The 288,358-nt window shown below is 38.4% G+C and overlaps 1 protein-coding gene and 1 pseudogene across 1 annotated transcript; both read left to right on the top strand.

Annotated features, from left to right (window-relative positions):
• Nucleotides 1-113,715: 113,715 nt before the first annotated feature.
• On the top strand, nucleotides 113,716-115,687 carry LOC149772527 (uncharacterized; annotated as a pseudogene).
• A 5,984-nt stretch (nucleotides 115,688-121,671) lies between these two features.
• LOC149772526 (uncharacterized) lies at nucleotides 121,672-285,807 on the top strand (the record flags this gene model as incomplete). Its single annotated transcript, XM_089947642.1, has 16 exons — nucleotides 121,672-121,771; nucleotides 126,062-126,223; nucleotides 172,763-173,542; nucleotides 175,868-175,902; nucleotides 199,352-199,430; nucleotides 224,922-225,188; nucleotides 236,573-237,148; nucleotides 237,840-237,946; nucleotides 239,163-239,411; nucleotides 246,356-246,477; nucleotides 255,233-255,393; nucleotides 262,279-262,403; nucleotides 268,347-268,910; nucleotides 269,956-269,986; nucleotides 275,809-275,936; nucleotides 285,618-285,807. Coding segments are annotated over exons 2-16 (3,487 nt in total), but the record flags the coding sequence as incomplete, so codon positions are not given.
• Nucleotides 285,808-288,358: the final 2,551 nt, after the last annotated feature.

Genomic DNA, 288,358 nt, shown 5'->3' with positions numbered 1-288,358 from the left:
TGCGATGATGCAGAAAATACACACAATATTGTGCGCACACCAAGGAATCTGTGCCTTGTAATTTCACATTATTGAATTGTGTGGTCTGAGCATTTCTTCTCATAAAGTCAATGATATCGTCTTCCAAAGGAGGCAATCCGTAGGAATCGAAATGTTCCACACATCCTTCTTGAGGAAAGTAAACGGCTACCCAGTGGGTTCCTGGGAGATGACTGTCGTCCGTGTTGAGGACATAAGCTTGATGGTCTTGAGGTTTGCGATGAGGGAGTTCATCTTTAGCACAGACGACAGGATTCCAAGAAGCTGTATACGAACAGCAGCAGAGAGGGTGAACAGACCACTTAAGGGAGTGGTCACCCTTGTGTTGGACCAAAAAAAATAGTGACCCTTCATAGAGGTCAATACAACGTCTACGATTATTGTTTGTCCCAAACAGAATTGTAGACGCCCCCTCTCTGCTGCTATCCATGTTGTAAAAGAAATTTTAAGTTTGATGAATATTTTTCTTTTCATCTGAATCATGGGAATCTTCGGAATCTTCATCTGAATGCTGCTCATCAGAAACGTTAAAAGATTTTATCAAGACCCACACGATATCTTGTTCTTGGATCATGTAAATTTATTGTTATAAATCCATGTGGAGTAGCTTGCGCTCGTGAGAAGAAATTTTTGAATTTAATTATATCCATGTCACCACCACACCAAGTTTGATGAATATTTCTAAGTGTGTGTGTGTCTACGCCATTAAACACAACTAAAATGTTGCAGTTGTTTCTGATCACTTTCGGAATTTGTGTATATCGTTGAGTAACATAGATCACGTCTGTATTTTTATGTCTACTTCGGGAAAATATTCTGGCTGGATTTGATTGTTTATTTAGCATCACATCGTCGTATACAACTAAATTATTAATAAATCCGTCGAAAACATCTACGGACGGTGCTTCATCAATATCGGTTATAAACTCTATAACATCATTACCTTCGTCCAGTAATCTTGCGTTTTCATTGAAGTCTCTAAGTACATCATAACATCGTTGATCATCAGCGGATGGTGCTACTAAATATAATTTATCCCATTTTAACCATCTCATTATCAAATTAAGTAATAATTGCGTCTTACCCGATCCAGATGGTCCCATGATAATCATTCTGATGGAGTTCGGTAGCGCAGGATGATGCTTAACAGGTTCTCGTTTTCTTGTCGCCGAGAAATCAATTATATCCATATATATTATATCATGAATTTATATTGCTTACGCTGTAGATTTAAAACTCCAACTACTGATTTAGCTACGGTTACAACAAAAAATAAAAAAATAGCGTATGTTGGAAAATGTTCTGTATGGGGTAGGAAGAAATTTTCGTTTTTACCTAATAAGAGCGGTGGTGATATTGCTAATTTGATGTCCAAGTTTCCAGGTGCTCCATGGGCTAAATACAGCGGAGAAAAACATCTACCAGGATATAATTTATAAATGGAATCGATTTATTATTCACCAAGAGGATACTGGAAGGGTAAAGCAGTAATTGGTAAACTTGCTGATGCAGCAGTGGTTAAACATTCTACTGCTAAAACGTGGTTATCCAAACAAACAATATGGCAAATTTATCTACCACCACCGAAACGAATTCAGTACGCGTATTTCGATGTCAGTGTTCCTAATGAAGTTCATCAAGCAGATATTCTGTTTTTACCGCATGATACTGTACGTGGAAAAACGTACAAGTACGCGTTAACCGTAGTTGATGTTGCAAGTAGATATAAAGAAGCAGAACCGTTATCGACGAAAACATCATCTGAAGTAGCCGATGCGTTTGAACGAATTTATCAACGAGGTGGTGGACCACAAGGTGGTCTGCGATGGCCACAATTATTACAGGTTGATCCTGGTAAGGAATTTCTTGGTCCAGTATCATCGTTGATGAAACAACATAATACCAAAATACGACGAGGTCATACTGCAATTCATCGTGATCAAGCAATTGTTGAGCGATTTAATCGAACACTCGCTGAGCGGTTATTTGGATATCAATACGCGAGGGAATTTATTCAGGATAAAAGATCTCGCGAATTTGTTGCAAGATTACCAAGCGTGATAACTGCATTAAATAATGAGATCACACGAACAACCAACATGAAACCCATTAGCGCAGTCACAAAAAAAAATATACCAACACAACGAAAAGATGTTGAAAAACAGAAAATATTGGGTGATGTCACAGTCAGATATTTATATGAGCCTGGTGAACTTGAAGGTGGTAAAGCGAGAGCGACTGATCCTATTTGGAGTGTTACCACACACAAAATATCCACCGTGACAAGATCCTCAGGTAGACCTGCAATCTACAGATTAGATTCGGCTGCTCCTCAACGTGGATTTACACGTGAACAACTACAAATAATCCCCACGGATACATAACTACCACCCAGATCACTTAACTAGCACCCCGACGTCGATTACATTCGAGACAGGTAAGCATGATATTTTCTCGTGTATGACCACGACTATTATCTTTTCTATCTTCGGTAAATTGTCTTGAATCATTACTCGAATACCGCCATAACATTATACAATTGCAACTTGTGCAATGATTATTCTGCTGCTGTTTTAACTCAATAATAAATTCAACATCAAAATCAAAGTCACGTTTATTTTTTTTATCAGATTGTTTATATCCGATTAATTTTTTTCTTATTATATCATCATCGATGATGTTAAATTTATCAACGATTTCAGGAATTATAATTCTACGTAATTGAGATATCTTTCTGACCCTCGATACCGCTAAATAGACTAAATTTGACCACTCGATACGATCGTCCACAATCCAGACTCATTTGTCAGAAATAGTTAATCCCTGAGACGAGTGGATCGTCATAGCGTATCCCAACACCCATGGAGATTTATCAGCGCGTAATGCATCTTCGACCACACTGATATCAACTGCGACAATATCATTTAATACGAGATTCTATTTTTCAGTCTTTCCTGGAATATCAACATTAATATTTTGTTTTCGTGTATCTGATGGTCTATAACACAACGGTACGGGTAATTCTGAATATTTTTCTTTATGTAGTTGAAATAACTGCTGTTGTAAATCGTCTCTGATTATTTTTTCTGCTTGCTACGATCAAATCATTGGGTCTCCATAAATTCAAAAAATCACTCATTGAGGTCTCTGAGATCACTCCGCGTATTATTTCACACTGAATTTTTTTTTATTGTAATCTGATTAGTTTTGTGAACTCCTTCAAATTTGCATCGAGAGCTCTATGATCATCATCTATTTCTTCGTAATAATCAACGAAATTTTTTAACCAATCGTGTGGAGATGGTCCAACAAAAGGCGGTGGTTGACCATGATCGCCACACATTATTATAGCGGTATTTTTCGTCAACAATTAATCAAGAACGTTTTTAATGTATCTAATGACACCGTGCATATCTCATCCCAAATAATTATTTTAGGTATATATTTTTCTCCCATTCGTTCAGGAGTCCATGTATCCCCGCGCCACCGAAAGAAACCATGATACGTGCACGATTGTACTTGCGTTGTTTCATCTCGCGTGCAAGTCTATGTGTGGGTGTCAACACGATCATATCTGAATTTCTAAAAACATTAATTGCTCGAGTCGTTTTGCCGCATCCACCAGGTCCATTGAGATATACTGTCTTATATCTAGTTATTGAATCACTCAACGATGGCGCTTTCGACATTTCTGATATTTTATTACCCTCATGATAAAAATCTCTCATTGGAACATCTGCTGATTCTGTGTAATTGTGTAATATTTCCTTTTTTATTCTCCACGAGCCCCATCGTTCATCATTACTTGTAAATTTCATAACAGATTCTAAATATTTACTCGAAATATAAAACGAATCTGTTGCGACTCTGACTGCGGTCTCAGGAAATCTATTAATCATCGATAATAAATTTATAGAAACATAAGCCAGCATGGAAGATCTTAGATGAGTATACTGTGGGGAGACGTCATTCATGTAACTAACGATCGTACCTAATTTTGTTGCGTCGGATAAATAAACACTTTCTCGATTTACAAATATATTTCTCGCTGTTGTGTCAGCGATTATAAAATCGTACTCGGCATCATCTAGAATTAATACGTGCGTGATGTCTTTTATAATCATATGCACCACCTGGAGTAAATTTACCTATAATTTTTCTACCGATATCTTTTGCGGTTTTGAGTTTATTAGGAATATCATCCTTAAACTCGCTAATAACTTCAGAATCTGACATGGGCAACCAAACTTTGGTTTGTGCATGATATGATATAATCGCCTCACTGACCACCAACGATGTCAGTATCATACAATCTAGCATATATCGTAACAAAACTATAGGTGCCCAACGTTTTTCACAAAAATGTCTACCAAACCAAACATAACAAATCTTGTGAAGATTTTCGTTAAACTCGGTGATTCAATATACAGGCGAATCCATTCAGATCAAAATCATGTAATGGTCCATTAATTGCCACTCGCGTCATCTCGTTTGTTGGGTGACCAAATCTTTCAAAGTACACAGAACAATCTCCATATCCCAGAAAACTTCCTGGATAAGATGCAACCATATCAACCGAAATAACATCATTGTAATTATATTTGGTATTCCATAATCCGCCATGTCCGTGTTCGACGCAACTTGCGCGTACATCTTCAAGTAAATCAAATCGTGTTGGTTTCCATGAATTTCTTTCTCTGGCGAAATGAGCCGCAACAGATGGAACGGTAAAACAATTAGTTAGTAATTTGTCAGTATTTTCCGTGGAGTGCTTGCACTCTAAAAACTTTTCCGCGAGATTTTTCATCTCGTCATGGAGGGATTCTGTTCGATATATTTCACCATTTGGTCTAACAAACTGATCAAATCCACCTTCTTCATTACTTTTAAATAACCATACCGATACAGGATCATTTTTACTTATTTCGTTGATAAAATCAAACATGCTATCTGAGGGGTAAAATCTAACAGTTCGATCACGTGGAAATATTGTTACTGCGTTAGTCCATGCGTGCGCGTTATGATCGATAATATTTATTGGAGCTCCTTTCGATTTATATTTAGATTCGTACAGAATTTCTCCCGTTATTGTCGCTACGGTTATTGGAAATTTTAATAGTTTTCCTAGTTCAGCAACATCTTTTATTGTAGCACCAGTATCCTTAACTGAATCAGCCCACGAGTTTATTTTTTCACGCCTTAAATCAGTTAATCCATTTCCACGCATCGCGTTTGTAAAGTGTTCTATTACTCGTTCGGCCACACAATTTAACCTTGAAAATTTCATCGGCGCTAGTTTATCAACGTTGGTTTTTTTATTTATCTCATAGATTCCATAAATAACCGCTGTTACAGGATACGCTCGCTCATAATACGGTTTGTCAATACCCGTCAGTAGACCCGGTCTGGAATTTTTACTTAATATGACAGTTTTATTATTGCCAAGGACAGGATCATATTTGTCACGGATAATCCAACTACCTGTTTCTGTTAATACAATAAATTTTACTCTGAAGAAATATTTTTGATTGCCCTCATACTCAGCGATGTAGTCAATGATAGTTGCCGCTCGCTTGTCATTCATTGTTTCGTCCGTTACAGAGTCGACACTGACTTTGTCAGTGTTGCGAATAATCTTGAACGTTGACCATGTATGAGACGCACCATCCGTGTAAAATTCTTTCTTGGTGTCGTGAATTTTCGAGATCAGACTTTTATTTTTCGGATCAACCAAATCTCGCACTGGCAAGTCTGGAGATAATCTATCGAGGTTGAATTTATATTTAACAGGCCTAGTTTGGGATAATCTCTCAAACTAGTTCATATAATTAAAACAAATATTTAAAATAAAAAATATTATATATACAATGTCTCAATGCAGATGTTTGATGATCGGCTCAGTAAATCGATGCAACAAATCCTGCAGAAAGGAATTTTGTTGGATGCACTCACAAAACATACGACGAGGAAGTCTAGGACCAATACCATGTCTGCGGTGTGGTATTGGAGTGCGAGGAAAAACAGAATTATGTGGAAAGTGCGGCGGAAAACGGTTCAGAGAACTTAAAAGATATTATGACAAAAAAAATAATAGCGGTGAAAACGCTATAAAATCCGTGGAGGATTATATATCAAGATTTCAGGCAAACAATGATTTAAACAAATAATATTATTATAATGGAGCAAAATAAATTTGTCCCACATCATGTCATAACAAACTATGAATCAAATATTAATGGTATCATCAGAAATTGTAGGTTGAAGAGACCAGTTGGTAATGTTACTAATGCTGGTTATCTAATGTTTACTGTTAGGAAGAAACATTATTATTTTCATCGTTTCATCTACGAATGTTTCTTTGGAGTGATCAAAGATGGTCTTGTTATTGATCATATTGACGGGGATCCTCAAAATAACTCCCTATCCAATTTACAAGCTATCACGCAAAGCGAGAACTCTGCATGTGGTAATACTGGAAGATGTAAAACAATCGGAAAGGGGGCGGTAATTTCCACAAACACAGAAACTGGCGAAAAAATTATATTTCGTTCGATGCATTCAGCTGCTAAATATTTTGATATTGACTCGCGTATGGTAAAATAAGTCGCAGAAAATATAACCAGATCTACTTTCTCGAAAAAATATAAACAGAAAATTACCTTTCAGTATTGTTAACGAGATTAACTATCAAAACCATTTATTATTTGAGGGGACCCAGTAATGTCTGATTGTATACTACTGAATTTTTGATTATATGAAAGGGAGATTACTTTGTAATATATAGTTTTCTTCGTAGATTTTTGATTTTTTATGATCGTAATTAGTCAGTTTAACTAATTACGTCGTAATTAATTACTCGTAGAAGTATTATTTATGGTTTTTAAATATTTCCCATCATACAACATTACGAGAAATCATGACAATGTTATTGATCCGCAGGGAAGCTGTAATACAGGTACAGAACAGAAACCGGTGTTATGGTATAAATCGATCTGCAGGTGTGTTCATGCCGCTTAGGACCGCTGTCATTATTGATTCGCAGTCTGCTTAGGAAAAACGATGTTTTATATTCAGAAACTGTTGTTATAAATACAGGAACTGTTGTTATAATACAGAAACTGTTATTATTCAGAAACCGCTGTTTTAGTGTAAATATTGGTTCCTTAGCTATATATTAACTTCCGAAACATATGTTCGTAACAAGGTTCGATAGCTCAATCAGTATGGTATTCGACTGTGACGCTCGCGGTCCAGGATCGAATCCCCATGGCTGACAATTTGTCGGTGGTGCGCATAATTGCGATTTTTATAATAATGGGGGAACCGTAAAACCCCCCGCTCAGCAAAATTCAACCATCATATTGATTGGTGGTTGATACATATTTTCGTATCACCCACTGGATTAATTATTGTGGGTGGGATTTTGCTGAGCGTATATGTTTGTACTGTCCTTAGTTAAGTTATATGTTATGTGTATATCCTCTAAACTTGGTAGATTGCGGTGGCAAGCTACGAGTTCTTGGTTGTGCTGTCCTTGAAACATCCCGACGAACTCGCTAAAGACTCGATAGGGGTTCTAGGGATAATTTTTTTTTATTTTAAAGATTTATATATTACATAATGAACCATGAAAATATCAATGATGTAATTGTTGCTATTAAAAAATTGAAAAAACATGGAATTAATATATCTGATGAACTAAATCCTGAAAAATAGTTTCTGATTTTGAGATATTACAAGAACGTAAAAACCAGGGAACACACACACTATCATCTGAATACAAGTTCATGAAACGGATTCAGGCGGCACTGTTTCAGTCGCTAGCTACCGTAGAAGATGATCATGTGAAGGAATTCGTTCCTCTCTCTGCCGCCGTAGAAAGAATTAAATCGCTATTATCCCACGAGTACGAGGCAAAGAAAACAATTAGTACTCGTATAAGACAATTAAGAAAAATTATGTCAGAGAGTACCTTCGTTATTGGTGAAACAATCCAGAGTAACCCCGTTACTGGTGATAATGAAAATGAAAGTTTTGGTAACTGGGGTCCCTGTCAACGCTGACCACGTGTGGGCTAGAAAAAAAAATAAAAACATATTTTTTTTTTGCAAGGCTGATTAATTTGTACCAAACACACAATCTGAATAATTGGTACTAGTAATAAAAAAATATTTTATTTATTTTTTTTTAAGTTGATCGAATTTGAGTCTGAAATCCTCGTGTATAAAAACAGTCCATTACATAATATTAAGATCAAAGATCTACGATTTCACATACAGATTTATCACAAGTTCTTCTCCACGTATGTCAATTAAGCGATTAAGGTGGTCTGTGAGTTTAAAATTTATTCGTGTTAACATATTATTGTGACACCGTAAATACACAGGATTAGTTGGTTCTTGCACGATTAAACTTCCAGGGGGAACTCGTGGTGTGAACGTGTACAGGATGTATCCTTGTTGAGCCTGATTTGATCTTCCGAGATCTATTTGATAGCTGCCATCAATTACGTCACAAACTAGATTAACCGCGACCGTCGGCGTTATATTAACGATTCCCGGAGATACGTGTCTTCCGCCGCCATGTGGATCATTATCATATCTAAGAACAAACTCCGGTGGAGTTATTTTTTTCCATGCATCGGTTATTTTATGAAAGTTTTCATTGATAAGATCCTTGAGTGATTTTGTCAAGTCGTCGGTGGCAAATCCTGGTAGTATAAAATCTAATAAATCCGCTTCAGTTATTTTATAATGATTAAGATAGGTTTGTCTAGTACTTTTACCCGTCTTAAGCGGAAGAACACTTTCATTTATGACATCAATAAAATATCGATTAACGTATTTAAGATCTAATATAATTTGATTCAAATGTTGTATTTTTTCAATAATTTTTTCTTTCAGATTGTTATTAGGATACTCCAGGATATAATTTTTAGACAACTGTGTTAATGTCGTTAATGTATTTGTAAACTCGGCCTTAATTTCGTCGGATATAATCCTGACATATTCCTCACCAACAGTTGTGGTTGAAGCTGTCACATCAACAACAACAAAATGAGGAAATACTGGTGTGATAAGTTTTCCACCAGCAGCAGCAACATAATCTCTCCATGCTGGATACCGGCGAGAAAATCGATATCCTGGAACTGTTATAAGTTTTGCTTCATCCGTGAGAAATTCACCTAACTTCGTTTCTGATGGTCCATGATATTCTGGCATGATATCAGGCCAACCTAGTACGGATCTTATCGTGGATTGATAAATATCAACGGCATAATCGGGAGAATGTATTTCAACCGTCGAGGACAGGGTCGGTTCATGAACATTAATTGATATTTTTGCTTCTTTTCCCGTTATTGATTTTATTCTACGTTGAAATTCCTCATTGATCTCTTCAATCTCGTAACTGCCAGTTGGTATTCCAACAACAACCCAGTCAGGTGTTCCATTGGGTTTATTTTTACTAGCAAATACAAGCGAATTATTTGCTGGTGTACCATTAAATGATTTTGATCTGATATTTGGCCAGCTGTAATATACTCGTAATTGCGCTAGTGCTATTTCTTTTGCTGGAATTGCAGTAGGAAAATTAACACTAAATTCAGGATTAGACGAACTTACCGGTATCATCGTTATCTTTGGCGGAGTTGTGTTGGTCACGATCTGCTGGAGTAATTCTGTCATTATTAATACTTGTATCTTTAATACCGATATTTTCGTCGTATATTTTGGTCATCATTGAAAACTCGAAATCAGATATAATTCCATCAGTGGGACTCGCTGATAACAACGAGGATAATTTCGAGTATGCCACCGTCGCTGTGTGTAATTTTATTATGTAATCGGATAATTTTTCGTTCGTGCAAGTACATATTTTTTTTGCGATGATATTAAGCACACCTGAAATAGTTGTTGCTGCTGAAATTCAAATAGTTACAGCTGCTAGTGCCATCATTGTCAACGCTGATAATATTACACCGGTTACAGCAACAACAGCGGATACTGAATAAACAATCACATCAACGATAACCAATCGGTATTTTTTTACTTTTACTGTATATTGATCGACTTGATCTTTTAACGCCGCCTGCCATTCACGTGCTTGATTGTACCTGTATTGTGCACCGTCCATATATTTTTATGCAGTAACCAATTGGGGTGTTTCAGCTACAAAGTCCAAACACCACCAGTAAGATGTTGTGATTAATTTCTCATCAGCTGCTTCCAGAATAAATATTTCTTCGGTTCCGCTATTTAATATAACAGATACAACCCCGGAAAACCTGTCGGTGGAATGACGCCATGGAAACGTTGTAAATATTTCAAATTTTGCAGCACTAAACACAGACAGCCTGTACACGCCAGTGACTATTGCGGTATATTTGATAGTATTATTTTGTTTGGACCATGTTGCAAATCCCGATGATACCGTGCATACGATGTTTGTGATATGTCCGGGAGTTATTCCACCTGGAATTTTAATCAGACTGGTTTTATTGACAATCTCAGGAATTCCCGCTACGATGTTTTGCTGTGTTTGTTTGATCGTGTCTAGGTTAGTTTTGATATCAACGAGTTTTATATCAATGGTGTGTGGAGTGCCAAAGAATTTATCAATGGATTCGTCGGTTTTTTGAAAATTTCTTCGAAATCTTGCAAAAGAGCCCACGTGAATATCATACTCAGCCCTCAACGTGGATAATTTACCATCTACGGTGTTGTAGTTGACGTCGACGTAGTTTTTTGTTGCTGCGTCTTCGTCGGATGTTGGATCTCTTAAAACTACTATTTTATTTCCGTTCATGCTGAGTTCACCCGTCATTGTGTCACCGGTATTTCTCACACGATTAGCAACGCTTCTTGCAATTTCATCTCTGATGGTTGCAAACGATATACTTGAATCCCTGATTCTGCCGCCGTCAGTGAACACAGGAATATTATCTGTAACTGCACCGAATACTCGCCGAACTCTATCATTCCATTTGATATTTCTGGTTTTTAGTTTACCATATCGATCTTGAAAAATAACAACTTCATCTGGGTCAACTCCAGCCAGGTTCATGATATCGGCGAGTTCATCTTTAGTCGCGTACTTTGACAAATCGACATCGCCGGGTTTTTTCTTAACGCGTGAAGATCTTCTTCCGTAAATATCAACCATTATAATAAGACCTGTTGTTTAAAACCCTTTACGCGCAACGAATTGGTTATTTGTGTAATCATGCCCAACTTTATGTGGTGGTTTGGATGATTTTGATATAGCGTCGAGTACATTAATTACTTCACGGCCACATATTGGCGGATCTGTCATTGTTTGTGTGGGTAGCGTTGAATACCAAACTTTGGAACCAGAGGTTGTTGCGTGAAGTGGTGCAACATACTTGATAAATTCAACGGGTGGAGCTAACCCGTACGAATCAAAATAAACAATTCCACGTGGATCAACCGCGTATGATACCCAATGAGTACCGGGTCCGGAACGTTCGTCAAGATTAATAATACCTGTTTCGAGTTTGTTTGGTTGTTTCGGTAATTAATCTCGCATAAAAACACCTCTAAAGGCTTTTATTTTTAATTTTTTAGCAGCATCAAGTAAATCAAAATTTGATGCTGGAACGTCTAACGAAGTGATCCTGGAAGCCTTAGGCCTCTCCCCCAACGAGATCCTGGCAATCTTAGACCGCGTCCCTTTTTTTTGCTATATCGTCCACCAGTAATTTTATCAAAAATTTTTTTACCCGCCGCTCCAGCAGCACCTAACGCGGCTGCTTTTGCTACGGCTGGAGCAGCAGCTGCGGCTATCGCTGGTAACGCAGCTGCTTTTGCTGCAAGTTGTGCTGGTATTGCAGCTAATAGTGGGAAAAATCCACCTATTTTAATCATGTCTTTTATAGCGCTCGGAGAAAGATGTATTTGAACTCCAGTTTTTAATTCCAGGGCTTTATTGAAATGTTTAATCTGATTATTTGTCAACGATAATTTGTTTGGACCACCACTAATCTGATCTCGTTTTAGTGATATTTTAGTTCCGCATTTGTTGGCGGTTTTTGATTGAAGCTTTTTTACCTGACCAGGAGTCAGAGTAACATTGACATGACCATACGACATTTTTTATATAAATAATATTTTTTCTGAATAATTAAAGATTTTCCACTGGTGCATCAACGACTCTCATTCGACCACTACCACCTTCAAGTAACATGGCTTTATCGCTAAGTATGACCGCAATTGCTCTGTAGAAGCCGCGAACAAGTGGTGGACCAGGTATATCAGGAGGAGGGTTAGTAACATGAGCTCGAAAGTGTATATCAACGACAGATTGCTTGGATAAATCAAGATGCTCGAGCGAAAAATAATAAATCGGATATAGACTTGTAAAATCTAGTTGTGATATTTGCAAACCGGTATCTATATTTTGATCACGTCCCATAAATGGCATCAAACGATGATATGTACGCGCTACATGATTTTGATCAAAATTTAACAATATATCCTCAGCCGGTTCTTGATGTCCCTTTATCCGCAAGGAAACTTCATTATCTCCAAGGTTATCAAATATCATATGTGAACGTTCTTGATTATTCGTCCGAGCATTATCTTGCAGCGCAATAAAAATATGTCGTGGCGCAGAAACACCCTGTTGTGATGCTATATTCCATGTAAATAAACCATTAATATTGCTTTGAACAGCATCTGTGGTTACTGTTAACCATGATATCAATGATTTACCGCCTTGATCCATGAAAAATAGTAATTTTTGTTCTTCAGTGATAGATGGTGTCATTACTGGCATCCACAATGTGAGTTTTGATATATTTACTTTACCTTCAGCAACACCAGCACCTCGCCAGATTGCATCATTATCATTATTTTTTCTTACAAGTACAACTGTGTGTTTAGCTCCAAAGATTACCTTTCTAACATTTCTGCAAAATCCAAAGATGTGAGATAATGGAATTGCACATGAAAAATTTCTATTATCTCCCAACAACGCTGCTCGGCGTGTTGCAAATCCCAGGTTGTAAGTCGCACTAGCACTTTTTATAATATCAAAAGCAGCACCCGGTCTGTCTGCGTGTTCAGAATCAACCGGTTGTGGATCAACTGCAGTATTTTGTGGTGTCCGTAACTTAATATACTGAACATGATCAGCGTTGTCAGTGATATCCTTGGCAAACATCATTGTTGGACCGGCTGATCTTGTAAAGTCGTCAGAATATCTCGCTAGACCAATTATTGTTGTAGCAACATCAACATCCTTCTGAATCGATTCAATATTTTTTCCATCAATCATGTATGTGGCGCTATCAAACAGTGCCATAATTCCGTTGTTAACAAAACCAACACGCAAATTGACAGCATATGGCGTATTAGCTACAACATTCGTTACAAGTCTACCTTCTACCTCAATAAACGCCTCAGCGGGTAAAAAATATCTACTTGTATCGTGAACCTGTAATTCGATTCTCCCCCGATCATTTGGTTGTCTTGTGTCATAGGAATAAAATTGATAATCACGCACCGATTCATCTTTGAGGACCGGTGTATCCATGGCAAATGCTGGGTCGGATATGCGTTTAAACATTTTATTATAATTATCATTTTTCCAAATGATGATCATCGTCGACGAAGACCGCTTCCTGCTATTAAATTTGCTGTTATATTTTTTCCGCTTCTTCAGATAATTCCGTTAGTTTTTGATTTGCAGCTTGATTTATTATTTTGCTGACATCTGCAGGCATCACCTCAGTACTTGGTAATTTTACTGGTGGTTGTTGTTTTCGTCGCAGTAATCGTGCTAGTCTTTCTTTGATCGCCGAGAACGCCTTACCAGCAACATTGACAATTGCACCAGGAGCTTTTTCACGAACAGCCTCAATAGCCTTCATACCTAATTGTTTTGCAATCGGTATTGCTTTTGGAGACATCCTTCTAAATAGACCCTGAATAACATCACCAAGTCCATCTCCGTAAATAACCCTATGGATTGGTAATCGTGAGTTTACCGCTCTGACCTGTTCAGGTTTGCGATGATTATTATGTATTATCATCTTATTTGTATTTACCATTTATCTAACAACTAGTCATCAACAAGTTCATCGATAAGTTCTCGGTAAACTCCGATATCCATGATGCCGCCACGAAATAATCGCTGGCAAATATCAGCTGCTTCATTAATTATTTCTGGTGAATTATTTCCGGCACGTTTTCCTCCTATGAGAACTTCTAACCGTGACACGTCATTGATGATATTATCAGGACAAACAAAATTATTTCCCAGACCACTGCCAGTAGCACCCGGTGCATCGTAAAATTCTTCTTCTGGAGATTGCGGTCGAGGAGGTTGTTGCTGCGGAAGTTGTTTTTTCTGTTGCTTCGGTGGTGGAGTTTGTTTTTTCTGTTGCTGCGGTGGTGGAGAAGAAGGTTGTATTTGTTGTTGCTGCGGTGATAGAAGTTGTTGCTGTTTTTGTAGTTGATCAAAATATAAATCTATTGCATTAATAAATCTAATATATCTAATATCACTATTTCTAGGTTGGTCAACATCATGATGTATACGAAATATCCACTTGTACCAATTTTCACGACTTATAGTATCATCGGCATACTCGGTTTTTAAAACTTCTTTTCGACGATCATAACTCTGTACGGCATAATCAGCTAATATATCATCTTTTTCAATTCCCTTTATGTAATTAAGATGTTGTTCATTAAATTTATCTTTTATATGAACCTTTTCCCTTGCTTCTCCTGTTTCTGTTTCTGTTTCTGATACATGATCTTTCATCTCACCTATTTCAGTACGAATTTTACCAATACCCTCAAGCATTTCTTCACCAACAGGTGGAGGCTGAGCCGCTGCTATGTCAGTTGGAAGATCTCGTAAAATCTTCTTTGTCTGTTTAGTACTTCTTGCTATTTTTTCAGTCTGCGCTGCAGTTTGTTTTGATACCGGAAGAAGATCTTCTTTGATGACAGTTGTAACTTTCTCAGTAGCTGCAGTGACGGGCTTAAATAGTTTTTTAGTTTCTTCTTCATACTCAACTTGTGCTTCTTGCTGCGCTTGCAGATTTTTTCTGAACGAGTCTCTGACAGGAAGAAATTGTTTAATTGCTTCTAATCGTTCTCGAGCTATTCTTGCAGTATGAGATTCCGAATGTACCATTATTTTTTTAATATAATATATCAATCTTTTAATTAATATCAGCAGAAGGAGTGTAAATTTAATTAAAAAGATATCGTTCATATAATGAACAACTGTGCGTGGCTGCGTCAAGGAACCACTAACAAATGTAATAAAAAATGCCGTGGAGAATATTGCAAGAAATATAATTATCTTATAAAGAAAAACCTTCATGCTGGTCCACGAAGTTGTGTTGGATGTAACAACGGCGTTAGAGGATTATATCAGATTTGCAAAAATTGCGGTGGAGATCGATATCGAAGTTTGATGATATATTATAAACACAGAAAGAACATAAATCCAAAAATAGAAAAACCACCATCAGAACTTGAATATTACTTGAAACATAGAACAAATAAAGATGAAACAAATACAGATGAAACAGATGAAGATTCCGAAGATTCCCATGATTCAGATGAAAAGAAAAATATTCATCAAACTTAAAATTTCTTTTACAACATGGATAGCAGCAGAGAGGGGGCGTCTACAATTCTGTTTGGGACAAACAATAATCGTAGACGTTGTATTGACCTCTATGAAGGGTCACTATTTTGTTTGGTCCAAACACAAGGGTGACCACTCCCTTAAGTGGTCTATTCACCCTCTCTGCTGCTCAAACTGTGGTTCAAAAGGTAATAAGTTTTCCAGGTATTCATGTTTTTTTCTTCTTCACAGGTAATGATAAGTCATCAATTCGATCCTGACCTTTTGCTTGAAAATGTCTGACAAGTAAAAGGCGTTTGGCTCCGACTTCTTATTCTGGTCAAAGAGAGATTCGATGCGACGGCGCTCCAGAGACGTTAATGGAGGAGAAGAATGTTTATCCAAGCCTTTATACCACTCGTTCAACACGAATTCTATCTCGATGACACCCTAAGCTTTGTCCAGATATTCGTCCAGTTTTTCTTCTTGGCTCAACATCAGACATTTGTCGTGTTGAATTTGACCGGGATGATCGTTGTGACATCCATAGCACTCTTCCTTGATTAATTCTTTCATTACATCTGTCAGGAATGTAGCAAAACAGGAGACTAACTGGGTTTCTTGTTCTGGCCATTTTGACTTCATCATAATCACTTCTTCGTCTTGGGAATCTTCTTCTTCTTCCATGGTCTCCTCACATTTCATGTCCAAAGTTTCTTCACTAGGTAAAGAAGGATAACAGTCTTCCATGGCTTCTAATAATCTAGAATGACTTCTCTCAAACTGTTGATTTCTATCGTATTGTTGAATTCTGCATACAGGATGACGTTCAACGTTGGATCAGCAGGGTCTCGGTTTGCAAACTGAATTTCCACACGAATCTGGCCGGATTTTATAGGGTGGAAATATCCCTCGTCGCTGCCTTGGTCTGGAGTGAAATCGAAAGCCCACAAAGCATAGCCTCCTGCGTAATCCTCGTATGTAATACCGTGACTGGTGTTGGTTCCTAACTGTCCCGTGGCTTCGTACAGGGACAAGTACTATCTCAAGTAATTGTTCTGGGTAAAGTTAGGCTCAAAGGGTCGGGTACACAAGGTCTTGCCGTCGCGACTGACTTCGATCTGGGACACGCCAAAGTGTCGAAACTCAAAAGGATTTTCGTTGTGAAGTCCATTGAAAGCTGAATTCCTGACGATGCCAACGATCAAACGTTTGGGTAACTGTCCTTGGAACAGATGATCTTCGATCATGGATCTCTGTCCAACAGGAATGGTGAACGTTTTCACTTCCACTCGTCGGATCGGATACTTGGCGGTCGTTCTGCTCAACGTCTGACTGACGTCGTTTCCCACTTTAGGTAACACTTCCACACGACGCACGTAAAGTCGGGCTTCTTGAATGAAAGTTTTGTATTCATTGGCATGGGCCATCAAATGGAAAGCGGCACTGCTACGATTCAGTATCAGACGGATATCCACTCCGTTCAGCAAATACTTTTCCTGTAACCACATGTCCAAATGCAAACGATCCATCAGTTCTAAACTTCGCCCTTGCAGAATTTTATTTCTACGTGTGTTATACCCTACATTGTGAGGATTTTATTCTTCTGTCAGGTCTGTGTCGTTAAACGTGAGTGTCGTGTCAGGTTTCCATACCACGCAAGCATCCAGATGAGTATTCTTTGCTTCTTTTCCGTACGTTAAGAGATTTTCCAGGTAGGCACGATACGGGTAAGTATCCATGCTGCTGCTGACCAGTTTGTTATTCAAGTACAAGTCTACTTCGCTGAACAAGGAATGCATGAAATTGTTGACGGGCGCTACCCTATCATTGGCTCCAGGATTGGTGTTGTCCGTTTTGATCACTTTGACTTTCAAATACAGGTAACTGCTATTCAGATCGATGTAATCTTCGGGCTGACCTTTGATGTCAAACTCGATGGGAGCAGAATCTGTCAAAGAGGAGACCGGGTGAAATTCCACCCATTGGGATTCTTGCATGGTCATCATGGTGGGAGGCATGGCAAACAGATCCAGTTCCGACTTGGAACAAGCGCAAGATTCTCGGTGCATCATTTTGTTCTGTGTCTCAATAATCGAAAACCTCTAAGTCTCGAACGGTTCTTCTTTTCATTGTCTTTCTCGCTTTAGACGTGTGAAGTCTGGTGAAAGGGTATTTTCTTCGTCGTCTCTTTCTGCCTTGTCCTTGCTGAATGCCTGACTCGGTAGCGTGCAGGGCATTTATAGGTGTGTCTCGGCAGCCCAAAATGTCTTTGCCCGTTTGCAGCAAGACATTTTTGCCTGCCCTCATGAAGGCTTATTTAGGGTTTTGTTTGTCGATGATGACATTTTGGAGAAATTCTTTGCCTTGCGCAAGTGCCGCATCTTTCAAGGCGTGCAATCCGCGTGTCACCATCGGTTTCAACACAGGGGCCACCGAACGAAAGGCTGATTTTAACATATCTCCTAAACCGTGTCCTCGCTGTCGAGCAACCCCTCGGTACACTGGATACATGACTTATGAGTCGTGAGAGAACCGTTTACGAAAATGGAGTTTCACCGTGACTTTTCCTTTGGTGAATGGAATATTTTGTCCCAGATCTCCTTTTATAGCAATGTTGACCGTGTCCAAATACGACTTGCTGACAGGCAAATAGTGAGGATGTACAAATTCGCGGTGGACGTGATAAGTGTTTCCACCTTCCTCGTCAGCGTTCGTGGCAGAATCCACTTTGAAAGGAATGACACGCAGTAACGGTACGGAGGTGTGTCCCACCACGTTATACTCCACCACATCGGAGTACACAAACATCAAATTCAGTCCTTGGTTCAGTTCTACCGGGGCACGAAAAAACTTGGCAAAAGACTCGTTCTCGTAAATGACTGCTGATTCGGGTTTTTGTTCTGTTTTCTTCCTCAGCTCCATGTCCCCGCCCAACATGTCAATCAACTGATGACAAAATAAAATGGACACGATTTTACTCAGGTCAAATTTCATCAAGAAGCGACGAGATGCTTTGTGGTACTCCATGGTGACACTTTTTTGGGCACTTTCCAAAGCTTTCAGAAACACTACATTAAACCTGCAGCTTATGGTGCTGACCAAATGTTGACCACTAAAATAATAGCCTTGGGAATAAACAAGTTGTAGGTCCACGTTTGAGTTTTGTCATCATAGGATTTATTGTCATATTTGACATTCTTATCCAAGTACTTTTGCATTTGCTCGTCATGAACTTCCACCTTAAAAAAATATTGATTGGGAAGGACATTGCGGACTTGGGTCGGGTGAATGATTTCCACTAAAGCCACTTCCCAATGGGCTTCGTGATCTAAGGGGATGGCCTGAGGTAATTTGGCCGTGTAACAGCACAACGTGTTGTGGGGAAACACCTCCATGGAACTGTCACTAGGTAAGGTTAAGTAAAATTGGTTTTGGTGACTCATAATTCCAGAGTTCTGTGGCTGTCCGAGGGGTTAGTGGACGTCAGAGGCGTGTCTCCGCCTAAAATGGGGTCGTTGTTGTGGTTGTTATTGGAGTGGTGACTGGCACTGACACTGGACACTAGGTTCCCGTGGTTACCGTTCGAAGTGAATTTCAGGGAGGGATTGGAAAGCAGGTAACCGATGCAACTGCTCAATAAAATGGTCCACAATTGTTTGTCTCCTTGTTGCAAACTCAAATTGACAATGGCTGCCCCGATGACACAATACACCACGAAGATTTGGCAGAAAAAGACGATCTGCGTTTTAGGCACACGTTCTCCACACCACACCCACAAGGGTTGTTTTTGTAAATCTTGCACAGAAGAACTAGGTGAAGGAGTGGTCGACGTAGCTGCGTCTGTGTGAAAGGGCATGATGGTCACTTCATTTTATAGTCGATGACTTGCGAAGCGTCGATCCAAGAATCAAAACTGGGTGGATATCCTTTCCAACGTACTTTGACTTCTTTGACACGTCGTTTGCCTACTTTACGGGTTCTGCGTTCGATAATGCTTTCGATGTCGTACACGTCGTCTTCTTTTTTGGTGACACGTTGTAACTCTGGCAAATAAAACGTTCCTTTGAGCACTTCTCCGTTCATGTCTTCCAATTTATAGACGGCAGGATGACGACCATGCACTCGTCCAGTGACACGAAACAATTCGGTCGTCCAGTTAGGTAAGTAACCTTAGTCGAAAGTGCGTTTGGTTTTGCCAATGCGCACCCAATCTCCTACGGCCAACTCTCCACTTTTCCTGGGGACAGCCCTCGTCGGGGACGTACCAAACAGGCGCTCAAACACTAGCACTTCGTTGTCGGGAGTCACTTCTTGCGGGGCACGTCCGATGCTTCGATGGTAAGATTGGTTGTACGCTTGCACCAGGTGCGGTAAGATGTCGATGTACTTCAGAGTGTGGTGATGCGTAAAATATTTCCACATGCGTTCTTTCAAAGTGCGTTGAAAACGTTCCACGATGCTGGCTTTGGTTTCGGGATTCTCGGTGGTAAAAAAATGAATGTCACGTTTTTTTAATTCTTTTTGGAAAGCTTGGTTCAGAAATTCGGTACCTTTGTCCGTTTGCCATCGAAGAGAGTGACGACCACTTTGTTTCAACACCCGTTGCAGGGCTCGCACTAACTCGCTGCTCGATTTGGAAGTCAAGGGCACGACACAGGCAAATTTGGAAAAGACGTCGATGACACAAAACAAATATTTGTAGCCACGATTGTAGCTGGCCAACTGAGAGACATCGGCTAAATCGGCTTGCCATTGATGATCCATGCCTTCCACTCGGATGCGACTTCTGGCAAACTTGCGTCGAATGGGTTTGTGTAAAGTGTAGGTAGCTTGTTCTTGTAACCATCGTTGCACTTGAGGTAAACGGAGGCTTTTCAGTCGAGTTTTGGCAGCACAATACAATTTTTGAACTCCTGCGTAATCTGCAGGATGGGAGGGATCGTAGTAAATGCTGGCTAAGACTTTTTCCATTTTTTTGTGTTTGTGTGTTAATAAGACACCCACTCTTGGATAATGCTACTCTTTTTCTCTTGGGGTATTTTCTTGGATTGCAATGCTTTGCGTGTGCGACCGGCAATAGGTGTTGAAGAGGAGGATGTCTGAGCGGGGGATATCGGTTCTTGTTTCACTTCTGTCTTCACTTCTGTCTTCACTTTCTTTTTCTCTTGTGATGAAGAAGGGGTGGCCATCATCCTTTTAATCCATCCAATTCTGGAGGTAGGTGGTGTTGTTAACTTGCGTACTTTTTCTGGTGGAGTTTGAAACCCTTCTTCTTCTTCTTCTCCTTTTTCTGTCTTGGTCACTGGTAGTGGTGGTACTGGTACTGGCACTGGTGATGGTGCTGGACTTTTCATCAAGGTCTTACAATCTTTCAGAGTGGGTAGAACTGTTTCGTCTAAAGCTTTCTGGTGAAAGAGTTGCAGTCGTTGCATGAGTTGATTGTACTTTTGCGATTTTTCTGTTTCGCACAAATCTTGGCGATCCATCAAGGACTGCAATTCGTGTTGTAACTGGGACATCTCGCTCAAATTGGGATTGGGAGGTAAATGCGAGGTGCGTTGTTCTTGCCACCGATGGTATTCCATCCATCGTTTGTAAGGCGCTAAAGCTAGTTTTCGTCCTTCCATGGGGTTGTCAGAGGTCGATTCTGAGATCTTGGGACTTCCGAAGGCCTTTTTATCTTGCTCCCACCAGTCCTCCCAACATGGTTCCCAAGACTCCTTTCAGTATGGGGCCTAACAAGAGAGGTAAAATGCCTCCACGTTGGACCAACATCTTCTTCTTTTGACGAATGGGAATTTTCTTTTGAACCATTTGGCGAAGAACGTGACGATGTTTGCCTAAACATTGTTTCTGGTGTTTGGACAAAGGGATCGTGCCTTTCAAGACGTTCAAACAACATTCGCACACGGTATCGATGACCTCTTTGGAGGCCGATTGAATAAGTTTTTTCGTAGAGGTGGAGAAGCTTTGGACAGGACAGATAACATGTCCCCATGTTTGACTAAACGTGGTGGTAGTCCTTTCCTTTTCTTTCCTTGGGGTTTTCTGGAGGGTGACATCTTTGGGTCTTCAGGAGCACCAAAATCACTGATACCCCGACTTGGTCACAGGCCTTTTTTATACTGGAACGCGTCGCTACTGATTGTCTTTACGTCGTATCAGTTTGAGGACAGGCATGACACGTCGTGCAGGGGTACGCAACGGACTAAATCGAGCCAGTTCTTGCTTGGACAAATCCAGTAAGCTTTGTAACATGCCCGATCTTTCTTGGACTTTGATTTTGGGAGAAGGTGCTTTGTGAGCAGCGGCCACTGCCGCTAAATTGGATGGACCTACCACTGGGGAAGTTCTTTTTGGGGTCATAAACGGAGATGTTCTTGGTGTGATCAACGTCTCCAAGTACTCTTCAGTTCTTGGTGTCATCAACGGGGAAGTGGATGAACGTGAGGCTGCCGGAGAAGCAGTCACCGCCGTGGCAGGTCGTGGTTTGCGAGTGTAAGGTTGCGTCCTGGCCGAAGAAGTGCCTCTCTTGCGACTAGTTTTCTTCTGTGGACTTTTCTTTTTCTGGGGACTTTTTCTCTGTTTCTTTTTCTGAGGGCTTCTTTTCTTTTTTCGGGGTGGTGTCTGGTAAGAGGAGGGTCCCGCCACTGGAGAAGTTCTCCTTGGGGACCTGGTCTTTTTCTTCTTCTTGGAGCTTCCTTTGACTGTTTTCTTGGGGAGATGTTTGGGGGCATTAGGATCCCATCTTAAGAGAGAGCGAATGATGACCCCTCCTAGAGTACCGCTCCCTCCAGGTTTCAAAATGATTTGTTTTTTGGTTTGAGTGTCGATGCGGGGATCGGGCAGTTGGACCAAAGCGACTTTGTTTCGATCGAAAAAGCTTTTTGTTTGATTAGGAATCTGAATGATTCCTTGGAGTAATTGACGTGCCGTCACCGAGAACCATCGTAAGACTTCTTTGAGACTAGCTTCTAAGACACGAGCTCGTATTTGTGGATTTTTTTCTCGACTGATGCCATACAAGGCACGAATCAATTTGACGGGAAGATGCGACTGAAGGGACGTCATGTTCAAAATGTGTGTGAGACAGACGAAAAGGGTCTGAAGTTTTTATAGACTTTTTTATGTGGAGTGAAATTAAGTCGAGGACGGAGACGTGTACAAGACAGGCCCTCCGTCTTGGCACCAGTGGTGAAACAAGTGGGTACGAAATCGCAAATCCTCGGGGGTTGTAAGTTTCAAATCGACGAGTAAATAGGCGTGTGGAGTTTGAGTGGCATCGTCGTACGCCTGAGTCAGCCAAGGCGTTCCTAACTGTTTGGCTAAGACTTGCACTTGCGATTTATCTCGAGGGCTTTTAAACAAGACCACGTAATGCGCATTGAGACTGATGGTGCGATGGGCTTTACTTTGTTGAAACAAATTTTGGGTGATGTAAACGACACTGGCATTACGGTGATGCCCTTTGCGCGTGAACCACAGTTTAATTTCTTCTTCGTCTTCTCCTAACATGTTGTCAAAAATGACCAAATGGGTTTGACGGGAGTCAGAGACGATGCCGTCGTCTTCTTTAGGAATGCCTTCCACAAACACGATGGAATCGCCTTGACTTTCTCGCAAGAGGCTGTACGCCGATTGCCACTCTTTGTAACACCATACGATCCGTTGAGGTGGCCGATCAATCAAATGCTGTTTATGTTCGATCAAACGTTTGACGAATTCGGTTTTGCCTGAACCGCTAGGTCCAGCAATGAGCATGTTAAAGGGATGGCGAAGATACAAAGCCTCCCAACTGGCACGATCTAAGTGTTCGTCGATGACTTTGACAGTAGAGGAAGAGGGAGCAGAGACAGCAAAGGTAGCCATAGTGTGAGAAATGTCACTTGTGACACGAAAACAAACAAGACAAGAGTTTATATACTTTTTTCAGAACACGTTTCTTGAATGTTTTAAACATGAATACGAAAGACAAAAATACATAAAAGCCAAAGGCTTAAGTACAAGGATAAAAGGCACATGATAACCATTAACGTGGAATAAAAACAAGTGTCTGTACAACATGTTTTGGGTAATGTTTTAACCAGTTCTATAGTAGGGGGTAAGGTCACACAAGTGTCCTCCCGAAAGGGTCTTTCAGGCCTGTCCACGACAGTCCTGTCCTGGGTGACGGGTTCTTCTGGCACCGTCACTAACACGGGTTGAAAAGTAACTTTTTTCCTTGAACAACTCTCGTGCATACTGGGCCACTTCTTGGGTCCAAGCCTCAAAATCCCATTCTTTCCAGGCACGGACATCTGTCCAATGGGGATGTAAGTCACAAGCTACACACACATCGTCATACACGTCTTGGGTAGCTAAAGTTGACGAATCTTTTTTCCTGTTGAGGTCGAGAAGTATCCAGATGAAAACGCAAGTCTTTGAGCAAAAGGAGTTTTTCGTGACCATTTAAGGCCATGGGGGATGTGGTAAGTACTGATCGCAAAGAGTCCATAAAGAATCGGCTGGTAAACGAAATCCCAGAAAACAAGTCACTAAGACACACATCACTTGTCGACCCCAATTGAATGGATACAGTTCTTGTAATAATCGATGGTAATGATCCACGGTTTGAATATGGTCACTGAGTTCCTTCCACGGAATCTGTTCAATAATATGTGACATAATCCGTGGCATGGCAGCCTGATTTTATAGTCTCTTTGTTTCGGAAGCAATAAAGGTAATTACTAACTAGACATGTTCGTTCTCCAGTAGGGAATTTAAATGTTACATACGGTAACCGAAATGTCAGAGTTTGTCTAGAGGTTTCGTCTTCCGCTAAGCAGATTCCAAGAAACAAATGTTGGTAATCCTTTAACTCGTCTTCCTCAGTACGTTGCAGTAGGTGAATCTCGAATTAACCAAAATTACGAACGTCTAGTTCATCATTCAGAAACTGAAAGTGTTCAACAAGGTCTGACCACTGAAAGAATTTCTGACGAATCAGTCCTCTTATACCATTCAGGTACCAGTGGTTAAAGATCTGGTGACGTAACGGATGCAACTGTTTTTTACGTTTGACTTGTATCTTGACCAGCTCTCGGTAAATGCGTTCTCTCAACTCCACAGGCAAGCCCAAAATGTTCTCTTGTAAAGTATCCATGAATAGGTCATACTAAATCCTCTTTTGTCTGACACAAGAAATGTACCGTTTGCACAGACATGGTTTTACTTCAGTGTCAAATTTAAATCGTTTAGCTACTAATTTACACATTACAATTCTTTCAGAAGTTTCCTCTTTCACTAAGTTGACATTGTGTAATAGATGTTGGTAATTCTTTAACTCTTCCTCTGGAATTCGATGAAGTAAGTTTACAATGTAGTAGATAGAATCATCAACAGCATCACTTTCCATGATAGGGGTAGTGACAATAAAGTTCCCATGATGCTTTACGGCATCGCTAAGGTCACAACGTACAGCATCGTACCCATCGCAAGGCTCACAATCGCATTCCACTTCAGAAGCCTCACACTTGAATTGTGCCTTTCTAAACAACTTGTTTTGTGTTTATCTGAAAGTATTCATCGTGTTTGCTCGGTCTTGGTAGTCACAATGAACTATCGATCTTGACCATAGCCCCTTTGTATACTAGTCGCAATGCAGTCTCCAGCTTGTACATCTTTCCTTTTTTACGTTTTTTATGTCCTGTTCTGGAAGGTACCGTCTCTAAGGTACCGTCATAATTGTACCGTAGTGTGATGGGTGGAAAGGCCATACAAAGGTATTGGCAGTGCGGAGACCATCGAGTATGTTCCAGAATAGCTGAATCTTTATAGATACATAGATCCATTCGTAACTTCAGTCCGCAAGCGAAACACTGTACCTCGTATCCCAATCCTGACTCAGGTCCCAAGTAGACAAATCCTGTTCTAGCTAAAACATGCGAAGAAGGTAATCCTTCCCAATCCGTTGGCCATTTCTGAAAGTTGTCCAATCGACGGGCACAATCACAATAGTCAGGTAAGAAGACTGAAAAATGGTAGGGTTTGAACTTGGAGTTCTAATCGGGTTTCTCACTCGATTCTTGCTGTGGCGAAGTCATCCTTCTAGTGGGTGACTATCCTCTTACAACCAATGTTTTATACCAACGTGTCCATACGGCAAAGTAGAGTGGTTGGGTAGTAGGACTAGCTTCTGGTACACGATTTGATAGACTTTTTCCAAGGGTCGACTGACGATGTGGTGAGTGCGTAAACGTACAGTCTTGTTCGGTTGATAGGTGGTCACTTTAAAGTGTTCATCCTCTCCGGATTGCAAGGCTTCTTTCAATACCCAAAGATAACCACACGACTGGTACGATAATTCAGAGTCAGTCCTTTCACTTTGCACGTCCTGTGCACTTCTCCTTGTTTGTCCCGGTATTCGTAGCCGTAATTTTTGGACCGCCACTGACGAAACTTAGAATCTTGTCGTCGGGATGCTCGTCTGTCCAGGCTCCTAAACGGTCTCCTTCGATGTCAGGGTGCTGTTGAATCGGGTGATGGATGTAAATGCAACTGTCCGTGTCAAAGTACAGAACGCGTTCCCCTAACAGTTCTAAAGCTTCGTACAATTTTAAGCGAGCATGAGCTCTCACGTAAGCCGCAATGATGACATTTCCAAAAGGGTCGTCTTGTACAAAGTCCAGATCTTCTTCGTAATTGACCAAGATCAAATTCTCTCGAACGACGTCCACGTGTTTCATGTATTTGGTTTTGTCGTGAATCATCTGGAAGTAGCGGGAAGGTTCTGTCAAATATTCCGTCTTGGGTAAACACGGTCGTTGTGCCATTTTACCCCACAAGCAATTTAACATCACTTTGGCAAACGATCGCCTGCCTTCGTTTTTCTCGATGTGGTCTAAAGAGATGCCTTCTTGTTCATAGTATTTCTCTTTGAATTGTATTTGGTCTTCGGGAGTGTGGCACCAGGACGGATAGCCGCTGGCTTCTTGCTTCAGTTTCAAAAAGGCATCCACGTAGTCGGCGAAAATGCCTTTCTGACTGGGGTCACCCTTGTGGTATTGTTCTGTCTTGGGAAAGTGGCAAATTTCGTACACTTCTAATAGTTGGTATCCCATGTCCAGAGCTTTGAACAATTCTACGCTGACCCAGGTTCCCGTCAAAGCCCGTTCTTCCTGGGTGTGCTGACAAGGCTGATCTTGGTTGCACGTTTCGCCACAAGTACGGCACAATGGAAACATCAGTTTGCCTTGGCAATGGTGAGGTAACACGGGATGGTACAAGTCCGTGGGAGGCAAAACTTTACACTTGATCAGACCTTCGTATTGTCGAATGTTTTTCAGGTCGATGTGTTCCGTGAACAATTGTGGGTGCCCTACAGGAAAGCGACAATATTTGCATACGTAGGGATACAGCGAACACACGTCCAAGTATCTGATTTCTTCTCCTTTCTCTTCGTCGGCTTGGTACAGTAAACAGGTGGCATTGGTCCTTCCTCCGTACAAACTATCCCTCGGGTTCAGCGGGTCCATGAACTGGTAACTTTCCACGAGGCGTTTAAACTCGGGATCGGTTTTCATACGGTGATCGTACTCGTGTTCCCACATTTCCACCACTTGGTATCCTTACTGTTCCAACATTAGGCGTCGCTGACAAGTGTCCTGGTACAAGTCTTCCATGGTTCGTTGTAAAAACTGATTTTTAGTGTCACGGTCAGGGTAACATACGGGACATCCGTGAAATAAGCAACCGTTAAACTCTTACACTATCTTGGGGTTTTCTAAGTCCCAACCATCGACCGAATGCGTTCCGATGGTCTTTTCGCCCCCTCCGTTGCGGGCATGCTGAATCCATTTGTCTTCCTTGTCGCACAAGTAATGTAACCAGCGTAGGGCTTTGACCGAGTATTGACGTTTGACATAGTGGGTCGTTTGAGGACTGATGCCAGCTACGGTGTTTTCAGGCATGAATCGTTGTCGATACACTAAGGAACACGCTTTGGCAATGGTGCAAGCTTCTTTCAAAGGATCGACCCCTCCGTGTTCCATGAACAGTTCTCGAAATTTTCCACAGCAAGGTCGTAAAATGTCCACGTCGGAACGACAATGCTTTAACATTTCTTCCTGAAAGTCGAAAGGGTCGGAGGCGTGAGCCTTTTACCAAGCGTAGAAAGCTTCTCGTTGTTCGGTACGCATGTTGTCGGGGTCGTAATAGTGAGCCTCAGGTAAATGGGGTAGAACGGCGTGTTGATTGGCTTCCGTATTGAAAAAGTGTGGAAGGTACCCTTGAGCCATTTCTGTCATTCCAAACGTTTTAGGCATTCGGCTCAAAGGCATGGCCAAGTAACTCATCGAATCTTTAAACTGTACTTGTCCCACTTGCATGAAAATGATTTTGGCTCCGTGCAATGTCACTTTAGGACGCTCGGTGCCTTGTTCCGTATAGTATCTCAAAAGAAACTGTCCATCGTATCCGGAGAAATTGTGAGCCATCACCGTGGCATGACGATGACAATCTCCGTAACGTTCGATGTCCTCTTGGCTCCACGTCTTGTCGATGGGGTCTAAAACCCATTGGGCAAAATCGGCTAACGTGTTCGGTCCTCGAAAGATTTTTTCACGCCCTCCGGGAATCTTGCTGCAGTGAGGGCAATGACTGCAGATAGGTTCCTGAATGCACTTCTCGCACGCTCGATGAGCCACGCAGAAATTAGGAATGTGAATGCCGGTCTCTTGCATGCATTCGAAATCGAAAAAGATGAAATTGCCTTTCTTCTTGTGACCGTCCTCTTTCTCTGGTGGGGGTTGGTATTTTTGCACGTAGCATTGGTATTCCAAGTCCACGATGTCATAACAAATGTGACATTTTTTCTTTCTTGAACATACGTGTGCCTTGGCATTATTGGTACGTATGCCTTGTCCACACGTAGGGCACAATCTCAGCAGTTGACAAGCACATTTCTGCTGTGAACCTTGCGTCTTCAAATGTTGTTGGTAACAGGTAGGGCTGACAAACGTGCGCGGACAAGTTGAACAAGGCACTGGTCCTTCGCTCAGACAGGGTGGAGAGGCCAAACATCCTGAGCATTTCGATCCACAATGTTTGTGTTGCTCTCGATTATTATAACCATGGTCACATTTCTCACAGTAATAACCGTATCCCAGGAATGCAGTGATACTGGTAATGGTATCGAAATGGTCATCGTGATAATAGACATGAATTTATTTTCCGTCCTTAAAGTCTTTCCCTCGAAACAACAGAGGCCCGCGCATTTCTTGAGGTTACACTTTCAAGGTGTATCGTGGAGGTAGGGCATCTTGCAATTTTTGCATCTCAGGAATGCCACAGGGTGTGTCTTTGGACAGTCCGGCTTGTTGTAACAGGAGTTCTGCTTCATTTCGTTGTTTGGCTCGGTCGGATTGTTGAATAGGTTTCCAGGTTCTTTTCCATTCTACCGTGTCGTTCTTGTTGGCCTAGGTTCGTCCCACCAGGATGGCACGGGCTAAACACATCTGGTCTTGAGGGTTATTAATTCGGACGAGACTTGTTTTGGTGTTGCGAAGGTCGTCCACCAATAACATCTTTTTACGTCCTTGAGGAGGAGAGACGTGGGTCATGTCCAGTGTGGCTTTTCCATCGGTGATGTCAAACTGGTCATTAGATTGTTGCACGTGTGGAATCTTGTCCATGACTTTGGAAGCGGTCAATTCTGCAGGGGTGCTAAACTCGATCCAAACAGGGGATTTCAAACCGTCGTGTTGTATGGAAAGTCTCAAGCGATCGTCTTCTTTGGGATGACATTGTCGCTTGAGTGCGGTGAGCAAAGAATCCCACACCCCAGTGATGAACCCTTCTGCTTTCTCTAACGGTACTTCAGCCTTGAAATCTTTAAACTTCACTGTGTATTTGTAAGCCGTGGTTCTAAATTTTCTAGAGGAGCTCTTTTCCGTCTCTCGAATGGAATAGTATTTTTTAGGGTTGATTAAGGGTGGCGAACATGGTTTAGAGGGTTCGGATTCTGGTTCACCCATGTTCTCTTCAAATTCACTGGCATGAATTTGTGCCAAGACTTCAGCTGTGGTACGAGGCGATAGATCACGTTTCTGCCTCTCACTTTCTTCTTTCTTCTCGAATGAATAGGATCGTTTCATCTTGAGTAAAAAACGTCAAATGACTCAAGTTTAAACACCATGGACTAATTTATAGTCTTGGCAGACCAGCGTATATAAAAGGGTGTGTGTTTTGTCCTTTCACTATTCATTTCACTCTCTAACCGAGCACAACGATGGAAGAGACTAGCCAAATCGAAGGTTTCATCAGAGTTTTGCGAGGGGTCATTAGAAAATTCTCTTCAGACCAGCCCACGGACTACTCTCCTTCCTTTCGAGATAAAAGTCAAGATACTTGCTATATCTGTCAGAAGAAAGGGCATTGGTCTTCAGAGTGTCCAGACCGTCAAAAAAGAAAAAAAAGGGGCTAGAAAAGACAAAAGTAAAGATACCTGTTATTATTGTAAAGAAAAAGGACATTGGTCTCCAGATTGCCCAAAAAAGAATCAAGAGGATCAGAAGAAAAGAGGGATTCTTCAGAAGAAGAGAGGGACTCTTCAGAAGAAGAGAGGGATTCTTAGAAGAAGAGAAGGATTATTCAGAGGAAGAAAGCAGACAGGTGAAGAAAAGAAACAGGAGAAGAAAAGAAGAAGGGAAGAAAGTGAGGAGGAAGAAGAGGAAAAGACTGTGACGGTGAAGAAATTTAAAAAACGAGAGACTAAACAAGGAGACAGAAGAAGTGTATGACCCTAAACGTAACTTTGATGACCCAATAAACGAAAAGTCACTGACAGCCATCAATTTTCGACAGGTGTTCCGCATTATAAAGAGACCGATTGAAGTAAGATTTTCATTTGGGGTCCTCAGAAATGTCCGTTCTAAACGAGTATTCACTATATGGATGCGACACTGTACATTCAATGTAGTGATCAGTTAAAAACAATGTCTTACTTGGAAAGAGCCAGAGACAAACCACAGCTTGTAAAGACCATCCATGTATGTTGCCATGAGCCAAGCATTAAAAGAACAATGTAATGATTCTCCATGTGAACTTAAATTGTAGAGGAAGGATGCACTGTTTTGGTTTAAGTGAAGGATATATCTCTCTCTCTCTCTCTCTCTCTCTCTCTCTCTCTCTCTCTCTCTCTAAGCTAGTCAACTTTGAGACAGGAGTTATTCTATGCCAAGAAGCCGAAATACCTTGCCAGGTAGAGAAACGGACTCGTAATACAGAAGTGACAGGTTCAAAATCTGTCCAGGTCAACCCGGTTCTAATGCTTCTCTGTCACTGGGAAGGGTACTTAGGTCTCATTTTTTTGCCATTGCATAACCAATAATGTGCAAGGGTTAGGTTACAATTATTGTGTTAGACTTGTCGTTAAAGCCATTATTGTGTTAGGCTTGTCTTTAAAGCCTGTAATGTGTTAGACGTGTGGTTAAAGCCACTACTGTACTATAAGAGTCGTTATGGCCAAAAATATGCTAGACTTGTGGTTGACGCAAATAATGTGCTTGATGTGTGGTCAATGTCAATAAGGTAATAGACGTGTGGTTGACGCCAATAACATGTCGTTATTGACAATAATGTGCTAGACATGTGGTTTATGCCAATAATGTGCTAGACGTGTGGTTCATGCCGCTAATGTGCTAGACGTGTGGTTCATGCCAATAATGTATTAGACGTGTGGTTGACGCCAATAATGTGCTAGACGTGTGGTTCATGCCAATAATGTGCCAGACATGTGGTTTATGCCAAAAATGTGCTAGACGTGTGGTTCATGCCAATAATGTGCTAGGCGTGTGGTTTATGCCAATAATGTACTAGACGTGTCTTTAATGCCAATAATGTGCTAGACGTGTGGTTCATGCCAGTAATGTACTAGACGTGTGGTTGACGCCAATAATGTACCAGACGTGTCGTTAATGTCAATATTGTGATAGCCGTGCTGGTAAAAGTCCAACACATACAAAAGATAAAACGTTTAGGTCAGTTTTTATTCCAGTATCTGACATTTAAAGGTCAAAGTTGAAAGAGAGATAATTGCCACTCATCAGAAGTGTGTCTACACTGGCCTGAACAATAGCAGTATACACAAATATAAATGTCTATTATATATATATATATATATATATATATATATATATATATATATATATATATATATATATATATATATATATATATATATATATATATATATGATATGATATGATATGATATGATATATATATATATATATATATATATATATATATATATATATATATATATATATATATATATATATATATATATATATATATATATACATATATATATATATATATATATATATATCTATATATATATCTATATATATATATCTATATATATATCTATATATATATATATATATATATATATATATATATATATATATATATATATATATGTATATATGTATATATGTATATATATATATATATGTATGTATATATATATAATTCTTAGTGCTCACTCTTCCTTAAACACATGTCACATAAATGTTTTTATATATGGAATACAATGTCAATAATGTTTAGAGATCAAAGATGTGCTGTCGAAGTTCTCCGAGTTCTATCTGTGGAAATAAATCATTGTTTGTGTCCAGAGTGTATTCTTTGTAGGGGATGACGTCATTTAAATCGTAGTGGAAATTATGCCGTTTGTCAGTCAAGCGTAGTTGTAGCATAGATGCCAACTACTCTCCGTATGGGAGTCTTTCAAATAAGTTTTGAAATTATATAATTGTTATGTCCAATGTAAAAAGAGAAAAGAAGACAGAATAGCATTATACCATTTATAAAAGTTTATTTCGTTTCAAATACTGTTTGGATGAAAGAAAGACAATAGACCATAGAGGAATGGTAAATTATGTCAAATTCTGGAAATATTTCAAATCAGTATATGATATACATGATGAGCCTTATCACCCCCACCCCTCCTTGCGCTTTGGAAGAATCGCGGTTGTTGTTGTTGTAGGGTTTAACGCCATTTTTAAGTACACGGTGATTTTTTATGAAATTGCCTTTTGGCGGTATGTATACTACTATGTCTTGGGTTGTCCGTCTCTCCATCTGTCCATTAACGTTTCCGTGTCTGTACGAAACTTACTGGACGGCTTGAACTTGTGGTACGAAAGAACCGATTTTTGATTCGAAAAGTAAAATAATATGACATCTTTGACTGAAAGTTATAACTGATTTCTGGACAATAAAACTAGTTCAACATCACTTTCAACAGATAACTTGGAGCGTTAACTTATGAACGTGCATTCAACTGGTCAAAGGTTATGTTAGTTTTCACTGAAAGAAGACAAATGAATTCCGCACAATACATTTAGTTCTTTCCCATTCCATAACAAACGTAAAAGTAATGCATGCCTTGCACTTGGCTAAGAAAGAAACATATCGATCTGGGGGTCACAGAGTGAAGGGACAAAGTGAATGTGATAGCAAAACATGTTTTCTGTACAAATTTCCAGTTCTTGATCACACATATTCACCAAATTTTAAATTACTTGCATTTTGACTTTCTAGTCAACAGGTCAAAGTTCAAAATCACATTCACCGAAAACTAAACACGGTTTTCGCATATCGATTTTAGTAATGAGGCTCGTAAAAAAATGCATGTAAGAGACCTGCTGCATTTGGTGCAGAAGTTTCAGAAGTGTCAAAAGTGAAGGTTGTTATGATTAAGAAGAATTAGTTATGCAAAATAGCTTCTGTGCTTGAATACGTTTCTTGATCGAAATATGTGTTGATGTTTTACACAGAGGGTGGCAAACATTCTGCATATTATGGGTATAGATGTCAATGGTCAAGTTTGACATTTATGCACGATAACGTTCGTTCGAAAACAGCATACACAGACCACTAATTAAAACCCCATGGTCATCCCAAAATTAACCATGCCATACAAATAGTCTAAGACAAGACATAAGATTAGCACTTGAGTGGTATCCTGATCCAAAATAATACATAAAATTAGCACTTAGAATGTATCGCGATCTAAAATAAGGCATTCCAAGATAAAGCCTGCAATTAGCACTTTGTTAGTACTTAGATATTACCCTGATCCAAATTAAGATATTCTATCAGAAATTAGATGGTACCCTGATCCAAGATAAAACATTAAATTAGCACTTAGAACCCTGATCCAATTAAAAGCATTCCATTAGCACTTAGAACCCTGATTCAAGATAAAGCATTCCATTAGCACTCAATACCATGATCCAAGATCAGACAGTCAATGGGCATTTACATGGTACACTTAAACAAGACGATTCATTCGCTTACCACTTTGATAACATACTGATGCAAGACAAGACATTCAAATAACACTTGGATTGTACCCTGATCAAAGATAACACATACCAGTGGCATTTTGATAATGCCCTGGTACAAGATCAGACATTAAATGAGCACTTATTACCCTCATCCAAGATATGACATTCAGTGTGTACTTAGTACCCTGATCCAAGATAAGACATTCAATGACCTCTTAGATGGTACATAATACGAGACATTCAATTAGCAACAGAATGTACCCTGATCCAAGATAAGACATACAATTGGCACTTTAATAATACCCTGGTTCAAAAATAAGACATACAGTGAGCACTTAGTACCCTGATCCAAGATATGACATTCAGTGTGCACTTAGATTGTACCCTGATCCATCATAATATATAAATGAGCACTTAGTGCCATGATCCATGATAAGACATACAATTAACACTTAGATACTACAATGATCCAAGACAAGACATTCAATGAGCACTTAGTGCCTTGATCCAAGACATTCAATTAGCAATTAGATAGCACCCTGATCCAAGATAACACATACAATAGGCACTTTGACAATACCCTGGTCATAGATAAGAAATTCAACGAGCACTAGTATCATGGTCCTAGAAATGATATTTAGTGTGCACTTAGATAGTACTCTGATACATGATTATATATCAAATTAGCACTGAGATAGTGCCGTGATCCAAAAGACATACAATTAACAGTTAGATAGTTACCCTGATCCAAGATAAGACATTTAATAAGCACTTAATGTCATGATCCAAAATTAGACATTCAGTTAGCACTTAGACAGTACACTGATCCAAGATAAGACATTCAATGACCACTTAGATGGTACCCTGATCCAATATAACGCATTCAATTAGCATTTAGATAATACCTGATCCAAGAGAAGACATACAATTTGCACTGAGATAGTACCCTGATCCAAGATAACACATTCAGTTAGCACTTAGATTGTGCCCTGATCCAAGATAACACATTCAGTTAGTACCAAGATAACACATTCAAGTAGCATTTAGATAGTACCTGATCCAAGATAACACATTCAGTTGGCACTTAGATAGTTCGCTGATCCACGATACGAAATTCAATTACTATCACTGATATAGGTCTCTGTTTCAAGATAGGACATTCAATGAACACTTCGACAGTACCCTGATCCAAGACCGGACATTCGGTAAGTACTTTTATAGCATGCTGATACAAGATAAGACATTCAATTAGCACTGAGATAGTACCCAGATCCAAGGCAAGACATACAATTAGCACATAGATAGTACCTTGATCCAAGGCAAGACATACAATTAGCACTTAGATAGTACACTGATCCAATATAAGGCATTCAATTAGCATTTCAGACCCTGATCCAAGACAAGACATACATTAGCACTTAGACAGCACCCTGATCAAAGATGAGACATACAATTAGTACTTAGTAATCTTACCCAAGATGTTAAAATTAGCACTTAGATAGTGATGTGATCCAAGACAAGACATACATAAGCACTTAGATAGTATCCTGGTCAAAGATAAGACAGTCAATTAGCACTTCGAGTGTACGCTAATCCAAGATGAGACATTTAGCCTACACTTAGGTTGACACGTTTGGTAAGCGCAGCTATAAAGTCATGCATAAGCTATAAATCTACTGTCTTCAAAATATTACCACGGCCATTTGTTCACAGCCAGACTGCCGCGGGCTATTGTTAATCTCTTACGAAAGGTGATATGACCGGCCAGAGACCTGTAATCTTTAATCGGCACAGGCTATAGATCGTGCCAACTGGACAAAGGTTTGCCGTATCACACCTACATGTTAAAGTTTTTTTCAGAGATGAAAAGAAAGCCGCTGGGTGAATGGGGAGTGCTTTTATCCGTCCTCACATGAACAGAAAGCGAGAAGGACATTGTCTGCTAAGTTTGATTGGATCGGGTCACAGAGACATCCAACCAGAACTGAGATAGAGGGTGTGATTACAATTTAGATCAGAATTATAACTTTCATAACTCGTAAGCAGATGGATTCTCATGGGAATATTGCTGAGCAAATAGGGTTACTCTGAGAAAATCACTCATAATTTGGCGGTAAAACTTAAAAGCAGATTCTAAGGAGAACAAAGCTTCGAAAAGGAAGCTTTATAGGGGACAGAGAACTTCCGGTTCTGTTGAGTCCCGAGTCTTCAAGAGGGGAGACGGAAGTGAGACTAGCCGAACAGTAGAAGGCGACAGAAATCTAGTCGGTCGAGACAAGTTGGATAGAAGGTGAGGAGGAGGAAACGGGGTCTGGAGGAGAACAGTGGAGGAGGAGTATATAGAAGTCGAAGAAGAGGAGAAGGAATTGGGAGAAATAGGATAGAAGAATGTCACTTATGATTAGAATACAATGACATATAATTCGATCTCACATTGCTGATCAACTGATGAAATAGGCTATTAAAGGGTCGAGATGAAGGTGTGGAATTGGAAAATTGAATCATTGCCTATTTAACTGTTATCAAATTGTTCTTCATTGAATTTTAAACTTTTTATATGTTTAACCATCTAACCGTCGGCAGTTCTGACTCGGGCCTAGGAGATTCGCATCTTTCACTAATTTATCTTCAATCCAAACTTAAGCCAGGGTGGGACTTCTAACATAGTTTAATTAAACATCGGGAGCACCCCAAACAACCATAACAACAAAATCCTTCACATAGATAGTACACTGATACAATATCAGACATTCAATTAGCACATAGATAGTACCCGAATCCAAGATCAGACATTCAATTACCACTTAGATAGTATTCTAATCCAAGATAAGAAATTGAATTGCCACTAGCACTTAGATAGAACCCTGATCTAAGATATGACATTTGATTACCACTTAGATAGTATCCTGATCCAAAATAAGACATTCAACTAGCATTTTGGTAGAACCCTGATCCAAGATATGACATTTAATTAGCACTTACATTGAACCCTGATCCATGATAAGACATAAAATTATCACTTAGATAATACCCTGGTCCAAGATAAGAAATATAATTAGCAATTGGATAGTACCATGATTCAAGATAAGACATTGAATTATCACTTAGACTGTACCCTGATCAAAGATATGACGTTCAATTAGGACTTAGAAAATACCCTGATCCAAAATAAGACATTCAATTATCACTTAAACTGTACCCTGATCCAAGAAAAGACATTCACTTAACATTCTGTATTACCTTGACCAAAGTTATGACATCAAATTAGCACTAAGATTGTACCCTGATCCAATATATGACATTCAATCAGTACTTGGATAGAACCCTGATCTATCAATCAGCACAAAATACCCTGATCCAAGTTAAGACATAAAAATGGCACTTAGTAACATGATCCACGATAAGAAAAACAATTAGCACTTGAGTAGTACCCTGATCCAAGATCAGAAATTCAATTACCACTCAGATATTATCCTGATCCAAGATAAGATATTCAATTCGCACTTGAGTAGTACCTTGATCCAAGACATGCAATACTCATTTAGACAGTACACTGATTCAAGAGAACACATTCAATTAGCACTTGAATAGTATCCAGATCCAAGATAAGACATTCAAATAGCACTAAGATAGTACCCTGATCAAGGTTAGAACACTCATATAGCATTTAAATAGTACCCTGGCTCAAGATAAGACATTCAATTAGCACATAGATATTAACCTGATCCAAGATAGAACATTCCATTAACACGTAGTACCCCAAGCCAAGATAAGACATTAAGTAATCACTTAGATAGTACCATAATCCAAGATAGGACATTCCGCTAGCACAAAGATATTATCAAGACCAAGGAAAAGACATTCAATTAGCACTTAGATAGTACCCTGATCCAACATATCACATTCAATTAGCACTTAGTACCCTGATCCGAGATAGGACATTCAATTAGCAGTTAGATAGTACTCTGATCCAGTTTGCACTTAGGTAGTACCTTATCCAGGATAGGACATTCATTGAGCACTTAACTAGTAATATGATCCAAGAAAAGACTTTGACTTATAATTAAGGTATCTCACTGATCCAGTACATGAAATTCAGTTAACAATTAGATAGTAAACTGATCCAATATAAGATATTCAATTCACGCCTAAATAATACCCTGATCCAAGATAGGACATTCAATTAATACTTAGTACCCTAATCCAAGATAAAACTTTCATTTATGACTAAACTATGTGACTGATCCAAGACATGACATTCAATTACCTCTTAAGGTACCCTGATACAAGATAAGACACTCAGTTAGCACTATTAAGTAACACGATCCAGCATATGAGATTGAATTGCCAATAAGGTAGATCCACGAGGCAAGAAATAACATTCAATTAGCTCTTAGATAGTGCCATGATCGAAGATAAGTCATTCAGTTAACACTTAGGTAGTACCCAGATCCAAGATAAGACATTCAATTAGTACTTCGATGGTACCTTAATCCAAGATATGAAAATAAATTATTACTTAGATAGTATCCTGATCCAAGATAAGACATTCAATTAGCACTCAGTACCCTAATCCAAGACAGGACATTCAATTAGCACTTAGTCCCAAAATTCAAGATAAAACTTTCAATTATCACTAAGATATCTCATTGATCCAAGACATGCCATTCAATTAGATCTTAGATAGTACCCTGATCCAAGATAGGACTTCCAAATAGCACATATATATTACACTGATCCAAGATAAGACATTCAGATGGTACTTATTTGGTACCAAGAGCCAAGATAATTTATTCAATTAGCACTTAGTTCCCTGATGAAAGAGAAGACATTCAATTAGCACTTAGAGAATACCCTGATCCAAGATAACACGTTCAATTATCACTAAGGTATGCCTCTGATCCAAGACATGATATTCAATTAGCACTTAGTTCCCTGATCCAAGATAAAACATTCAATTAGCACTTAGATAGTTCCCTGATCCAAGATAAGACATTCATTTAGCAATTAGTATTTCCTTGATCCAAGATATCACTTTGAATTATCACCTACATTGCACCCTGATCGATGATAAAACATTCAATGAGAACTTGGATAGTGGTCAATAAATAAGCACGAAATAGCCAGATTCAATTCAAGACATACAAATAGCACTTAGATAGTACCCTGATCCAATATAAGACATTCAATTAGCACTTAGATAGTTCCATGATCCAAGATATCACTTTGAATCATCACTTAGATTGCACCCTGATCAAACATATGACATTCAATGAGCACTTGGATAGTACCCTGACCAAACAATAAGCACAAAATATCCTGATTCAAATTGAGACATACAATGGCACTTGAGTAGTACCCTGATCCAAGATAAGACATTCAATTCACACTTGAGTAGTACCCTGATCCAATATAAAACTGTCTAAAATCACTAAGTTATGTCGATGATCCAAGACATGACATTTAATTATCTCTTAGATAGTACCTTGATACAAGATAAGAAGTTCAATTAGCACTTTGTTAGTGCCCTGATCCACCATATGACATTGATTACCAGTAAGGTAGGTCCCAGATCCAAGACATGACATTCAATTAGCTCTTAAATAGTAGTCTAATTAAAGATAAGATATTCGTTTAGCACTTACATAGTACCCAATTAAAGATAAGACATTATATTAACAGCTAGAAAGTATTCTGATCTATGATAGAACATTAAATTAGCACTTAGTACTCTTATACAAGATAAGACTTTCTATTATCACTAAGGTATGTCCCTGATCCAAGACATGACAATTAGCACTTAAATAGTACACTAATCCAAGATAAGACATTCAATTAGCACTTAGATAGTTCCTTGATCCAAGATATCACTTTGAATTATCACTTAGATTGCACCCTGATTGAGGATAAGACATTCAATGAGCACTTCCATAGTCCCCTGATCAATAAATAAACACAACATAGCCTGATTCAAATTAAAACATACAAATGGCACTTATATAGAAACCTGATCCACAATTAAATCTACAATTATCAACTGAATAGTACCCTGATAAAAGATCAGAAATTCAATTAGCAATTAGATATTACCATGATCCAAGATAAAACATTCAATTCGCATGTGAGTAGTACCATGATCCAAGATAAGGCATTCAGTTAGCACTTAGAGGTTACCCTAATCCAATATAAAACATTCAATTAGCACTTAGATTGTACCCTGATCCAAGATAAGACATTCAGTGAGCAATTAGAGGTTACCCTGATCCAAGACAAGACATTCAATTAGCACTTAGATAGTACCCTGATCCAAGATAGGACATTCAATTAACACTTTGACAGTACCATGGTCCAAGATAAGACTTTCAATCATCACTAAGGTATGTTCCCAATGCAAGACATGACATTCAATTAGCACTTTGATAGCACACTGAGCCACAATAAGACATTCAATTGGCACCTATACATCACCCTGAAACATGGGAAGTAGCATACTAATTGGGCTGGGCATAAGGAAATAATTGTTGCATTGTCCAGGTGAGCACAGTGTACACTAGTTAATACCCTGCATCACTGTTTACTTCCAATTGCCGATTCATAGGTATTGAGTACAATATTTGTATACACATAATATTAATGTAGTTTCAAATAATGTTCAGTGTTGTTGCTGCAACACAATACAAATGATGAAATCAAACATGAACACTCATCTGCAAACAAAAGAATTCAAGCCAGCACATGAATGCAATGAATCTCACATGGGCAGTGTCACAGAAGCAAGTCACAGTGGTGTGGTGTAGTATGATGTAATGAACATAGAACAGAGGCAATGTCACGTAAGCAATTGAAAGTGATCTGGGGTGGTATAATGGAATGAACATAGAACAGGGGCAATGTCACGTAAGGAATTGAAAGTGGTCTGGGGTAGTATAATGGAATGAACCTCACAACAACTGTAGTGTCACAGAAGCAAGTCACAGTGACCTAGAGTAGTATAATCGAATGAACCTCACAACAACTGTAATGTCACAGAAGCAAGTCACAGTGGTATAAAGTAGTATAATGTAATAAACCTCACTACAAGGGTGGTGTCACAGAAGCAAGTCACAGTGGTCTAAAGTAGTATAATGTAATAAACCTCACTGCAAGGGTGGTGTCACAGAAGTAAGTCAGAGTGACCTGTAGTAGTGTAATGCATTCCGTCACAAGACAAAGAAAAGGCCATTAATCCATAAACATGGATTCATTTGTCAATACAGAACATTTGTTGAAAATTCATTTGTTGAAATTTAATGTAAAACAAAACAAGCAGTAAAACACAACTGAAAAAACATTTATTCAAATAAAGCATCTCTGACACAATTAAAGCATGACCAAACAGTTCCACGCTCTCACTGTACCAACTTGCTCACATAAAATGGTTTAAAATGACAATACTGCATAGTAACACTTTAGACAAAGAATGAGAACCTTTTTAATTGACACAGTTTTGACTAATGCAATGAAAAAGGTGGTGGTGACACAGCTGACAAAATAATGTAATCCTATTTCTTTATTGCGAATGCATTGTTTGGATTTATTCTGCAAACTGTAAATTTCTCCTAAGATATTGGCCATTCAAAGGTCATGCCTGGCCTTGAGTGCAGAACAGCACAGGAGGCTAGGGTACCAGACAAATATTTGTCATATTGTTTTAGCTAAAGTGAGACAACAGAACAAATGTCTCATACCAAACTTATCACAATAACCAGTCTCTGGATGGATCGCCTACAGCCACACTGTCTCATATCAAACTTATCACAACAACCAATCTCTGGATGGATCACATACAGCCACACTGCCTCATATCAAACTTATCACAACAACCAGTCTCTGGATGGATCGCCTACAGCCACATTGTCTCATATCAAACTTATCACAACAACCTGTCTATAGATGGATCTCTTGCAATCATACTGTCTCATAAAACACTTATCACAATAATCAGTCTCTGGGTCAATCTCATGCAGCCTTACTGTCTAATACCAAGCTTATCACAGCAGCCAGTCTCTGGATAGATCAACTTCAGCCACATCATGTATAACTGCCAAATACATTATAAAGTGTTTGGAAGACTGCAATCATATTATATATATGTATATATATATATATATATATATATATATATATATATATATATATATATATATATATATATATATATATATATATATATAGTAGGGCTTAAGGGCTTAAGTTCAAATACATGTGTTTGTTATTTATCTTTTGGGATCAAAATATAAAAAATGTCAACACAACTTATATTGTGTTTTCTGAACTTCTGGTCTCTCAAACAGACAAGCCATCCTCCATCTCACCACATTCGATGGCTTCAAGGCTATGTACTACCATTCAGAGAAAGAGTACTACACCACAGCTGACTGAGAAAGACTACTACACCATAGCTGACTGTGAAAGACTACTACACCATAGCTGACTGGGAAAGACTACTACACCACAGCTGACTGTGAAAGACTACTACACCATAGCTGACTGGGAAAGACTACTACACCACAGCTGACTGGGAAAGACTATTACACCACAGCTGATTGGGAAAGACTACTACACTACATCTTACTGGGAAAGACTACTACACCATAGCTGACTGGGAAAGACTACTACACCATAACTGACTGTGAAAGACTAAAATGCCATAGCTGAGAAAGACTACTACACCATAGCTGACTGGGAAAGACTACTACACCATAACTGACTGGGAAAGACTAATACACCATAGCTGACTGGGAAAGACTACTACACCACAGCTGACTGGGAAAGACTAATACACCACATCTGACTGGGAAAGACTACTGAACCAAAGCTGACTGAGAAAGACTATTACACCACAGCTGACTGGTAAAAACTACTACACCACATCTGACTGGGAAAGGCTACTACACCATAGCTGACTGAGAAAGAGTACTACACCATAGCTGACTGGGAAAGACTACTACACTACAGTTGACTAAGGTAGACTACTACACCATAACTGACTAGGAAAGACTGCTACACCATAGCTGACTGGGAGAGACTACTACACCACAGCTGATTGAGAGAGACTACTACACCATAGCTGACTGACAAACCTGAAAAAACAAAGTTTGTTTCTTGTATACAACTGAATATCATATACAAAAAGACACATGATATTAGGAACAGCTGCTGATACTTGGTACAGTTACTGATACTTGGTACAGTTGCTGATACTAGGTACACTTGCTGATACTAGGTACACTTGCTGATACTAGGTACAATTACTCAGGAAGAAATACTAGTTACAGTTACTCAGGAAGACAAAATAAAATTTGCTAGAAATTTAATCATTAATGACTGCAATGTGATGCAATAGAAGCTGATTGGCTCAAATAGATCTGTGATGCTTCAAGTGTAGTTAACTGGCATTTGGGACAAAAGGATTGGCTCAAATAGATCTGTGATAATTCAAGTGTAGTTACGTGGCATTTGGGACAATCTGATTAGCTCAAATAGATCTGTGATACATCAAGTGTAGTTAACTGGCATTTGGTACAAGCTGATTGGCTCAAATAAATCTATGATACTTCTAGTGTAGTTACCTAGCATATGGGACAAGCTGAATAGCCTAACAGTAACATAATATTATAACCCCAAAGTTATGACATTTCCAAATCGAGATTCCATGTCTAACAGAAAAATCAGTATTTCTGATATCGTCGTCATGACACTTCCAGACAGTGTGACTATGACAATCAGTAAAACAGAACTAATTACCTCATAGTCACGACACTTCCAAATTGAGTATCTATGGCTAACAGAAAAACATTACTCCTAACCCTATAGTAATGTCACTTCCAAATGGAGTGTCCTTGTGTTAGGGTAAAGCAATACTATAACCTTCTGGTCATGATACTTCCAATGCCTGGGTTAACAGTAAAACAGTAATCCTGTACTCAGAATAACTGCACTTCTATATGGACTGTCCTTGCCAAACAACAAAACAGTACTCCTGACCCCCAGTCATGACACTTCCAAAATAAGTGTCCATGCCAGCAGTACAATAACGTTCATGACCCCCCCAGTCATGACACTCCCAAAATAAGTGTGCATGCCAAAAGTACAGTAGTATTTATGACACCCAAAATAAGCTTCCATGCTAACAGTACAGTAGTATTCATGACACCCAAAATAAGTGTCCATGACAACAGTACACTAGTATTCATGACACCCAAAATAAGTGTCCATGACAACAGTACACCGGTATTCGTGAAACCCAAAATAAGTATCCATGTCAACAGTACAGTAGTATTCATGACACCCAAAATAAGTATCCATGTCAACAGTACAGTAGTATTCACAAGACTCAAAATAAGTATCCATGTCAACAGTACAGTAGTATTCATGACACCCTAAACAAGTGTCCATGCCAACAGTACAATAATATTCATGACCCCATAGTCATGATACCCAAAATTAATTTCCATTACAAGTACTTAAACAATACTTCTGATCGCATAATAATGACAATTTGAAAAGGAGTGTTGATGTCTAATAGTAAAACAATATTCTGCCTCCTGAGTCATGACACTTCAAAATTGTGTCTGTGACTAACAGCAGAACAGTATTCCTGACTCATGACACTTATTTCCTTACCAAGCATTAAAACAGTACCCAGCCCCAGTATTTGTGACACTGATGAATGTCCAAATATATTCTGCTTACCAAACAGTAAAACATGACTTGGACCACATTGATGTGAAAATTTCAAATGGAGTACCCTTGCACAACAGTACTCTGTAAGATGACTGCAGAGCAAAGAATCCTCCTTTTTATGTACACAGCAAGGTGAAGACAGAGCAAAGAATCCTCCTTCTTATGTACTCAGCAAGGTGAAGACAGAGCAAAGAATCCTTCTTTTTATGTACACAGCAAGATGAAGACAGAACAAAGAATCCTCCTTTGTATGTACTCAGCAAGGTGAAGACAGAGCAAAGAATCCTCCTTTTTATGTACTCAGCAAGGTGAAGACAGAGCAAAGAATTTTTCTGTAAATGACATTATGATTAATGTAAATGTCATAAAGTTTTATTATACATTGTCACACAGTCATCTATTGGACCTCAGGTCACAATTAGCATTTGACAACTAACCAAATATCTAATGGAAACTTTCATTTGGAATTTCCAATGTCATGGACTCTGATTGAGATAAAAACACTGCTTACAATACAATGATTCAGGTCAGGTAGAAAATGAACTTGCTTTACGATCAGGTCAAGTCCATAATAAAATTATCCATACCATAAAAGGAACAAAAAAACAAACATATAATACAATATAAATAACACTATGAGAGATGAACATGTAAATGGTAAACATGTAAATGGTAGGCATGTAAATGGTCTGCATGTAAATGTTATAAATGAAAATGGTATGCATGTAAATGTTATGCATGTAAATGGTATGCATGTAATTGTTATGCATGTAAATGGTATGCATGTAAATGGTATGCATGTAAATGGTATACATGTAAATGGTATGCATGGAAATGGTATACATGTAAATGGTATACATGTAAATGGCATGCATGGAAATGGTCTGCATCGTCTGCATGTAAATGGTACAAATGTAAATGGCATACATGTAAATAGTACACATGTAAATGTTATACATGTAAATGGTATACATGTAAATGTTATACATATAAATGGTATACATGTAAATGTTATACATCTAAATGGTATACATGTAAATGGTATACATGATCACCATGTAATTGGTATACATGTAAATGGTATGCATGTAAATGGTATGGATGTAAATGGTCTGCATGTAAATGTATGGATGTAAATGGTCTGCATGTAAATGGTATGCATATAAATGAACTGCATGTAAATGGTCTGCATGTAAATGGTATACATGTAAATGGTATACATGTAAATGGTATATTGGTATATGATATATATATGTTAATGGTCTGCATGTAAATGGTATGCATGTAGATGGTATGGGTGTATATGGTATACAGGAAAATGGTATGTATGTAAATGGTATGCATGTAAACGGTATGCATGCAAATGGTTTACTAGTACATGGCATTCATGTAAATGGTATGCATGTAAATGGTATGCATGTAAATGGTCTCCATGTAAATGGCATTGATGTAATTGGTATGCATGTAAAAGGAATGCATTTAAATGATCTGCATGTTAATGGTATGCATGTAAATGGTCTGGATATAAATTGTATGCATGTAAATAGTATCCATGTAATTGGTATGCATGCATGCAAATGGCATGCATTTAAGTGGTCTGCAAGTAAATCATATGCATGTAAATATTATGCATGTAATTGATATGCGTGTAATTGGTATGCATGTAATTAGCACGAATGTAAATATTATGCATGTAAACGGTCTACATGTAATTGGCATGCATGCAATTGGTCTAGATGTAATTTGTATGAATGTAAATGGTATGCATTTAAATGGTATGCATGTAATTGGTATGTATGCATGTAAATGGTCTACATGTAAATAACATCAATGTAAAAGGAATTCATGTAAATGGTATGCATGTAAATGACATGCATGTAATTGGTATGCATGTAAATGGTCTGCATGTATATGGTATACATGTAAATGTTCTGCATGTAAATGGTCTACATGTAATTGGCATGCATGTAAATAGTATGCATGTATGCAAATGGTATACAATTAAATGGTCTGCATATAAATAGCACACATGTGAATGGTCTGCATGTAAATGGTCTACATGTAATTGGCATGCATGTAAATGGTCTGCAAGTAAATGGTATGCATGTAAATGGTATGCATGTAATTGGTGTGCATGTAAATGGTATGCATGCTAATGGTATGCATGCTAATGGTCTGCATGTTAAAGGACTGCATGTAAATGGTGTGCCTGTAAAAGGTATGCATGTAAACGGCATGCTAATGGTCTGCATGTAAATGGCATGCATCCTAATGGTCTGCATGTAAATGGTCTAGATGTAAATGGTTTGCATGTAAATGGTGGTACATGTAAATGGTATGCATGTGAATGGTATGCATGTAAAAGTTATGCATGTAACTGGTCTGCATGTACATAGTCTGCATGTAAATGTTAAGCATGCAATTGGTATGCATGTAAATGGCATGCACGTAAATGGTATGCATGTAATTGGTATACATGTAAATGGTATACTTGTAAATGGTATACATGGAAATGTTCGGCATGTAAATGGTATGCATGTAATTGGTATGCATGTCATTGGTAAATGTAAATGGTATGCATGTAATTGGTATACATGTAAATGGTAAATGTAAATGGTAAGCATGTAATTGGTATGCATATAAATGGTGGCCATGTGAAATGGTATATGTAAATTGTATGCATTCATGTTAATGGTATGCATGTAATTGGTATGCATGCAAATGGTCTCCAAGTACATGGCATGCTTGTAAATGGTATTCCTGTAAATGGTGTACATGTAAACGGCATGCATGTACAAGTTATGCATGTAAATGGCATCCTAATGGTCTGTATGTAAATGGTCTGTATGTAAATGGTATGCATGTAAATGGTATACATGTAAATGGTATGTATGTAAATGGTGGTACATGTAAATGGTATGCATGTAATTGGTACACGTGAATGGTATGCATGCTAATGGTCTGCATGTAAATGGTATGCATGCTAATGGTCTGCATAGGACTGCATGTATATTGTCTGCATCTAAATGGTCTGCATCTAAATGGTCTCCGTGTAAATGGCACGCATGGAAATGGTTTGCATGTAAATGGTGTGCATGTAAATGGCATACATGTAATCGATATGTATGTAAATGGTATGCTTGCATGTAAATGGTATGCATGTAATTGGCATATATGTAAATGGTATGCATGTAATTGGCTTGCATGTAAATGGTCTGCATGTAAATTGTATATATGTAATCGGTATGCATGTAAATGGTCCACATGTAATCGGTATGTATGTAAATGGTATGCATGCATGTAAATGGTATGCATGTAATTGGCATGCATGTAAATGGTCTGCATGTAATTGGCCTGCATGTAAATAATACACATGTAAATGGCATCCATGTAAATGTTTGGCATGTAAATAGTCTGCAAGTAATTTGTATGCATGTAAATGTTCCGCATGTAAATGGCCTGAATAAAAATGGCCTGCATGTAAATGGTATGTATGGAGATGGTATACATGTAAATGATATGTATGTAAATGGTGTGCATGTAAATGGTATACATGTAAATGGTGTGCATGTAAATGGTATGCATGTAATTGACCTACATGTAAATGGTATGCATGTAAATGTTCCGCATGTAAATCGCATGCATTAAAATGGCCATCGTGTAATTCGTCTACATGTAAATGGTCTGCATGTAAAAGGTCTGCATGTGTATGGTGTGCATGTAAATGGTATGCATCTAATATGCCTGCATGTAAATTGTATACATGTAAATATTCGGCATGTAAATGGCCTGCATAAAGATGGCCATAATGTAATTGGTATGCATATAAATGGTATGCATATAAATGTTATACATGTAAGTGGTCTGCAAGTAAATGGTATACATAGAAATTGTATGCATGTAAATCATATACATGTAATTGGCATGCATGTAAATAGTCTTCATGTAAATGGCCTGCATGTAAATGGTATGCATGTGAATAGCATGCATGTAAATGGTATGCATGTAAATGGTATGCATGTAATCGGTTTGCATGTAAATGGTATACTTGTAAATGGCATGCATGTAAATGGTTTGCATGTAATCGGTATGCATGTAAATTGTTTTCATGTACATGCTCTGAATCTAAACGGTCTCCGTGTAAATGGTATGCATACAAAAGTTATGCATGTAAATGGTCTGCATGTAAATGGTCTACGTGTAATCAGTATGCATGTAAATGGTATGCATGCATGTAAATGGTATGCATGTTAATTGCATGCATGTAAATGGTCTTCATGTAAATGGTATCCATGTAAATGTTCCGCATGTATATGGCCTGCATAAAAATGGCCTGCATGTAAAAGGTCCGCATGTAAATGGTATGTATTTAAATGGTCTGCATGTAAATTGTATGTATGGAGATGGTATGCATGTAATTGGCCTACATGTAAATGGAATGAATGTAAATGTTCCGCATGTAAATCGCATGCATAAAAATGGCCGTTGCGTAATTCGTCTACATGTAAATGGTCTGTATGTAAAAGGTCGGCATGTATATGGCATGCATGTAAATGGAATGCATGTAATTGTTATGCATGTAAATGGTATGCATGTAATTGTCATGCATGTAAATGGTCTGTATGTGTTTCACCTGCATGTAAATGGTATACATGTAAATGGTGTGTATGTAACTGGTCTGCATGTAAATAGTCTGCATGTAAATGGCCTGCATAAAGATGGCCATCATGTAATTGGTATGCACATACATGGTACATATAAATGGTATACATGCAAGTGGTCTGCAAGTAAATGGTACACATATAAATCATATACATGTAATTGGTATACAGGTAAATAGTCTTCATGGAAATGGTCTGCATGTAAATGGTATGCATGTGAATGGTATGCATGTTAATTGCATGCATGTAAATGGTATGCATGTAAATGGTATACATGTAAATGGTATGCATGCAAATGGTATGCATATAATCGGTATATATGTAAATGGTATGACTGTAAATGGTATGACTGTAAATGGTATGCATGCAAATAGTTGGTAAAATAGCTATAGCAAGATAATGTCTCTTTTTGTAATGTTTAATGCAACTCCGACTTTAAATAAAATCTGTCATAGCCATTGGTAGTACACTCTTGTGATGTCATCTCACTTAATCATTGGTTGTACACTCTTGTGGTGTCATCTCACTTAGCCATTGGTTGTACACTCTTGTGATCTCATCTTACTTAGCCACTGTTAATACAATATTGTGATGTCGTCTCACTTAATCGTTGGTAGTACACTCTTGTGATGTCGTCTCACTTAATCATTGGTTGTACACTCCTGTGATGTCGTCTCATTTAGCCATTGGTAGTACACTCCTGTGATGTTGTCTCACTTAATCATTGGTAGTACACTCTTGTGATGTCATCTCATTTAGCCATTGGTAGTACAGTCTTGTGATGTTGTCTCACTTAATCATTGGTAGTACACCCTTGTGATGTCGTCTCATTTAGCCATTGGTAGTACACTCCTGTGATGTCATCTCACCTAATCATTGGTTGTACACTCTTGTGATGTCATCTCACTTAATCATTGGTTTTACACTATTGTGATGTCATCTAACTTAGCCTAAATTGGTTGTACACTCTTGTGACGTGATCTCATTTAACCCTTGGCTGTACCCTCTTGTTAGGTGAGACAGTACTTAATCAACTTCATCCTGCATAGACAAATTAGCGTGTATGAGACCTCATGAAGAATTTACTTACTGACTCCTCCCTGCATAAACAGGACAGTTCAGGAGCTGATGGCCAGAATGATCATAATAATGCAACCTATGATACGGCAAATATCAAAGTCATACTTCACACCTCTTAATGCTGAGTGCCAAGTGAGGAAGCTGTTAGTACCATTCTTGTAAGTCTATGGTATGACACAGCCAGTACATATAGCAGAATAATACAAATAATACAAATATCAGATGAGAAGAAAAGTTAAAAAGAACAATACTACAATGATAAAACAATAAACAGCAGAAGCAGTACAACAGTACAAATAGTAGAATAGAACAAATTAGAATAGTACACATATGAAACCAACACTGAAAAACAGCTAATAATCCCAAAATCTTGGTAATATTGTTCTATATAGGGCAAATGATAATATACAGGTGTTCCAAGCATCATGCAATGATTTTTAATACAATCGATTAACACTGCTGTGTAATAATTATCTGAGCGGTATCAAATTAACACTGCTGTGTAATAATTATCTGAGAGGTATCAAATCATACATGCTTTTGATCCAAATGTTCATTAGGAACCAACAATCAAATGACAGCTGTTTTAATTTCGTTGTCTGTTAAGATCTAAAGTGCTCATCAAATGATAAATATAATAGACAAGAAAACATGCCATAGGTACATACAGATATGGAACTTGACCATAAGCATATACAGACATAGAAAACATGACATATGTACGTACAGATAAGGAACTTGACCATAAGCATATACAGAAATAGAACACATGCCATAGGTACATACAGATATGGACCTTGACCATAAGCATATACAGACATAGAACACATGCCATAGGTACATACAGATATGGAACTTGACCATAAGCATATACAGACAGAAAACATGACATATGTACGTACAGATAAGGAACTTGACCATAAGCATATGCAGACATATAAAACATGCCATATGTACATACAGATATAGAACTTGACCATAAGCATATACAGACATAGAACACATGACATAGGTACATACAGATATGGAACTTGACCATAAGCATATACAGACACAGAACACATGACATATGTACATACAGATAAGGAACTTGACCATGATCATATACAGTCATAGAACACATGCCATAGGTACATACAGATATGGAACTTGACCATAAGCATATACAGACATTGAACAAAGCCATCAGTAAATACACAGAACCATGCCACAACCACAAAAATACATTGAACATGCATTAAGCACACACATACAATTAACCATGCCACAACCACAAACAGAGATTGAATATGCTTTAAGCACGCACATTCAATTAACCATACCACAATGACAAACATACACTGAGCATGCTTTAAGCACACATACAATTAACCATGCCACAACCACAAACAGAGATTGAATATGCTTTAAGCACAAACATACAATTAACCATGCCACAACCACAGAGATTGAATATGCTTTAAACACACACATACAATTAACCATGCCACAACCACAGACATTGTTGCTGTTGTTTTTGTAGGGTTTAACGCCATTTTTCAGCACACAATAGGCTATACATGGCAGCCAGTATTAATGGTGGAGGAAGAACCCTGAAAATCCCTGGAAAGAACCAACAACCCTCGAGAAGCTACTGGCAAGCTTTCTCACATACCCACATTGACTGAATCCGAGACTTGAACCTACACAGACAGATATGAGATGGTACTGATCCATAACGGAGAGTGCTTTAGACCACTCTGCCACTCGGGGACCCCAAACAGACATTGTACATGCTTTAAGCAAACACAGACAATTAAACATGCCACAACCACAAACAGACAATAAGCATGCTTTAAGCACACACATAAGTAGTAAAGTGGGTCACCCTAGGGCAATGGGACTTAGCATTAAAAAAAAACCTGGGTCACTCTAGGGACAATGGAAATTTAACATGGAGAAAAATCGTGGGTCACTCTAGGGACAATGGGAATTTAACATAGAGTTTGGGTCTGTCTAGGGACAAGGGAAATTAACATGGGAATAGAGTTTGGGCTTGTCTAGGGACAAGGGGAATTGAATATGGGATTGTTTTTTTTTTTTAAATTTTTTAAAAAAAGGGGTAGGCAATTGAAAGGCTATCTCTTTTCGAGAAATATGGCTGGCCCTGAAAAGTACCTTTGTGTTTTCTTCTTCTTCTGCTTCTAATTTCTTCTTTTTCTCCACCAAGTTCTTATTTTATCTCCTACACTCTTTCTCTTCTTTTCTTTCTTTTTTTCTCCTGCTCTTCTTTCTTCTTCTCTTCCTCTTCTTCTTTCTTCCTCTTCTCATTTTCTTCTTCTTTTTCAATTTTTTCGTTCCATTTGCGTATTCTTATTCTTTCCTCTTCATCCTCCTTCTCCTCCTTTATCTCTTTCATGACACCACTAATCTTGTCCTTTACCTTTTTTAAGTTATTAATTTCCATCTTTACACGATGGGGACTATAGGAATAATGGTCTTCAACGAGTCTTATTAACATCTGCTCCATCATTCCTAAGTTGTTTAAAACGTCTTGCAATGTTTGCATTTTGTCCATTTGGTTAGAAGCCATCTTCTTTGTAGAATGGTTTGAACGACGAATACTGTGGGTTCTTATAGTGAAAGCGCGGACGTGAAGGAAAACATCCCCCTAAAACATAAAATTGATCTTACCTAGATCATGACCAAAGAAACAACAACGCGCGGACGTGAAGGAAAACATCCCCGTACTTTTCTCATTTCGTATAATAAAACCCAAACTATACTCTCCACCTACGCTAAGAAACCCATAATCTACTATTCACACAAACTTACGTGAACGGTTACAAACACAAACACACAAACACACAAACACATACCCTCACATTTTTTAAAAAAGAGTTAGTGTTTATATTCACGCTACTCTACCTATACACATTGGCAAATTAATCGTTATTTTTTTTCTAGAGTATTGGGGTAGCCCTGAAAAGGGCTGTTTTTTTGGAACTTCATGGACACCTGGTTAATGGTGACACCTTCCAGGCCTGGCGCCACATACACATCTTGTCCCCCAGTTATTTTTTACCTTTTTGGGGAGAGAGCAGAGGCAGGATATGTGGCTTCAGAATCCCAATTTTCGGTTTCTGGGATTCTGAAATTTTTTCTTCTTCTCTCCTTTTCCTCCTCCTCCTCTTCTTTGTATCTTCTCTCCTCCTCTTTGTATCTTCTTTCCTCTTCTTCTTTATATCTTCTCTCCTCCTCTTCTTTGTTTCTTCTTTCCTCCTCTTTTATCCTTCCCTCTTCCACAATGGCTTCCGCGGCCAGTTCATTTAATATGCGCCTGGCATATTCCAGATGCACATGAAGTTCCAACAGTTTCTCCATTCTCGTGTTCATTTTTGGTGTTGATCAATCAACAAGGGTAGCTAGACTGCCGAACGAGTTTCAATTTATAGTGAAAGCGCGGACGTGATGGAAAACATCCCCCTAAAAACATAAAATTGATCTTACCTAGATCATGACCAAAGAAACAACGCGCGGACCTAAAAGAAACACTCACTCACTTTTTATGCTGCCCATCACTATTTTAAATTTTTTTATAAATCACTTCAATAGACTATTTACATACGCAAAACAATCCAATCTAACCCCAAATCTACACCTCAAACACCAAAAAAGACATTATTTTAATCTACTATTCACACCAACTTACGTGAACTGTTACAAACACAAACACATACACTCTCAATATCAATAAAGAGTTAGTGTTTATTTTCACACTACTCTACCTACATACATTGGCAAATAGATAGTTATTTCTTTTCTACAGTATTGGGTAGCCCTGAAAAGGGCTGTTTTTTTTTGTTTGCTATGGCATTCTTTTTTTAGTTTCTAAGAATGCGATGTCCTCTGAGGATAGACTTTCTGGCGATAGGTCTGCTTCTTCGGAAAGAGAAGAAGAACTCTTTGGTGTCAATACGACAATCGACAAAGCCTCTGTCAGCTTCAGGTTGCTGCTGCTGCTGTTGTTGTTGTTGTTGTTGTTGATGCTGCTGTTGGTGCTGTCTCTGAAGTGTGTACTTCTCTGTCCATTCTTCTTTTTCCCTGTTCATTTCTTCTCTGAAGAGCTCTTCTATCAGGTCTTCAGTGACTTTTAACATTCTCACATTCTCTATTTCTTCTGGCTTCGGTATCAGATTGTGTCTGACCCTATGCAAATTCACGTAGGCTTCGTTGAGCTTAGCTAGTTTGGAGCACATCTTCGTAGGAGGATGAGTCGATAATGGATGGTTAGACTGGAAACAACCCGGTTCTTAAAGTCAAAGCGCGGACGTGAAGGAAAACATCCGCCACACGGTTTTCGAGTCGCAACGTTCAGTGAGTGTCATGAGAGGGATAGTAAGAAATGAAAGAGCATCAATCCAACATTCTTATAGCTAAACAAAAGACAAAGGCATTTTTTTTAAAACACAACATTTTTTATTCAAAAATCACTAAACACTAAACAACAACTTTAACATTTTTAACAATAATCCAACAATATAACATCAAACAATTTTTTCTCAATTAACAATCTACTTTAAACAGGGCTGACAACGTTGTGAATGAAATTGTGATTTCCATTGTTGGAAATCATTAGGCCATTGATGGACACTACGTTTCCTAGCTTGAGACAAAAGATAAGCATAATGGTCACAAAACCATCGATCTACTTTCACATCGTTTCTAGCAGAAGAACGAGGGTCAAAATGAGTCACTAAATGTTCTAAGGAATAGCCCAGGCTGCGATGATGCAGAAAATACACACAGTACTGTCCACACACCAAGGAATCTGTGCCTTGTAATTTCACATTATTGAATCGGGTGGTTTGAGCATTTCTTCTCATAAAGTCAATGATATCGTCTTCCAAAGGGGGCAATCCGTACGAATCGAAATATTCCACACATCCTTCTTGAGGAAAGTAGACGGCTACCCAGTGGGTTCCTGGGAGATGACTGTCGTCCGTGTTGATCACGTAAGCTTGATGGTCTTTAGGTTTGCGATGAGGGAGTTCATCTTTAGCACAGACGACAGGATTCCAAGAAGACGTATACGAACTGTGGTTCAAAAGGTAATAAAGTTCCCAGGTATCCATTGATTTGTGTGTGTTTTTTTCTTCTTCACAGGTAATAATAAGTCGTCAATTCGATCCTGACTTTTTGCTTGAAAATGTCTGACCAATAAACGGTTATTCGTTCTGTTTCCTCGCTCTGATTCAGGAGAGCTTCGATACGATGAATCTCTTGAGTGGTTAATGGTGGACAAGAATGTTCACGCAAGTCTTTATACCACTGATGCAACACGTCTTTGTCCGAGATGAGACTCCAAGCTTCGTCTAGATATTCGTCCAATTTTTCTTCTTGACTTAACATCAGGCATTTATCGTGTTGAATTTGACTGGGATGATCGTTTTGACATCCATAGCAATTTTTCTTGATCAATTCCGTCATTTTTTCGACCAAGTGTTTGGCAAAACAGGAGACTAAATGGGCTTCTTGTTCTGGCCATCTTGACTTCATCATGATCACTTCTTCTTTTTCCACGGTCTCCTCACATTCCATCTTTAAAGTTTCTCCACTAGGTAAAGAGGGATAACAATCTTCCATGGTTTCTAGTAATCTAGAATGACTTCTCTCAAACTGTTGATTTCTATGGTATTATCGAATTCTGCATACAGGATGACGTTCACTGTCTCTGTCAGTTTATCTGCAAACTGAAGTTCCACACGAATCTGGCCGGATTTTATAGGGTGGAAATGTCCCTCGTCGCTGCCTTGGTTTGGAGTGAAATCGAAAGCCCACAAAGCATAGCCTCCTGCATAATCGTCGTACGTAATGCCGTGACTGGTGTTGGTTGCTAACTGGCCCGTGGTTTCGTACAAGGACAAGTACGATCTCAAGTAATTGTTCTTCTCAAAGTCGGGTTCGAAAGGTCTGGTACACAAGGTCTTGCCATCGCGACTGACTTCGATTTTCTTCACCTTGAAGTGTTGAAAGTTGAAAGGATTTTCACCGAAGGCTCCGTTGAAGGCAGAATTCTCGACCATACCAAGGATTAAACGTTTGGGTAACTGTCCTTGAAACAGATGATCTTCGATCATGGAATGATGGTTAGCGGGAATGGTGAACGTTTTCACTTCCACACGTCGGATGGGATACTTGGCGGTCGTTCTGCTCAACGTTTGACTGATGTCGTTACCTACTTTAGGTAACACTTCCACGCGTCGTGCGTAGAGTTTGGCCTCCTCGATTTTGCTTTTGGGATTGCCACCAGTAGTAGCATCACTATCAGCCAACAAATGGAACGCGGTACTGCTACGATTCAGTCTCAAGCGAACATTGACCCCGTTCAGCAAATATTTCTCTTGCAACCACATGTCCAAATGCAAACGATCCATCAGTTCTAAACTCTTTCTATCTTTGATTTTGTTTCTTCGTTCTACAAATCCCTCATTGGTGGTTGTTTTTGTTTTGGGGTCAGCTTCAAGACTTGTTTTATCGGATTCGTTCGCTTCGTCAGGTTCCCACAGCACACAGGCATCGAGATGAGTATCCTTGGCATCTATTCCGTACGTCAAGAGATTTTCCAGGTAGGCACGATAAGGGTAAGTATCCATGCTACTACTGACCAGTTTGTTATTCAAGTACAAGTCCACTGCGCTGAACAAGGAATGCATGAAATTGTTGACGGGAGCTACTTTCTCTTCGCCGCTTATAATATCTCCTCCCTTATCTAGAACTTGGACTTTCAAGTACAAGTAACTGCTATTCAGATCGATGTAATCTTCGGGCTGTCCCTTGATTTCGAACTCGATGGGAGCAGAATCGGCCAATGAGGAGACGGGGTGAAATTTCACCCATTGGGATTCTTGCATCGTCATCATGGGGGGGGGGGGGGCACGGCAAACAGATCCAGTTCAGTCTTGGAACAGGCGCAAGACTCTCGGTGCATCATTTTTTGTTCTGTTCTTTCTCAATAATCGAAAACGTCTAAGTCTCGAACGATTCTTCTTTTTTTGGCTTTTCTGGCTTGAAGTCTGATGAAAGGGTGTTTTCTTCGTCGTCTCTTTCTGCCTTGTCCTTGCTGAATGCATGACTCGGTAGCGTGCAGGGCATTTATAGGTGTGTCTCGTCGGCCCAAAATGTCTTTGCCCGTTTGCAGCAAGACATTTTTGCCTGCCCTCATGAAGGCTTCTTTAGGGTTTTGTTTGTCGATGATGACATTTTGGAGAAATTCTTTGCCTTGCGTCAGTGCCGCATCTTTCAAGGCGTGCAATCCGCGTGTCACCATCGGTTTCAACACCGGGGCCACCGAACGAAAGGCCGATTTTAACATATCTCCTAAACCGTGTCCTCGCTGTCGAGCAACCCCTTGGTACACTGGATACATGACTTGGTGAATGGAATATTTTGTCCCAGATCTCCTTTTATAGCAATGTTGACCGTGTCCAAATACGACTTGCTGACGGGTAAATAGTGAGGATGGACAAATTCGCGGTGGACGTGGTAAGTGTTTCCACCTTCCTCATCAGTGGCCGTGGCAGAATTTACTTTGAAAGGAATGACACGCAGTAATGGTACGGAGGTGTGTCCCACCACGTTGTACTCCACCACATCGGAGTACACGAAGATCAAATTCAGTCCTTGGTTCAGTTCTACCGGGAAACGAAAATACCTTGCAAAATGCATGTCGTTGTCAATCTCTGCCATTTTAATCTTTTTGGTCTGCTTATCCGTGACCAAATTGAGGTCTCCACCCAAAATGTCATACAATCCAGGGCAAAATTTAATTCGTATAATTCTATCCTCACTATCAAATTTGATGAGTAGACGATGAGACTGTTTGTGGTACTCGATGGTGACAGGTTTATTTACTTTGGTCAGAACTTTGTCAAAGGTTGCATAGAATTTGTCACCGATGGCTTCCACCAGACGTTGACCACTAAAATAATGGCCTGAATTAATTTTAAAGCGATAAACGAAAAGAGGAGGAGAAGAGTCACTGCTGCGGGGTAATAGGTCCTTTGCAAGATGTGAGTTATGTTGAGGACTGCCCGTCATGTGTTGCTGCAGTGCTAGGTCCAAAATTTCGACGTCAAAAGTGTTTTGAGTTTCAGTGATGTTTTTGATTTGTGTTGGGTGAATCATTTCTACTAAAGCCACTTCCCAATGGGCTTCGTGATCTAAGGGTATGGCTTGAGGTAATTTGGCCGTGTAACAGCACAACGTGTTGTGGGGAAACACCTCCATGGAACTGTCACTGGGTAAGGTTAAGTAAAATTGGTTTTCGTGACTCATAATTCCAGAGTTCTGTGGCTGTCCGAGGGGTTATTACTGGACGTCAGAGGCGTGTCTCCGCCCAAAATGGGGTTCTGGTTGTGGTTGGACTGGTGACTGGCACTGGTACTGGACACAAAGTTCCCGTGGTTCCCGTTCGAGGAGAATTTCAGGGAGGGATTGGGAAGCAGGTAACCGATGCAACTGCTCAATAAAATGGTCCACAATTGTTTGTCTCCTTGTTGCAAACTCAAATTGGCGATGGCTGCCCCGATGACACAATACACCACGAAGATTTGGCAGAAAAAGACGATTTGCGTTTTAGGCACACGTTCTCCACACCACACCCACAAGGGTTGTTTTTGTAAATCTTGCACAGAAGAACTAGGTGAAGGAGGAGTGGTCGACGTAGCTGCGTCTCCTGTGTGAAAGGGCATGATGGTCACTTATTTTTATAGTCTATGACTTGCGAAGCGTCGATCCAAGAATCAAAACTGGGTGGATATCCTTTCCAACGTACTAAAACTTCTTTGACACGTCGTTTGCCCACGTTACGGGTTCTGCGTTCGAGAATGCTTTCGATGTCGTACACGTCGTCTTCTTTTTTGGTGACACGTTGTAACTCTGGCAAATAAAACGTTCCTTTGAGCACTTCTCCGTTCATGTCTTCCAATTTATAGACGGCAGGATGACGGCCATGCACTCGTCCAGTGACGCGAAACAATTCGGTCGTCCAGTTAGGTAAGTAACCTTTGTCAAAAGTGCGTTTGGTTTTGCCAATGCGCACCCAATCTCCTACGGTTAACTCTCCACTTTTCTTGGAGACAGCCCTCGTCGGGGACGTACCAAACAGACGCTCAAACACCAGCACTTCGTTGTTGGTTGTACGCTTGCACCAGGTGCGGTAAGATGTCGATGTACTTCAGAGTGTGGTGATGCGTAAAATATTTCCACATGCGTTCTTTCAAAGTGCGTTGAAAACGTTCCACGATGCTGGCTTTGGTTTCGGGATTTTCGGTGGTAAACAAATGAATGTCACGTTTCTTTAATTCTTTTTGGAAAGCTTGGTTCAGAAATTCGGTGCCTTTGTCCGTTTGCCATCTAAGAGGGTGACGACCACTTTGTTTCAACACTCGTTGCAGGGCTCGCACTAACTCGCTGCTCGATTTGGAAGTCAAGGGCACGACCCAGGCAAATTTGGAAAAGACGTCGATGACACAAAACAAATATTTGTAGCCACGATTGTAGCTGGCCAAATGAGAGACATCGGCTAAATCGGCTTGCCATTGATGATCGATGCCTTCCACTCGGGTGCGACTTCTGGCAAACTTGCGTCGAATGGGTTTGTGCAAAGTGTAGGTAGCTTGTTCTTGTAACCATCGTTGCACTTGAGGTAAACGGAGACTTTTCAGTCGCGTTTTGGCAGCACGATATAATTTTTGAACTCCTGCGTAACCTGCAGGATGCGAGGGATCGTAGTAAATGCTGGCTAAGACTTTTTCCATTTTTTGTGTTGGTTGGTGTGTTAATAAGGAACCCACTCTTGGAAGAGGCTACTCTTTTTCTCTTGGGGTATTTTCTTGGATTGCAATGCTTTGCGTGTGCGACCGGCAATAGGTGTTGAAGAGGAGGAGAATGTCTGAGCGGGGGATATCGGTTCTTGTTTCACTTCTGTCTTCACTTCTGTCTTCACTTTCTTTTTCTCTTGTGATGAAGAAGGGGTGGCCATCATCTTTTTAATCCATCCAATTCTGGAGGTAGGTGGTGTTGTTAACTTGCGTACTTTTTCTGGTCGAGTTTGAAACCCTTCTTCTTCTTCTTCTTTTCCTTTTTCTGTCTTGGTCACGGGTAGTGGTGGGACTGGTACTGGTACTGGTGATGGTGCTGGACTTTTCTTCAAGGTCTTGAAATATTTCAGAGTGGGTAGAGCTGTTTCGTCTAAAGCTTTCTGGTGAAAGAGTTGCAATCGTTGCAAGAGTTGACCGTACTTTTGCGATTTTTCTGTTTCGGACAAATCTTGGCGATCCATCAAGGACTGCAGTTCGTGTTGTAACTGGGACATCTCGCTCAAATTGGGATTGGGAGGTAAATGCGAGGTGCGTTGTTCTTGCCACCGATGGTATTCCATCCATTGTTTGTAAGGCACTAAAGACAGTTTTCGTCCTTCCATGGGGTAGTCAGGGGTCAATTCTGAGATCTTGGGACTTCCGAAGGCCTTTTTATCTTGCTCCCACCAGTCCTCCCAACATGGTTCCCAAGACTCCTTTCAGTATGGGGCCTAACAAGAGAGGCAAAATGCCTCCACGTTGGACCAACATCTTCTTTTTTTGACGAATGGGAATTTTCTTTCGAACCATTTTCCGAAGAACGTGACGATGTTTGCCTAAACATTGTTTCTGGTGTTTGGACAAAGGGATCGTGCCTTTCAAAACGTTCAAACAACATTCGCACACGGTATCGATGACCTCTTTGGAGGCCGTTTGAATGAGTTTTTTTCGTAGGGGTGGAGAACCTTTGGACAGGACAGATAACATGTCCCCATGTTTGGTTAAACGTGGTGGCAGTCCTTTCCTTTTATTTCCTTGGGGTTTTCTGGAGGGTGACACCTTTGAGTCTTCAGGAGCACCGAAAAAACACTGATACCCTACTTGGTCACAGGCCTTTTTTATACTGGAACGAGTCGCTACTGATTGTCTTTACGTCGTATCAGTTTGAGGACAGGCATGACACGTCGTGCAGGGGTACGCAACGGACTAAATCGAGCCAGTTCTTGCTTGGACAAATCCAGTAAACTTTGTAACATGCCCGATCTTTCTTGGACTTTGATTTTGGGAGAAGGTACTTTGTGAGCAGCAGCCACTGCCGCTAAATTGGAGGGTCCTGCCACTGGGGAAGTTCTTTTTGGGGTCATCAACGGAGAAGTTCTTGGTGTGATCAACGTCTCCAAGTACTCTTCAGTTCTGGGTGTCATCAACGGAGAAGTGGATAAACGTGAGGCTGTCGGAGACGCAGTCACCGCTGTGGCAGGTCGTGGTTTGCGAGTGTAAGGTTGCGTCCTGGCTGAAGTGCCTCTCTTGCGACTAATTTTGTTCTGTGGACTTTTCTTTTTCTGGGGACTTTTTTTCTGTTTCTTTTTCTGGGGGCTTGTTTTCTTTTTCCGGGGTGGTGGTGGTGTCTGGTCAGAGGAGGGTCATGCCACTGGAGAAGTTCTCCTTGGGGACCTGGTCTTTTTCTTTTTCTTCTTGGGGCTTCGTTGGACTTTTGTCTTGGGGATAAATTTGGGGGCATTAGGATCCCATCTTAAGAGAGAGCGAATGATGACCCCTCCTAGAGTACCGCTCCCTCCAGGTTTCAAAATGATTTGTTTTTTGGTTTGAGTGTCGATGCGGGGATCGGCCAGTTGGACCAAAGCGACTTTGTTTCGATCGAAAAAGCTTTTTGTTTGATTAGGAATCTGAATGATTCCTTGGAGTAATTGACGTGCCGTCACCGAGAACCATCGTAAGACTTCTTTGAGACTAGCTTCTAAGACACGAGCTCGTGTTTGTGGATTTTTTTCTCGACTGATGCCATACAAGGCACGAATCAATTTGACGGGAAGATGCGACTGAAGGGACGTCATGTTCACACTGTGTGAGACAGACGGAAAAGGGTCTGAGGTTTTTATAGATTTTTTTATGGGGAGTGAAATGAAGTCGAGGACGGAGACGTGTACAGGACAGGCCCTCCGTCCTGGCACCAGTGGTGAAACAAGTGAGTACGAAATCGCAAATCCTCGGGAGTCGTAGGTTTCAAATCGACGAGTAAATAGGCGTGTGGAGTTTGAGTGGCATCGTCGTACGCCTGAGTCAGCCAAGGCGTTCCTAACTGTTTGGCTAAGACTTGCACTTGCGATTTATCTCGAGGGCTTTTAAACAAGACCATGTAATGCGCATTGAGACTGATGGTGCGATGGGCTTTACTTTGTTGAAACAAATTTTGGGTGATGTAAACGACACTGGCATTACGGTGATGCCCTTTGCGCGTGAACCACAGTTTAATTTCTTCTTCGTCTTCTCCTAACATGTTGTCAAAAATGACCAAATGGGTTTGACGGGAGTCAGAGACGATGCCGTCGTCTTCTTTAGGAATGCCTTCCACAAACACGATGGAATCGCCTTGACTTTCTCGCAAGAGGCTGTACGCCGATTGCCACTCTTTGTAACACCATACGATCCGTTGAGGTGGCCGATCAATCAAATGCTGTTTATGTTCGATCAAACGTTTGACGAATTCGGTTTTGCCTGAACCGCTAGGTCCAGCAATGAGCATGTTAAAGGGATGGCGAAGATACAAAGCCTCCCAACTGGCACGATCTAAGTGTTCGTCGATGACTTTGACAGTAGAGGAAGAGGGAGCAGAGACAGCAAAGGTAGCCATAGTGTGAGAAATGTCACTTGTGACACGAAAACAAACAAGAGAAGAGTTTATATACTTTTTCAGAACACGTTTATTGAATGTTTTTTTTTCAAACGTGAATACAAAAGACAAAAATACATAAAAGCCAAATGCTTAAGTACAAGGATAAAAGGCACATGATAACCATTAACGTGGAATAAAAACAAGTGTCTGTACAACAACATGTTTTGGGTAATGTTCTAACCAGTTCTATAGTAGGGGGTAAGGTCACACAAGTGTCCTCCCGAAAGGGTCTTTCAGGTCTGTCCACGACAGTCCTGTCCTGGGTGACGGGTTCTTCTGGCACCGTCACTAACACGGGTTGAAAAGTAACTTTTTTCCTTGAACAACTCTCGTGCATACTGGGCCACTTCTTGGGTCCAAGCCTCAAAACCCCATTCTTTCCAGGCACGGACATCTGTCCAATGGGGATGTAAGTCACAAGCTACAGACACATCGTCATACACGTCTTGGGTAGCTAAAAGTTGACGAATCTTTTTTCCTGTTGAGGTCGAGAAGTATCCAGATGAAAACGCAAGTCTTTGAGCAAAAGGAGTTTTTCGTGACCATTTAAGGCCATTGAGGTTGTAAGTACTGATCATAAAGAGTCCACAAAGAATCGGCTGGTAAACGAAATCCCAGAAAACAAGTCACTAAGACACACACCACTTGTCGTCCCAAATTGAATGGATACAGCTCTTGTAATAATCGATGGTAATGATCCACGGTTTGAATATGGTCATTGAGTACCTTCCACGGAATCTGTTGAATGATATGTGACATAATCCGTGGCATGGCAACTTGATTTTATAGTGTCTTTGTTTCGGAAGCAATAAAGGTAATTTCTAACCAAACATGTTCGTTCTCCAGCAGGGAATTTAAATGTTACATACTGTAACTGAAACGTCAGAGTTTGTCTCGATGTTTCGTCTTTTTCTAAGCAGATTCCATGTAACAAATGTTGGTAATCCTTTAACTCGTCTTCCTCAATACGTTGCAGTAAGTGAATCTCGAAGTAACCAAAATTACGAACGTCTGGTCCATCATCATCATTCACAAACTGAAAGTGTTCAACAAGGTCTGACCACTGAAAAAATTTCTGACGAATCAGTCCTCTTATACCATTCAGGTACCAGTGGTTAAAGATCTGGTGACGTAACGGATGCAATTGTTCTTTACGTTTCACTTGTATTTTCACCAGCTCTCGGTAAATCCTTTCTCTCAACTCCTCAGGCAAGCCCAAAATGTTCTCTTGTAAAGTATCCATAAGTATATACACTGTTTTTGGAATCGTTGGGTGGTGGCCAATAGCCTCGTTTAACTTTGTGCCTAATGTAATATCCACTGATAATCAGTCTTCTTGTACTTTGAAACATAGCATAATTTAAAAACGGACGAATCACTTTGAGTTTGCGTTTCACTTGTATTTTGATCAGTTCTCGGTAAATGCGTTCTCTCAACTCCACAGGCAAAGCACGAATGTTCTCTAGCAAAGTATCCATGAATAGGTCATACTAAATCCTCTTTGGTCTGACACAAGAAATGTACTGTTTGCACAAACATGGTTTTACTTCAGTGTCGAATTTAAATCGTTCAGTCACTAATTTGCACATTACAATTCGTTCAGAAGTTTCCTCTTTCACCAAGTTGACATTGTGTTCAAGATGTTGGTAATTCGTTAACTCTTCCTCTGGAATTCGATGCAGTACGTTTACAATGATGTAGGTAGAATCGCCCATACCAAACCAATCCTTTTTAAAACTAGAGGATCGTTGATCAATGTCTGTCCGATGGAACACTTTCAATTGAATCAATCCTTGTATAGCCTTCAGGTACCAGTGGTTCAAACACCGGTGACGTAACGGATGCAATTGTTCTTTACGTTTCACTTGTATTTTGACCAGCTCTCGGTAAATGCGTTCTCTCAACTCCACAGGCAAAGCACAAATGTTCTCTTGTAAAGTATCCATGAACAGATGATGGTAAGAAGTTACTTCAATGTCTCGGTCCCACTAAGGGTAAGTAATGACAATTCGGTGACCATCGAGCATGTTCAACGTAGGCCGAATCTTGCGGTTCCCAGTGGTGAAGTGACACACCGCAACTGAAGCACTTGACTTTATCTCCTTCGCCCAAGTAGAAAAATCCGGCTCTGGCTAATTCTTCGGGGGTCGGTCCTCCCAGATACTTAGGCCATTTTCCTTTAAACGATTGAAGACGATTTTCGCAGTATTCCGACAAACGCACAGGAAACGAATATTCGTCTTTCAAAGGTTCGTTTCGATGAGGGCTGGGTGACATGAACAGGAGTTTGCTCAGGGCTGGATGACATCCGTAAGGGGGTAGACGTGAAGGTGAACATTCCCCTTTAAAACGAAACTCAGTAAAACGTCCAAGAGGACGAGCGGCATCAATTTCGCATCCCACAGGTTTGACACGCACAGCTTCACTTTCCATGATAGGGGTAGGGACACTAAAGTTCCCATGATGCTTTACGCCATCGCTCAGGTCACAAGGTACAGCATCGCACCCATCGCAAGGCTCACAATCGCATTCCACTTCCGAAGTCTCACACTTGAATTGTGCCTTTCTAAACAACTTGTTTCGTGTTTCTCTGAAAGTATTCATCTTGTTCGCTCGGTCTTGGTAGTCACAATGAACTATCGATCTTGCCTAGGGTTCCTTTTTATATACAGACCAATACCGACGTGTCCATACAGTAAGGTGAAATGATTGGGAAGTCGCACTCGCTTCTGGTACACGATTTGATAGACTTTTTCCAAGGGCCGACTGACGATGTGGTGAGTGGGTAAACGTACAATCTTGTTCGGTTGATAGGTGGTCACTTTAAAGTTTCCATCCTCTCCCGATTGCAAGGCTTCTTTCAATACCCCAAAGTTGACCACTCGACTGGTACGATGATTCAGAGTCAGTCCTTTCACTTTGCACGTCGTATGCACTTCTCCTTGTTTGTCACGGTATTCGTAGCCGTAATTTTTGGGACCGCCACTGACGAAACTTAGAATCTTGTCGTCGGGATGCTCGTCTGTCCAGGCTCCTAAACGGTCTCCTTCGATGTCAGGGTGATGTTGAATCGGGTGATGGATGTAAATGCAACTGTCCGTGTCAAAGTACAGGACGCGTTCCCCTAACAGTTCTAAAGCTTCGTACAATTTTAAGCGAGCATGGGCTGTCACGTAAGCCGCAATGATGAAATTTCCAAAAGGGTCGTCTTGTAAAAAGTCCAGATCTTCTTCGTAATTGACCAAGATCAAATCCTCTCGAACGACGTCCACGTGTTTTATGTATTTGGTTTTGTCGTGAATCATCTGGAAGTAGCGGGAAGGTTCTGTCAAATATTCCGTCTTGGGTAAACACGGTCGTTGTGCCATTTTACCCCACAAGCAATTTAACATCACTTTGGCAAACGATCGCCTGCCTTCGTTTTTCTCGATGTGGTCTAAAGTGATGCCTTCTTGTTTCCGGTATTTCTCTTTGAATTGCATTTGGTCTTCGGGAGTGTGACACCAGGAAGGATAGCCGCTGGCTTCTTGTTTCAGTTTCAAAAAGGCATCCACGTAGTCAGCGAAAATGCCTCTCTTAGTAGGGTCACCCTTGTGGTATTGTCGTGTCTTGGGAAAGTGGCAAATTTCGTACACTTCTAACAGTTGGTATCCCATGTCCAGAGCTTTGAACAATTCTACGCTGACCCAGGTTCCCGTCAAGGCACGTTCTTCCTGGGTGTGCTGACAAGGTTGGTCTTGGTTGCACGTTTCGGCACAAGTACGGCACAAAGGAAACATCAGTTTGCCTTGACAATGGTGAGGTAAGACGGGATGGTATAGGTTCGTGGGAGGTAAAACTGTGCACTTGATCAAACCTTCGTATTGTCGAATGTTTTTCAGGTCGATGTGTTCCGTCAGCAATTGCGGGTGCCCTACAGGAAAGCGACAATATTTGCACACGTAGGGATACAGCGAACACACGTCCAAGTATTTGATTTCTTCTCCTTTCTCTTCGTCGGCTTGGTACAGCAAACAGGTGGCATTGGTCCTTCCTCCGTACAAACTATCCCTCGGGTTCAGCGGGTCCATGAACTGGTAACTTTCCACGAGGCGTTTAAACTCGGGATCGGTTTTCATACGGTGATCGTACTCGTGTTCCCACATTTCCACCACTTGGTATCCTTGCTTTTCCAACTTTAGGCGTCGCTGACAAGTGTCCTGGAACAGGTCTTCCATGGTCCGTTGCAAAAACTGATTTCTAGTGCCACGGTCAGGGTAACAGACGGGACATCCGTGAAATAAACAACCATTAAACTCGTACACGATCTTGGGGTTTTCTAAGTCCCAGCCATCGACCGAATACGTTCCCATGGTCTTTTCGCCCCCTCCGTTGCGGGCATGCTGAATCCACTTGTCTTCCTTGTCGCACAAGTAAGGTAACCAACGTAGGGCTTTGACCGAATATTGACGCTTGACAAAGTGGGTCGTTTGAGGACTGATGACAGCCACGGTGTTTTCAGGCATGAATCGTTGGCGGTACACTACGGAACACGCTTTGGCAATGGTGCAAGCTTCTTTCAAAGGATCGACCCCTCCGTGTTCCATGAACAGTTCTTGAAATTTTCCACAGCAACGTCGTAAAATGTCCACGTCGGAACGACAATACTTTAGCATTTCTTCCTGAAAGTCGAAAGGGTCCGAGGCATGAGCCTGGTACCAAGCGTAGAAAGCTTCTCGTTGTTCGGTACGCATGTTGTCGGGGTCGTAATAGTGAGCCTCAGGTAAATGGGGTTGAACGGCATGTTGATTGGCTTACATATTGAAAAAGTGTGGAAAATAACCTTTAGCCATTTCTGTCATTCCAAACGTTTTAGGCATTCGACTCAAAGGCATGGCCAAGTAACTCATCGAATCTTTAAACTGCACTTGTCCCACTTGCATGAAAATGATTTTGGCTCCGTTCAAAGTGACTTTAGGACGTTCGGTGCCATGTTCTGTATAGTACCTCAAAAGAAACTGTCCATCGTATCCGGAGAAATTGTGAGCCATCACAGTGGCATGACAATGACAATCTCCGTAACGTTCGATGTCCTCTTGGCTCCACGTCTTGTCGATGAGGTCTAAGACCCATCGAGCAAAATCGGCTAGCGTGTTCGTTCCCCGAAAGATTTTTTCACGTCCTCCAGGAATTTTGCTACAGTGAGGGCAATAACTGAAGATAGGTTCTTGAATGCACTTCTCGCACGCTCGATGAGCCACGCAGAAATTAGGAATGTGAATGCCGGTCTCTTGCATGCATTCGAAATCGAAAAAGATGAAATTGCCTTTCTTCTTGTGATCGTCCTCTTTCTCTGGTGGGGGTTGGTATTTTTGCATGTAGCATTGGTGTTCCAAGTCCACGATGTGGTGACAAATGTGACATTTTTTCTTTCCTGAACATACGTGTGCCTTGGCATTATTGGTAAGTATGCCTTGTCCACACGTAGGGCACAATCTCAGGAGTTGACAAGCACATTTCTTCTGTGAACCTTGTGTTTTCAAATGTTGTTGGTAACAGGTAGGGCTGACAAACGTGCGCAGACAAGTTGAACAAGGCACTGGTTCTTCGCTCAGACAGGGTGGAGAGGCCAAACATCCTGAGCAGTTCCATCCACAATGTTTGTGTTGCTCTCGATTATTATAACCATAGTCACATTTCTCACAATAATAAACATATCCCAGGAATCCGGTCATTCTGGTAATGGTATCGAAATGTTCATCGTGATGATAGACATGAATGTATTTTCCGTCCTTAAAATGTTGGCCTCGAAACAACAGAGGCCCGCGCATTTCTTGAGGGTGCACTTTCAAGGTGTAGCGTGGAGCTAGGGCATCTTGCAATTTTTGCATCTCAGGAATGCCACAGGGTGTGTCTTTGGACAGGCCAGCTTGTTGCAACAGGAGTTCTGCTTCGTTTCGTTGTTTGGCTCGGTTCGATTTTCGAATGTTCTCCCAGGTTCTTTTCCATTTACCGTGTCGTTCTTGTTGGCATAGGTTCGTCCCACCACGATGGCACGGGCTAAACACATCTGGTCTTGAGGGTTCTTAATTCGGACGAGACTTGTTTTGGTGTTACGAAGGTCGTCCACCAATAACATCTTTTTGCGTCCTGTCCCTTGAGGAAGAGAGACATGAGCTTTTTTCAGTGTGGCTTTACCATCGGTGATGTCAAACTGGTCATTAGATTGTTGTACGTGTTGAATCTTGTCCATGACTTTGGAAGGGGTTAGTTCTGCGGGTCTGCTAAACTCGATCCAAACAGGGGATTTCAAACCGTCGTGATCTATGGATAGTGTCAAGCGATCGTCTTCTTTGGGTTGACATTGTCGCTTGAGTGCGGTGAGCAAAGAATCCCACATCTCGGTGATAAACCCTTTTGCTTTCTCCAATGGTACGTCGGCCTTGAAATCTTTAAACTTCACCATGTAGGTGTAAGCCGTGGTTCTAAATTTTCTAGAGGAGCGCTTTTCCGTCTCTCGAATGGAATAGTATTTTTCAGGGTTGACTAAGGGTGACGAACTTGGTTTAGAGGTTTCAAATTCTGGTTCACTCATGTCCTCTTCAAAATCACTGGCATGAATTTGTGCCAAGATTTCAGCTCTGGTACGAGGCGACAGATCACGTTTCTGCCTCATACTTTCTTCTTCTTCTTCTTCTTCTTCTTCTTTCTTCTCGAATGAATGGGATCGTTTCATCTTGAGTGCAAAACGTCAAATGACTCAAGTTTAAACACCATAGACTAATTTATAGTCATGGCAGACCAGCGTATATAAAAGGGTGTGTGTCTTGTTCTTTCACTATTCATTTCACTCTCAAGCCGAGCACAACGATGGAAGAGACTAACCAAATCGAAAGTTTCGTCAGAGCTTTGCGAGGGGTCATTAGAAAATTCTCTTCAGACCAGCCTACGGACTACTCTCCTTCCTTTCGAGATAAAAGTCAAGATACTTGCTATATCTGTCAGAAGAAAGGGCATTGGTCTTCAGAGTGTCCAGACCGTCAAAAAAAAAAACAGGGGCTAAAAATACAAAAATCAAGATACCTGTTATTATTGTAAAGAAAAAGGACATTGGTCTCCAGATTGCCCAAAAAAGAAACAAGAGGAATCAGAAAAAAAGAGGAATTCTTCAGAAGAAGAGAGGGATTCTTCAGAGGAAGAGAGGGATTCTTCAGAGGAAAAGAGGGATTCTTCAGAGGAAGAAGAGGAAGAAAGAAGACAATTCTATTTACAAGAGGCAAAGAAACAGGAGAAGAAAAGAAGAAGGGAAGAAAATGAGGAGAAAGAAGAGGAAAAGACGGTGAAGAAATTCAAAAAACAGAGAGACTAAACAAGGAGAAAAAAGAAGTCAATGAACTTTTTATTAAAGTGTTGTGTTGTGAATTGTGAATGGGATTGTAAAAAATGGATAAAAGAATAAATTAATGATATAAGGTAAGTGTCTTTGAGTTTTGATTTTAAAATAAGAACGTACACTCACGCACTCATACACAGAAACGTACTATAAGGGTAAAATGGGTGGGGTTTTTTTTTGAGTTATTGGCAAATTGAAATTGTAGTTCTTTTCGAGAAATGTGGGTGGCCCTGAAAAGGACCTTTTTTCTTTATTGTGTAGGGGTGAGTTTAAGCAATCAACTTTAACTGCCTTAAGCCTTTGCCACGGCCAAGGCCTACTTCTGGACTGCGTAATGATGATGATTGGGTTGAAATCACTAAGGGTTGTACGGTAGGCTTAGTCACAAAGTTGGCGTGTTTAGCTCGGGAAGGTCGTATTCTCTTCGGTCGTGAATAAGAAGTCTGATACATTTGTTTCAGACTTCTTAACTCCGCTAAAATGTCCAACTGTACCGTGACCGTTTGATTTTCACCCTCTTGTTTCTTTGCTGCTACTTCTTCTTGCTGTTGTTGCTGTTGTTTTTTTCTTACCTCTTCTTCTTGCTGTTGCTGTAGGAGAAAAGCTTGTTCCGCTTCCTTTTGTCGTTGCATAAATTTCTCCAATTCTTCTTTCTGTCTCTGTCTAAAATTCTCCACTTGCGGTAATGAAGAAGGTAACGAAGGTTCCGGAACAAATTCTTGCGAGGAGAGAAAATCCACAAAATCCCAATTCACCTCTTCTGAAAGTAAGTCCGGGTTCCCTTGGACAGTCTCCCCTGTTGGTGCACCCCAATGGATCGTTTTCTGAGTTTCCGTCATGTTGAATCACTGTCGCATAGATTGACTGCACACAAGCGCTAACGAATCTATATAGACCACGTGACGTCACAGACTGTTCTCTTCGGATTGGATGCGAGCTGACTGAATTTTGTAACGCGTGTTTGGATTGGTGAATGAACTCAATCCGTTTCAATCCTACCTGTACCTATAAATAAGCGCAGTTCACTGCATTGATTCACCTGTTCTCGTCGCTTCAAGATGTGGACCACAGTTGAGTCATCCACCCTTGTGTCTTCCATGATGTTTAGGACGGACATGCTCATGTATGTCCGATCCAAGTGGACCGTTGTCCACAGGACAAACAGCAGTCTGTGGATACGTAGGATCTACGTTGAAAGACAAGGATACCTGAAAAGAGTGCTAATTTACGGGCCAACAGTGAGACGCAGCCTAAGGACAAGAAGAAGACCAATGCGGTGTCCTTTATGTTAATGAATACATTAACATAAACCCAAAGGCCCTTTTCAGGGCCAGCCATATTTCTCGAAAAGAGATAGCCTTTCAATTGCCTACCCCTTTTTTTTAAAAAAAATTAAAAAAAAAAATCAAAAAAAATCCCATATTCAATTCCCCTTGTCCCTAGACAAGCCCAAACTCTATTCCCATGTTAATTTCCCTTGTCCCTAGACAGACCCAAACTCTATGTTAAATTCCCATTGTCCCTAGAGTGACCCACGATTTTTCTCCATGTTAAATTTCCATTGTCCCTAGAGTGACCCAGGGTTTTTTTTAATGCTAAGTCCCATTGCCCTAGGGTGACCCACTTTACTACTCACATACAATTAACCATGCCACAACCACAAACAGACAGTGAACATGCTTTAAGCACACACATACAATTAACCATGCCACAACCACGTACACTGTTGTTGTTGTTGTTGTAGGGTTTAACACCATTTTTCAGCACACGATAGGCTATATATGGCAGCCAGTATTAATGGTGGAGGAAGAACCCAGGAGATCCCTGGAAGAAGAAAAAAAGCAACCCTCGATAAGCTAATGGCAAGCTTTTTCACATACCCACATTGGCCGAATCCGAGACTCAAACCCACGCACACAGAGGTGAAATGGCATTGATCCATAACCGATAGTGCTTTATACCACTCTGCCACTCAGGGCCCCCAAACAGACATTGCACATGTTTTAAGCACACACAACTAACCATGCCACAAGCACAAACAGACACTGAACATGCTTTAAGCAGCCAGAAGCACAGAAAGACACTGAACCATGCCATAAACACACAAAGTCAAAGAAACCATGCCATAAGCATACAAAGACTTGCAAACCAAGCCATCAGCACACAGAGAAATGGAAACCATGCCATAAGCACACACAGACACTGAGCCATGTCATAAGCATATACAGACATCATGACATGCCATACACACACATATGCATTTAGCCATGATATAAACACATTCAGACATTGAGCCATGCCATAAGCACACACACTGAATGATGTCATAAGCACACACAGACATTGAGCCATGCGATAAGCACACACAGATATGGAACCATGCCATAAGCACACACAGACATTAAGCCATGCCATAAGCACACATAGACATTGAGCCATGTCATAAACACACATAGGCAATGAGCCATGTCATAAACACACACAGGCAATGAGCATTGCCATAAGCACACAAAGTGAGTGATGTCATAAGCACGCAAATAAATTGGGCCAGGCCATAAGCACACACAGACATTAAGCCATGCCATAAGCACACACATTGAATGATGTCATAAGCAGACATAGACAATTAGCCATGCCATACACAAACACAGACATTGTGACATGTCATAAGCACACACAGACATTGCGACATGCCATACACTCAATCACGCATTGAGGGATGCCATAAGCACACACAGACATAGAACCATGCCATAAGAACACACAAACATTAAGCCATGTCATAAGCACACACAGGCATTGTAAAATTGTCTACAGCACACACAGGCATTGAGCTATACCATAAGCACACACAGGCATTGAGCCATGCCATAAGCACACACATACATGTAATGATGCCATAAGCATACACAGGCAATGAGCCATGCCATAAGCACACACACGCATTGAGCCATGCCATAAGTACACACAGGCACTGAGTTATACCATAAGCACACACACATATTGAACCATGCCACAAGCACACACAGGCATTAAGCCATGCAATAAATACATATATACAAGGAAACCATGCCACAAGAACAGATAGACATGAAAAGGAGCCATGTCATAAGCACACACAGGCATTGTGCCATTGTCTAAAGCACACACAGGCATTGAGCCATGCCATAAGCACACACAGGCATTGTGCCATTGTCTAAAGCACACACAGGCATTGAACCATGCCATAAGCACACACAGGCATTGAGCTATGACATAAGCACACATAGGCATTGAACTATGACATAAGCACACACAGGCAGTGAGCCATGCCATAAGCACACACAGTCATTCAGCCATGCCATAAGCACACATAGGCATTGAGCTATGACATAATCTTACACAGATATTGAACATGCCACAAGCACACACAGGCATTAAGCCATTCCATAAACACATACATACATGGAAATCATGCCACAAGCACAGAAAAACATTGAACCATGCTATGTGGACACACAGACATCGAAATTATGACATCAGCACACACACGCATCGAGCCATGACATAAGCACACAGAGGCAATGAACCATGCCAGAAACACAAACAGATATTGAACATGCCATCAGCTCAAAGACAAAGAACCATGCCATAAGCACACGTAGACATGGAGTGTGTGTGATTCAGATGTTTAGCTATGATGTTTGCAGTGTGGCAGTTTGTAATGATGTCTAGCAGCAGAGCATCATGCAGCAGACATGTAGCATCATGTTCCACACAGTAACCCAGTTATCCTGACACCAGGCCATCCAGCCCTAACTTTATCCTCTTAATGATGAATGCTAAGCAAGGCAGCTGCCAGTTCCATTTTTATAAGTCTTTTCTATGACTCAGCCGGGGTTTCAACCCATGATCTGCATCCAAGGCAGGCACTTTTACCACTTAGCCCACTGGAGTGGTCCCACACATACATGGAAACCATGTCATCAGAACACACAGACATGGAATGGAACCATGTCATAAGCACACATATACAATGAACCATGCCATTAAGAACACAGACATGAAATGGAACAATGTCATACAGACACACACATACACAGAAACCATGCCATACTAACACAGACATGAAATGGAACCATGTCATAAGCACACACACACAAGGAACCATGCCATAAGCACATAAAGACATTAAATCAAGCAATAAGCACACACAGACATTAAACTATGCCATATGTATTATCACCCTTCAGCCTGGAAAATAGTTCCTATAATTAACACTGGTTGTTGTTCTGTTGTTGTTCTAGGGTTTGATGCCATTTTTCAGCACAAGATAGGCTATACATGCTGGCCAGTATAACTGATGGAGGAAGAACCCTGGAAAACCCATGGAAGAACCACTGACCCACGAGAAGCTACTGGCAGGCTTTCCCATGTACCCATGCTAGCCGAGCCTTGGACTCGAACCCATGCAGACAGAGGTGAGATGGCAGTGATCCGGAACGGTGAGCGCTTTAGACCAATCGGGGCACCATTAACACTGGAATAAGTCAAAATATTTTGACATATCATACCACACTGAGAAAAGACCTCTGTTGACTCATCAAATCTGAATTATCCATCAATGTTGTATGAAAAGTCTCCAGGTCACATTTCTCAGAGGTGATAATCAATGCTGTCCACTCATCTTAGAATTCATTATAATCGTACTGATGACTCTCAAGCCCAAAATAAAATCCATATAAAGTTATGAAATTCTATATGGGTCTTTTCCTTCACTGCTAATTATACCATGATATTTCCATGACAACCATAACACTTTATGTAAATGCATCATCATTGTTATTGGTTAATGAATGAGAACTACATCATAGTTATTACAGGTTAATGAATGGGATCACATCATCATTATTATTGGTACATGAATGGCAACTATGGGTCATGTGTCTTGTACCCAATGTCTGACTAATTCCTGACATCAGTACAATAATCAAACAGTCCTATACCTAATTCCTAAAATCAGCAAAATAATTATACAGACCTTCGCGTAACCAATGTCTAATATCAGCTAAATAATCGAACAGTTCTTGGCCTAAGTATTTTCAAATATCACCAAAATAATTATAAAGCCTTATTTCTAATTGCTAACATCAGCAAAATAATCATAATGCCCTATGCATAAGTAATTTTGAACATCAGCAAAATAATGATACAGTCCTAGGCCTAATTAATTTCTAACATCAGTAAGATAATTATACAACTCTAAGCCTAATTAACAACATCAGCAAATTAATTATTCTTTAACTTGTTTATGATTTTAACTTATATATTAAAATTATTATTACTTTGAGATGAACATATTTACTGAGGTTAAAGTCTATTTGTTTTAGAAATCAACTAATTCCTAACATCAGATTTTATCACTGTGATATATCAAGATTGTTAGCAAATCAACACTATTCCAGGATAATGGCACATAACACATACAAGACTGGAATTTATTTAGAACACCAATGAAATTCATTCTGAATAATTTAAATTTTTATACTTGTGATATATTTTTTTAGGACTACTTGAGATTTAATTCACAATATTGTAAGTTGCTTTATAAATTTTCACTTTGCATTATATGGAAATAAATCATTTGTTAAATCTGACAAAACTTGATTGATTTTACTGTTTTCTGTTACTTAGTTTTGGACCATTCTCTCATCACATGATGGATTTTTTTTTCCATTACTTAGTTTAAGAACATAGACTCATAACTAGAATTAGTGTCATCAATGACATTTACCATGCATAACTTCTAAAAGAGCTGATTAAATTTGAGGAGTCACAAGAAGGCTAGCTGCACTACATTAACATCCAAATTAAATGTAATTGGGTGATTTGATAATAATTCTTCTCCTTTATAATTAATTACCTTCAACATCAACCTGTGCCACACTTAATGATGTACTTTAAACTGATATTTACCTTTTTGAAATTAATACATTATTACAAGTCATTATTTTTTAACACGAATATTACGCACAAATCATGAGAATACTGGAGACAGAAATAGTTTGTATTAATTTCCTTTTCAGATATATTATGATAAGAAAATATTACACACCGCTCAGTAAAAGATATAAACAAATAAAAAATAAAAGGGAAATGCTTCTTCTTAATTGGAGTTAAGGTTTTGCAAGGACCCTGCACACAACATAGAGGGTAATGAAGCAGATCGTTTTCTAGTCTTTACGGTAATTGCATCCTTCACAATTAGGACCAAGTCTCTTTGTCAATTACTACAATCAACGACTTGCAAGATCACCATACACTACTATATACAAGCTATTTGGAAATAGCATGAATCAGTCGCCAAAGCCGCTAAAATACGGTCAGCAAAACCTGAGTCAACCGATACCGTAATCATCAGAATGACCCAATTGATTCAGAATGAATACGTTGATAATTATTACGGAATCAAGTAAATCCGACTTCATTTGCGCGTCATACGGGAATGGGGATGGCTAAACTTTTTTTTTTTTATTTTTTTTTTATTTTTTTATTTTTTTTTTTTTTAAACGATATACAATTTTCTGATGGAAAGATGGGAAGTAAAACAATTAAAATTACCCTAATAAAGGCTGCCGGTGTAGTGTTAAATTTTGACCCTCGTTGAATTCTGACCTCCGGGTCTGCTTTCAACGTTGAAAATTGACCCAGGGTCAGTTCTTAACGTTGAATTTTGATTTTCACAGTCGTTGAAAACTGATCGCAGCGTTGAATTTTGATCAGATTTCAGGGTCATTTTTTAACGGATATTGTTTTACGTTATGCATACATGGGTTTATGAATCGTCAATAAGGAAATGCTTAGTGTGTATAAAATCAACAAAAGCAATGTAATGCAGTACATGTAGTAATGAAATTATGAATATAGTTATCTTCCATATTTGAAATGGATATAATGTAATTTTGTTTGTATTTCGCCTGCTGCGTTCCATCAAACAATCAATGACCCTCTTCGAGCCTTAACCAAACAAAATCAACCATGGGAATGGAGTGAGAAACGATAAAGAGTTTGAAAAACTCAAACAGAATTTAGTAAAATAACGCAATAATAGCGTAATTCGATCCTAATAAGGAAACGCAATTACTTGTACCTGCAATTCCTGTCGGTCTAGGCACATTATTAACTAATAATGGAAAGATTATTGGATACGCCTGTAGAGCACTTTCAGATGTAGACCAACATTTAAAGAAAGACATGAGAGTAGTATAGTGGGACGGTAGGGCGATAATGGGAATTAGCATTACAAACCACCCTGGGACGATATGGCGACAAGATTTATAGCGACATTGGGAATTGGCATTACAAACCACCCTGGGACGATATGGCGACAAGAGTTATAGAGACAATAGGAATTTCCATTACAAGGTCCCGTGGGACGATATAGCGACAAGTACTTTGAAGTACAACCTGGGCCTGTATAGCGTCAAGGGAAAATTAACATAGGAATATATCATGGGCCTGCCTTGCGTCAAGGGGAAATAAACATGGGAATATATCGTGGATTATAAACACTGATACCACATTTACAAAATATTTTTTTGGAGGGTTAGGCATGAAAGTCATTTGGTTCTTCTGCTTTTTCTTCTTCTACTTTCTCCATTTAATTATCCATCTCCTAAATTTTCCCAATTTTTCTTTCTTTTTGTGTTCCGACTCAGGAATCCAGTCTGGATGACCTATCGCTCTACATTTCTCTTGGACATTCATCCTGTTTTTGTTCATTCTCTCAAATGCTTCTTTTTTCTTTCTGTTCTCTTGTTCTTTCCTATCTTTTCCCATGTGTCTTTAACGTTCTTGACTGATTCTTCCAAGACCCTTTTCATAATTTCTTCTGGTTTATGGACTTGGTCCCGTCCCCTTTTGACAAAAGCCCTCTCTGTCAAATTGAAGATATCATCCAAGAAACACCTGACTTTGATAACAATTTCAAGAGACTGCTTCAATGTTCCGACTTTTACATATTCAGGCGAGATGAAACCTCTCAACTTCTTTACCTCTTCTTCTAACATCCCTTCAATGTTCTCCCTGGCTATTTTCAGATTGTTTGCAAAGTCCAAGCTGCCTGGGAACTTCCATTCTCTTTAAAGTCTTTCCACTACATATTCCGGATCTATCATCCAATACCAACTCTCCTTCAACTGGTTAAACAAATCAGATACTGCTACCATCTTCTTTTCGCTTACTCCGTAGAATGGCGCGAATGACGGGCCCTTTTTGCATTTACATCTAAAGCACGGACGTGAAGGAAAACATCTCCTACTTTTGTCTTCTCATATTATCTACTATTCACACAAAGGTAATGAGACAAAAAACTAACCACATTATATACTATACACACGCAGAGATGCCAAATCAAACCCCAAAATCTACCATCCACACACGCCAAGAAGTTGAAACAAACCCACCATTCACTATCCACACAAGCAGAGATGCCAAATCAAACCCCAAAATTTACCATCCACACACGGGAGAAGCTAACAACATAACCACAATATACTATCCACGCACGCTGAGAAGCAGAAACATAACCATAATATACTGTCCACACACGCTGAGAAGCCAAATCAAGCCCAAAATGTACCATTCACACATGTCAAGAAGCAGAAACAAGCACACCCTTTACTATCCACACACACAGAGATGCCAAATTAAACACAAAATCTACTCTCCACACACGCGGAGAAGTCAAATCAAACCCAAACTGTACTATCCACACACGGAGAGAAGCCAAATTAAACCCTAACTATAATATTTACACAAACCGGAAAGCAAAAACAAAACCCAATTATAATATTATCACAAAAGGAAAGTTAAACAACCACACACTCTACTATCCACACAAACCTACGTGAGCGCTTACAAACCCCAATAATCTACTATCCACACACGGAGAAGCAGAAACATAACCATAATATACTATCCACACACGCTGAGAAGCCAAAACATAACCACAATCTACTATCCACACACGCCGAAAAGCCAAAACATAACCACAATCTACTATCCACACACGAAAAGAAGGCAAATCAAACCCAAAATTTACCATTCACACACGTCAAGAAGCAGAAACAAACCCACCATTTACTATCCACACACGCAGAAATGCCAAATGAAACCATACAATCTGCCATCCACACACGCCAAGAAGCAGAGACAAACCCACCATTTACTACCCACACACGCAGAGATGCCAAATCAAACCCCAAAATCTACCATGCACACACGGGAGAAGCCAAAAACATAACCACAATCTACTATCCACACAATAAAAAGCAGAAATATAACCATAATATACTATCCACACACGTGAAGGTTTAAAAAACCATACTCTCTACTATCTACACAAACGTATTGCAGCGCTTACAAAATCCAATAATCTATCATCCACACAAACGTAGGTGAGCTCTTACAAACACATAAACACACACACACACACACACACACACACACACACACACACACACACACACACACACCAGGAAAGGAGGGAGTGTTTATATAAACACTACTCCACATTCTCGCATTGGCAAATTGAATAGTATTTCTGGTTAGCCCTGAAAAGGGATGTGTTTTGGAACTCCACATACACCTGTTAGTGATGGAACCTTCCAGGTCTTGCTCCACAAACACATCTTCTGCTCCAGTAATTATCCCAGTTGACTGTAGTAGATGGGAGTACAGAGGTTTGATGATTAGCCTCAGCACCCCAATCTTCTGTCTCTGGGATAATATAAACTTCCCTCTCTCTTCGTCTATGTCGCAGTCTAGGATGTTGTGACCTCCTTATATCTTCCCAGCTTTCAGTTGGGCGAACAACATGTAATTGTACTACTGGTGGAAGAGTCTGTGGCTGTGGATGACGTTGTGGTGCTGTTGCTGTTGTTTGTGGAGGCGTCCTCGCCTCAGGTTTCACCTCACACTTAGGTCTCATCATAGGGTGAGACCTGATCCCTCTCTTCTTTTCCTCCTCTTCTTTCTTTCTTCTCTGCTCCTCCTCATCTTTCATTCTTCCTTCTTCTACAATGGCCTTCGCTGCCAGATCATTCAGGAGGCGCCTGGCATATTACAGGTGCATCTGGAGTTTCAACAGTTTGCTTATTCTGCTACTCGTTCTTCTCTGATGTCTCGTCGACAACGGGTAGCCAGACTGACGATTGTTTCCGTATATACACTTGCAGTACGGACGTGAAGGAAAACATCCCCTAAGACCTAAATCTTACATTACCTTACATTACCCATATGATTACCACAAAAAAAAAAAACCACACAAAAACGCTCGGACCTAAAAGAAACACACTTTTCTACTAATAATTACTTAATCAGACAGGAACCTCATAGCGGTATTCATAGACTTTGAAACGGCATTCGACCTAGTTTTTACTAAATGTTTTTTTAGCCAAATTAAATCACTACGCCATAACAGGCCGAATGTACAACTAGCAGCAGGGAAGTTGAACAGACCAGCGCGTCCAGCCAAAATAAAGCTTCCTACGAGAACTTTCTCCGTAGAAGCCTCAGAATTCAAAAATAAAGCCTTCTACGGGAGCTAATTTTCATGCATTTCAGACCAAGTGCATCGGTTGGTCGCGCCGTGTGTGTTAGTAAATATAGCGTCCAGGACAGGAAATAAATAATCAGGGAATAATTTTTGTTTTTTGTTGCATGGTGGGGCTGCTTTGGCCAATTTTACGTCACATTAAAATGATATACTTGAAAATAATATGAGTTCGAAAACTAGTACAGTTGGAGAACCTCATTCTGCTAGATTAGCGCGAGAACAATTAGCGGCACTAAAGAAACTTATTCCAGTAAAAGAATTATTCAAGGAAAAGGTCCGAGCACACGAAGATATGAAGTATGAAATTACCGATTTATCGTCGAAATGGCTAAAGCCAGTTACCGAAACAACCGAAAAAGTTCTTCTTGGTGATGTGAAAGATCCGGATATCAGAAAACGCGGAATTCTTCCTGTGTTGAGAGATATTGAGGAACATACTCGAATATTACCGGATTTGCCAGCACAAATACCAAGAATACAACCGAAGGCACAAGGACCAGGAAATATTGCTATAAGAAAACAAATTATTCTCGATGAAATTAAGAAAAATTTTACCGATGGTGGTTGGAAAACGATAATGAAAATGTCGATTCAATCTACCGATGATCTTGCGAAATTTGGTGCGTTTGCCGAAGATTCCTACCGTAGAAGAAGCGCTTTTTTAACAGGCGAAGGACTAAAAAAATAAAAAATCGCGAGACTTGGATTAATACATTATTCAGAGCTAAATTTGGATTAACACAGGCAAGTAAAAACGATCCGACTTATAATTTATATTTATCAAGTGCGGCTGAAAAATTGCGGTATAATAAGGAACTAGCGGAAGAAGAAAGGCGACAAAAGAAAGAAGAAATTCAACAAACGAGAGAAAAAAGACGACAGGAGAAAGAAGAAAAGCCTAAATCTTCACGAAGAAAAGCAAAACCAAAAGAAAAAGTTCAACCACAGGAAGAAGAAATTCAACCACAGGAAGAAGATTATCAACCACAGGTATTGAAAGAATATTATCAACCACGGGAGTTTGGATTTCGACCACGGGAATTGAAAGAAGAATTTCAACCACAGGAGTTTGAATTTCGACCACAGGAATTAGGAGCCAGACCAAAAGAAAGAAGTCAACCTCAGAAAAAAGAGAAAAAACCAACAAAGAAAAAAGATAAGAGCGACCAAGAACCAATAGTTCAACCAAGCGATTACAAACGACCTGCGGACGAGAGAGTTCGAGCAATTGAGAAAGTAGTTGAATCTAGTTTAATAGAAAAAGTTGATTGTAGTAAACCTGCTAATATTTATTTGAAAAAAGACAAAATCGATTTGCTCGATGATAAATTTGCAAGATTAGTTGTCGCTGCGGATTATTCTCCAGAAAATAAAAGATTATTCTTGAAAGAAAAGTACTTTGATTCATTCGGACCAGGAACATGGCCGCAGTTAATTTATTTTGGTAGTTTAAGAAAACCGATGAATTTACTCGATCTCGGATATTCAGATTTTAAAAAGGAGGTCGATGAATATGAAGAAAGGAAAAGACGATTATCATCATCACCACAATATCCTAGCGGGGTAACATGGGGAGATCCTGGACCAAGCACGCCACCACCACAAGATACTAAAATAGGAAGCGGATATACCATTTGTCCTGACAGCGTCGTCAACGATGTATCTCGCCTCGAAATATTAATAGGAGGAAAACGAGCCGGAAATAATTCTCATGAAATAATCAACGAGGCCTCAGATATTTGTCAGCGATTATTTCGCGGCGGCGTCATTGATTCTCACATTTACAAAGAGCTCGTTGGCGAACTCATCGATTAAAACAACATAATTGAAATAACATGATTGTTCACAAACATCAACGCAGACCTAGACAGGTCCGCATAGTTAACTCTCGATTGCCCGTATACAAATATATTCACGGCAATGGATTCGGCGATATTGTTGGAAGCCTTGTCACGCGAGTAGTCCCTAAAATCGGACCCGCAGCTAAGCAAATTGCATCAAAAGCAATAGGAAAAATTGGCGAGACTGTCATTTCTGGTATTGGTAATTTAGCCAGTAAAGGCTTCAATTTTGTCAAAAACAAAATATCAAATTTGATGCGCAAAAAAAAGCAGCCCGTCAAATTACCTAGCACCAGCGAAATGCCCGCCGATGTCAGTAAAGTTATAAACGACGCAGCAAAAAAAAAAATAAATGATCTAGTACAGGAAGTTGCAAACACAAATTTCGCAAAGGAAGTAGCGAACACAAGTATTATATCAGGCAGCGGTCTTCGTTTTAGATGAAATTCTTAATAATAAATGTTCGCACAAGTGTCAAACGAAGTGTTCGACATGGACGAGCCTGTAGGCAAGGACACCTCCGTGCGTGATTTTCAGTATTTCTCATACGATGCAGTTGAACCAAATACACCTAATCGTTTGGAAATTCAAGTTCACGATACAACAAGATATTTTCTTCCATCTGAGGCATATATCGAAGTTGTTGGGGACATTCTTAAAACGGATAATACCGCCTATGCAGCAGATTTTAGGGTCGGATTTGTTAACAACGGCATTATGGCATTATTCAAAAACGCCACTTACATGATCGACGGAAGAGAGATTGAGTCAATTACTAATGATGTTGACTTAGCAACAACGATAATAGGCCTAGCTAGATATTCGGATGATTTTACTAGATCAGCTGGCCCTAGTATGATGTTTGCCAAAGATAACTCTGATCACGCTGATCATACCCAGTACAACGTCAGAAGACCGGCTGATCGTGCCAATCCCGCTGCTCCTGCTGACATCGAAGATATGATTATTGATACTAATCCTGATTATAATCTCGGATTTGCCACGCGAAAGTCTATGCTAGCACCAGGTAGCAGAAGATTCTCTTGTGCTATCCCGTTATCCCATATATTCGGATTTTGCAGACATTTCAGGAAAATTATCATCGGAGCAAAACATACCGTTATATTCGTCAGAAAGGGGAATAACGATGATGCTATCTGGCGACAAGGTACTATTGATCCCGCTACTAATTTGCCACATGCCAATGATGCCGCAAATAATGGCGGCCAGGTAAAATTACTCAAATTTACCTTGTGGATGCCAGCGATAACCCCATCAATGATCGAAGAAGAAAAATTATTGTCATTTATGAACCAAGGCGGTAAATCTGTCATGTCATGGCTAACAACAACAACAGATTCCATAAACACCAATATTAATGGTGATTTTACCTGGCGAATTGCATCGCAGCAAGGTACCTCTGCGCCTAGGCATATCTTTATCGCTTTTTTGCGCACCAGTAGATATCATCAAATGTACAGTCACATGATATTTGATAGTATCGGCGCAACAAACGTATCACTGAGAGTAAATGGCCAACAAGAACCATCCGAGGAAATATCGATTGATTTTGCCAACTATTCTACGGCCCGCGCGTATCATGGGTCGTGATCAAAATATCGATACCGGATTGCAAATATCGCAGCTAGATTTTAATAAACTTTTTCCTATCTATTACTTTTCCCTGGAACATCTCGATTTGGTAAAACAATCCGTCGTTGATATCATCGACGCGCCTGTCGAAAAAATGTAACAAAATCGAAGATTTCTAAATTTAGATTAAACAATTATTAATATGCCATACGAACACGTCAGCGTAACTCTGACCCCGGGTCAGATGAAAAAACTCCAAACAGCAACAGCAAAGCGATGCGGTGTGAAATTAACCCTGAAAAATGATCAAATTCAGGGCGGACCTAAAAAACTGTCGCTAACTAAGAGTCAACGTGAACGCTTTACCAAAGCCAAATCAGCGAATTCTGGCGTTCATGTGAATCTTAGTATAGGTGCCATCAGAGACATGGTCAAAACGGGCGGAATTTTCCCTTTCCTAGCCGCTATTCCTGGATTATTATCCGGGGCTCTTCCGGCAATTGCAAAAGCGATAGGATTAGGTGCGGCCGATAGCTGTAGGCGACAAACTAGTACACAAAGTATTGGGAGGGCGATATGGTAAAAAAAAGGGAAGCGGCCTTTATCTAAGACGCCCCCCGTACGGATCCGGCCTAAGATTAGCACGGCCTATTCAAATTTAGATTTATTAAACGAAGCAAAAAAAAAAAAAAAATTTTCAGAGGCGTATTTATGCGGGATCAACTACCAGAAAAACCAAACCCCACCGAGACAGGAATAATAAATCTCGATTCAAATACTGGCCCTGGCACACACTGGGTCGCCTACGCGATTAATCCTCGCGAAGTTGTTTACTTTGACTCGTACGGACTAGCTCCACCAAAAGAATTTATCGATTACGTGTCAAAGTTAAATATTCCAATTTGGTATTCGACACTTCCGACGCAGACGTTAATGGATCCACCGATATGCGGTCCTGAATCAATTAATGTCCTTGATGCAATTTCAAAATCATCCGACCAGTATCATAGGATCGTATTTAAATACGCCGTAGATAAATATCATGGTTGATATTTACGGTAGATCTCTCTACAGGAAGAAGGAGGTAGACGACGTTGATACATCAAAATTCGCCACCAGAGATGATATTAATAATCTTCTATCGCTGTCAGAAGTAGATCCTGGCGAAGTTGCTGTTTTTCAGAGCCGCGAAGGAAGATTACAAACCAGCAACGTGAAAATAACAGATATAATCAAGCGAGACGAATATAACGATCGCATTAATCAATTTACTCACCTATCAGATTCGGTATCAAAATCCATCGCTGATATCGCCGATATTATAGCGAAGTTACCCCTGAAGGCTAATATCGCAGATGTGGAAAAAAAAGACAACGAGTTATCAGCAACGTTGCTTCTGAAGGCCGATAAAACATTATACGACGATCTTCAGGACAGAGTGACAAAAAGACTTAACAGGCTAAATAACGATCTTAAAAAACTCGACGATACCTTAGCTAAATTTAGCAAAAAAATCGAGGAAGATATAAAAACATCCGGCGATAATTCCGCCGCCGCGCATGAACTAGCAAAGAAAAAAGTCGATCAAGCATCGCACGATGATCTTAGAGATAAAGTAAGAAAAATCAGCGAAGATATTACTAAAATTTTCACCGATGTTACCGAAATAAATACCGTAATGAGTCAGAAAAGCGATAAAACATTACACGACGATCTCAGCGAGAAAACGAAAAAAATCAACGAGGATATTGCCAAAATTAACGAGGATATTAACGTGGTACGTGAATTGGCGCGTTAAAAGGTCGATATATCGTTATACGACGGAGAAATTCGAGATTTAAGTGCAAAACTTCTCGACGCAACCACAAAAATTAGCGATATTAACACAAAAATATCGTCAATGAATCTTGGAAGATTGGCGCGTATTTCGATACCAGCGGAGGTAGAAACAAAAAAAATTGATTGTCATGTACCATTTGTGGTAAAAACACTAAATGGTATATGGACACCCGAGAATGACACATTTAGCTTCACCGCGCCAATTACTGGCATATATCGAATATATTTTATCGCTGGGTTAAAATTCAATGTGAGAGCCGGGGATCGTCACATAGATGAATATTATCCCGGATTTTTAATTATTTTTCTACGTGAAAATTCCGAGGAAATATTTACGTCAGAACCACCAGATAGATCCACGATAATAAACATAAAAGTACATATCAATTATCATGTAATTTTCGAATATTTATCCGGAGCATCACAATTGGTTGAATAAATTAACTAATAAATGACCGCATCGGACTACCGATACAATCAGGCGCGTTCATGGCAGGATTCGCTAAAAAAACTTCTCGACGAATATCAAACAAAAATAAAAAAATATCAGCGTAGATTAGTTGCCATCGATGTTGCTGTATACGCGGTAAGCGCAGTAATCGCCGGTGCGGGAATAATCTTATCCGCGGTAACAACAATCGCGCCGATCGTAGCAACGATAATAATATCATCGACAACAACAATCGCTGGTGTTCTTAATATTATCGCAAAAAAAAATATCCTCATGCACAAATGAAAAATTGTCCCTGTACACGAGTAAACTGTCCCAGGTCAACGAAGCGTATTCGAAATTATCATCGCTGCTTTCTGAGAGTCTCAACGACGGCGTTATATCCGATCTAGAATTTTCCGTGATGGTAAATATCTATTCTGAGATTGAACAAATGAATATCAATAATGTCGGAACTAACTCAAATCGTGACAAACACGACACCGCCGATAACAACGCTGATATCGGCAAGCTCAACCAGGCCAGAATTTAGTATCGATTTTCCAATACCAATTAGCGTCAAGGAAATTGCGCTGTCACAGTTACGCGTCTATAATAGCTGGCCCAATGTTAGATCAAAACCATTCGGTAAATTATTGTCAAATAATTCGCTTCTTTTTGCCAATAAAAACAAACCTGATGGAACTCCCGATTGGATCATCGTTGGCATACCAACAGGCAGTTACGAAATTGAGCAACTAGATAAGGAATTTACCAGTAGAATATCAAACATAACCGGCGATGCTAAGCCAGGAATAAAAATATTAGCACACGAACCAACGCTGTCATCGATAATCGAGGTAAAATCGCCATATATCGTCGATATTTACCAATCATCGATTAGGACAGTGCTAGGTTGGCCTGAAATCCCACCTCTGGAAAAACCAGAAAAACCAGATGTTTTTATTCCAGGTTGGCACGAGGAAGCTCCTCCAGAGCAACCTGAACCAAAAAAATCTGATTTTACTACTGATGAGGGATGGTACGGAGATATCAAACACAAGTCTCTAATCCTCACTGCCATCGGCCTCGTGAACATCCACAAATTTAACCTGTTAATGTTCGCTTTTACTTTTAGGGACGAAAAAATTCTCTCGTTGTTGGTTCTTCCTAAAATTCCCCCCGGCGTGAAAATCTTCGACGCTACCAACATTAACAGGCAAATATTCCCCATAGAAGGCATCTCGATAAGAAGAACCATCAACGAATTTAATCAAGAACATAAATTACATTTAAATTTATTGCGGGAATCCTTTCATGAACGCATCTTAAATAAATCAGGTTCATGTAGCGAAATTATCGAACGCGTGAAGATTTTAAATCAACTCGCGAATGATGTTGAATATTATCACAACATGTTCATTCGGGCGATAATCGACGATATATCAATTGCCGATTATGTTCTTCCTATTAGCAAATTCGAGTTGATCAGAAATTCAGGAGAAAAACAAAAATTCATGAGAGTATTTGGATTAACCAAGGAAACGCTACCAAATTTCAAATTTCCCGATTATGATGTTGATAAAATGAGAAAATCCGTCACTGATACCATCGATGAGTTATTTCCGAAATTACATGCCGCGTGGACTAAAAAAATACAATCAGAATCAATTCTCAAACACAATAATGATCAAACGGAAGGGGGACGGCATATCTCGCCGGGTATCGTCACTATAACGGAGGTTATCGCGATTTATCTTCACGCGGACGTCGTTGAAGGTAGCTACAACGTGGATTCGCCTGTGTCAGAGCAGACGCAGCAGGGATTTATCTTATATTCGTTTTCACCTAGCGCATCTCCGGGTTTTTTGATAATAAAAGAGCCAGTAAATCCGTTTTACCTGCGATGTCACAATCGATTATTGTCGAAGATAAATTTCAAACTGACGGATCAAAATGGAAATTTGCTTGATATACGCGGAGAAACACTGAGTATCAACTTGCTGGTGAGATCGTAAAAAATCTGCCCGCCAGAGAAAAATAACCAAAAAAGTAAATAAAAACCAGGAAATTTTTCAAAATTGTACAATTTCAGTAAAATGAATAAAAAAAAAAATAATAAAAATTAGAATCGGAGATTCTTGAAATTTTTTTTTTTTTTTGTTGATAGAAATTTTTAAGAATCTTCGATTCTAATTTTACTCTCATCAACCAGCTTTTTTAGCTGCCTGACGCGCGAGCTGGTAATTTTTCTTGACTCGTACTCGTCTGATAAACTCGACCTTACTTTTTCTACCAGCGTCGATAATTTAACGAAATCCTCGATTTGATCATCGCTGACAGACGCAAGCGATTGGTACATGGCAATCTGGATTTTCTTTATAAACTTATATTCGGATGGTAGCGTGTACCTATATTCGAGTTTCCCTTGGACGATCGTCTCAAATTCGGACCGGATTTTACCTGCGTCCAAATCCGAAGATAAATTTATGTTTCTGTTTTTCAGATCCTCGATAGCTTCGATGATGTTGTTTACGTTTTCCTCGTTCATTTATATTTATATTTGTAATCTTCAATTTAAAAAATCTTCGATTTCACTTTCCGAATCGGATATTATTGGAATATAATAAAATTCGATCCATGAGCCGAATTTGTAGGAGAATGTCGCGTTGATTATTTTTTCTGTCACACGTTGCACCGATGCTGGATTAATACTAAAATATCTTGCAGCGGCATTCATCGATGTGAATACAGTTTCCTCATTTGTTTCTCGATTTACTGATTTAACTGCCTTAGCTGGTCGCCGTACGCCACCAGCATTACCAAATTTGGAATTTTCACTCGGAGTTACCACCCGAAGATTTGACAGTTTGTTGTTAAGTTTATCTCCGTCGATGTGGTCGATAACAAGACCGACTTTTATTGGTCCGTTGAAACATTCGAATACAAACTTATGACAAAAATAACTTGCGCATCTTCGTTTTTTGTTTTTGTTGATGGTAAAAACAAGATAACCTGAATTACAAACCCTACCGATCCGATTCTTCGTCTTAATATTCCTAACGATACCATCGGACGACGACTCGTATTCCGTGATCGTTGGATGAGATTTAAACTCGCATGTCATTGTTGTTTCTGGAATCGTTGATTTTGGATTCATATATGATAATCTATATGTCTAAATCGTTATTTGCTTTGAATCGATTAATATAATCTTCTTCGCATGTTATCACCGACGAAGATCTTTTTTCGTAATATCTCCGCAATTCCCGATAATTCTTTCCTCCACATGCCAAACACAATCGAGTTTTCCCTCGCGTGCCAACTTGACAAACTAAGCAACGTTGTGGTCCTTTACTGCCACGCCGAATCGCATATATATGAGCGCCGCAATAATCGCCTCTGCAAGATTTGTCACAATTATTTGTTGAGCCGATTAGTATCCATTTGCAATGCATATAATTTAAACATATGTCTAAAATATAATCATGGACGCATTTGATCTTGATGAGGCAGAATATATTATTCCTGAGGTTGATCGAGCCAAGAAAGAGTTCTTCGATGATGGAGCTGTTCACACTTGGTCGACATGGAAAACAAATTCTATTGATGCTACGATGAACCTGGAGCGAGCTAAGAAAATAATCGAGCACATAAAAACCGAACACAAAGAAGAGCGATTTATCTTTGGAATAAAATTTATCGCACAAATGCCAGATGATACCTGGATTATTCGCGATAAGCGAGATCCAGTGCGTGGCGGTAAGGAAAACGTTGTTCTCGATAAAAATTCTAAACCCGGATTGTTATTGGGAATCGATGGCCCTTATTACGCTAGATCCTATCCAGCCAGCGCTGTTGTTTACGGAATTTATCGGCTGAATAACAATCCGGACGTAAAAAACCTACCTGCGATGAAAGAATCACCGATGATAAATTGCGTGGCCGAGCGTGTTATCGAGCATATGAAAAACGCTCGACGTGGATCTGGTTTGACACAATTGAGGCTAGATAAAATTAACGCGTGGGCGAAGACTGTCGCTGATGGTGCATCGGTGGACGATGTAGCTGCGTTGAGTAAAAAACTTAAATTTCCAATCACGGTGAAAACGTTATCGGGAGAAATATTATACTCGTCGCCGTATAGATCCCGAGGAGCACCAATCGAGATTGTCGATCACAATTCCCATGCGTGGTCGCAATCGGTAATGATATCGTGTGGTTAAATTTTATTCCGTTGACACCGCGAATTTCGCGGATGCTGCGGAGAATAATAATTCCGATGCCATGTTCAGATTTATCAAAAAATTAAGCGCATCTGATCCGATATCGATATGGTTATTTTCTAGCGAGGAAAGATACGATCAATTTATCCTGCCATGTGGCGATATTTACAGGGACGAAATACTACACGAGTCGATGAGAAAACTCGCGGTGAAATATTCGTCGAATCCCGATCAATTATTAACGAATTGTTTCACAATTTCGTCTGTGGCCGCTCATGCCGCTAGAGAGAAAAACCTGTGGAGACCAACAAGAAACGAATATCTTGCTGATATTCAACTTAGCTGTATCGAATACGGCCATGGCGGATTGTGGAATACCAAGTACGATTTCGAAGATATGATTTCCGTTGACATGAGCGCGTGTTATCCTGGAAGTTTCCTTGGATATGGCGATTGTGCAGATTATTTTGCTAAATTCGGCCATCCTACCAGTGAGATGACAAGAGTAGCAATTAATGGACCGTTGCCTGATTTTGTCATGACCGGATTCGCTTGTGTTACGTCATTCGAGTTTGCTGAAAATTTACATAAAATTTGTTATATTTGGTTCGGAAGGCATTTATCTCAGCGCCGTTGGGTTCCTACGGTGTTGTTAAGATATATGCTGGATTCGTCGATGTTAGTGTCGTTGACAGTGAGCGAGGCGATTATATCGTATAGGAAACAGACCGATGTGTGGTTGCCGACGGACTGTGATAACGCGAAAGATATAGGAAGAAAAATAATTGGTAAATTTACTCAAGGTGGATCCGTTGATCATAAACACCGGCACGCTAGATTATTCATCAACGATGCGGAGATGGATTTTATAATCGCCGATACGGTATCAAGAGGAATATTTTGTAATAGGGAGAATATTATCATTGATGGAGCAAAATTAGGTACCGTGATTAGCTACCTTGACGGAGAATCAGCGCAATATAGGCATTTGCGGTCGTCGATGCTCGCCTATGTAAGTATAAATTTACTCTCGATGATAAACAAATTTTCTGATATCGCAGTAAGAGTCGCAACGGATTCGTTCTATATCGATAAAAAATACCAAGATAGACTGGAAAATTTAATTACCGACGGTAGTTCATGGGGAACTTAGAGGATAAAAAATGAAGATATCCTAGATTATTGTGAAGACGCCGATGTCGAAGATTGCGATGAATTTCATCAAGGTAAATTTGAAGAATCTTCGGCGGCCGCATCTGCGTTCGATCCAATTTCACGCAGCAAATTTGTTTACCTAAATGGGCCTGGAGGTAGCGGTAAAACAACGCGAGTAATAAACTTATTTGCGAACTCCGATATGATCGTATTGACTCCGACACATAGATTAGCGCGAGAAATAAAGCAGCGCGGTGTTAATTCTTGCACGTATCATAGCTATTTCAAATACAGCGGTGGATCATGGGACTCGGCACGCATGGGCGATGAATATATCAACAAGATCATAATATTTGATGAGATTTGCACGGTGAATTTAGATATATTAAAATCGATATTAGCTTGGCTGGGAGGGAAAAATACCGCTGTGATAATGTGCGGCGATCATGGCCAACCTAATCCGATTGATGGTGAATCGCCTCACGAATGGCTCAGAAACTTCGTTGATTATTACGAGGAAATCGACGCTGATTACAGATCGACAGATATTTTGTTGACCGAGTTTAAAAAATTAATTCGATTACAACCTAACAAGATTCAATGTCACGTCATGAGAAAAATAATCGACGAGACTCCGATGAGCGATTTTCTAAATTTGTGGCGTCCCGATCATCTGATCGTTGCTAGCAGAAAAATTGTTCGTGATATTATTCAGGAAATGTTATTCAAGCTACATTGTGAGAAATTTCCAACGTTGCAGGTACCGTTATGCTATAGGCCCGCTAATACCCGACGACAAAATATCGACGTTACTCTACCATGTGGAAGGGAAAAAAACTTGGTCCTAAATGATATTATCTTCGTTGATATTAACCTTGTTAATGAAGCGCTAAATGCAGAAAAATCACCGTGGAAATTAGGCTACGCAACAACGATACACTCGTCACAAGGATTAACCGTGGATGGTCAAGTTTGGATCGTCGATGATAGAATTTCTTGGTCAAATTTGGTATATTTGGCCGTGTCGAGAGTAAGAAAATTATCCCAGCTAGGACGAATTCGAGTAAATTATCTTAATGACGCTGGCGGTAGTTGAGTATCTTCTGGTACTATTTGTAACTCTTCTTTGGTAAATCCGCGTTGTGGCGCTAACGAATCTAGGATATAAATCGCTGGTCTTCCTGATGATCTTGTTACGGCGGATATTTTGTGTGTTGTAACGCTCCAGGTTGGATCGGTTGCTCTTTTTCTGCCTCCTTCGGCTTCACCTTCCTTATATAAATATCTGACTGTGACGCTACCTAGTACAGGCTGAATTGTGGAATCTCGCTTTAGTGGTATATTCGATTTTGTGATTGCAATTGCGGGTTTCATTGCTATTGTTCGAGTTGTCTCGTTATTTAACGCGTTAATCACATGAGGCAATCTTGATACCCAATCGTGAGACCGATTATCCTGAATGAATTCACGCGCGTATTGGTATCCGAATAATCGTTCTGCGAGCGTTTTGTTGAATCTTTCGACGATAGCTTGATTGTGATGAACACCTACAATACCGCGACGGATTTTGACATTATTCTTTTTCATCAATGAAGTAACCGCACCAAGAAATTCTCGACCTGGATCAACCTGGAGAAGATTCGGCCATGTTAACGGGGATCGGGAATAAATTTCGCTAAACGCCTTAGCGATCTCCGTTGCTGTTTTATTCGATAATGGCTCTGCTTCTTTATACCTGCTAGCGATATCAACGATGGTCAAAACGTATTTATATGTGACTCCGTCGACGGTATCGTGAGGAAGAAACATCAGATCCGCTTGATGGACCTCATTGGGGACGCTGACGGTGAAACTCGCGTACGGTATTTTCTTGGGCGGAGGGAGATATATTTGCCAAATTGCCTGTTTTGATAACCACGATTCAGCGACGGATTGTTTTACTTTAGCGGCTTTAGCGAGTTTGGCAATTGCTGATTTTCCTCGCCAGAATCCTCGCGGAGAATAATATATCTGTTCCATATTATTTACCAGCGCCGAACACTAATTTGCCTTTCATCGCGCCTTTTACCAGCCAAGTTGCCAATTTTTCTTTGAAACTTTTATTAGGAATCGCGTCTAATGGGTGAATTAGCTTGATATCAGCGAAATGTCTTTGTTGTAAATCTCCGCTACGATATGCGAGGTCGTGGTAGTAACAAGCTTTATCGATTGCGTTTACCGGATCTTCACCCTGAAATGGTTGGTCATTATCGTCAAGCCTGATATCGAGCCTTGTTCCGGGTCCACAATAATTGTACCCTGGCAGATGTTTTTCTCCGGGATATTTTGCCCAGGGGGTCCCAGGTCGATTTGTCAAGGAGGCGGCAGTGTCTCCTCCGGTTCTTCTATTTTTTTTTTTACAAATCTGAACTTGCGTGTCTTACAAACTTCGCATTCTCCTGCAATTGCGTTTCTGTTATTGCGTGTAACGATTTCGGTTGGATTTATCGTAGCTGTGTGTGTGCGACACTTAACACAATATAGATCCATGTATTTTAGTAACATGAATGTAATTGATTTTTCAGCCACGAAACGACGCGAGCAGGTGAAACATCATGCGGTATTACCGAATTCGATCAGAATGATAATTATTGGTCCATCGGGATCTGGTAAGACACAGTTGTTATTGAATTTGATCATGCGATGGCTAAAATGGGACAAGTTGTATTTGGTTGCACCATCCGTGGACGATCAACGTTGTTATCAAGTGTTAAAGGAATTTAGCGACAATACCGACGAAGGCACAATCGAATTCATCACAGACATCAACGAAGCTCCATCCGTGGAGAATTTGGACGGCGATATTAATAATCTTGTTGTTTTCGATGACGTTATGCTAGATAAACAAACTAACCCGGCCAGAATATTCTCGCGTGGCAGACACAAGAACACCGATGTTATTTACGTGACACAGAGATATACGCAGATTCCAAAGGTGATTAGGGACAATTGCAACATTTTATCGGTATTCAATGGCATGGACACACACACGTTGAGAAATATTCATCAGACCTGGTGTAACGGTGACATGGATATAAATAAATTTAAAAATTTGTTCAGCCGCGCTCAGGCAACGCCGCATGGTTTTATTACGATAAATCTTCACGATCCACGAAGTCGGTATCGAATTGGTTTGGATCAAATTTATTCATGAAAAAGCAGCCCCGCCATGCAACAAAAAAAAAAAATAACACAAAAAAATATTCCCGACAATTTATTTTCCTGTCTCGAACGCTATATTTACTAACACACACGGCGCGACCACCCGATGCACTTGGTCTGAAATGCATGAAAATTAGCCCCCGTAGAAGGCGTTATTTCTGCTTTCCGAGGCTTCTACGGAGAAAGTTCGCGTAGGAAGCTTTATTTTGGCTGGACGCGCTGGTCTGTTCAACTTCCCTGCTGCTTACAACTTCATCGAATACTTCCTAACGAACCGCAAGATAATAACCAGAGTCGAGACACTCACTCTGATTTACAACCCTTAGAAAACGGAACTCCACAAGGGAGTGTACTCAGTTCCACTCTGTTCAACCGCATGATCAATGATCTAGATAAAAACTTGGCATCTAACCTAACTGAAATATCACAATTTGCGGACGATAGTGGAATATGGAGAGTAGGAAACCCCTCCAACCACAAAATAATTAAAGACTTACAAGATAGCTTAAACAACATAGGAAAGTGGGCTGACAAACGGGGTTTCAAACTAGCACACGAAAAAACTATAGCCGTAATATTTACCCCAAAACGTAAAATAAACAAGCATCTCCCTACACTGACAATACAAAATCATGAAATTAAGTGTGAAAAATTTGCACAATTCCTAGGAATGTATTACGATGAGCACTTAAGCTGGGGACACCACATTAAAGAATTAATTAAAAGATTTAATAGGGACCTCAACCTCCTCAAAAACCTTAAAGGGACCGACTGGGGATCCAATCAAGAAACACTGCTAACCCTATGGAGGGCACTGATTAGATCCAAACTAGACTACGGATGCCAAATATACAACTCAGTACCTAAACAGCATCTTAAAAAACTAGACAATATACAAAGAAAAGCCCTCATTACAATCACTGGCGCGCTACCATCAACATCTCTAGCAGAACTCCTAGTACTAACCGGAGAACTCACGCTCTGTCTCCGACGACAAGAACTGATTCTAAGATACGCAGCCAGATTAACATCCCACTCAAATTCCCACCCCACTAGAATAGCGATAGAAAAATGTGACAAACCATTTAGCAATAAAGTGCAACACCTAACACTTCAGGGAAATTAGTGAACCAACTTATAGAACAACTCTACATTGGAAACCTCAAATATGAAACAAACAAGCACTTCGGAACCGAACCTTGGACCAACGAAGACCCAAAAATCAATATTTCCCTCACCAAATATGGCAATTAAAAGGATCAAGAACATCAATTACACACCATCGCAACAAAAGAAATTAACACCAACTACTCAAATTTCCTTAAGATATACACTGATGGATCAAAAACTATAGGACCAGACAAAACGGCAGCCGCATTTGTCATCCCTGAATTAAACATCAAAGTAGGATATATACTACCCGACCACTGCTCAATATATACGGCAGAATTCTGGGCCATAAAAGAAGCACAAAAAAGTGTCGAGACTACCAACACTCAAATGACAGTAATTATAAGCGACTCACTTAGCGTCATCTCCTCAATACTTAACAACAATACCAAATACGGAGAACATTTTCTGAAACAAACCATCTTAACGCTACAAAGCTGAAAGAACAATAAACAGCACATAGAATTCCTATGGATTCCATTCCATATAAATATACCAGGCAATGACCTAGCAGATTCAATAGATAAACAAAAACTTAACGAACCTCTGCCACGTCCAGTTAGACTACAGTGTTAGCGAAATATACAGCCTAACAACATCATTAATGACAAAATAATGGCAGCAAAAAATGGAATGACAGTACCCAAGGTAGGAAACTTTACAACCTCATTAATGAAGTCAAAAGAAACAGGAAACCACCCGTACTCCAAAGTAAAGATCAAAAGATAATTAATAGAATATATACAGGTCAAACCAAACTGGCTACCAGTTATGACAAGCAATAGGACCATTCCCACACAATCCTAATTGATATTATTACCGGGTGCCTGAGGACCTACCGCTCATATTCAATGTATGCCTTTAATTTAAAAAAGAAAGGGAGATATTCAAAACAGATCAAAATAAAATAGGATCCCCAGTTACCTTCCCAGAAATCCTAAACAAATCCAACCCTAATCTGAACAGTACCTATAAAAATATAATAACCTACTTACGTAAAACAGGTTTAGATATCAAAAAATATAATAGCCAATTATCGATATATCAATAAATAGCAAAATAAGGAAAACTCAGTAGGGACCAACCAGATTAGACATCCTTGAACCTTCTTAGAAGGTTAGAGTAATCAACAAGGATATCTATCTGGGACTAAAACAATTCTAATCAATTAACTTCCCATAGGGCACAATTAAATTATATATGAAAATCTATTTTTAAAAAAAAATGTTATCATGCAAACATACTATAAAAATAATATAAAAAATATAAAATTAATAACTATTCATATCCAATGACATAACAATACAAAATAAAATAAGGAAAACGCAATGGGGACCAACCAGATCAGATGTCCTTGATCCTTCTTAGAAGGTTCGAGTAATCGACAAGGATAACTATCTGGGACTAAAAGTAATCTGACCAATTAACCACAAATAGGGAAAACACATATTAATACCTAAAAATAAAAAGATCATAATAATAAACAATATAAATAGGAATCAGGATAAATAGATTGAGGCTACACAGATTTAAAGATAGGGAACCAAGTTATATAAATATATATGTATATATATAACCTCTCTCTCTCTCTCTCTCTCTCTTCCTAACATAACACTCTCTAACATCATCCAGCTAACATCAATCGTAACCCAACCGAATAACTAACACCACCACCTAGGTGATAGCTCCATAAAAATAATCGTCATACCCGCAACACCCCAAATTAATACGTATAAGTCGGTATAAAACCAAGACCATCAGGAAACCCAACAACACAAGATAGGACCCAATACTAGACTACATAAGGTCGTCTAAAAACCCAAAGACTATCAGGTCCGGCAGCACAAGACTGCAAACTAAACCGAATTAGGAGTTAAGACCCCAAATAAACAAATTAACAATAACCACTACGTTTTTATCGGCAAAAAGTGGACAAAATTCCCAATACCAACAGGGCCCGCCACATCAAGAGGCATTTTCACAACCATAGCTGTCAACCTAGACTCTAAAGAACTAAAACTCTAACCAACTCTCGAACAACAACAGCGCAGAGTTATTTATTCAAAATTCATATATGAAATTAGACCATGGATACCCTGATGTCTAAAGCACTAAAGACCTGTGTCATAAGGCGCCTCCCGAACCTCAGCCTGACCTCCTTTACCACGAACAGACACCAATACCATACGAGTAGTGCACGACTTAACAAGCAGCAAAGCGACCGTAGGTTGGGTCCAATCCCCCTAATCGCAATACCATAGCAAATGAAATCAGAGTGCGTGTTGGGTCTCATCCCACCCAACTTGGCCCTACACTCAGATTGATAGGCACTCAATGGTACTTCGAACTGACTGCTAAATTAATAAGTGTTCCGTGAACACATTAAAGCCTGGGGGAAGTGGCACTATACCTCCCCCTAGGAGAAATCAAAAAGCCTCCCGTGGTGGCATTAACCAGTGGTAAATGTCCAATTGGACGCACACCATTTAAATTCTAGATAACAACACATTCTAAATTTTTTGTCTAGCGTAGGAAACGAAGGACTTAGAGTCACACTTTCTAACCAAGATAAAGAAATATGTGCTTATAGACGCACTTCTACTTTTTTTTTCTAACTGACTAACATAGCATATGCAATGAAATGCTTATTTCTTTTCGAGAGTATGGAGTAGCCCTCAAAAGTGCTGTTTTTGTGTGAACGAAGTGATTGCAATCTTTTAGGGTCTAAGATTGTGGCCTCGTCGGGTGACAGACTTGTCACTGGATAAGGTCTGCTTCTTCGGAAAGAGAAGGACAACTCTTTGGTGTCGACAGGGCAGTCGACAAAACCTGTTAGGTTACTGTTGCTGCTCTCTCTCTGTTCTCTCTGTTGTTTCTGAAGTCTGTACTTCTCCGTCCATTCTTCTTTCTCCCTGTTTATTTCCTCTCTGAAGAGCTCTTCCATCAGGTCTTAAGTGACTTTTAACATTCTGACATTGTCTATCTCTTCAGGCTTTGGTATCAGGCTTTGCCTGACACGATGCAAATTGACGTAGGCTTCGTTCAACTTGGCTAGTCTTGAGCACATCTTCGTAGGAGGATGAGTAGACAATGGATTTTCAGACTGGAGACTACTACGCTTTGATGGTAAAAGCGCGGACGCGAAGGAAAACATCCATACACGGTTTCGAGTAGGAACGCTAAAATAGTGGGATGTGAGGGATAGAGAGAAGTCCAACAGCATGGTTCATGATACCCATAGCAAAAAACAAACGACAAACGCATTTTTTTATTCAAATAACTCACAACTAACAATTAACAATTTTTTAAAAAATTAACCATTCGAACAACTAACAAACATTTGTTCAGTAACTATCTATTTTGAACAAGGTTGACAACATTGTGAATGAAATTGAGATTTCCACTCTTTGAAGTCATTGGGCCATTGATGTACACTACGTTTCCTAGCTAAAGACAAAAGATAACCATAAAGCCTATGTAAAGAGGGATTACAGTCTTCCATGGCTTATAATAGTCTAGAATGACTTCTCTCAAACTATTGATTTCTATGGTATTATCGAATTCGGCATAAAGGAGGACGTTCACCGCCTGGGGTAGAGGTTCTGCAAACTGAAGTTCCACATGCAGTTGACCAGATTTTATAGGGTAGAAATGTCCCTCTTCGCTCCCTTGGTCTGGAGTTAAATCAAAACCCCACAAAGATTAGCCTCCAGTATAATCGTTGTACGAAATGCCGTGACTGGTGGTGGCCCCTAACTGTCCAATGGCTTCGTACAGGGTCAAGTACGATCTCAAGTAATTCCTGTCACCAAACTTAGGCTCGAAAGGTCGGGTACACAAGGCCTTGCCATCGCCACTGACTTCAATTTTGGAGACTCTGTAGTGCTTAAACTGGAATGGATTTCGATCGTAGACTCCACTGAGTGCTGCATTGCTCACGATGCCAACGATTAAATGTTTGGGTAACTTTCCTTGGAACAGATGATCTTCGATCATGGATCGGAGTCCAGCAGGAATAGTGACAGCTTTCACTTCCACACGTCGATTCTCTGACGAATTGTAAATCACGTATCCAGTATACCGAGGCGTTTCTCGACAGCAAGGACACGGTTTAGGAGATATGTTAAAATCAGCCTTTCGTTCGGGGGATCCTGTGTTGAAACCGATGTTGACAGGAGGATTGCACGCCTTGAAAGATGCGACATTGATACAAGGCAAAGAAAGTCTCCAAAATGTCATCATTGACAAACAAAACCCGAAAGAATCATTCTTGAGGGCAGGCAAAAATGTCTTGCTGGAAACTGGTAAAGACATTTTGGTCGGACGAGAAACTCCTATAAATACCCTGAACGCTACTGAGTTCGTTCTGCTCAAAGTGTGACTAATGTCGTTTCCCACTTTATGTAACAGTTCCACACGTCACACGTACAGTCTGGCTTCTTGAATGATGGTTTTGTACTCGGCAGCATGGGTAATCAAATGGAATGCGGTACTGTTACGATTCAGTCGCAGGCGGATATCCACACCGTTCAGCAAATACTTTTCTTGCATCCACATGTCCAAATGCAAACGATCCATCAGTTCTAAACTTGCAGGATTTTCCTTCTACGGTCGTTAAAACCTACATTGTGAGGATCGTCATCTGCTGTCAGGGCTGTGTCGTTAAACGTATTATCCCTTGCTGTGTCAACTTTCCATACCACGCAAGCATCCAGATGAGTGTTCTTGCTCTCTTTTCCGTACGTCAAGAGATTTTCCAGGCACGCTCAGGTACAAATAACTGCTATTCAGATCGATGTAATCTTCGGGTTGTCCTTCGATTTCAAACTCGATGGGAGCTGAATCCGTCAAAGAGGAAACGGGATTCTTGCATCGTCATCATGGTGGGTGGCATGGCAAACAGATCCAGTTCCGACTTGGACCAGACGCAAGACTCTTGGTGCATCATTTTTCTGTTTCTCAATAATGTAATAATCAAAAACATCTAAGTCTCGAGCAGTTCTTCTTTTCTTTGTCTTTCTAGCTTGTGAAATGTGAAGTCTGGTGAAAGGGTGTTTTCTTCGTCGTCAGTTTCTGCCTTGTCCTTGCTGTGTCGTCAGGGAAGCAGGAACGCCTGACTCAGTAGCGTTCAGGGTATTTATAGGATACGTGATTTACAATTCGTTAGAGAATCGTTTTCGAAAATGGAGTTTAACCGTGACTTTCCCTTTGGAGAATGGAATATTTTTTCCCAGATCTCCTTTTATAGCAATGTTGACAGTGTCAAAATACGACATACAGACGGGCAAATAGTGAGGATGTACAAATTCACGGTGTACATGATAGGTGTTTGCACCTTCCTGGTCATTAACCGTGGTGCTATCCACTTTGAAAGGAATGACACGCAGTAACGGCACGGAGGTGTGTCCCACCACGTTGTATTCCACCACATCGGAGTACATAAAGATCAAATTCAGTCCTTCGTTCAGTTCTACCGGGTTTCCAAAAGCCCTGTAAAAATCCATATTACTGTTCATCTTGTGGCTAAAATTGTTTGCTACAATCTGTGCATGTCCACACAAAATTTCAAACAAACTACCATTAAACCTGAGAGATATTGTATCCGTATCCTGAAATTTGATCATCAGGCGATGAGCCACTTTATGGTACTAAGTCTTCACACTTCTTTTGGCTCTGATCAGGGCTTTGCCAAAGGCTAAGTCGAACCTGTCCGCAATAATGTCCACCAAATGTTCACCACTAAAATAAAACACTGAAGCAATTTTCAATGTGTAGATGCTGAAGGATGGATTACTGGCTAGTCTTGTGGCCCTTTAAAATCAGATTTTATTTATTTCTTCTTGCAAATGGGCATTCAGGATTTCCACCTGGAAAGTGTTTTGCTTTTCAGTGATGTTTTTGATTTGTGCCGGGTGAATGATCTCTACCAAAGCCACTTGCCAATGGGCTTCGTGATTTAATTGGATGACCTGAGGTAATTTGAGGTAACAGCACAAAGCGTTGTTGGGAAACACCTCCATGGAAGTGTCACTGGATAAGGTTAAGTAAAATTAGCTGTTATTGTTCATAATTACAGAGTTCTGTGGCTGTCCGAGGTTTGATTGGAAGTCAGATGCATGTCTTCGCCCAAAATGGAGTTGTTGTTGTTGTTGTTGTTGGAGTGGTGACCGCCACTGGAGACAAGATTCCCGTTGTTCCCGTTCGAGAAGAATTTCAGGGATGGATTGGAAAGCAGGAAACCGATGCAACTGCTCAACAAAATGGTTCACAAGTTTTTGTCTCCTTGTTGCAAACTCAAATTGGCAATGGCTGCACCGATGACACAATACACCACAAAGATTTGGCACATAAAGACGATTTGCGTTTTAGGCACACGTTCTCTACACCACATCCACAAGGGTTGTTTTTGTAAATCTTGCAGAGAAGAACTGGGTGAAGGAGGGGTCGCTGAAGTGGGAGAGGTAAGTGAGTCTGTGTGAAAGGGCATGATGGTCACTTCTTTTTTTAGTCGATGACTTGCGAAGCGTCGATCCAAGAATAAAAACTGGGTGGATATCCGTTCCAACGTACTTTGACTTCTTTGACACGTCGTTTGCCCACTTTTCGGGTTCTGCATTCGAGAATGCTTTCGATGTCGTACACGTTGTCTTATTTTTTGGTGACACGTTGTAACTCAGCCAAGTAAAACGTTCCTTTTAACACTTCTCCGTTCATGTCTTCCAATTTATAGACGGTATTATGACGACTATGCACTCGTCCAGTGACACGAAACAATTCGGCGGTCCAGTTAGGTAAGTAACCTTTGTCGAAAGAGCGTTTGGTTTTGCCCATGCGCACCCAATCTCCCACAGCCAACACATCACCTTTCTTGGGGAAAGCCACCGTCGGGAACGTACCAAACAGGCGATCAGAAACCAACTGTTCGTTGTAGGGAGTCACCTCTTGCAGGGCACGCCCAATGATTCGATGGTAAGGTTGGTTGTACGCTTGCACCAGGTACGGCAAGATGTCGATATACTTGAGAGTGTGGTGATGTATAAAATATTTCCACACGAGTTCTTTCAGAGTGCGTTGAAAACATTCCACGATGATGGCTTTGGTTTCGGGATTCTCGGTGGTGAAAAAATGAATGTCACGTTTCTTTAATTCTTTTTGGAAAGCTTGGTTCAGAAATTCGGTACATTTGTCCGTTTGCCATCGAATAGGGTGACTACCACTTTGTTTCAGCACCCGTTACAGGGCTCGCACTAACTCGCTGCTCGATTTGGAAGTCAATGGCACAACCCATGAAAATTTGGAAAAGACGTCGAGAACACAAAACAAATATTTGCAGTCCCGATTGTAGCTGGCCGAATGAGAGACATCGGCTAAATCGGTTTGCATTGATGATCGATGCCTTCCGCTTGGGTGCGATTTCTGGAAAACTTGCATCGAATGGATTTGTGCAAAGTGTAGGTAGTTTGTTCTTGTAACAATCGTTGCACTTGAGGTAAACTGATACTTTTCAGTCGAGTTTTGTCAGCACGATACAATTTCTGAACTCCTCCGTAACCTGCAGGATGGGATGGGTCGAAGTAAATGCTGGCTAACACCTTCTCCATTTTTTGTTTGTTAATAAGTCACCCACTCTTCGCCGATGCTACTTTGGTCGGGGCGAAAGGGTGGTTTGGAAACGGATTTACGTGTCCGATGGGCCACGGGAGTAGAAGTCGAAGCTAGTGGTGGAGGTGGTAATGGAATGGCTTTGGTCTTCTTTTCTTTTTTCACTTCTGGTTTCGCTTCTTTCTTTTTCACTTCTGTAGAAGGAGTGGACATCATCTTTTTAACCCATGCTTTCATTTCTTCTCGTTGGGGTGTGGGGGATAAGGTCAACAAGGACGCTGCAATCTCATTAGAATTGGGAGCTGCTGACGGTGTTTGAAAGACTTCTCGTATTTCTTCTTCCTCAGGCTTTCGTGGGGTGGCGTCTCTTATGACCACTGGGGATGGTATTGGTGGTGGTGTGGGGATGGACTTTTCATCAAGGTCTTGAAATCTTTCAGAGTGGGTAGAACTGTTTCGTCTAAAGCTTTCTGGTGCAGTCGTTGCAAGAGTTGACCGTAATTTTGCAATTTTTCTGTTTCGGACAAATCGTGGCGATCCATCAATGACTGCAATTCGTGTTGTAACTGAGACATCTCGCTCAAATTGGGAATGGGAGACAAATGCGGCGTCCGATGTTCTTGCCAACGATGGTATTCCATCCATCGTTTGTAAGGCACTAAAGCAAGCTTTCGTCCTTCCATTCGATGTCAAGGGTCATGTCTGAGATCTAGGGACTCCAGAGATCCTTTTTATCTTGCTCCCACGAGTCCTCCCAGCATGGTTCCCAATGCTCCTTTCAGCAAAGGTCCTAACAATAGTGGCAAAATTCCTCCACGTTAGACCAACATCTTCTTTTTTTGAATAATGGGGACTTTCTTTTGAACCATTTGGTGAAGAACGTGACGATGTTTGGCTAAGCATTGTTACTGGTGTTTCGACAAAGGGATCGTACCTTTCAAGACGTTCAAACAACATTCACACACGGTATCGATGACATCTTTGGAGGCTGTTTGAATGAGGGTTTTTTTCTTCCCATGGGTGGAGAAGCTTTGGACAGGACAGACAACATGTCCCCATATTTGACTAAACGAGGAGGCAGTCGTTTCCTTTTCTTTCCTTTGGGTTTAGATGAGGGATTGTTTTGTTGTTTGGTTGTATGTTTTTTTTTGGGGGGGGGGGATTTTTGAGTTCAGGAGCAGAAAAAAATCACTGATACCCATGTTTTGTCTCAGACCTTTTATATACTGGAATGCGTCGCCACTGATTGTCTTTACGTCGTATCAACTTGATGACAGGCATCACGCGTCGTGGAGGGGTTCGCTATTATATTTCTACAATTCCACACACACACACACACACACACACATATACATATATATATATATATATATATATATATATATATATATATATATATATATATATATATATGTATACATATATATATATATATATATATATATATATATATATATATATATATATATATATATATATATATAAAGTATCTCAAATAGAAACTCACAATAGAAGGTGTATGCATGTGATACACTTAGTGATAATACAAATTACTGAATGCAAGTAATACAGAATTCTTACCATTTCTTCCTCTTCAAATTCTTGATGATATTACATAATCCGTGTCTTCAAGATAAAACTGTAAAGTATTCTTGTTAAAAGTCACAAAACTATTTAGACAATGTATTTTAAGAATCTGTCAATCAAATACATCACAACAACAGTCAGCTAATCTTATTTTGGTACAAAATATAGACCTAGAATCTATTATGTCCAATACAATATAGAAATCCCATATTTAAAGCTAGCTTTCAAACACAGGGAACTGAAACAGGGGCATTATAACTGGACAGTTAGCTAGGAGTCTAAAACCAATTATATTTGACATGAGTAAAGTTCACACTTGGCGATAACAAGATGATGACATTTAAAGCAAACACTGGCAGGCAAGCATCAGAATCTAAAGATATTCAGACATACGGGCCTGTCCTAGGAGTACTAACAAGAAAGGTCACAACATGGACGCTCAGCCCTATCACGAAATTAGGAAATATTTAACGGAGAAGACTTACCCTAAACGTATGAAACTTGAATGGGAAAAAAAGAAATTTTCGTCGTGACTGTAGAAACTTTCTGGTAGAAAAGGGAATATTGTTCAGAATAGGAAAAGGAATAAACCTGCGCGTGTTGAGTGAAAGAGAGTTAGAGGATGCATTAGAAAGTATTCACAGCGCACCACACGGAGGCCATTTGGGTATTAACAAAACGTGAGTCATGTTTATTACATACTTAATTATTATCGTTTTAATGGTGTATATCGACAATTTAATACAGAATTTTGTATGAGAGTTAATTCATGCACAAATGTGCACAACCGATCGAAGTTCACTTTGCAGGTCAACTTTTGTATTAATTTAAGTCAGAAAAGATATTAATACAACGCAAGTGTGACGATTTATGGAGAAATGCTAAAAATCTACGTAGTTTAAAACGCAAAATTATATTACAATATTTGATAAGAAATTTCATTTAAAATTGACCAATATCTTGACGGATTAATTTCAATTTTTGAAACACAATCAAGATTAAGCAATTTTAATCCAAAATATCAGACACACGATTAAACGTTGTAACCACGTGATATAACAAAATAAGTACATAACATAATAATGTAACTACATAATATTAATAAAGTCCTCGTATTAAGACAGTTTTGACCTTCCATACATTAGTTCCATGATTATTCTACACATACACACAAACAGGCGAAATTACGGTAGTAAATTGACCAACGTTCTTCTCATCTATCACCAAATAGCACACAAAAACTTCAAAATATAGTTTTTCAAACTTTCTTTCAGCTACAAAAAGATAAAAGAGAGATACTTCTGCAAAGGACTACTCGAGAAAGTTAAGAAGTGGGTTGAAAACTGTGATGTATGCCAAAGAAAAGCGTCGCTTAAAAAGGCAAAGAAACCGCTTCATCCAATTCAAGTAACTGATGCTGCGTTCTCGAAAATCGGAATGGATCTGATTGGACCATTAGAAGAGACAAAAGATGGTAGGTTTAATTGTTCGTATGTCGTTCGCATATAGGTTTGCTCTTGTCCGTCCGTTCGTATGTACGTACGTTAGTATGTCAAAAGCTCGTTTCGCACGATCAGCTAAAATTATGTGACCCGCATTCATGAAACTTCACACAAATGTTTAGTACCATGTGAAGTTGTGCACCTGCGAATTTATATTTGTGTCACACCAGTAATGCCCGAGTTATGGCAACTGATTTAACCAACATAATGATATGTACTACCCAAAAACAACTTGATTGCAACAAACCAGTAAAAATGTGATTTACGGAAACATATTTTTTTGTGCCTTTATCCTTGGCTTAGCTGCTTTAAATACAATATCGAAATGTTACCAACAAAATTGTCTACCCTCCAATATTGGCTGTGTTACAGACAAGATTTCACTACTGAAATAAGACCCGAGTGGCCCAGTGGTCTAAAGCGCTCTCCGTTACGGATCACTGCCATCTCACCTCTGTCTGTGTGGGTTCGAGTCTCGGATTCGGCCAATGTGGATCTGTGAGAAAGCTTGCCAGTAGCTTCTCGTGGGTTGGTGGTTCTTTCCGGGGTTCTCCCGGGTTCTTCCTCCACCATTATTACTGGCCGCCATGTATAGCCTATCGTGTGCTGAAAAATGACGTTAAATCCACAACAGCAACCACTACTGAAATATCCAAAATAATATATGTTTTTGTGAAAAGCTGTTTTTATTCACAATTATTTTATTCACTGACTTAATATAACGTGATTGTTAATAATTTGGCGTATTCTTATTAAATTCCATTCAGGTATAACCCATACTTTTGTAAAGAAATGGTGGGGTCTTTCGTGTCTTGTGGACATATTTCAAGATTGATTAAAAGATGACAGTGGAAAATAACATCATAGTACCTCGTCCTTTTACTCGGATTTCTTTTAATTCCAATAGGATACAGAACTTGTACAATACATGTATTGGCAAAGTGCGTTCTGACGAATTCTTTTTGGAATTTAAACAACGTTTCGTGTAAAGATTTGGTAGTTCTTACAGTATATTTACTTAATTATCTAGGCGTCTGGAGAAAATGAACTATATATAGAAGTTTTGTTAAAACATTATTGAAAGAACAATCATATACGCACTCGTTTGTGAACTCTTTATTAATTATGTTACCTTTCTTGATACTGTAACGTGATGGGTTCAGAAATAAATCCATAAAATAATTCTGCTATACACATGTTTATTTACAATATACACACTCATTTTCCCTTGTGTTGCATTACACAAGAAACCCCTACTTCCCTGTAGGATTACAATCTAACTATCCGTTAGAACAGAGAGAGAAAATATAATTCTTTGTTGACACCTCTTAGCCTCATCCCAGCATATATTGCTAGTTAAGACTTCGAAGTGTTTTTCTAAAGATGTGTTTTTATTGCGTGTTTCCCTGCCCACCCTTGTAGTATGTTTGCATTCGTGTAGATAAGTGAAAAATAATAAGTGTATGTTGTATTACAATTTTGCAAGGTTGCTTTTTTATTGCTCGTCAAGTATTTTAGTTTTTATTTTCCCAGTGTCCTTGAGAAAAATGTACTCGTTCCCTTTGTCCGTGTTGGCAGTGGGTCTCGTTTCTATTTATTTCTTGGCTTGAAACTTATGGATGTATTCCTTTCCCTATAGGCTATTTTAGTATATGGGTCGGTTTTCAGCCGTTTCCCCTTCGGTTTCCCGCGAAGTGACTTTGCCAGAATCGTTTTGTCCTGTGTTTGTTCAGGTGTTGGTGTTGTTGTTGTCATTGTGGTTGTTTATGTTTGGACTGGCTATTTAGATCAAATCATATGTTGGTCCGTTTCCTTAATTCCTCTATATCGTTTCTGAATATTGGAGGGATAATTTAACGACAAAAATATAAAAGAAATAAGGTCTCTACAATCTGCGATTTTGCTCTCTGATGTGTGTGTCTGCTTTTGTTTTGTCTGTCGCAGGTTTATACAGGTCGTTGTCTGTGTTGAATGAAGGGTTTTAGGTAGTTACAGTTTTGCACCGTGTTGCACTTGGTGAGGACCTATTTAGTGTTTGGAGAGGATTTTTGTTTATATTAAGTTTAGTTGGGGTTTTCAGTTAAGTTATTTATTTTCTGTTTGACTCAGTTGTTGTGAAAATTCCCAAGTGCGGTTCTCTTGAGATAGCTTATTCTAGTGATAGCTTTGCCGTACTGGGATTTCTCACTTCTGTTTGTCGTTGTCATCATTGTTTCTAATCATATAGTAAGGTTAGGAGAGGGAAATGGACTGCGTGGTAGTGCGTGTATTGTGTATAGCGCCTTATTGCTGCACTCCTCTTTAGGTAGCCCAATATTGGCTATGTGCAGTTTAATATGGTTTATTGTTGTTAGAGGGGTTGTGTTGGGTAGTTTACACAAAGTTAAACTTTGTGTTGGTTACTGTTTGAGTAAATAGGGCTGTGAGGTGGTTTTGTGTGGGCTTTCTAGTGTTGCATTTGTCTGGTGATATACGGCTGTAGGGAGCAAAGCTTTCGCTCGTGGTTGTAATTGTATCTGCCTACTACAGAGAGGCGTGAAAAGATTTAATTAGCTGGTCTTTAGAGAAGTACTGGGAGAGTTAGGAAAGATTTGTTCGTGCTTGATATTTGCTGGTAGCTGAGAATATCTTAGGGAGAGTTAAAGAATGACCAGGAAAGAAAAAGAAGAGGAAAAAAAAGAAGGGTGGGGGGCACTAGGTGATTATTGTTTATTTAGTACATGTATTCCGTCTCCTCATGTCTATAATATTATGGGTATAGTCGAATATTTCTTTATGGAGTTTGGGTTCCTTAATGATGTTAGTGTATAATAGGTGCTTATCATTGTAATTGCCTATTGTATTTTGGATATTTGTTATAATTTCTTGCCTGTGTTTTTCATTCATTTTGCAGTATAATATTAGGTGTTTTTTTGTGTCTCTTCCTTTTTTACAGATTGGGCATGGGGAAATTCTTTTGTACTAATTTCCGTTTGAAGGCATTTTCTTCTGTCCACCACGCATCGTGTAGATATAGGAGGAGTCTTGCCTGCCTTTTTGTATCTTTAATTTTGGACCATTGTTTCCATATTGGTTCCCAGTTTATGGTGGGATTGAGCATAAGAAAATTTCACTGTAGCACTTACCATATTTCCAGGACAGAAAAATAAATGTTCAAAGAATCCGTGAACTTGAAAGTTTAGCACATGGTTATCCGCTAGAATCAGTTTTTGAAGGGTCTATCTATACAAGGGGGTAATTTTACAATCAGTATTAAGGACAACACAAGTATGTCACAGTTTCACTTCCTCCAAAGAAAAGGCTAGTTATGTACGATAGTGACACAGATCTCTAATTACCCATGAATAATGTAAAGAAAGATGTTACTCTTCTTACAGCTTGTACTATGTATAACTACAGTACCTAATATCGTTTTATTATTTACAATGTCACTTTTAAAAATTGGAACTGATTAAAATAAAACAGTTTCTTGTAATAAATATTAATTATTTATTGTAAATTTCATATAACATCTATATATTAAATGTGATATTACCTCATTATTATGCGACGTTTTATGTTGTTATTTTTCTTTGCTCACGCGTATAAACTGTGTACTTCGGACGCAACGGTCACATCACAGCCCTCATTAACATAATTATATTAATGCGTCGCATGTAAACATTGAACGTGAACACTAGTGCAGAATTCTTTTTACTTTAAAGGAAAATATTGGGTGAGAAAAATAATCTACGTTGGGGTTTGGGCCGAGACAAGGAAATCCCAGTCGCGGGCTTATATTATATGTCTCCCCACTCGGGCAAGCCTCGTGGGGAGACAAATAATTTAATCCCTTGACTGGGATTGCCTTGTCTCGGCCCAAACCTCAACATAGATTCTATATTTCTCAGTATACGTCTCAGGGTAAAGTCACATCATACGTCACAGGAGCATTTCTCCCTTTTAAATAAAGATAAATAGAGACAACCTAAATTTCCCGTTATCTATGATACAGGAGATTCTTCATTATTCTCCCTCGTTATCATACTTTACTATCAGTGCTAGACAGATGCTAAGGCTATCAATCGACTCCACATGTCTTATACTGACCCTAGTTAGTCAAATGGCTAATTCGTTACGCCTTTACCTTACACATTAACGCACCATCCAAAGCCTGGGGTTCTGAGCCAGCCTCAATTTACACAGCGGATAAATGGGATACATTACATCAATTACTAAATCATTTCAGTCAATACATATTTACTCCTAATCATACGTGAAATCTTCAAAATTCGGTGAATTCACGCGGATTCTCATAATCATGTTAACTAATGTAATGCATTAAATTCTTATAACCTAATTCTTATGCAAACAAGACGACAAATTCAAAAATTCGTCAAACTTATCTAAAGAAGATTAATGTACGACTTCCTATGCATAAACTCAACACAGTTATACTTCATAAAGCAAATTATTATAAGAATGTAGAAAAAAGATTCATGCAAATCCGAGTAAATAAATTCATCAAAGCAGTATATATAGCATCAACAAATTACATGGAATTGTCACACTATCATTGCTTTCAAAGTTCCTCCCTCTAATCGCCCAATTGTTTCGTCGGTTCCTTTCGACAATAGTCCCCTTTGGACAACAGTTCTTTTGCGAGGAATTTCTTGTGAATCCCCCGGGCCTACTCTGATTTATCTCGTAGAAAAGCTTAGACTGATTAAAATTTCCGATGTGGCAATTTTAAAAGCTAGAAAATTGTGTGTGGGAAACACGCCCCTTATTCAACGTAACCAATCAGAATAAAATATCTCTGCCGCCTTTTTCAGAGGCGCCAAAGTCGGGGTCAGCTTGACCTGGTAGTTTGAGTAACACAGTTTCTGCGATTTCTCAATTGCGACAATTTTGCCATGAAAATGAAGATTTCCGTGGCCCTAATAGTCCCTCTGGCTGCTGTATAAACAAATGCTTAATTAAGAATAAAATTCTCCCTTTCAAGGACATTACCGTACACGGTAGTATGGCGATATGATTCGCGCCTGTCTCCATAAATATAATTAATGGTTCTCTGGTGTCAACTAATGTATTCTTGTTGGATCGCCAGAAATTTGCCCCTTCACACTCTTTCAGTTGGGAAATACTTCTCTCGTTTCCCTTTTTATTTCTTCTTTTCTATATATTTTTTTCCTATTTTATAAACATCATCAAATTTTCCTGTTCTGATTCGAGCTCCGTTATATTTGTCATCTTGGATTTTTTCTAATTTTTGGTTGTGGTTTCTAGTTGCCCTTTGTTTATGTTGGGAAATTGGTTATTTGATTGCATTCTTTTTCGATTAGTTTCAGGTTTTCCCTTCTCATCCTTGAATATTTCTGTGATATTTTTGTTATTTCGGTTTTAGTTTTTCCCCATTTGGTGTAGATCTCTGTATGGTTTTCAAGTGTTTCGCTTAGAAGTCAGCATATTTCTTCTTGGTATTTAGGGAGATCTAAGATTTCTTTATTTAGTTTCCAATGTTTCTTGCCCAATTTATTGGAGCTCATTATCTGGAGTTTGAGACTTATCACATGACGGTCCGATATTGTTGTTGTTGGGATGTCACTACTTATTATTTATTTGTTTAGCAGTGCATGAGTGAAAAAATTTGTCGATTCTGGATCTAAAGTTCTCGCCTCTTGTCTAGGTTTAAGTTTCTTGAGTGGGATGTAAGAACCTATATGTGTCTGTTAGATTGGTGCTTTTAATGCGTTTTTTTTTTTAATGAAAGGTAAAAATTCTCTATCCCATTGTGTTAGTAAATTACTCTTATAATTCATCCTTTCACACCGAAAGCTATAAAATCTCTCTCCCTCTCTCAAGTCTGTGAATCATATAAGAGCCACTATCCCAGTCCATAACTTAATCTAGTTGAAACCTGATAATTGACACACGAAAGCAGTTACGGTTTCTCTCTCCCATGGATCACTGCCCTCGGCCAGGCAATTCTGTTATAATTAACAGCTCTAATTGTTTCAACCAGTCCTCAAGGGAAGACATAACTGTCACCACATTCCCCTGGTATCTAATTTCATCACAATACCTTCGGAATTGATTATTTGCATAATTCGTCCAATGTTTTCTTCCTCGAGCAATCTCAAAATATCCCATCCAATTCATTTTACAAAATATGAATTTGTTACCCCCCCCCCCCAGCTAATACTAAAGGTTAAAGTCAGGTTACATTTTCTTTATAAACATTTCTTGTTTCATCATAATTTGTGATATTTCGTCTACATTGTAATTAAACAGTATTTGTTTTTTATTGTTTCAGGAAACAAGTACATTCTTGTGTACACCGAGTATTTGACCAAGTGGGTAGATGCTGGGGCAGTGCCTAACAAAAATGCTGCATCTATAGTTAACAGCTTGGTTAAATTCGTGTGCATCCACGGAATTCCGGACACATTAATAACGGACCAGGGCAGAGAATTCTGTAATGAACTGAACAAGTTATTTTGTGAGAAAATGGGAATAAATCACAAAGTTGCGTATCCATACCACCCACAAACTGGAGGTCAAACAGAACGTTTCAACCGTACTCTTTTTAACATGCTCGTCAGCTTTGTCAACAAAACTTGCGACGACTGGGACTCGAAGTTGCCATATGTGCTATTTGCATATAGAACAGCAGAGCACAGTACTACGAGAAAAGATCCATTTTTTCTGGTATATGGTAGAAAAGCCAGGCTTCCTGTCGAGTTACAGTTGCCAACAACATCTAACACGCAAGATGACTTCAACAACCAAGAAAACTTAAATAAAAGAGTAAGCATGTTTTTGAAATTAACAGAATGTCGGCAGTATGCAGCAGAAAATATAAAAAAGAGCAGAAAAAACAGAAAATGTATTATGATTCTACAATCAAACCGCCTCAGTTTAAAGTGGGCGATCAAGTTTTGCTTCATAACACTCGAAAGCTTACAAGAAAAGGTGGAAAACTAAATCCGTTATGGTGTGGACCTTACACGATTCAAAAAGTGTTAAAATCCGGTTGTTATACACTGAATGGTCAAAGTGTTGCTGTAAACGGATGCAGACTAAAGGAGTACAAATTTAAAAATGAAACAAATCAAGACACTGACCAGCGCGGTTCTAACATGGCATATAGTGGCGAGAAGAAAATGAAAAGTAACAATTCCACAAAATATGGAAGGAATGATTATATCGACATAAAGCAAATTTATGTCAAGGGCAGTGAACAGAATGTCGTGAGTAATGACAGAAGTACTATAACTGATTCACCTTTATTAACAAATGAAACATCATCTCCTGAGAAAGATGAACATCAAAATGATGGGTATTGTAGCGAAAAGGTGAACGCAACACGTAGCGCTGGAAGAAGCAAAAGGGAACCTGAAGTAACCATTAAAGACCATCAAGAGGACTCTAAACTAAGGTCGAAAATAGGTGGCCAGAAAAATCCAGACGATGAAACTTTCCTACCTCCAAAGAAAAGGAAAAGATCTAGAGGTGATTGGAATGAATATGAGGTAAATGATGTTAGAATTCTTCACGTTGAGGCTCAAACAAGCATTGTTTTTGACCCACCCAGTAAAAATTGGCAGAAGGAAAAGTCAAGATTTTTTGGTCTTAACGTTAAGAACTATCACAAGCCAGTTCCTACCAGACATGTAAGCATCAATGCAAGTCCAGTAAAACATGCGCAGATGAGAGGTGACGGTAATTGCTTGTTCCGCACTTTTAGCTACATCATTTTTGGAGTTCAGACCTATTATGCTGAGATCAGACAGAAGGTTATAGAATACATGACAAAGAACAGCAGAACATTTGAACAATACACTAATAAAATTTTAACACAATATTTAAATCAAACACAGATGTGGGAAGACGGAAAATGGGGTACGGATGTGGAAATAAGTGCTGTTGCAAGTATGTTAAACACGAACGTTTACGTGTATTGCACGTATAGTAGAGAGCATAATTGTTCTTGGAACAAGTATACTCCAATAAATTCTACCTCAGAGAGTAGCATGTACATATTACACAGGAATTACCATTATGAGCCAGTATTAGATGTTGAAGACTGCGAATTCCAAAACCTCTTCAGCAGACCACCTTACGTTCCTATACGCAAATATGTTCCGGGGAAATACTGGAAATATGTCTCTGCCGAAACACTCGAAGCTGCTCTTGTCAACAACTATAATGATAAAAAATACTTCAAGAAATGAGAGATTGCCCGGATACTGTCTATGTACAGAAATATAAGGATGCGCACTACAAAATTCCAGGAACCGAAGATGCCGTGAAGGAATTTGACCCTAACGTTTTTAATCTGCTATGTGACCATGAGAACTTTCTTGACTTACTGTTTTGATTGTCAGCTTTTCAACAGATGTGAAAGGCAGGACACCAAATGCTGAAGTTTTGTCAGAAGTGACCAATAAAATAAAATAATTGCATACAGAATCACATTTATAAATCCTGAGCAATTTGCAACTGTTCAGGCCATTGCTTTGCTCTTTGTAATGACAATAATACTGTTTATTGAAGAAATATTTCAGTTGAAGTTATCATTTAAATTTCGAACTTAACGTCCATTTAGGTCGATTAGATCAAAACGCTTGCTTTTGAATTGAATTATTTACAGTTTATTTCTTAGTTTTCAGATAACAACTTGTCTGCCACTTTTAATACTACTATGGTGTTTTCTGTAAATGAAGCGTTTATCGAACATGTTATTTTTTGTTTGCCTGCTTCCTATGTCGTTTTTATCATTTGTCACCCAGTCCAACTAACTAGCGTACACGGTGTTTTAAAGCAATATTTCTTAACATGGGTTTTTCATACCGAGACGATTTGCAGGGCACAAGTTTCAGCCACGCAGGTTTAAGGTGAATATAATATTTTGATGTTAAAGTGAATATAGTTCATGACCGGTCCATATATTCCTTACGTCTCGAGGGATTTGATATTACTTGGCACAAATTTGAACAATATTGAGATTATGCTCAGAGAGCCGATTCCAGTCTTGTCGGTTCATGCTAAATGTGATATTTTGTGATCAAAGGTCCAATAGACTATATTTTTGGTTTCCGCTCCATATCACCCTTACATGTTGAGGGATTTTGAACAAATAACACATAATAATAGTTTAAATGTAGAAAAAACTTAAGAGATTTTGCTTGCTTTTTGGAAACTTGATTGCTCCCAACTGTTCAATTGTATTCGTCAGAATTTTAAAGATTAATGGAATGTTTGCTACCCAAGCACAGTATAATTTAATTCCAAGTGAAGGAAGCCATTTTTGGAAATCTTTTAATACAGGTAAATAGTGCTAAATTAGCGATATTTTACGGGCGCGGGTTTTACGTTTTTCTTGTAATAAAATTAAGAAATGTACTTTTAAAATTTAAATATATATATTGTTTACATTTGGTCTAAACGTAAACATTGTCAATTGATCTCTGCTTCTCTGTATTGTCGGCCGATAGTTACATGATAACCGTTATAAACATTGGCGTATTTATAGTGAGATAAGTTATACCCATGTATATTGATAACATTTTAAATGATTCGCATTAAAATGCATGCCATTGTAAGCTTTTTAAAATCTTGTCTATCAAGAAAGGGTCATTGGTTCTATTCCCAATCGATATGAAGTAAAAAAATATATATATATATATATAAAATGCATAATACATGCCGATGCATATTTGAGATTTTTTACTTGATGTAATATCATGACAAAACAGTTAGCATTATCGATTTTAAGAGACCGGTGTGCACTTTTAAGATCGTATCAAAATGTCTTAAATGCACGTATATATAAACCGCAAACGAAGGCGCGGTCACTTCAGAAACATACACGGCATGTTAGGTGTAACAAGAGTTACATCGCCACGCCTTTTTAGTCGTATCGCTTGAATATTATTTTGTAATTTAAAATGCAGAATGTTTATGAAAATAAAATAATATGCATTTCCCATAAATAATTTCAAAAATACATTATAAACTAGAAAACGTTAGAAAAAATTGCATATCAAAACTTCAAAATTCGATTTGAAATAAATTAATTAAAGAGTGCCCTCACTGAGATTCGAACGCTTATACACATGCTAAACATATATATATATATATATAGTTTTCTTAAATAATGCGCTGAACCGTCTAGGCAATTGATCCATCACAAACTTTAAACTGAACGTTAATTCTTATATATATATATATATATATATATATATATATATATATATATATATATATATCTATATATATATATACATATATAACCTGCATTTTCATTTAACAAAATCCTAATTTTACCCGATTTACCTACAGTGACAAATAGGCAAAGTCGTTCATTAGTATGCATCTTTAAACCGACTGTAGATGGTTTATTCATTATTCACGGGTTCTTATTTACTGTTATAATTATCCTCAGGGACGTAGCTAGTATATGATTGATGATTAGGCATGTTGAACGGCGAAGCGTCGAACTGCTAGAGGAGTCGGGTGTGTGTGGGTACGGGGCAACATTGTTGCAATCTAGAGGCTCTGAGATAGCATTTCATACATCTTGTTGAGACTTTCTGAACCTTGGTACTGTTTTAATACTGTAAAAAGAAAAAGAAAACATCAAATTCTTATGAAAAGACTCAATAAAATCGAGTTTGCTACTATCTTGTTCGTGTTTTTGCTTCTAATGAATCCTCTTTTCCGTATGTATTGTATTATATAAATATAGATTTCATATCGGCTTCGTGAGTGAAACTTAAACCATTGAAAAAAATCGTCAAAATTCTGTGTAGGCAGCTGCCTTGTATACTGTTCATTTGTTTACCTGCCCTGTTGAACCTTGCGACTTTACCGAAGTGAAGTCATTCATTTATCAGTTTGTCCAATTTGTCCAAAGCAAAGTTCAGCTATCTTGAATATGTTCCGCATTTTGGGACATTTAAAAGAAAGTATAACGGAGAGATTTACGATAGTGACAGATTAACAACATTCTATTGCACACAATTGTTTCCTTAAATAAAGAAGAAACAAAATTAAGAAAGACACAGCTCAGTGAGTAATAAGTTATTTCATTTTAGAAGTGGTTCAAAAATCAACGTTGAGTTCTGATAACAGAACATTTTACCCTAAGGTCATAATTTCACCTGAACGGGTTGTTATTTAATAGGACATTAAAAAAGGGTCAGTTTTTAACGTGAAATTTTGATCACGTAAAAAAATTACCGACCGGGTCAGAATTCAACGAGGGTCAAAATGTGATACTACATCTGAGTCGTTATTTAACGGGACATTTAAAAAAGGGTCAGATTTTAACGTGAAATTTTGATCACGGTCGTTAAAAAATGACCCGGCTGGTCAAAATTCAACGAGGGTCAAAATTTAACACTACACCGGAAGCAAAGATCAGCTGATTACAGATGCGTATACATGTACGGGTAGCCTGCTGATTATTTCGAAAGACACAAGTTTGACATGATAAGGAGACATTTTCTAGATGGGAGCCGATTGCAGAGACAACGTGTGATCACTAGAGATGATATTTAATAGATGTCACATTATACAACATACTGGACTTCGTCATATCGATCACTGAATGAACCCGTCCCAAGTCGCTTTCATGGCTGATAAAATTCAATGGGCATGCGCAGGACAGGTCGAGACTACTATGCCCGTATGGAAGGCGGTATGAGTGACCAGATTCCGGTTAAGCAGCGAATTGTGGATAAATTGTGTATAAAGTATTTTTTCCTGGTATCAGTTTCATATCCATTTTGGTGTAAATAATTATCCTGTTTACATTCGTTTATCGTCTTATGATGATTTAGGATTTTCACATTTTTTCCAAGTTGTCCAATATTGTTTACTTATTCCAAAAGATATCCAAATTCCAAGCCTTAGCTAGGTTCTGACTGTAGAATATTTAAGGCCTGGGAATTTTCGATTTTGCATCGAATAAATCGATTCACAAGCGACGAGACCCCTAAATTCCCTTCTCAAGGAGATGTAATCCACCCTAACTAACCTTCGATTACGAATCGGAATGAATGCTTTATACAAAAGATAACCTAGGTAACCGTCGATTACTATTGAAAAATTAATGCTTTATATAAAGATAACCCAGCTGACCTGCGATTAAGAAGCCGAATGAATATTTATATAAAGATACCGCCATCAAAATTAGGATGATATAACACAGAGTGGATATAACAAAAATTCCTTACAATTACAGCCTAATGCCGTCATATGTGATTTTTGCCTTATTCGCTCCATCATCCCAGTAGAGGAAAGCCATATTTCCTTTTATATGGATGTGAGGATTTAGCGGTCGACAAGTAATTGGAGCCATTGTTTTGGGGCAACGCTGGAACAATAAGGCACGAGAGAATAATGATAATAATGTATGTATGTATGTATGTATGTATGTATGTATGTATGTATGTATGTATGTATGTGTTGGTAACTTCTGTATGTAATTGTTCGTCGTGTCGTCATAATTCTCCACACCTTCTCTTTATTAGTATTATATATCTAGTATGCATGTACTAGTCGGCAATTTCTATATGTAACTCGTACTAGTAACAGTATGCATGTACCAGTTGGTAATGTCTATATGTAACTCGTACTGATAACAGTATGCATGTACCAGTCGGTAATTTATACATGTAACTCGTACTGGTAACGGTATGCATGCACCAGTTGATAATGTCTATATGTAACTCGTACTAGTAACAGCTGCAACAGCATCTCAGTATCAATAAATTAATAATAGTAGTAGTAATATTTCTGACGTAAGGGTAGCAATACGGTAGTTGTAGTAGCAATACGATAGTAGTATTAGTATTAGTAGTAGTAGTATTAGTAGTAGTAGTAGTGGTACTAGTAGAAGTAAGAGTAGTAGTAGTAGTAGTGGTACTAGTAGTAGTAAGAGTATGTAGTAAGAGTATGTAAATATAATAGCAGTACGGTAGTAGTAGTAGTAGTAGCTGAAGTAGAAATAGTAGTATTATCACCAGCAGTAAGATGGTAATTGTAGTAGTAGTAGTGAGAGTATATAGAGGGCGCTCACTAAATATGTACTTTTGAGAGAGTGACGTGTGTAAGGTGAAGTTGTTTGCATTTAAAACATTCACAACTGAGAGAATCTTGGCATACCTCTATGCTACATTAAATTTAATTTGGATGATATTTCTTTGGATATTGAATTTTTGGAAATTGCACATGATCTAAGAAAACTGCTAACTAAAATCACTGCTCCCTTGTGCTAAAAAAAAAATCAGCCTGAATTAGTCTAAGGTACACTATCCGTAGCAGCTATTAAAATAGGGTAAATGAATTTTGACAGACTAGACAATACCAGCTATTGAAATTGCAATTAATGAATTACCAAATATGTATATTTTTTTTTTTAAAATTAAAAAGTTATCGGCTCTTCTTAATACAGTTTATCTCTAAAGTTCAGGAAGTGAAAATGACTAAGTGGAGCTAGCACCTTTTTTGAAAGGTGCAGATCTGGAGGAAGGCCAAGCTGTATACTCCATAACCCCATATTACACATATAAATCATACACCAAACCAAAGGGAATTAATTTTTTTTTAACTATACCTAAGATACACGAGGTCTTTTTTAAATAGCCAGTATAACCAGTGAGGAAAGCCAGAGAAATTATTTTACTTTACAATTCTACCCCACCCCAACCCCATGCAAAATACGAAACTGTAGGGCACCACCATAAGTAGGAATACGGTAGTAGTAGTAGTAGTAGTAGTAGTGGTGGTGGTTAGTAATAAACAAATGATTGTGAGCTAGCTAGATGGCTACAGTACCTCGATGCTAGTGGTCGTGGGTTTGAACCCGCAAAATCATACAATTGGTTTATAAAAGTGGTACTTAGCAGCTGCCTCTCACTAACACCTGTTTCCTGTCTGCGGCGTAATGCCCCAGTGCTAGACGTCACTATAAACTGCCACACTGCTGACGTCGTAGCGATATGACTAAAATCGATAAATCTACATTAAAATTACACAACCCAAAACACTCTCCGCTGAGCTACCTACCTGTATAAATAACTTCACAGACTTAGGTAACTACTATTGTACACTGATACTTGCATGCCAGCACTACACGTTTCCATTATTATTTGAATTTATTTATTTTTCAGATTTATTCTCTCTATCAGCCATGTTGTTTACTCAAGTAAACCTGAAGAAAGAGATACGCATGTTGTAACTAAGTCAGTTGACTATCCATTGTAGTATTTGTCTGCACACGCCAATAGCTTGCCAGATAAGGTCAACACTTAATAACATGGCTTGTTGCCATGCAATGATTGGTTGGTTTTGTGTATGATAACAATACTTTGCTTGGAGACAAGTACAATCATTACAGAGAACACCGACTGGTGAGCTTCGGAAAGTTGCATTTTAAGGGATTTATAGATATTCTGTAAGTATCAGTCTACTAGTTATTTTTATGAAACTTTAATTCATATTGAGTCAATGCATGAAAATGGAATAACGTTGTACTGAATGTGCAGAGTTCTACATTTACTCAAATCAAGGTCACTAACACTAGTCTCTCCAAGAGTTGTTCAGTTAATAATACATCATCAATTAAACTCACAGAATTTTTAAGTTTTCAAACATATGTTATTGATGATACAGAGAGCTGTACATTCTCAGTGACAGATGTTCACATACTAAATCCCAGCTAACTCACACGTAGGTTTTTTAATGCACAAAAAAGTTTTTTGGTTTTTTTTAGTGAGTGCGATTATAAGGTAAAAATATCATGTGCACGTCATTTCCTGTGACTATGAGGTCAATAAGAGCAGATGAAGATTCTTTAAAAGAAATAGTTACTGGTATTTACACGGAATGCTAACTTCCACTATTATTATACTCACCATTAACACGCCATCTACATTCTTTACATACACCACTAACACCCCCCAAACTATTTACACACTCCACTAACTCTCCATCTACACTATTTACACACAACACTAACTTCCCCCAAATTATTTACACACTCCACTAACTCTCCATATACATTATTTACACAAACCACTAACTCCCTATCTACACGATTTATACACTCCACTAACTCTCCATCTACACTATATACACACACCACTGACTTCACATCTCCACTATTTACACACTTCACTCGCTCTCCATCTACACTATTTACACACCACTAACAACTCCTCTACACTATTTACAAACGCCACTAACACTCCATATACAATATTTACATACACCAATAACTCCTGCTGTACACTCTCCATCTACATTATTTACACACACCACTAATTCTCCATCTACACTATTTACACACCACACTAACTCTCCATCTACACTATTTACACACAACAAGAACTCACCAACTACACTATTTACACAAACCAATAACTCCCCCTCTAACTATTTACACACTCCACTAACATTCCATCTTCACTTTTTACACACACTACTAACTCAACATCTACACTACTTACACACACCACTAACTCCCCCACTAACTATTTACACACTCCACTAACTTTCCATATACACTATTTACACACACCACTATCAAGTGCCACACTGCAGACATCGTAGCGATACGACAGAAAATGTGTTAAAGCTACGTTAAAAATCCAAATAACACACACACACCACCACCACCATTAGCTCCATATTCATTGTATGTACACATGTCACTAACTCCTCATCCACATCATTTACACCCACCGCTAATTAACTCATATGATTCAGTATTTACCAGTTAAATTTTCTTACCTCTAACTACGCATCTACATCATCTATACCCACCATTAACTCCATATTCATTGTATTTACATATCCCACTAACTCCTCATCCACCTACCGCTAATTAACTCATACAATTCAGTATTTACCCCTTAAACTGATCTCGCCATCCACATCATTTACATCCACTGGCTCCAAATCTGTAGTATTTTCCCACCTCTAACTCCCCATCTACAGTATTTGTACTCACCAATAACTCCACATTCACATTACTAACACCAACCACTAACTCCCCCAAAACAAAGGCACAATGCTTTGTCCAGTCATTGTAACTATTAGCTAATCTAATATGTACAAGATCAGTTAGATACACAACACCTCTAAGATCACACAGAACCACTAAGATCACTCTACACCTCTTAGATCACACAAAACATGCTAAGATTACACAACACCTATAACATCACACACCACCTCTACGATCACATAAAACAACTAAGATCACAGTACACCTATAAGTTCACATAAAACAACAAAGATCACACAACACATCTAGGGTCGCACAAAACCACAAAGATCATACAACATCTCTAAGATCACACAACACCTCTACGACCACATAAGACTACTAAGATAACACAAAAAACTACTAAGATCACACAGTACTTTTCCGATGGCACAAGACTTCTTAGATCACACACCACCTCTAAGATTATATAAAACAACCAAGATCACACAACACCTCTAAGATCACACACCACCTCTAAGACCACACAAATTTACTAAGATCACTCAAAACTACTAAGATCACACAAAACCTCTACGATGGCACAAGACCTCTAAGATCAAATAAAACTACTACGATCACACAACTACCTTAAAATCACACAAAACCACTAGGATCACACAACACCTCTAAGATCACATCAAAATATTAAGATCATACAACACCTCTAAGATGGCACAAAATCACTAAGATCACAAAACACCTCAAAAATCACATAAAAAACAACAAAATCACACAACACCTCTAAGGTAACACAAAACCAATAAGATCACACAACACCTCTAAGATCAAACAACACCTTTAAAATGGCAAAAAATCACTAAGATCACATAAAAACACTATGATCACATAAAACCACTATGATCACACAACACCACTATAATCACATACATCAACTAAGATCACACAACACCTCTAATATTACACAAAAACACTAATATGTCACAACTTTAATATCGCACAAGATCACTAAGATCGAATAACACCTCTAAGATCACACAAATCCACTAAGATCACACAACACCTCTAAGATCAGACAAAACCACTAAGATCACAAAACACCATTAAAAACACGCAACACCTCTAAGATGGCACAAGATAACTAAAATCACCTAAACCACTAAGATAACACAACACCTCTATGATCATATAAATTAACTAAAATCACACAACACCTCTAAGATCACACAAATCCACTAAGATCACACAACACCTCTAAGATCAGACTAAAGCACTAAGATCACAAAACACTACTAAGAACACTCAACACCTCTAAGATGGCACAAGATTACTAAGATCACCTAAACCACAAAGATAACACAACACCTCTATGATCTCATAAATTAACTAAGATTACACAACACCTCTAAGATCACATAAAACCACTAAGATAACGCAACTTTAATATGGCAAAAGATCAATAAGATCAAACAACACCTCTAAGATCACACAAATCCACTAAGATCACACAACATCTCTAAGATCAGATACAACCAATAAAATCACACAACACCTCTAAGATGGGACAAGATCAATAAGATCAAACAACACCTCTAAGATCACACAAATCCACTAAGATCACACAACACCTCTAAGATCAGATACAACCAATAAAATCACACAACACCTCTAAGATGGCACAAGATCACTAAGATCACACAAAATCACTAAGATCGCACAAATCCACTAAAATCACACAACACCTCCAAGACCACACAAACCACGAAGATCACACAACAACTCTAAGAATGCACAAGATCACTAAGATCACACAACACCTCAAAAATCACACAAAACCACTAAAATCACACACAACCTCTAAGAGCACACAAAACCATGAAGATCACACAGCACTTTTAAGATCACACAACACCTTTAAAATCACACAACAACTGTGAGATGGCACATTAGCATTAGGATCACACAAAACCTCTAAGATCACAAAACACCCTAAGAACACAAAAAACCTCGAAAATCACACAAAACTGCTAAGATCACATACCACCTCTAAGAACACGCAGTACCCGTAAGATCACACAGCACAACACGGATGGCAGAAGATCACTAAGATCACAAAATACCTCTAAGATCACACAACACCTATAAGATCACACAAAACTACTAAGATCACATAACACTTCTAAGATGGCACAAGACCACAAATCACACAACACCTCTAAGATGGCACAAGACCACAAATCACACAACACCTCTAAGATGGCACAAGACCACAAATCACACAACATCTCTAAGATCACGCAACACTTCTAAGATCACAAAACACCTCTAAGATCACACAAAACCACTAAAATCATACAACACCTTTAAGATCACACAAAACCACTAATATCACAGTACAACTCTAAGATCACACAAAATCACTAAGATCACAGTACACCTCTAAGATCACACAAAACCACTAAGCTTACACAACACCTCTAAGATGGCACAATATCACTAACATCATAAAACACTAAGATGAATAGGAAGCATAAATATGATTACATTGTGCGTGTAAAAAAGAGTATGATTGCAGCTTTGATAAGCTCTTTACACACCAAAATGTTTACGCGATTTCATTTGTATAGATATTTCATTTTACAAGCAAGTTGATCTCTGTACAATAATTCATAAACTAAATATTAGTTATTTATATTACATCGACACGGCTAGAATATTCCTGTCTGTATTTTGCAGCCCAGTCATCCTGTCAGCATTGTGTTAGGTTGAAAACTCATTTCACTTGGAGTGAATAACCCTGAAGCACAATCATAAAAAGAGATAAAATGGCTACAGGAGGAGAGAAAGAAGTTGGTTACAGTTTTGCCAAGGTTGGGACTCTGACACTAGAAAAAACTAGTAAGTGATCCATAAGTTACATATAAAAATCCAGTGGAGTTTGTCAATGAATATTTTCATAATCTGCATACGGATACTTGTACTATATTCATTACATGGTGGAAAATGTCAGTTTCTATTTTATACTCATTTGTTTCCTAAGGTCTGACATACCTAATGGAATATGACAGTTAATAATTTCATATTTTCGTAGTCTTTGTTACATAAGTCTGGCATATTTATTCAAATATTTAAGTGAATACTTTGAATTTCGATCTTAGTTTCATACTCTAGCATTACCTATTGTCGGGCATACTTAATGGAATCTGTCCGTAAATATTGTCATACCCTGCATAGAGATGCTTTAATACATATATTATAAAGGAAAGACAGGAATGACCGTGTGTACTAGCAATAAAACAGCCAGTGGGAAATACTTCAGAGTTGGCTAAGCCTAAATACTGAAGTAACCTTAAAACTATAATGTAAAACCATAAGCTCAGGTTTTGGTAAATTGATATTCCAACTGGCTGCAATGCAAGTCTTTTCATTGATTATGCGTGTAAGCTTTCACCATGACATATATTATAGTGGCTTTCTGTATGATGACATAGTCTGGTGGTTATACATACACATATAAAAGAGATCAGTAACTGAACCTCCTCTCTTTGTTCAGTGCAGTGTGTTCCTAAATAATGTTTATTAATATGCATTATGAACCGACCGATAGCGATTGTGACTGCGTGGTTGACAGGTATGAACATGTTCTTGTCACTGTTGGCAGGTAATCTTACCACCGCATTGTTAGGTTTCGTTTTTACCGAGCTTAAAGAATGATTTACCTATATGTATAGCGCCAAAATATCTGCCCTTTGGAGAGATATTTGATTTTTGTAAGAAAAGAGTCAAATATCTATGTATTCTTTTTCTCGCACGGAGGATGTTCAGACTACCTTTCTTGGGATGATCTCGATCTAGATGCTATTCTTACGGAGTATAGATATTATGAACACAAAGAAGACTTGTAACGATGACGACGATTTTGTTGATAAAGCATCCTCAAACAGATGTGTTGTTTGTCTCCTGCACAAAGTAGATTCAAGAAAACATACAATTTATGCATATCTTAAATTTGTCTAATGAATGATTTACATTGACGTCCGAACTGAATGAAATGTGTTGGACATAGGCGATATTTCGCAATATTAAAAAGAGAATTCAAGAGTGATGAAAAAACTCGCGATTAAAACTTAAATTTGGAAATTTCATGTACACTAATTAATTAAGATTTTATGCTCGTCAAATATTAACTACATATTTAGTTATTTGATATAATAAAATGAAATGATATCACAAGATAAATATAATATCATAAAATAAGGAAAAAGGGTAAAATGGCGCCTCATAAAACTAGGTCTAATATGGTTCGATGATCAAAATATTTAGATTTATATATGAATATTATAAAAACGATATTAGTTTGACAATGGTTTGGTAATTGCCCTACCCACTCCACCGTCAACCAGGGTTATTATCCAGTACAAGAATACGCTATTATTTTGACATGTGTAGAGTTAGAGGTTGAATATTCTCCCACCAACCAAACCGTCACTCATGGGTTGTATCCACCATAGCACATGTTATTATTTGGAGATTTGAAGGAAATACCATTTAATAATCACTCCACTCGCGCAACCATCAAACAGGGTTACAATCCGTCAATGTGGACTGGTCAAGCACACTCTGAGTCGTGCAATCAGAGGTTCATAAACGCATTTAACACCTTGACCTACAGCCAGTTCGATGTCGCTTGGGCCACAGAAGTCTGACGTTTTATCGTCAGCCAGAACGTCAGACTTCTGTGGTTGGACCATATCACACACACACACGTGCGTGTGTAAGGTAATGTTTATTTAATTTTAATCCGCCTATGGCATTTATAAACATTGTTTCGACCCCTGTCATCAATTCTATAGATCAGTCATGAATTTCCATTGATCACTGATTAATCACTAGTGACGTACGAAAATAACGATACCAATATTAAGAATTTCCAGCCGCCCACCTCATTCATAAAGGAAAGAGTACGCAGGAATCTGGAGTGAGAGAGAAAACTTATTTGAAACTGAACCTTAACCAAGTAGCATACTATAACTCGGATAGTTGTAACGGTATGTGTACACTTTCCATGGGATTTATCTACAGTGTTCATAATATCAGTGATACAAATTCGCAATAATCTGTAGAAATTATAAGGTAATTTTCTTGTTTATGAGGAACACACATACTGTAATTTATTTAATGCTTGCTTTTGTTGCTGTTGTTTTTTTCTTAAACCTATAATTAGGTTGTAAAACAAAATTATTTTTAAATATCAAAATATCCGAAAGGTGCCCCCTACATACTGTCTCTATTTTGGTGAGTACGGCAAGATCCTTTTCTGGGGGGTTGGTGGGTGGCACCAGACAGATGCCCCCATTCCCAAAAAATATATAAAGTATTTTATGTTAGTAGTGAATAGGGATACTATAGCCTTAATGGGAATTAGCATTACAGACACCCCCCCCCCCCGGGAACATATAGCCTCAATGGAAATTTAACATGGAGAAAAATTGTGGGAACATATAGCCTCAAGGGAATTTAACATGGAGAAAAATCGTGGGAACATATAGCCTCAAGGGAATTTAACATGGAGAAAAATCGTGAGACGATATAGCCTCAAGAGGAATTGAACATGGGAATAGGGACTGTATAGCGTCAAAGGAATTTAAACAGGGTGGGACTGTATAGCGTCAAGGGAAATTGAACATGGGATTTTTTCTTTTTATTTTAAAAAAAAGGGGGTAGGCAATCGAAAGTCATTCTCTTTTCGAGAAATGTGGGTGGCCCTGAAAAGGGCCTTTCGCTTTCTTCTGCTTCTTCTTCTTCTTCTATTTCCTCCATTTCCTCATCCAGCCCCTAATCTTTCCCCAAATTCCTTTGTTCTTCCTCTTTTCTTTTTCTGGTAACCAGTCTGGGTGACCCATAGCTCTGAACTTCTCTTGTATCTCGATCCAATTTTGATTGACTTTGTCAAAGGCCTCTTTCTTCATTATTGTTTCCTTATCCTGTCTTTCTTGACTCCATTTTTCTTTTATCTTTTTCACCTCTTCAGTCATCACTTGTTTCATTATTTCTTCTCCTTTTTTCAACCTGTCCAGCCCCCTCTTCAAATATGACAATTCCGTCCAATAAACTATATGTTCTAGGAAGCACCGAACTTGGATGACATAATCTAGTGCTTCCTTCAAACTCCCCACTCTGACATAAGGTGGGTCAGTAAATCCTCTTGATTTGTTGACTTCATCTTCTATCATTCCTTCTATTATATGTCTGGCGGCCTTTAGACCTTCGACTTGACTGGTTACCAAGTGTTCTTTATCTTCAAACTCCCATTCCTTTTGTATCCTTTCTATAGCATATTCTGCATCTATCATCCAGAAATAGATATGCCTCAATTGATTAAATAAATCAGTCACTTGCGTCATCTTGTCTAGATTATTCTGTAGAAAGGTGCGAACGACGAACTTTGTAGGTTCTTATAGTTAAAGCGCGGACGTGAAGGAAAACATCCCCAAGACATAAAATTGATATTACCTAGATCATGACCAAACAACGCGCGGACGTGAAGGAAAACATCCCCCTACTTTCTCATTTCATATAATAAAACCCAAACTATACTCTCCACATACGCTAAGAAACAATAAACAAACCCATAATCTACTATTCACACAAACTTACGTGAGCAGCTACAAACATAAACACAAACACACAAACACATACACTCACATTATGAAAAAAGAGTCAATGTTTATATTCACACTACTCTACCTACACACATTGGCAAATTGATTGTTATTTCTTTTCTTGAGTATTGGGTAGCCCTGAAAAGGGCTGTTTTTTCTTTTGAACTTCATGGACACCTGGTTAATGATGGCACCTTCCAGGCCTGGCGCCACATACACATCTTGTTCCCTAGTTGCTTTTTACTTTTTTTGGGGAGAGAGCAGAGGGAGGATAAATAGCTTCAGAATCCCAATTTTCTGTCTCTGGGATTCTGAAATTTCTTCTCTCCTTTTCCTCCTCTTCTTTGTTTCTTCTCTCCTCCTCCTCTGCTTTGTATCTTCTCTCCTCCTCTTCTTTGTTTCTTCTCTCCTCCTCTTTCATCCTTCCCTCTTCCACAGTGGCTTACGCGACCAGTTCGTTCAACAGGCGCCTGGCATAATCCAGATGCACATGAAGTTCCAACAGTTTCGCTAGTCTGGTGTTCATTCTGGTGTTGATCAATCAACAAGGTTAGCTGGTCTGCCGAACGAGTTTCAATTTATACTAAAAGTGCGGACGTGAAGGAAAACATCCCCCTAAAAACATAAAATTGGTCTTACCTAGATCATGACCAAAAATAACGCGCGGACCTAAAAAAAGCACTCACTCACTTTTTTATACTACCCATTCCTATTCACAAAAAATTGTTCATTAATCACTTCAATACACTATTCACATACGCAAAGCAATCAAACCCCAAATCTGCTCTCCCCACACCTCAAACACCCAAAAAACATGATCTTATTCTACTATCCATACCAACGTGCTTGAGCACTTACAAACACAAACACTTATACACAAATACATACCCTCACACTATGAAAAAAGAGTTAGTGTTTATATTCACACTACTCTACCTACACACATTGGCAAATCGATTGTTATTTCTTTTCTAGAGTATTGGGGTAGCCCTGAAAAGGGCTGGTTTTTTTTTTTTTTTTTTTTTTTTTTTTTTTTGTTTGCTATGGCATTGTTTTAGTTTCTAAGAATGCGATGTCCTCTGAGGACAGACTTTCTGGCGATAGGTCTGCTTCTTCGGAAAGAGAAGAAGAACTCTTTGGTGTCGATACGGCAATCGACAAAGCCTCTGTCAGGTTCAGGTTGCTGCTGCTGCTGCTGTTGTTGTTGCTGCTGCTGTTGCTGCTGTCTCTGAAGTCTGTACTTCTCTGTCCATTCTTCTTTCTCCCTGTTCACTTCTTCTCTGAAGAGCTCTTCTATCAGGTCTTCAGTGACTTTTAGCATTCTCACATTCTCTATCTCTTCTGGCTTCGGTATCAGACTGTGTCTGACCCTGTGCAAATTCACGTAGGCTTCGTTTAGCTTAGCTAGTTTGGAGCACATCTTCGTAGGAGGATGAGTCGACAATGGATGGTTAGACTGGAAACTACCCCGGTTCTTAAAGTCAAAGCCCGGACGTGAAGGAAAACATCCCTCTACGGTTTTCGAGCCGCAACGTTCAATGAGTGTCATGAGAGAGATAGTAAGAAGTCAAAGAGCATGAATCAAACATTCTTATAGCCAAACAAAAGACAAAGGCATTTTTTTCAAAACACAACATTTTTTTATTCAAAAATCACTTAACACTAACCAACAACTCTAATATTTTTTTAACAATAAACTAACCCTTTAACATCAAACATTTTTTTTTCAATTCACACTCTACTTTAAACAGGGCTGACAACGTTGTGAATGAAATTGTGATTTCCACTGTTGGAAGTCATTAGGCCATTGATGGACACTACGTTTCCTAGCTTGAGACAAAAGATAAGCATAATGGTCACAAAACCATTGATCTACTTTCACATCGTTTCTAGAAGAAGAACGAGGATCAAAATGAGTCACTAAATGTTCTAAGGAATAGCCCAGGCTGCGATGATGCAGAAAATACACACAATATTGTCCACACACCAAGGAATCTGTGCCTTGTAATTTCACATTATTGAATCGAGTGGTCTGAGCATTTCTTCTCATAAAGTCGATGATATCGTCTTCCAAAGGGGGCAATCCGTACGAATCGAAATATTCCACACATCCTTCTTGAGGAAAGTAGACGGCTACCCAGTGGGTTCCTGGGAGATGACTGTCGTCCGTGTTGATCACATAAGCTAGATGGTCTTGAAGTTTGCGATGAGGGAGTTCATCTTTAGCACAGACGACAGGATTCCAAGAAGACGTGTACGAACTGTGGTTCAAAAGGTAATAAAGTTCCCAGATATCCATGTTTTGTGTGGGTTTTTTTTCTTCTTCTTCACAGGTAATAATAAGTCATCAATTCGATCCTGACTTTTTGCTTGAAAATGTCTGACAAATAACCGTTTCTTCGTTTCTTCTCCTCACTTTGATTCAGGAGAGCTTCGATACGATGGATCTCTTGAGTGGTTAATGGTGGACAAGAATGTTCACGCAAGTCTTTATACCACTGGTGCAACACGACTTCCTCCGAGATGAGACTCCAGGCTTCGTCCAGATACTCGTCCAATTTTTTCTTCTTGACTCAGCATCAGGCATTTATCTTGTTGAATTTGACTGGGATGATCGTTTTGACATCCATAGCAATTTTTCTTGATCAATTCCGTCATTTTTTCGACAAAGTTGTTTGGCAAACCAGGAGACTAAATGGGGTTCTTGTTCTGGCCATCTTGACTTCATCATGACATCTTCTTCGTCTTTGTCTTGGGATTCTTCTTTTTCCACGGTCTCCTCACATTCCATCTCCAAAGTTTCTCCACTAGGTAAAGAGGGATAACAGTCTTCCATGACTTCTAATAGTCTAGAATGACTTCTCTCAAACTGTTGATTTCTATCGTATTAGCGAATTCTGCATACAGGATGACGTTCACTGTCTCTTTCAGTGGTTCTGCAAACTGACGTTCCACACGAATCTGGCCAGATTTTATAGGGTGGAAATGTCCCTCGTCGCTGCCTTGGTCTGGAGTGAAATCGAAAGCCCACAAAGCATAACCTCCTGCGTAATCTTCGTACGTAAAACCATGACTGGTGTTGGTTCCTAAATGGCCGGTGGCTTCGTACAAGGACAAGTAGGATCTCAAGTAATTCATCTTTGTGGAATCAAAGTTAGGTTCGAAAGGTCGGGTACACAAGGTCTTGCCATCGCGACTGACTTCGATTTTCTTCACAAAAAAGTGATGAAAGTTGAAAGGATTTTCAGTGAAGGTTCCGTTGAAGGCTGAATTCAGGACCATACCAAGGATTAAACGTTTGGGTAACTGTCCTTGGAATAGATGATCTTCGATCATGGAATGCTGTCCAGCAGGAATGGTGAACGTATTCACTTCCACACGTCGTATGGGATACTAGGCGGTCGTTCTGCTTAACGTTGACTGATGTCGTTTCCCACTTTGGGTAACACTTCCACGAGTCGTACGTAGAGTTTGGCCTCCTCGATTTTGCTTTTAGGATTGCCATTCTTAATAGCATCACCATCAGCCAACAAATGGAAAGCGGCACTGCTACGATTCAGTCTCAAGCGGACATTTACCCCGTTCAGCAAATATTTCTCTTGCAACCACATATCCAAATGCAAACGATCCATCAGTTCTAAACTCTTTCCATCTAAGATTTTCTTTTGTCTTTCCTCAAAGCCGTCATTGTCTTTATCTATTTTGTCAAACTTCTCCGCTTCGTCAGGTTCCCATAGCACACAAGCATTGAGATGAGTATCCTTGGCATCTATTCCGTACGTCAAGAGATTTTCCAGGTAGGCACGATAAGGGTAAATATCCATGCTGCTGCTGACCAGTTTGTTATTCAAGTACAAATCCACTGAGCTGAACAAGGAATGCAGGAAATTGTTGACGGGAGCTATATTCTCACCGTCTTCTACTCCACCATTATCCTTATCTAGAACTTTGACTTTCAAGTACAAGTAACTGCTATTCAGATCGATGTAATCTTCGGGCTGTCCCTTGATTGCAAACTCGATGGGAGCGGAATCGGCCAATGAGGAGACGGGATGAAATTCCACCCATTGGGATTCTTGCATGGTCATCATGGTGGGGGGCATGGCAAACAGATTCAGTTCCGACTTGGAACAGGCTCAAGACTCTCGGTGCATCATTTTTTTTTTTTTTGCTGTGTCTCAATAATCGAAAACGTCTAAGTCTCGAACGGTTCTTCTTTTCTTGGTCTTTCTCGCTTTAGACATGTGAAGTCTGGTGAAAGGGTATTTTCTTCGTCGTCTCTTTCTGCCTTGTCCTTGCTGAATGCCTGACTCGGTAGCGTGAAGGGCATTTATAGGTGTTTCGCGTCGGCCCAAAAGGTCTTTGCCCGTTTGCAGCAAGACATTTTTACCTGCCCTCATGAAGGCTTCTTTGGGGTTTTGTTTGTCGATGATGACATTTTGGAGAAATTCTTTGCCTTGTGTCAGTGCCGCATCTTTCAAGACGTGCAATCCGCGTGTCACCATCGGTTTCAACACCGGAGCCACCGAACGAAAAGCCGATTTTAACATATCTCCTAAACCGTGTCCTCGCTGTCGAGCAACCCCTCGGTACACTGGATACATGACTAACGAGTCGTGAGAGAACCGTTTTCGAAAATGGAGTTTCACCGTGACTTTTCCTTTGGTGAATGGAATATTTTGTCCCAAATCTCCTTTTATAGCAATGTTGACCGTGTCCAAATAATGAGGATGCACAAATTCGCGGTGGACGTGATAAGTGTTTCCACTTTCCTCGTCAGTGGCCGTGGCAGAATTTACTTTGAAAGGAATGACACGCAATAACGGCAGGGAGGTGTGTCCCACCACGTTGTACTCCACCACATCGGAGTACACAAAGATCAAATTTAGTCCCTGGTTCAGTTCTACCGGGAAACGAAAATACCTCGCAAAATGCCCGTTGTTGTCAATCTCTGCTTTCTCAACTTTTTTGGTCTGCTTATCCGTGACCATATTGAGGTCTCCACCCAAAATGTCATACAATCCAGGGCAAAATTTAATACGTATACTTTTCTCCTCACTTTCAAATTTGATGAGTAGACGATGAGACAGTTTGTGGCACTCCATGGTGACACGTTTTTTTAGTCCGGTCAAAACTTTGTCAAATGCTGCATAGAATTTGTCAGCGATAGCCTCCACCAGATGTTGACCACTAAAATAATCGCCTGAGTTAATTTTAAAGTGATAAACGTAAAGAAGAGGAGAAGGGTCACTGCTGCTGCGGGGTATTGGGGTCTTCGCAAGTGATTTATGTTGAGAAGTGGCCGTCATGGTTTGCTGCACTGTTGGGTCCAGAATTTCGACGTCAAAAGTGTTTTGAGTTTCAGTGATGTTTTTGATTTGTGTTGGGTGAATCATTTCTACTAAAGCCACGTCCCAATGGGCTTCGTGATCTAAGGGGATGGCCTGTGGTAATTTGGCCGTGTAACAGCACAACGTCTTGTGGGGAAACACCTCCATGGAACTGTCACTGGGTAAGGTTAAGAAAAATTGGTTTTGGTGACTCATAATTCCAGAGTTCTGTGGCTGTCCGAGGGGTTACTGGACGTCAGAGGCGTGTCTCCGCCCAAAATGGGGTTCTGGTTGTGGTTGTTGTTGGAGTAGTGACTGACACTGGCACTGGACACAAGCTTCCCGTGGTTCCCGTTCGAGGAGAATTTCAGGGAGGGATTGGGAACCAGGTAACCGATGCAACTGCTCAATAAAATGGTCCACAATTGTTTGTCTCCTTGTTGCAAACTCAAATTGGCAATGGCTGCCCCGATGACACAATACACCACGAAGATTTGGCAGAAAAAGACGATTTGCGTTTTAGGCACACGTTCTCCACACCCCAGCCACAAAGGTTGTTTTTTGTAAATATTGCACAGAAGAACTAGGTGAAGGAGGAGTGGTCGACGTAGCTGCGTCTGTGTGAAAGGGCATGATGGTCACTTCTTTTTATAGTCGATGACTTGCGAAGCGTCGATCCAAGAATCAAAACTGGGTGGATATCCTTTCCAACGTACTTTGACTTCTTTGACACGTCGTTTGCCCACTTTACGGGTTCTGCGTTCGAGAATGCTTTGGATGTTGTACACGTCGTTTTCTTTTTTGGTCACACGTTGTAACTCGGGCAAATGAAACGTTCCTTTTAACACTTCTCCGTTCATGTCTTCCAATTTATAGACGGTAGGATGACGGCCATGCACTCGTCCAGTGACGCGAAACAATTCGGTCGTCCAGTTAGGTAAGTAACCTTTGTCGAAAGTGCGTTTGGTTTTGCCAATGCGCACCCAATCTCCTACGGTCAACTCTCCACTTTTCTTGGGGACAGCCCTCGTCGGGGACGTACCAAACAGGCGCTCAAAACACCAGCACTTCGTTGTCGGGAGTCACGTCTTGCGGGGCACGTCCGATGCTTTGATGGTAAGATTGGTTGTACGCTTGCACCAGGTGCGGTAAGATGTCGATGTACTTCAGAGTGTGGTGATGCGTAAAATATTTCTACATGCGTTCTTTCAAAGAGCGTTGAAAACGTTCCACGATGCTGGCTTTGGTTTCGGGATTCTCGGTGGTAAAAAAATGAATGTCCCGTTTCTTTAATTCTTTTTGGAAAGCTTGGTTCAGAAATTCGGTACCTTTGTCCGTTTGCAATCGAAGAGGGTGACGACCACTTTGTTTCAACACTCGTCGCAGGGCTCGCGCTAACTCGCTGCTCAATTTGGAAGTCAAGGGCACGACCCAGGCAAATTTGGAAAAGACGTCGATGACACAAAACAAATATTTGTAGCCACGATTGTAGCTGGTCAAATGAGAGACATCGGCTAAATCGGCTTGCCATTGATAATCCATGCCTTCCACTCGAGTGCGACTTCTGGCAAACTTGCCTCGAATGGGTTTGTGTAAAGTGTAGGTAGCTTGTTCTTGTAACCATCGTTGCACTTGAGGTAAACGGAGACTTTTCAGTCGAGTTTTGGCAGCACGATACAATTTTTGAACTCCTGCGTAACCTGCAGGATGCGAGGGATCGTAGTAAATGCTGGCTAAGACTTTTTCCATTTTTTTTGTGTTTGTGTGTTAATAAGACACCCACTCTTGGAGGATGCTATTCTTTTTCTCTTGGGGTATTTTCTTGGATTGCAATGCTTTGCGTGTGCGACCGGCAATAGGTGTTGAAGAGGAGGATGTCTGAGCGGGGGATATCGGTTCTTGTTTCACTTCTGTCTTCACTTTCTTTTTCTCTTGTGATGAAGAAGGGGTGGCCATCATCTTTTTAATCCATCCAATTCTGGAGGTAGGAGGTGTTGTTAACTTGCGTACTTTTTCTGGTGGAGTTTGAAACCCTTCTTCTTCTTCTTCTCCTTTTTCTGTCTTGGTCACTGGTAGTGGTGGTGGTACTGGTGATGGTGCTGGACTTTTCATCAAGGTCTTAACATCGTTCAGAGTAGGTAGAGCTGTTTTGTCTAAAGCTTTCTGGTGAAAGAGTTGCAGTCGTTGCAAGAGTTGACCGTACTTTTGCGATTTTTCTGTTTCGGACAAATCTTGGCGATCCATCAAGGACTGCAATTCGTGTTGTAACTGGGACATCTCGCTCAAATGGGCATTGGGAGGTAAATGCGGGGTGCGTTGTTCTTGCCAACGATGGTATTCCATCCATCGTTTGTAAGGCACTAAAGCTAGTTTTCGTCCTTCCATGGGGTTGTCAGGGGTCGATTCTGAGATCTTGGGACTTCCGAGGGCCTTTTCATCTTGTTCCCACCAGTCCTCCCAAAATGGTTCCCAAGACTCCTTTCAGTAAGGAACCTAATAAGAGGGGTAAAATTCCTCCACGTTGGACCAACATCTTCTTCTTTTGACGAATGGGGATTTTCTTTTGAACCATTTGGCGACAAACGTGACGATGTTTGCCTAAGCATTGTTTCTGGTGTTTAGACAAAGGGATCATGCCTTTCAAGACGTTCAAACAACATTCGCACACGGTATCGATGACCTCTTTGGAGGCTAATTGAATGAGTTTTTTTCGTAGAGGTGGAGAAGCTTTGGACAGGACAGATAACATGTCCCCATGTTTGACTAAACGAGGAGGCAGTCCTTTCCTTTTCTTTCCTTGGGGTTTTCTGAAGGGTGACATCTTTGAGTCTTCAGGAGCACCAAAAACACTGATACCCCCGACTTGGTCACAGGCCTTTTTTATACTGGAACGCGTCGCCACTGATTGTCTTTACGTCGTATCAGTTTGAGGACAGGCATGACACGTCGTGTAGGGGTACGCAACGGACTAAATCGAGCCAGTTCTTGCTTGGACAAATCCAGTAAACTTTGTAACATGCCCGATCTTTCTTGGACTTTGATTTTGGGAGAAGGTACTTTGTGAGCAGCAGCCACTGCTACTAAATTGGAGGGTCCTGCTACTGGGGAAGTTCTTTTTGGGGTCATCAACGGAGAAGTTCTTGGTGTGATGAACGTCTCCAAGTATCTTCAGTTCTTGATGTCATCAACGGAGAAGTGGATGAACGTGAGGCTGCCGGAGACGCAGTCACCGCCGTGGCAGGTCGTGGTTTGCGAGTATAAGGTTGCGTCCTGGCCGAAGAAGTGCCTCTCTTGCGAGTAGTTTTCTTCTGTGGACTTTTCTTTTTCTGGGGACTTTTTCTCTGTTTCTTTTTTTCGGGGCTTCTTTTCTTTTTCCGTGGTGGTGGTGTCTGGTCAGAGGAGGGTCCCGCCACTGGAGAAGTTCTCCTTGGGGACCTAGTCTTTTTCTTCTTCTTCTTGGAGCTTCGTCTGACTTTTTTCTTGGGGAGAAGTTTGGGGGCATTAGGATCCCATCTTAAGAGAGAGCGAATGATGACCCCTCCTAGAGTACCGCTCCCTCCAGGTTTCAACGTGATTTGTTTTTTGGTTTGAGTGTCGATGCGCCGATCGGCCAGTTGGGTCAAAGCGACTTTGTTTCGATCAAAAAAGCGTTTGGTTTGATGAGGAATCTGAATGATTCCTTGGAGTATTTGACGTGCTGTCACAGTGAACCATCGTAAGACTTCTTTGAGACTAGATTCTAAGACACGAGCTCGTATTTGTGGATTTTTTTCTCGACTGATGCCATACAAGGCACGAATCAATTTGACGGGAAGATGCGACTGAAGGGACGTCATGTTCACACTGTGTGAGACAAACGAAAAGGGTCTGAGGTTTTAATAGATTTTTCTTGTGGAGTGAAATTAAGTCGAGGACGGAGACGTGTACAGGACAGGCCCTCCGTCTTGATCCCAGTGGTGAAACAAGTGGGTACGAAATCGCAAATCCTCGGGGGTCGTAGGTTTCAAATCGACGAGTAAATAGGCGTGTGGCGTTTGAGTGGCATCGTCGTACGCCTGAGTCAGCCAAGGCGTTCCTAACTGTTTGGCTAAGACTTGCACTTGCGATTTATCTCGAGGGCTTTTAAAGAAAACCACGTAATGCGCATTGAGACTGATGGTGCGATGTGCTTTACTTTGTTGAAACAAATTTTGGGTGATGTAAACGCCACTGGCATTACGGTGATGCCCTTTGCGCGTGAACCACAGTTTAATTTCTTCTTCGTCTTCTCCTAACATGTCGTCGAAAATGACCAAATGGGTTTGACGGTAGTCAGAGACGATGCCGTCGTCTTCTTTAGGAATGCCTTCCACAAACACGATAGAATCGCCTTGACTTTCTCGCAAGAGGCTGTACGCCGATTGCCACTCTTTGTAACACCACACGATCAGCTGAGGTGGCCGATCGATCAAATGATGTTTATGTTCGATCAAACGTTTGACGAATTCGGTTTTGCCTGAACCGCTAGGTCCAGGAATGAGCATGTTAAAGGGATGGCGAAGATACAAAGCCTCCCAAGTGGCACGATCTAAGTGTTCGTCGATGACTTTGACAGTAGAGGAAGAGGGAGCAGAGACAGTAGAGGTAGCCATGGTGTGAGGAATGTCACTTGTGACACGAAAAAACAAACAAGACAAGAGTTTATATACCTTTTCAGAACACGTTTATTGAATGTTTTTTTCAGACATGAATACGAAAGACAAAAAGACATAAAAGCCAAAGGCTTAAGTACAAGAATAAAAGGCACATGAACGTGGAATAAAAAACAAGTGTCTGTACAACAACCACATGTTTTGGGTAAAGTTCTAACCAGTTCTATAGTAGGGGGTAAGGTCACACAAGTGTCCTCCCAAAAGGGTCTTTCAGGCCTGTCCATGACAGTCCTGTCCTGGGTGACGGGTTCTTCTGGCACCGTCACTAACACAGGTTGAAAAGTAACTTTTTTCCTTGAACAACTCTTGTGCATACTGGGCCACTTCTTGGGTCCAAGCCTCAAAACCCCCCTTTTTCCAGTCACGAACATCTGTCCAATGAGGGTGTAAGTCACAAGCTACACACACATCGTCATACACGTATTGGGTAGCTAAAAGTGACGAATCTTTTTTTCCTGTTGAGGTCGAGAAGTATCCAGATGAAAACGCAAGGCTTTGAGCAAAAGGAGTCTTTCGTGACCATTTAAGGCCATTGGATGGTAAGTACTGATCGTAAAGAGTCCACAAAGAATCGGTTGGTAAACGAAATCCCAGAAAACAAGTCACTAAGACACACAGCACTTGTCGACCCAAATTGAATGGATACAGTTCTTGTAATAATCGATGGTAATGATCCACGGTTTGAATATGGTCATTGAGTTCCTTCCACGGAATCTGTTCAATAATATGTGACATAATCCGTGGCATGGCAGCCTGATTTTATAGTCTCTTTGTTTCGGAAGCAAAAATGGTAATTTCTAACTAGACATGTTCGTTCTCCAGTAGGGAATTTAAATGTTACATACTGTAACCGAAACGTCAGAGTTTGTTTAGATGTTTCGTCTTCCGCTAAGCAGATTCCATGTAACAAATGTTGGTAATCCTATAACTCGTCTTCCTTAATACGTTGCAGTAGGTGAATCTCGAAGTAACCAAAATTACGAACGTCTAGTTCATCATTTAGAAACTGAAAGTGTTCAACAAGGTCTGACCACTGAAAGAATTTCTGACGAATCAGTCCTCTTATACCATTCAGGTACCAGTGATTAAAGATCTGGTGACGTAACGGATGCAATTGTTCTTTACGTTTGACTTGTATTTTGACCAGCTCTCGGTAAATGCGTTCTCTCAACTCCACAGGCAAAGCACGAATGTTCTCTTGTAAATTATCCATGAATAGGTCAGTCCGTACAATTCACAATCTTCTCATAGAGCAAAAGTAATCCACATATTGAGTAATTTCTGACCATTGCCATTCAGGGTAACGTCCAGGAATGTCACTGAACTCTTTTGATGTAAACGGTCTAGAGTAATACAATAGGACGAATGCACACTTGACCCAAAGAAATCTAACACACTGGTTGACTTTTTTCACTTTCCTCTTGTGAATTTCACGGCACAAAAGTTCTACAGTCACCCATTGAGATTTCACTCTGGCAAGTCCCTGCCAAACTTCCTTGTAAATCTTCTCTTGCAGTTCTTTAGGTAATGATTCAATATCGTTTTTGAAATGAAGTTTAAATACTGGTCTCGGTGATGTCCAACATTTGACTCCTAGCCAAACTGGTTTCTTCTTCTTCGTCAACGACATGGTAAGTTACTTTAATGTCTCGGTCCCACTAAGGGTAAGTAATGACAATTCGGTGACCATCGAGCGTGTTCTACGTAGGCCGAATCTTGCGGTTCCCAGTGGTGAAGTGACACACCGCAACTGAGGCACTTGATTTTATCTCCTTCGCCCAAGTAGAACAATCCGGCTCTGGCTAATTCTTCGGGGGTCGGTCCTCCCAGATACTTAGGCCATTTTGCTTTGAACGATTGAAGACGATTTTCAAAGTCGCAGTATTCCGACAAACGCACAGGAAACGAATATTCGTCTTTCACAGGTTCGTTTCGATGAGGGTTGGGTGACATGGGCAGGAGTTTGTTCAGGGCTGGATGACATCCGTAGCGGGGTAGACGTGAAGGTGAACATTCCCCTTTAAAACGAAACCCAGTAAAATGTTCAAGAGGACGAGCGGCATCGCTTTCGCATCCCTCAGGTTTGACACGCACAGCATCACCTTCCATGATAGAGGTAGTGAGAACAAAGTTCCCACGATGCTTTACTGCATCGCTAAGGTCACAACGTACAGCATCGTACCCATCGCAAGGCTCACAATCGCATTCCACTTCCGAAGCCTCACACTTGAATTGTGCCTGTCTAAACTTGTTTTGTGTTTCTCTGAAAGTATTCATCTTGTTCGCTCGGTCTTGGTAGTCACAATGAACTATCGATTTTGCCTAGGGTTCCTTTTTATATACAGACCAATACCGACGTGTCCATACGGTAAGGTGAAATGATTGGGAGGTCGAACTCGCTTCTGGTACACGATTTGATAGACTTTTTCCAAGGGCCGACTGATGATGTGGTGAGTGGGTAAACGTACAATCTTGTTCGGTTGATAGGTGGTCACTTTAAAATTTGCATCCTCTCCCGATTTTAAGGCTTCTTGCAATACCCCAAAGTTGTCCACATGACTGGTACGATAATTCAGAGTCAGTCCTTTCACTTTGCACGTCGTGTGCACTTCTCCTTATGGGTCCCGGTATTCGTAGCCGTAATTTTTGGGACCGCCACTTACGAAACTTAGAATCTTGTCGTCGGGATGCTCGTCTGTCCAGGCTCCTAAACGGTCTCCTTCGATGTCAGGGTGCTGTTGACTCGGGTGATGGATGTTTAGGCATGAATCGTTGTCTGTACACTAAGGAACACGCTTTGGCAATGGTGCAAGCTTCTTTCAAAGGATCGACCCCTCCGTGTTTCATGAACAGTTCTCGAAATTTTCCACAGCAACGTCGTAAAATGTCCACGTCGGAACGACAATACTTTAACATTTCTTCCTGAAAGTCGAAAGGGTCGGAGGCGTGAGCCTGGTACCAAGCGTAGAAAGCTTCTCGTTGTTCGGTACGCATGTTGTCAGGGTCGTAATAGTGAGCCTCAGGTAAATGGGGTAGAACGGCGTGTTGATTGGCTTCCGTATTGAAAAAGTGTGGAAAGTACCCTTTAGCCATTTCTGTCATTCCAAACGTTTTAGGCATTCGGCTCAAAGGCATGGCCAAGTAGCTCATCGAATCTTTAAACTGTACTTGTCCCACTTGCATGAAAATGATTTTCGCTCCGTTCAAAGTCACTTTAGGACGCTCGGTGCCATATTCCGTATAGTATCTGAGAAGAAACTGTCCATCGTATCCGGAGAAATTGTGAGCCATCACCGTGGCATGACGATGACAATCTCCGTAACGTTCGATGTCCTCTTGGCTCCACGTCTTGTCGATGGGGTCTAAAACCCATTTGGCAAAATCGGCTAACGTGTTCTGTCCTCGAAAGATTTTTTCACGCCCTCCGGGAATCTTGCTACAGTGAGGGCAATGACTGAAGATAGGTTCTTGAATGCACTTCTCGCACGCTCGATGAGCCACGCAGAAATTAGGAATGTGAATACCGGTCTCTTGCATGCATTCGAAATCAAAAAAGATGAAATTGCCTTTCTTCTTGTGACCGTCCTCTTTCTCTGGTGGAGGTTGGTATTTTTGCACGTAGCATTGGTGTTCCAAGTCGACGATGTGGTGACAAATGTGACATTTTTTTCTTTCCTCGACATGCGTGTGCCTTGGCATAATTGGTACATATGCCTTGTCCACACGTAGGGCACAATCTCAGGAGTTGACAGGCACATTTCTGCTATGAACATTGCGTCTTCAGATGTTGTTGGTAACAGGTAGGGCTGACAAATGTGCGCAGACAAGTTGAACAAGGCACTGGTCCTTCGCTCAGACAGGGTGGAAAGGCCAAACATCCTGAGCATTTCAATCCGCAATGTTTGTGTTGCTCTCGATTATTATAACCATAGTCACATTTTTCACAGTAATAACCGTATCCCAGGAATCCGGTGATACTGGTAATGGTATCGAAATGTTCATCGTGATGATAGAGGTGAATGTATTTTCCGTCCTTAAAGTCTTGGCCTCGAAACAACAGAGGTCCGCGCACTTCTTGAGGGTGCACTTTCAAGGTGTAACGTGGACCTAGGGCATCTTGCAATTTTTGCATCTCAGGAATGCCACAGGGTGTGTCTTTGGATAGGTCAGCTTGTTGCAACAGGAGTTCTGGCTCGGTCCGATTGTCGAATAGTTTCCCAGGCTCTTTTCCATTCTGTCGTGTCGTTCTTGTTGGCATAGGTTCGTCCCACCACGATGGCTTGGGCTAAACACATCTGGTCTTGAGGGTTGTGAATTTGGACGAGGCTACGTTTAATGCTGCGAAGCTCGTTCACCAATAACATCTTTTTGCGTCCGGTCCCTTGAGGAAGAGAGTCGTGGGTCATGTCCAGTGTGGCTTTTCCATCGGTGATGTCAAACTGGTCATTGGATTGGTGCACGTGTTGAATCTTGTCCATGACTTTGGAAGCTGTCAATTCTGCAGGGGTGCTAAACTCGATTCAAACAGGGGATTTCAAACCATCGTGTTATATGGAAAGTCTCAAGCGATCGTCTTCTTTGGGTTGACATTGTCGCTTGAGTGCGGTGAGCAAAGAATCCCACACCCCAGTGATGAAGCCTTCTGCTTTCTCTAACGGTACTTCAGCCTTGAAATCTTTAAACTTCGCCGTGTATTTGTAAGCCATGGTTCTAAATTTTCTAGAGCAGCGCTTTTCCGTCTCTCGAATGGAATAGTATTTTTCAGGGTTGACTAAGGGTGGTGAACTTGGTTTAGAGGGTTCGGATTCTGGTTCACTCATGTCCTCTTCAAAATCACTGGCATGAATTTGTGCCAAGACTTCAGTTCTGGTACAAGGCGATAGATCACGTTTCTTCCTCTTACTTTCTTCTTCTTTCTTCTCGAATGAATAGGATCGTTTCATCTTGAGTAAAAATCGTCAAATGACTCAAGTTTAAACACCATGGACTAATTTATAGTCATGGCAGACCAGCGTATATAAAAGGGTGTGTCTCTTGTCCTTTCACTATTCATTTCACTCTCTAACCGAGCACAACGATGGAAGAGACTAGCCAAATCGAACGTTTCATCAGAGCTTTGCGAGGGGTCATTAGAAAATTCTCTTCAGACCAGCCCACGGACTACTCTCCTTCCTTTCGAGATAAAAGTCAAGATACTTGCTATATCTGTCAGAAGAAAGGGCATTGGTCTTCAGAGTGTCCAGACCGTCAAAAAAGAAAAAAAGGGGCTAAAAAAGACAAAAGTCAAGATACCTGTTATTATTGTCAAGAATAGGACATTGGTCTCCAGATTGCCCAAAAAAGATACAAGAGGAGTCAGAATAAAAGAGGGATTCTTCAGAAGAAGAGAGGGATTCTTTGAAAGAAGAGAGGGATTTTTCAGAGGAAGAAAGCAGACAGGTGAAGAAAAAGAAACAGGAGAAGAAAAGAAGAAGGGAAGAAAGCGAGGAGGAAGAGGAGGAAAGGCCTGTGACGGTGAAAACTTTAAAAAACAGAGAGACTAAACAAGGAGACAGAAGAAGTGTATGAACTTTTTAAAGTGATCTGTTGCGAATTGTGAATTGGATTGTAATTATGGATAAAAGAATAACGTAAGTATTAAAAGGTAAGTGTCTTTGAGTTTTGATTTTAAAATAAGAAGCTACACTCACGCACTCATATACACGTACTATAGGGGTAAAATGGGTTGTTTTTCTTTGTTTTTTTTTTTTTTTTAGTTATTGGCAATTGAAATTGTATTTCTTTTCGAGAAATGTGGGTGGCCCTGAAAAGGGCCTTTTTTTGGTGTAGGGGTGAGTTTAAGCAATCAACTTTAACTGCCTTAAGCCTTTGCCACGGCCAAGGCCTACTTCTGGACTGCGTACTGTTGATGATGATTGGGTTGAAATCACTAAGGGTGGTACGACAGGCTTAGTCACAGGGTTGACATGTTTACCTCGGGAAGGTCGTATTCTCTTCGGTCGTAATAAAGAAGTCTGATACATTTGTTTCAGACTCCTTAACTCCGCTAAAATGTCCAACAGTACCGTGACCGTTTGATTTTCACCATCTTGTTTCTTTGCTGCTACTTGTTGTTGTTGTTGTTGTTGTTGTTTTTTGTCCTACCTCTTCTTCTTGCTGCTGTTGCTGTAGGAGAAAAGCTTGTTCCGCTTCCTTTTGTCGTTGGATAAATTTCTCCAATTCTTCTTTCTGTCTCTGTCTAAAATTCTCCACTTGCGGTAATGAAGAAGGTAACGAAGGTTCCGGAACAAATTCTTGCGAGGTAAGAAAATCAACAAAATCCCAATTCACCTCTTCTGAAAGTAAGTCCGGGTTCCCTTGGGCGGTCTCCACTGCTGGTGTACCCCAATGGATCGTTTTCTGAGTTTCCGTCATGTTGAATTACTGTCGCATAGATTGACTGCACACAGGCGCTAGCGAATCTATATAGACCACGTGACGTCACAGACTGCTCTCTTCGGATTGGATGCGGGCTGACTTAATTTTGTAACGCGTGTTCGGATTGGTGAATGAACTCAATCGTTTCAATCCTTCCTCTACCTATAAATAAGCGCAGTTCACTGCATTGATTCACCTGTTCTCGTCGCCTCACGATGTGGACCACAGTTGAATCATCCACCTTTGTGTCTTCAATGATGTTTAGGACGGACATGCTCATGTATGTCCGGTCCAAGTGGACTGTTGTTGATAGGACAGATACTAGTTTATGGATGAGAAGAGTTTACATAGAAAGACAAGGATGTCTCAAGAGGGTACTTGTGTATGGACCTGCAGTTAGAAGGAGTTTATGAAGAAGAAGAAGATGTGACAGATGCCATCTATGTTAATATTAACATAAACCCAAAGGCCCTTTTCAGGGCCACCCACATTTCTCGAAAAGAGAATGACTTTCGATTGCCTACCCCCTTTTTTTTAAATTTAAAAAAAAAAAAATCCCATGTTCAATTTCCCTTGACGCTATACAGTCCCACCCTGTTTAAATTCCTTTGACGCTATACAGTCCCTATTCCCATGTTCAATTCCTCTTGAGGCTATATCGTCCCACGATTTTTCTCCATGTTAAATTCCCTTGAGGCTATATGTTCCCACGATATTTCTCCATGTTAAATTCCCTTGAGGCTATATGTTCCCACGATTTTTCTCCATGTCAAATTTCCATTGAGGTTATATGTTCCGGGGGGGGGGGGGGGGCTGTAATGCTAATTCCCATTGAGGCTATAGTATCCCTATTCACTACGTATGTTTGTATGTTTCCCCCTCAGATATATTGTATGTTTTATTTAAAAAGAATTTTATTATAACAAATTTTATTTTTTATTTTTGATGGGGTATTTATTTTCCCCTATTGTTATCTATGGGGTTATTCGTCAGAGCCTGGTCTTATTCGCCTTGCTCGGAGTCCATTCCCTGAAACTTTTGTGACCTTTGCTACAGGTCCCCTAAGTCTCAGTGTTTGCTATTTGTGTTAATGCTATATTGTGTTTATGCTATATTTTCTTATGTTTGAGACAGCAAGTATAAGTCAGAATTTTCACCCAGTTATCTTATTTCAATTCTTTGGGTATAGAATACATTATAAGATATTTTATATTATTTATCCGTTAATTTATTTTCAATTTAGAATTTTAGCGATCGGAACAGTGTGCTTTATTAGTTTAAGAAAAAAATTCTATGTTTTATTCAAGTGTTAATCTGTGTCGTTCCTCGTAATATGTTCTTTAAATATATAGGTAAGCTGTGTTCGATTCACACTTCTTTATTCTCCTTGTATTTCTCCTGATTCGAGTTAGACCTCCTTTAGTTATTTAAACTATTTCTTATAGCCTTCGTTATCTTCAAAGAAGTAAACTCACGTGGCCATTTGTTTGGAAAGAAATGATAATTTTTTGGGCCATATTTGTATTATAAAAAATTACTCAGTTAATATTCCTGGCTGCAAAAAAATACAAAAATAAATTTTTTAAAAAATTTATTTTTTAAAAAAATTTTTGCCGACAAGTAATAGACTCAAAGTCATATGTCAACTTCGGTGCGATTAGCAATTATAAGCATTGAATCTCTCAGGCAATATATTGATCTTTCTCAAAAGGATGAAACCCTATTGACGGTTGTGCACAATTATTGACAACCCATATTATTCGATTTATCGACACATTATGTTTTGATAGAACGATATTGTTTCATTTCATACATGCTAATAATTCCATTAAACAAGATATGTCGTTTTTCGATTTAGTACTTCTTTATAATGTATATCACTTAAAGGGCACCATAGTTTTGCAAACATATTGATAAGAAAAATTTCGTATGCATAAGAAAATAATCCGTGTCAGTTATCCTTTGTCGAGGGGATACGGTACAGTGGGTATAACTGTGTGACAACGTATTCCCGGATTGACTGTTATGTAAAGCCGTATAATAGTGTTTCATAAGCTGTAAAACAGATGACGTTTGCATGTGTTTATTTCTCACGGGTTGGTCTACCTGAAACCGTAGCTTCCACTTCTGTTGATCGGTTTTACCATTTAATGTATTGATGGAATCGGGAGATTAAGATTGGCTGGTATATGGAGTAGCTCTTTACTCGAGACTGGCGAAGAAACGAAATAACAGACACACAGAAGTCGGAACGAACTTTAAGTTCAATATTATTTAGTAATATTTGAAGACTTGTCAGCAATATGGAAGGCAGGCGAACAAGTCTCATCCAATATGTACTTAACTTCTTAAGCCGAAAATCTGTTGTGTCAAAGACTAGCTTTTTATTTTTTATTTTAAGTTTTGCTTCTTTTGTTACGGCGATATGACCTATGACGAATCAAGAGAAAAACGTAACAGAATGCGATTTCATACCTGGCTAAAATACTTTTGAAATAGAAGGGTCATTTGAACTTTATTTTAAAAGACAAGTCTATAATGTATAAAGGATGAATATTATGCTGGAATTGTTAAACGAGTAAAAGTTTTGCTTGTACTATCGTTAACATACAAAGAGAAATAATCATAAATTGTATGTATGTATGTATGTATGTATGCATGTATGTATGTATGTATGTATGTATGTTTCTAAAGTGTGCTTGTTTGTGATTTGGACTTTTAACGTAGCTTAAAACAAATTTTCAATCATATCGCTACGATGTCTGCAATGAGGCAGTTAATAGTCAGTTTATAGTGAGGTCTAGCACTGGGGCATCATGCCGCAGACATGCAGCATGATGTCCCTTCCAGTCAAATTATCCTGACAGCAGGCCGACCAGTCCTAACACTAACCTCATAATGCTTAGCACCTAGCAAAACAGCTGTTAGTATCTTTGTTTTTTTTTTAAAAATAAGTCTTGGGTATGACTCGGCCAGGGTTCGAACCTGCGACCTCACGCATCCGAGGCGGACACTCTAACCAGTACGCCACCAGAGCGATTTTGATGACATGATTCAGTAACAATATGTGATGCATTGTATTAGGACGTCGTCTGATCAATCGTATTCATCATTACCTGTAGAGGGGCCCCGAGTGGCCGAGTGGTCTAAAGCGCTCTTCGTTACGGATCACTGCCATCTCACCTCTGTCTGCGGCGGTTCGAGTCTAAGATTCAGCCAATGTGGGTATGTGAGAAAGCTTGCCAGTAGCTTCTCGAGGGTCCGTGGTTCCGGGGTTTTCCCGGGTTCTTCCTCCACCATTAATACTGGCGCCATGTATAGCCTATCGTGTGCTGAAAAATGGCGTTAAACCCCACAACAGTACAAACACAACAACACATTACCTGTAGTTTCTGAGTTACGGAGCGCGGTGGTAAGCATGATGCAGTAATAGGCATGACGGGTAATAGGATGTCAGTAGTGAATGGGGTCACTTTAGCGACAATGGGAATTAGCATTAAAAACCACCCTGGGTCACTTTGGCGACAATGGAAATTTAACATTAACCACCCTGGGTCACTTTGGCGACAATGGAAATTTAACATGGGCAAAAAACCCTGGGTAAGATTAGCGACAATGGGAATTTAACATGGGGAATAGAGTTTGGGTCTGTCTAGGGACGAGGGGAATTGAACATGGGGAATAGAGTTTGGGTCTGTCTAGGGACAAGGGGAATTGAACATGGGAATAGAGTTTGGGCTTGTCTAGGGACAATGGGAATTGAACATAGGAATAGAGTTTGGGTTTGTCTAGGGACAAGGGGAATTGAACATGTTAGAAAAAAAAAAAACTACTTTAGAGACAAGGGGAATTGAACATGGGATTTTTAAAAAAAAAAAAAAATTAAAAAAGGGTAGGCAATGGAAAGTCAGTCTCTTTTCGAGAAATGTGGGTGGCCCTGAAAAGGGCCTTTGGTTTTATGTTAATATTAACATAGACGGCATCTGTCACATCTTCTTCTTCTTAAACTCCTTCTAACTGCAGGTCCATACACAAGTACCCTCTTGAGGCATCCTTGTCTTTCTATGTAAACTCTTCTCATCCATAGACTAGTATCTGTCCTATCGACAACAGTCCACTTGGACCGGACATACATGGGTATGTCCGTCCTGAACATCATTGTTGACACAAGGGTGGAAGATTGAACGTCGGTCCACATCTTGAGGCTCCGAAAACAGGTGAGTGATTGCGCTGAACTGCGCTTATTTATAGGGAGAGGAAGGATTGAAACAGACTGAGTTCATTAACCAATCCAAACACGCGTGACAAAATTCAGTCAGTCCGCATCCAATCCGAAGAGAGCAGTCTGTGACGTCACGTGGTCTATATAGATTCGCTAGCGCCTGTGTGCAGTCAATCTATGCGACAGTGATTCAACATGACGGAAACTCAGAAAACGATTCATGGGGTGCACCAGCAGTGGAGACCGCCCAAGGGAAACCGGACTTACTTTCAGAAGAGGTACAGTGGGATTTTGTGGATTTTCTTACCTCGCAAGAATTTGTTCCGGAACCTTCGTCTCATTCTTCATTATCGCAAGTGGAGAATTTTAGACAGAGACAGAAAGAAGAATTGGAGAAATTTATGCAACAACAAAAGGAAGCGGAACAAACTTTTCTCCTACAGCAACAGCAACAGCAACAAGAAGAGGTAAGAAAAAAACAACAACAAGAAGAAGTAGCAGCAAAGAAACAAGACGGTGAAAATCAAACGGTCACGGTACTGTTGGACATTTTAGCGGAGTTAAGTAGTCTGAAACAAATGTATCAGACTTCTTTATCACGACCGATGAGAAAACTCACCCCTACACCAAAAAAGGCCCTTTTCAGGGCCACCCACTTCTCTCGAAAAGAGATAGCCTTTCAATTTGCCAATAACTCAAAAATCAACAAAAAAAAAAAAAAAAACATTTTATCCTTATAGTACGTGTCTGTGTTTGAGTGCGTGAGTGTAGCTTCTTATTTAAAATCAAAACTCAAAGACACTTACCTTATATAATTAATGTATTCTTTTCTCCATAGTTACAATCCAATTCACAATTTACAACAGAACACTTTATAAAGTTCATACACTTCTTCTGTTTCTATTTTTACTCTCTCTCTGTGTTTTCAATTTCTTCACCGTCACAGTCTTTTCCTCCTCTTCCTCCTCGCTTTCTTCCCTTCTTCTTTTCTTCCCCTGTTTCTTTTTCTTCACCTGGCTGCTTTCTTCCTCTGAAGAATCTCTCTCTTCTTCTGAAGAATCCCTCTTTTCTTCTGACTCCTCTTGTTTCTTTTTTTTGGCAATCTGGAGACCAATGTCCTTTTTCTTTACAATAATAACAGGTATCTTGACTTTTCTCTTTCCTAGTCCCTGTTTTTCTTTTCTTTGTTGACGGTCTGGACACTCTGAAGATTAATGCCCTTTCTTCTGACAGATATAGCAAGTATCTTGACTTTTATCTTGCAAGGAAGGAGAGTAGTCCGTGGGCTGGTCTGAAGAGAATTTTCTAATGACCCCTCGCAAAGCTCTGATGAAACGTTCGATTTCGTTAGTCTCTTCCATCGTTGTGCTCGGTTTGAGAGTGAAATGAATAGTGAAAGGACAAAACACACACCCTTTTATATACGCTGGTTTGCCATGACTATAAATTAGTCTACGGTGTTTAAACTTGAGTCATTTGATGTTTTTTACTCAAGATGAAACGATCCTATTCATTTGAGAAGAAAGAAGAAGAAAGTAAGAGGCAGAAACTTGATCTATCGCCTCGTACCAGAGCTGAAGTCTTGGCACAAATTCATGCCAGTGATTTTGAAGAGGACATGAGTGAACCAGAATCTGAACCCTCTAAACCAAGTTCACCACCCTTAGTCAACCCTGAAAAGTACTATTCCATTCAAGAGACGGAAAAGCGCTGCTCTAGAAAATTTAGAACCACGGCTTACACCTGCACAGTGAAGTTTAAAGATTTCAAGTCCGACGTACCATTGGAGAAAGCAGACGGGTTTATCACCGAGATGTGGGATTCTTTGCTCACCGCACTCAAGCGACAATGTCAACCCAAAGAAGACGATCGCTTGACACTATCCATTGATCACGACAGCTTGAAACCCCTTGTTTGGATCGAGAATAGCACCCCCGGAGAAATAACCCCTTCCAAAGTCATGGACAAGTTTCAACACATACAACAATCTAATGACCAGTTTGACATCATCGATGGTAAAGCCACACTGAAAATGGCCCACGTCTCTCTTCCTCAAGGGACAGGACGCAAAAAGGTCTTATTGGTGAACGACCTTCGCAGCACCAAAAAGAGTCTCGTCCAAATTAATAACCCTCAAGACCAGATGTGTTTAGCCTAAGCCATCGTGGTGGGACGAACCTATGCCAACAAGGACGACACGAGAAAATGGAAAAGAGCCTGGAAAACTATTCAACGATCCGACCGAGCCAAACAACGAAACGAAGCAGAACTCCTGTTGCAACAAGCTGGCCTGTCCAAAGACACACCCTGTGGCATTCCTGAAATGCAAAAATTGCAAGATGTCCTCGCTCCATGCTACACCTTGAAAGTGCACCCTCAAGAAGTGCGTGGGCCTCTGTTGTTTCGAGGGAAAGACTTTAAGGATGGAAAATACATTCGTGTCTATTATCGCGATGACCATTTCGATACCATTACCACTATCACTGGATTCCTGGGATATGTCTGTTATTGTGAGAAATGTGACTATGGCTATAAAAATCGAGAACAACACAAACATTGTGGATGGAAATTCTCAGGATGTTTGGCCTCTCCACCCTGTCTGAGCGAAGGACATGAAAGAGTACATTGTCCTGCTTGTCTGCGCACGTTTGTCAGCCCTGCCTGTTACCAACAACATCTGCAGATGCAAGGGTCACAGCAGAAATGTGCTTGTCAACTCCTGAGATTGTGCCCTACGTGTGGACAAGACCTACGTACCAACACACACGTATGTTCAGGAAAAAAAATGTCACATTTGTCATCACATCGTGGACTTGGAACACTAGTGCTACGTGCAAAAAATACCAACCCCCACCAGAGAAAGAGGATGGACACAAGACGAAAGGCAATTTCATCTTTTTTGATTTCGAATGCATGCCAGAGACTGGCATTCACGTTCCTAATTTCTGCGTGGCTCATCGAGCGTGCGAGAAGTGCATTCAAGAACCTATCTTCAGTCATTGCCCTCACTGCAGCAAGATTCCCGGAGGGCGTGAAAAAATCTTTCGAGGACCGAACACGTTAGCCAATTTTCCCCAATGGGTCTTAGACCCCATTGACAAGACGTGGATCCAAGAGGACATCGAACGTTACGGAGATTGTCATCGTCATGCCACAGTGATGGCTCACAATTTCTCCGGATACGATGGACAGTTTCTTTTGCGGTATTATACGGAACAAGGCATCGAACGTCCTAAAATCACTTTGAACGGAGCCAAAATCAGTTTCATGCAAGTGGGACAAGTGCAGTTTAAAGATTCGATGAGCTACTTGGCCATGCCTTTGAGTCGAATGCCTAAAACGTTTGGAATGACAGAAATGGCTAAAGGGTACTTTCCACACTTTTTCAATATGGAAGCCAATCAATACGCCGTTCTACCCCATTTGCCTGAGGCTCACTATTACGACCCTGACAACATGCGTACCGAACAACGAGAAGCTTTCTACGCTTGGTACCAGGCTCACGCCGCCGACCCTTTCGACTTTCAGGAAGAAATGTTAAAGTATTGTCGTTCCGACGTGGACATTTTACGACGTTGCTGTGGAAAATTTCGAGAACTGTTCATGGAACACGGAGGGGTCGATCCTTTGAAAGAAGCTTGCACCATTGCCAAAGCGTGTTCCTTAGTGTATCGACAACGATTCATGCCTGAAAACACTGTGGCTGTCATCAGTCCTCAAACGACCCACTTTGTCAAACGTCAATACTCGGTCAAAGCCCTACGTTGGTTACATTACTTCTGCGACAAGGAAGACAAATGGATTCAGCATGCCCGCAACGGAGGAGGCAAAAAGACCATCGGAACGTATTCGGTAGATGGCTGGGACTTAGAAAACCCCAAGTTCGTGTAGGAGTTTAACGGTTGCTTATTTCACGGATGTCCCGTCTGTTACCCTGACCGTGGCACTAAAAATCAGTTTTTACAACGAACCATGGAAGACTTGTACCAGGACACTTGTCAGCGACGCCTAAAGTTAGAACAGGAAGGATACCATGTGGTGGAAATGTGGGAACACGAGTACGATCACCGTATGAAAACCGATCCCGAGTTTAAACGTGTCGTGCAAAGTTACAAGCTGATGGACCCCCTGCACCCGAGGGATAGTTTGTACGGAGGAAGGGCCAATGCCACCTGTTTGCTGTACCAAGTCGACGAAGAGAAAGGAGAAGAAATCAAATACTTGGACGTGTGTTCGCTGTATCCTTACGTGTGCAAATATTGTCGCTTTCCTGCAGGGCACCCACAATTGTTCACGGAACACATCGACCTGAAAAACATTCGACGATACGAAGGCTTGATCAAGTGTAAAGTTTTGCCTCCCACGAACCTATACCATCCCGTGTTACCTCACCATTGCCAAGGCAAACTGATGTTTCCTTTGTGCCGTACTTGTGCCGATACATGCAACCAAGACCAACCTTGTCAGCACACCCAGGAAGAACGGGCCTTGACGAGAACCTGGGTCAGCGTAGAATTGTTCAAAGCTCTGGACATGGGATACCAACTGTTAGAAGTGTACGAAATTTGCCACTTTCCGAAGACACAAAAATACCACAAGGGTGACACCACTCAGAAAGGCATTTTCGCAGACTACGTGGGTGCGTTTTTGAAACTGAAACAAGAAGTCAGCGGCTATCCGTCCTGGTGTCACACTCCCGAAGACCAAATACAATTCAAAGAGAAATACTATGAACAAGAAGGCATCTCTTTAGACCACATCGAGAAAAACAAAGGCAGGCGATCGTTTGCCAAAGTGATGTTAAATTGCTTGTGGGGTAAAATGGCACAACGACCGTGTTTACCCAAGACGGAATATTTGACCGAACCTTCCCGCTACTTCCAGATGATTCACGACAAAACCAAATACATGAAACACGTGGACGTCGTTCGCGAGGATTTGATCTTGGTCAATTACGAAGAAGATCTGGACTTTGTACAAGACGACCCTTTTGGAAATGTCATCATTGCAGCTTACGTGACAGCTCATGCTCGCTTAAAATTGTACGAAGCTTTAGAACTGTTAGGGGAACGTGTCCTGTACTTTGACACGGACAGTTGCATTTACATCCATCACCCGAGTCAACAGCACCCTGACATCGAAGGAGACCGTTTAAAAGTCTTGACAGACGAACATCCCGACGACAAGATTCTAAGTTTCGTTAGTGGCGGTCTCAAAAAATACGGCTACGAATACCGGGACCCACAAGGAGAAGTGCACACGACGTGCAAAGTGAAAGGATTGACTCTGAATTATCGTACCATTGGTGTGGTCAACTTTGGGATATTGAAAGAAGCCTTGCAATCGGGAGAGGATGAACACTTTAAAGTGACCACCTATCAACCGAACAAGATTGTACGTTTACCCACTCACCACATCGTCAGTCGACCCTTGGAAAAAGTCTATCAAATCGTGTACCAAAAGCGAGTGCGACTTTCCAATCATTTCACCTTACCGTATGGACACGTCGGTATTGGTCTGTATATAAAAAGGAACCCTAGGCAAGATCGATAGTTCATTGTGACTACCAAGCAAACAAGATGAATACTTTCAGAGAAACACAAAACAAGCTTAGAAAGGCACAATTCAAGTGTGTGGCTTCTGAAGTGGAATGCGATTGTGAGCCTTGCGACTTGTTCAACCTGTGTTAGTGACAATACCAGAAGAACCCGTCACCCAGGACAGGACTGTCGTGGACAGGCCTGAAAGACCCTTTCGGGAGGACACTTTTGTGACCTTACCCCCTATAGAACTGGTCAGAACTTTACCCAAAACATGTTGTACAGACACTTGTTTTTATTCCACGTTAATGGTTATCATGTGCCTTTTATCCTTGTACTTAAGCCTTTGGCTTTTATGTATTTTTGTCTTTCGTATTCATGTTTAAAACATTCAATAAACGTGTTCTGAAAAAAGTATATAAACTCTCGTCTTGTTTGTTTTTGTGTCACAAGTGACATTCCTCACACTATGGCTACCTCTGCTGTCTCTCCTCCCTCTTCCTCTACTGTCAAAGTCATCGACGAACACTTAGATCGTGACAGTTGGGAGGCTTTGTATCTTCGCCATCCCTTTAACATGCTCATTGCAGGACCTAGCGGTTCAGGCAAAACCGAATTCGTCAAACGTTTGATCGAACATAAACATCATTTGATCGATCGGCCACCTCAGCGGATCGTGTGGTGTTACAAAGAGTGGCAGTCGGCGTACAGCCTCTTGCGAGAAAGTCAAGGCGATTCCATCGTGTTTGTGGAAGTCATTCCTAAATAAGACGACGGCATCGTCTCTGACTCCCGTCAAACCCATTTGGTCATTTTCGACGACATGTTAGGAGAAGACGAAGAAGAAATTAAACTGTAGTTCACGCGCAAAGGGCATCACCGTAATGCCAGTGTCTTTTACATCACCCAAAATTTGTTTCAACAAAGTAAAGCCCATCACACCATCAGTCTCAATGCGCATTACGTGGTCTTGTTTAAAAGCCCTCGAGATAAATCGCAAGTGCAAGTCTTAGCCAAACAGTTAGGGACACCTTGGCTGACTCAGGCGTACGACGATGCCACTCAAACGCCACACGCCTATTTACTCGTCGATTTGAAACCTACGACCCCCGAGGATTTGCGATTTCGTACCCACTTGTTTCACCACTGGGGTCATGACGGAGGGCCTGTCCTGTACACGTCTCCGTCCTCGACTTCATTTCACTCCACAAAAAATCTATAAAAACCTCAGACCCTTTTCGTCTGTCTCACACACATTTTGAACATGACGTCCCTTCAGTCGCATCTTCCCGTCAAATTGATTCGTGCCTTGTATGGCATCAGTCGAGAAAAAAATCCACAAACACGAGCTCGTGTCTTAGAAGCTAGTCTCAAAGAAGTCTTACGATGGTTCACGGTGACGGCACGTCAATTACTCCAAGGAATCATTCAGATTCCTCATCAAACCAAACGCTTTTTTGATCGAAGCAAAGTCGCTTTGACCCAACTGGCCGATCCCCGCATCGACACTCAAACCAAAAAACAAATCATTTTGAAACCTGGAGGGAGCGGTACTCTAGGAGGGGTCATCATTCGCTCTCTCTTAAGATGGGATCCTAATGTCCCCAAACTTCTCCCCAAGAAAAAAGTCAAACGAAGCTCCAAGAAGAAGGAAAAGACCAGGTCCCCAAGGAGAGCGTCCCCAGTGGCGGGACCCTCCTCTTACCAGACACCACCCCGGAAAAAGAAAAGAAGCCCCCAGAAAACGAAAAGTCCACAGAAGAAAACTAGTTGCAAGAGAGGCACTTCGACCAGGACGCAACTTTACACTCACAAACCACGACCTGCCATGGCGCTGACCGTGTCTCCGGCAGCCTCAAGTTCACCCACTTCTCCGTTGATGACACCAAAAACTGAAGAGTACTTGGAGACGTTGATCACACCAAGAACTTCTCCGTTGATGACCCCAAAAAGAACTTCCCCAGTAGCAGGACCCTCCAATTTAGTAGCAGTGGCTGCTGCTCACAAAGTACCTTCTCCCAAAATCAAAGTCCAAGAAAGATCGGGCATGTTACAAAGTTTACTGGATTTGTCCAAGCAAGAACTGGCTCGATTTAGTCCGTTACGTACCCCTGCACGACGTGTCATGCCTGTCCTGAAGTTGATACGACGTAAAGACAATCAGTGGCGACGCGTTCCAGTATAAAAAAGGTGTGTGACCAAGTAGGGTATCAGTGTTTTTTTGGTGCTCCTGAAGACTCAAAGATGTCACCCTCCAGAAAACATCCCTCTTCTAAACAACCCTAAGGAAAGAAAAGGAAAGGACTGCCTCCTTGTTTAGTCAAACATGGGGACATGTTATCTGTCCTGTCCAAAGCTTCTCCACCTCTACGAAAAAAACTCATTCAATCAGCCTCCAAAGAGGTCATCGATACCGTGTGCGAATGTTGTTTGAACGTCTTGAAAGGCACGATCCCTTTGTCCAAACACCAGAAACAATGCTTAGGCAAACATCATCACGTTCTTCGCCAAATGGTTCAAAAGAAAATTCCCCTTCGTTAAAAGAACAAGATGTTGGTCCAACGTGGAGGCATTTTACCCCTCTTGTTAGGTCCCTTACTGAAAGGAGTCTTGGGCACCATGTTGGGAGGACTGGTGGGAGCAAGATAAAAAGGCCCTCGGAAGTCCCAAGATCTCAGAATCGACCCCTGACAACCCCATGGAAGGACGAAAACTGGCTTTAGTGCCTTACAAACGATGGATGGAATACCATCGGTGGCAAGAACAACGCACCCCGCATTTACCTCCCAATGCCCATTTGAGCGAGATGTCCCAGTTACAACACGAACTGCAGTCCTTGATGCCTCTCCAAGATTTGTCCGAAACAGAAAAATCGCAAAAGTACGGTCAACTCTTGCGACGACTGCAACTCTTTCACCAGAAAGCTTTAGACGAAACAGCTCTACCCACTCTGAAAGATTGTAAGACCTTGATGAAAAGTCCAGCACCATCACCAGTACCAGTACCACCACTACCAGTGACCAAGACAGAAAAAGGAGAAGAAGAAGAAGAAGGGTTTCAAACTCCACCAGAGAAAGTACGCAAGTTAACAACACCACCTACCTCCAGAATTGGATGGATTAAAAAGATGATGGCCACCCCTTCTTCATCACAAGAGAAAAAGAAAGTGAAGAAAGAAGTGAGGACAGAAGTGAAACAAGAACCGATATCCCCCGCTCAGACATCCTCCTCTTCAACACCTATTGCCGGTCGCACACGCAAAGCTTTGCAATCCAAGAAAATACCCCAAGAGAAAAAGAGTAGCATCCTTTAAGAGTGGGTGTCTTATTAACACACAAACACAAAAAAATTGAAAAAGTCTTAACCAGGATTTACTACGATCCCTCGCATCCTGCAGGTTACGCAGGAGTTCAAAAATTGTATCGTGCTGCCAAAACTCGACTGAAAAGTCCCCGTTTACCTCAAGTGCAACGATGGTTACAAGAACAAGCTACCTACACTTTACACAAAACCATTCGAGGCAAGTTTGCCAGAAGTCGCACCCGAGTGGAAGGCATGGATCATCAATGGCAAGCCGATTTAGCCGATGTCTCTCATTTGGCCAGCTACAATCGTGGCTACAAATATTTGTTTTGTGTCATCGACGTCTTTTCCAAATTTTCATGGGTCGTACCCTTGACTTCCAAATCGAGCAGCGAGTTAGTGCGAGCCCTGCAACGAGTGTTGAAACAAAACGGTCGTCACCCGCTTCGATGGCAAACGGACAAAGGTACCAAATTTCTGAACCAAGCTTTCCAAAAAGAATTAAAGAAACGTGACATTCATTTTTTTTACCACCGAGAATCCTGAAACCAAAGCCAGCATCGTGGAACGTTTTCAACGCACTTTGAAAGAACACATGTGGAAATATTTTATGCATCACCACACTCTGAAGTACATCGACATCTTACCGCACCTGGTGCAAGCGTACAACCAATCTTACCATCGAAGCATCGGACGTGCCCCGCAAGACGTGACTCCCGACAACGAAGTGTTGGTGTTTGAGCGCCTGTTTGGTACGTTCCCGACGAGGGCTGTCCCCAAGAAAAGTGGAGAGTTGACCGTAGGAGATTGGGTACGCATCGGCAAAACCAAACGCACTTTTGACAAAGGTTACTTACCTAACTGGACGACCGAATTGTTTCGTGTCACTGGACGAGTGCATGGCCGTCATCCTACCGTCTATAAATTGGAAGACATGAACGGAGAAGTGCTCAAAGGAACGTTTTATTTGCCCGAGTTACAACGTGTCACCAAAAAAGAAGACGACGTGTACGACATCGAAAGCATTCTCGAACGCAGAACCCGTAAAGTAGGCAAACGACGTGTCAAAGAAGTCAAAGTACGTTGGAAAAGATATCCACCCAGTTTTGATTCTTGGATCGACGCTTCGCAAGTCATCGACTATAAAAAGAAGTGACCATCATGCCCTTTCACACAGACGCAGCTACGTCAACCACTCCTTCACCCAGTTCTTCTGTGCAAGACTTACAAAAACAAGCCTTGTGGGTGTGGTGCGGAGAACGTGTGCCTAAAACGCAAATCGTCTTTTTCTGCCAAATCTTCGTGGTGTATTGTGTCATCGGGGCAGCCATTGCCAATTTGAGTTTGCAACAAGGAGACAAACAATTGTGGACCATTTTATTGAGCAGTTGCATCGGTTACCTGGTTCCCAATCCCTCCCTGAGATTCTCCTCGAACGGGAAATACGGGAACCTTGTGTCCAATGCCAGTGCCAGTCACCACTCCAACAACAACCAGAACTCCATTTTGAGCGGAGACACGCCTCTGACGTCCAGTAACCCCTCGGACAGTCACAGAACTCTGGAATTATGAGTCACCAAAACCAATTTTACTTAACCTTACCCAGTGACAGTTCCATGGAGGTGTTTCCCCACAAGACGTTGTGCTGTTACACGGCCAAATTACCTCAGGCCATCCCCTTAGATCACGAAGCCCATTGGGAAGTGGTTTTGGTAGAAATGATTCACCCTACACAAATCCAAAACATCACTGAAAAGCAAAACACTTTTGAGGTCGAAATCCTGAACCAACAATTGCAAGAAACCATAAATGAAATCGGGTTTTCAGGGGACACAAGACCATCCAACAATTCACCCTTCAATATCTACACCTTGAAAATTCCGTCAGGGTTTTATTTTAGTGGCCAACATTTGGTGGACACCATTGCTTCCAGGTTCGAGTTAGCCTTTGGCAAAGCCCTGAACAGAATCAAAAAAGTGTCACCCTGGAGTACCATAAAGTGGCTCGTCGCTTCCTGATGAAATTTCAGGATACCCAAACGTTGTGCATCAGTTTTAATCGTGACTTGTTTGATATTTTAGGTGGAGACACAAAAATGGCTCCAAATTTTTAACCGAAGATCAACAGCAATACGGAATTTTACAAGTTTTTTCGATTCCTGTAGAACTGAACCAAGGACTGAATTTGATCTTTGTGTATTCCGATGTGGTGGAGTACAACGTGGTGGGACACACCTCCGTGCCGTTACTGCGTATCATTCCTTTCAAAGTGGATAGTACCACGACCAGTGACCAGGAAGGTGGGAACATTTATCACGTCCACCGTGAATTTGTACATCCTCACTATTTGCCTGTCAGCAAGTCTTATTTGGACACGGTCAACATTGCTATAAAAGGAAATCTGGGACAAAATATTTCATTCACCAAAGGAAAAGTCACGGTGAAACTCCATTTTCGAAAACGGTTCTCTCACGACTCGTAAATCATGTATCCAGTGTACCGAGGGGTTGCTCGACAGCGAGGACACGGTTTAGGAGATATGTTAAAATCGGCCTTTCGTTCGGTGGCCCCAGTCTTGAAGCCGATGGTGACACGCGGATTGCACGCCTTGAAAGATGCGGCACTGACGCAAGGCAAAGAATTTCTCCAAAATGTCATCATCGACAAACAAAACCCTAAAGAAGCCTTCATGAGGGCAGGCAAAAATGTCTTGCTGCAAACGGGTAAAGATCTTTTGGACCGACGCGAAGCACCTATAAATGCCCTTCACGCTACCGAGCCAGGCATTCAGCAAGGACAACGCAGAAAGAGACGACGAAGAAAACACCCTTTCACCAGACTTCAGACGTCTAAAGCGAGAAAGACAAAGAAAAGAAGAACCGTTCGAGACTTTGACGTTTTCGATTATTGAGACACAGCAACAACAAAATGATGCACCCAGAGTCTTGCGTTTGTTCCAAGTCGGAACTGGATCTGTTTGCCATGCCCCCTACCATGATTACGATGCAAGAATCTCAGTGGATCGAATTTCACCCCGTCTCCTCACTGGCCGATTCCGCTCCCATCGAGTTTGAAATCAAAGGACAGCCCGAAGATTACATCGATCTGAATAGCAGTTACTTGTACCTGAAAGTCAAAGTTGTAGATAAGACAGGAGGTGATATAGACACTGAGCCAGTAGCTCCCGTCAACAATTTCATGCATTCCTTGTTTAGCTGAGTGGACTTGTACTTGAATAACAAACTAGTCAGTAACAGCATGGATACTTACCCTTATCGTGCCTACCTGGAAAATCTCTTGACGTACGGAATAGACGCCAAGAACACTCATCTCAATGCCTGTGTGGTATGGGAAGCTGACGATGCAGGCCAGTTTGAAGAATTCGTTATTGATACAAAGAAAGAACACAATGCGGGATTTGTAGAACGAAGAGACAGAATCAAAGACGGACAGAGTTTAGAACTGATGGATCGTTTGCATTTGGACATGTGATTGCAAGAAAAGTATTTGCTGAACGGGGTGGATGTTCGCCTGAGACTGAATCGTAGCAGTAGCGCTTTCCATTTAATGGCTGGTGCTGACGATTACAAAACCAAAATCCAAGAAGCCAGACTCTACGTACGCCGTGTGGAAGTGTTACCTAAAGTGGGAAACGACATCAGTCAGACGTTGAGCAGAACGACCGCCAAGTATCCCATACGACGCGTGGAAGTGAAAACCTTCACCATTCCCAAGGGACAGCGATCCATGATCGAAGATCATCTGTTCCAAGGACAGTTATCCAAACGTTTGATCATTGGTATCGTCGAGAATACAGCCTTCAACGGAGCTGCAGATAAAAATCCTTTCTACTTTCGACACTTTGGCGTGTCCAAGATCGAAGTCAGTCGCGATGGCAAGACCTTGTGTACCCGACCTTTCGAACCCGTCTTTACCAAGAAGAATTACTTGAGGTCGTACTTGTCCTTGTACGAAGCTACCGGACAGTTAGGAATCAACACCAGTCACGGCATTACGTATGAAGATTATGCAGGAGGCAATGCTTTGTGGGCTTTCGATTTCACTCCAGACCAAGGCAGCGACGAGGGACATTTCCACCCTATAAAATCCGGCCAGATTCGTGTGGAAATTCAGTTTGCAAACCGAGTCCCTGATGAAACGGTGAACGTCATCCTGTATGCAGAATTCGATAATGCGATAGAAATCAACAGTTTGAGAGAAGTCATTCTAGATTATTAGAAGCCATGGAAGACTGTTATCCCTCTTTACCTAGTGGAGAAACTTTGGAGATGGAATGAAAGGAGATCGTGGAAGAAGAAGAATCCCAAGACAAAGACGAAGAAGTTATCATGATGAAGTCAAGATGGCCGGAACAAGAAGCCCATTTAGTCTCCTGTTTTGCCAAACACTTGGTCGAAAAAATGACGGAATTGATCAAGAAAAATTGCTATGGATGTCATAACGATCATCCCAGTCAAATTCAACACGATAAATGCCTGATGTTGAGTCAAGAAGAAAAATTGGACGAGTATCTGGACGAAGCTTGGACTCTCATCTCGGACGAAGTCGTGTGGCATCAGTGGTATAAAGACTTGCGTGAACATTCTTGTCGACCATTAACCACTCAAGAGATCCATCGTATCGAAGCTCTCCTGAATCAGAGTGAGGAGACAAAACGAAGAAACGGTTATTTGTCAGACATTTTCAAGCAAAAAAGTCAGGATCGAATTGATGACTTATTATTACCTGTGAAGAAGAAAAAAAAAATCATGGATACCTGGGAACTTTATTACCTTTTGAACCACAGTTCGTACACGGCTTCTTGGAATCCTGTCGTCTGTGCTAAAGATGAACTCCCTCATCGCAAACCTCAAGACCATCAAGCTTATGTCATCAACACGGACGACAGTCATCTCCCAGGAACCCACTGGGTAGCCGTCTACTTTCCTCAAGAAGGATGTGTGGAATATTTTGATTCGTACGGATTGCCCCCTTTGGAAGACGATATCATCAACTTTATGAGAAGAAATGCTCAGACTACCCGATTCAATAATGTGAAATTACAAGGCACAGATTCCTTGGTGTGCGGACAGTACTGTGTGCATTTTGTGCATCATCGCAGCCTGGGCTATTCCTTAGAACATTTAGTGACTCATTTTGATCCTCGTTCTTCTTCTAGAAACGATGTGAAAGTAGATCGATGGTTTTGTGACCATTATGCTTATCTTTTGTCTCAAGCTAGGAAACGTAGTGTCCATCAATGGCCTAATGACTTCCAACAGTGGAAATCACAATTTCATTCACAACGTTGTCAGCCCTGTTTAAAGTAGAGTATGAATTGAAAAAAAAATGTTTGTCATTTGAAAAAATGTTTGATGTTATATGGTTGGAATATTATTAAAAAATGTTAGAGTTGTTGGTTAGTGTTAAGTGATTTTGAATAAAAAATGTTGTGTTTTGAAAAAAAATGCCTTTGTGGTTTGTTTGGCTATAAGAATGTTGATTTATGCTCTTTGACTTCTTACTATCCCTCTCATGACACTCATTGAACGTTGCGGCTCGAAAAAACCGTGGAGGGATGTTTTCCTTCACGTCCGCGCGTTGACTTTAAGAACCGGGGCAGTTTCCAGTCTAACCATCCATTGTCGACTCATCCTCCTACGAAAATGTGATCCAAACTAGCTAAGCTAAACGAAGCCTACGTGAATTTGCATAGGATCAGACACAGTCTGATACCGAAGCCAGAAGAGATAGAGAATGTGAGAATGCTAAAAGTCACTGAAGACCTGATAGAAGAGCTCTTCAGAGAAGAAGTGAACAGGGCGAAAGAAGAATGGACAGAGAAGTACAGACTTCAGAGACAGCAGCAACAGCAACAACAACAACAGAAGCAGCAGCAGCAGCAGCAGGAACCTGAACCTGAGAGAGGCTTTGTCGATTGTCGTATCGACACCAAAGAGTTCTTCTTCTCTTTCCGAAGAAGCAGACCTATCGTCAGAAAGTCTATCCTCAGAGGACGTCGCATTCTTAGAAACTAAAAGATTGCCTTAGCAAACAAAAAAAAAAAACAACAACAAAAACCAACAAAACAGCCCTTTTCAGGGCTACCCCAATACTCTAGAAAAGAAATAACAATCGATTTGCCAATGTGTGTAGGTAGAGTATTGTGAATATAAAGACTGACTCTTTTTTTATAGTGAGAGGGTATGTGTTTGTGTATAGGATTGTGTGTTTGTAAGTGCTCACGTACGTTGGTGTGGATAGTAGATTAAGATCATGTTTTGGGCTGTTTGTGGTGTGGGGAGAGTAGATTTGGGGATTTGATTGGATTGCTTTGCGTATGTGGATAGTATATTGAAGTGATTAATGAAATATTTTTTAGAATAGTAATGAGTAGTATAAAAAAGTGAGTGAGTGTTTCTTTTAGGTCCGCGCGTTGTTTTGGTCATGATCTAGGTAAGATCAATTTTATGTTTTAGGGGGATGTTTTCCTTCACGTCCGCGCTTTCAGTATAAATTGAAACTCACTGGGCAGTCTAGCTACCCTTGTTGATTGATGAAGAGAATGAATACCAGAATTGTAAAGCTTCTAGAACTCCAGATGCACCTGGAATATGCCAGGCGCCTGTTGAATGAGGCCATTGTCGAAGAGGGAAGGATGAGAGAGGAGGAGGAAAGAAGAAAAAAAGAAGAGGAGGAAAAGGAGAGAAGAAATTTCAGAATCCCAGAGACAGAAAATTGGGATTCTGAAGCCACATATCCAGCCTCTGCTCTCCCCCAAAAAAGAGTGAAAAGAGACTGGGGAAGAAGATGTGTGTGTGGCGCCAGGCCAGGAAGGTGCCAGCATTAGATAGGTGCATCTGGAGTTAAAAACCAACAGCCCTTTTCAGGGCTACCCAATACTCTAGAAAAGAAATAACAATCGATTTGCCAATGTGTGTAGGTAGAGTAGTGTGAATATAAACACTGACTCTTTTTCATTGTGTGAGTGTATGTGTTTGTGTTTGTGTTTGTGTGTTTGTGTTTGTAAGCGCTCACGTAAGTTTGTGTGAATAGTAGATTATGGGTTTGTTTATTGTTTCTTAGCGTATGTGGAGAGTATAGTTTGGGGTTTGTAACCGTTCACTTACGATTGTGTGGATAGTAGATTATGGATTTGTTTATTGTTTCTTAGCGTATGTGGAGAGTATAGTTTGGGTTTTGTAACCGCTCACGTATTATTGTGTGGATAGTAGATTATGGATTTGTTTATTGTTTCTTAGCGTATGTGGAGAGTATAGTTTGGGTTTTGTAACCGCTCACGTACGATTGTGTGGATAGTAGATTATGGGTTTGTTAAATGTTGCTTCACTTATGTGGATAGTATATTATATGAAATGAGTAAGTAGGGGGATGTTTTCCATCACGTCCGCGCTTTTTGTATAAGAACGCACAAGGTTTGATGTTCAAACCATTATACAAAGAATAAAAAAGAAGATGGAAGTGTCCCAACTGTTCAATGATTTAAGGCATGTTTATTTTTGGATGGTGGATGGTGAATATGGAGTTGAAAGGATTGAAAGAGATTGGAGGTTAAGAACCAGTGTACACTATGTGAACGAACTAAAATTAGCCAGGGAGATGATAGAAGGATTAATTGAAGAAGAAGTGAAGAGACTGAGAGGGCTAATAAATCCCCCTTATGTCAGAGTGGGAACATTAAAAGAGGCCCTGGAGAAGGTAGAAGAAGTAAGAAGGTTTTTGGAAGAGATAGAAAAAGGTCAGAGTGGCCCTTTGTCAAAAGGAGTGTTGAAAGATTGAAAAAAGGGGAAGAAAAGATGAGAAAGGTGATAGATGAAGAAGTGGAGAAAATAAAGGACAGGTGGGCAAAAGATAGAAAAGAAGAAGAAAATAGAAAGAAAAAGGAAGAACTAGAGAAACTGAACGCTAACTGGATAAAAACCAACAGAAGTTCCGAGCCATGGGTCACCCGGACTGGATACCAGAAACAGAAAAGAAGAAGAAGAAAGGAATGATGGAAAAAATAAGAGGATGGATACAGAAGTTAAGGAGTTAGAAGAAGAAGAAGAAACCCAAAGGCCCTTTTCAGGGCCACCCACATTTCTCGAAAAGAGATTGACTTTCCATTGCCTACCCTTTTTAAAAAAAAAATCCCATGTTCAATTCCCCTTGTCCCTAAAGTAGTTATTTTTTTTTAACATGTTCAATTCCCCTTGTCCCTAGACAAACCCAAACTCTATTCCCCATGTTCAATTCCCCTTGTCCCTAGACAGACCCAAACTCTATTCCCCATGTTAAATTCCCCTTGTCGCTAATCTTATCCAGGGTTTTTTGCCCATGTTAAATTTCCATTGTCGCCAAAGTGACTCAGGGTGGTTAATGTTAAATTTCCATTGTCGCCAAAGTGACCCAGGGTGGTTTTTAATGCTAATTCCCATTGTCGCTAAAGTGACTCCATTCACTACTGACGTCGTAAACTCAATCGAATCATTTTTTATCATTACCTGTATTTTCTGAGATATGGGAATGGACATTACACATTCATTTCAGATGACGACAACAATGACAAAATGTGTTGGCTTCACTGTACATTTCCTTCGCTGTTTCAAGTGTCTGGGATAGGCTTTTGCCTAAATTTGGACATTTTTATTTTAATTTGCAATTTAATTTGTTTAAGTCTATGTTTTGTAATATGTACTCTGCAATATATTGCCAAACTATGCGTGTATAACAAAATCAATTATGATTTGCTGTAACAATAGTTTGCTCAGTTATAAAGTTTAATTTAGAATGAACAATGCCAGTATAAAGTTTGTTAATCACAATGTTTGTAATTTTTTGGAATTATTGTAAAGATTTGGACTTTATCGAAATGAGAATGCTATCTTCTCAATTGCATAATTATGATCAAATAAAATATTGTGTAATATCCAAGTGGAATTAATAAATGGCATATACATGTATATATATATATGTGTGTGTGTGTGTGTGTGTGTGTGTGTGAGTGTGTGCGTGTAAGTTAATTACATATGTGAATGTTTACGGTTTTTCTAAAAGAGGTTGTGTAAAAATATATACAATGTAACATTGCTGCAGAACATTCCACTGGGAAACTGTATTTTCTAATGTCAGGGAGCATCTAAAAAATGCCCCCCCCCCTTTCAAAATTACAGACACTGCTTTTAGCTTGTCAGAAATTTGCCGTGTGTAAATTGTTGTTAGTAAAACACACGTCATCAGATACGAAAGTGTATGTCTCATGGAAGACCATTAATTTATTTTCGTGAATATACTGAACTCTTCATAATAATGTATCCATGAGAATATATATATATATATATATATATATATATATATATATATATATATATATATATATATATATATATATATATATATATATATATATATATATGGCCATGATACACGCGTTTAAAATTAAAAATGCCTTTTCTTTCCTCCTAAAAATAGCCACTTTCTTCGCAAACAGTTGTCTTCGTGAAAAATCACAACGGAAATTACATGCACGACATTTGACATGATTAATTCTTTACTTTTCTTGAACATGATGAAATGGTGCAAGACCCTTTAGGGAAACAAAACTCCACACATCGATAATTATATATATGGAGTTCGGATCTTCAGGTTTGGTAAATATTTCTCTTGAAAAAGATGATAAATTAACATCAGAACTACTATACAAAAAAGTGATAACCCTAGACACATTTACACTGCCCATGTTTAAACATCTTACAAAATTATTACTTCGATAGCTGCAAATGTTTGCCAGGAGTTTGCACTTAACAACATTAACAACCATTCGCCAATAAATGCAATCTGTAAAACATAAACTTGTGTATGATCTGATTTCCGTTATGTTTGTCTGACTTTTTTATTTTTCCCAGAGAGTTATTTTGCATGCGGAGTTTGTGTGACAGTTGAAGACACGCGCTCTGTCAAAACTCGATACTCAGACTCTGTCAGAATAAATCGCTACCGCTGTTTTGACGTCTGTGTCATGTAAACTTTAGTACATCGGGCTTCGCGGATTTGTAAATAAGTACGTTTCTCCATGTTGCATGTTTCCGCCAGCGTTCTTGTCAGTGCAGACGTCATAATCCAAGGCAGGCATACCAATGTAAGAAAATGCAGCAGAAAAGAAAATGAATGAATACGTTTATTAACACGGACTTTCATTGAAATGTTCAGTGTAGTACATACATATAGGGTAACGACTAAATGTTGAGTATGACAGGGAAATGTTAGCTTAATGATTTATTATTATTATTATCATTATTATTATTATTATGTTATTATTATTATTATCTAGTGAGTTTCGTTCGCCTGCCCTTCTCCGCGATTCCCCGTTTGCGTGGCCAACGCCAATAATATGGTTAAACAACTTTTCAAAGAATGAAAAAATTGACATTCATCAGGTTAAATTCTTTTTATTTTCTATATTTTTTCGGCTTTTAATGGAATTTGAAACAGAATTGAAATTTTTAAGTGTTACTATTATAGTTGTAAACTAACGAAGTGTTTCTAATTTTGTTATGGTTTTATTAACAAATGTAAGTTTAGTTGGCTGTGCTATCATGCTCTTTTTATAGTTGTACTCGTTAAAATTGACAGCCGTTATTCTTTTTGCAAAACTAGTCTATCCGTTGATTTCTTTGTTTTGACTAAAATCCCGTTTTTTATTTTAAAAAAATGTATCCCCCCCTCATTTTGGTGTATGTCCCTGTTTTGTGATCAGTTATTACGTGGTATTGTGGTGAAGACCTTCACTCCATAGCTTTCAAGGAATGACACAGAGTTATTTAATGTAAGGATGGACTCCGTGTCTGAATTTGTCTTGTCCATTTTTGGAGGAGTATAAAATTAATACACACGTACGAATGCACGTACGTAACATGATTAAAAATGAGAGACGATAGCAGTTTCCACACAGAACCTGTTAACACAATATTGTTGGTATCTTCAGTTTACTAAAATACTGTACATAACTATAATAGTGTGATTACTGTGTCTGTGTGATGTCTGCTGTAAATCTCTGATGTAATAATAATAAAATAATGACGCCATTACGAAGATTGTAATGGTCAGTTATTTAGTATTTAAATTTTACATGTATGGTATTTTTGTGTAGATGTGTATCAACGTTTATATCATGCATTATTTTAATGTTTATATCACGCAAATATACAAGTTATTTTAGTATTTTAATATAAATATTGTGAAGTGGCAAATTTTATGTCGATCTAACAAGAATACATTAGCTGAGACCAGACAACCATTAATTAGATTTATGGAGACAAGCGCGTATCATATCGCCATACTACCGTGTACGGTAATGTCCTTTAGAGGGAGAATTCTGTTCCTAATTAAACATTTGTTTATACAGCAGCCAGGCGGATAATTTAGGACAAGGAAAACTTCATTTTCATGGTAAAGTTGTCACAATTGAGAGAACGCAGAAACTCTGTTACTCAAACTACCAGGGTCCAGTTGACCCTGACTTTGGCGCCTCTGGAAAAAGGCGGCAGAGATATTTGATTCTGATTGGTACGTTAAATGAGAGGGCGTGTTCCAACACACAATTTCATAGGTTTTAATATCGCCTGCATCGAGTTTTAATCAGTCTAAGCTTTTCCTACAAGAGGAGACCCAAAAAGTACGACTCCGGAAATTTGCAAGAAATTTCCGTAAAACTGTTGTCCAAAAAGGGGACGATTGTCGAAAGGAACCGACGAACTAATTTACCGATTAGAGGGAGAAACGTGACAGCAAAGGTAGTGTGACAATTCCATATAATTTGTTGATGCCATATATAATGCTTTGCTGAACTTATTTATTTGTATCTGCATGAATCTTTTTTCTACATTCGTGTAATAATTTGCTTTACGAAGTATAACTGTGTTGAGTTTGTGCATAGGAAGTTGTACATTAATCTTCTTAAGATAAGTTTGACGAATTGTTTGAATTTGTCGTCTTGTTTGCATAAGAATTATGTTCTAAGAATTTAATGCATTACATTAGTTAATATGATTTCAAGAATCCGTGTGAATTCGCTGAATTTAGAAGATTTCACGTATGATTAAGAACAAGTGTGTATTGACGGAAATGATCTATATATTGATTGACGTGATGTATCCTATTTATTCGCTATGTATGTGGTAATGTGTAAGGTCAAGGCGTAACGAATTAGCCATTTGACTAACAAGGGTCATTATGGGACATGTGGAGTCGATTGATAGCCTTAGCGTCTGTTTAGCAATGATAGTGAAATCTGATAACGAGGGAGAATAATGAAGAATTAACCGTTTCATAAATAACGGGAAATTTAGGTTGTCTCTATTTATATTTATTTAAAAGGGAGACAATAGCTCCAGTGACGTATGGAACGAATGAGGGATGTTATTCTGAGGCCTATACGGAGAAGCATAGAGAAGAGTGCAGTGAGACATATAATCCTGTGACGCAACCCTGCGACGTATTAATCTCTGAAGAAGTATTTTGAGAGTGTCCTGAGACGGGTGGTAGAAAGTATCATTCCGAGATCCAAGGGGTCTGAACAGCGACAGAGGAAGCAAAAACAAACTGAGGACGAGCAGGTTATGAAACCGTACAAGACGTTGACTTCGATTGTTCACTCGATCCTATGATGAACTAAATGTATCAGTAACAGATCGACTATCTTATTTTAATCTATTTGCGTTTTCTTTGTATTTCGGTGAAAGTTAAATTTCTAAAAGCAGAGTACATTCCTGATGTAATGGATTTTCACAGTGTTTGTATGTAATTGATTAAATTGTTTGTTTACATGTACGTGGGCTCGTGTTGGTTTGTTCTATATACCTGCTCAGATCTCTATCTATTCCACCTATAAGTTTCACCACTTATATTTACATTTACTCAAACCGGGCAATAACATCGAGGGCGGTCAACCCCTAGATAACGAAAACCAAATACGGAGGGACATTCACTCCCCCCGTGTAACAAATATACGTATGCAAATTTAGTAAATATACTACGACAACCACCATGACCATTGCATTTTTGTGAGAGCTTAATTTAGAACAATAGAATAAGTATAATAAATTTAACATGAATTAATTTTTAAAGTCATAAATATAATTAATTAAATTATTATTAATATATTAATACATACACACTGCAAGTGTACAAGTTATTTCATATTTTAGTATAATTATATATGTTTACGATTTGTGTGTAGATGTTTATTTATGTTTATATCACTTTATTTCCACAGCCGACGAGTACCCCGACTACATCTCTATTGTCGTCTGCCAAGACAAGATAGTCGTCCTAGACAGGAAGACGAGGAAAGTCCAAATACATCGACTCCATGATGGAACATTCCTGGCATCGTCAGACGGACAGGTGTCAGGACCACGTGACATGTGTGTGATGGACGCCATGACAGTTTGTGTCCTTCATCAAGACGGTCTGATAAAAATGATGGCCATTCATTCTACAGACATGTCACGTGATATCAAAACGACCAGGACTGTACGTCTAGAGGGAGCAATGGATGAATATCATGGTGTTGTCAGATTGAATGACAGTCTTGTTGTCAGTGGTTTTAGACGGGGCACGATGTATTGGTGTGTTGTGTCACTTAAAGACGGACATGTTGACACAATTCACCAGATTTGTAAAGGGGACAGATTGAGTAGAGTGACAACAAAAGACAACATCATTTATGTCTCGTGTTGTGCTGGTGATGAATTCCCTGATAATACTGGTGTATATGGATTCGACATTTTGAATCCCAGTCAATGTAAATATAAATACAAACATCAACGTCTTCAAAGGCCGACATCAATCGTTATAAATGAAGACGGGAATATTTTCGTATGTAATGGATACCGTGATTTCTGTATTCATCAACTTACAGCTTCATGTCAACTTGTCGCAATTTTCACACAGGGATTTCCATGGTATCTCTATGCCATATTCTGGGACAATGGACGTCTGTATGCCACATGCTGGAGTAGTGACATTACTGTATTCCAACACGAGTATCAAGGTAATTCATATTTCTTATATGTTATTGACATTAAAAACTTTTAATGACGTCATAAATAAAATTACAAACTTCATTTATTGAAAATTCTCAAAGATTTCATTTTAAATTTAGAAAACAAAATGTCAATATGACAGTTTAGTCATGTTGATATGAAGTTACATATAAATAAAGCAGTAATTTGATGTTATAAAATTTATATTAAGTTCACTTTAATATTGTTAAGTGATTTACATTTATTTATAATATTTATTTATAATATATTTATTTATATGTAAATAAAAATAACATAGATTTTATAGACATAATTTATCACCGATTGAAAAAGACGACGACATTTTATACCGAGTTTATCAACCAGGTGTCGCTTTCATTCCAAGCGCGTGCCATTCATTCTGGTTAAATATAGATTACAAAGATGGCCGTTGGATGTATTCACTTGTTCTATACACCGTATTTCTTGACACATATTTATTTTTTACCCAGGTCTTAATGTTTCCTTGCTTTAAGAATGAATTTCTATTTATATTTTTTGTAATTAGAAATTTATATCACAAGATAAGCGTCAGTAAAAAAAAAATGATTTAATTTAAAACCAAACGGAAGATGTTGTCATGAACCAGTCCGTGGTCAATATCCTTTCCCAGCAACACATAGTTTTAATATTTCTAACACCATTTGTTAGAAAAAAATACAAGTTCACTAAAGGTACAGAATTCCTAATATTACGAAAATAAAAGGAATTACTTATCTAAGACTACGAACAAAATCTCACTTGTCTGGCAAAACATGGACTCGCCCACGTAAATATTAGGCCGTGTTATTAAGGAAAATCACGTGTATTTGAAATACACAAAAGGTGACAGTGCTAGAAGACAGGTAGGTTATAAATTTGAAATTGATGAATGAAATGAGGAAGTTCTGTGCATCTGTTTCAAAGAATACGAAATTTTTCTTTCTTTTTGAATTATTTTAATATGTGGTTGGGTTTATAGTGAAATCATCTATAATTTTTAAGATTTTCATCTTGTTACATTTTAAGGAAATTTTAAGTTTCTAATTTAAAAAAAAATGCAATATTTGTTTCTCAGGTAACTTAACTTAAAGATACAAACCATTATTGTTTAAGTTTCAAAAAGAACAAGAATACATTTTATCAAGCTAGATATGAGCAGTCCCCCCCCCCAATTACCAAATAATTCTGCTTTGGGGTGGTTAAAAAAAAGTTACGAAGGAAAAGGAGGAAAGGAAGAAAGAATTGTATATCCACCCCACCTACTTTTTATAGATTTTATTTACTGACTTCAGTTTGAAACGGTGGTGAATAAATTTACGAAAATAAAACAAACCTCATTAAATGAAATAAGTCTGATTGTTATTTTATTGAGTTGATTTTTGTGAATTAATTGGATTGAGCCCAGTGGTCTCAAAATCATTTTGAGTAAGACACTCAATCTATTTCAAGAAACACACACACACACACACACACACACACACACACATATTTCAGTAGATCAAATATTAAGCCATGTTATTAAGGAACATCCAATGCATTTGAAATACACACAGGATAACAGGGCTATAACCCAGTGATGTCAGTCAGGTTAGAAGTTATAAATAATTGATGTATGAAATTATTTTTTGTGCAATGTTGCTATGGCTTTTTTATTTTTTATTTTATTTAATTAAATCGTTTGCGGGGTATATAGGGAAGTCAGTCATAATTTTGAACTTTATTTATCAGCCTAGATGCAAGTGTGATAGTCTAATCTCCTCCCCCAAACCCAGCGAACTCTCATATAATTTTGAAGTAAAAATAGTTGTGAAGGAAAAGGAAGAAAGAAAAGAATATCCATCCCACCCACTTTTAGAGATTTAATTTGCCGATCTATTAAATTTAAATTTATTTAATTTTTTTTTTCAAAATGTGGAGAATATAAAACAAACATAATTAAATGAAATATTGTAAAATTAAGCCTGACTTTTGTTGATTTTTGTATTACATGCAGTTGGGTTTGAGCCCATTAGCCGGAAATGTTGCTGAGCAAGGCACTCAAGTTATTTCAAGACATTACCCCGTCACATGGTCATTCTGAGATGCTTTCATTGCTTTCAGTGCTCAGCAGGTTGAACGAGAAGGAACAATCTTGTCTGGCCTTCCTGTAAATACTTTAGACCAGTAGAGCCCCTGGTGTCTTGTGAAAATTGAATTGTTCACAGACATATTTTACTGTAATCTTTAGTTTGTACAGATTTTAATAAATACCTCATTCAAATTCAATGTCTTGGTGGTATTGCCAATTAGCTGGGACAATTTTTCTTTTCCAGTAGGAAGTCGTAAAGATTCAGAAGAACAAGGAAATGTAAGTAGTCCATTAATGCATCAATTATTGTTTCCATATTGTGTATTGATAGCTCACTTTCAGTATAACAGTTTCACTTTACACAACCTCTGATGTGTGATATGGATAGATGATCCACCTTTAATACTATTTACACAATCATATTTTTAAGTCAGGGTCTATTCTACAGTAGAAACAAAAAGTTAGGGGCAGGGGTAATTCCCCTCACTGTTTGAAAGTCATGGATTTTATTTTATAAATCATCACAGGTATATTTATAGACCAGGAGATTTTGGGGAATGGCCATTTTATATTATCTGATATTACTCCTAAACATCATAGAAAATAAATTTCCTGACACATTCATGCCAAGATATAGTTGATCTTAAATGAAAGTTTTCCCACGTGCATATCCAACATTTCCACCACATTGGCCATCTCGATATTAAGAATGATTGATCATATCAGCATGGGATTTTCACTAAAACACGTGATGTCATTTTGGTCTGAAATCAATATGACATCCAAAATAGATGTAGCCATCTTGGCAACCACCATCTAACTATTTTTAGAACTCCTAAACAGAAAGTCATACCAGCTAGTCAGTTTCCTCTGATCTTACCCACTACATCTTAGATATTCTGAAATTTAGGTTGGGGTATGGGGTCAGAGTGCATTGCCCATCATAAAGTTGGAATTCACATAAACCACATTGGGGTAGCTGCTTATTAATAAGCCTGGCAAAATTAAATGGCATTACATTTACCTGTACTTGCAAGAATGAACTGGAACATGTTTCATCTCCTCAAAAATTGTGAATAGAACGTTTATAACATTTTTATTTTTTGATGCAAGATATGCATCTAGTGTTGATAGAAGTTGACCTAGTACTCCATTTTTCATTGCTGGTATGAAAAGCCTAGCAGCCTATATATCCATAACATCAGAGGTTCAATTTTCATGTGATACCAATGAAAGTCCCCTTCCCAACGGTGTTGTACAAAAATCAAAATTAATTAATAAAAGTAGTTTGTGAAAATTGATAAGTTGATACATAATTTTCAGTATTATTCCAAGAACAATGACAAATTTGCTGCTGTTTCAGCAAGCTAAACAAGTCAGATTCATCACACAGAGAGAACATTTCAACATTTAGTCACATAATACTACAAAGATATCCAGCATGGCCATTTTTGTATAATTTTGACAGTCTTCTAGTTACTTCTTCTAAATTAAAAGTCATATCTGCATGGAGTTTAATTCTAGAAGACTTAATTTGATCTCAAGTTGGTCCTAAATAAATGGTGCTGATCTGATCTTGAATATGTTGGCCCTCTAGAAACTCATTTCATCAGTATCTCTAATAAAAGCTATATCAACATGAGGAGGTTTTCAACAAAATACTTCTTTTGATGTATTGTTAGTTGAATGAAAGTTTTGCTCATCTGTCATCCAGTATGGCCCCATTGCATCTATCATCCAGTGAGGCCTATTGCATCTGTCATCCAGTATGGCCCCATTACACTTGTCATCCAGTATAGCCCCATTGCATCTGTCATCCAGTATGGCCCCATTGCATCTGTCATCCAGTATGGCCCCATTGCATCTGTCGTCCAGTATGGCCCCATTGCATCTGTCATCCAGTATGGCCCCATTGCATCTGTCATCCAGTATGGCCCCATTACACTTGTCATCCAGTATAGCCCCATTGCATCTGTCATCCAGTATGGCCCCATTGCATCTGTCATCCAGTATGGCCCCATTGCATCTGTCGTCCAGTATGGCCCCATTGCATCTGTCATCCAGTATGGCCCCATTCCAGCTTAGGGTTAAGAAGTTAGTGTTAGGAATGGTCAGTCTGGAGTCAGGGAAAATCATGACATGATATTTCAGGAACTTCAAAGATATTATAATAGTTCATAAATGTTAATCAGTGTGTTCATGAACTTTGAGTACACGATTCATCAAAATTCTTGAAGTGTTCATGAACTTAGTTGTGGAACTTTCATGAACAGTTTGTTCATGAACTCAAATGATGAACTGATCATGAACATTTGAAGAACATTCATGAACATTCATGAACAGTTTCATGGTTGTTCATGAAGTCATGAATTTGTTTTCGTAGGGATGTGACTGGGTGGGACATGATGCCCTGGTGATAGACATCACTATAAACTGTGACACTGCAGACATTGTAGTGATATGACTGAAAAATTGCTAAAGCTATGTTAAAAACCAAAATCACACACACACTTGTTCTTGCTACTCATCCTAAACAGAAAATTGTATCGATAGACAACTTTCTTGAGAATATTTCATCTTCTGTTGTTAATCAGCAATGAAAACTATGTCAATATAACATCCAGTATGGTCACCTGGCTGATATTTTAAACATGTTGCCATTGTGAGATATCTTGACTTGGGTGTTTTAGTAGAAGATTTCGTTATGTCTGGTATGTCCCATGTGAATGGACATTCAATATAAGCATGATAATAATTTGGTAAAATTTGTTTGAATCATTTGAAGGTTAAAATAAAGGTTAAAACTGTTGAGTGACATCAGTTAATAAAGAATGTACTGTTATAGTTTTATTTCATTTATATAGCATTTCTGTATTTGTCATATACATTTTAGTGCTTTTTACTCGAGTTTGAGAAATAAATAAGTATATTCATGTTGAGACTTCCTGAAGTGTGCTGCTGAGGTGCTAATATTTGTTAAAATTACTAATAATACTGTAGTTTTTTTAAAACTCTCTCTCTCACAATATATATTTTAAATTACAACAGGATTATTACCAGCTCTCAAACATAAAGAATATAATGGTAACATATGCCTTTTGAATTTCAAGAGCAGTGCAGGCATGAAAATGTTTTCACACAACTCTAGGTTTCAGAAAAAACTCTCAACCATGAGTATGTATTCCACTCGAGTTTAGATCATCACTAATTTGGAAATTACTTACAAAAATACTTTGAATAATCAGATTTGAAAGCATTTGTCCATGAATTTGACCATTATCACAAGGATTTTATTTTGCATAGCCATTTGCAGATAAATTTCCTTTGACTTGAAATTCATAACTCATTATTTGTTGTTTCTTCATGATATTTAAATGCTGTGATGAACTTAACTGTCAGAAGATATTGTAATATTTACTCAACATAACTGCTATAGAAAGATAAACTTCATATAAAGTGTTCAGCAAAACTGAAGACAGATGTGGCATGGATGGGACAAATAGTTTGGAGAGAAATACTGCAAAATATTTATGTATATCCTTTTCTAAAAAGTGTGACTTTATTTCTGCCTGCCGATATGATTCACGTGTTGATATGTACAAAATGTATTCATTTTGCTTTTTAAAAACAAATAAGTTTATTTTTTTGTTGGATACAGTGCATATGGTTTTTATTTAGTGACTCACACAATGCAGACCGTAAATTGGGTTTTGTTTGCATCAGATTCAGTCTTGAACCATTTCTGCACCAAAAAAGAAAATCCATGCTAATTATATACAATTTACAGCATGCTTGCTTTTTGCTTTCTTATGCACCCTTTGGCTTTTAATCACCCTCTGTTTCATGATAACCTGCTTTGTAACATAGCTGCATGGTGAATGGTATCTGTTCTATGTTCCATATAAGCCATTAGCCAGGACACCTACTACAGGACCTGGGGGTTCGGGTTAGAGGAAGACATGATTGGTTTGGTTTGTGGGTTTTAACACTATTTTTCAGTAATGATAGCATATATATGCTGGCCAGTATATTTGGTGGAGGGATAACCTGGGAAGCTACCAGCAAGCTTTTTCACATACTCACTTGGATGAGCATCCCAAATCAGGCAGATATGAGATGTGCAAGTAATCTGTAAAGGTGAGATTATTAGACCACTTGGCCACTGATGGCTCCAGAAGAGGGATACAGTGTGGAACAGTTTACATGGTTTATATAGTGAATACAATCCAGAATGTGAAAACCAGTTATCTTTTTTTCCCAGTCACTGTGCAGCTTTTGTTTCACATGTTCCTGCACAGTAAAATGCACATACTGATATCCAATAACTATCCATTAGTTCAGTCTCTGTGTTGCATATTTACCCCAGGTATACATGCAGTTGACACATATTCCCAAGAATAGATGAAGCAGAGTCCTACATACATGTAACAGACTTAGGTTCAAATACAACGTAATTGGTGTAACTGAGTAATTATTTACAATTACACTGTATTTGCAACTGTAATTGCAAATCACCAATATTGTGATGTCCTTTGGTAGCGTGTGTTTAAATGACTGTCACCATTGTGGATGTATGTAGTAATATGCAATTAAAGTGCAATAAAATGAATGCATGTTTGCATAGGTATCTTAAAATTAATTGAATAACGAAACCCTGATATTAGGTTCCTCAGTTTTATTGCAAAAATAAAATTCAAATTCAACAATAACACATGTAAATATGTAATTAAACGATATGATTAAGAATTAAAAATAATTGAAACTATCATCCTATTTGATTATACTGCCACAGTGGTGAATATCACAGTAAAACAGAAAAAATACTTTGGCTAATAACAAAAAACTCAATTACACCAGTTTAAAAAAATACTATGGATTTAAAATGAAAATTTCAGATCAGTAAACCTTTTGAATGGACAGATAATCTTTGCTATATGAAAATTAAATCTGTATGCTTATAATTTTAGAGAAATCATGTACATGTGATGATTTTACCTATTACTTACCCCTTATATGAAATAGACTATAATCAAACAATTTTTATTTAGTATAAGTTGAGGCACTAGTAGATTAGGCATATGTACCTATAATTTTAATTTCTGACCTAAAACTGGGATAGATCCTTAAGACAAACTTCTAAATCCTGTAAGGCATACAGAATTCAGCAGAAAATCTCCCCCCCCCCTTCTACGGAGTATGTTCAGGAAAATAAGAATATTCAATGAAAGACTATATTTTTTTTTTACAGTAACCTAATAAATATTCATTAAACAATAATTACTTTACAAGGACCAGTTTCTTTGTGGAGAATGATAAAAGCAGTCTTCTACAAAACCTCAATGAAAAACTAGCAATGACCTGGAAGTGAACTCTAGCGAGGTCACCACATGAGGTCTAACACTACATTAGACTAAGAAGTAAGAGTCAGGAAAACAATTGCCAATTGCAGGCTCAAAACAATTAACGGTAAGAAAATTAAATAACATACAGGTATTTTAACATCAGAGTGGGTTGGATTCACTGTCAATGAATTTCATTGCTGATTGTTCTTAAAACCATGCTCATCACATCTTGATGACACCCCACCCCCATATAACCCTTTTGTCCCATCGTCACTCTTTTGGTAACATCCATATGCAACACAGTGCACCATAGTTGCTGTACAAAATCCCAATCATAAGATATATCACATAGACATTTATGTGGGGAAATCAAACAATTGAATGACTAGGTTGAATTGATGGGATAAATGTACGTCATATCCGCTTTTTGGTATGCGGAAACTACTGATTGAATTTTCACTTGATGACATCTTATGACATCTGTTTATCTCTAAATGAAATGTAGATGAGACCTCACATATGGTTGCCTGGACAGCCATATTAAATATCTTGCTACTCCGTATTTGAAAGTAACATTGACATGGGTTTACATCAAAAGATTTCTTATAATATGTAGTTGCTTCTGAATAAAACAAAATATAGTGTTATTTCAAGTATAATTTGTTTTGGGAGGTCTTTTTTATTGGAACCTCTTTGATCTGGAAAATAGTCAGGATTTTTAGACTTTCCAGAACTTAAAACTAGGAAAAGGATTTGACTGACGTCAGATTGGCATCTTATCATATTTATTTTCTCATGATGATATGAAAAGAAGTAATCTCTTTGGAATTTATAAGCTGAGTCATAAACACAGAAATTTAATTCCATACATATAATAATAATAATAATAATAATAATAATAATAATAATAATAATAATAACAATAATAATATTTTAGGTCCTGTTAATGAGTCATAGACACAGAAATAGAATAATAATTATAATAATTATAATAATAATAATACAAACTTTATTTAATAATAATAATAATAATAATGAAGACTTTGTATAGCACCTAATCTTGAGAAGCTCTAAGCGCTTTACAACATTAGACAACAGATGTTTAAGAGGATGAAGTGACAATATACAAACACACATGCATGCAAACAGTTCAGATGTTTAAGGGTATGAAGTGACAATATACAAACACACATGCATGCAAACAGTTCAGATGTTTAAGGGTATGAAGTGACAATATACAAACACATCAATGCAAACAGTTCAGATGTTTAAGAGTATGAAGTGACAATATTAATATACAAACACATTTATAAAAATAGTTCAGATGTTTAAAAGTTTGAAGGAAGTGTCTGTGTGTGGTTTGGATTTGTAACGTAGCTTTAATTTGTTTTCGGTCATATCACTACGATGTCTGCAGTGTGACCGTTTTTAGTGATGACTAGCACTGGGGAATCATGCTGCAGACATGTAGGATCATGTCCCACCCATTCATATTATTTCGACACCAATAGGCCAACCAGTCCTAACACTAACCTCTTAATGCTGATCGCCAAGCGAGGCAGCTGTGAGTACCATTTTTATAAATCTTGGGAATGACTTTGCTGGGGTTCGAACCCATGACCTCCCCCATCTGTGGCAGATGGTCTAAGCACTTAGGCTACCAGAGCAGTCAGTATGAAGTGACAGTATACAAACACATGTCCAAACAGTTCTAATATTTAAGAGTATGAATAGGTAATATACAAACTCGCATGCATACAAACAGTTCATATGTTAGTATGAAGTGACGACACACACACACACACAGAGTTGAATTCATCCCCACATATAAATAGAGACAATTCTCACTTTCTTTACACTAAATTACAAAACTCTTGAGATGGTTATCTTATCCAAAAACTTGATTAGCTTCCAACATTCATTAGCAATATCTGTTTCGTTTCAGATGATGAGAAATAAATATAGAAAAGGTATAATAGTAGGTTACAAAAAAGATAGCAGAACAAGTTTAATTTATTTAGTAATTTTGAGAAATCAATGTAAAAAGTCAGAACATAGGTTACAAGATGGAAGAGGCATGTCTGCTTCATTTAGTAATATTCTTGTATGGTATAGACTTAGAGTAGTAGCCATCAATGAGCTTGTAAAATTTCCCCTTTAGCCAGGTGGCCTTGATACAAAGGGTCCCTAACTGGACCATGAGAGAAATGTTGCATGGAAGGAGTGCAAGACATGACAAGGAGAATATGTGCAATTGCAACTAAAGAAAGTTAACCTTTCATATGTTTTAGATTAACTGGCCAAAAGTTGTGTAATAATATGGTATTGAACCTGTATCTGTTTTGTGATGTATTGATGCTCATGTGTCCATCATTGTTTTACAGATTGAAATGGTTTCTTATACAGACTTGAAAACATATAGTGCAGGGAAATATCTATACTTGGTGATTAAGAGCAAATTAAGATTGCTGAATTAATGAGTTGGATTGTAAGATAGTAACATGAGAATTTTGGACCTTTAATGTGTTAAAGGGACGGAAAATGTATTTGGCATGGACATTATTGAAATTTATGGTCATAGTAAAACTTTGGTATTTCAAAAATGGGTTCAAATTACTCTTGACTCAGATGTGATTGTTGTTGTTGTTGTAGGATTTTTGCCATTTTTCAGCACAGGATAGGTTATACATGGCGGCCAGTATAAATGGTGGCGGAAGAACCCGGTAAAACCCCTTAAGGAACCACCAACACAAGAAGCTACTGGCAAGGTTTCTGACATATCTACATTGGTCAATACCCATGACTAAAACCCACACAGACAGATGTGATTGAATAGTATTTTTGACAACTGTCAGTGTATACCCTAGGTGTGCCATCACCTTGGTGTCAAAACTGGGTGTCAACCTGAGTAAAAAAAAAACAAAAAACTTTAGTATCAAAACTGGTGAAATAAAAAAAATATGGGATCTCTGAAGCACATATGAGGGTAGAGGGAAAACGGAGTAACTGGATTGAAATTATATATGCTTTACACCTTAAAAACAACAGATTTAAAAAAAACTAACCACAACTGACATCCAACTCCTGATGCGACGAAAAATTTCTGCAGACAATTCTGATTAATATGATAACAAAAAAATATAATTATTGACCTGGAGTTGTACACTACATTGAAGTGGTTTGTGGTGCATAAATGATGGAAAAACACTGTTAATTCTGTAAGGTTTGGAGTTAAGAAAGGTTCAAAGTTATCCTTTATGCATATGTCATTAAGTTGTTTTATGTGGGAGGGAGGATGCAGCATGCACTATGGAAACCTGTCTTAAGAGGAGATATATAATTGTCCCTCCCTCAACAATTCTTGTTAAAGTAATTGTAATGGCTAATCTGAAATATGAACAGGACAACAGTTTGATCTGAAAATGAAGGATATATGTTTTGAGCATTTGATTAGTACTACTTAATCTAGAAGTGTTTGTTGGGTAATTGGCTTAAATTCCATCCCCAAGGTGATGAGAATGGAGCATCCCGTTAAACACACATACCCATTCAGAAGGTGTGTATGATTTGGATTTTTAACGTAGATTTAACAGTTTTTGAGTCATATCGCTATGATGTCTGCAGTGTGGCAGTTTATAGTGATGTCTAGCACTGAGGCATCATGCCACGGACATGTAGCATGATGTCCCACCCAGTCACATTATCCTGACACCAGGCTGACCAGTCCTAACACTAACCTCTTAATGCTGGGCACCAAGCGAGGCAGCTGTTAGTACCATTTTTGTAGGTCTTTGGTATGAATTGGCCGGGGATCGAACCCATGACCTCCCGCATCCAAGGCGGATGCTCTAACCACTAGGGCACCGGAGCGGTTCATTAAGAAGGTAAATACAACTGTCCTTCTCCTGACTCAAGTTACTTTTCTTAATATTTCTTGAACTGAAGTACATGTTTTCCTGATCTATTCATTTCCAGTTTATCTCATGTTTGATTAAAAAATGTATTTGGGTAGTTTTGAGAATGTTTTGGTGTTGGGACATTAGGAAGATTAGACTGTCCCTTTCTCCTCGCATGAATTAGATTTGTTCATTTTGATTAAACTGAGTTAAAAATTTATTTCCTGATTTACTAAATTCCATTTTGTTTTTCTCATTATATCTTCCCTTCTTGTACCCATGATTTCATATATATTGTTATGTATATTTAATTTGCTTTGTTTGCTAGATTACTTTTATTAATTATATGCTATGGATAATTGTGTGAATTTGTGGGTTGACTTTGTCCAAAATTAAGTTCATCCTCTACCTGACCTGAATCATTGAATTTGGTTTTGTAAACAACATATTTATCTCATTCTAAGTCGAGAACTTTGGAAATATCCCATGAATTGCTAGGTCTACAAGTTGTTTACTACATTTTTAATTATAATTTTAGAAACAAACCTATTAATTATAACTAGGATTTTATCTTGTCAACATTTAGAACCTTCTAGAATCAACTTTTCCATTAGGTAATAGTTTTATTTAGAAAATGTTAATTGTGACCTGAGGTTAAGAAGAGGACTTGTTTTTTCTAGAAATTATGTATGCATGCTTTTATTATAACATGTAGTTTAGTATCCTGCTGGTTCTTACACAGTGATCATGGGGGTTAATTTTTCAAGCCTTATAAAGTTATTTCCCCTGTCCACTATGAATCATGTAGGCCTCTTAGTAATATTGCTTGAATTTTAGTGGCTGTTATTTAGCAAAGAACATTTTGTCCATGCTAGTTTAAATTTTATATTTAAATGTTAATATTCTACCTTACACTTCAGTTTCTCCAAAACATGTTTTCTGTATCTAATTGCATATATTTTCATCTTTTCTATTTCCCATATTTTAGGATCCAAAATTCTCTTTTATTAGTCTTTTAGTTTTTTTAACATCTTGAGGGATTGATTTTGCAAATTTGATGGAAGTTTTGAGGTTTATTCCAACTCATTATAATAATTAGCCATAATGAAATTATTTTGCAATTTGTGTAACACAAAGTTTATAAATATCATGTTTTCCATGTGAATACATATTTTTGAAGTTTTTGAAAGTATATTTTGAAAATTACAAATTCGTTTGTTTGTGGTTTTCACCATGTTATTCCTAATGCTTTTGTGCATTGTTTTTATGAGTTCTCGTGGGAGTCCAACACGATTCCCTATTTTCCTTTTAATAATATTTCTGTCTTAGAATGGTTTACATGTATTTGTAAACTGAGTTTCTTTATTGCTTTTACAATTTGTCTTTATTTTTCCATAATTCCTAAGTTCTAAGACTTAGAGTCGCTACCACATTTAGTAATATAGACATGCTATTTCTCTGATTTTTCTGAAATTTTGGATCTCGGTCTAAACCTGTACTCTACCGACCCATTCTTTTCAAGTCCGAAATTTGGAACTTATTGACTTGACTATGCAGACATTCAATGATGTAGATACAGTAAGCACGTGTAGGACACACGGTACTAATTATACGGAAGAACTGTGAACCAGTCTAGAAATGGGTGAAGAAATAATAGAGCATTTACAGGTTTGGTGGTCCATAATTGGTTAATAATGAAAATTAAAATTTTAGGAAAAATATCTTTTGAGAGCTTATCCTATATGTAATGTAAAAAAAATATTGACAAATTTCTACTGATGCAACTTTAGCATTTTTACAGGCTTGACTCAGGAGTACTCAATACTGAAAGTAGCACCTGATTCATTTGGTGCAGAATCAATAACACGTGTTTCATGCACATGTATGTAAACAAATTGCCGCGGGTCATATGGTGTTCTCCACACATAAGCTTGCACCAAGGTTAGATGTGCACAAAAAATTATAGGTGTCATTATCAGCACCCATAAATTTTAAGTTATTGAATTTTGAATATGATAGTGTTTCCATATGTTTACCATTGGAGTGGAATTAGTACCGTGAGTCCTGTACGTATTGTGGTATACAAACCATTGATTGGTGGGCATGATAGTCAATCAACCAATCCGAAACGACCATGCTGTGGGAGCGGGGACCTAGCATGTTCATCACACATTGCAAACCGTGATTTCAATCACCAAAATTCTTTCATTAATCGGAGATATCATCAGTAATGACAACCTTACCCAGATATTTGGATGTAACCTTTGACTGCTTGAGGAGGTAATTATATTTGACACCCTTGCATTGTTGTACAAGATATGCCAAAAGTTAACGATGATGTTGTTTTACCAGGGGCCATCTCAAAATGTTTGCGTGTTACTCCAATAACAATGCGTGCTACTAAAATCAGCTGATCGGGAGAATCCGCAAGGTTGAGGCATAACATTAAAAGTAAATTGGAGAACATTTATTTCAATAATTCAAATGACGACAGCCTACTATATACGTATTATAACACGTGTTTTAAAGAGAAACATTTCCGAAAGAAAATATTTAATTTTTAAATTTCATAAAATAATAAAAAAAATTCTTTGCTGCTATGCACCACACCCCAACCCGCTTCATTAGTTTCTGAACTCATTTGTACATGGCGCTACTATTTATGTGATTTCTGAGGCAAGAAAATATATTTGCAGTCGGCCGACCATCCTTGTTTCTCAGTGCTACCGTAACAGTTTTTCCTCAAGGTAAAAACGTACAATACCAAAAACAAAAAGAGAACGGAACAAAAAAATTAAATTAAAAAAAATAAATAAACAGCAGCAAACTACAATCACATTTTTTAAAAATAGGCTTCAAAGTTGCCTACCATGATTTCAAAACCAGTGCAAAAGGAAATGCATTTTTTTTCCATGATGTACAAAGTTCTGATAAAGGGGAACCACTCTTTACGTATTGTAGCCTGAATCGTTAAAATGCATATTTCCTGATGTTTAGAATGATTAATATGATAAAAATGAAAAGCCCTTTTCCCAAAATTTAGAAGTAGTCAATAAATTGATTTGTTTGCTGAAATATCAATGATAAAATAAAGGTTTCCACGGTTGGATGATTCTATTTCTTTACCTTCAGTTGAGCATCAGTCTTCATGTTTGAAACGAATATATATATCATTGTTGCTCACAAGGATCATGGATGTAAAACAAGACCAAATGAAGGTTTAAAGTATGCATCTAGGAACACAATTCAAGTCCATTTTAGAGTTATGTCTCTTTAGTGTCACTAGAATGATTTGTTATATTCTGGGGCTCAATGTGGGGATAGTTGTTGGAACAAAGAGATGTTGCCAGTGCATGCGATAATTTGTATGAATTTGCATATTTGGAAACCAGTGATGCCTGAGAACAACAGCGAATTGGTTTTAAGTTGTGCATATAAAAATACACTCAGTACAACAATTGCTAATCAGCCGTTTACCTTCAAACTGCTCGTCTCGACACAAGTCATTCATTTCATATAGATATATCGTATCACTTACCTCAACTTCTTTTTTTTGAAACTGTCCATTGTTGACACATCTTAGCTCCGTCCCAGCATATATAGCTGGTTAGAACTTAGAAGTGACACCCTGATTATATCTGAAAGTGTATTTATTGTGGGTTGACCCTGTCCTCCCATAAATTATCTGTGTATGTTCATTGCATAAAAACAATAATGTTGATTTTGAATTTTGCAGGGTTAATTTCTTTTGTATCATCATATTTGTAAGTTTTTTTAAATCCCATGAAGTCAAAATTTTATGTACTTTCCAACCCCTATAGGACTTTTTAGGGGTCCCAGTTCCATAAGTTTTGACTTCCGATTTATGGTCGTACTATTGCCCCAGTGACATGTTAATGTCGTGGGCCAATTTCCTCCCCTTTGTTTTTCTTTGTATTGTTTTTTATGTAGTTGACTTTGCCAGAGTCATTTAATCCATTTTATTCGTGTATTAGTTTGCGCATACATAAATATATACACATATTTTTTTTTTTTTTTTTTAAATTTTGTTTCACGTATGTTTTTTTTTTTTATATTGGCTTATCTATATTAAATGGTTCCAGTCTTTCTCTTAGGTAAGTATATAAGAATAATAAAGTGTGTATATATGTTTGTATGTTTGTGTATCTTGGGGGGGGCGGGGTTGTGTAGTATGTCTTCGCATACTTTTTTTTTTAATATTAGATTTTAAAAGTGTGGTGGGTTTTTTTTAAGGTTCAATTTTTTTCACTTTTTAGTGCTTATATCTTAATTCGGTGTGGTTCTCTTTTCCCAGTTTGTCAAACATTGAGTTGAGAGCTATATTAGGTTTTAATTGATGTTCTGTAGTACTCTTATGTTTCTAATCATTTTGTATACTTTTGGGTAGTATTATATTTCCATTAGTTTCTTATTTGGTTGAGCCAAATAGTTTATTATGTAGGTCTTATGTACGTGTACTAGATCTCAATGTGTTACTTGAGTTTGTATATTATTTGTTCAAAGCTGGTTTCAGTACATTTCGCTGAAGAATTTGCCCCGGGTCAGTCTTCATGAAATGATCCGTGGGCAAATTTACCTCCTGGCGCTCTATTTCAATTTTGGTGTTGGGGCAAACATTTTCCTGCCATCAAGCAGCGGGATGCTCTGCAGTGGAAACTTCTGTGTCTGAAGGTTTCTGGTAGTCCATCAGGCTTGTTTATGTATATATAATTATTTCCTTAAGTTTTGATTAAATTTTGAATAAGATGGTTATACGACTGGGCATAGGTTCCATCATCAGAAACTTTAATAACCGTCTGAGATGGAGTCTCTGTCACATTCATCGTTCATCTATTAGTTTACTTTCCAATTTTAACGTTCAGTTAGTACTGTATTTTTTCTTTATTAAAATATATTTTTTAAGTTTGAGTATATTTTAATTGAATTATTTCTTCATCGTTTCTTATTTGTGTTCAATTTTACTAGATTACTTATAAAAAAGAGGTTTGCGGATGAGTCCCTTTCAGGTATCATTTTCTCAAATGAATTTTTATTTTCCACCCCGTCTTTATTTATATAGCTCTATTCATAATGGTCTAAATTGTACTAGTTCATATTTATATAAAAGGATTATAAGGGAGGGTGAGCCGCTATGAGTCCCTTTCGGGTATTGGTTATGATTTCTCACATGGCATCCCGTCCTTATTTGTAGTTTGATTTTTGAATTTTTCTTTGAATTATCATTTGTTATGGCGGAGGGATTTCTGCAGGTCCCTTTTGGGCATCATGATTACCTGTCTAAACATCTGTTTTCTTTGTCTTGACATGACTTGTACATGCCAACCATTATGTTTTTGGTGAAATTATCCACTTCTTTTCACACCAAAATACATTTTACTCTTGCCTGACTATATGGATAATGCTTTTCCAGTACATTTAAAAATAAAAATAAAGCCATAACACGTGTTTTGTATTTTTTATTATCATCTCTTTAATCACACTCATCATATTAATTTTAAAATATTATAGGATTAAATGATCTTTGTTGGGTGTGATGTGATGTGATTTTGATTTTTAACGTAGCTTTTAAAGAAATGTTCAGTCATATCGCTACGATGTCTGCAATGTGGCAATTTATATTGATGTCTAGCACTGGGCCATCATGCCACAGACATGTAGCATGATGTCCCACCCAGTCATATTATCCTGATACCGGGTCGACCAGTCCTAACACTAACCTCTTAATGCTGAGCGCCAAGTGAGGCAGATGTTAGTACCATTTTTGTAAGTCTTTGATATGACTCGCCCGGGGATTGAACCCACGACCTCCCGCATCCGAGGCAGACACTCTAACCACTAGGCCACCGGAGCGGTTTCATTGTTGGGTATTTATCGATGTGTAAATTTGCGATAGAATACATATCTCTATCTTAGCTAGCCAAGATTCCTTGATTCTATATACAGTGATACTGGGTAGAATGTCGTAGCGGGTCATGCCAGTGATATACTGTTTTGATCGGAAATCACAGGAGTGGGTGGGTGGGTGCTTGTTGTTATTATTATTATGGTGTAAGGCGTTGATATAGGTAAAAATTCACATCAAATGATCTGGTAAAAAGGAATCAAAAGTAGTTCGCAAAATGTATCGATGTGTGAAAAATTCCAGATCAGTATCACGTGACCATTTGCATCCAATCAAAGCGAAGAAAATTATGTCAATTCATAACAATTGGAATTGCTGTTAAATGAAATACTGCTTTGTCAGAAGAATGCAGGAGTTACGTTTTTTCCATTGCAGGCCACATAAGTCACATGTTTTATCAATAAAATATGATGAAATATATGACAACACAAAATGACCTTGTCTGTTTTTTTTTTTAATTGATAAAACAGCAGACTCTTGTGTCTATTGTTGACACTTCTTAGCTCCGTCCCAGCATATATAGCCGGTTAGAACTTAGAAGTGACATCTTGATTATATCTAAAAGTGTATTTATTGTGGGTTGACCCTGTCCTCCCTTAATACATCTGTGTATGTTCGTTGTATAAAAACAATAATGTTGATTTTGAATTTTGCAGGGTTAATTTCTTTTTTATCATCAAATTTGCAAGTTTTTTTTAAAATCCCATGAAGTCAAAATCTTATGTACTTTCCGACCCCCATAGGACTTTTTAGGGGTCCGAGTTCCATAAGTTTGGATTCGTGTTTAGGGTCGTACTATTGCCCCAGTGACATGTTAATGTCATGGGCCAATTTCCTCCCCCTTGTTTTTTTCTTTTTATTATGTTTTTTATGTAGTTGACTTTGCCAGAAGTCATTTAGCCCCGTTTATTCGTGCATATATATATATATATATATATATATATATATATATATATATATATATATATATATATATATATACCTTTTTTCCACGTATATTTTTTTGTATTGGCTTATCTATGTCAAATGGTTCCAGTCTTTCTCTTACGTAAGTATATAAGAGTAATAAGTGTGTATATATGTTTGTATGTTTGTGCATCGTGTAGGGGGGTTTGTAGTATGCCTTCGCATACTGTTTTTTATTGGGTTTTAGAAGGATGGTGGTTTTTCTTATAGTTCAATTTTTTGCACTTTTTAGTGCATGTATCTTAATTCGGAGTATTTCTCTCTTCCCCGTTTGTCAAACAGGGAGTTGAGCTATATTAAGTTTTAATTGATGTACCGTACTACTCTTACATTTCTAGTCATTATTTAAACGTTTTGGTAGTATTACATTTTCATTAGTTTCTTATTTAGTTGAGTCAATTTGTTTATGTTGTAGGTCTTATATACCTGTGTTAGATCTTAATATGTTAACTGAGTTTGTATATTATTTTCTCGAGGCTGGTTTTCGATACATATCGCTGAGGAATTTGCCCCGGGTCCAACTTCATGAAATGATCCATGGGCAAATTTACCTCCTGGCGCGCTATGTCAATTTGGAGTTGGGGCGATCGTTTTCCTGCCATCAAGCAGCGGGATTCTCTGTAGTGGAAACGTCCGAGTCTGTCTGAAGGTCTCTGGTAGTACATCAGGCTTGTTCATGTATATATAATTATTTTCGTGAGTTTTAATTTGGAATAAGATGGTTATACGACTGTGGCACAGGTTCCATCATCAGAAACTTTAATAAACGTTTGAGATTAATTCTCTGTCACATTCATCGTTCATCCATTAACTTACTTTCCAATTTTAATGTTCAATTAGTACTGTATTATCTCTTTATTGTAATATAATTTTACAGTTAAATTGTATTATTTTAATTGAAGGAAATTTTTTTTCCTTATTTTTTTCTTCTTGGTTATGTTCAATTTTTATTGAATTACTTATAAAGAAGAGGTTAACAGATAAATCCATTTCGGGTATCATTTCTCATATGATTTTCCATCCCCCGCCTCGTCTTTATTTATATAAATATCTTCTATTCAAAGTGATCTAAAATTAAATAGTTTGTATTTATGAAAAATGAATTATAAGGGAGGGGGAGCCGATATGAATCCATTTCGGGTGTCATTTATGTGATTTCTCACATGGCATCCCGCCCTTATTTATAATTTGGGTTTTGAATTTAAGTTTAGATACCTAATTGTTGTTTCCATTTATTCTAGCAGAGGGATTTCTGCAGGCCCCTTTTGGGAATCATGATGATCTCCTGTTTTGTTCCCTCTATTAATTCTTCGTATAAGATGGTAACTTATAATTTTGTGTTCAATCATATTTGTATGGCTTGAGTTAGATGTGGAGGAGCTCCGAGGGGTCTTGTTAAAAAATCAGATATGATCTGTCCCTCTTGGAGCCCCGCCACAGCTTGTTTTATTGTAGGTCAAATCCGCTATACATGGTTGTTTGTTTATTTTGTACTGGTCAATGAAGCTACAACGGCGGACAGACTTTATCACCAGTCGTAGTATCCTTCATGTATATTAGAAGAGAAAGTCTGTGTGTTCTCATTATAGAGCGGTCACGTGGTAGCCACTTGGTTTTACAATATTAGTTCCTTGTTTGCAAGCAAACACATTCTTCCCTCTCTCCTGGTGTGTTTTCACTAGCCTATAGGCTCTCCAGGCAGGGGATTTCTTATTGTAATATTAGATTGTTAATTAATGTTAATAAATGTTGATAAGTTTTAATAAATGTTAATGTTTGATGTTATTTAATTAACCATTAGGCTTTTCAGACATTATTCTGCTTCAGTGCTCCATATTTTACTATTTCTTTCACTGATTGCGTGATAAATGAAATTAATAACTGTTTGGTATGTTTTTTTTTTATCGTTAATATATGCTGTATGTAGTAGGTTTAGTGGATTAAAATTACCTAGCTTGCCAGTTATTTGGTTTATTACTTCAGTTCTCTCATTATTTAAATGTGTACATTCTAATATTGTATGTTCTTTTCTATCTGTAGCAGTATTACATAGTAAACATTTTGGTAGAGAGTGTATTATATTTCTTCTATATACATGTTCTTGTGTCCACCATGCATTACGGATAGAGATAAATATTACCATATTTGTTTGGTTCTTTTATTTCTCTACAGTGTTCCCACACTTTAATCCAATCTACATTAGGTACTTGAATTTATATTTTATTAGGATCCGAATTTGTTATTTCATTTATTTGTTTCTCTATTAATGGTCTATTGCAGAATATTTGCCACATATTAGCATGATCTTTGAATTTCCTAATTGTCATATTGACTTTGTATGTACATCTAGGTGGTGGTTTATAAAAAAAAATTAGGTTTCTATTTTGTTGCAACTTTATTTGTTTACCGAACCTATATATATATATATATATATATATATATATATATATATATATATATATATATAGTCCCTGCCAGTAGTATAGTGGTTGTTGGTCTAACATATTCAATCTTGAAATTATGTTGGCTTGTTGTTTGTTCGTTAGGATTGGTAGCCCTTGTTCATAACCTTTTTGTAATGTTCTTCTAGACAATTTGTGTATTCTTTTCCAAAGAAATTTTATAATTATTGACTCAGTTTTGTCTAAATATAATTTTGCAAACTCTATATTATCAAAGAGGTACCATATAGAGTTGTATAAATATGTTTTTGCTATTTGTATTTTATGCGTAAAGTTTAAGTTTCTGTCAGTCCATATATTGATCTGTGTCTCTAAAGTTTGCTTTATGTGTAAGAAATTTATCATTTTGCATTCTTTTCCATATGTTACACCAAGTACTTTTACCTGGTGTCTGATTTGTGTATTAGGAAGTCCTTGTGGATTATCCTTCCATTGACTTACTAATAGTATTTCAGTTTTATTATCATTTACTTGGGAACCAGAAGCTTCACTAAAATTTTTATATTGATTTATCAAGCATGTATAAGATGATTTTGTGGTTATTATATTATTACAGTCATCTCCATGTTGGAAAGTTTTGCATTGTTCATTCATATTTGGTATGTTAATACCATGAATATTTTGATCTTCTTGTATATAATTATGTAATATTTCAGTGCTAAGTACATACAGTAGAATTGAAATAGGACATCCCTGTCTTACAGATCTATTAATTTTAAATGATTTTGTTTTTGCTCCATTTGTTTGTACCTGCGAGCTGATGTTATTATATAGTATTTGGATCCAATTTATAAAATCTTCTCCAAAACCATATTGTTTAAGTACTTGTACTATATAATTAATTTCTATTCTATCAAAGACCTTTTCTTGATCAATCAAGATAAGGGCTCCACCTGTATTTTTGTCTTCCATATAATCTAATATTGTTTTAATTGATAATGTGTTATTTAATATCTTCCTGTTTTTTCCTCCAGGTTTGGTGGTGATGAATTATTTATTCCATACTATCTTTGACTCTGTTGGCTAGTATTTTGCTCATAATCTTGTAGTCAATGTTTAGTAAGGATCATCATCATTATCATCAGTCTCATGACCTAGTGTGGTCGTTGAGGCACTATGCTGCTGAACATCTGACCAGTTCCCTCCACTTGTCTCGATCATGTGCCAATGCCTGTGTCTCCGCAAAACTTTTCCTGGTCCATTCTGTGATGTTGTCAGTCCACTTTTTTCTCTTTCTACCTCTCCTTCTGCCGCCCTGGATGCTGCCCTGCAGGACTGTTGTGGATAGACTGTTGGCTCTAGTGACATGGCCATACCATTTCAGCTTTCTCTTTTTGACGGTGGTGAGGAGGTCCTCATGTTGGCCTACTTCGTGCCTGATGGTGTTAGGCACTTCTTCATTTGTGATGTGGTCCATGTAAGAAGTGCCAAGGATGGTTCTGTAGCATCTCATTTCAAGTGACTGGATTCTTCGTTGTAATTATGCCTTCAGGGTCCATGCCTCGCATGAGTACAAAAAGACTGAGATGACTAGAGCTTGCAATAGTCTGATTTTAGTTTTCAGACAGATATTCTTGTCTCTCCAGATGGGTCTTAGCTTTGACAAAGCTGCCATTGTTTGTGCTGCTCTTGACAAAATGTATGCTCTTGATCCTTCATCAGTGATTATGGAACCACGATATTTGAACTGGCTCACTGTTTCCAGTTCATGTCCTCTTACTTTAATCTTGGCTGAGATTTGTTTGCCACTATTTGTCATCAGTTTTGTCTTCTCAGCACTTATCTCCATGTCAAATCTGGAAGATGTTTCATCCAGGTTCTTCACTAAGGTGGCTGGCTCGTCTTCACTGCCTGCCAGCCCATAGTAAGGATATTGGTCTCCAATTTTAGATTTCATTTTGTTTTCCTTTATTTTTGTAAATTAACGTGATAATTCCTTCTCTCATAGTTGAAGTAATTTTCCCACTATAAAAGGAGGTATTATATACGTTTTTAAGGATTGGAGTTAAATGTAATTTGAATCGGATCCCGGCGATTTATTTATATTAAGCTGTTCAATGGCTTGTGTAATTTCTTGCTCATCAATAAGAGCATCACATATTTTTTTTGTATCATCATTTATTTTGGTAAATTTAATTTATCTAAATATTGTTTGATTTTTCCCTCAGTTATGTTTTGGGATTCATACAGATTTTTGTAATATTCAAGGATATAGTCTAAGATAGGTATTTTATCATGGATAATTTGATTATTATGTTTTAATTCTGTAATATTCCGTTCAGTTGCTTTCCTACTTTCTTCCTTAGCATAGATATTTTTACCTGTTTTATATAGGCTATCATATTTGTCCGCCCTTATTTTGTAGCCTTGTGTCTTGTTGTCTTCTATTTTTTTTTGTAATTCTTTTCTTGCAGTTTGTATTTCTATATCTAACGAGTTTATGTCTTCTATTATTTTTATACATTCATCTATTATCAATTTGTTATTTTGTTGGATCATTTTTCCATATTTATTTGTAGTTTCAGTGATGTCTTTTTTAATTTTTTCCCATAGATAATTTGAGAAATGATTATCAAATTTTAATATGTTTTCAATTTCTTGTTGGTACTTTGGTAGTTCTAATATGGAGTTATTCATTTTCCATGTACCATTTCCCCATTTATTTGGTTTTCCTACTTCAATTTTGATTTCTATTATGTTGTGATTTTATTATTTAATATTTTACTATATATCAGGTTATTAATTATATTTTTGTTAATATATGCTCTATCAATCCTAGAGCTTGAATTTGTGTTTCTAAAGTTAAACGTGTATTCTCGTTTATTTTGGGTATTTATATCTATATGTATCAATTAAATTATGAGTTAGGATAAAATCGTTCATGTGTTTTTGAAATCTTTTGTCATGTTGGGTTAGGCCATTTGTTTTATCAATTTCATCAGTTACATTGTTAAAGTCTCCTAATATTAGTGTATCTTCTTTTCCTAGTACTCAAATAACAATGCTTGCGACTAAAATCAGCTGATCGGGAGAATACGCAAGGTTGAGGCATAACATTAAGAGTAAATTGGAGAATATTTATTCCAATAATGAAAATGATGACAGCCTACTCTGTACATATTATAACACGCGTATTTAAGAGGAACATATCCTCAAGAATATATTTAAGTTTTAAGTTGATAATATGATACAATGGAACGTCTGCAAAAGGAAACCTATTGGATTCACAGTCTTAATACGGTATATCCAAAAGGTCTAAATTCAAAAACACTATATGACATTCATAATTCTGTTTTTCTTTTTCTTCTTATTTTTTCCTGAATTATGTCCCCTGTTTACAATTAGATAAGAATATTTTTATATTATTCTACGTTGCAGAAAAACTTAGTTGGTAAAAGTATAATCTAATGTCATGAAAATAAGTTTATTAATTCTTTACAAATGAAAGTGCATTTCAAATTAATTCTCTTTTTAATATGATTAATTATTTATAAAATACTTGGTAGGAAGCGTTATGTACACCATAATTTTTAATTATATTAACTGAATTGATAAACTATTTAACATTTGTCAAGAATATATCAAGATATATTTCTTATAATATTTTTTAAAAAAATTGTATTTATTTATTTTATATATCTATAATGGGTGTGCATTATACTAATACAAATATTTGTAAAACTTTTTATCTCTATTTAGGAATAAATTTTATATATAATTATCAGTAGAGATATATGTATCTTTAAGATCCAGTTTGATATATTTTAATGTATTAAGATATCATTAATCTTTGCTGTATATGCATATCTCCGTGTCAGTTATTCGTTACAGTATAAGATAATTAGGTTAAAAATGTAAGCTATGATGTCATCTTGTTTATGTCATATTGTTTATTTCATTCATCACTTAGAAACAACATATTGAATGACGTAAGCAATGACATTGAATTCAGTGTGATGAAGCATTAAAGCGAAACCGGTCACACATTCTATGTGTTGGTGTTGTTTATTTTAGAATATATATATATATATATATATATATATAATCATGCACATTCATGAAATACCTTTGGAACTTATAATATTGTTGCTCACTAGGATCATTAATGTAAACCAAGACCATCCAAATGAAAATTAAAATTAGGCGTCTAGGAACACAATTCATGTCCATTTTAGAGTTATGTCCTTTTAGGGTCACTACAATGATTTGTTATATTCTGGGGCTCAATATGGAGATAGTTGTTGGAACAAAGGGAAGCTGTTGCCAGTGCATGCGATAATCTGTATGAATTTGCATATTTGGAAACCAGTGATGCCTGAGAACTCCAGCGAATTGGTTTAAAGTTGTGCATATGAAAATACACTCTGTACAACAATTGCTATTCAGCCGTTTACCTTCAAATTGCTCGTCTCGACACAAGTCATGCATATAGATATATCATAGCACTTATCACAACTTCTTTTTTGTAACTGTCTACACATCTGGTTTTTTTTTTTTTTTGTCTTCACACGACCCTTACATGCCCACCATTACACATTTGGTGAAATTATCACACTTTTTTTTACATCTAAATACATCTTACTTTTGCCTGTTTATAGACAATTCTTTTCCAGTACATTTAAAATTAAAAATAAAGCCATAACAAGTTGTACTTGTCATTTTTGTTATCTTCTCTTTAATCCCACTCATCATATAAATTTGAAAATATTATTAAACGAAAGATTGCTGTGTCAGAAAAATGTAAGAGTTATATTTTCCCATTGTAGGCCACATAAGTCAGATGTTTTATCAATAAAATATGATCAAATATGTGACAACACAAAATGACCTTGTTTTTTTTATTGATAAAACATCAGACTCTTGTGTCTAGACCTCCATATACTGTCCTTATTTTATATTTATAGCAACTCTATATGACCCATTTCAAAGAAGGCAGATTTTTAAATTTAAATTTGAAACTTTGCCTTGCAGATTTGTTATATTTGATAATCAAGTTAGTCAGAGGACCAATCTGTATTTTTTAAGAATTGCTGCCAGATGTAAAGTGAAATGTTGGCATTTTACAGGATCACATCACAGAGCATTGATAAACATAACAAGCTTCAAGTTTGCTAATGATTTTTTCTGTTTGTCATCTAGGTAGAGAAAGGGCAGTCAAGTGTAGAGACAGAAATGCCTCCATCTGTGCCATTCCCTGGGGATTCTGAAGACAAACCAGGTAACTGTAACTACACGACATTGTTACGTGTACAAGATGGATTTTATCCTTAATTGAATGTTTAGAACAAATTGAGAATTGTAAGGGTTTGCCTCTATTAGGTACATTTATGTGTCCTATTGATTTACCAAAAAATAGTTTATTGCATATCACTTTTATTTTATTGCATTGAAAAGTAAAGTGATAATACAGTAGTTTGTAAAACATTTAGACATCCATCATTTCAGTTTGCAACATTGCATGTTTAGTATTATTTGATGATGACACACATCAGTCAGAGAAGAATGATATATCCACAGCAGTGATACCAGTTTTATTATCCCGATGACGATATCACTGTTGGAACTGTACATACACCTCTCCATCGATAACTCGTGCACATCGGGGTCCAAAAGCATAGACCACACTATAAGTGAGGGCGCGAGTTACCGTAAGACCTCCAAACAATCCACTAGACATCCAGATAACCGTGGGGTTTAGGGATGGGGAACTGGGCTGTTTAATGACTGAATCCTTTTTTATAATCGCATATAAAATAATTGTCAATAAAGCATTTTTTCTGATGAAGTTGATTGTTAATCTGTAATAAATTACATTTATTTTCAAAATGTCCAGCATCTGAAGGATTTATAACATTGTTACACCTGGTTTCAACAACCATCATTGTGCACAAATGTTTTTGTGTATTACATCACCGCTTTTTGTTTTCTTCAATAGTTTGGGTCCTGCAGTGGTGTATCATTTTTAGTCTACTAAGCAGGGAACCAGACTAACTTTTGATACACTACACAGTAAGATTCCTTTTTATCAAAATCATGCAACATTTATTTTGTGAGACAATTATGTACGTTGAAACTCAATTTTTGCATTGTTCAGTTAGTAAAATAGGATGCTGTGATTTCATTGCAAGTAACATTGAAACATTTAATCATCGTTGATGATATCTCTACATGAAAATTCTGGTATTCTCTGAAACTCTATTCCATACAATGGTCTGTACATGTGAAACAAAGTTCTTTATTTTATGAGGCTGCCATTTTGCTTGGTTGCCTTGCTTTCCTTGATCACAGTTATGAACGAGTCTGTTATTGTAAGGTAGTTCAATCAGATTACTTACACCATAACCAGAGCCATAGAGAACGATCACGGACTCTGGGGTAAGATACACCTGGGCCTATCTTGTTCAAACAAAATTTTTCTTTCATAAAATTAAAAAGTGTTGTTTGGTTCGGGCCCTGGGAATATATCCCTGGTTGCCCCCTCCCCCCCCCCCCCCCACCGCCCTATTATTGGCCCAGAGAATAACATTCATTACAGTGTTTGATTGATCGACTGAAATGAGGTAACCAACATATGACTGGTGCCGCTTGTTCTTGAGCATGCAGGGTTTATATACCTTTAGACGTTTTTTTTTTAAACTTCCACCTCCTTTATTTGATTCAAAAGACGTAATTGTCATGATAATATAAAAGGAGGCCAGCTTTTTATTTAGTGCAACAATACAACAAATGCTTTCACTAGTCCGATATCAAAACATGGTCAGTACTTAATTAGGTTCTCAGAGAAATGCTCCTAGGCGTAACTGGTATATTGACACATTTTATGTTTAATTACAAGAAAAGACATTGAATTTATGATTACACTTAAAAGGAACTGAAAGATAGAACTAGAACCAAAATTTAAATTGATAAAAATTATTTAATTGCTATTTATTAATTAAAGTATGTACTGCCTCCACTAACATTTTCATTGTTAGAAATTTCCTTGAATATCAGTAATTACGGTGTACTATTAATGTTGTTTGAAGAGAAAATGTAACAAATTATAGGACTTCATTTTTTTATTGTTGTATTGTCTGGTTTACAAAATGGGATCCATGCTTGGGGGTCAGTTTGAACAAATGATAAACTTTGGTAACAAAACTGGGGTTCATATTCAAATTTTGGGGGTCCCTGAGGCACAAATAAGGGTAAAGGGAAACGCTGTAACAGGGAAGCGTGCAAACCTACCACATGGAATCACAATCTGCACCATCATCAGTTACTATGATGGTGATTCACCCCAGTTTACTCATTGAGATCATCGATGCTTGAATGCACATCAATAAACCTGTTATTAATGATTAACCGATTTCCATTGATGATATTAGAGTTGCCACAGATTCATGTTCTATAAGTAAATCAAAATTAGATCTTTTAAAAAAAATCTTCCAGTGATGCATATTGACTGCAATTCTGCTTGTGGAGTCTTTGGAGAAAATACATAATTATTCTGAATTCGCAGATTATAAGCTTCTTGGCGTATATTGTTGCAATGATAAATTATCAGAACGGTCAGTGAATGATCCTATAACATGACATAAAACTGTCTTAATTAATGGTCCTGGTGGTTTTTGTAAAACAGTGCATGCATTAGAATTATTTAGGGATTCTGATATGGTTGTGCTGACACCCAATCACTGACTTGCTAGGGAGATGATAGAGATATTTTAAGGCAGTTACTTATCACTTCTGCTTCTATGGATGAGAAACATTTTCAAAAAATCAACATTTAGGATGAAATGATTACCATGTCCAAAGAAACGTTAGAAATATTTCCTGGTTGGTTAGAAACAAAATAAACTACTATTATTATATGCGGATATCATGGGCAACCTCCTTCGTTTACAGGAGAACTGTCAGATAAATGGCTGTGAGATTGTGTCGACGTTTACTAGAAGATGTTGATAGATCACAGGGCCAGCAATGAATCACAGAGAGAGCTAAAAACATTAATTAGACTTCAACCTCACAGGACTCAATGTGAGATAATGTGCAGTGTAATTCAAGAAATGTCGATTTATGGTTTCTGGAACTTATGACATCCTAACGATGTGATAGTTAATTCAGGAAAATAGTTTGCATTTCACTTTGGTGAGGATTATTTGAGCTTCAGCATGAAAGATTTCCTTGGTTGCCAGTTTCACTACGTTGTCGTCCAGTGAATACATATCGCCGGAATATTATTGTGGCGATACCACGTTCGGTGACCTAGCAAAAGCTCATTATGTTGATTAAGTTAACTGGTTACATTTGGTGTATTTAGCAGTATATATAGTTACAAAAAATATCTCAGCTGCATAGGAGAGTTTATAACCAACCTCAGGAAAAAATTTACTGGCTATCAGCGAGATGACAAAAGAAAAAAATAAACATGAGATTTTGAATTTATCGTGACACTAAAACAACATCAAACGGTAGTAGTAAATGGGGGCACCCTAGCGTCAAGGGGAATTAGCATTACAAGACCCCTTGGGCAACTCTAGCGTCAAGGGAAAATTAACATGGAGAAAAATCGTGGGTCAGATTAGCGTCAAGGGAAATTAACATGGAGAAAAATCGTGGGTCACTCTAGCGACAAGGGGAATTTATCATGGAACTATAGTGTGGGTCTGTCTAGCGACAAGGGGAAATTAACATGGGAATAGAGTTTGGGTTTGTCTAGGGACAAGGGGAATTGAATATGGGATTTTGTTTTTAAATTTAAATTTAAATTTAAATTTTAAAAAAGGGGTAGGCAATGGAAAGGCTATCTCTTTTCGAAAAATATGGCTGGCCCTGAAAAGGGCCTTTGGGTTTATGTTAATATTAATATTAACATAGATGGCATCTGTCACATCTTCTTCTTCTTCTTAAACTCCTTCTAACTGCCGGTCCATACACAAGTACCCTCTTGAGACATCCTTGTCTTTCTATGTAAACTCTCCTCATCCATTGACTAGTATCTGTCCTATCAACAACAGTCCACTTGGACCTGACATACATGAGCATGTCCGTCCTAAACATCATGGAAGACACAAGGGTGGATGACTCAACTGTGGTCCACATCTTGAAGCGACGAGAATAGGTGAATCAATGCAGTGAACTGCGCTTATTTATAGGTACAGGAAGGATTGAAACGTATTCAATTCATTCACCAATCCGAACACGCGTTACAAAATTCAGTCAGCTCGCATCCAATCCGAAGACAGCAGTCTGTGACGTCACGTGGTCTATATAGATTCGTTAGCGCTTGTGTGCAGTCAATCTATGCGACAGTGATTCAACATGACGGAAACTCAGAAAACGATCCATTCGGGTGCACCAGCAGGGGAGACTGCCCAAGGGAACCCGGACTTACTTTCAGAAGAGGTACATTGGGATTTTGTGGATTTTCTCTCCTCGCAAGAATTTTATTCCGGAACCTTCGTTACCTTCTTCATTACCGCAAGTGGAGAATTTTAGACAGAGACAGAAAGAAGAATTGGAGAAATTTATGCAACGACAAAAGGAAGCGGAACAAGCTTTTCTCCTACAGCAACAGCAACAGCAACAAGAAGAGGTAAGAAAAAAACAACAGCAACAACAGCAAGAAGAAGTAGCAGCAAAGAAACAAGAGGGTGAAAATCAAACGGCTACGGTACTGTTGGACATTTTAGCGGAGTTAAGAAGTCTGAAACAAATGTATCAGACTTCTTTATCACGACCGAAGAGAATACGACCTTCCCGAGCTAAACACGCCAACCCTGTGACTAAGCCTATCGTACCACCCTTAGTGATTTCAACCCAATCATCAGAAGTAGGCCTTGGCCGTGGCAAAGGCTTAAGGCAGTTAAAGTTGGTTGGTTAAACTCACCCCTACACCAAAATAAAAAGGCCCTTTTCAGGGCCACCCACATTTCTCGAAAAGAAATACAATTTCAATTTGCCAATAACTCAAAAATAAACCCCACCCATTTTACCCTTATAGTACGTGTCTGTGTATGAGTGCGTGAGTGTAGCTTCTTATTTTAGAATCAAAACTCAAACACACTTACCTTATATCATTCATGTATTCTTTTATCCATTTTTTACAATCCAATTCACAGCACAACACTTTAATTCAACGTTCATTGACTTCTTCTTTCTCCTTGTTTAGTCTCTCTGTTTTTTGAATTTCTTCACCGTTTTTTCCTCATTTTCTTCCCTTCTTCTTTTCTTCTCCTGTTTCTTTGCTTCTTTTAAATAGAATTGTCTTCTTTCTTCCTCTGAAGAATCCCTCTCTTCTTTCGAAGAATCCCTCTCTTCTTCCGAAGAATCCCTCTCTTCTTCTGAAGAATCCTTCTTTTCTTCTGGCTCCTCTTGTTTCCTTTTTGGGCAATCTGGAGACCAATGTCCTTTTTCTTTACAATAATAACAGGTATCTTGACTTTTGTCTTTTTTAGCCCCTGTTTTTGTTCCTTTTTGACGGTCTGGACACTCTGAAGACCAATGCCCTTTCTTCTGACAGATATAGCAAGCATCCTGACTCTTATCTCGAAAGGAAGGAGAGTAGTCTGTCGGCTGGTCTGAAGAGAATTTTCTAATGACCCGTCGCAAAGCTCTGACGAAACGTTCGATTTGGCTAGTCTCTTCCATTGTTCTCCTCGGTTTGAGAGTGAAATGAATAGTGAAAGGACAAGACACACCCTTTTTATATACGCTGGTTTGCCATGACTAGAAATTAGTCTATGGTGTTTGAACGTGAGTCATTTGACGTTTTGCACTCAAGATGAAACGATCCTATTCATTCGAGAAGAAAGAAGAAGAAGAAAGTAAGAGGCAGAAACGTGATCTATCGCCTCGTACCAGGGCTGAAATCTTGGCACAAATTCATGCCAGTGATTTTGAAGAGGACATGAGTGAACCAGAATCCGAACCCTCTAAACCAAGTTCTCCACCGTTAGTCAACCCTGAAAAGTACTATTTCATTCGAGAGACGGAAAAGCGCTCCTCTAGAAACTTTAGAACCACGGCTTACACCTACACGGTGAAGTTTAAAGATTTCAAGGCCGACGTACCCTTGGAGAAAGCAGAAGGGTTTATCACCGAGATGTGGGATTCTTTGCTCACCGCACTCAAGCGACAATGTCAACCCAAAGAAGACGATCGCTTGACACTGTCCATAGATCACGACGGTTTGAAATCCCCTGTTTGGATCGAGTTTAGCAGACCCGCAGAACTAACCCCTTCCAAAATCATGGACAAGATTCAACACGTACAACAATCTAATGACCAGTTTGACATCACCGATGGTAGAGCCACACTGAAAATGGCCCACGTCTCTCTTCATCAAGGGACAGGACGCAAAAAGATGTTATTGGTGGACAACCTTCGCAACACCAAAACAAGTCTCGTCCGAATTAACAACCCTCAAGACCCGATGTGTTTAGCCCGTGCCATCGTGGTGGGACGAACCTATGCCAACAAGAACGACACGGTAGAATGGAAAAGAACCTGGAAAACTATTCAACAATCCGATCGAGCCAAACAACGAAATGAAGCAGAACTCCTGTTACAACAAGCCGGACTGTCCAAAGACACACCCTGTGGCATTCCTGAGATGCAAAAATTGCAAGATGCCCTAGCTCCACGCTACACCTTGAAAGTGCACCCTCAAGAAATGCGTGGAACTCTGTTGTTTCGAGGCCAAGATTTTAAGGACGGAAAATACATTCATGTCTATTATCACGATGAACATTTCGATACCATTACCGTTATCACTGGATTCCTGGGATACAGTTATTATTGTGAGAAATGTGATTATGGTTATAACAATCGAGAGCAACAGAAGTCTTGTGGATGGAAATGCCCAGGATGTTTGGCCTCTCCACCCTGTCTGAGCGAAGAACCAGTGCCTTGTTCAACTTGTCTGCGCACGTTTGTCAGCCCTACCTGTTACCAGCAACATTTGAAAACACAAGGTTCACAGAATAAATGTGCTTGTCAACTCCTGAGATTGTGCCCTACGTGTGGACAAGGCATACGTACCAATAGTACCAAGGCACACGTATGTCTAGGAAAGAAAAAATGTCACATTTGTCACCACATCGTGGACTTGGAACACGAATGTTACAAGCAAAAATACCAACCCCCACCAGAGGAAGAGGACGGTCACAAGAAGAAAGGCAATTTCATCTTTTTCGATTTCGAATGCATGCAAGAGACCGGCATTCACATTCCTAATTTCTGCGTGGCTCATCGAGCGTGCGAGAAGTGCATTCAAGAACCTATCTTCAGTCATTGACCTCACTGCAGCAAGATTCCTGGAGGACGTGAAACAATCTTTCGAGGACCAAACACGTTAGCCGATTTTGCCCAATGGGTCTTAGACCCCATCGACAAGACATGGAGCAAAGAGGACATCGAACGTTACGGAGATTGTCATCGTCATGCCACGGTGATGGCTCACAATTTCTCCGGATACGATGGACAGTTTCTTCTCAGATACTATACGGAACAAGGCACCGAACGTCCTAAAGTCACTTTGAACGGAGCCAAAATAATTTTCATGCAAGTGGGACAAGTACAGCTTAAAGATTCGATGAGTTACTTGGCCATGCCTTTGAGTCGAATGCCTAAAACGTTTGGAATGACAGAAATGGCTAAAGGGTATTTTCCACACTTTTTCAATACGGAAGCCAATCAACATGCCGTTCTACCCCATTTACCTGAGGCTCACTATTACGACCCCGACAACATGCGTACCGAACAACGAGAAGCTTTCTACGCTTGGTACCAGGCTCATGCCTCTGACCCCTTCGACTTTCAGGAAGAAATGTTAAAGTATTGTCGTTCCGACGTGGACATTTTACGACGTTGCTGTGGAAAATTTCGAGAACTGTTCATGGAACACGGAGGGGTCGATCCTTTGAAAGAAGCTTGCACCATTGCCAAAGCGTGTTCCTTAGTGTACCGCCAACGATTCATGCCTGAAAACACCGTGGCTGTCATCAGTCCTCAAACGACCCACTATGTCAAGCGTCAATACTCGGTCAAAGCCCTACGTTGGTTACATTACTTGTGCGACAAGGAAGACAAATGGATTCAGCATGCCCGCAACGGAGGAGGCAAAAAGACCATCGGAACTTATTCGGTAGATGGCTGGGACTTAGAAAACCACAAGATCGTGTACGAGTTTAACGGTTGCTTATTTCACGGATGTCCCATCTGTTACCCTGACCGTGACACTAAAAATCAGTTTTTGCAACGAACCATGGAAGACTTGTACCAGGACACTTGTCAGCGACGCCTAAAGTTAGAACAGCAAGGATACCAAGTGGTGGAAATGTGGGAACACGAGTACGATCACCGTTTGAAAACCGATCCCGAGTTTAAACGCCTCGTGGAAAGTTACCAGTTCATGGACCCGCTGAACCCGAGGGATAGTTTGTACGGAGGAAGGACCAATGCCACCTGTTTGCTGTACCAAGCCGACGAAGAGAAAGGAGAAGAAATCAAATACTTGGACGTGTGTTCGCTGTATCCCTACGTGTGCAAATATTGTCGCTTTCCTGTAGGGCACCCGCAATTGTTCACGGAACACATCGACCTGAAAAACATTCGACAATACGAAGGCTTGATCAAGTGTAAAGTTTTGCCTCCCACGAACCTATACCATCCCGTCTTACCTCACCATTTTCAAGGCAAACTGATGTTTCCCTTGTGCCGTACTTGTGCCGAAACGTGCAACCAGGACCAACCTTGCCATCACAGCCAGGAAGAACGTGCCTTGACGGGAACCTGGGTCAGCGTGGAATTGTTCAAAGCTCTGGACATGGGATACCAACTGTTAGAAGTGTACGAAATTTGCCACTTTCCCAAGACACAACAGTACCACAAGGGTGACCCTACTCAGGAAGGCATTTTCGCCGACTACGTGGATGCCTTTTTGAAACTGAAACAAGAAGCCAGCGGCTATCCTTCCTGGTGTCACACTCCCGAAGACCAAATACAATTCAAAGAGAAAAACTACGCACAAGAAGGCATCTCTTTAGACCACATCAAAAAAAAACGAAGGCAGGCGATCGTTTGCCAAAGTGATGTTAAATTGCTTGTGGGGTAAAATGGCACAACGACCGTGTTTACCCAAGACGGAATATTTGACAGAACCTTCCCGCTACTTCCAGATGATTCACGACAAAACCAAATACATGAAACACGTGGACGTCGTTCGAGAGGATTTGATCTTGGTCAATTACGAAGAAGATCTGGACTTTGTACAAGACGACCCTTTTGGAAATGTCATCATTGCGGCTTACGTGACAGCTCATGCTCGCTTAAAATTGTACGAAGCTTTAGAACTGTTAGAAGAACGCGTCCTGTACTTTGACACGGACAGTTGCATTTACATCCATCACCCGATTCAACAGCACCCTGACATCGAAGGAGACCGTTTAGGAGCCTGGACAGACGAGCATCCCGACGACAAGATTCTAAGTTTCGTCAGAGGTGGTCCCAAACATTACGGCTACGAATACCGGGACAAACAAGGAGAAGTGCACACGACGTGCAAAGTGAAAGGACTGACTCTGAATCATCGTACCAGTCGAGTGGTCAACTTTGGGGTATTGAAAGAAGCCTTGCAATCGGGAGAGGATGGAAACTTTAAAGTGACCACCTATCAACCGAACAAGATTGTACGTTTACCCACTCACCACATCGTCAGTCGACCCTTGGAAAAAGTCTATCAAATTGTATACCAGAAGCGAGTGCGACTTCCCAATCACTTCACCTTACCGTACGGTCACGTCGGTATTGGTCTGTATATAAAAAGGAACCCTAGGCAAGATCGATAGTTCATTGTTCATTGAAGTAACTTACCATGTCGTTGACGAAGAAGAAACCAGATTGGTTAGGAGTCAAATGTTGGACATCACCGAGACCAGGGTTTTGAGGCTTGGACACAAGAGGTGGCCCAGTATGCACGAGAGTTATTCAAGGAAAAAAGTTACTTTTCAACCTGTGTTAGTGACGGTGCCAGAAGAACCCGTCACCCAGGACAGGACTGTCATGGACAGGCCTGAAAGACCCTTTTGGGAGGACACTTGTGTGACCTTACCCCCTACTATAGAACTGGTTAGAACTTTACCCAAAACATGTGGTTGTTGTACAGACACTTGTTTTTTATTCCCCGTTCATGTGCCTTTTATTCTTGTACTTAAGCCTTTGGCTTTTATGTCTTTTTGTCTTTCGTATTCATGTCTGAAAAAAACATTCAATAAACGTGTTCTGAAAAGGTATATAAACTCTTGTCTTGTTTGTTTTTTCGTGTCACAAGTGACATTCCTCACACCATGGCTACCTCTACTGTCTCTGCTCCCTCTTCCTCTACTGTCAAAGTCATCGACGAACACTTAGATCGTGCCAGTTGGGAGGCTTTGTATCTTCGCCATCCCTTTAACATGCTCATTGCTGGACCTAGCGGTTCTGGCAAAACTGAATTCGTCAAACGTTTGATCGAACATAAACATCATTTGATCGATCGGCCACCTCAACGGATCGTGTGGTGTTACAAAGAGTGGCAATCGGCGTAGAGCCTCTTGCGAGAAAGTCAAGGCGATTCCATCGTGTTTGTGGAAGGCATTCCTAAAGAAGACGACGCCATCGTCTCTGACTCCCGTCAAACCCATTTGGTCATTTTCGACGACATGTTAGGAGAAGACGAAGAAGAAATTAAACGGTGGTTCACGCGCAAAGGGCATCACCGTAATGCCAGTGTCGTTTACATCACCCAACATTTGTTTCAACAAAGTAAAGCCCATCGTACCATCAGTCTCAATGCGCATTACGTGGTCTTGTTTAAAAGCCCTCGAGATAAATCGCAAGTGCAAGTTTTAGCCAAACAGTTAGGAACGCCTTGGCTGACTCAGGCGTACGACGATGCCACTCAAACGCCACACGCCTATTTACTCGTCGATTTGAAACCTACGACTCCCGAGGATTTGCGATTTCGTACCCACTTGTTTCACCACTGGTGCCAAGACGGAGGGCCTGTCCTGTACACGTCTCCGTCCTCGACTTCATTTCACTCCCCATAAAAAAATCTATAAAAACCTCAGACCCTTTTTCGTCTGTCTCACACAGTGCGAACATGACGTCCCTTCAGTCGCATCTTCCCGTCAAATTGATTCGTGCCTTGTATGGCATCAGTCGAGAAAAAAATCCACAAACACGAGCTCGTGTCTTAGAAGCTAGTCTCAAAGAAGTCTTACGATGGTTCACGGTGACGGCACGTCAATTACTCCAAGGAATCATTCAGATTCCTCATCAAACCAAACGCTTTTTTGATCGAAACAAAGTCGCTTTGGTCCAACTGGCCGATCCCCGCATCGACACTCAAGCCAAAAAACAAATCATTTTGAAACCTGGAGGGAGCGGTACTCTAGGAGGGGTCATCATTCGCTCACTCTTAAGATGGGATCCTAATGCCCCCAAAGTTATACCCAAGACAAAAGTCCAACGAAGCCCCAAGAAGAAAAAGACCAGGTCCCCAAGGAGAACTTCTCCAGTGGCAGGACCCTCCTCTGACCAGACACCACCACCACCCCGGAAAAAGAAAAGAAGCCCCCAGAAAAAGAAAAGTCCACAGAAAACTAGTCGCAAGAGAGGCACTTCGGCCAGGACGCAACCTTACACTCACAAACCACGACCTGCCACGGCGGTGACTGCGTCTCCGGCAGCTTCACGTTTGTCCACTTCTCCGTTAATGACACCCAGAACTGAAGAGTCCTTAGAGACGTTGATCACACCAAGAACTTCTCCGTTGATGACCCCCAAAAGAATTTCCCCAGTGGCAGGACCTTCCAATTTAGTGGCAGTGGCTGCTGCTCACAAAGTACCTTCTCCCAAAATCAAAGTTCAAGAAAGATCGGGCATGTTACAAAGTTTACTGGATTTGTCCAAGCAAGAACTGGCTCGATTTAGTCCGTTACGTACCCATGCACGACGTGTCATGCCTGTCCTCAAACTAATGCGACGTAAAGACAATCAGTGGCGACGCGTTCCAGTATAAAAAAGGCCTGTGACCAAGTCGGGTATCAGTGTTTTTTGGTGCTCCTGAAGACTCAAAGATGTCACCCTCCAGAAAACCCCAAGGAAAGAAAAGGAAAGGACTGCCACCACGTTTAGCCAAACATGGGACATGTTATCTGTCCTGTCCAAAGCTTCTCCACCCCTACGAAAAAATCTCATTCAAACAGCCTCCAAAGAGGTCATCGATACCGTGTGCGAATGTTGTTTGAACGTTTTGAAAGGCACGATCCCTTTGTCCAAACACCAGAAACAATGCTTAGGCAAACATCGTCACGTTCTTCGCCAAATGGTTCAAAAGAAAATTCCCATTCGTCAAAAAAAGAAGATGTTAGTGCAACGTGGAGGTATTTTACCTCTCTTGTTAGGCCCCATACTGAAAGGAGTCTTGGGAACCATGTTGGGAGGACTGGTGGGAGCAAGATAAAAAGGCCTCGGAAGTTCCAAGTTCTCAGAATCGACCCCTGACAACCCCATGGAAGGACGAAAACTAGCTTTAGTGCCTTACAAACGATGGATGGAATACCATCGGTGGCAAGAACAACACACCCCGCATTTACCTCCCAATCCCCATTTGAGCGAGATGTCCCAGTTACAACACGAATTGCAGTCCTTGATGGATCGCCAAGATTTGTCCGAAACAGAAAAATCGCAAAAGTACGGTCAACTCTTGCAACGACTGCAACTCTTTCACCAGAAAGCTTTAGACGAAACAGCTCTACCCACTCTGAAAGATTTTAAGACCTTGATGAAAAGTCCAGCACCATCACCAGTACCAGTACCAGTACCACCAGTACCCGTGACCAAGACAGAAAAAGGAGAAGAAGAGGAAGGGTTTCAAACTCCACCAGAAAAAGTACGCAAGTTAACAACACCACCTACCTCCAGAATTGGATGGATTAAAAGGATGATGGCCACCCCTTCTTCCTCACAAGAGAAAAAGAAAGTGAAGACAGAAGTGAAGACAGAAGTGAAACAAGAACCGATATCCCCCGCTCAGACATCCTTCTCCTCTTCGACACCTATTGCTGGCCGCACACGCAAAGCATTGCAATCCAAGAAAATACCCCAAGAGAAAAAGACTAGCATCCTCCAAGAGTGGGTGTCTTATTAACACACCAACCAACACAAAAAAATGGAAAAAGTCTTAGCCAGCATTTACTACGATCCCTCCCATCCTGCAGGTTACGCAGGAGTTCAAAAATTGTATCGTGCTGCCAAAACGCGACTGAAAAGTCTCCGTTTACCTCAAGTGCAACGATGGTTACAAGAACAAGCTACCTACACTTTACACAAACCCATTCGACGCAAGTTTGCCAGAAGTCGCACCCGAGTGGAAGGCATCGATCATCAATGGCAAGCCGATTTAGCCGATGTCTCTCATTTGGCCAGCTACAATCGTGGCTACAAATATTTGTTTTGTGTCATCGACGTCTTTTCCAAATTTGCCAGGGTCGTGCCCTTGACTTCCAAATCGAGCAGCGAGTTAGTGCGAGCCCTGCAACGGGTGTTGAAACAAAGCGGTCGTCACCCTCTTCGATGGCAAACGGACAAAGGCACCGAATTTATGAACCAAGCTTTCCAAAAAGAATTAAAGAAACGTGACATTCATTTTTTTACCACCGAGAATCCCGAAACCAAAGCCAGCATCGTGGAACGTTTTCAACGCACTTTGAAAGAACGCATGTGGAAATATTTTACGCATCACCACACTCTGAAGTACATCGACATCTTACCGCACCTGGTGCAAGCGTACAACCAATCTTACCATCGAAGCATCGGACGTGCCCCGCAAGACGTGACTCCCGACAACAAAGTGTTGGTGTTTGAGCGCCTGTTTGGTACGTCCCCGACGAGGGCTGTCCCCAAGAAAAGTGGAGAGTTGGCCGTAGGAGATTGGGTGCGCATTGGCAAAACCAAACGCACTTTCGACAAAGGTTACTTACCTAACTGGACGACCGAATTGTTTCGCGTCACTGGACGAGTGCATGGCCGTCATCCTGCCGTCTATAAATTTGAAGACATGAACGGAGAAGTGCTCAAAGGAACGTTTTATTTGCCCGAGTTACAACGTGTCACCAAAAAAGAAGACGACGTGTACGACATCGAAAGCATTCTCGAACGCAGAACCCGTAAAGTGGGCAAACGACGTGTCAAAGAAGTCAAAGTACGTTGGAAAGGATATCCACCCAGTTTTGATTCTTGGATCGACGCTTCGCAAGTCATCGACTATAAAAAGAAGTGACCATCATGCCCTTTCACACAGCAGACGCAGCTACGTCGACCACTCCTCCTTCACCTAGTTCTTCTGTGCAAGATTTACAAAAACAACCCTTGTGGGTGTGGTGTGGAGAACGTGTGCCTAAAACGCAAATCGTCTTTTTCTGCCAAATCTTCGTGGTGTATTGTGTCATCGGGGCAGCCATCGCCAATTTGAGTTTGCAACAAGGAGACAAACAATTGCTGACCATTTTATTGAGCAGTTGCATCGGTTACCTGCTTCCTAATCCCTCCCTGAAATTCACCTCGAACGGGAACCCCGGGAACCTTGTGTCCAGTGCCAGTGCCAGTCACCACTTCAATCACAACCAGAACCCCATTTTAGACGGAGACACGCCTCTGACGTCCAGTAACCCCTCGGACAGCCACAGAACTCTGGAATTATGAGTCACCAAAACCAATTTTACTTAACTTTACCCAGTGACAGTTCCATGGAGGTGTTTCCCAAGAACACGTTGTGCTGTTACACGGCCAAATTACCTCAGGCCATCCAGTTAGATCACGAAGCCCATTGGGAAGTGGCTTTAGTAGAAATGATTCACCCGACCCAAGTCCTCAATGTCCTTCCCAATCAAAATGTTTTTCATGTGGAAGTTCATGACGAGCAAATGCAACAGTGGATGGATAGCAATGTCAAATATGACAAGAAAACCCGTACACAAAAGTACATCACCTATCACTTGTTCATTCCCCCAGGCTATTATTTTAGTGGTCAACATTTGGTCAGCACCATAACCTCCAGGTTTAATGTCGTGTTTCTGAAAGCTTTGGAGCATGTCAACAAAAATGTCACCATGGAGTACCACAAAGCAGCTCGTCGCTTCTTGATGAAATTTGAACGGAGTAAAATCCTGTCCATTTTATTTTGTCCTGAATTGTATGACATGTTGGGCGGAGACATGGACATGAGAAAGACCATGATCAAGAAAAACGAATTACCCATCGTTTACGACAACGAGTCTTTTAGCAAGTTATTTCGTGCCCCGGTAGAACTGAACCAAGGACTATTCCGATGTGGTGGAGTACAACGTGGTGGGACACACCTCCGTACCGTTACTGCGTGTCATTCCTTTCAAAGTTGATTCTGCCACGAACACTCACGAGGAAGATGGAAACACTTACCACGTCCACCGCGAATTTGTCCATCCTCACTATTTGCTTGTCAGTAAGTCGTATTTGGACACGGTCAACATTGCTATAAAAGGAGATCTGGGACAAAATATTCCATTCACCAAAGGAAAAGTCACGGTGAAACTCCATTTTCGAAAACGATTCTCTCACGACTCTTAAGTCATGTATCCAGTGTACCGAGGGGTTGCTCGACAGCGAGGACACGGCTTAGGAGATATGTTAAAATCGGCCTTTCGTTCGGTGGCCCCGGTGTTGAAACCGATGGTGACACGCGGATTGCACGCCTTGAAAGATGCGGCACTGACGCAAGGCAAAGAATTTCTCCAAAATGTCATCATCGACAAACAAAACCCTAAAGAAGCCTTCATGAGGGCAGGCAAAAATGTCTTGCTTCAAACGGGCAAAGACATTTTAGGCCAACGAGAAACACCTATAAATGCCCTGCACGCTACCGAGTCAGGCATTCAGCAAGGACAAGGCAGAAAGAGACGACGAAGAAAACACCCTTTCACCAGACTTCAAGCGAGAAAGGCCAAGAAAAGAAGAACCGTTCGAGACTTAGACGTTTTCGATTATTGAGAAAAGAGAGAGAAAAAAATGATGCACCGAGAATCTTGCGCTTGTTCCAAGACGGAACTGGATCTGTTTGCCATGCCCCCCACGATGATGACGATGCAAGAATCTCAGTGGGTGGAATTTCACCCCGTCTCCTCACTGACCGATTCCGCTCCCATCGAGTTTGAAATCAAAGGACAGCCCGAAGATTACATCGATCTGAATAGCAGTTACTTGTACCTGAAAGTCAAAATTCTAGATAAGACTGGAGGTGCTATAGACGATGAAGCAGTAGCTCCCGTCAACAATTTCATGCATTCCTTGTTCAGTGGAGTGGACTTGTATTTGAATAACAAACTGGTCAGTAGCAGCATGGATACTTACCCTTATCGTGCCTACCTGGAAAATCTCTTGACGTACGGAATAGATGCCAAGAACACTCATCTCAATGCCTGTGTGGTATAGGAAGCTGACGAACCTACCAAGTTTGAAATATTGGAAACTGATGAAAAGATAGACAACAATGATGGATTTGTAGAACGAAGAAAGAGAATCACGGGAGCCGACACAAGTTTAGAACTGATGGATCGTTTGCATTTGGACATGTGGTTGCAAGAAAAGTATTTGCTGAACGGGGTGGATGTCCGCCTGAGACTGAATCGTAGCAGTGCCGCTTTCCATTTGATGGCTGATAGTGACGGTTACAAAACCAAAATCCTAGAAGCCAGACTCTACGTACGCCGTGTGGAAGTGTTACCTAAAGTGGGAAACGACATCAGTCAGACGTTGAGCAGAACGACCGCCAAGTATCCCATACGACGCGTGGAAGTGAAAACCTTCACCATTCCCAAGGGACAGCGATCCATGATCGAAGATCATCTGTTCCAAGGACAGTTACCCAAACGTTTGATCGTTGGTATCGTCGAGAATACAGCCTTCAACGGAGCTGCCGAAAAAAATCCTTTCTACTTTCAACACTTTGGCGTGTCCAAAATCGAAGTCAGTCGCGATGGCAAGACCTTGTGTACCCGACCTTTCGAACCTGACTTTACCAAGAAGAGTTACTTGAGATCGTACTTGTCCCTGTACGAAGCCACCGGACAGTTAGGAACCAATACCAGTCACGGTATTACGTACGAGGATTATGCAGGAGGCTACGCTTTGTGGGCTTTCGATTTCACTCCAGACCAAGGCAGCGACGAGGGACATTTCCACCCTATGAAATCCGGCCAGATTCGTGTGGAAATTCAGTTTAAAGACCGAGACCCTGATGAAACGGTGAACGTCATCCTGTATGCAGAATTCGATAATACCATAGAAATCAACAGTTTGAGAGAAGTCATCCTAGATTACTAGAAACCATGGAAGACTGTTATCCCTCTTTACCTAGTGGAGAAACTTTTAGTGTTGCATTGTTGTTAAAAAATGTTAGAGTTGTTGTTTAGTGTTAAGTGATTTTTGAATAAAAAATGTTGTGTTTTGAAAAAATTGTTTGATGTTATATTGTTGGATTATTGTTAAAAATGTTAGAGTTGTTGTTTAGTGTTAAGTGATTTTTGAATAAAAAATGTTGTGTTTTGAAAAAAATGCCTTTGTCTTTTGTTTAGCTATAAGAATGTTGGATTGATGCTCTTTCATTTCTTACTATCCCTCTCATGACACTCACTAAACGTTGCGACTCAAAAACCGTGTGGGGGATGTTTTCCTTCACGTCCGCGCTTTGACTTTAAGAACCGGGTTGTTTCCAGTCTAACCATCCATTGTCGACTCATCCTCCTAAGAAGATGTGCTCCAAACTAGTTAAACTCAACGAAGCCTACGTGAATTTGCATAGGGTCAGACACAGTCTGATACCGAAGCCAGAAGAAATAGAGAATGTGAGAATGTTAAAAATCACTGAAGACCTGATAGAAGAGCTCTTCAGAGAAGAAATGAACAGGGAAAAAGAAGAATGGACAGAGAAGTACAGAGTTCAGAGACAGCAGCAACAACAACAAGAGCAGCAGCAGCAGCCTGAAGCTGACAGAGGCTTTGTCGATTGTCGTATCGACACCAAAGAGTTCTTCTTCTCTTTCCGAAGAAGCAGACCTATCGCCAGAAAGTCTATCCTCAGAGGACATCGCATTCTTAGAAACTAAAAAAGAATGCCATAGCAAACAAAAAAAAACAGCCCTTTTCAGGGCTACCCAATACTCTAGAAAAGAAATAACAATCGATTTGCCAGTGTGTGTAGGTAGAGTAGTGTGAAAATAAACACTAACTCTTTTTTTTAAAAAAATGTGAGGGTATGTGTTTGTGTTTGTAAGTGGTTAAGTAAGTTGGTATGGATAGTAGATTAAAATGATGTCTTTTTTTGGTGTTTGAGGTGTAAATTTGGGGTTAGATTGGATTGCTTTGCGTATGTGGATAGTCTATTGAAGTGATTTATAAAAAAAATTAAAATAGTGATGGGTAGCATAAAAAGTGAGTGAGTGTTTCTTTTAGGTCGGCGCGTTGTTTTATGGTCATGATCTAGGTAAGATCAATTTTATGTTTTATGGGGATGTTTTCGTTCACGTCAGCGCTTTCACTATAAATTGAAACTCGTTCGGCAGTCCAGCTACCCTTGTTGATTGATCAACACCAAAAATGAACACGAGACTGGAGAAACTGTTGGAACTTCATGTGCATCTGGAATATGCCAGGCGCATATTAAATGAACTGGCCGCGGAAGCCATTGTGGAGGAGGGAAGGATAAGAGAGGAGGAGGAAAGAAGAACCAAAGAAGAGGAGGAAAGAAGATATAAAGAAGAAGAGGAAAGAAGATACAAAGAGGAGGAGAGAAGATACAAAGAAGAGGAAGAGGAGGAAAAGGAGAGAAGAAGAAGAAATTTCAGAATCCCAGAGAGCGAAAATTGGGATTCTGAAGCGACATATCCTGCCTCTGCTCTCTCCCCCAAAAAGGTAAAAAGTAACTGGGGGACAAGATGTGTATGTGGCGCTAGGCCTGGAAGGTGCCACCATTAACCAGGTGTCCATGAAGTTCAAAAAAAAAAAAAAAAAAAAAAAAACAGCCCTTTTCAGGGCTACCCAACACTCTAGAAAAGAAATAACGATCGATTTGCCAATGTGCGTAGGTAGAGTAGTGTGATTATAAACACTAACTCTTTTTTAAGATAGTGTGAGGGTATGTGTTTGTGTGTTGGTGCTTGTAAGAGCTCAGGTATGTTTGTGGGAATAGTAGATTATGGGTTTCTTTATTGTTTCTTAGCGTAGGTGAAGAGTATAGTATGGGTTCTGTAAGCGCTCACGTACGATTGTGTGGATAGTAGATTATGGATTAGTTTATTGTTCTTAGCGTATGTGTTTGTGTGTTTGTGTTTGTATGTTTGTGTTTGTGTGTTTGTACCCGCTCACGTACGATTGTGTGAATAGTAGATTATGGACTTGTTTATTGTTCTTAGCGTATGTGAAGAGTATAGTTTGGGTTTTGTAAGCGCTCACGTAAGATTGTGTGGATAGTAGATTATGGATTTTGTTTATTGTTTCTTAGCGTATGTGGAGAGTATAGTTTGGGTTTTTATTATATGAAATGAGAAAGTATAGTTTGGGTTTTATTATATGAAATGAAAAAGTAGGGGGATGTTTTCCTTCACGTTCGCGCGTTGTTTGGTCATGATCTAGGTAAGATCAATTTTACGTTTTAGGGGGATGTTTTCCTTCACGTACGCGCTTTAAGTATAAGAACCCATAGTATTCGTCGTTCAAACCATTCTGCAAAGAATAAAAAAAGAAGATGGCTTCTAACCAAATGGACAAAATACAAACATTACAAGACGTTTTAGACAACTTAGGAATGATGGAGCAGATGTTAATAAGACTGGTTGAAGACCATTATACCTATAGTCCCCATCGTGTAAAGATGGAAATTAATAACTTAAAAAAGGTAAAGGACAAGATTAGTGGTGTCATGAAAGAGATAAAGGAGGAGAAGGAGGATGAAGAGGAAAGAATAAGAATAAGCAAATGGAACGAAAAGATTGAAAAAGAAGAAGAAAATGAGAAGAGGAAGAAAGAAGAGGAGGAAGAGAAGAAGAAAGAAGAGCAGGAGAAAAAGAAAGAGAAGAAGAGAAAGAGTGTTGGAGATAAAATAAAAACTTGGTGGAGAAAAAGAAGAAATTAGAAGCAGAAGAAGAAAACCCAAAGGCCCTTTTCAGGGCCAGCCATATTTCTCGAAAAGAGATAGCCTTTCCATTGCCTACCCCTTTTTTTAAAATTTAAATTTAAATTTAAATTTTAAAAAAAAAATCCCATATTCATCTCCCCTTGTCCCTAGACAAACCCAAACTCTATTCCCATGTTAATTTCCCCTTGTCGCTAGACAGACCCACACTATAGTTCCATGTTAAATTCCCCTTGTCGCTAGAGTGACCCACGATTTTTCTCCATGTTAATTTCCCTTGACGCTAATCTGACCCACGATTTTTCTCCATGTTAATTTTCCCTTGACGCTAGAGTTGCCCAAGGGGTCTTGTAATGCTAATTCCCCTTGACGCTAGGGTGCCCCCATTTACTACCAACGGTTCAGTTTTCTTGCTTTTACACAAAAATATTGTTGTGGTATTTTCCGTGGACAGAATTAATAGTAGTTTGCACCATACACATTAAAATTTCACACTGACTTGTCTTGAGTGTAACCAATGTTGAGAAGCTAGTGTCCTTTGCTAGTACATGAGGTATGATGGCTGACAATTATACATTACCATACCCATGAGGCAGGAGGACTTACAGTATTTGACCTTGTCCATGCATACAATTATTAAGGAAAAAAATGCCGGATATGAAGATTTGCAATTTGATCAATACAGTATGGACAAATGGACAGACCATACAAAACGTATTGCACTAGCTGGCCAGACTGTAAAGCATATATTATCTTTGTTATGCTGTTTCCACTGCCAGCTAATCTGTCTCTCCATACAAATGATCTGTGTATGGTTACTCTGTTTGCTCCAACTTGTGATTCAACCTTCCAAACAAACCACATAGCCGACCAGTCGTATCAACCTTTAGACCATGCTGCACCAGTCAGCCAAGACCACAAGGCATATACCATCTTTGGTATGCCTTTCTGACTGCCAACAAATCATTCCATCCATATAAATGAACTTTGTTATGTTTACAGTTGGTCGAAGCCTGTTATGTGACTGGTATGTCGGCCAACTGATTTATGGGAATGATGATTCCTATGAAATTCAGAGTGAACCAGCATTACTTCTAAAGCTGTCCAATCAAGTCCAACCATTCATGCCTGACCAGCATTCCATAATATTACCACTACTAATGGCGTATAAATATATACAAAATTGAGCAAAATGATGTATGTTGATTGTACTTCATGATTAATTCCCACTGATAAGGTGATGAATCACATTCCAGAAAATGCTGATCTGACAACGGAATAGACGGGATCCAGTTCACGGTAGCTATAGAGGAAATGTATAGATTTTGTATCAAGTACCATCATCCACCTTTAATCAGTTCTACTTAACCTCAGCGCCTCCTTAGATATAGGTGATTATGACGGCAACATCATCCTACAAGTGCTAATGATTGCAATAATTACTGGGTATTTGTTGGAGCATTTTCAATCCAGGTGACATAATATGGCAAGTCGGTTGCATGCTTTTTTCTCGCACACTGGTAAAACGTCACATACAGAAATGTTCTCTCTATGTATACCTTTTCTAGAAGTTGATAACTTGCATCTACACGTCTTTATAGACCCATCATACTTGGGAATGTTGTGTTAACTTCTTCCATACTTGACACATTTATTTTTGTTTGCTAGAAATGCTGCTAGGAATCATTGCTATTTTCCTGTGCCCTCACTCCCTTTTGGTTTCCATTTCTATTAGGGTGTTGAATTGAGGATGGGAGAAAGCAAGAGTAAAAAAGTTGCCCTTGATATAGTTGACTATATTGACATGACCCTGTTAGGGAGCATACATGAGAAGGGGATTTTTGTTGCCAGATAATTTACTGTGTCAATTTTCAGCAATGACATGTCATCTGGCCCTATTTTCACACATGGGCATGGAGGAGAGAGGAACAGAGTTTCTCCTTCCCCATTTCTTCCATCAATTGCCACATGTATTCTCTCGCCCACATACTCTGGTAAGCTACCTGAGGTACCAGACTACTCACTTTTGTCAGATTGGAACAACAATTCTTGCAAAACAATAGGTAATCCGAACCATGTCATGGGGCCTCCATTTCTTTTTTCTTCTTTTTTCTTCTTCTTGCTTCTGTGCTTGTTAAGGGTGGTGTAGATGGTACAAACACTGCACAAGCACGGCGTCAACACCAGTACAATTTTGGTTTCAAAGTCCATTGGCACTTGAGACCAGTGATAATGATAGTAATTAATGTTAACATATTGAAGTAACTCGATTCTAGTATTGTGATTGCAATTTATTAAGAACGATTAATCAACTACCATTTATATATATATATATATATATATATATATATATATATATATATATATATATATATATATATATATATATATATATATATAGATCAGTAACCTGTTTTGAAACAACCCCTGTAAAACATTATATGAGAGCAAAAGATTAATGCAGAAGTGACTAAAGTTAAACCATACTGTTGGTCTCAGTTTCATTTGCACCGAAAAAAATACTACCATGAATAGATAATACACTGAAGTATCAAGTCGATATATCAATGAACTAGACCCTTTTTCCAATCGAATAGACACAACCAAGAACAAATATGGCACAATGCTTGACAAGTGAGTGTGTCTAATATTTAGACAGGGATATCTCCATATCACCACATCACTAGCTTCGTTACAACAATATATTTAGGGGCCCCAAGTGGTCTAAAGCACTCTCCGTTATGGATCACTGCCATCTGCGTGGGTTCGAGTCTATGATTCAGCCAATGTGGATATGTGAGAAAGCTTGCCAGTAGCTTTTTGTGGGTCATTGGTTCTTCCTGGGGTTTTTCCGGGTTCTTCCTCCACCATTAATACTGACCACCATGCATAGCCTATCATGTGCTGAAAATATTTGGCGTTGAACCCCACAACAACAACAACAGCAATATATTAATGTGATAGTTAATTTAAGGTTTCACTTTATATGAACTTGTAGTTCACTTTGTTCAGTCATCAATAAGTACCACTATTTTATTAACTGCTTCTTTTGTATTTCCACAATAATGACTGGTGTCAGATACAAGTTTGACCATACATAGTTTTTTCCTGAGCATACCAGTAGTCATGTGATATCAACAGTAAACCACATTCTAATGTTGTAGAGCACAGGACAATGGTGTTTGTGTTGTATTACTTTGACACAACCTTGACAAGCTCACTGCTGGATGAATCCGGCTTTGTCCAGGTTGTAACATCAACAGGTATCTGGTCATTGCTCTCAGAATAAATATGTCGAAAATTGTGTGTCCTTTTGTAATTTGTCAAACAGTATTTTCAAAGTTTTCTACAAAAGCATTGGAAGGGGGTTTATTGATGATATCACATGACTATTGGACCTGATGTCATGGTCATGTGACCAGATATGACAGTGGCAAGAACCAGGTCACATTTCATCAAAACTATAATTTCGTCTTATCTGTGAGTGGAATAAACGCACTACGATTAACCCTTTAAGCCCCGATCACGTCTGTAAAGTGTGTTACATTCAACGTCTTTGGTTAGAAATGGGTTTATTCCAAGAACTAACAACTATTAAACCAATCAGAAATGATTTTACTTTCATTTGCGGAAATTTGAATTGTTCAGAAGCTAAGGGCTCATGTTTTGAAAGCGGTTTAACTATACGTGATCTGGTCATGAAAAATCGTAAATGATGGCGGACGTAAGAGTGATTTTTGATGAGAGCAAAAATGAGGAGTTTCTCGGGTTTGATCTTGAAAATACTGAGCAAGCTGAGGAACGATATGTTCGGCAGTTGGATATTTTGTGAGATTTCGATTCGGACATAGAAGTTTCTGAGATTGAATCGTCCGAAGAATACATCACTGTGTAGACAAATTCATTTGCAATAAATGGTGAAACTTTCTTGGATTTTAATTGGATATAAGCAGAGAAATTAAGGTAAGAGTGAATGCATGTGCACGATGTTTACAAAATTTTTCAAACAGGTAAAAACTCTGGGGCACACGCAGCTAGACACAGCTTAGCGCTGCTGGGGCATAGCAGCAGTGATACTGATAATGGGTCTGGGGCTGAATGAGTTAAGTGAGATTTAAGACAGAACTGTTTGTTAACCAAATCATTCAGGCTGTGGGATGGAGATCAGAGTGCCCATTCTCTCTCTGGCTTGTATCATCAAAGTTTGTCATCCCAGAGGGCACAGTTCTAAATGGTAGGACCTATATTTGCAGCTCAACAGGTCACCCTTTAGATTGATTGACAGCTTCTTAAGATGCGGCTTCTCTATTTCCACTGGATTTTGCTGGGGTGGGTGGGTGTTTCCCTTTTGAAACCGTGCCTGTTCAGATGGTGTCCCTTCCAGCCGGTTTATCTAGAAGCTGTCTCAACTGTAGGGTACTGGGGACAATATCACATGGGTAAGGGGATGTACCTACTTCCACCTCTTACATATTATCCTAAGGTATTATGACTGGATAACTTATCTGAAGAAGAAACCAATTTTTCCTATTAAAATATGTTTCTTCATGAATACTTACCCAATGCTAATACACATACACCCTCCCACCTTCCCCATAGTTACATCCATAGACTGTGCCATGTGCTTCAGTAGTAACAGATACGTTTGCAGGCTTTGCTGGCAGGTCTTGTACCTAAGTGGAGATCACTCTGTCTGACTCACATAGGCCAGCATACACTTTTTAGCTCCCTTTAGCTAAACATAGTGTCTGGGAGGGCATGATCTGAGCGGTAGTAGTAGTACTCTGATAGTATTATGATTGGGTTAGTATTCTCAAAGAAACATATTTTCTAGGAAATAATGGTTTCCTAACAGAAGAAAGTGAAGTAACATTTTAAAGGCATGACCATAGATGTAGGGAAATTAAAGTCACAATCTCCAGTGTGTACGTTGCCAATACAAACAACTTGTATTATACCAGGCCCTCTCTCAGAAGTATATACTGAATGTAGAGTGCTGCCATAAAGACATAATAGTTATTATTGTTGTATGATTAAAACTTGGCTGTATAGATGAAACATTTAAGTTGCAAGCGTCTAAACATCCTTTTAAATACTTCCTATGTTTTTCGTCCATGGAAGATTATTTATTAGTGGCAAAGTCTCAGATTAGCCTGGCATCCTCCTCCCCCACTACACCAAATGATGAAAAGTGGACTTTCTCAAAACAACACAATGCATATTATCAATATAGAAACAAACATTATGCTATAAGACAGCAAAATGAAACTTCATTCCTGCAATGTTGTTAAAAGTTTCACAGTTGTATATGGATATACCAGATAAGGTTCAAAGAGGTCAAATGGTACAAGGGTTTGCTAATTCTTTTAACACTACCGGTAGTGCATGTACCTAGAAGAGAGTGAATATTGTTTGTCATTTTTACCCCTTAATTGTATTACAACTTTATGAAAAGAAACACTGTTTTACATTTTTTTCTCACTTAATCCATATGTTGTTGAAAATGTCTGTTTGCAGACCCTATTATTCCTGTGGAGATCCTTCATATGGATAATGAATCCCTTATGTTGTACAAAAAGGCTCTGCGAGATGGAAAGGAGAAAGTTTATAACTGCAGAGTCATGGTGGTTGGTCAGTTTGGGGTCGGAAAGACAACATTAACAAAGCGCCTCCTTGGACATCACGTTGATATATCTGAGAGGATGAGTACAGAGGGAATCGATGTATATAAACATTGTTGCAAAATCTCTCTGGACACTGGGGAATGGATAGCACAGCACGAAGGTAGGCCATCATTATCCATGAACCTTATGTGTAGGTACTATGAACAAAAGTACACCTTGAAGGTAGACCGTCCCTATTTGTGGACTTTTTGTTTAATCACATGAACAAATATACAACAGCCTATATTCTTCATCTTATTCATATGACATATATTGGTGTTGGGATGTTACACCAAAGTCAGATCTTGACATTTCTTGAGATTCATATGATATAGTTTTTGTTGGGATGTTGTCTCAGGGTCAGACCTTGAAAATAGTTGAGACTCAAATGAAATATATTGGTGTTGGGATGTTATACCAGGGTCATATATTGAAAATGATTAAAATGATTGAGTGTTGATGTTGGGGTGTTAATGCCAGGATAAAATTTGCTGGGAATGGTTGAGACTCATATGACATATATTGGTGTTGGGATGTTACACGTAGTCAGATCCTGAAAATGCTCGAGATTCTAGTTTGTCATTTCAGTGTACAAATTTTATGAATGTCAGTTTTACAGTTACTAAATGATCTTGGATGTGCGTGTAAGACTGAATGGAGAGACTTCAGTGTTATATTGAAGACTTGTTTTGATTATGGGGGGGGGCTAACTTGTACGAGACATGACTTTCAATATATTATAATGATACCTTGAGGTATGTTCTTTTGATTGTCAGAAGGAATACTTTTTATATGGCATGACACAACTCAGTGGTTTAAATATTATTTGCAGTCCTTATTTAATTAAAAAACAGGACATATTCTAAATCTGATTCAAAGAGCTATGGTGTCATATGGACATTGCATATTACAAAACTAAGTTGAGCATATAGTAGGCGTATTTGCAGCCATGTATGGCTAAATGCCAGCAATCTTATAGCACAGTCATGTGTACATAGCACATGTTTTTTGTGTCTGGGGTAATGCATTCGTGCAAAATTATATGTCTATATGTAAGCATGTTACCACATCATTCAATCCACCAGCCTGTCTGAATGTAAGCATATTACCACATCTTTTCATCCACCAGCCTGTCTGAATGTAAGCATGTTACCACATCTTTTCATCCACTAGCCTGTCTGAATGTAAGCATGTTATCACACCTTTTGATCCGCCAAGCTGTACATATGTATGTTACCACCATTTGTCAGTCCACCTGTATGTACATAGACTTGTTGCTAACTTCCATATTGTAGTGTCCATGGTTCTTTCTGGAGTACATATATCACCCATTACATCAAGGGTTGGACGGTTGACACTGTCTGAGTGGAGGAAACTGTCAATACTCACGAGGTAGAGATATTTCGCCCCCCAATTGGATGGAAGTTGTTCACATCCATTAGCAATCCCCACCTTCTCACACAAGCAGAACTATGAAAGGGTGATGCAATCTCATTTGTTGGACTATTGTTTCCTGAATAGAAGTTCATGACTGTAACCCTTTTGAATCAGAATTACTGAATTATTCATTTATATGGTAAATTCTTTCAGTGGAAGTTAAGACATAAGTTGTGGACCTGCCAACCATTACAATTTTGCAGTAAGTTTTTTTTTTTTTTATGGAAATGACCCATAAAATACAGACATACGGAATGAAAGCAGAAATTACAGAACTATGATTGTTTGCGGTAAAATCCAGATACTGGCTTGTCTGTTCCTGATTCGAATCCTGATTCTGTTTTAGATTCGTTGGAGTTGGTCGGGGTACCACACTAACTTAACAGGAGTACTTCAGATGCTTTAAACTGCACATATTTTATGATACAAAATGTCTGATCAGGGTATTTATTTTTTTATAATTTTCATCTAACAAGGTACGGGTCAGGACGAAAGTTACATTGCACCTATTAAAAAGTTTTAACAGTTCAGAATAATAAAAGGGAATATTCAGATCATTTGGGAAAATAGCAGGAATGGCAACAGTTACGTTTCATTGAACACAAAGCAGATCATTCCTTACCCATGTCGTTTGGTTATTTTGTACCCAATGCTATGGTCATTTGTACACAAAACTAGAATCATTTATTGCACACATTTAAGTACAAATTTAACCACCATTTTATTTTCTACATATTTTATTTTAAGCTCTTACATATTCATTTTCAGTCATTGCCCTGGTGACAGATGCATGCCATATTACCCGGAGTGCATTATATATATATATATATTGTTTGCTGCTATAATCCAAGCGTGCCTAAACTTAATCAGTTATTTAAAACATTACATATATAGCTTTAAAATACAGAAGTAAATATATGTTAAATTCACAAGTTCTTTGTCTGTCTACATCACTAAGTCATTTAATTTTGATGTTTTATAAAAACTAATTGCTGCCTACATCAATATCCGAGCCTTTACCTAAGTTATTAAATCTTTCAAAGTTGTGATTCTAATCGTGAGTACTGAACAAAATCCACGACCTCCACTTTGGAGAGTGGGGAATCATCATTATTATCATTTAAATTATAGACCTTTTCGCCCAAATGGGCATGCACGTCTGGTTAATGTCCATAAGCAGACTAAACCACATCCCCCCCCCCAGCACTACTGAGCATAAAATACATTATTTAATTGAGCCGTCAGGTCTTCGGTCAATATGACTGGCTTCATAGACCCTAACGACCCGAATGTAAGGCTATATTCTAGTGGGGATAGACCCAGCATACACTCAAGTTAAAGGTAGCAGTTCAGTCTGCATTACCTGCCCTAGATGTCAACCAAGCAGTATGTGATGTCAGTAAAGGTTGGGCACCACTATGAGGTCACATCGGGACACCAAGTCTGTTATTCCCATGCGGAGGGTTAATTAATTGTTCGTGAAGAAGAAAAAGTGCCTCTCTCTTCATATATTTAATATGTGCTATGCACGTTTCATAATTAAATGTCCGGCAGTGGCGAGGAGGAAGGTTCGGTCAGGGTGGAGCCTGCTCACTAGGAAGGCACCTTGGTTTATCCAGGGTTTATCCAGGGTGTAAAGTTTTGACTCACTTGCCAGAAAGTTAATGAATTGTCGTCTTGACGGAGTTTTGGAGATATATGTGCTGTTTTGTTTTGTAATGATAGTACAGCACCATTGATCGCTTAGTGATAGTCTGTAGGGTTATTTAAACTTTATCTATTGAATCTGATTTGGGTGAGGTGGTTCTTGGATTGGGTTCACTCATTTGTGTATGGTTTATTTAAACTTTCCTAGGCTTGACGGTGCACCACTTTGTGCAAGCCAGGTCTGATGGTCCTTGGGGTTTGGACCACCTCATACATTTTTAAAGTTTATGATCCTAACTAGTTTCTCTAGGTATTTGGTTATCACATTGCGCAGTCCTTGGGGTTTGGACCACATTATATGTATTAATTTTTGGGTTATAGTAAGTTTTGCTATCTTGATAGACTTTGCCACCTTGTGCAACGGGACTTGATCGTCTTGGACATTTTAGACCACCTTATATTTTCTAGTTTTTTGGGTCTTATCTAGGTGTTCTAATTGTTTTTAGTGCCTCGAGGAGAGGCCGTGCCTTCGTGCAGTTGCATTTGTTATACTACAGATAATCTGCGGTAGGAAAAGATGTTAGTGTCCTTAATTTCATGTTATATGATTGTGGTGCCCTAGAAAAATAAATCATTATTTTGTTTTAAAGGTTTATGGTTGGGCTAAGTAATTGCTAATCTATCTTCATGTTTGATTTTTTCCCTAGGTTTTTGGATGAAGCTATTAGTATGTTGCTATTGTATTTTTAGGCGAAGTCTATTTAAGACAGATCTCTTTGCCATATACTCGGGTCACTAAGACATGTCAAAGACCTCTGATCTTACTTATTCCTTAATTTTAAGTTTATTAGCCTGTCTACTAGTTATGATAAATGTTTCTATTTTGTTTTATTTCTGTGATGCTATTTTATTTTCAGGCTAAATCTGTTTTGATAAGTCAGATAGCTTTGCCGAATACGCGGGTCGCTAAGCCTTGTCAGAGACATCTGTTCTTATTTATTCCGTAATTTTAGGTTTGTTAGCCTGTCTACTAATTTTGGTAGGCTGGGAATCGTTTTGTTTCGATTATTATCCCTGCTTGTGGATAGAGTTATTTATGTGATGGTATTTTCAGGATAAATATATTTTGATAAGACATCTTTGCCGAATATTCGGGTCGTTACGACATGTCAAAGACATCTGGTCTTGTTGTTCCTTACAATTTGTTTGTTAGCCTGTCCCCTAGTTGTAATTAATTGAATGGCATTTATTTATTGTTTAGCGGGTCATACAGTTTTGTTTAAATCCCCTTTTTTCCCAAAGTTGGTGAGGAAGTTTATAATATTTTTGTAAGTAATATCCTTATTTAAGTTTTTTTTCTTTGAGGAAATCCGGATAGGTCAGTGGGAACCATATTTTATGTTGTTTAGTCCTAAACCTATTTCTTTGGGTTCCATTCTTATGGCAGGTGTTAAAAAACATGTTCTAAGTCTTCTTGGAGTGGACAGTGTGGGCATTTGAGTTTATGTTGATTGTCAAATATTTCCCAAAGCTGCTGGCTAATTTAGTTTTGCCTTACGTATTGATCAGTTTTTGATCCTGACTTCTAACGAGTTGTGGTGAGTTGGTATGTCTTGCGACCTTATTTAATATTGATTATAGCTTGCGTCCCTTGTTGCTGCTATCACATTGTTGTTGCCACTTATTGTCAATTTTAATTCTGGTGATGCTATACAGTTCTTGGATGCTGTAGTATCTACTTTATCCTTACCTACTAGTCCGATATATCAGGGCACCCACATAAACTCTATTATATGTTTGTTATTTAGCAGTTTTTGAATTAAGTGGTTCAAGAAGTTGCTTCTTAATATGCTTTTGTTTCTTCTTAGTTGCAGTGGTAGTTCTCCTGTCAGTATTTGGAGCTCTTCTAGGGAGGTTGAGTTGAGTGCCCCAGTGCAAATGATTAGTGCCTTATATTATATGGAATCTAGTTTACTAAGTGATATTTGGTTAGCTGAAGCATAGACTTGGCATCCATAATATATTTTTGCTTATATATTGTTAAAAGCGTTTCTTGGTTGGCCCCCATTTATCTGCCCACCATCCTATTTCGTTAAGACTATCTTGTGTTTGAGCTTCCGCCTCGGATGCGGGAGGTTGTGGGTTCGATCTCTGGCTGAGTCATACCAGAGACTTACAAAAACTTACACTAACCTCTTAATGCTGAGCGCCAAGCGAGGCAGCTGTTAGTACCGTTTTTGTAAGTCTTTGGTATGACTCGGCCGGGGATCGAACCCACGACCTCCCGCATCTGAGGCGGACGCTCTAACCACTAGGCCACTGGAGCGGTGCATGTCTAGTTATAGCAACTCTAATTTTTGCAATTTGTTCAATTTCCATATACTTATTTACTTGTTGGATTGTGCTGCATCTGATTATTATATAGTTTGTGTTGGGTCTGATGAATGAGAACTCCCCTCCATGGGCCTTTGTGAGTTCGCTTGCTTTGTTATTTTGGTTTAGGTTGATGAATTTTGAGTTTTGCTTAAGATTAAGATTGTGAGATTGATGGAGTGAAATTTTTTGCCTATTCTTGGGTTTTGCTCTGTGTGTTGGGTCTGGTTTGGCGTTTGATTTTGTCCCCTGTTTATCTGTTTGGTGTTTCGGTAATTGGTTTCGTTTTTGTGGTTTATGATTTTGGGTTTGCCTGTTTAAATCCTTTTCGTTAGTGTTGTTTATGGTTATTTTGGTTAGATTTCGCTCCTAGTTAGTTAATTTTAGTGGGTTTGTTTTGGGTTGCATTTCTTTGTTTAGTTCTTTCATGGGTAGCTTCCCTCTACCTAAGTATTTTTGTTTAGAAACTTGCTTTTTCACTTTTTTGTTCCAAAATCGACTATCTAAACTATCTAAGAATTCTGTCATTTCCCTTTGTTCTTTTTATATGGATTTGGTGTATTTTGGCGGCCATGGGGTTTGGCTGCAATGAATGGTTTCCTTATTTTTTTGTGTGGTTTATAGTTGTGACAAATTGTGAGGTTGCTGAATGAGATATTGATTCTATTGCTGTATGATTTTCCTGGATTTTGGATTTTGTAGGTTTTGGTGGGGGTTATCAGTTTCATTATGCAAGTTTGTTTTGGTAATTCTGATTGTCATTCATGGTTTTCCAACGGTTGTTAATGAAAGATTTCGGTTGATTTCGTATATCGAGAGTTTGACTTGTGTTACTTCTGTTCTTGCTGAGTCATTAATTAGAATCGGGAGTGTGTCGTTAAGGTCAATATTTTCTGGTCCTGTACTCGGGCGTAATTTGGGAAAAGTGACGTGTGAGATAAAGGGAGTAGTTGAGTTTGAAATGCAGCTAGCTTGGGTGAGTTCATCTGTTGGGGGGGGGGGCTCGTGACTGTAAAATTTAATGTTCTGACTAAGGTGTCAGTGGTGGTGGTTGGGCTGGTGTCTATGCTCCCACTATATGTTATGGGTCGATTGTTTGGCCTAGTTTTTTGGTGGCTTCCACAGGGGTCATTAGGGGTCCTGTTTGGAGTTAGGGTTTTGGCCATTTTGTTTGAGTGGTTGTATTTTCTCCTATCCAACTTAATTTTCCTAAAGTGAGGTTTTATATGTTTGAGTGTTTAGTTTTTTTACTTTTAGTTTTGTTATTTATTTATTGATTTGCTTTAAATTATTTGTGTGTTATGCATTTATTGTTTTTACTTTGGTTTAGTTAATATAGTGTAGGATACTGTAATATTTGAATTATTTGAATATATTACGGCTAGTTATATGTTTCAATGGCTTGTTGCAGATATACTCACTTTGTTTACAATAGTTTTATTGTCATGAGGTAATGCTGCTACAATGGGTGTTAGTATGGTACCTAGTGTTTATGATCTCGATATCAGTTGATTCAACTGTTTGAGCCAATTATCCCTTCCTACGTGTTTGTCTAATCTGATAGCCTGTGGAGGTTTTGGAAAAGGTACCAAATCTGTAATCTTGAGAACCTAGTGTGCGAGTCTCGTTTATTCAGGTGTAGTAAAATTTATGTTCTTTGTTCGGTGAATTTACTTTGTATGTTATTTTAAGTTTGATAATTATACTCTTGTTAGTGTTTTATTTAAATAGTTATTCAATTTTGATTAATATTGATTTTAGAGATTTTACGATAGATTGAAATTCATTATATTGCAGTTGAATTGTTGTGTTTACTTCACATGACGCTTAATCTCAGTGCTTAACAATAATTGTTAGCGTGTAAGAATACCGTTAAGGTGGGTGCTAGCATGGTTCCCAGTGCCTGTTGCGTTTTTAAAAGATTATTATGTCAGCGTCTCAAATCAATTTTCTTAACTGTAGGAATGATTAAATGTTTGGTAAGTGGCATTATATTAATTTAAGTTACAAGTTTAAAGGTTAAATAGGTGATGGTTTAGAATAAGTATGGGTTAATTTAGTAGATTTGATGTAGAGTTAATAGAAATGTGAAAAACGGCACAGAATAATGGTACCCGAAGGTTTAATAAAAACTTACTATTCCCCTTTTGATTAATAATACCTAATAAAGGTAATATTAGATTAAATGGCGGCAAGGCGGGCTGGTAGTCCGTGGGGCTGGTTGTGTACACTGCTGGGCAGACTGGTCCAGCTGGTAGTGGTGGCTTTCTTTGAATTTTGCTTTCAGAATTTTTTTTTTCCCTGTGGCCAACATTCTCTGTCTCCAACGAGGAATTATGCAGACATTGTCTGAACAAAGCTAGAAAAGTGTTTCTATCACCCAGTTCTTAACTATGAACGTACAGCCAAATCCTTTCGAGGACAGAATTTGTTTTAACACTTTACCTCATAGAGCATAGTTACAAAGTGCAGCGCGCTATAAATAAAACACCTGTTACCTAGTCGACCCTATACACATAAGCCTGCCTGTGAACTGTTAAGCAATGTAGTGAATGTTTTAATATTTACCATTTTTGGTACACATTTATTTTATGTGAAAAAAGTCCAATTGTTATAGTTGTGTAATTATTTATCACGGAAGAATTTTTTTATGTGCTTTAAAAACTAATTTCTACCTACATCAATATCAAGCCTTTACCTAGGTTATTGAATCTTTCATAGTTGTGATTCTAATCATGAAAACTTCGTATTTAGTGAATGAAATCAAAAGGCGCTTGAGAACCTAGTGCGTGCATTTAGTTTATTCAGGCGTAGTAAAAATTACTTTGTATATTAGTTTTAAGGTTGATAATTATACTCTTATTAGTGTTTTATTTAAATAGTTATTCATTTTTTATTAATATTGATCTAAGACATTTTACAATAGATTGAAATTGATTATAATGCGGTTGAAATGTTGTCTTTGTTTCACATGACGGTAAATCTCAGTGGTTAACAATAATTGTTAACGTGTAAGAATACCAGCCAGGTGGGTGCTAGCATGGATCCTAGCACGTGTTGCGTTTTTAAAATAATATTATTTCAGCTTCACAAATCAATTTTCTTAACTGGTAGGAATGATGGAATATTTGGTAAATGGCGTTATATTAATTTAAGTTACAAGTTTAAAGGTTAAATAGGTGATGGTTTATAATAATTATGGGTTAATTTAGTAGATTTGATGTAGAGTTAATAGAAATGTGAAAAATGGCACAGAATTTTGGTACCTGAAGGTTTAATGAAAACTTACTATTCCCTTTTGATTAATCTATGATTACCTTTGTTAGGTGGTATTAAATGGTGGCAAGGCGGGCTGGTAGGCAGTTGGTTCTGGTTGTGTACACTGCTGGGGGGACTGGTCCTGCCGGTAGTGGTGGCTTTCTTTGAATTTCGCTTTCAGAAAAAAAAAACAATTTCCCTGTGGCCAACTTTCCCTGTCTCTAACAAGAGGAATTATGCAGACATTGTCTGAACAAAGCTAGAAAAGTGTTTCTATCACCAGTTCTTGACCTATCAACATACAGCCAAATCCATTAGAGGACAGAATTTGTTTAAACTTTACTGTTCCATTTGTTTTGCCTGTATCATCTAATATATGTAAACTGATACAACACTGTTGTTGTTGTGGGGTTTAAAGCCATTTTTCAGTACATGATAGGCTATGCATGGCGGCCAGCATTAATGGTGGACCAAGAACCCGGGAAAACCCTGGAAATAACCACGGACCCAAAAGAAGCAACTGGCAAGCTTTCTCACATACCCACATTGGCCGAATCCTAGACTCGAACCCACTCAGTCAGAGGTGAGATGGCAGTGATCCGTAATGGATAGCGCTTTAGACCACTCGGCCACTCAGGGCCCCCGATACAACATTGCAAACGCTATCTAAATGTCTGCACATGTGTAATTTTTAGTCCAGTACTTCATACATATGATCATTTAAGTTGTACTCAAAGGTTATTCTCTGCAGTCACGGGGACCAACATAACTATTCTTACTGAGTGAGAGTGGAGAATACAACTCAGTTACTTTAAATAGAAGATTTCGACCAGAGGCTGGCAGTCTAGAAACAATTTCTTGTCAGTCGGGATTGTTTACCACGGTCAACAGTTTGAGTACCAGGGAGTAACAAGTCGACAAAAGTTGCAAAATAATACCAGTACTGGTCATTTGAGACAACAAACCTAATTAAGCAGCACCTTTTTATCTGCTTTCTGCACATTATTCAAAGATCACCAAATTTATATTTGCCCTTGGTGGCTAAACATTTGTAATTCTTTCAGTCATGATAATCATTACTGAATAAAACCAAGAAAAAACTGGAATGTTTGTTGATTTGAACGACTGCAAAGGAAAGGACTTGTTCAATTATTTAAACCTGGTCAACTTTGTCCTTTTTTTGCATTGTGAATATAGATGGATAGGTAATATTATTCAGTGACAATACTAAAACTGTCTATGCAATTTTAATTTGAGATTTGCTTTACTCATGCAATTGTTATGGCAGGAACAGTTTATTAGACAAAATATGAGTTTGTAATTAGAGAGGGAGTGGCAAATTTGACAATATGGTATATTTGACCGTGTACAATAATGGGTACGAATTGTCTATCACCTTGGGTAAGAAATGACCATCACATTGGGTACGAAACGACCTATTTCTACTGGGTATGAAACGACCAATTTATACTGGGTATGAAACAACTTGAGTACAGATTGACCATAAGCCTATTGGATATCATGTGCTGATTTGTTCACCTCGCATGATGGGAAATGTGATCACTGCCACCACCACATAGATTCATATCGTTGCTTACAAGTTAATTATCAGTCATCCGTGTACTATATTGTGTTACACAGTACACATGATTTACAAATTATAAGCAATGATACGAGCCCTTGTGGTTGTGGCAGCCGATACGAATTTATTTTTATTTTATAGATTAAATCAAGTTGAGATGTAGCAATAATCCATTGAGCAACATAGGGTTTGGAACTGTAGTGTCTGAAATTGTTGAAAGTAATAAGGTTCAAGCAAACTTTATAAACTTTTTACTTCAACAAAATGTTTACAATTGCTGCCTCAGGCTTGAATCTCATTTCTGGACTTGTTTTCCAGCATGACAAGATCAAGATATGGTATATATATATATATATATATATATATATATATATAACCTGTCAAAAGTAACCACCCTTGGAAAAATGCAAAATTAGCCTTATTACACAGGTAACCTCTATACAGAAGTTTATCTCATATCATTATTCTTCTTACACTATCAACAAAGTTGTTTAATGTGCATTATTCAGTCATAAACTGTGTAAACAGTATGTTGTTATATGCCAAATTAAGTAGACAAAGAAAAGGCCATAAGAGTGATTTCAAATGCCACACCCTGTGAATTAAATAAGAAGATAAAGTACATGAGGGCATAAGCATGAAATAATAAATATTTTGCACATTGATTCACATGAATTTTCTTTATGAAAACAATGATTTCCTTGTAATGCAAATGTTCAGTTTAATTGCACTGGTAGAGCAGTCAGTATCACTTGACTTACTGACCATTGCCATCTCAGCTCTGTCTGCGTGGGTTTAAGTGAGAAAGATGCCAGTAATTTCCTGTTGTTTCTTCCTCCACCATCATTAATGGCCAACAAAATATAGCCTGTCTTGCAGAGAAATGTTGTTAAAGCCACAAAACAAGCAACCAACTCACAGTGACTGCCTAATGCAGTGAGAAACCATTATTAGGTTACGTAAATCCTGATGTCTGACTGCAGAAACCAGGTGACCATTATATATGTGACATTGATGAAGGAAATTAGAATGGGGCAAATTAGTATATACTTTGAGGCAAGGTGATATGGTAAGGACAATGTTTGGACACTGTATATGTATATATATATATATATATATATATATATATATATATATATATATATATATATATATATATATATATATATATATAAAGAAAGACATGTTACATTTTCTCTTTTTTAAAGATTCTGATCAATTGTTCAGACTTCAACGGCTGATGAAACTGTTGTGTGGACCAGATCAGAAGTCCGATGTCAGCCAGGAACAAGAAGGTCATAGAGAGGCTATCTGCCAAAGGGAACCAGCTTCGGAAAACGATAAAACTCATAGCAATGATACATCAGCTAGTCCAGTACTAGACCAAGAAGTTAAATTAGAATACTCCCAGCCAGCAGAATTGTCTGTTATCAAGGTGGACGGTGGACATGGTGTGGAACATTCAGACCAAACAACAAGCACTGTTACTGTTCCACTGAGTAAAGCAAAGTCCAGTGAGAAAGAGAAGAAGGATGCAGTGATAGAAATCATCCATTTGATAAATGAGCATGCCGACAAACTAGAGAAGGATACAGTGAAATATGCAGCATTGTCAATATGGGATTTTGCAGGGCAGTATGCCTTCTATACTACTCATCAAACATTTCTGACGAGTCGTGCACTGTATCTCCTGGTCATAGATCTCAATCAGCAGATCACAGATCTCATAGAAGATGACAAATGTTTCCTTGATATGGAGGGGATAAAACCATGTAAAGTTCATGGTAAGTAGAACACTTTTAGCCATGAATAACAAACCAAGAGAATAGGAATGTATAGATAGCTAGAGAGAAAGGTTTCTATTGAAGCTTGTATGTAATAAACTGACTACTTTAGTTCTAAGGGGCTGTTTTGAAAAAAACTTTAAAATTACATATTGACACAATTTTTAAAAAGGCATAATAAAATAAAGGGTATTTCCATTCGCACTAATGTATATTGCATATTGGAACAAATGGTATTGGTTATTGACACTACATGTATAATGCATACTGGAATAAGGAATATTGTTGTTTGAAATAAATGTATCATGTATACTGGAATAAAGGATATCACTATTTATGCTAAATGTATAATGTATTCAAATAAAGGATGTCGCAGTTTTTTGCTAAATGTATAATGTGTATTCAAATAAAGTGGAAAATATATCAAAATAGCTCAAAAACTGATTATATCTTTGATCAGAATATGTTTACTTTGTACAGTCTAAACTGCCAGATATTTGGTATAACAGTTACAAGTTGTAAAGTATATGTGCATTTTCCATACTTATTTGCTTGCAGAACTGAAACTATGTGTACTAATGGAGTATCATAAGGAAATTCATCTAGAAATGATAATTATTTATTTATTTATTTGTTTATTTATTTATTTACTTGATACAGTTACATAGTAAGTATTTCCTGTTTTCTTCAGACCTGGTTGAGATTTGGATGAACTCAATACACACCTGTGCATCATCACTTCATCCCAATATTCCTCATGTGATTCTGGTTGGCACACACGTGGATAAGCTTTCAGAGGTATATTAAGTTATAACTTAATTCTTAAAATTTGCATTAATGATTTACTTAAAGTTTTTATACACAAGTTTGTCTGTTGTATATTATTACCTTTTGTCATATATATGAGAGTATAAAAAGGGTATTATGAAAGGATTTATTGAAAGTAATACAAATTGAATTGATTGATAAGATTTATATTTTGTTAATGTCCATAGAGACAGCATCAAGTCAAGACCCATCATGTCCGATCTTAAAACAGTTTCTGAAATGAAAATTGGACACATCATCAGGCTTTAACATCCCGGATTAATTATGATCACTATGGATAAATATTTAGTTCCATATGTTTGTCTTCCTCATTCATGAATGTTGTCTCTAGAATAGACTTGAATAGTAGTTTCATTTATTTGAGGTATGGACTCAGTCATGATAACATGCTAAGGCTAAGTAACACCAGAACACCTGATTAGTAGGTGTGGAATTTTTTAATTGACATCAACCCAGATTAGTATTATTATATCTTCTTACCATAGTTTTGAAGTAGGCTTTGCATCCTGTCAAGTGTGTTTGAGATTATGTTGCTCACTAGACAGCCTATACAAACATGGACAATTTATGTTTTATAGAGAGGTTAAACATTTTTGAGGTTCACGGTCCCAAGCTCTCTACAAAATAACTTTGGACTTGCTTGTTTTCAAGGAATGAATCTGATAGACTTCTGTATGAAAAACAGTTTTAAAGGGGTTTCATAGAGGCATTTGCTTTTGATAATACAACATCAGTTGGCCATGACCATTGATTAGGACATTTTAGGGGAGAAATAATGAAATTAAAATGAAAATGAAACTCAGCAGTATGTATTACTTGTGGAAATGCATTTTTTAGTATTGAATTACTGAATTCCTATACTTAAATAAATAATTATGAAAAAGTGAATAATGAAATAATACAATCATTGATATGTATTGTCTATGGAAACATGTGCTTTCAATATGGGGGTGATATATATATTTAGGATAGATTGAAAGAGAGTGAAGTGCAGGCATATGTGGAGGGACAGACAATTAAATGTAAACAGTCTGATAGATAATTATACAATGGATAGATTGATACACAGAATGTCGTGTTGCTAATAAATAAGCAACAGTGGTTATTAGTATGCTTGATTTAGAATGTAATGACACTCACAAAACTGCATGTGTAATGGCCACAGTTTAAATAATTTTATTTACAGAAATCTCGAAAAAATGTAATTGAAAAGTACTTCAAGGAACTCCGCTACATTTTGAAAGACAAGCCAACCATACGCCACCTGATGGATGATATTGCCATCGATAACACCCACAATGATCCTATGCTGGAAACACTGAAAAGAAGAATTTTTGAATTAGCATCTGAACAGTCGCATTGGGGGGAGGAAAAACCTGCCCGCTGGATTCCCTTGGAACAAGCAGTGATGACGCTAAAAGATTCTGGTGTGAAGGTAAAGCTAACAGGACATCTTAAAACACTTATTCACCTTCCAAAAGCCCATACATTTGCATACATTGTATTCATCCATATTTTGCATTTCTTGTTTCTGTAATAAATGTATAACTTTCCTTTACATGATATACTTGTTCCGAACTTAGTCGATGTCATGTACTTGGGGTAAAGAAGAATCCTATTGGTTTTAAGGTCAGAGGTCAGAGACTCTTCATGTGAAAAATAAAAATAGTTTATTTGCAAACACATCATTTTTCAACCAGAGATTGTAGATGGCTTACTCTTTTGGTATGGTTTAATTCTACTGTTATTGGAGTTTAAGGGCTAAAGGTCATGGTGACTGTAAGTGGAAGAAAAAATATTTTTGCATACTAACTTGATTTTGGAGGTAAAAGGTTAAAGGTCATGGTCTTTGTGGCTGGAAGAAGAAGAAAGATTTTTGTTTAATAACTTGAATTTTGGACCATACTTCTTGACCAAAATTTGTGCACTTGAAGCTTTGGAGAGAACTATTGATTTTTGGCACAAAATGTCAAAGGTCAAGGAAATTGTGACCTGATGAACAAATGGAGTTTTGCACATTTATGTTCAAGATCAGATTCCTTGATAATGTAATGTGTATGGCTTGCACTTGAGTAACTTGTTAGATTCTGGGGTTTAAAGTTCAAAGGCCAAGTCATGCAAGTCTAATACCAAGTCATGTAAATCTAATACCAAATCATGCAAGTCTAATACCAAGTCATGTAAGTCTAATGCCAAGTCAACTGAGTCTAATACCTAGTTATGTAAGTCATGTACCAAGTCAAGATCAGTCTAATAGTAAGTCAGGTTAAGTCTTAATGCAATGTCATGGTGAGTCTGATACCAAGTCAAGATAAGTCTAATACCAAGTCATGTCACTCTTGTACCAAGTCAATGTAAGTCGAATAGCAAGTCAAGGTAAGTCTAATACCAAGTCATGTAAGTCTAATACCAAGTTTTGTAAGTCTAATACCAGGCTGTGTTAGACTAATAGCAAGTCAAGATAAGTCTAGTACCAAGTCATGTCAGTCTGATACCAGGCAGTGTTAGTCTAATAGCAAGTCAAGATAAGTCTAGTACCAAGTCATGTAAGTCTAATACCAAGTTTTGTAAGTCTAATACCAGGCTGTGTTAGACTAATAGCAAGTCAAGATAAGTCTAGTACCAAGTCATGTGAGTCTGATACCAGGCAGTGTTAGTCTAATAGCAAGTCAAGATAAGTCTAGTACCAAGTCTTGTTAGTCTGATACAAAGTCATGTAAGCCTAATACCAAGTCATTTAAGTCTGATTGCAAATCAAGGTAAGTATAATGCCAAGTCATGTAAGTCTAATAGCAAGTCAAGATGAGCCTAATAAAAAAATAGTTTTCTACTCAGTTCATGTTCATGGGAATATGTTGGTTACTAATCACCTGTCAACACTGCTGTGATTGTGTCTACATGGATGGCTCTGTAACAAAACAAAATACCTTGATAATTTCAACTAATTAATACAGTTTACCTGTTTGGAATATTTTGGATGATTCAGTCCATATGTCTTTTGGAATGAAACAACCCTAGGCCAGTGTAGTCGACTCTATTAATTCATTTACATCAAATCATCTTGTTACATGGGACAGCCCATCCAAGTCAGTGCAGTGGATGGTTATGTAATATAGTAAAAGATCAAATCATCTTGTTACATGGGACAGCGCATCCAAGTCAGTGCAGTGGATGGTTATGTAATATAGTAAAAGTGATTTCAGCTTTGAAATCAATGTGACGTGATGCAGACATAGACTTTAGCATTCAAATGTAGTTGAAGTGATTTCAACTAAGTGTGATGTGATGCATATTGGAACTCTAAAGGGTGTTAAATACAACCAACATCATTAAAATACAGGCAACTACATCATTAAAACACAGCCAACTACATCATTAAAATACAACCTGCAGCATTAAAATACAACCAAATACAGCATTAAAACACAACCTGCAGCATTAAAATATATCCAACTACATCATTAAAATACAACCTACAGCATTAAAACACAGCCAACTGCATCATTAAAATACAACCTGCAATATTAAAATACAACCAACTACAACATTAAAATACAACCTGCAGCATTAAAATACAACCAACAACATCATTAAAATACAACCTGCAGCATTAAAATATATCCAACTACAACATTCAAATACAACCTGCAGCATTAAAACATATCCAACTACAGCATTAAAATACAACCAACTACAGCATTAAAATACAACCTGCAGCATTAAAATATATCCAGCTATAACATTAAAATGCAACATACAGCATTAAAATGTATCCAACTACAGCATTAAAATACAACCTGCATTATTAAAATACAACCAACTACAGCATTAAAATACAACCAACTACAGCATTAAAATGCAACCAACTACGTCATTAATATACATCCAACTATAGCATTAAAATATAATAACAGCATTAAAATACAACCTACAGCATTAAAATATATCCAACTACAGCATTAAAATACAACATACATCATTACAATACAAGCAACTACAGCATCAAAATACAACCTCCGACATTAAAATACAACCAACTACAGCATTAAAATACAACCTGCAGCATTAAAACATATCAAACTACAGCATTAAAATACAACCTGCAGCATTAAAACATATCCAAATACAACATTAAAATACAATCACCGCTCCGGTTGCCTAGTGGTTAGAGCGTCTCCTTGGATGCGGGAGGTCGTGCGTTCAATCCCCATCCAAGTCATACCAAAGAATTACTAACAGTTGCCTCACTGGGCATTCAGCATTAAGAGTTAGTGTCAGGACTGGTCGGCCTGGTGTCAGGATAACGTGACTGGGTGGGACATCATGCTGCATGCTACATGTGTGTGGCATGATGCCCAACTGCTAGAATTTGCTGTAAAATGCCACATTGCAGACATTGTTGCGATACGACTGAAAATTTTTTAAAGCTACGTTAAAAATCCAAAGTCACATCACATTATATTTAAATACAACCAACTACAGCATTAAAATATGGCCAACTACAGCATTACAATAGAACCTACAGCATTAGCATAAAACCTACAGCATTACAATCGAACATACAGCATTAAAGTACATCCAACTACAGCATTATAATACAAAATAAAGCATTAAAATACAGCCAACTACAGCATTACAATATAGTTCTAAGTAATTCTGAAAACTGGGATCTTTATTGAGTGAGAAATGAGTAGGGAGTAAGACAATGTGACTTGAATTGATATTTCACTTGGGATTGTCTCCATTAATACAATGTGACTTGAATCCATCTTTCACTTGGGATTGTCTCCATTAAGACAATGTGACTTGAATCAGTATTTCACTTGGGATTGTCTCCATTAAGACAATGTGACATGAATCCATCTTTCACTTGGGATTGTCTCCATTAAGACAATGTGACTAGAATCCAACTTTCACTTGGGATTGTCTCCATTAAGACAATGTGACTTTAATCCGTCTTTCACTTCGGATTGTCTCCAGTAAGACAATGTGACTTGAATCAGTTTTTCACTTGGGATTGTCTCCATTAAGACCATGTGACTTGAATCCGTCTTTCACTTGGGCTTGTCTCCATTAAGACAATGTGACTTGAATCCGTCTTTCATTTGGGCTTGTCTCCATTAAGACAATGTGACTTGAATCCGTCTTTCACTTGGGATTGTCTCCATTAAGACAATGTGACTTGAATCCGTCTTTCACTTGGGCTTGTCTCCATTAAGACAATGTGACTTGAATCCGTCTTTCACTTGGGATTGTCTCCAGTAAGACAATGTGACTTTAATCCGTCTTTCACTTGGGATTGTCTCCAGTAAGACAATGTGATTTGAATCCGTCTTTCACTTGGGATTGTCTCCATTAAGACAATGTGACTTGAATCCATCTGTCAGTTGGGATTGTCTCCAGTAAGACAATGTGACTTGAATCCATCTTTCACTTGGGATTGTCTCCATTAAGACAATGTGACTTGAATCCGTCCTTCACTTGGGATTGTCTCCATTAAGACAATGTGACTTTAATCTGTCTTTCACTTGGGATTGTCTCCATTAAGACACTGTGACTTGAATCCATCTTTCACTTGGGACTGTCTCCAGTAAGACACTGTGACTTGAATCCATCTTTCACTTGGGACTGTCTCCATTAAGACAATATGACTTGAATCCATCTTTCACTTGGGACTGTCTCCATTAAGACAATGTGACTTGAATCCATCTTTCACTTGGGACTGTCTCCATTAAGACAATGTGACTTGAATCAATCTTTCACTTCGGATCGTCTCCATATGAAAGAGGAACTTGTTTACAGGCATTCAAATGTGATTCCTGTTTTTTGATTGGGAGTATTGTATTTGTATTATGTATAATTATATTTTATTCCTCAGGGAGAGATTGAAATTGTCTGATTTTTCAACATTTTTTTCAGAAAGTTTGCAATGAGAACTTAAGTGTGCAAAATATAGATTAGGATGTATCAATCTTGAATGTGCTCATCACATATTACAACTTTTCTAATGTTAAAGGGATCTCACTTTAATTATTAGGCTATAACTCTTTACATGTCTTTCCATCAGGTTGTTGGATTGTAATAATTCTTTACATGTCTTTCAGTTTCCATCAGGTTGTTGGATTGTAATAACTCTTTACATGTATTTTGGTTTCCATCAGGTTGTTGGATTGTAATAACTCTTTACATGTCTTTCCATCAGGATGTTGTATTGTAATAACTCTTCATTTCTTTCCACCAGGGAGTTGGATTGTAATAACTCTTTACTTGTCTTTTGGTTTCCATCAGGTTGTTGGATTGTAATAACTCTTTACATGTCTTTCCATCAGGATGTTGTATTGTAATAACTCTTCATTTCTTTCCATCAGGTTGTTGGATTGCAATAACTCTTTACATGTATTTTGGTTTCCATCAGGTTGTTGGATTGTAATAACTCTTTACATGTCTTTCCATCAGGATGTTGTATTGTAATAACTCTTCATTTCTTTCCACCAGGGAGTTGGATTGTAATAACTCTTTACTTGTCTTTTGGTTTCCATCAGGTTGTTGGATTGTAATAACTCTTTACATGTCTTTCCATCAGGATGTTGTATTGTAATAACTCTTCATTTCTTTCCATCAGGTTGTTGGATTGCAATAACTCTTTACATGTATTTTGGTTTCCATCAGGCTTTTGTATTGTAATAACTCATCATTTCTTTCCATCAGGCTGTTGGATTTTAATAACTCTTTACATGTCTTTCAGTTTCCATCAGGTTGTTGGATTGTAGTAACTCTTTACATGTCTTTCGGATTCCATTAAGTTGTTGGATTGTAATAACTCATCATTTCTTTCCATCAGGTTGTTGGATTGTAATAACTCTTCACATGTCTTTTGGTTTCCACCAGGTTGTTGGATTGTAATAACTCCTTACATGTCTTTCCATCAGGTAGATGGATTGTAATGAGTTAAATAATGATTTTCATTTCTTTCCATCAGGTTTGTCGCAGAATAGCAACCAAGTGGGTTTTTAGACTACATGAACAAGACAAACGCATGTGAGAAAGATGGAAATTTATAAATGAATTAATAAAGAAAAATATATAATGTAAAAATAAAATGATTCTCTCACGCTCTCAACATACAATTTGCTCAAATCACTCTACACAACATTCATACATCAAAAATAAACCAAAAATATTAAATCAATATGAAGTACAGCTCCAAGAAACTTCATGGACTGCACATACGTTTCAAACAGTATTTTACACAATAAGAGATTCACATAATTTCGAATATGAATTCTATTAAGATTCAAAATAATCTTAAGAACACAACTAAGATTCAGTATAATCTTATGAACATAACGAAGATTAAAAATAACCTTATGGATATAAAAATTGCAATGGAACAACAATTGATCCAAACGTATGCTTCTAGACCCCTTGTACAGTCGCATGATTCCTTGGGTTGGTCTACTCTCTTATCGACCGCTCGCACCCTTTATGAATCCACCACGAGTACAGTCATACGTTAAACGTACAGAGAGCATACATCACTTTTTCAGTTTGCTACGTGTATGTCTGTGGCACAGATATACGTACATACATACATACGTATTGACAGCACGTAGCATTAAATGTTCTGGAAACTCCAAATAGCTCTAAGCAACTTTAGACGGCTTCGAACAGCTTCAGACCACTCTAGTCATATTCGCAGTCACATTGACAATCGCACTTCATAGACACAATCACAGCGACAGTCACAATCAGCTACAGTAACAGTCAGATACAATAACAGTCAGAATCAACTTCAAACACAGTCAGCTACAAACACAGCTACAATAAAACCAAATTGGTCATAATAATAGTTTCTGTATAATCTTTAGATACATGATAATACTTTAACCTGTAACAGTTAATTGTAATTCAATACTTTAAATCTGCGTTGTAATAAATACATTATTATGTGTTAAGACATTACAAACCGAATAAGCTTCGCATATCAAATGAAAATGTAAATTTAACACTTACCCCTATGGCTGACGAACAGTGGAGAGTGTATACTCCGTGACGTGATCCAAAAACGACCAGTGTGGTTTTAGAAATTGGTGTCTTACTTAAATCCATAGGAGAGTGAGTACAAGTCAGGGAAGAATACCTGTGCATATCATGTTAGTCATGTTACCTCGTCACAAGTAATCTCTGTGGCTAGGTACATGTTAATACAGTCGCTTACCTGGAAAAACACATTCAGCCTCGATAATGTTGTACACATGTACAACGAGAAATAGTCGAATAGTTTTAAGACAAAACCAAGTTATTTCTTTGCCTAATTCTGTGACAAGGTTGTTATCAGATTCTTGGATTATAATAACTCTTTACATTTTTTTCCATCAGGTTGTAGCACGCAGTCTCATTGAAGATATGAATAGATCGGGATCTGTGAGGATTGAGGACAAAGAGGAACTGGATCTGTTCCTTAGGTTCCATCACGAGATGGGCACAATCCTCTACTTCAGGTGAGAGAAAGGCTATTGTTTTCCCGTTGAAATGGCAATGTCTATTAATTCACTCTTCATGTGAGATAAAGGCTGTTGTTCCCTGTTGGAATGGCAATGTTTATTAATTGTCATTTAAGGTGAGAATAAAGCTATTTTTCCCAGTTGTAAAATGCAATGTTTATTAATTCATTCTCTGCTAAATTAATGATGCATTAAATTGCATGTTTAAATTATTCCATTTTTTTTTTCATTTAATATAATGATTGTTAATACAGTGGTCTGTACCTTGTAGGGAGCCCCAAGTGTCCAAGTGTTGCTCATGGCCACGTTGTTTTATGTACTTTATAATACTTCTATGCATGAAATCATCTAGCTCATGACCACATCATAAATATATGGCAAGAGAGTACATCTTGATAAATGCTACACCATCTTTTAAGTAACTTGCTGCGACCCATGTGTACATTTTTACTTTTGATAATGTCCTTCCTAAACTGGATTGTATGTATCTTTCTTAGTACCACATTTGACCCGTTTTTCTCATTTTACTGGTTTAGGTTAGCTCAAGACCGCATACATTAGGCTGTATGCATGCATAATATTCTGTATAAACTCATGAAACACTGTGATGCATCTTCATGAGCACTACGACCTCATTTCAGTAGATCCAAATTAACCATATTTTGTACTTCATTGACATTGTGTTATATTTTGTTTAATGATCATTTTTCACAGTTGCTAGGCTGTAATTGTGAACTTGATGACGATATTTGTTTCTGTTAGTACCACAGTCTTAAAAAAAAATGGTACAATGTAAATTATTTTTTATATTTTAATAGCATAGGTCAGGTTTTTCATTTAGTTCATGACCACATAAGATTCTGCTTGTTATGCATACAATCAAGAAACTTGGTGAGTGGATGCATCTTGATAGGGTCAACATTCTTGTTTGTCAAAAGAGGTCTGTGTTACCTATACTGATCTGCCAACTCTTACGATTTAGCTGTAAGTCTTAAGAAAATTACCCTTAAAATACGGACTTGCGGTATACTGGCAAAAACTATGGAAAAATGATCGTTGCCAAAAATTCCAGATAACTGGTTTATCCGTGTTTTATTTTCATCCGGATTTCATCTTAGAATTAGTGAAATTAGTCAGGGAACCATACTAACTTTACAGTAGTCCGAGTTACCTCTGACCCTTGCCACCCCATTTTTTGATATTTGGACATTTGTGTTGGGGTGTAGGGTCAGAGCGCATTTCCTGTCGAAAAGTTGGAATTCGCCGACACCATTTGGTGGCGGCATGGGGTAGGCGCTTTCTAACCGACCCAGCACACTTGAATGACCTTTCATTAAGATATACCTGCATGAAATCGATAGGAATATGATTTATTTTCTCAAAATTTGTGAACATAGCATTCGTCATGTCCTTAATCCGCTGACAGACTAGACGAAAGTACGTCATTGCTGAAATTTGACCTTGATCTGGCCATTTGCCTTCCGAGTCACGTGACTATACAAATCTCAGAACCTACATGTCAATGACATCAGAAGTCATATAGTCACGTGATATCTACAATACACAAATTTTCTAAGTTGTTGTACATAGAATTTGGACATATTATATAGACGTCACTTAATGTTTGTAAATAAATATAATGCACACTTAATTCTCAACATGTTTATTCTGAGAACAATGAACAGAAACCCGTCGGTATCTCACCAGGGTGGAGAAAACCATTTTCAAGAAGTATCAAGCACGTGTCAGTGATTTTTTTTGTTGATGTCGCGTGACAACCATATTGACATGTGCCCTTCCTAGTGAATCTGGTTTTCTTCAAATTTCTGCAACATTTACAGATTTTCGTCATTGTTTTCACAATAAATATTTTGAGAAGTTTATGATTTTTTATTTTTCTATAAACATTACATGTTTTTGATACCACGTGACTGTATGACCTCTGATGTCATTCAGATGTCAGTTGCGAGAGTTGTCTAGTCACGTGACTAGGAATACAAATGGCCAGATCCAGGTCACATTTTAGCAGCGATGTACTTTTGTCTTGTGTATCAGCGGATAAAAGAATAATGAATGCTATGATTGCAATTTATGAGAAAATAAATCATATTCCTATCGATTTCACGCAGGTAGATCTCAATAAAAGGTCATTTAAGTTTACTGGGCAGTCTAGCAAGAGGCTACCCCATGCCGACACCAAATGGTGCGTCAAATTCCAACTTTTCAATAGGGAATGCGCTCTGACCCTACACCCCAACATAAATGTACAAATATAAAAAATGGGGTGGCAAGGGTCAGAGGTAACTCGGCCTAACTATACAGCAGCACGCCAGATGCTTTACACTGCACTTATTTGTTCATGTGAAGTGTTTGCTGATCAAACTGTTGATTATAAAATTTTAAAAATGACGTTCAGAACGTGTTGCATGTTTTAGACGTAAAGGAAAATAAGTTTCTAGAAAAGTGTTAATAATCAAGACAGAAGAATAAAAAATGAGTATTCAGATTCTTGTGAATAAAAGCTGGAAAGGACACAATTACGTTTATATGACATCATGTGCCAATTTGAGTAGTTTTTTTTTTTTTATTCTGACAATTTAAATGATCATGCTTTGCATTTTCTATATGCAGTAAAATCCTCATTTAGAGCAATGATATGTAATACTTTTGTTCTCCTACACCTATCTAGATTATCTTTGATTCAGCTGTATTAGGTTGTTCCACAATCTAATCGTACCTATGATAATTGGCACAATAAGCAGTCTAATATACATCTCAGTAGCTATTTTTAGCCAATCAGGTAATATGGGAAATATGATTATACCTTATCTCTTTGCTTTTTAATTGTTGCTATTTAAGCTGGCTAAAGGATAGTTTTACATCAGCTCCAATCATGACTGTTTACCATTTATACATGCTACATGTATCCGACATATGCGGAATGTGGTCTTTGTTTTATTTTTGAAGATTACATAAAATTGCGTTTTCTTGAAACAACCAATTCGGGGTTTGGAAGTATTACGAAATCATGTTTTAGCATGACATGCCAGGTTATAGTTTAATTGAAATCAGATCTCCACTTCACATAGGACAGGGGTGATCTTGATTTTAAACAGATTGCGCCCGATTATGGCAGGTTTGTCAACATCTTGAAAATTCATTTTGCATGTCGGTAGTTAGATCAAAAGTTTATCTGACAAATTGTATTATTTTTTAACAATCCTGACGGGCACCTCTTTTAGAGTACAGGATAGGCCTGATCCGAAATTAGAACCCGGGCATCTGGGATTTTTTTAGCACTGCTGTGTGACTTGACTTGTACCTAGTTTGTTAATGCCAACTAACTGGAACGGGAGGGTGCTATTGATAACTGACTGTGGAAAGGGAGGGTAATATTGAAAACTGAGGGAAAGAAAGGGTACTATTGATAACTGACTGGAAAGAGAGGGTACTATTGATAAGTGACTAGAAAGGGAGGGTACTATTGATAACTGACTGGAATGGGAGGGTACTATTAATAACTGACTGGAAAGGGAGGGTACTATTGATAACTGACTGGAAAGGGATGGTACTATTGATAACTGACTATGGAAAGGGAGGGTACTATTGATGGAAAGAGAGTTTGCCCAACGAAAGCACATACGTTTGTCAAATTGAGAGTTTCAGTCCAAGAGAGTGTGATATATATATATATATATATATATATATATATATATATATATATATATATATATATATATATATATATATATATAGTTGGACTCCGCTCTAGTGCGATAACTGGGGTCCCAAAAATCGGATCGCATTAATATCGGGGTTGTGTTAATGTGGGATTTTACAATATTTAACTTTTTTCAGAGAACAACTCATTGTCACATATACCGAATATTCATGTCGATTGTGTATGATGAATATGGTATCAACATCGTTTACTATCGTGCCGTCGTGTCATGCTGTTCATCTATAATGCATGTAATTCCATTGAAAAATTGCACACAGATTTACAATATTGAATAATTTTGTCCCAGATCATTACGTCTGAATTCATTGTCTAATATACAGCATGAGCAGAGTATCAACATAATTTACTTGCCATCTGACATCGTACCGTCGGTGCTTGCAATTATTCCATACTATATGTAATTGCATTGCAAAAATTTCATACATATTTAAACTATTCTATAATTTTATCACACATGAGTCTGTGTCTGAATTCAATGGGAAAATTAACAGCAAAATTAGGTTAAGAAAGACAAAGCACATGTACAGTTCATGATTGTTCCAGGGTCTATTAACATTGTACAAATTTCATACTGCTAAAATTTTCTCATACGAGTTTTCATGTACATTTATCCATTGCAAATTTCCAATAATTACCACTTGTATGCCTATTCGTGTGAACGAGTGCAGCAAGAATAATTAACAATCAACACATGCTTTCAGCTTGCATATCATTTTTCCTTCAGATTTTGTGAATAGCGAAAGAAATGTGTGAAAACTACTATACTAATCATTGTACAAAGAGCAGAGATCGACTTGCGTTTGTGAACTTGCTTTTCCATAACAGTAAAATATTTTTATAAAATATAGGAAATTAATAAGGAGTTCATAAACAAACACCATACCCATGAAAAACCATAGACCTAAGTGCCGTGGGCTTCTAATGGTCACTAGTCACTTTTATATAAAATAAAATTAAGCTGAATCCATGTCAAATTTCATACCTTTTCACTTTCCGGTTAACAAAGTGGACATTGTTTACTGGTCAACTGACTGAGTCTAATAACACTGCCAAGACCAGCAAACATGTTGGAGGCTTTTGTTTTTTGATGCTTATTGAATTGTGAGAATCTTTTATAAAATCCCTGCATTGTCTGCTGCTTAGTTGTGTATGCAGATAAAGACACATGTCGGCTATTGTTTGAGAAATGATTGTAATTAGAATCAGTTGAAGACAATCACAAAGATGACTTACTGGCTTTACTCATGGATCAGTGTTAAGTAACATTTCCGGTAATGTTCATTTTGGCATAACACTTCAAGAACCTGGTAAAATTGTTATTTTTCAGAAGCCAAGCCACAATCATATTAAATTCGACTTCATACCCGAACTCTTCCCCAAAATCATAATAAACATTTTACACGCTATTTCTCATACTTTAAAAAAAAGTATTTTTCCAGGTACAAGAAAAATACATGTACATGTATTTATAATTTCCATAACCACGCCATGATCGTATTATATATCGTATTATACTCAAATTCATACATCTATTTAAAACTTCAGGAACCATGCCATGATCATATTAAATTCGAATTCGCATGTGATCTCTTCCCATAATGATACATTGTTTATATACAGGTTCATGTACTTTGAGCAAAAAAATCTTTTTTCATATACAAATGAATATATGAAATTTCGGGAGCCACACCATGACCGCATTATATCCGAATTCGCGTTATAGCGGGGTTGCACTGTGTGTGTGTATATATATATATATATATATATATATATATATATATATATATATATATATATATATATATATATACACACACACACACACAAACGGTTAATGCAAAGATCCCAGATAGATCTAATGAATTAAATTGGTGTGATATAAGGATACATTTTTTTAATGCAATAATCACACAATCTTTACTAGCAAAAGCAACTGAGGAGAAAAATTGTGTTCATTCAATGACCACTCACAATTAATAAGAAAGGGGCAATACTATCCAGTTATATTTTCACGCTTAATAGACATACTTATCTTAAATCTTTATCCCCAATTATTATATATGCCTATGTGAATATTTCTTTAAGCATTGAGATATATATATATATATATATATATATATATATATATATATATATATATATATATATGTATGTATGTATGTATGTATGTATGTGTATATATATATATATATATATATATATATATATATATATATATATATATATATATATATATATGCATACATATATACAGTTAACAAGCATTGTAGGTAACAGTTACCTATCCCTTTTGTAATTACACTATTCATTTAATTCTGCTTGTATCATACACTTCTTTTTGCAGTTGTAAATCTTTACAAATTGTGATTATGTGTTTCAGTTTAATTGGCTTATCTTACTGATGTAGAGTTTTAACTAAAGGACTTTTTCCAGCAGGAATTTCGTTAGAAATGAAAACGTTGTTATGGATGTTTACCAGACTTCATATTTGTATTTGCATTTCTACAAAAATGTCTGACCGCTCCGGTGGCCTAGTGGTCAGAGCATCCGCCTCAGAAGCGGGATGTCATGGGTTCAATTTCCATTCGAGACATACCAAAGACTTACAAAAATGGTGCTACCAACTACCTTGCTATGTGTTCACCATTAAGAGGTTAGTGTCATGACTGGTCGGCCTGGTGTCAGGATAATGTGACTGGTTGGGACATCATGCTACGTGTCTGCAAGGAGGTCTTGATAGTATGAGGCAGATTCAGCTGTATTTGATCCATGACATCAGGTTCAAGGTCAAAGGCCATGATTATACTACACCTACCTGTAGACATGGAATAAAGCAATGCTGATTTTTATAATATTATTTGATATGCATGAGCTGATAGACTTATTCCACACATGCCTGCAGATATGGAATAAAGCAATGTTGATTTTTAGAACATTATTTGATATGCATGAGCTGACAGACTGGCCAAAAGGTAGGTTGATCTCCAGTACACTGGTTGACATGTATGAGTTGACAGACAGGCCAAAAAGTAGGTTGATCTGCAGTACAATTGTTGTCATGCATGTGCTGACAGACTGGACAAAAAGTAGTTTGATTGCCAGTACACTGGTTGACATGCATGAGTTTACAGACGGGACACAAAGTAGTTTGATTTCCAGTACACTGGTTGACATGCATGAGTTGACAGACAGGCCGAAAAGTAGGTTGATCTCAAGTACACTGGTTGACATGCATGAGTTGACAGATTGGACAAAAAGTAATTTGATTTCCAGTACACTGGTTGATATGCATGAGTTGACAGACTGGCCAAAAAGTAGGTTGATCTACAGTAGAGTGGTTGACATGCTTGAGCTGCCAGTCAGGCAAAAAGGTAAGTTTTTTCCAGTATACTGGTGGACATGCATGAGTTGACATACAGGCCAAAAGGTAGGTTGATTTCATGTACATTAGTTAATATGCGTGAGTGGACAGAATAGCCAAAAGATGATTAGTGTCGCTAATTGATTTGAAGGTTGTTAAACCCAGGATGCTTTCTGTCCCTGGTGAAAATGATTTGCAAGTTGTCAGACAATCCCTGTGACTATTATACATCTTGCAGATTATATGTTATACAACATTGATCAAAGACAATCAGCCCTGTGAATGTCTTGAGATATATAGACTCTTCAGTGGGGTTTGGACTGAGACAAAAAATCCCAGTCAAAGGGTTACAGTATTTATCTCCCACAAGGACTGCATTGTTGGGAGACATTTAATGCAACCCCACAACTAGGATTTCCTTGTCTTGGTCCAACCCCCAACATAGATTATTTTTCTCACCAAATATTTTCCTTTACAGTAAAAGTAACTCTTCACTAGTGTAATTATAGTTCATATGCACATGGTTATATGTGGCTCATTAATACATATATGTCAATGAGGGCTGTGGTGTGATCGTTGCATCCGAAGTAAACAGTTTATACGTTTGGGCAAAGAAAAATAACAACATAATACATCGCATAGTAATGAGGTATTATCTCATTTAATATATGGATGTTATATGAAAATAACTAAATAATTAATATTTAGTGCAAGAAACTTTCATTTTCTTCAGTTCCATTTTTGAAAAGTTCCATTGTAAGTAATGAAACAATACTGGGAATTTAGTAATAAAGAGTAACATGTTGCAATAGATTATTCATTGGTAGTTAGTGATCTGTGTCACTATTTTATATATCTCTCCTTTTCATTGGAGGAGCTGAAACTGTTTATGACATAATTGTGTTGTCCTTGAGATTGATTGTAAAATTACCTCCATTTATAAAAGACCCTTCAAATACGGATCTTAGCAGATAACTATGTGCTAAACTTTCAAGTTCACGGATTCTTTGAAAATGTATTTTTCTGTCTTGGAAATATGGCAAGAGCTACAGTGAAATTTGCTTATTGATTAAAGTGTTGATGGGTAAATTATTCCTTCTGGTTGGTAAATGCATTATTTGTCACTAAATATTTTAGCTATATTTATTTATTGAACTGATGCATAGTGGAGATGCTTAACAAAATTAGAATAAAGCATGTTTGACATAATACATTTCTGGTTGTTACTAAATCTTCCGTAGTTAAGAGAGTTGGGAGGCTATGAAGTGTATAGGCCTGTAGTCTATGTGCATGGATCAGTGTTTAATGTCATAGTTCATTTCACACAGCATTGAGAATTTTATCCTATCTGTAGCAGTCATTTTTCAGGTCAGCTTCACTAAATGTAGCTAATAATATATAATGTTTCACAGAAAGTATTTAAAACTAGCTAGGTAGCTTCAGCTACATTTGATAATGTTGACCTGAAAATATACTGGGCTTGGCTTGCATATAGGATAAAATTGACCATGATGCATGGGACGAGCTAGCAAAATACCAAAACGCTTGACATCTTATGCGCGTGTCTTTGTCTCTCACAAAATGGTTTTGTATGGTGTGTTCTCAAAGATGGATTGACCTTGATTTACTACTTTAGTACATTTTTTCAGTGTTGAGGCGTTGAGAGAGAATATTGTGCTGGACCCACAGTGGTTGATTAATGCCCTGAAGTCCCTCATCACAGCTGAAACTTTCATCAGGAAAAAATCTGCTATCACTAACCAGTGGTATGAATTCGAAGAAACAGGAAAACTCACCCATGAATTGATAGGTTTGTGCATTTTTGCCTTTTTCAAAGTTTCCTAGTCTCCTTGTTTTAGTATTTATTCATCAGATCCTAAGACAATATATATTTACAAATCCATTAATAGTCCAAATTTCTGTTGTCACCCTACTGATAAGATTTTTCTGGTCCACACATAGGTTGACATTCACCAGGATATATAAATAATCATTCCAGAAGTCATGCCATTTTTCCATAGAGTCATAATTAGTTAACAAAATCTACATCAACATGTGAATCCTTGTTTATGGGTTTAGAAGTTAATTATTTCTTAAAGCAGTAGGCAAGTATTGCTGATTGTCTGACCTTTGATAACCAATCTTGTCATGATTGATGCCACCTTTTAGATTCACTCTGTTAACATAGCTATGTGAAGGATGTATTCTAAAAGATTCACCACCAAAATTTATTTTAGAATCCCACTACCAACATATACTGGTTGTTTTCCACCAGTCTATACCAATTGATTGTCCATATATCTTTACCATGTAGGAGTTGCCCGACCATATGTCTACCAGTTATTATCAGTCCAACTGTATGTATCAAGTAGTTGTTGTTTATCCATCTGTCTGTACCAGTTAGTTGTTGTCTGTCCATTTGTACCTATTTGTTGTTATCCATCCATCTGTCTGTAGCAGTAAGGTGTTGTCTATACAGTTGTACCTATTTGTTGTTATCCATCTATCTGTACCAGTTAGATGTTGTCTATCAATTTTTACCTATTAGTTGTTATCCTTCTATCTGTACAAATCGTAATCCATCCATCTGTCTGTAGCAATTAGTTGTTATCATCCATCAGTCTGTACCAATTAGTTGTTATGAATCAGTCTGTCTGTACCAATTAGTTGCTATCCATCTGTCTGTACCAATAGTTATCCATCATCTGTCTGTACCAATTAGTTGTTATCCATCCATCAGTCTGTAGCAATCATTATCCATTCATCTGTCAGTACCAATTCGTTGTTATGCATTCGTCTGTAGGAATTGTTGTCCATTCATCTGTCTGTACCAGTTTATTCCACATAATAAAGTTTATTTTTCCACAATCAACAGATTCCAAACTTTCAGACAGTTTGCACTTAGATTAGGAAGAACCCTATTGATTTTTTGTTAGAAAAATTTAGAGGTCAGGGGCACAAACTGACAGAGGGAGAACGTTTGTGCAAAAGAACTTTACTTATCCACCATCTACAGTTACCGTGCATTGTGGACCTCTGGCATTTGGAGTAAGGGACAATCTTATTAATTGTAGGGTTAAAACTCAAAAGGAAAACAATGGACCATAACGTTAGTCCTACATGATATGATATAAACAAAATTTCTTGATGGTTTGCAAGGTCAAATGTCGAGATTGATGACTGAAACAAGATAACAATGGCGCCACTCTAAAGTTATGTGTGGCAGCCATGTTAGAAATCGTATTATTGCCAATGACTTACTGAACAGAAAACTAATATTGATGTGTACTTTTTGCCAAAATACTTCCTTTGTTGCCTAGTCGGTCTTCTGTGAACATGGGACCAATTTATTATCCAATATGGTTCTCACTTATTGGCCATCTTTTCATCACTATTCTACCTGAATGTATGATCATATCACCATGGGGTTTTCCCTAAAAGACTTCTTTGATGTCTTCTTATTCCTAAGCAAAAATTAGTGCCACTCTGAGTTCCAGTATGGTCACCATGGCAGCCATCTTGAAAATCTTATTGCAGCTCCTAATGAAGTTGACCAAATACACAATATAAAGTATGAGTCACTGCAGTCTTGTGACGATTTCATTTGTGAAGTTCAGTTGGTAGAGCATGAACTTTCACTATACATATTTGGTGCTGCAGGTAACATTTCTATTTCTAAAGGTTCCACAGTGATAAATTCCTCTGGCAATAAGGCAGTGCATGATTACAGTGAACTAGTTATTGTTGTCAGAGTCTGTAATATGAGAGGGAAACCTATTTTTACGAACCAAAGTCCAGGTTTGCCAGATTACAACGGTTGATGTAGTTGATAATATCACCTCTGATATATTCCTTCCTGAAAATCCTCCCCAGTCGGTAATTTAGGGATACATTTTGATACTCAGAATATACAAGCCATGTGCTGTTTAAGTTTTTGGCTTCTCAGTAGGATAATACATTTTCTCCCTGAAAGGCACATAAAACTATTTTATAACAGTTACATACAACCTTATTTAGACTACTGTAATACTGTTTGGGATAATTCAAATGATAAAAACATAGCAAAGCTGCATATCTTCAAAAAAGAGCATTTGGGCTAATATCAGTCTAGAAAGAATGCAAGGAAAATTTAGCTGGTAGGTTAAAATAATTACCTATTAAAGACAGAATACATTTGAGAAAAGCCAAATTAATGTACAGGATATCCAGTAATAGTGCTCCTGAATAGTTAAAATCACTATTCCAGTATAGGCTACCTGGCAATATTTCCCACCTGCGATCCATGTTTACCAAACAGTGTAAAATAACCAAAACAAAGAAGGATTTATTTTTAAAAAGTTTCCAGTGCTCTGGAACTTTGCTCTGGAGTAGTATTCCAGTTGAGATTAGAAATGTTGACTTTATTTCCTTCTTCCAAACCCTTTGATATTAATAATATTGTGGAAAAAGTACATGTCATTCCTCTTTTTATAAAGACACAATAGTATCAGCTGGAGAGATGCAGTGTCAGTGTCAAGTGTGCATGTTTATATGATAATAACAATCTTGAATGAACGGTTGTTGAACCTGCCATATTGGAAACACATTTGAACAAGTTAAAGGGATGATTTTGTGAGCAACAGCAACATGGAAAGTGGAGGGGGAGAGAAACCTTAAGTTCTTTGGAACCTTGAGAAAAAGGCATTACCCTGAAAAATTAATATCCTTGATTTTGCAGGTGAACTAGCAGATACGAATAGCATATTAATTGAGCAGGAAATCTTTTACAGAAACCTTATTACATTATACATTATCAGTGTGATTACTCGTTTGAATATCTTTTTTGACTCTATGAATCCTTCTGTTGACAGAACAAATCTTTTTTCGACCCTATATATCTCTTTATACGCAAACTATCTGCAGACAAGAAAGAAGCACTTGAAGGCCCTCTATCACCGCAAGAATATCTATATGCAGTGAAACAAAAATGAACAATGGCGTGTCACCTGGCCTAGATGCTTTTACTATTTTACTACAAGTTCTATAAATTTTTCTTCATTGACCTGGGGCATTTTGGTTGGAGTCCTAAATCAATCATATGAAAACAATAGTCTATCAGCTGCATAAAAGCAAGGAGTTGTCACTTATTTTATTAACAAAAATCAAACTTTTATTTAAAATATTGGCAAGTTATCTCAACTGTTGATCATAAATTGCATTGGCAGCTAATGCTCACACAATAAAGAAGAACTTATCTCACATACTAAGTGAAACAAAAGCTGGCATTTTTGAATGGTGGATATATCAGTGACTGTACATGCCTTAGATTTTATTTATTTGAAGACAAAACTGAGGAAGTTGATATGCCAGTACCTGTAGTTCTTTATTTCAAAAATGCTTTTGATTCAGTAGAATGGTCTTTTGTAGAAAAGGCTTAAGTTTGTTTTGGTCCATCTGTTTTGGAATGGTTTCAAACCTTTTATCACAATATATCTATCTAGCTGTGTGCTAAATAATAGACACTGCTTTCAGTTTTCCCACTACAGTATAGGGTCAGAGAGGGTAACCCAATTTCTCCATATACGTGTAAATTAATATAGTTCTACAGTTACTAGATGCTATTCTAAGAAGAACAACCTGTATATAAACAGTCTAACCATTGAAAACACTGAATATCTAACAAGTCGGTATGCTGATAATTCCACTTGTATTAAAAGAATATGACACTCAGCACTGAATTGAATATTTTGATAAATTCTCCCACTGTTCTGGGATGGCGGTGAACTTTGATAAAACCCAGGACATATAGCTTGGTTCAAAAAGGGGTTGGGTTGGAAAATAAAAACTACGAAAATATTACTTGGAATCGCTTGGGTAATTTTTACTTTATAAAATTAAAATTGAGCAAAAGCCATGTTGTCATATTAAATTATACAAAGAAGATCAAATGAATTACTTCATTGCTACGTGGTTTTTAAGAAATCTGTTCATGTTCAAATTAAATAAATCTTTAGCTTTGCCCATGCTTGCTTACTGACTTATGGTGTGTCCTGACCCTCCAAACAAGCATATTCAAACAGTTTTTATAAAACTTATTTTAGGGTGGAAAAGGTGACAGAATTGGAAGAAACATTCTGGTCAATAGCTATAAAGATGGCGGACTGAGGATGCCATACTTTCAGTCTTCTTGTGATGCACTTAAGATAAATGATAATAATATCCGTCTGAAGAAAATGGCCTGAAAAGTCTGTATTTGCTGTTAATGGCATTATTTACAAAGATGGCTTGCTCTTGCATAGAACAAGTGCATACACACATTTTATATCAATATTACTTTTGTAGAATTTTATAGAGTTCATGATGCCATACCAGAAACTTAGAAAAACACAAGTAGAAATAAAATGAAATTATAATTTCCACAAGATGAAAGTATATATTTTTTCTAGAAGCAGGACAAACATGCATAATTTCTTAATAATTTATATATTAAATGGGAAACAGACTTCAATTTAAATGGAAACTAAATGGAGTATATTTTAAATCAGATGGAAGCTGATTGGACTTACATTTTAAATCAAATGGAAACTTAATTGAACTCTATTATAAATCAAGTGGAAACTAGATGGAACTCTATTATAAATCCAATGGAAATTTAATGGAGTTATATAATAGATCAAATTGAAACTTGATTAAAGTCTGTTTTAAATCAAATTGAAACTAAGTTGAATTGTATTTTAAATCAAATGATAACGAAATGGAACTCCATTTTCAATCGCCTGGAAACTAGATGCATGTCTGTCATAAATAAAATGGAAACTAGATGGAAGTCTATTGTAAATCATATGAAAACTAAATGGAACTCTAATATAAATCAAATGGAAATTTAATGGAATTATATAATAGATCAAATCGAAGCTCAATTAAAATCAAATGGAAACTAGATGGAACTTTATTCTAAATCGACTGAAAACTAGATGGAATTTTATTATAAATCAACTGGAAACCTGATTTGACTTATTATAAATCAAATGGAAATTTAATGGAGCTCCATTTAAAATCAAATGGAAACTTAATGAGACTATTTTAAATCTGAATTACTCACACAAGAATTAGGAATTGATACTGTTCCATGCTATCTCTACTATTGGACTAAGGACTTCAACGTTTTCCATACAAATTTTTCCACACAATTCTGCATTGATAGTAGTTCAGATTGAAACTCTCTGAATTATCATTATGTACTTTTTTATTTTGAAGCTTAACATATTGCTTTATTTGTTTTTTGGGGATGTCCAATTTTGAAAATAGTATTCGTAATGTTTCGGTTAATTCATAGAAACAAATGACACATTGGCTGATTTTATAGAAGTGAACATATTACTTGCATTTAGAAAGTAGCCAAAATTTGGATATCATTAAAGTATGCTTGATTTTCATATCAAATGTACATATACTCGTGTAGTGTTCAATGAATTTCCTCCCTGAAATTATGTGGTTTGCATAATTCAAGTCCAATTTTGCAAATATCTAAAATACTATATACCTGTACTCCTTGGCAAGGGCAAAAGAAAAAGAGAATGGAAAATACCAGGTATCAAATCAGCATAGACAGCTGTTCAGTAACTATATAACAGATGTGATTTAATGTGTGTAAAATGTACTTGGTTATATATGTATACATTATATAATAAAAATGTTAAAAATACAAATATGCCTGAAAGTCATTATATACGTCTTTCTCCATCCCTGTGAAATTTCATCTGTCCGTTGCCAAAGGAATCAGAGAGACATCCAAGATTGTGTGGCAAGTTGGCACAATGTCCCTTTCCCATGGAATCCTACTTGCAACACTGAATAATTATGGGCATTTGTTGTACTTGAGAGACTGCTAGACGAAAATTTAGTTTCGAGTTTGCTTGTTGTACACTTAGGACTGGCCTTTTGATTAAACAGTCCTTAACTGGACCAAATTATTTTCCTTGTACAAATGGCATGAAGAAAATTATTTCCCTTCTACAATCGGCATGAAGCAAATTATTTCCATGCTAAAATCAGCATAAAGGAAATTGTTTCCCTACTGACAATGGCATGAAGAAAATTGTTTCTCTACTACAATTGGCATGAAGCATATTATTTCCATACTACAATCGACGTGAAGCAAATTGTTTCCATATTAGAAATGCACGAATCAAAATTATTTCCCTTCTACAAATAGCATGAAGCAAATTGTTTTCCTCCTACAACTAGTATGCTTTATCCGATAAGTTACTAAAATAAATGGCTCTGAAATTCCACAGTTGGCAGAATTTAATTAGATTGATAGTGGGCTAAGTTAATTATTATAGTTCACTCAAGTATTAGAGTGAATTGAAACTTAATTAGATTGACACAGGACCAAGTTAGTCATTGAAGTGATGCTTAGTATTAGAATCATATAAACCTTAATTAGATTGATACAGTACTAAGCTGGCTATTAAACTGATGCCTAGCATTCGATTGATTTTTTTGTTTATATTGAAATTACCACCATTCTGTTTCGTTTTGTTCTTCACTTACTATCTGGAAATATGTTCACAAAATGTGTGTCAGTTGTTTTTTAAATTATTGTGAGCCATACCTGAAATGTAGTTAGAAGATATAGGTTGCAGATAATATACCAACCTGGCATCTAATTATATTGCCACGTTTTTAATGATCTCATTTTTATCATGTATAGATGCCATCTGGACCAAGAAGGAAAACCCGGATTTCCATGACAACAAGAAACATATCCTGTTTCTCATGGAAAATCTCAATATCATTGCCAGGCCAAGGTCGTATGGTGACGATGAAACGGTCAAGGTAAGTATAGACATGCATGAAGTTTTAATAATGCATTTGTGTTTCGCCTACAATTTTCTGCCGAATAACAGAAATAGTGCTGATGGACATTGGTTGTGCTACCATTCCAACTGTACATCATGATGGTCATTAGATCATAAAATACATTAGGCAAATGAATAGGCATATATTATTGATGGACAGTGGTTGTGTTTCCATTCCATCTGTACATACTGTCACTCATTAGATCATGGGGCCCTTAGTGGCCGAGTGGTCTAAAGCGCTTTCCGTTACGGATCACTGCCATCTCACCTCTGTCTGCGTGGGTTCGAGTCTCGGATTCAGCCAATGTGGATATGTGAGAAAGCTTGCCAGTAGCTTCTCGAAGGTCGGTGGTTCTTTGCGGGGATTTCCCGGGTTCTTCCACCACCATTAATACTGGCCGCCATGTATAACCTATCGCGTGCTGAAAAATGGCGTTAAACCCTACAACAACAACATCATTAGATCATAAAATTCATTTAGGCAGAACAACAGACATGCTGTGTTGATGGACAGTGATTATTCTCTCATTATATCTGATCATCGTGTCAGTCCATAGATCATAAAGAAAAGAAACCTGAAGATTTCAGAGAGCTTAATACTAAAGAAGGCAAGTTCAGTTTTCAGTATATTACACAGGTTTTCAATTCAGGCTAGTAGCCCATCATTTTCATCCATGTTCATACAGAATGTTTACAGTTTCTAGAAGGCAAGTCCAATTTTCAGTATAGTGCCAACGGGTTTCACTTCAGGCTGATTGCCAGACAATTTTCACCCCTGTTTGTACACAATTTGTGTAATTCCGAGGACGCAAGTTAAATTTTCAGTGTAGTGCCCAGGGGTTACAGTTCAAGCTAGTAGTCAACAATTATTCACCATGCATGTTCTACAGGAATTACCATCAGCAATTACAGAATTTTACAATAGTTATTAAAATTTGTGTAACACATTGTAATAATCTGTGGGAAAACAACTCATCCAATTAAGATTAACAGCTGTGTCCATTTGATGCAGATTGGTCTAAGTCTAGAAGACACTTGATTTTTAATATTTGCATCATTGCAAGTGCTTGCATGACATGATTCAGTCAGTGTCAGAGAAAATCAGGCATACACATTTGGGTGAATAAAAAATCAGAAAGTGATATTTAACAAAGTGTGACAGTTCTATGAATTGTGCAATAAACAGAAAACAACATGAAATATAAATATAACAACACAGACTAACTGATGTTTACCGTTAAAGTATATGAAAGATGCCAAAGACTATAAACATATCAATCCTATACAATTTACAACAGATAAAAGGACTCGAGGCTTCTTTTATAATCAATGTTTATATAGAGTTTGTGTCAGCTAAGTAATTGAGAATTATGCACTCAATTCAAAGAACTATGGACATATTACAGGGGTTTTGTATAAAATATCAGTGAAGCTAATGATTAGGTATGCTTAATTTGTCTTTGTTTATCAGATATACCCCATCAGGATAAATAACTTAATATGAATTATCATTATTAAATTTTATAGAATTTTATAATACTGCAAGATGATTTTGAAACAAATTTCATACTTCCCATCAAGGGGTGTACATTCACCATTTTAATTTGTTGCATTGCAAACATGTGCCATTGACAGCCCATCCGCCCTTGCCACTACTCACCAATAGTGTTGTCACCTGGACCACCACATTTTGTTCTCACTGCCCTCTTCCAGCTGCTAATTTTTCAACTTATCTTCTGCTTTATTTATTTGTGCAATGCTAAGTGTTATGAGACGGTTAATGTGAGTCCTAAAGATACAATGCATTATCTTCGGTCAATGTGGGTATGTGAGAAAGCTTGCCAGTAGCTTCTCGTGGGTCGGTAGTTCTTTCCATGGTTTTCCTGGGTTCTTCCTCCACCATTAATACTGGCCGTCATGTATAACCTATCATGTTCTGAAAAATGGCGTTAAATCCTACCACAACAACAACAAAAGATAGAATGCATTATCACATAATCGGTACACTTTGCCTACAGTGTAATGCATTATCACATAGTTGGTACACTTTGCCTACAATGTAATGCATTATCACAGTCAGTACACTTTGCCTACAGTGTAATGCATTATCACATAGTCAGTACACTTTGCCTGCAGTGTGTACAGTTTTATATTTATGATATTATACATGTGAGCATATTACTTTATGTGATTCTGATTGGTCCAAATAAGCCCATGAAATTATTGTGCAGTATTCTCTTTACTGATGGGCTGCAGTCATGAGAAAACTTTGTAACCCTGCCTTCTGGAAGTTTTTGTTTTCATTGAACTGTTCTGTCTGCCATTGTTTGATTCGACTCGTGAAAGGGAATTGGGACAAAATGGTCTCATCTGTTTCAATATTGCCAATTTATCCCCACAGGGGTTTGTTATGTATCATAACATGAAAAATGGCAAAAACCCCAAGACAAGAATAATAACAAGTAAAACTACCAGTATTGCTTAGATGATAACGAGGGTGGGGATGGATGGGCTTTATGTATGTAGCATAGAATCAACCCTATATACAAGCTTGGTTTAAATGTGAACTTACTGAAGTAAATAAACTCACCATTGTTCACAGAAGAATGTAGACATAAACCAGTCGTTGCAACTGACAGAACTATGGCATATTTACGTGGTATTCCCATAATGTGTGTCATGTTCAACGTCAATGATCCTGTCTCAAAAGTCATCATGGAATGTGGTATTATTCATGTTATCACCATAATGTTTGTCATGTTCGACGTCAATGATCCTGTATCAAAAGTCATCATGGAGTGTGGTTATTATTCATGTTATCACCATAATGTTTGTCATGTTTGATGTCAACGGTCCTGTCTCAAAAGTCATCATGAAATGTGATATTTTTATCCATGTTATCGATATAATGTGTGGCATGTTTGACGTCAATGGTCCTGTCTCAAATGTCATCATGAAATGTGATATTTTTATCCATGTTATTGCCATAATGTTGGTCATGTTCGACATCACTGGCCCTGTCTCAACAGTCATCATGGAATGTGGCATTCTTCTATTACTACTGTAAGGTGTCCTATTCCACGTTTGGGGTCCTATCTTAAAGGTCATCATAAAGGGTGGTTTTCTTAAATCCAGTATTGGACTTGTGTTTCTTCAAGCTGCTTCATATTGCTGCAGACCGATCCAGTGGCCTAAGTGATTAAAGCATCCACCTTGGATGCGGAAAATGTGGGTACAAACCCACTCCTAGTCATACTAGATATTCATAAAATTGGTACTAGCAGCTGCCTTGCTTGACAATCAGCATTAAGAATTGAGTGTTTGGATTGGTCAGCCTGGTGTCAGGATTATGTAGCTGGTTATGACATGATACTACATGTCTGCAGTATTATGTCTAGTGCTAGACATCACAGTAAAGTGCCACACTGCAGACACTTTGATCATGTATTGTTATTGCTTGCAATGAAATTTCCTGAAATAACAAGGTAAATTGTGATGGTACAATTTTGAAAATGAGCCTCTTTGAAACTGAAGCTGTAAGTTTTGGTGACTCGGGTATGTTTTATGTAGACATCGATTTGCAAACCAATCTCAAGACTGAGAACAAGGGAAGTAACCGTCATTGATGGTACGATGCCGAATTAGGTGTCTGTCACAGTAAAACATTTCTTCTTGCGTGATTTTATTATGAGATTTATTTTTGTTTAGAAAAGCAAAATTCATGAACCTTAATTCTTGATAGAATGCTGGTAGAATGAGATGGATCTTTCTCTCTCTCTCTCTCTCTCTCTCTCTCTCTCTCTCTCTCTCAGAAACAATAATTACATACATTTTAAGCTTTTATTTAGTATGTAAAGAAATGCAAATAATTTGTTTCTTCTGGCAGCTGAAAATAATGATAGTAATAGTAATGATATTATTTCATACTATTCACAACAGCACTTACAGTAACAACGAAAGGGACACATAATATACATGATGACAAGCAAAAGCTTCAGAACAATGGAATTTTATCAATAATGGCTGGGTTTTTTTCTTCCCCATTTGTTAAATATTTCTCATTATCTGAGCATTGATATTGTATGGAAATGTATAATGACAGGAAATAAAATCATAATCATCTACTTATCCTGCATCTGTAAATAATGGACTTTATTATTATTAATATTAATATTATTATTTAGTTTTGATATTTATCACATTAAAGATATATAAAATTTGGCAATATTAATTGTAACAAAATGTAATTGCTGGAAATGAAATAATCCACATTATTAAATTAACTGAGGTCACCTTTTGCATCAAATTATTTCTTGTACATTTGCTATCTGAAATTGTTTAAAACTTATTTGCAGTTTATATGCATACATCAAGCAGTGAACAAAAATTCTTCAAGAAATTGAGTCTGAAAATATGTGGAAGCTTGCGCTTTTTAAAAGCCTGCAAATTTTGCAAACTTGTTGATGTTGTAAGAAAATGACAAAAAATGGTGCCATGCTTGCACAAACTCACAAATACTTTTTGGCAAGCATATTTTGATGATACAAGCTTGCCACAAGGACGCATTTTGGTTTGGGAGTTACTCCACTAGATTTGGTTTGCAGCAAGCTAACCACAAGGATGCATTTTGGCTTGGGAGTTGCTCCATTAGAACCCAGGAAAACTCCGGAAAGAACCACCGACCCACGAGAAGCTACTGGCAAGCTTTCTCACATACCAGCATTGGCTGAATCCAAGACTCGAACCCGCACAGACAGAAGTGAGATGGCAGTGATCCATAACGGAGAGCGCTTCAGACCACTCGTCCATTCTGGGCCCCCTATCAGATAAGTACAAGAATGGTCCATATCCCAATGGCGTTATAAAGTAGGTACATTAAGGGTTCATATCTAATTGACATTATCAGGTATAAGGTAACAAACAGGGTTCGTATATCCGTGGCATTATCAAGTAGGTAAAATAAGGTTTCATTTCAGGTAGGTAAAATAATGGTTGATATCACAATGATATTACAGACCTGCCAACTCTTACAATTTTGCCATAAGTCTTACGAAAATTACCCTTAAAATACGGACATACAGCATAACAACAAAAACTATGGATAAATGATCATTGCTGCAAAATCCGGACAATTGGTTCATCCGTGTTTTATTGCATCCAGGTTTCATCTTAGAATTAGCGAAATTAGTCAGGGAACCAGACTAACTTTACATCAGTACCCCAGACCTTTAAACTGCACATATATGTTCATGCAAAGCGTCTGCATGATCAAACTGTTGATTATAGAATTTTTAAAAATGGCATCCAGAAAGCGAAAATAAGCTTCTACAAAAGTGTTAATATCAACAAAGAAGAATTTAATGGAGTATTCAGAGTCTTGTGAACAAAAGCTGGAAAGGACACAGTAATGTTTATTGGACATCACATGCCAGTTTGATTATGACACGTGGCGGGAGATATGATTGCCGTCATCATGTGAAATAGAAAAGAATTTCCAAGAATTATGTCAAGTTGAGAGATAGCAACAAGCCATTGAACTGCATATGGTTTGGAACTTGAGTTTGTGCAACTGTACTAACGGTAAATAAAGTCTACGGGTACTTTACAAGCATTTCAGTTGAACATAATGTTTATTGTCGATGCATCAAACTTTTAATCATGTTTTCCAGCTTTACAATAGCAGTTATTTATATTTTGCTACACCTAACTGAAAACTGGTCAATAGTACAGAAAAAATCAGCTGCCTTACTGAAATGGACTCGTTAGGATTGGCAGGTCTGATATTATCGAGTAGGTAAAATAAAAGTTCATATCTCATGGAAGCAATTCTTGTTTGAAAGGTTGTTTGGGTACCTATCTTAATTTCTTTAATAGCATTTGATTTATGATTCTAAGCCTCTGTTACTTTCATGTATTTCAGGAAGAGAATTACTTCCTAGTACCATGCATGCTTCACCAGGCAACACCAAAAGAAATTATCTCCCCTGAATCACACCCCGAGGAGCAAAGTACATCAATCCTTTGTTTCATGAGTACAGAGAAGTTTCTACCACCACCAGTGTTTCATAGGCTTATTGGAGCCTGTTTGACACATTGGCCCATTGCCAAACAGGAATCTAAGAATCTAATCTACTCTGGATGTTGTGTTTTTAACCTTGACCTTCATCACAGGCTGACCTTGTATCTCAGAAACTATGTTGTCTTTGCTCAGGTACGAGGAAGTGGAGTCACAGCTAAAAATAAGTCTTTGGAATGTTGTCGTGAAGCGAGAAAATTTATCTTCAAGAACCTGTCCAAGTTAATTGGAAATGTTGGCAATAGTCTACAGCTGCATGTTCAGTGCCCTGATTCCGATGCAGACAGTCTTGAGAGTCTGATTCCAGTGTCTCATCTCAAAATGCATGACAAAGTACCTTGCCATTCCCATAAGAAGAGCCATATACTTGTGTCAGGACCACTCCTTAAATTTTGGTTCAAGGAAAAGGTGAGTACATACAAATAGTCCTTTAACTTTCTGTTCAAAACAGAAGTCTTGTAGACATTAACTTAATTTTAAACATGTACTAATGGTGTTCTCATTAGAATGTAACACAACTCCGACTGAAATAAATATTTTTACCAGACCAGTTTTATTTGTGCCAAAATTTTATAAGAAATGTTGGTGCATGATCTTACTATAATGGCATTTCTTTTTCATTGATATTGGTGCATATTCAAAGGGGAATATAACATGCATTTTCTGACCCATTGAATTTTAAAGAGAAGGACGCTGTACAGGAGATATCACAGACCCTATTTTGGTTCAATCTCAAATTGCAACAAAAATTAACGGTTAGATAGATATTCCTTTTTAATATGCATGTATTGGTTTGTAAGGATAATATAACAAATATATGTGAATGAATTTTTATCATTTAACCCTGTTTTTTGGATATATCTGTAGGATATATTGAATGATACCATGTGGTAAGAATATAGGGTCGTCCCCCTCCCCCCAAAAGTAGTATTCTCGTAGATTTTATCCATGGATTCAATTCAGGCCAAAGTTCGTGATTAAGAATTTTGTATTGCATATGCAGGTTGTTTGATGCATTTGGAGAACATAGCTAATGTAAGAATATGGTTTTATTACTAAATTTGGTATGCCGAATTTCATCCATTAAAAAGAAGGAATCGTTTGAGTTTCCTGAAAATTATTTGTGGCCAGCAGAACATCAGACCCTTCTTGGGGCTCTTGTTCAAATGTATCAACAGTTACCAATAAAGACTGTTTTTAAGTCTAAGATTTGACTTGCTTTGTACTCTGTAAAATTAAACTTTGACCTTATCTCATTTCCTTAGCTTGAATTAAAACTAATAACAGACAATTGCATTACATTTCAGATTAATTAAGTGATGACTCTCAAATACAACCTAACATTTAAATGAACTTAAATAAACCTTAATGCTAATTAGGTGATAACATATTATAGAGATGAATCCAAAAACTTTATATGAAGTTTTAATACAATACCGTTTATATGTTTCAGGGCAATCAAGGAGAAGACGCAGAAGAGTCTGGTAAGCATTAAGGCACAAAACATGTAAACTTTGTTTATCATACAGAAGTTTGTACGCATTTCTTTATTGACTAATGATTAGATTAGTCATTTTCCTTACAGAAGTTTATATGCATTTCTTTATTGACTTATTCTTAAGCAAGTCAGTTTCCCTTTGTCCGTTTGAGATACAGGCGTTTATTTCTTGGATAATGATTATATCAGGCCAGGTCTTGAATGTTTTAATATAAAGGCAACCACATTTTCTGCTCAATTGTTGTACTTGGACAAAGTTTGTGGATGTTTAATGACAACAATAAAGCATAGTGGCAAACAGTTTTTCTTTGATCAAATCGAAAAGCAAATATTTGAAAGCAATTAGATCCATAATGTTACTGTAATAAAGTCTATAGAATTACCAGATAGGAAAGATTAATGTTGTTCTTGTTGGTATGGTGTTTGAGACCATTTTTCAGCACATCATCGCCTGGATGAAAGAACAGAAAACCTTGGAAAGAACCATACACCATGCTGGCAAACTTTCTCACCTACCCAAATTGGCTGATCCCAAGACAAACCCATGCAGACAGAGCTGAGGTGAAAGAGATCTATTACAGTGAACAATTTATACCACATCGTCGCTCTGGGCTCATAACGTTTAATAAAGTCTAGTGGATTTTTAAAGCAATGGTCAGTTAGCAAAATTAAAGTCTGTAGTGGAATTTTAAAACAATGATTAGTTTCAAAGATCAATCTGACTATTTCTGCAGTGGAGTTTAAAAATAATGACCAGTTAGCAAAGATCAATTTAATTAAATCTGAAGTGGATTTTAAAAGAAATAATTATTTAGGAGAGAGTAATGCAATCTGTAGTGGTTTTATAAAGCTATGATTGGGATAGATTCATGTAATAAAGTATGTAGTGGTTTTACAAAGCAAGTTAACAAAGAGTAATATAATACAATCTAGTGTAATTTTAAAGCAATGGTCAATAGGAAAGATCGATGTAATTAGGTCTGTAGTGGATTTGTAACACTAAGATCAGTTGCCAGAGATTAATGTAATAAAGTCTGTAGTGGAGCATACAAGTAATGAAGAGTTGGGAAAGATCAATGTAATAAAGTACCAAAATTTGAAATATGTACATGTTATATCTACAGCAATATACAAAATCAGACCTGCATGTACAAATCAATGTTTCCTCAAGAGATAACTTCAATCCCTTTTACACATCCGTGACATGGTCTACTATATGTTAGAGATTAAGCTTACTACTGAATAGACCAGAGTGTATGCTTACTACTTCCTCAGATCAAAGTGCATACTTACTACTCTAGTAGATCAGAGTCCATACTTAATACTTCAATATATCTGTATGCTTACTACTGATATAGATCAGAGTGTATTCTTACTAATTTAGTAGATGCGTGTATGCTTACTACTTCAGTATATCAGAGTATGCTTGCTACTTAAATAGATCAGTGTATGCTTACTACTTTAGTAGATGAGTGTATGCTTACTACTGATATAGATCAGAGTGTATTCTTACTACTTTAGTAGATGTGTGTACGCTTACTACATCCATATATCAGAGTGTATGCTTGCTACTTCAATATATCAGAGTGTATACTTGCTACTAAAATAGATCAGTGTATGCTTCCTACTGATATAAATCAGATCTGATGTGAGCATCCGTGTTTCACAAGCATACAGTAAGATGGATATGACAATCAAGTGCATCAGCCTCATTTTGGAACCAAAAGTTATATTGGTATCTTTCAATATTTTCCTGATTCGTCGTGGATGGTGGTGACAGTTTTCCCATTTTTATGGGTTGTGAGATATTTCACCAGTTGATATGCCAATTTGCTCTCATTTCTACTCAGACTCTCTTCAATTTTGCAGCATTATCTTTCTATCCAGGGTTCCTTTGCCTTTTTCATGCTTTTCTTGATCATGTTTATCTCCCTGTATTTTCTAGCCCCTTCGTGGTCTCTCTTTCCTTTTTCCACTTCTCTTCTTTTGTTGCAGAATTCAATGACGTGTTGTGATCCAAGGTTTCTTTGTTCGATGATATTTGCCAATGATCTTGGTAGTTGTGCTAGACACAGTTGTGTTGAATATGATTGTTAAGGACTCGAGGTCGGTGTCTTGGCTGTCCAGGGTTATCAAAGGTGAAGATTTACCACCTATCATAGCTTGGAAGGCTTCTGCGAATTTTGGATCTTTCAATTTTTAAGGTCAAATCTGATTCTTGGTTGGGTAGGTTTTTTGATCATTTTCAGGTGGAGGGGAAATGTTGTCATTAGTAAATCATGGTCACTTCCAATATCTGCTCCTGGAAAAAGTCGTGTTCTGACAATATTCAGTCCTGTGCAGAATCATTTTTTTCACCAAGATGTAACAGTAGTCAGTCCGGTTGTGATGTTGTCCATGTGGACTGTGCCAGGTACATCTTCTAGATGCTTTTTGAGGGCTTAATATATTGCTAGCATAAGATTGTTGTAGATAGCATTCTCCAAGAGTCTGAGTCCTCTTTCGTTTGTTTCTGCATTGCAGAAGAGTCCACATGTGCATTGCCAGTTTGTGAATCAACTCCCAACTTTGCATTCCAGTCTCCTTGTTCAAACATAATGTCTTTCTTGGGTGAGATGTCAATGACGTCTTGCATTTGGTTGTAAATTTTCTCCAGTGGGTGCATAGGTCTGAACGATTGTGATGTTAAAGGGAGTCGCGCTTAGGCAGATGGTAATAATCCTGCTTGAGACTGGATAGCAACCCATAATGCTGTTCACAATGCCTTTGTGGACAAGAAATCCGGCACTAATAATTGTGTTAGTCCCATCTTCCGCTGAAGTAGAGTTTATGCCCTTCATCTCTAGTTATTTAGCAAACGTTTTTTCCAGTGCACTTCACAGAGACCAATAATGTTCCTGTTGTACCTCTCTAACTCATGTGTAAGTTCTTTCATCTTTTCTACAGCCCTCTGTGTTCTAACATTCCATGTACCGATGATGATGTTGTCTCTCCCAGGGATCTTGGTAGTGGGTGCACCATTATCATACTTGTCACCTTCGTCCTGGTGTGTAGTGGAAGGCGCAGTCATTATTGACAAGGGCTGCGACCAATCCGGTATGGAAGAATTGTTAGTTGTCTTCATGTGGTGCGTCAAGGGCAAGATACAGCCAGGCGGAGCACATACTTCATCAGACTGGATTACCACAGTCAAAATCCACTGATATAATGTGGCATGCCCTGGTCCTGAGCAGATGGTTGTTGAGCTGTTCTTTGAGCCCTTCTGCCCTGGCCGTGGACGTCACCAAGGAGGACATCCACCCAATGATGCTCTGCTATCATCACACTATTACACTATTTTACCCATAGTTGGGAGACTCTTGGGGGCAGAATCATCTTATTCCATCCCTTACGGATCCAATGGACCTGTACCACTGCCCATCATGTCAATTAAGACTATGCTATAGTTGTTACAGAGAATGGTATTCAGTATGTATTGCATGTCAAATAAGACTGGTATAGTTCTTACAGAGAATGGTACTCAATTCCTTTTGCATGTCATGTCAGGCTATAGTATAGTTGTTCATGCTTGTATAGTTGTAACCAGACAGCCTTGAAGAAAAGCTCGTTCCAGGCGCATTGAAGAGCATGTTGAGATAGAACAGAAACAAGGAAAGTTAATAGGATTAATGACATATATATACTTTATTGAATATTTAATCATACATTAATATTATTACTAGTTTCGTAAAATTTATTTTACTTTGTAGCCATCAATATCAGAAAATGATACACTGTATTTACATTTCCCATGATTTATGATTTTCTGAACTGTTTAGCATACAATTATTCCTTTCAATATTGTATAAATCGCAACCTTCACAGCAAAATGTTTTGTACAGAGTAAACTCAAAGTTTGATTTTTCCTAACGTTTGTGATATTAAGTCATCAAATAGGAAAGATGGTCAATACAGATAGAAAATATCTTAACATGAATAAACATATAGTTTTATTATAGTGTTTGTTCTGGACCTGGAATGTTTACTGTTATCTAATGTGCAAATAATAGGTTTATTGTTACATACAAATCCCCTGTGTATCATTTCTCTCACAGATAAGTAAGTAAACAAACTTTGTAATGAACATTCGGTAAGCCCATATAGTAGATGCTTGGTTAAAGATGAGAATGAAAAAGAATATTTGATTAACAGAGATCAAGCTTTCACTGGTGTTTCACATATTAGTTGCTAAATTTGTTGATTTCCTTGATAGTTATAAGTCTCTCACTTTTGGACACATAATTTCACTCATGTGACTGTTTCAATATTATAATGATTAAGCTGCATAGAGTATTACATTTATAGAAGCAATTAAGAAATATTTTAAAAAATGATGCCAGCTGGTAATTAATAATTTAAAACGTCCAGTAACCATAGTTCTTTTGAATTATTTATAAATTTAATGAATGTCATTAATCTTACATCTTCGCCCGCCAATATTCCGGACACCAAAACCTAGAAATTGCTTATTGATATAAAAATAATAAAAACATGTGCAAGTTTACACAATCATGCATTAATATTGGTGGTTACGTTGAATATTCTTTGTTTGTATTGAAAAGTAGTCATACATGTGACAGAAAAAAAACAATGCAGGTCAGGATTGATATGGAGACTTCTGAAATTTGGTCAGGAGTTTTGACTCAAAAGAGGTAGAATTTTCATCAATCCAAGGGCCCCGAGTGGCTGAGAGGTCTATAGCGCTCTCCGTTACAGATCACTGCCATCTCACCTCTGTATGCGTGGTTTCGAGTCTAGGATTCGGCTAACGTGGGTATGTGAGAAAGCTCGCCAGTAGCTTCTCGTGGGTCGGTGGTTCTTCCCCAGGGTTTTCCAGGGTTCTTTCTCTGCCATTAATATTGGCCGCCATGCATAGCATATCGTTGGCTGAAATATGGCGTTAAACACCACAACAACATTTTCATCAATCCAATTTTTAGCATGAAAATTGAAAAAAAATTGCAACTACTTAACAAATTTACATTTTTGTAATATTAAAGTATATACATCATCTCATCAAATTAGTCCTTTCACAGTAACTTGTTGCCATTTTTTTATCACCAGCAAATTTAGTTTTTCTTGGGGAAAATCGTTGCCTGGATTAAGTTAGTGGAAGTCATCATTGTTGATAATAACATCAAGATGTCATGCTTTTGGATCCAATTTGCCTGTGGAGTCCATCTGGATTTTTCTCAGAATGGAAAATATCCATTCAGTGTCTGCATTGGAACCAATGTCCATGCAACTTTGCTGAATCCACCAAGACACTTGTCATATCTAGACAGTCCTAATGAAACTGGTGCCTACATCCAGTATGATTGCTTCAGTAGCCATCTTAAACGTTTGCCATTGCTGTGGAATGGACAGTCATAGTCATATAGGTTTCCACAATGTCTACTTAATTCTAAATGAAAATGGTGGCCATCATACATACAATATGATATCTGATAAAGGAGAGAACTATTAAACTTAGTGATAGCTATGGAATTAGAGGAAATTCATTTGTAGGATACAACTGATATAATTTAGTCTCACTTTCATTTGACAAGTTCTCAAGGCAATGATTTTAAAATTTGTCAAAAAGTAGCATTCCAAACTAGAAAAAAGAAACAATATCTTTTGAGTGTTTTATCAACGTTTCCTTCCAAGTCGTATATTTGTGCGTGGATGATCCACATTATGTAACATGAACCAGATACATCTGACTGGTCATAGGCAGTTAGATGTGAGTCATGACATTCCACCTAACATAAACTTTGTCTCTTTCAGACAAACTGCATCAGAACGTTCTCAGTCGATGTCTGCCAAAACTGGTGCAGGATCTTGATTTCAGCACTGTCTCCGATCACATTATCTCTGAAGGATGTCTTGATAGTGTGATAGTGCGGGACATCAAGGTAAAAATATTAATACCAACATACAGAATGAAAATGCAAATATTTTCTTTAAGCTAATGAATGTCATATCAATTATTCACACAGAACAAGCAGATTTTTTCTTTTATTTTATGCTCAACTGCTTGTTCTCTGCATTGTGAAAAATAAGACGTTTTACACCAAAACACCCATAGAAAATTGTCTGGTAAAAAACTATACTTTTTCGATACAAACATCCCATCATAAAATTGTTTTGAAAAACAAAACCTCCCAAACATCCCAATATAAACGTTTTAAGAAAACACGATTCTTCCATCAAATACTTTGCCAATTCACAGTAATATCAGGACTTCTTCTACCTCATAAATTCAGCCCTCCTACAGATGTGGAAATATAGAATCTATGTTGGAATTTGGATGGAGACAAGGAAATCCCAGTCTAGGACATAGCCTCATGGAAGACAAATAATGTAACCCCGCGACTGGGATTACATTGTCTCGGTCCAAACCCCAGTGTAGAGTATTTTTCTCACCCAATATATTCCTTTAAAGTAAAAAGAACTCTTCACTAGTGTTACGACCCAATGTTTACATGTGGCGCATGAATACAAATATGTTAATGAGGGCTGTGGTGTGACCATTGTGTCCGAAGTACACAGTTTATACACGTGAGCAAAGAAAAATAAAAACAAAATGTTGCATAGTAATGAGGTATTATCACATTTAATATGTGGATGCTATATGAAATTGACAATAAATAATTAATATTTATTACAAGAAACTGTTTCATTTTCATTAGTTCCAATTTTGAAAAGTTATATTGTAAATAATGAAACAATACTGGTATTAAGCGCTATTGTAGTTATACTTAGTGCCAGCTGTAACAAAGAGTAACATTTTGCATTAGATTATTCATGGGTAATTAGTGATCTGTGTCACTATCGTTAATAGCTCTCCTTTTCTTTGGAGGAGGTGAAACTGTTTGTGACATACTTGTGTTGTCCTTAATAATGATTGTAAAATTACCTCAGTGTATAAAAGACCCCCCAAATACGGACCCTAGTGGATAACCATGTGCTAAACTTTCAAGGTCACAGATTCTTTGAAGATGTATTTTTCTGTCTCGGAAATATGGCAAGTGCTACAGCGAAATTTGCTTATGGATTAATATGTTGACTTATACATGATTCCTTCTGGCTGGTAAGTGCATTATTTGTCATTAAATATTTTACGTATATTTTTGATTCAACTGGGGTACAATGGAGATGCTTAACAAAATTAGAATAAAGCTTGTTTGACATAACACATTTCTGGCTGTTACCAAGTTTTCCATAGTTGCTAAGAGAGTTGGGAGGCTATGAAGTGTATAGGTATATACTCTTTGTGCATGGAACAGTGTTTTCTGTCATATTTCATTTCACACAGTAGTGAGAATTTTATCCTATCTGTAGCACAGTCAATTTTCAGATCAGCGTCATTATGTATGGAAATTCGATAGGTGGCAACCTGATTATTTTTGGAGATTTCATCTTTCACTTTGCCTATCCCGGAAACCCAAACACATCAAAACTCCTAGATTCCATTAATGTTTTCAACCTCAGTCAGTTAACCAACCCACCCTTAAACATGGTCATATTTTAGACTGGATTCTTTATAGACCTGATGATAACATTCTACGGTCCTCGCTGGTATCCCATGACCTTGCATCAGACCACTTCTGCATTATATGCCATCTTGATGTATCAGCCCCTAACCATCCACCTTTATCAGCTACTAAGAGAAACCTCCGTATGATAAATAGAAACAAACTAATGCATGACATCCAAGCAAACGTAACAACTTGCTTACCTCCTACAGCAGAACATTTCGATAACTGCCTGCATTCATTGCTCGACAAATATGCCCCAGCTACCAAGTGCAGATTATCAATTCAAAAGTGTTCTCCATGGTATAGCAGTGTTAGGGACCAGCTTCACACTGCTAAAAGAGACCGCTGTAAAGCTGAGAGGCTTTGGCTTTCCATCAGACTCGCTATTCATAAGCAAATCTATGAAGCAGCTAAGAAGAATGTCACAAATATAGTCCATGCAGTGAAATCAGCCCACTACACTACTAAGATCATGGAAAGTTCCAGCTGCAAAGAGCTCTTTGAGATTACTAACAAGCTAATGTCAAGGAACAAATCAACGCCATTTCCAACTACCTTCTCTCCAGTTGACCTTCCGGACATGTTTGCAAATTTCTTCCGTGACAAAGTACAAACCATTAGAGATAAGCTTGGCACCACAATTTCAATTGACTAGTCGCCACCATACAGTTGGGATACAGAATTTGAGCAGCAGCCATTAGCAGCATTTGAACCTGTCTCTATGGATTTCGTACGTACAGTCATGATGAAGAGTACACCAAAGTCATGTCAACTGGATCCAATACCAACACTACTGCTGCTTGAGTGCTTAAATCCAGTATTGCCTTCACTAATTGGTGTTATTAATACCTCTCTCTCATCCGGGGAATTCCCATCATTTTTCAAAACTGCCATTGTAAAGCCTCTGCTGAAGAAACCAACACTAGACCATAACGATTTAAAGAATTTCCGCCTAGTTTCTAATCTCCCATTCATATCGAAAATCTTAGAAAAGGTTGTTTTATCTCAGCTTGTATCTCATCTGAATTCAAAGTCTTTTTAGCAATGTACAGTCTGGATATCGCCCTTGCCACAGTACTGAAACTACTTTTCTAAAAGTAGTTAATGACATTCTCTCTGCTTTGGATAGCGGAAAGATTACAGTCCTCACCCTCCTTGATTTGTCTGCAGCATTTGACACAATAGACCATGATATATTACTTCACTGTCTCCAGCATGTATTTGGCATTCATGATACAGCCTTACTGTGGTTCAAGTCCTACTTGGTCAACAGGACACAAATTGTATCTGCAAATGGAATACAGTCCAGCCAAGTTGATCTATGTTGTGGTGTTTCACAGGGGTCTGTTCTTGGACCTGTTCTGTTCATTATATACACACAGTCGCTCTCAAGTGTCATTGATCATCATCCAGTGTCTCACCATTTGTATGCTGATGACACCCAAATATACAAATCTAGCCACCCAACTGAAGTTGATGCTACCATCCAAGGTGTAGAGAGGTGCATTTCGGATGTGAAATCATGGATGACATGTAACAAGCTGCAGATGAATGATGCTGAAACTTAGGCCATTCTGATCACAACACAAAAACTTTCACATTCACGTCCTTTACCTCAAAGAATAAATATCAGCAACACGAACATTAAATTCACACAATCAGTACAAAACCTAGGTGTTGCTCTGGACAGTACTCTCACATTGCACCAACATGTCATGAACATATGCAAGGCTGCCTATCTTGAGCTGAAACGCATCAGCTCCATTCGCAAATATCTTTCAGGTGATACCACTAAAACACTTGTATGTTCATTAGTACTTTCAAGACTGGACTATCGTAATTCAATTCTGTCTGGTTCATCTCAATATCTGCTCCAGATACTTCAAAAAGTTCAAAACGCAGCTGCTCGAATCATACTTAGAGTTCCACGATCAGAGCACACCTCCCCGCTGCTCTGTACCCTACACTGGCTATCCATTCGATCCAGAATCAAACACAAAATTTGTTCTCTGTGCTACGTTTCACTGTCGGGCTCTAGTCCAACATAACCTATCCGACCTCACCCATGTGTATACACCATCAAGATACTTACGCTCCTCTTCTGATAATTGTATACTCATTATTCCCACTGTGAAAACAAAGTCATATGGACAGTGTTCTTTTGCAAACCAGGGCCCAGCAATGTGGAATAAATTGTCCACTGAACTTAGACACAAAGACACAGTGATCCCATTCAAGAGTGCTCTCAGAACTCACTTATTTCAACTGCAAGGAACAAACTTAAAGACCTAATAATGTTTCCTACCTTAAATATTCTCAGCATGTTTTCTAATTTCATGGCGTTTGTTTTTGTAATCATATCATTATATATGTTTTTAATCTTATAGGTGATGTCAAAGTCCTCATTCTTATTATTATTATATGTAGCTAACAATATATAATTTGTGTTACACAAGTATTTAAAACTAGTTAGGTAGCTTTAGCTACATTTAATGATGCTGACCTGAAAATTTACTGAGCTAGGCCTGCATATAGGATAAAATTGACCATACTGTGTGGAACGAACTTGCATAATATCAAAAAGCTCGCCACCATATGCGCGTGTCTTTGTCTCTCTAGAAATGTTTTTGTATGGTGTGTTCTCAAAGATGGATTGACCTTAAGTTACTATGTTTTTATTGTTGTTGTTGTTTGATTTTAGAACAACTAAGTTAGGCACATCAGAAGACAACAAGGGTTTCTCTTTTTAAAAGTAGTTTTGAGATCGTGGACACCTTGACTGAGATGACTGGTCTGAAATGACTAGACTGAGAGAAGAAAATATTAGCAAAACAGCTAGATTTCTCTGTCGCATGCATGAAAAAGGTCTGTATAATTTGTACAGAAAGAGGGAAGTAACTCTTACATATTACCTCTTTTATCCTGCTTTGTGGTGTTTTGCTGCAAAATAACAACAGGGTTTTGAGAAGCCATGTTTTTTTTAACCTTTTCTTTTAGCCATCCTATGGTCTTTTTCATGGTACAGTGATTAAAATGGCGACCTGGTAATAACAAGGTCGTATTCAGAAAAGTCAACTTCTTTTCTCTTTTCTTCTTATTTGTTCAGATCACAAAGTACAGCCTATCATGCAGATGTGCCTAGCCTTGTCATAAATATGTTGTCCCATCTGTAGTATAAGGTGGACAGACAAGTCATCAAAATTTGTACTGAATGTGGTTTCTGTTTCACCTCTGTTGGGTTTGGTCGCTCATGCAGTGTATCACTTAGAGAAGGCCAAGAATGATGAACCTTGGGATGCGGTCAGTCTCAACTCTGAATTCATTAATAGGGTGGTTCAACAAGCTATATCTAGCATGCCAACATCCTCCTATAACCTAGATAATATGAAGGGTTACTCGAATGCAATCTGCATCACTCAAACCACTTCACATAGCAACGTTTCTCACCCTTATTTCTGGTTCCAACTCGTACTTGGGAAACATGTAGAGGAAATCATGAAACAGCACAGGAATTGCCTCTAAATTGTTGGTATTAATCCATTCTTGGATTGCCTTTACAGTGAGTGTCGTCAGAGATCAGATGACAAGCTTTATAGATATGATATAGGTTGAATTCATACCTGATAAGCATATAGGGTTAAAGCATTCAGTTGGATATAGTGTAATACTACTTCTTGCAGACAGGCAGGGAGGGGAGAAAGAAAACGGGTTTTCTCCACCTCTATGCCTCCAAAACCCAAATAATGACTTGTTCCCTCTACCATCCCATGGCAGTCCTTAAGTGGGTGCTAGTCTGTTCAACTGCTCATGGACATATTTATTCCATCATGACCAGCGGTTAATTCAGGTGGTTTCAGAAGGGTACCATGATTCATTCAGCCATCCTTCTTCCCTCTCATCATCCCCCGTCATCACGGAGAATTGGACTAAACCATTGCAGCATATTTATAAAAAAGGCCTCAGAGTTCAAAATGGAAGCGGCAAGGTCCATTTATCCATCAAACTCCACGAGTAAACAATAAATGTGGATCTGACCTCTCCAAAGCAGCAGTGGATCTCCTGAATCTAGACCACATTTGAAGAAGTTCTTTGCTGATGACTCTTATGGTGTCCAATTTCTTGTCCATTTGATCAACATAAATCAAGCATTTCCATAACAGAGAAATGGCTGGCTTTTTAAATTCCATTATAAACCTGATAAACATGGGTCAAAATATGTTAAAACACTAGCTTGTCAGATTGGGAGCCCACATGCTATCAGACCAGATGGTCACTGGCCAATGGACATACTAAGACAGAACAATTCGTATCATTCTCTTAGAATTAAAGGCAGGACCGTCTTCATTTGAAAGCAGTTCTAATAATGTCAGACAAGACAGTGATGGTCAATTGCTTTCGGAAATGAGGTGGAACAAAGTGTTTGTATTGATATTGGACTACATTTGTTCCTGTTTCCGAACATCAAATAAACAATTAGGTACCACACATTACAGGCAGGCTCAAAGTTTTTTTTCTGTTCTCTATAATGTGTGGGGCCAACAGAAGGCAGACCTGTTTGCAACAATATGGGACAAAATGCTTACCCTCTTCATCATCCATTCCCTGATAAATGCATGGGCTGTCAACACCCTTTCAATCAACTAGGAGGAAATCCTCCAGCAGTTCTCAAGGTTAAGCCAAAAGATGATGAGTACTGATTGAAAAGTAATTTTAATTGCCCCTCTCTGATAATACAGTTTGTGGGTCACCAATCTGCTTGACATGACAAGATATATGCCCTCTAATTTCCTAGCAACCCCAACGTTTTTCAGATAGTCACTAATGATTCACCAATATCCAGCGAAAGTTCTACATTATGTGTGTCTCTTCAAGACTGAATGAATTCCATGTTCTGTCTACAGATCCAAACTACCTGCAGTTTTGTTCTGACAGTTCAGTCATTTTTATTGACAGAACCAGGTTTCATCGATAAGAACAGGTTTCCATCTACTTGCAACCAGAAAATGACTTCATGACACCACCGAATGATCAATACTTTGAGCTACATGCTCTCCAAATTTATCTGAAGTGCACGATGTCCATTAGATTTAGGCATCAGGGTCATTTCCTCCCATTAATAGCAGGGAAACAGGATATAACCATCATAAGCATTGTTGTCCAGGCTAAAGGGAGTCGTCCTGTCAGCATACTGATCTCTCACACGAACAGGTACGTCTAATGAGGATTTTGTCTCATGAACTATGAGCTGTTTCTATGAGACTTGCCTTTGAACGGTTGCTAAGCATGTCTAGTTAATTTTGTCCTTGAGTGACATGGCCTCACAAATCATGAAGTTGAAACAAGTTGGTCTCATGACTGCTACACCGACCGTCACTCCTGACACAATCACATCTTCTGATAGGACATGTCAACTTTTGCTGGATTAGCCTGGGAAAAGCCATCCATTGTAATGATGGATCAAGTGCAGGAGTCCACAGGATAGTTCCTTGCGCATGTATATGAACAACCATTGTTAGGACAGTTTTACCCTGAAGAGTAGAGAATTATTTTGACCCTACTGGGTGCTTTTAGGTAGAGATTGGATGCTCTGCATTTCTTCTTTCACTTACATTCTCTCCAAATATGAATGTGACTGGATAATGTATTTGACTGAGATAGGACATTTTATGGTAAAATATGTTCCTCCAAAAATTATTATCCAGTCACATTGCTATAAATCCGTTCATCCCTCCATGCAATACAAGCATTCTGTCTGTCTAAGAGAGTGTTGAAGTTAAACCTGATGACAGCCTGTATACAGAACATCATCTAGCATGGTAAGGGATAATCTACAAGAGTTACTTCCCTTTGTCTATCCCAAAGTATAACCATATATAGGAAGCATTTATGTGAGGGTTGAATTCAGGAGGTAGCAGAGTAATTCCTAACACAAATGTGATTGGGTCAGTAATTTTGGAGCAACATAATTTACTGTAAAATGTTCTTTTTTACTCCCAAAAATTCAAACAGAAATGTGTTTTGAAAACACGATTTTCAAAAAATCTTAGTAGAAAAATGAAAAGAGATACCTTTTGACATGATGTTACGTTAACTTGCATAGCCATTAGATAATTATGCTTAGTACTTCAGGAAAACTATCACCAGTTGATTTTCATAGAGGCAGTTTAGAGTTAAATCCATACTGCTTGTAATATACCCACACTAGCTAGGATGATGTCTAAAAAATCCTTTGTGGTAGAACCCATAAGGTTAATTTGCATCTATGAAGTAAATGAAGTGGAACAACCCAATTTAAGATAATACTGCCCTGGATCATGTGATTGCAAGCTGACTTGAGCAGGGCAGGACAATACATTTGTTTATTTTACCAATGATCATGTCGGCATGGTCAACTGGCTTCATTTATTATAAGTGGTTTGATGTTAATTATACTATATGTGGCTTGATGTGAATTATACTATATGTGGCTTGATGTGAATTATACTATATGCGGCTTGATGTGAATTATACTGTATGTGGCTTGATGTGAATTATACAGCATGTGGCTTGATGTGAATTATACTGTATGTGGCTTGATGTGAATTATACAGTATGCGGCTTGATGTGAATTATACTATATGTGGCTTGACGTGTATTATACAATATGTGGCTTGATGTGAATTATACTATATGTGGCTTGATGTGAATTATACTATATGTGGCTTGATGTGAATTATACTATATGTGGCTTGATGTGAATTATACTATATGTGGCTTGATGTGAATTATACTGTATGTGACTTGATGTGAATTATACTATATGTGGCTTGATGTGAATTATACTATATATTATACTATATGTGGCTTGATGTGTATTATACTATATGTGGCTTGATGTGAATTATACTATATATTATACTATATGTGGCTTGATGTGAATTATACTGTATGTGGCTTGATGTGAATTATACTATATATATTATACTATATGTGGCTTGATGTGAATTATACTATATGTGGCTTGATGTGAATTATACTATATGTGGCTTGATGTGAATTATACTATATGTGGCTTGATGTGAATTATACTATATGTGACTTGATGTGAATTATACTGTATGTGAGCAGAAGTAATTCCATAAGGATTAAAGTTGTTAATTGTTTATGGTTCGATTTCTAAAAAGACAGGGCCAGATGTAATAGTATCACAAAACATTCCTTGATGGTTGGAAACAGGAACTTCAAAGGTTGCAAGCAAGATCAACAAGACACGAATATGCTTTCTTTTATTCCTCTAAAGCTGATTTTTAAGTCTGTTATGGAAGCAAGAATGACATCTTGTGCCATGCAAAAACCATGCAAAAACCAATCTCATAAAAACATAATGTGACAAATAATATACCATAACTGAAATCTTTCTTTGCAGAATCGGCCTGAAATAGGGACAACATTGCACATGCCTATCCTCTATTTGCACACTGTATAGCCACATAATCTCTTGATTCTGGTAGGAGATTATATTTCAGATCTGGTCAGAATAATTTACCCAGACTGATAAATTGCAAACAAGTTCTCTTGCATATGGACAAAACTCCTCACATGGTGCTCATTGTTTTGTTCATAAGAAATCATAATCGTATCATAATAATGATAATTGAGTTGTAAGTGACGATTTGCATAGTGTGACAAGTGATAATGATTTTATGCAATATGAACCAACTTGAAAAACAGATAAAAACACCACTGAATCTGTTTTGATCCTTTGTAAACATGAATAAATACATTGCATATCGTTGACTAATAGTTTAATTAGTAATGTCTGGGATGAAATGAGTCTTTTGTCTTCATTTGTTATACTAGTAGGGATGAAATGATTCATCGATGCATCAATTCTTTTGCCATATTGATACACACATCAATGCAATAGGTGAACAGTTAATACAAAAACAATGCTTACCATATCCAGAATAACTTAATTTTATGCAATCACAAATAATTATTAATCATTTGCCATTCTATTCCTTATATTAAGTATTGAAAAACGTTTCAAAGTGTTTACTTTGTACGATTCTGCAGGATCAGAAAACAACATCTGACCAAATAAGGGAGCTCATAAGACGGATTCAGCAGAGAGGTCACAATACCTATGAAAAGTTTAAAAACTGCCTTGTCCTGGCCAATCAAGAAAATTTAAAAGACACCCTGGATAAAGTGGAGGCAGCACTTGCCGGACGAGTAAAAGGAAATGACGAAGCTCAAGCCACAGGTTGGTAACTACTTCAAATTAGTTTATGATATAGTCTTGATCAAGTAAGCCTAAGATATGGTCTAGATCAAGAGAGGTTACGATGTGGTCAATATTAAGTAAGGTCATATTGTCTAGATCACGTAAGGTCATATGGTCTAGATCAAGAGAGGTTTTGATGTGGTCTAGATTAAGAAATGTTATGATGTGGTCTAGATCAAGAGAAGTTATGATGTGGTTTAGATCAAGTAATGTCATATAGTCTAGATCAAGAGAGGTTATGATGCCTAGATCAAGTGAGGTTATGATATGGTCTAGATCAAGTAAGGTCATATGGTCTAGATCAAGTAAGGATAAGGTGTGGTCTAGATCAAGTAAGGTCATATGGTCTAGATCAAATGAGGATATGTTGTGGTCTAGATCAAGTGCAGCTATAGTATGGTGCCATATCTACTGTATTTTTATCATAATATGACTGACAATATTTTACTTTATTAAACATTTCATAATGAACCACTTAACCAGGTACATCTAAACTTGACAGATATAATCCTAGTATACTGGCTTTAATGTTTATACAGATGCTGTCAATCCACCATGGCACTAATAATAAACATATACAAACCATGAAATATGTCACCATTACTTAATATATTACAAACCTTTAAATATGGCATCAGTATTACTAAATATTTACAAACCTTTACATATGGCATTACATACATACAGACTATGATGTGGTCTAGATCAAGTAAGTCATATCGTCTAGATCAAGAGATGTTATGATGTGATCTAGATTAAATAAGGTCATATGGTCTAGATCAAGAGAGGTTATGATGTGGTCTAGATCAAATAAGATTATATGGTCTGTATCAAGAAAGGTTATGATGTGGTCTAGATTAAGTAAGGTTGTATGGTCTAGATCAAGAGAGGTTATGATGTGGTCTATATCAAGTAAGGTTATATGATCTAGGTCAAGTGTCATGATATGGTCTAGATCAAGAGAGGTTATGACGTGGTCTAGACTAAATAAGGTCATATGGTCTAGATCAAGAGAGGTTTTGATGTGGTCCAGATCAAGTAAGGTCATATGGTCTAGATCAGAAGAGGTTATGATGTGGTCTAGATCAAGTAAGTCGTATCAGCTAGATCAAGAGAGGTTATGATGTGGTCTAGATTAAATAAGGTCATATGGTCTAGATCAAGAGAGGTTATGATGTGGCCCAGATCAAGTAAGGTCATATGGTCTGGATCAAGAGAGGTTATTGTGTGGTCTAGATCAAGAGGTTATTGTGTGGTCTTGATCAAGAGGTTATGATATGGTCTAGATCAAGTGAGGTTATGATGTGGGCTAGATCAAGTAAGGTCACATGGTCTAGATCAAGAGAGGTTATGATGTGGTCTAGACCAGGTGGGGTTATGATATGGTCTAGATCAAGTGAAGCTATAGTATGGTGCCACATTTGCTGTTTTTATCATAATATGACTGTCAACATTTTACTTTTTTAAACATTTCATAACAAACCACTTAAACAGGTACATCTAAACTTTAAAGATGTAATCCTAGAATACTGACTTTAACGTTATACAGATGCTTTCAATTTACCATCCACCATGACACTAATAATAAACATATACTAACCATGAAATATGTCGCCATTACTTAATATATTACAAACCTTTAAACATGGCATCAGTATTGCTAAATATTTACAAACCTTTTCATATGGCACTAAATATATACAGACTTTTAAATGATGTATTGTCCGGAATGCTCAGCAGAATGTGAATATAATGCATCCCGACAGGAAGCTTTTCAATTTATACAAATGTTGATGATTTGCCATCAAGATTCTGTTGAGAAGGATATGCTTAACTTTCTTTTGCTGGACTTAACATCACAATGGCATCATGGAATTAACATCATAATGGCATCATGGACTTAACATCATAATGGCATCAAGTTTATACAAATTCTGATCCACTATTCAACATGGCCAATATAACAAAAAATACAAATCCTAAAAAGTGAATTTTTCCAGAAGATACCCAATAGAAATGATCAACATTCATAAAAAAGAATTCTGTCATGAAAGCTTTGCAGGTTTGTACAAAAGTTGATGAGTCACCATCAAATACCATTTTCATATTTTCTGGATAAGGAGTCTCAGGACTATCAAATTCCAGAATTCTACAGCGTCCCATGCATTTTCTAAGAATAGAAACCTTGGTCTAGAGGGTCCGTATAGTTGTTAATGCCAACGTGTAATCTTCTTTGTTTTATACCCATTTATACATTGATGAGACTAGATGTATAGCTAGATAATTGGATGGTCTGAGCTGTAGTGGTACGTGAAGAGTACTTGACGAATACACCTTTAATATATTAATTCATAAAGACAGATCTATCCTTGAAGGGTACATTACGCATAAACCTTTAATAGTTTAAGTCATTAAGACAGATTTGTAATTGAAGGGCACATTATGCACACACCCCTTTGATATTTCAAGTCATAAAGACGTACAATTTTGTCAAGATGACATTAACAAACAGCGAGATACAATCTTAAAC

Source organism: Sinohyriopsis cumingii, unplaced genomic scaffold (genome assembly GCF_028554795.1).
Source record: "Sinohyriopsis cumingii isolate HCF-2022 unplaced genomic scaffold, ASM2855479v2 utg001397l, whole genome shotgun sequence".
Classification (NCBI taxonomy): Eukaryota; Metazoa; Mollusca; class Bivalvia; order Unionida; family Unionidae; genus Sinohyriopsis; species Sinohyriopsis cumingii.
This window is presented reverse-complemented; position numbering and strand designations above follow the sequence as displayed.